Source organism: Schistocerca nitens, chromosome 1 (assembly GCF_023898315.1).
Source record: "Schistocerca nitens isolate TAMUIC-IGC-003100 chromosome 1, iqSchNite1.1, whole genome shotgun sequence".
Taxonomy (NCBI): Eukaryota; Metazoa; Arthropoda; class Insecta; order Orthoptera; family Acrididae; genus Schistocerca; species Schistocerca nitens.
Genome location: NC_064614.1, coordinates 766,426,222 through 766,692,958, shown reverse-complemented (window position 1 = coordinate 766,692,958; position 266,737 = coordinate 766,426,222). Strand labels below are relative to the sequence as shown.

Genomic DNA, 266,737 nt, shown 5'->3' with positions numbered 1-266,737 from the left:
CACTGTACCAGTGCCGACATTGTGCATGCTCTGTTGCCTGTGTCTATGTGCCTGTGGTTCTGTCAGTGTGATCATGTGATGTATCTGACCCCAGGAATGTGTCAATAAAGTTTCCCCTTCCTGGGACAATGAATTCACGGTGTTCTTATTTCAATTTCCAGGAGTGTATAAGAAAATGTAAACATAACGTCAGCTATTACATGATTCATAATAACCAAATGTATATGAGAAGTAGTTCTTCCACAAAATTAGAGTTTATTAGACTTGATTACTCATTTGAGGCCATCCTCCTTTTAATTCTGCAGTGTCCAAATTTTCTTCTGTACTGCAATTAACGGCATCGTAAGTATTCTTCCCATTTTATCAAGTTCAGTGGCATCCTGTAACATTTTCCCTCATCTGAGTTAGATCCTTCCCAATCTTATAATGTTTTATTAACGGTATCCTTAAAGTCATTTCAGTGTTTTCACGTTCAGTGGCATCCTCTAACATTTTCCCTCAACTGCGTAAAAACCTTTTCTACTATTTTATTTTTCTACTTTATGTTACTACTGGCCATTATTTGCAAGTGTAAAATATGAAACTAATGCTAATAGCTCAGTTTTTTCCTTACTGTCCGAAAAATCTGGTATATAGCAGTGCCCATCAAGTTAAAAAAATCACCAGTTTCCTAACTGAGCTGCTAATTTTAGTAACTGCGAAATTATACCAAAGACATATTCTAGCCTGTGAAATCTTTCAAATTCACGGGAGAGCAATCTCTCATCTGCCCTATCTCTAGTCTGTTGAAATATTAATCTCATCTCATCAGCTTTTTCATGTTTTAACGTGTGAAGCCTCATGTTATTATTGTGAGTCTCCCACTTTCACTATTTCTCTCTGATTGTGTTCTCTTTATCTTCTGTGGAACTGCCCTTTATTCAACTGTTTAGTCTGGTGGCCAGTCCCCAGAAAAAAATAATTTTTGTCATATATTAAGTTATGACGGTTTGGATTCAGTATGTAATATATGTCTGTGTCTATCGTATCCAATCTTACTCATATATTTTCCGAAGTACTGGTTTGTGGTGTATAACTTCATCTAATTATGATGCTGCCAATAAAACACCTTATTCATTCCATGTTAATGTTTTTCACAAGGAATATCTGAAGTGTGTAACAATTCCATCTATTAAACATGTCTTTCATCTTTCTAATTAGCTCCTGGTAGCTCAAATGCACTGATAGTTTGCGCTTTCTTATTTAGTATGCTATTTTCATCCCTTCTTTTATTTAATCAGCTAGACAATTATTGCTGCTTATAGTTTCTTCGTATCCTCACCACCTACTTCAAAAATGTAAACAAATATATAGGGTGTTAAAAAAAGTATTAAGTAGTTTCGTAGGTGGTAGTGTGGACCAAAAGAAGGAATGAGTAGTAAGCATGGGCTCTAACATGCATGGCCTTAGGCCTATGGGCACTTGTTTATATTCGTTATCATAGGACACATGTCTTCTACAGCAAGCTTCTTTCTATTCAACTGGTTAGGGAATGTAGTGAAAAAATGAGGAAAAATTCTGCTGTTATTGTCAATGGATACAACATTTAGTTAATATCTGTGTGTTGTTACTATAAAGCATATTCACAGCTCTGGATGAGTGCAATCCGCACATGAGCTTCAGTGGATCCCATTTGGTGTTGAAATAAATTTGTGAATTCTTCTGAATTGTAGTCTGGTCTTCACCCTTACAGTTCATCAGAACACGAAATGGTTTCACTGAAACTAATGTATGAGAATGACAGTACTTACAGAGGATTGTGAATATAGTTTACGGTAACACTAGCATGTGTTTACTGCATTCTGTATCCATGGACGAAAACAGTGGAATATTTCCTCGTTTCTTTATTGCATTTTGTAGGCCATTCATAACAGGAAAGCGCTTGCAGGAGAAAAGATGTATTTCCCATAAAATATGAACAATGTTCATAGCTGCAAAGATATTCATTTTAGTGTCCATGATCAGTTGATAATTTGGTCTTGTTTTGATCCATGCTACAATCCTAAAAATCAGGGAGTCTTTTTTCAATGCCCAATTTGTTTATTGGTCCTTAGTATCAGTATAATTTAAACTCGGAAGCGAGTTTTCATATGCTGCTCATAAATTTTTAATTGCTAATATCTCACATAATAAGCGAACGAGAAACAACAGAATTCTACATAAAGATGCTTAAACTGAAGAGCAGCAATTTTTCTGGTTTCCGTATTGAAAGTAAAGTAATTGTCGCTCAAATTACCTAAGCCATCAGAATTGCTTTGTACTTTTTACTAAAAGTTGGGCATGCTATGGTTAGAAAAGCGAAATTCATGTTCTTTATCTATGAGGGAATAACTTTAATGCAAACATTTTTATAAATAATTTCCTGATAACTGAAATTTCTTGGAGGATGAAAATTGTTTGACAGACATACAATCGAGCCTGGGATCTTGCCTTTTGCAAGAAGTGCTCTTCTTAACTCTGTTATCTACATAATACTCATGATCACCAGTAAAAGCTCAGTTCTTTCAGAACGTCTATCTCCCATTTTCCAAATTTCTCTCTCCTACGTGCCTTGCTATTTTAACACACTTACAAGAAAATATATCACGGAGATGTGCCACAGCCAAAGCCAGGGGTTTATATCTAAAACGATTCCACTCTGCAGCGTAGCTTACAACGCTATGGAACTGTCTGACAATTTCAAGCAGCGTACCATACCAGATCTGGACCCTGTAACTCTTCTTCGGCGCGATATATATATATATATATATATATATATATATATATATATATATATATATATATATAAACACCAAATTACTTATTGTAAAGTGTAAAAGACGACAATATATAGGAGTTAATATATTAAAAAGAGCATAAAAAGTTACCCACTAATTTATGTGTATCCTATGAAGGAACGTAGAGGAAGGATTGTTATCCTCCCCTTCATGGCGCGTCAATACTTGACACTGCGAATGTTTCGGATATATTGACGTTCTCATTAAATTTTAAATGTATTGTTACGCAGCAAGATATGTATGTGAAGAATGGTATCATGTATCAACTTAAAGCAGTTGTTACAATAGCATTTTATAACTTCGCGACGCCGTTCGCTAAATGTAATGAAGCTGCTTATCACTGGTTTCAGATAACGTTGTGAATACATCTGTACAATTTTGCTCCGCATGAACGAGAAAGTTACCAGCAAGAGATTCTTTGGGATACTAGTGTTCAAGTTAGGTATTTTCATTCACTGTATCCTAAAACAAATAACGTAAATGTTTTTAAGGTGCTGAAGGGGCTGTGGGTACAGTCAGCTTACAATAATAGCAAGAAATAAATATCAAATGGGAGAGTGATCTTTCCGTCGTTTCTCTAAATCGAAATAACGTAATTGTTTTTAAGGTGCTGAAGGGGCTGTGGTTCCAGTCAGCTTACAATAATAGCAAGAAATAAATATCAAATGGGAGAGTGATCTTTCCTTCGTTTCTCTAAATCGTACATGAGACTTCATTGCTTCTTCCGTTCGATTCTTCACTTTCATCGGAATCCAATATAGTATTAGTGATGTCTGCTATATCTTGGAAATATTAGCTCAAATATATTGTTATCTGTGGAATCTTTTCACTAGAAAATTCACCTTGATTCGTGATTTGGAAAATGTTTACTTTTGAAGCTGTTTTGCCAACGAAGAGGAGTCATTAAAATCCCAGAGAATTGGACTCCTTTATCAATACTCCAGTCATCATACAATTTGATGGAGAAACATTGATTACGACACAGTCTGCCATTACCTATGACACATCCTCATCAGCAGGGCTAATGGATGACCTATATCTCTATTTCCCCATCCACTCTTTTAGTATGAAATCATTACGGAGTGAGATCGACTCCTAGTCTCGTAAGCCATCATTTGCTCTAGTAGTAAAATATTCCAACGGCTTAGAGGTGTATAGGGTATAAATTACAGTCCCTGGATTTGTAATATAGCTCTAACGTTGAAAGGTGGCGAACTTAGCAAGAAACGTGAATAATGTATTAAAATCGCTTTCCACACATTTATCAATGAAGTAAGAAAATTCTTGTTGCAGCAAAATTATATCAAATCAAGAGAAATGAAAGAACAGTTACTATTATGGAACTCAAATGAAATACAAAAAATAGGCATTCCAACTTCTGAGTAAATAACTTATGGCGTTTTGCCACAAATCTATCTACATTTTATTGTATTTTCTTATTAAGTTTTAACCAATAGCATATAAAGATTTGTGTCGCTGGAAGCTATAGTGGGAAGTTAGCACTGTTGACTTACCCATACCACTACTTGGTAGTTGGCTTAGAAAGTGAGAACGTTGGCATGTGTGGAAGCCATATCGTTCTGAAACATGGAGAGACAGCGGGAATTCATTCATGTGACTTGGTATCAGGGAGTGCACCTTTCACTATTTACATGTACTGTTTAAATGTTAATACACGTCTCCAACCAAGCTACTAACTTCTCTTCCATTGATAACATGTTAACAATATATCTTTCACTTTCATTTCTTATTCAGACTCTTTTATAACACGGCGGCGAGTGAGTGACGTGCGTTAGCTTGGCTCGCAAGTTTACGTGAAATCTGGAGCTGTTTTAAGCAGTTAGGCTAATCTACATATACTAAAGCTGTATATCTACTGCCGAGTGTCGCATTTTACATCACATACTGAGCACCAATTGCAAGGATTCGCACTTAAAATGGAAAATCGCCGAACAACGCGCAGTGCAGCCAACGGCCAGGCCGGCGACAGCGCAGGCGTGGAGTCCGCACCGGGAGCTTCGGCCGCTCCGCCCGCCATCGCTGACATCGCCGCACTCGTGAAGGCTGAGGTGAGTGCCGCGCTGCAGCCTAAGGAGACGCTCGGGCTCGTTGTTCAAACCATCACTGATGCCGTCACTGCAGCAGTGATGGACAAAATACAGAAAACGCTGGAGGCGAATGCGAGCGAGATCCGTGCACTGGACACATCGTTAAAAGCAAGTGAGGAGAAAGCACGACTGCTCGAACAGAAATTGATCGAGAAGACGGACGAGCTCGAACAATATCAGAGACGCAATAATCTCAGACTGTTCGGCATTCCAGAGAGCAGCAGAGAGAACACAGATGAACTTGTGATAAACCTTGTCCAAGAAAAGCTAGGCGTGCAGGTGACTCTGAGTGACATTGACAGAAGTCATAGAGTGGGTCGTAGGTCGCCAGGTTCTGCAAAACCGAGACCTATAATAGTGAAATTTATGTCATATAGGAAAAGATCTGAAGTCTTCAGAGCAAAGAAGAATCTCGAGAAGTCGGGTCTGACAGTACGCGAGGATCTGACCTCTGAAAGACTAAACATTCTGAAGAGCGCGATTTCGAAGTTTGGGCTGCAGAACGTATGGACAAATGACGGCAGGATAATGGTTAAGACCGAAAACGGAAAGAAAACAATTTGCAGTGTAAATGAACTCGAAAGCCTGTGCTTTAGAAGCTAAATCATGTCTAATCTTGCTGCCATTAACCTGTGTGTTTATATTGTTTACACTGTCAACTATAGCTTAACTATTGTATTATCAAATTGTTCGTTTCTCTACATAACTATTTTTTTGTCTCTAATTATTTTTTCTCGTGTAGTTTTTTTATTATTTGTATTATCAACTTTTCGTTTCTCCACATAACTGTTTTCATCTTCAATTAGTTTTTCTCATGTACTTTTGTTAATTACTACATAAGGTGGTCTCATTTCCATCCTTAATTGGCAACCCACCATCATACTTTGGTTGTTATCCTCATAAGTGCAATTAATATCACGCTCTGCCGTTCCGTGCAGATTACTCCCGTTATGTTTAGCGAAATTCCTTCCCCTGCCAGCCCACGGCTACTTCCAGAACCGTTGCAGACCTCGCTGACCTTGGCCGCAGATCCCGTTGCCTCCCTGAGGACCCACCCCCTCCCCCTCCCGGCCGCTTTCACTGCACAAAACTGGGAGGACACTCCCTCACCCCCCCTCCCCCCCCCCTTCACACGCCTTCCGCATTCCTCATGCCAGACCCTCTTGTCACCGCTAACCACGATCCGCAAACATCAGTCGGCAGCCTCCACGGGCAATCAACACGTGAATGCACCAAGCTGCATATTGCACATGCAAATGTCCAGTCTCTGCCAGCTCACTTCGACGAGTTCAAATATATATTTCAAACTGCTAATATGCACGTAATACTTTTGTCAGAGACTTGGCTCTAACCAAGTATTCCTACAACTTCCGTAAAGCTAGATGGCTATATCTTTCTCAGGCACGACAGATGCAACAGACGAGGGGACGGAGTAGGGGCGTACATACGCTCCGATTTGTCACCTACAGTACTACACACATCCGACAACAATGTAGATAAACAAGAGGAATATATGTTCATAGAGATCAAATCCCTTAACAGAAAGTGCTTAATATGTGTCCTATACAAACCTCCTAAAGTAGGCGCGTTCGCCTGCTTCGAAACTGCCCTCTCTAGTCTCGAATCGTCATATGAACATGTAATTATAGCAGGTGACACTAACATTAATTTTCTGCGCAATAGTCCTTACACTGGGAAATTCAAGACAATGCTTTCTTCCTCAAATATGACGCTACTTCAGCTAGCACCTACTCATCACACGACTACCAGTCACACTTTCATAGATATATTCGCAACGAAATCTCCAAACAGAATAATCCGCACCTCTCAAATATCTGCGGCTGGCATGTCTGCCCATGACATCATTTTCATGACGTATTCACTAGAATGTCCTAGAAAGAAACAAAAACTGTCTACATACCGAGACCTCAAACGCATAAATTTGCCTGAACTCGAAAGTGAGGCACAAGAAATAGTTTGGGGGATGACCTCTACTCCCCTCATGGACATAAACGACAAACTCCAGGATTTCACTAACAAAATTACTCAACTATATGACAAATATGCTCCAATAAAGACCAGAAAAGTAAAAAGGCAACCTGCACCTTGGCTGACTGATGAACTAAAAGAGCTCCTGAATCTCACAGACGCTGCACATCGAGCATACAAGATACACCCTACACCACTGTTTACAAGCAGAAACGAAACAAAGTCAATCAAGCGGTGAGAAACGCTAAGCTCAGGCATGCCCGTACATTAGCTGACAATAGATGTAGACCAGCTATCCTGTGGAAAAATCTCCGCAGTCTCGGCTTAGGCAAAATAAAAGTTGCAGAAAATCCCATGGTCCCAGCTGAAGAACTAAACAGTTTCTTCACATTACCTACAACTACAACTGAATCGCAAAAAAAAACAGAGAATCATTGATTACTCATGGGGATGAATGACTGTAGCGAAGAAAAATTCTATCTACAGCACGTCACTTGCAGCACTGTCAAGAAAGCCATAATGCGGATTAGATCAGCATCTACTCGACATGATGGCATCACTATCCAGATGGTAAAACTTATTATTGACCAACTACTGCCCTCTATAACAGACTTTTTCAACGATTCATTAATCACGTTTTCCCTGAGGCCTGGAAACTGGGACAAATTAAGCCACTGCCTAAAAAGGACATCGCCACAGCACCCTCTGACTACCGCCCCATCTGCCTTCTTGCTGCACTATCAAAGGCCTTAGAATGTATAGTTCGTGACCAGATCACCAACTACCTAACTACTAACAACCTACTAGACGAATACCAATCTGGTTTCCGTAAACATCGAAGCACAACATCCGCACTGATAAAGGTGACAGGTGACCTGAAACTTGCCATGGACAGACAAGAAGCGACTATCATTTGCTTCTTATGTATTTCAGTAAAGGGTTTGATACTGTCGACTTCGACATCTTACTAGCCAAACTTAGCGGTCTAAATTTCTCAACAAGTGCAGTGCAATGGTTTCACTCATACATGACGTCTCGTCAGCAACGCGTCCTGTCTGGGAATATAAAATCACAATGGCGGCAGGTAGTGTCAGGCGTTCCCCAAGGCTCAGTATTAGGTCCTATACTCTTCTCTCTGTATGTCAATGATGTGCCATCGGTTCTGACCTATTGCAAATATCATATGTATGCTAATGACCTTCAGTTGCATCTAAGTGCGAAACCAAGCAATCTCAAGAAAGCTATTGAAAATTTCAATACTGACCTCGATGCACTGTCAAAATGGGCACAGGACATAGGTCTAAAACTAAACCCATCTAAAACCCAAGCGATACTTGTTGGTCACTCTAAGCTCATTAGCCCAAAAAATCGGGAATCCATACCATCTCTTACCCTAAATGGAACAAATATTAACTTCTCTCCCTCAGCAAAGAGTTTGGGAGTTATAATACATGAAAATCTAAATTGGACAGAGCAATAAAGCATCAGCATCCCTTCATGTCCTACAAAAATATAAAAAAAACTCTTCCCTTTCGATCTGAAAAAGAAATTAGTACAAACGCTTATACTCCCAATCATTGACTACAGTGATATTATCCTACAAGGCCTCTCTCAGGAACATTCGCGATGTCTAGAACTGGTCATGAATGCCTGCGTCCGATATATCTGTGACGTTCGACTTTTTGATCACATTTCACCAGCATATGCAAAATTGTCCTGGCTGCGTGAAGACAAACGCAGAGATTTCCATACACTCTGTGTCATCTACTGCCTTATAAATGTACACTGTCCCTCATATCTCTCCTCGTCCCTAACGCTCATGTTGGAACAACATGACAGGAACACACGTTCCTGTTATAATAAAATCCTCTCTGTTCCACTGCATCGCTCAGTCACCTTCTCCAAGTCCTTTACAGTAGCAGGAACCCGACTATGGAATAACCTCCCTCGTTATGTTAGAGAACGTAAAAACATGTCCGGATTCAAAAAAACAGTTAATGGCGTATCTACTTAAGCAACAATAATGCCTACCTCTGTACATGAATGCACTTCACCTCATTACTTCCCTCTTTCCCCATCCTTAAATCTCCCTTCCCCAAAACTCGCTACACTAGTAAACATCTACTTTACACACCAAGATATTAATGTACATCTGCACAAATCTTCATTACTATTGCCAATTTTTCTCATGTTTATCATTATTATTAGATTTTTTTACTGTTTCTATCTAAGTAGGCTGTTTATGTTTTCTTATTGGCAACGTTACGTAGCTCTTTATGAAAATCACTGGCTGTGCTGTGTGCAGTCTGTGGCTAGTCTGCATTGTTGTCTGCCATTGTAGTGTTGGGCAGCTGGATGTGAACAGCGCGTAGCGTTGCGCAGGTGGAGGTGAGCCGCCAGCAGTGGTGGATGTGAGGAGAGAGATGGCGGAGTTTTGAAATTTGTAATACTAGATATCATGAACTGCAATATACATTATGACTTTTGAACACTATTTAGGTAAATACATTGTTTGTTCTCTATTAAAATCTTTCATTTGCTAACTATGCCAATCAGTAGTTAGTGCCTTCCGTAGTTTGAATCTTTTATTTAGCTGGCAGTAGTGGCGCTCGCTGTATTGCAGTAGTTCGAGTAACGAAGATTTTTGGTGAGGTAAGTGATTTGTGAAACGTATAGGTTAATGTTAGTCAGGGCCATTCTTTTGTAGAGATTTTTGAAAGTCAGATTGCGTTGCGCTAAAAATATTGTGTGTCAGTTTAAGCACAGTCAAGTATAATTGTTCTACGGGGACGTTTCATATGTCGACCGTTAGCCTAGGATACCTCACTGGAATCTTCTGATTTTTTTTCTTGTAGTTGGTGAAATTAGTGTAGGTTTTGTTTATTGCTAGCGCGTAATTGTAGAGAGAATTTCCTTTGCAGTGTAGTTTTTCATTTTTGTACAGTAAAACAGTTGTGGCATGCATGTAGATTTGCAGCAAGTATTTCGCAGCTGCGCTTGCAATTAACTAGATATTATTTTCAGTGCTATGTTAATGTGTTCTCTTATTTTTGCTCTTCAAAATGTGCTTTTCTGTGTTATCGTGTGAAATATTGTGACAATAATGGCGTGTGAAAAACGTAACACTAGGCTCCAAAGTAAACTGAGAAATAATAGTGACGACGAGCGTAGCTTATCAGCACCGCTGTGTAATGAATTAACAGACATTCGAAGTAGTAATTTGGTAACTGTGCATAGGGAAATGGAGCGGGCGGCAAATAATGGTGTAGACAGTGAAACAGGTAGTGAACAGGGAAGCATTATCGATCGATCGGTCGGCAACAGCTCGCCTCAGGAATCCGAAATGAAAGAACACAATATTGCAAATACTGTAGACTTAGGTTTTGGGTCCTCACCGTTTTCTCAAATGAGTCAAGAGACATTTTGCTGCTTGTCAAAATGTGAATGTTGCCGGTGAAAATGCACTGCCAAAAAGCGTAGAGAAACAGATTCCAGACACTAATACATTATTATTGCAATTAATGCAACAAATGGAACAAAATCAGAGACAAACACAGCAAAAACTTCAAAAGTTAGACGCAATGGAACAAAATCTTCAACAGTTAGACACAATGGAAGAAAATCTTCAAAAGTTAGACACAATGGAACAACACCAGAGACAAACACAGCAACAGTTAGACGCAATGGAACAAAAGCTTCAAAAGTTAGACTAAGTGGAACATAAGCTTGAACAAACACGTGAAGATTTAACTACTGAGTTACATAACATTGAATCGAAATGTCAGAAAGTCTGTAATGATGTAAAAACACAAATTTGTGAGCATTTCCAACCTATTTTTTCGCGGCATGAAAATGCATTACAGAATCAAGAAGCAGCCATAAAAGAACTGCAAACTATTGTTCATGAAAATCATGAGAACTTGCAAGCTAAAATTGACTCAGTTGCATCTACCGGTTCGGTTACGCAACTTGTAAAAACTCAGGAAAACTTAAAGGACACAGTAGATACTCTGAAAGTTGGTTCAGAAAGACACATGGAGGAAATTAATTCATTATCAGAGAAAGTAGCCGAACTTGCGGATCAGTTCACTAACTTATCTACGAAGGTAGATGATAATCTGAATGACACAAAACCGGTAGTCTTTAATGACACAGAAGAGTGTGAACAAATTAGGAAATTCAAACAAAATCAGAATCAAATTAATACGCAACACCAAAGAGAAATCCGGGAAGTACAAGATCAGCTGCCACAGGTAATACAAGAATTACGTATTTCAGAGGACACTCGCGCCCCAATACGGGAAGAGGGACATAGAAATACGAAAAAGCCACAAAATAATAACACAGGGCATTTCGGAAATTATGAAAGAAATTGGCAAGGTGTACTGAATTTTGAATTGGAACCGCCGAAACGACGTAACAATGACCGATATGCGACTCGCCGACATGATGATTTTGACTATAAGCTGTTCATTACTACACGTAAATTTAAAACATTTAAGAATTCTGACAACGACATTCATCCACAAGCATGGCTCCATCAATTCCCTCATTGTTTTCCTCCCAACTGGTCATTAGAGCACAGATTAGAATTTATGTGTGGCTATTTAGAGAATGAACCAGCCGTAAGAATGCGATCGGTCATTCACGATTGCCACAGTGAAGGAGAATTTTATCATGCCTTCCTCTCAGAATATTGGTCTCAAGCTACAGAAGACCGAGTAAAACATAGCATCATAATGATGAAACATTTCGAACAATCTGAATTTTCCAGTCTTGTGAAATATTTTGAAGACATGTTGCACAAGAATCAGTACCTGTCAAACCCATACAGCCCCTCAGAACTCATCCGCATTTGCTTAATCAAATTGCCTAAATATTTACGACACATTATTTTAGCAGGACGTTGCAAAGACGACATTGAAGCTTTTCAGGGACTGTTACAAGAACTGGAAATTGACACTGACAATCACGGAACGCGAAAACACGAACACAACAATTACAGGTCACATCCGTCGCAATTCCGCGATGAAAGAAATAATAACTGGACATGACAAGGCTATTCTCACAACACAAATCGTGACCAAAACAGACACCATCTGTATGACAACCGTTGGCAGAATAATAGTTATAGACAAAGATCGCATTTCCGTAGTAATGATTATAACAGAGACAGTCGTAGAAACAGACAGTATGGCAACCAGAACTATTATTATCACGGGAGACAGAATAACTTCAGATGCAACGGTCCACCACGCAGTTACGATTCTGGGAGAAATTCTCCACCACATGACCGACAAACAAGAAACTATGTAAACTAGCGACAAAACGACAGACCTGAATTCCATCAGAACTGGCGAGCTTCAAACAGAGCAGGGCACTCTCGACAAGGTGAATTTGTAGAAGTTAGGTCTCCTAATCCCAATAACGACGCGCGCCAACAAAGAGACAGTCAATGACTCGCACCGCAGGCAGCCGCTTGCGCCGGCTGGCTCAGAGAAAAATGACATAGACGCTAACCTTGAGAAAAATTCCAGTATTGTTTACCGACGTATACTGTATGATAATTGCGTTTAAGTTGAAACTCTGAGTACTATGAAGAGTAAAGGTTTGCACCACATTTCACATGTACAACCGTTTAATGAGAGATAATCTGCTTTTTAACTTAGTCTTTGCTATAAAATTTTTCACTTCACGTTACTAGTATGCTTTGTCACACATAGAAACTGTTTACATGTAACAATTTTTGAAGTTAAATATCCAGTCTAGAACCTAGGGAACATTTTTAAACAGAAATTACGAATGCATTGTTATGGTGAACAGTCGACACAGTGTTGTATTTGTACATTCTTGCTTCTTAGTTGCACGATTACGTAACGACTATCAGGCTTACATACTTAGGACATATACTGGTACTGCTAATGAGATTTTAATGCAACATTTTGGTTTACTTGAAAATACATTCTGGATTTAAAGTACTTTCTGTGAGATACCAGATGACACAGTGGTTAGTTTATGTGACAGCTACACGATTTTATCACGACGCTACTAATGAGTGACAATATACAATGTTGCTTTTGCAGTGTTTCTGTTTTATTTCTGCGCAGTTTTTCTGTATTATTCTGGAAAGTAAAACATGTTTTAGTAGTAACTTTTGTGGTATAGCTACAATGAGACAGCCTTTTTCGTAGCACAACAATACGTTACATTATAGTACTTTCTTGATCACGGTAAGGCACGTGATAACTACGGTATCCATACGCAAAGCATTTCACTTTCGTTTATGATGAGGTAAGTATATTGACTTCAGCAGAACTTTGCTTACAGAGGACGATAACTACGACAGTTCCACAGAATTATCTTACAGCAAGACGCACATTTAGGGCTACAGGACACGCATTTGAGAGATTAATTTTGTACTTAAGCCATTTATTTTTCAAGATTTTTGAATCACAAAGAAAGTTTTCCATGATACATTTCATTCCATTGCTGTAATCTGTAACACCTGAGGGTATAATTACATTAATCCTCAGGGGGGTACACGCTTACTTTGTGTACCATGTGTTTGGCAAGCACAAGGAGCCCTAGCTAATTTGGTATTTGCTTATACAACTTTACATATCGGTACCATATTTCTCTAACACAGAATTACACAGCTATTTGATTATTTAACAGCGAAACAAACATTTTTTTACTACATCAGTGATAGATGTATATGTAACTACTTACGAAATTGTATTTTGTCTGTACTTTGTGAATTGTTCATATTTTTTCAGAACCATTGTGATACTATGAGAGATTTGAATGATGTATTTGGTATGAGATCATGATTTTTAAAGTACATCTGAGGTAGATAACACTATTGAAATGAGCAGAGAATATTTCTTAGGGTTTGAAATTATTGCAGAAAGCTACAACGTTTTTGAGATTTGACTCAGGTGTTATGATGTTATTTTTACGACGACGATGTGTATTATGCTGCTGAGGTATGTTTATGGTCAATAAGCTGATGCTATGTGAGGAATTTGATTATGCTATGTATCTGTTATGATGAAATATTGAAGAAGTGTCGACGAATATTTATATGTGTAATAAGGTAAGGAGTAATGAATAGTGGTTAGGGACTCTGACTTGTGAAAAAGGATGTTGGAAACCAAGAATCGTACTTTAAGAGTTATGAAATGTGTGTAAATGCATGAACGTATCACAATGCCGGCGAAAATTTTTTGGACACTGTAATATTCATAAGATTTTGTATCTACACATTTGCAACGCAAATTCTCGACCTGTGAAATTTTTTATATGAGACTGCCACTGTAGCGGAAACTGCTGTCGTAAATATTTCCGTAAGAAAGTTAAGTGACCACCTGCACGTAATGCGTCGTGGGCACCCAGCTGTGTCAGACGCCTGGAGGAAAAGCCATTAGTGTGTGCCTTTCAGAGGCACAGGTAGAAAAAAAAGGGGAGGCCATTATCCTCGCTATTGACATTCCTTTGTAGAAAGCATCGCAAATACGACACGCTCAAACTTGAAAACATATGATTATACTGTGGAGCTCTTAATTTATGATATTTACTAAAATGCCTAATGAAACGATGAGAACCATTCACGGCTATTGTCTTGCTAGAGAAATGCCATATGGCTTGCTTTATGTATTTATTAACTCATTTTGTTTAATATCTAGTTTCTAGCTGCACTTCAGCGTTGGTTAAAATAAAATTTTATAGATGTACTAATATAAATATTTTCTGTCTACAGATCGAGTAAATACTAATTTTTTTCAAAAAAAATGAGGGAGCACAAAAAGACATTTACCTTCACAGGAACTGCATTCATAATTTTCTTTTCAAGTACTTGGTAATTTATTTTGTAGAATAAGTTGTGGTGTAACACTTTAATTACATAGACATTAAGATGTGAATATACATTTCCCTTGTCTGCACTGTTGTCTTTAGTGTAATATTTCTTTCTGCTTGAGCTATGTCATGTTTAGATATAAGTTATTTCATTTGCTGCTGCAGTTTGCCAGGGATAGTGTTACTGAATTTGACTTTGTGTTACTCTGCTAAGCCAGTTTACTGCTGATTTACTTTTCTTGTTTTCTGCTCATTGCCTTGTATTAGTTGTAATATTGTTGCTTACTTTGCCAATTTGTATTTTTTTTGTCATTGCTGTTTGTGTTAATTGTGTTGTGCTGCTGCATTGCCTCGTCCCTTAGTTTAGCATCTGAGCTCAGTAGATTTAAGTTAGCTTCAGATGGGGTAGGCCATATAAGAGAACAAGTTGTCATGAATTGGAAGAAATGCATTGAGAAGCTATAAGAAAATGGTTTGGCCAAAAAAGTATTTTGAAAGAGGATATGAACAAAAAAAATAGGGTTTAGGGACAACAGGTTTAGGTAGGATTTTCTTGGAAATAAATGATGAGGTAAGATAATGGAAAATAAATAATGAGGTAAGAAATGTGTGGACATATAAATACTGAAAGCATGCTTGGATAGAATTTTTTTGGTGGAAACAAATGTTGAAATAAGAGGAAAGATATATGGGATGAAGTTTTGGGGTGGACTGCAGTACCAAATGTCACACTGAAAACAAACCCTGTCCTGTATTTTTGTGTTATTACACTATGTGAATTTGTGTTTTTCCTGTCTTAATGTGTTTAGCTAATAAGAGTTATGTTGTAGAATTTTTCTGATAATATGTTATTTTCTTTGTTAAGATGTTTAGACATTATTTATTCTGTTCTGTTTTAATGCTCATGTGTGAAGTTGATGTTTCGAAAGTTATTCTGATCTTTTATGTATGTACTCATTTCATAATTCCTGTAACACTGATGTATATGCTATTTCGATTATTTTGTAAAGCCTGTACTACAAATGTTGTTTTGCACCTTTGTAATTCTATTCTTATGTTATAAAATTGTATTTGACACCATTTCATCATATTATTAACTTGTAAGTTCCATTTCACTGCACACGTTTCTGTTGGTCATAGTATATGGACAATATGTGAGAAGTAGGGACTGTTAGTGTTTGCACGTGTGTTAATAATTCAGCAAGGGACTGGATAACAGCATTGCTGGTTCTAAGGACAATTCCAAAAACTTTTTGAGTGCACAAGTGGTGGTTATGGACTTGCTATATTATCCGCAAGACTCTTCAATGGTGATTGTGCACCTGCACAGTCACAACAGATGGCTGCTGGCCATCTCTACAATACCGTAATCTCTACCAGGACTACAGTGGGTCTGCTCTGTGATGACCTACCTACCAATATTCTTCAAAACGTCGAATGACTCTGCTGTGGCTTTGCTCTGTTGTGGACCAATACCTGTCAGCATGTCAAGAGTCAGCACTGTCTTTCCATTGGAAGGACAACATTACTTCTTCAAGACTGCATGGAAATCCACTCCTTCTGTATGCATTGTCTTTTACTGCTCAGACATTGAGAAAAACACTGCAGTTTTACTGTGATGAATGATAAGGACTGTCTTTATGGACTGTGAGAAAATTTTAGCTTTTGACCAACATTGTATCAATAAGTGTGTGCATTTGATATCTTTGTTATTGTAATTATGAAAAATTTTATCAAATCTATATTGGCCACTGCCCAAAACAATTTGTAAAATTTTTTGTGGGGAGAATGGGGGCTATCTAAGTAGGCTGTTTATGTTTTCTTATTGGCAACGTTACGTAGCGGTTTGTATGAAAATCACTGGCTGTGCTGTGTGCAGTCTGTGGCTAGTTTGCATTGTTGTCTGCCATTGTAGTGTTGGGCAGCTGGATGTGAACAGCGCGTAGCGTTGCACAGTTGGAGGTGAGCCGCCAGCAGTGGTGGATGTGAGGAGAGAGATGGCGGAGTTTTGAAATTTGTAATACTGGATATCATGAACTGCTATATACATTATGACTTTTGAACACTATTGAGGTAAATACATTGTTTGTTCTCTATTAAAATTTTTCATTTGCTAATTATGCCTATCAGTAGTTAGTGCTTTCCGTAGTCTGAATCTTTTATTTAGCTGGCAGTAGTGGCGCTCGCTGTATTGCAGTAGTTCGAGTAACGAAGATTTTTGGTGAGGTAAGTGATTTGTGAGACGTATAGGTTAATGTTAGTCAGGGCCATTCTTTTGTAGAGATTTTTGAAAGTCAGATTGCGTTGCGCTGAAAATATTGTGTGTCAGTTTAAGCACAGTCAAGTATAATTGTTCTAAGGGGACGTTTCAACTATTATTGCTTTTATCATGATCTGTACGTATAGAACCTGTTGTAAAACACTGCCAGCATTTACTTTATTAGGTCTTAGTCACTACTCTTTATTCATATTGTCACTAGAGTAATCTAATTTTCTCATTTAAACTATTGTCATGATCTAACTCTGATGTGTGAAATACTGGACGTGTGGAACACTGGTCCGATGTAATAGAGGGCCTGATGGCCCTAATCTGATCAGGTTAAATAAATAAATAAATAAAATAATTACAAATTTTAGCTGCAATTAATAGTCAGTTGTAGATAAGATGAGCCAGTCATAGTCGAGACATGGGTGGGAAAACGCCAAACTATGAAGGTAGCTCACTAGTGCCTGTAGTCTACCATCGGGTTCCGAGGAGGTAATATACGAATCCATGTATGAAATGTGATCTCAGATAAAGCCAAACAATTTGTTGTAAATTGCTTCGGATGATGTACACATACGCTCCAATGTTGATCCCAAAATCATGTTTTGTCTACTATTTCCAGAGACGCAACACATGATTCTGTGTAGTGCTATTTCGTGTATTAACGGAAGAGTTTGGTAAGAGTTGCCTCAGGAAATACACATATGAAGTGAAGCTGTGAGGAATGAACCTGCCTCGTGCGTGGGTAGCCCAGTTGGTAGAGCACTTGCCCGCGCAAACAAAGGTCTGGAGTTGGAGTCTGCCGGCCGTGGTGTCCGAGAGGTTCTAGGCAGTTCAGTCCGGAACCGCGCGACTGCTACGGTCGCAGGTTCGAATCCTGCCTCGGGCACTGATGTGTGTGATGTCATTAGGTTAGTTAGGTTTAAGTAGTTCTAAGTTCTAGGGGACTGATGAGCACAGATGTTAAGTCCTAAATTGCTCACAGTCGTTTTCGAGTTCGAGTCTCGGTCTGGCACACAGTTTTAACCTGCCAGGAAGTTTCATTCAGCGCACACTCCGCTGCAGAGTGTAAATTTTATCCTGCAAACATATATATGTACGATATCATGGGTATTCAAAGATCGGGTATTCTAAGATCGTGTGAATCATTTTCTTTTTCCCTTTTTCTTATGGTGCTCGCGAAATAATGATTAGTATCAAGGAATTTTGGTATAAATATCGGTAGCAGACTAGCTCCAGGAGTCGGTTTACTAATTTTGTGATAGGATGAATAAAGCAAAACTAGTTGGCACCCCAACATGTTGCTTTCCTCATTATAGTGAAATTGGAACGTTCTCGTTTGGCATTGTATTATGCACTATTTATGGCAAGAGCGTTAGCGCCTGCTTCCGGCGATGATGAAATCAATCGGGATGACGACTTCGAATCCTCTTTGGAAGACAGAAGGTAAGCAAGTTGACCACAATTCAGCTAGGAGAAGTTGGCACGGATGCTTCATTTAGAAAGGTACCGTGTATTACACAAGGGTTATAACTTGTATTTGTCCTGAAACCACAAATAGACATTAGACATTCAGTGACATATTTGTGATACTTGTCATTAGTTATACCCTCACAGTTGTTAGAAACTACTAACGTGTCGCTATGTATGAGAACATACTTTGGTTACTGTTTGAGAAGTAACTCAGACAATACCCAGTCCTTGATGGTCTACCACCTAATTAAATTGAACAAAAACTGACAAAAAAAATCTGCCTGTGACATACACGGGATAAACACTCTCTTATTAACAAGTGACAGCCCAAGTACATTCATTGTTAGATACTTCTCATCAGCTAAATCCAGCGGTAATTTTCTGACAACCAACATCTAAAGATTTTTTTTAAAATGTGTGAAGATAATTCTTATTTCAAGGGTACTGTTCAGGCAACAGTTTTTCTGTTGGAAGAGGGAGAAAAAGTTAATTTTCCCTTTTTTAAAAAAAAGATAACTTAATTAAAATAGATTGAAATCAATCACCTTTATACATTTCAGTCGCTTAAAATTTCTAAGAAGTGCGAGTCATGTACTCAATACAGTAGTCAACAATAATGACTTTAATGGAATAAATTGTGTTCTATCGTTTGTATGAACTGTGTTTTATATGATGTATAAATATTTCGTCCAAAATGGCTCAACTATGATAAATGTAAGTCCTCCGCAGCTATGAAAACAGTGCCATTGATGTCTACCAGTGCATGGCAGAACTCCTTGGAATCATCCATACATGTTATATAGCCCCCTGAATTATTTTTTCTATCTGTATGTGAAGGCTAATCTCAGGAACAACTGTAGATATTTTGACACGATTTTCACAAATAGAATGACCCAAGGGATGGTTTGTGGGTTCAGCAGGGCCACTTGGCTTCAACACCACGTCGCCCATTCGTAAGCAATGTTCAGTACCTGGACGTGTGAGACATTAAACAGATAAGACACATTTTTCTGGTATATAATAAATGTTTAATGGATGTGAATGGAAATGTAGGGAAAGTTCTCACAGATAACGGCGCTCAGTCTCGACAGTCGCTAAAGTCAGGTGCCTGGAAGTGGCTATAACAGGCGCCGAACTCGCTCTGCCGTCTGCGGTTTGTTTCCCGCTACAAAGATAATTATTTTTAAAGCTGAGTTTTTCGTGGACATTCAAGCGATCGGTCCCAAATTATTCTGGTACCATATCTGTTTTATCGATATGCATTAACAGGGACATAAAAACACGAAAAATGAACAGCTCTCCAGCAGCGGCTGGCGCGTCACCCTTGCCCCCACTGACTGCTGTCGCCGTTGAGCAGTGCTGCTCAGTCGCTGCTGCAGTACTGGCTGATCTTCGTGTTTTTCTGTCCTGTTGACGCACATTGATAAACCTAATATCACACTACATTAATGAGGGACCGCTCTAACAAATGGGCACGTAGAGTTCGACTTCGAAAATCATTTCCTTTTTAACGCGAATGATATGATGAATTGTATTTCTTTGGGCTGATTCTAGCCACACATTGCAAAAGCCAAATTGCAACTACTTGGTGAAACACCAGAACAAATAAGTCTGACTATTCTTTGATGGCCGGCCGCTGTCGCCTAGCGGTTCTAGGCGCTTCAGTCTGGAAGCGCGTGACCGCTACGGTCGCAGGTTCGAATCCTGCCTCGGGCATGGATCTGTGTGATGTGTAATGCCCTTAGTTTAGTTAGGTTTAAGTAGTTCTAAATTCTAGGGGACTGATGACCTCAGATGATAAATCCCATAGTGCTCAGAGCCATTGGAACCATTTTGAACCACTCTTTGGAGGGACGCCCTAGATACCAGCTACACTCTCTAGATTCTCGAGGGTAGCACTAAGTATCTTAGTTGGGCACCTTGTCTAGCGTAGTGGTGATAACATTATATACGCAAAGGTACCTCAACTATCACTGTATTAGTGAGCTTAGTGAGCACCGCATCAAAATCGCTACCGTGGTTCCTGTGTTTAGCCTTCACATAACGACAAAAATCGCGACCGGGGATTTTAAATCGTCGTTGTTTGGACTGTTTTCACGAAATATTTATAAAGTATGCACACAAGCTATCCTCGTGAATCAGTCCCTCCACTGGCGAAAATTGTTTCAAAGTCCTCACAGTACTTCCTGAGACTGTCCTTCACATAGAGACCAATAAGTGCGACTTGCGACTTTAATTCACTGTAGCATAGTAAATTACCACAAACTGTTTATGAATTATACACACAAACCTCTCTCGAAAGTCACTATATGTCTTAGTGAATATATCAGAATCCCTAGAGCAATTACAGAGGTGTTGTCCAAATTATTAAATTTTGGGATACCTTAAATGTGGTCCTCATGTTATGTGAATGACCTTTTCTCCATAAATGGGTATATCTGTATACATCATTATCATTTCACGTTTATTCCTTCTCCTGCAGTTGACAGAACCTTTATTTTAATTGTCAGTTTCACTAATATTCAAAAGCAAAAAAAAGCTAGTGTTGTTCAGAGCTGGATCACACAACGTTTAATTACCAGTTTTATTCACTGTGTGACTACTCCTCTTGGTCCCAAATTCAATTCATGCATCTACGTATTGACGTTATCCAAGTGATATTTCAGAGATCAATTGCGGCATATTCTTAAGAGAACTGCGTGTGATTACCTTTCATTGTAATATTCCCTTCCAGTTAATTTATTATTATTTTGGCGGATTATGTAGCAGAGGCATCAGTCGCATTAACAGAAGATGTTGAGAGGAAGCTCACACTCAGTTCATGTTCTGTATTTCACATATAACAGAAAGACGTATTCCATGAATTAGCCTGCAATAAACTACAACTTAGTTTTATTGGTGAGAACATGCCGATTACGTACAGTGCATTTACTGCTCTTCAAGGCCACTGACATTTTGATATGAACATCTGGTGTAATTCATGCTGTTCCTCTCAGGTTCTCATTCTCACTCCAAAGTAAGTCACTGCTTTGATTAGTATTTCCTTACCTAATTAATGAAAATATTTACTGTCTCATGAGTTTATCACCACGTTCAACAACGATCAGAATAGATATGATCTTGAGCGTCATTCAAACATAGATAAACCACTCAAACCAATTTTGTCGCCAAAAACCCAACACATCTTAAATTCCTATACTGTTCGTCATTAAATCCACCCATTTTAAATAGGTAAATATCTATATGCTGTCTCGAAACTAAGTGGTGCGTACATAAAGTGACCGGTCCGCACAGCTTAAGAACTTCAGTACGACTCCTCTCCAACACACTCAAAAAACTATTAACTCATAAGTGGCACGAGTGGCTATCTTGACAATGCCAAATAAGCTCATGTCAGCGCTAGCGACGTATCCAGAATACACCGAACTACAGGTTGGGCAAATGAAAGTGGTCGGGTGAACAGAGTTCCAGCGTGAAAAGAAGCACAGCAGAGAAAAGGAAATACAGTACTAATCTCACATCAGCAGATGTTGAAAGCGACCAACATTCATCTATTGGCACTTCTGGGCGCTGCTCGAGAAGGTGCTGAAGATGGATCGAAGTTGGACTGCTGAAATTGCTGCAGTCTCTTTCGAAATGTTCTGCTGCACTTCTTGAGGAGTGTAAGAGTTGTTGCGTAACACCTTAAACTTTAAGGCTCCAGTTATGGGACCAATAATCTTTCATGCAGACGCTGCACACTAAACCCCAGCCTTCAGATCGTACTGTGCTCTTTCGTGGAAGTTATGCGGATATCACGCTGCCCAGAACCTGTGATTCTGTGAGTTGATATAACCACTCAATTGAAACCAGGCTTCATCAGACATAAAGATCAGATCCATATACAAGCAATTCATTGTTATCTCAGTGAATAGCCACTCACAAAACTGACGGCGCTGAGGAGCAATTAATGGTTTTAATGCGTGAACAACAGACAGTCGGTAGCGACGCATGTGCAGGTACAGGTGTAGCAATCGTCCGCATGACCAACTTGATATGCTGGTCTCTTGCGACAGGTGTCGGGTTGATTTGCTAGGATTCTGAAGAATTTTCTGGTGTATTCAGCCACGTTTCTGAATGTGTTTTGACTTTTTCAAAACAGGTCCTATCTGAAACCATTTTCGGACTATGCTTTGCATGGCACTCTTTGCTGGCACTTTAACACAACTGAACTTGTCAGCAAACAACTATCCACACCACTCGCACGGGTTTCTTGTCACGTAACTTTCTGCAATGGACACCCGCTACTCTACTGTGAATACCATCGTCCTCTTTATCACAGCTGCACTCATACTCACAAGCCCGTCTCACGCTCTTAGCCGGTATGGATCTCATGGCGGGTGTACGCGATACGGGGTGTGATTATACGCATATATTCACGTCCAACCCTACCCACTCATCTGGGCAACTTTTGGTTGCTCCACCAGGTATAAGGCACTGTACTCTTACGTCAGGAAATGTACTTTAAACACTCTTGTTGTGAGAAATAAGGAATAAGTACTGCAACAGCCTTCGTTATACAGAGACTGTCTTGTACGTTGGAGCCCTCAACATCGCAACATGCACTGTAAGAATCAAGGTAAAAATCTTAAAAGTATGCTTTGCAGATTAAGTATTTATAGCGTACAGATCATTTCTGTTTGAGCGGTGTTACATGTCTACGTTGCAATGAAATAATGTATTGCCAGCAGAAAGACAGTGCTCTTGAACTGCGAATGTGTTTAACTAATCTCAGAACTCGTATGTCTCACAGTCCGTTGTTAAACAAGCATATCACACGATTGACAAGATTCGTCACTATATTAGTACAGGTTTGTAGGAATCATGAAACCCTCTCAGCTGCTACTGCAAATAACCGACAAAGGGTAACAGTACAGATGGTCAGTGAATGGCTCTCATTTGATGATGTTCGAATCTGCAGTATAATCATGTTAATATCTTACTTAAAAGCATTAGGTGTATTTGGAAAAAATAATTATTTACTATAAAAAGTAGTTGCTTTTGTTAAACATCTTAGCGGTGACGTAAACACCTTACAGCTTTTCTGTATGATTCCATCCATGAATTTCTTTAATTCTTGCAACGCCGCTCCCTAGCTTTCTCAGACTGAAGGAACCTGCATGCATACCTGGACTAGCCTACCTAGAAGGAGTCATATCGTGAAAGAATGAATTGGCCGTCTTGATTCGAATTTTCCACGTCAAAGGTTAGAAACTTAAAAGAAAAGCGTTTCAAACTGAATGCCTTGTCTCAGTGTATTAGTCGGTAAGAGCAGTCCCAGTCTGTCGTGCAGTTTTAATCTGCCAGGAAACTCCAAAACGGTTCACATTACCTTACAGCGTGAAAGATCCATTATGGCCACTATCGAGTCTTTGAGGATGAAGATTACGTCAGAAATACTCTGTTAGGAACAGACAGACTTTTCACATACACTAACATTTCTCAGAGGTCATAACTATGAACTCCTCTGCCGAAATATGTGAAACAATATTATTATATGGAAGTAAATCAATTCCCGATTAGGATTCCTAAACTTGAAATGCTCAAGGGAAAAAGGATTTTGATGTGATAGATACAGTATCCGTGGATAGATAACTGAATAAAATTATCCCTCAGAAGTGAAAAAAACTGTATTTAAGGACTTATTCTGGAAGATATAGTCGCAAGAAGAAAATTCATTTCGCATTATAGACACAGATCGAATGTTAAGCTAAGAGATAATGTCAATAGAAATGGTTCTCCGCACTGTAATTTCCGTTCTAGAGAATACTGAAGGTACCTTACGGAAATAAGTTAGGAGATTAGTAACTCGAAAACCACTATAAGGTATATCCAAACACTTGTAAACTGGGCTGGCCGGGGTGGCCGAGCGGTTCTAGGCGCTACAGTCTGTAACCGCGTGACCGCTACGACCGCAGGTTCGAATCCTGCCTCGGGCATGAATGTGTGTGATGTCCTTAGGTTAGTTAGGTTTAAGTAGTTCTAAGTTATAGGAGACTGATGACCTTAGAAGTTAAGGGGATACGGAATCGGATTTTGGGTTAAAAAATCGAATTTTTTTTTATTGGCGTATTATATTCTGCCATGTTTCCTCTTTAAAATGACGTATCATACATAGCTCTACTACAATTATAACTATTTTATTTTTATATATTTGTGAGATCGGGTATTGCGCTCTTCACAGTGGTATAATGTTCGCTATGTCAAATATCTGGGAGATGGTGACTCTAAAGCATTCAAAGAAGTTTTGGAAAGCAAACCATATGGGAACAGTGTAAATATAAGCAAACTTGAATGTATAGGACATGTGCAGAAGAGAATGGGTGCCAGGCTGAGAAGGTTAAAATCAGTTATGAAAGGGAAAAAACTAGATGATGGGAAAACCTTGGATGGCAGAGGAAGATTGACTGATTCCATAATAGACCACATTCAGAACTGCTATGGCCTTGCAATCAGGCAAAATACAGGCAATCTTGAAGAAATGAGGAGAGCTATATGGGCTTTATATTTCCACACCGCATCCACGGATGAGCATCCACAACATGGTTTGTGCCCCAAAGGTGAAAACAGCTGGTGTAAATACAATAGGGGACTAACAACAGGAGAGAAATACATTCACCACCACAGTCTACCATCAGCCATCATGGCAGAAATAAAGCCCATTTTCAGAGATCTGGCTGACAGAAGTCTTCTGATGAAATGTCTTCACGGAAAAACGCAGAACCCCAACGAGTGCTTGAATAGTGTGATATGGCATCGTCTCCCAAAAACAGTGTTTGTCGGAATTAATACACTACATTTTGGTGTGTATGATGCTGTGGCAACCTTCAATCTTGGAAATATAACTAAATGCCAGGTCCTTCAAAAGTTGGGTATGTGTGTTGGTTCCCGTACGGTACGTGCTATGTTCATTTTAGATCAGCACAGACTAAGGCATGCTGATAATATAATCAAGACATTAGTGAAAAAAGCAAGACAGGTGCAGAGGGGTGCCAAAAGAAGACTTGAAGATGATTATGAAGACTGTGAAGGGGGTATTAGCTACGGATCAGGAATGTTTTAATCTTCTTTCTCCGTTTCCCGTAAGTTTACTTTTTACTTCATCTAGGAACATTATCTCAGGTACTGGCCAACCTAGAAGTCTGAAATTTTTATGACGTAGTGACATAGGTCCCTATTACATACTGAAACAACGATTTTTTAATTACTTGATTTACAAAAGACTTAGGGGTGATAGTCTAGTAAAAAGCGATGGAAAAAATTTACTTAAAAATAAATGTACAATATCTCTGTAAGAAAATACTTTGACAATAAACTGTTGTTTCAGTATTGTTGTAACATATGAATGCACATACAGTAAAATTTTTACCTCTCTGTCTCCAGTAGTTTGTGAGAAAATGTTCCCTATAGTAGGCATATATTAACATTGCGGGGATAGGTGATTCCGTATCCCCTTAAGTCCCATAGTGCTCAGAGCCATTTGAAACATTTGAACTTGTCAACTGGAAGACGTACGTATTGGTTTAATGAAATATAGTTGCTACGTTTATTTGTACAGGTAGTTGCAAAATTAACACACAATCTACCCAGGACAAATCTTCTTACTTTCCTTCAGCGTTTGTCCCAAGTGACTGTGGGGTCCACTACATGGGTCCGTTGTTCCCAAATGTTCAGAAATGTTCAAATGTGTGTGAAATCTTATGGGACTTAACTGCTAAGGTCATCAGTCCTTAAGCTTACACACTACTTAACCTAAATGATCCTAAGGAGAAACACACACACCACTGCCCGAGGGAGGACTCGAACCTCCGCCGGGACCAGCCGCACAGTCCAGGACTGCATCCGTTGTTTCCATTTCGCTCTATCACGGGCCGCATCTGGGTGGATGTTCATGCATTTAAGGTCTTTATGAATCGTAAGGTCCTGGCAGCAGAGTCATCACCGGACCGAAAAAGATGCCCAGACCAGCAAAGAGGACTCTCACACCTCTTGTCTTGGACCAGTGCAACACCAAACTGTTTCGTAATGCTGTCATTGGAAACGTGATCTAAGTAAGTGAAGCCCGCTGTCCACCTTAGCATCTTCGTTTCCATTACACTTAGGCGACGTTCTGTCCAACTGTAGTCGGCCAGCACTTAACAATCATACAAGGCGACTGGTCGGATGACACTGCGATAGATTTTTGATTTTAAATTATCTTTCATCTTGCGGTCGCAAATGACTCCAGTTGTTGTTCGCCACTTCATCCAGGCTGCCTGAGTTGGAGTTTTGATCTCTTCGGTAAGTTAGCCGTCAACAGTGATCGTTGAACCAAGGTGCTTAAACTTGCTGACACGGGTCAGATCTTCACTATTACCCGTGATGGTTCCCATTTCATGTCTGTATGTGTCATGTACTCGGTTTTCTTTAAATTAAGGCGCAAACCGTGTAGCGCCACCCGTCACTCCATTTTTGAGTTTGACTCTGCAAATCAAGCTTGTTTTCTGCTGCCAGCATCACGTCGTCAGCATAAAGTAGGGTCGATGGTAATGGTCGATGCAGGTCAGCTGCCACGGCGTCCATTACGAGAATGAACAGAAGTGGTGATAATGCAAAACCTTGATGGACGCAGACTGTGATGGGGAAGTCGTCGCCCATCAAGGTTCTGCATTATCACCACTTCTGTTCATTCTCGTAATGGACGAATCTACCAAGTGCAAATAAATTATTAATTTATATAAGAACTTCTGTGCTTCGCCGATAGCTTTCGACGATACAAGATTGTACAACTACAATGCGGCCAGTTAATGAATGTACCTACTCTCAGTTCTTGCTTAGGGACATTCACTACAAATAATTAGAAATAAAGTATTACGTTCTCCTGCTTACAATTTTTTTTTCAGTGTCCGCTTTCTCTTGTTTCATGTGGACTAAAAATCTTTGTAGTCTAGTCGTCTAAAGTAAGCACATAAACGACAATATGTTCGAGAATAACGCCGACAGCTGTCGTATAGCTTTGAAGTCAAGAACAGTTTGATCTTAAGAATGTTGTATCATGGTCCACATAGTAGTTAAGGCAATTTTCTGGTTACTTCTTTTTAATAACTGACGTATGGCAAACAGGACGCTTCATTATAATACGAGGACTGCAGAGCTCACGGTTTATAGGCTCAATGCTGTACCGTCTAGTATCGCCCCCTAAAATCGCTAACCTGACTTGCCTGCTAACAGGGTCAGATTGAGACAAGTGAGACAAGACGTGTAGCTATACTTGGAATTAGTCGAAACAAATATTGCTCATCACGTTTCATGTGAACCACAGTCTCATTAGTAAATATCAGTTTCTTTCGCATTATAAACGAAATCGCCGGCCGGAGTGGCTGTGCGGTTCTGGGCGCTACAGTCTGGAACCGAGCGACCGCTACGGTCGCAGGTTCGAATCCTGCCTCGGGCATGGATGTGTGTGATGTCTTTAGGTTAGTTAGGTTTAATTAGTTCTAAGTTCTAGGCGACTGATGACCTCAGAAGTTAGGTCGCATAGTGCTCAGCGCCATTTGAACCATTTTTATAAACGAAATCATATTTCAAACAGAATATTACGTTCCAAGTATAGTATAGTGCGGCCCCAGAAAAGTGTAGTGCCATATTTGTTTTATTGGCATGTGTTAACAGGGACAGTAAAACCCGAAGAATAAGCGTAGTCGAACAGAGTCTGAGTAGCGCTGCTGCATGGTGGTAACAGACAGAGTGGGGCAGCCTTACTCTGTCACTGCAGGGGTACTGGTTATTCTTCTTATTTTATTCTGAGTGTTAATAGATATCGATACAACGAATATCGCCCTACGCTGATATAGGACTACTCTCTCGAATGGGCATGTAAAACTCTAATTTAAAACATTTTTTTGTAAGGGGAAACAAATCGAACCTTTCCACTGACGCTGCGCGCATTGCTGATGGGCAGTATTTGTTTAGGATGACTCTAGCTGCACATTACAAGAACGAAACTGTAGATATTTATCGAAACATTAGAGAAGGGAGGTGTTTCTGCTAAAACGAGCATGTAAGTAGTTGTTCGTATCTCACTCAGTCAATGAATTGACATCATTTGGTTCCAGTATGATGGACGTATAGGAACTAAGGGAAAAGTTCAAGTAGATTGTAAATCGTGCTATGGAGAAATATGTGTGTAGTATATGTATTAAAGGTAGATAAGAGCCATGTGGTTTAACAACAAAACTTGTAAAATGCTGAGGCAACACAGGCCGTTGCACTCTCGATTCAAAAGAGAACGCATAAATGACGACAGAAAAAGCTTACTAGAGGTTTGTGAGTCTCTAAAACGACGTACGTGCAAAGAATACAACTACTACCATTATACCTTAGCAAAAGATCTGGCAGAGAACCCGAAAAAATTCTGGTCCTATGTCAAATCGTCCGTGGGCATAAGTCATTAACTGAGCAGCATCGTGTGGAAGCGGAGGACAGGAACAGGGAAGCCGAAGTTTAAAATGTCCCGTTTAAGAAATCGTTCACAAAGGAGAATCGTACAAACATATTGTCGCCTGAGCATCGCACAGACTCTCATTTGGATGACACAGTAATAGGCATCGCTGTCGTAGAGAGACAACTGAAAGAGTTGAAAACAAACAAATCGACAGGTCCATATGGAACATGTTCGGTTTACAAAGAGTAGTCAGTGGCATTGCCCCCTTACATAGATTGCATTTATCGTGAATCTCTCCTCAAGCGTAATGTCCCAAGCGACTGGAATAAAAGCGTAACTGACTCCCATATAACTTTACTAAAAAAAACGGATCCGCGAAAGTAAAGACCGGTATCTTTAAAATCTGTTTGCTGCAGAATTGTTAAACACAATCTAGTTCGAGTACAATAAATTTCCTTGAGTCCAAAAAGCTGCTGTCCATGAATCAGCACGGTTTTAGAAAACATCACTCTTGCAAACTCAGCTTGCCCGTTCTCACGTGATATAATGCGAATTATGGATGAAGGGAAATTGAAAATTCCATATTTCTGTATTTCTGGTATCGTTTGACACATTACACCGCTCCAGACGGTTCACGAACGTATGAGCATACGAAATCGGTTCCCAGTTATGTGAGTGGCTCGAAGATCTCTTAAGAAATCGAACCCACTAGGCTGACCTCGATGGCAAGTGTTCATCAAGGCCAATGATACCGTCAGATGTGCTTCAGGTAGGTGTGATACTGACTTCTGTTGTCAAATAATTTATGCATCAGGTCCTAAGAGGAAGCATATGATTGCGCTCTGATTGCGAAGAATTTTCACATGGGACATCGATGCCTGTTACGTTTGCCAGCGGAATTAGGTAGCTAAACGAATAACAAACCTGTGCGGAAAATTAGTAATATTTAAAGTCTGTACTCAATAAATTGTAAATTATCTTTACTCATTAGAAAACAAGATCAAGGAACATTTTAGGGTTAGATGCAGGTTATTACTCAGTGAAATCATTTTAATTAACCACTGCAGATCATTGTAAATTCATTATCAAGCTTATTAATTGTATTTACACCAGAAATATAAACATGGCTTTCTTACGTGCATCTAGACAGAAAAAGGAGTGGGGAGTATATACGTCTCTAAGGAACTTCCTTTGTTACATAGAAAAGAAGAACTAAACTAATCTGTCGCCTCTAATACATCGAGATCAAACATATAGAGTTATCCCTGCATTGTATTTAATTAAACGAATTAATAAAAGCATTAATTTATTGCACCTCCTTTCCAAGGAAGAGTAAATTTATTACGTAACCCACCAGCCTTACCCTGTATAGCTACTTCCTCACCTAACCTTCGTCGAATAGGAATGCAACTACACGAACTTTCCCAGTTCATTCATACCATTTATATTTATTTTTTAACAGCAGGAAAAACACATAATTAAACTGATTCTTTTGCAGATACTTCGTGCACATTATAAGTCACCAGGAAATACCCGCCAGCAGTCATTTGAGATGCAAAACCACAAACATACAAAGTATTACAGCATTTGAAATGGCTGCACTTATACGAGCCACCTGTCCCGAAAAGCCAATTGCAGGTACGTCACTGCCTTTAAATAATATTGTTGGGACTATCTGAAGATGACCAATCTTGTAACGGTGAGCTGGAGATCCGGAATAGTGAAAGAACACTTAGGAGAACAACTCCATATAGTGGACATATGCAGCTTACTATATTCGATTTACCTAGCAGGATACAATGGCGCGAATTGGACCAACACTGGATTGTACAAATTACTGAGAGCTTGCTGGAATAAACCTCAAATAACTGAAATATTTTCTACAGACTAAGGTTCAAAATTAAGTGGACAGTTCGTATCAGGTTAGACAGGAAGAGTAACTCTTCTTCTTGAGGACAAAGGGAACGTTGGTGGAACACTACCGCATACAGGATTAGGTAATCGGGCAATATATAAACCAGTGGAGAGTAGTTATAATAAAGGGTACTAACAATAGGCTATGTACTACAGATTAGTGACAGCACTGAAAGTAGTAGAGATAACGGTGAAGGATGTCGTCTTGCTTATATCTATAGATGTACATGATGTGCAATGCCAATTTCCTTCTGTCGAGAAAAGTAATCGGCAGTATAAATATTTGGAAGCCCGGAGAATTTCAGGTCAGGCTTCCCTGTACTTAAAACTTGGGACAAGGTTTACTTCGACTCCTTTTAGTCGTCTGCCCAGATTCCTAAACAAAACTGCAAGCAATGTCGTATCATTTTCGTGATTAGAAGACATTAAGAATCAATAACTTAGATGTTTGGGGCAGTTCGCCTATGACTCTACAGCACATAATTTTCATCCTCGTGTACTTTATGAATACGGATGATTTTATCGATTAATATTGGTGAGCGGACGAGTGAAACTACAAGTGGGGATTTCCTTCTGTGCTAATGTTTGCAAAAACATATTGCAGAAAGCTGTTAAATGTAACTAGTTACGTAGTATCCAGAAAGGGTGGGGTAGGTGGAATTTCCTGGCACCCGGATGCGTGGGAAACGACAAATGGGAGACAACACTCATAGCCAAAGAACGTCGGAGCGCCCCTGCTGCAGATCATGAAACACAACTTAAAATAATATACAGCCAGTCTTGTTCACTTAATTCTAATCGACTGCCGTAACAGCGTATATTGCGCCAGGCCAGTCTCTTGTTGGATTAATGCTGGGTCTAGAATAACTTTAAAATATTTATAAAATAAAAATTTTTCAATGTGAAGGAAACATTTAATGCTTGTACCGCAATTTTCAGCATACAATTAAAGCACGATGACTGGTTTCCAGACGTTTCAAATCGTAAAAAATCTGTGAACATGCATTGAAAAAATCGTCAACTGTAGTCATGCACTGACACGCATACGTATGATGCGCCAACTACAATATGATAGTACGTAGTTAAAAAATTCATCGTAAGTGAGTAAGGTCAAATGGTGGTTCAAATGGCTCTGAGCACTATGGGACTCAACTGCTGAGGTCATTAGTCCCCTATAACTTAGAACTACTTAAACCTAACTAACCTAAGGACATCACAAACACCCATGCCCGAGGCAGGATTCGAACCTGCGACCGTAGCGGTCTTGCGGTTCCAGACTGCAGCGCCTTTAACCGCACGGCCACTTCGGCCGGCAGTGGGTAAGGTCGTTAGTTATAATGTCGCGGAATGATAGTAATAAAGAAGAAAAATGGCCTGTTCCTTTGGTAATAACTGCATCATATATCCATGATTTGTAGTTGCACAGCACGTATTGTAGTGAGAACAGTATATGCAACGGTAACAGGCGTTTCATAGCGTGGCGTACAAAGCAGTCATGCAACATACCGTACAAAATAGTCACCTTTATGAAATGTAGTTTGAAGATTAAAAGTAAACTACCACAAGTCCTACCTGCCTGGCGAGACACATCAAATAAATGAAACAATTCGTTAGAGCGTTTGTAGTCATAAAATTGAATTAAAGTAGTCTTGACCGCAATACAACATTTGTAGGCAATGGTAACCGGCTTCTGTCATAATGTGAGCACATTATGCCATAATAGTAGGAGGAGGTGGTGGACAGAGCAGATATCACATATCTACGAACGTCAGCTGCTCATGTAGTTGACTTTGTGGATCCGCCATACTTACTCCGTTGACCGCCGCCGGCTGCTATTGTGTAATAGGGTCTGAAGATGGTTTCGTTTTGACTGCCCATAAATGTTTAACTGTGGTCAGGACTGCTGTTATACAGTTTTAAAATAGTTAACAAGGCCACTGATATTCAGCACTGGAAATGTTCTCAAATTATATCAGTTTGTAATCTTTATGATCTGTAGTTTGGAGTACTGAAGAGATAGTGTATTCCAATGTGATTGCTGAATTTCGATTGTTTTCGCGTGTAGTGAACAAGATCACGTAACACTTTCGGTTGAGATGCAGTTTATTTGTCAGGGCCATCATTTTAATTGACCATCGCACATCATTGGGGAGTTATTTTAGAGTCCTATTCCGGGTAATTTCGCATGGACCGGACTTAATATTCATTCCTAGCCCAGGAGTGGGAGTGTGTGAAGATGGACAGACAGTGTAGGAAGACTCGATATTTACTCACAGACAGATAGATTGACACATGTTACTGTTGTTTAGCAATTTTTCTTGCAATATTTATATGTACTAGAAAGTAGTGGTACTGTCAACAATGTCAGAAAGTCATCGTTTCAGCTTGGATAGCGAGACAGACTGATAGCAGGTCCTTTCCTACCCTATTATAGCTGTAGTGCTGTTAGCTGTTATGGAAGTAAATGATCACTGGGACAAATGAGGTTTGTTTCAGGAATATAAACTGAGTGTTTAGCCTCTGATATTTATAATAATTCGCTGTGAATACTCCAACGAGTACGAATGAACAGTATCACAGTCTTCATCACTTGTATTAATCACTGCAAGGGAAGTGCGAATCATATTACAATCAAAAATAGTTATCCGCAAATTATGAAATACATACCACTTCGCCGGCCGAAGTGGCCGTGCGGTTAAAGGCGCTGCAGTCTGGAACCGCAAGACCGCTACGGTCGCAGGTTCGAATCCTGCCTCGGGCATGGATGTTTGTGATGTCCTTAGGTTAGTTAGGTTTAACTAGTTCTAAGTTCTAGGGGACTAATGATCTCAGCAGTTGAGTCCCATAGTGCTCAGAGCCCTTTTTGAGCCATACCACTTCGTCTTGGATTCATAGATTTTAGAAAACTTTTGTCTAAGTTTTAAAAAAACTGTGCAAATAGGTCTTGAGAAACAAGGCACTCATTAATCTATGTTGGTGTACAGAAGAATATGTACTTCAGTGCTTCAGTTCCATTAGGCTCCATTATTATTGTAAAACCTAATTCAGCCAGAAAGATTAGATATCAATAAAACTATTTTTAGTGGTCGTAGGTACTATTGGTAAGCTAAAAAAAGAATTTCCAAACGAGGAATGCCTACAATCAGTCGACGTTATTTGTTTTGCGTTATCGCAGAGAGACAAGGATTTTTAATATGAAATCCAAAACCAGAGGCTCACGCTGCGTACAGTGGAGAGGTGAAGTAAGTTTCGAATTAATGTGAGTGAGAATAAACAAACTACGATACAAGTTTCATTGACTCACTGAAACATGCCATGGAGCATTCGGGAAATAGTAACTATGAATTAATCAAAATGAAATGCAAATTAAGAAAAGGAAGGAATGAAGATTAGGTTTTAACGTCCCGTCGACATCGAGGTCATTACAGACGAAAACACAAGGTCGGAATGGTCCGCGCCGCAGTTAAAAGTGCTCCAGCACCGAACTATCTTTAACTTTCTCCTTGGGAACTTTGTCTGGCGTATGGCGGAAATGTAAGTACTCTTTGCCTTGTGGGGCCCTCTCTGGACGCTAGCCTTAACTAAGTACTCTCTCAGTTTCCGGCAGCTCGGGTGTTATGCGATCTGGACAAGCATATTGCGATTGTCATCGAATGAGTGTGTCATACTTCTTCTTTTAGTTATCAGCTTCTCATTGTCCACACAAGCAGCACAACAGCACGACTTCATATTACGACATCCACATCCACCTATCACAAGAGACCAAATGTGTTTTCTGAAATTCTTACCTCTAGGCGAAAGCTCTCATAACTTTAGAATCAGATGCCCCATTACTCTGTTACATATGCAAAATCTCAGGTCAGAAACAGAGTCCAAAATTTAAATATTATTGTCACTCTTTATGGAAAAAAATATACAGGTGTATTGTTTCGTTTAAAAGTTGACAAAAGGTAAATTCCTATGAATGGACGCCTGGAAACCAACAATTCGGGAACTGCAAAGCAGATAGGTTTTGCATCTACATCTACATCTACATTTACACTCCGCAAGCCACCCAACGGTGTGTGGCGGAGGGCACTTTACGTGCCACTGTCATTACCTCCCTTTCCTGTTCCAGTCGCGTATGGTTCGCGGGAAGAACGACTACCTGAAAGCCTCCGTGCGCGCTCTAATCTCTCTAATTTTACATTCGTGATCTCCTTGGGAGGTATAAGTAGGGGGAAGCAATATATTCGATACCTCATCCAGAAACGCACCCTCTCGAAACCTGGAGAGCAAGCTACACCGCGATGCAGAGCGCCTCTCTTGCAGAGTCTGCCACTTGAGTGTATTAAACATCTCCGTAACGCTATCACGGTTACCAAATAACCCTGTGACGAAACGCGCTGCTCTTCTTTGGATCTTCTCTATCTCCTCCGTCAACCCGATCTGGTACGGATCCCACACTGATGAGCAATACTCAAGTATAGGTCGAACGAGTGTTTTGTAAGCCACCTCCTTTGTTGATGGACTACATTTTCTAAGCACTCTCCCAATGAATCTCAACCTGGTACCCGCCTTACCAACAATTAATTTTATATGATCATTCCACTTCAAATCGTTCCGCACGCATACTCCCAGATATTTTACAGAAGTAACTGCTACCAGTGTTTGTTCCGCTATCATATAATCATACAATAAAGGATCCTTCTTTATATGTATTCGCAATACATTACATTTGTCTGTGTTAAGGGACAGTTGCCACTCCCTGCACCAAGTGCCTATCCGCTGCAGATCTTCCTGCATTTCGCTACAATTTTCTAACGCTGCAACTTCTCTGTATACTACTGCATCATCCGCGAAAAGCCGCATGGAACTTCCGACACTATCTACTAGGTCATTTATATATATTGTGAAAAGCAATGGTCCCATAACACTCCCCTGTGGCACGCCAGAGGTTACTTTAACGTCTGTAGACATCTCTCCATTGATAACAACATGCTGTGTTCTGTTTGCTAAAAACTCTTCAATCCAGCCACACAGCTGGTCTGATATTCCGTAGGCTCTTACTTTGTTTATTAGGCGACAGTGCGGAACTGTATCGAACGCCTTCCGGAAGTCAAGAAAAATAGCATCTACCTGGGAGCCGGTATCTAATATTTTCTGGGTCTCGTGAACAAATAAAGCGAGTTGGGTCTCACACGATCGCTGTTTACGGAATCCATGTTGATTCCTACAGAGTAGATTCTGGGTTTCCAAAAACGACATGATACTCGAGCAAAAAACATGTTCTAAAATTCTACAACAGATCGACGTCAGAGATATAGGTCTATAGTTTTGCGCATCTGCTCGACGACCCTCCTTGGAGACTGGGACTACCTGTGCTCTTTTCCAATCATTTGGAACCCTCCGTTCCTCTAGAGACTTACGGTACACGACTGTTAGAAGGGGGGCAAGTTATTTCGCGTACTCTGTGTAGAGTCGAATTGGTATCCCGTCAGGTCCAGTGGACTTTCCTCTGTTGAGTGATTCCAGTTGCTTTTCTATTCCTTGGACACTTATTTCGATGTCAGCCATTTTTTCGTTTGTGCGAGGATTTAGAGAAGGAACTGCAGTGCGGTCTTCCTCTGTGAAACAGCTTTGGAAAAAGTTGTTTAGTATTTCAGCTTTACGCGTGTCATCCTCTGTTTCAATGCCATTATCATTCCGGAGTGTCTGGATATGCTGTTTCGAGCCACTTACTGATTTAACGTAAGACCAGAACTTCCTAGGATTTTCTGTCAAGTCGGTACATAGAACTTTACTTTCGAATTCACTGAACGCTTCACGCATAGCCCTCCTTACGCTAACTTTCACATCGTTTAGCTTCTGTTTGTCTGAGAGGTTTTGGCTACGTTTAAACTTGGAGTGAAGCTCTCTTTGCTTTCGCAATAGTTTCCTAACTTTGTTGTTGTACCACGGTGGGTTTTTCCCGCCCCTCACAGTTTTACTTGGCACGTACCTGTCTAAAACGCATTTTACGATTGTCTTGAACTTTTTCCATAAACACTCAACATTGTCAGTGTCGGAACAGAAATTTTCGTTTTGATCTGTTAGGTAGTCTGAAATCTGCCTTCTATTACTCTTGCTAAACAGATAAACCTTCCTCCCTTTTTTTGTATTCCTATTAACTTCCATATTCAGGGATGCTGAAACGGCCTTATGATCACTGATTCCCTGTTCTGCACATACAGAGTCGAAAAGTTCTGGTCTGTTTGTTATCAGTAGGTCCAAGATGTTATCTCCACGAGTCGGTTCTCTGTTTAATTGCTCGAGGTAATTTTCGGATAGTGCACTCAGTATAATGTCACTCGATGCTCTGTCCCTACCACCCGTCCTAAACATCTGAGTGTCCCAGTCTATATCTGGTAAATTGAAATCTCCACCTAAGACTATAACATGCTGAGAAAATTTATGTGAAATGTATTCCAAATTTTCTCTCAGTTGTTCTGCCACTAATGCTGCTGAGTCGGGAGGTCGGTAAAAGGAGCCAATTATGAACCTAGCTCGGTTGTTGAGTGTAACCTCCACCCATAATAATTCACAGGAACTATCCACTTCTACTTCACTACAGGATAAACTACTACTAACAGCGACGAACACCCCACCACCGGTTGCATGCAATCTATCCTTTCTAAACACCGTCTGTACCTTTGTAAAAATTTCGGCAGAATTTATCTCTGGCTTCAGCCAGCTTTCTGTACCTATAACGATTTCAGCTTCGGTGCTTTCTATCAGCGCTTGAAGTTCCGGTACTTTACCAACGCAGCTTCGACAGTTGACAATTACAATACCGATTGCTGCTTGGTCCCCGCATGTCTTGACTTTGCCCCGCACCCGTTGAGGCTGTTGCCCTTTCTGTACTTGCCCGAGGCCATCTAACCTAAAAAAACCGCCCAGCCCACGCCACACAACCCCTGCTACCCGTGTAGCCGCTTGTTGCGTGTAGTGGACTCCTGACCTATCCAGCGGAACCCGAAACCCCACCACCCTATGGCGCAAGTCGAGGAATCTGCAGCCCACATGGTCGCAGAACCGTCTCAGCCTCTGATTCAGACCCTCCACTCGGCTCTGTACCAAAGGTCCGCAGTCAGTCCTGTCGACGATGCTGCAGATGGTGAGCTCTGCTTTCATCCCACTAGCGAGACTGGCAGTCTTCACCAAAGCAGATAGCCGTCGGAAGCCAGAGAGGATTTCCTCCGATCCATAGCGACACACATCATTGGTGCCGACATGAGCGACCACCTGCAGATGGGTGCACCCTGTACCCTTCATGGCATCCGGAAGGACCCTTTCCACATCTGGAATGACTCCCCCCGGTATGCACACGGAGTGCACATTGGTTTTCTTCCCCTCTCTTGCTGCCATTTCCCTAAGGGGCCCCATTACGCGCCTGACGTTGGAGCTCCCAACTACCAGTAAGCCCACCCTCTGCGACCGCCCGGATCTTGCAGACTGAGGAGCAACCTCTGGAACAGGACAAGCAGCGTGCTACTGTTGTGAGAACGTCTTTGGAAAATGTTTGAAGGACGCTGAAACCACAAGTAGGCGCTAAGGAGGTGACGTCCACACATCTCAGAACGTTTAAATCAGAGTCTTCCACGCACTGTAAAGGATAGGGAGCGATCTGCATCACACCCGATGACAGAGCAAAACGGTGGTGGGGGCACAAAGGTTTCGAAGTGCATAATTCGACTCTCATTGTTTGAACATGTATACCCACGTGGTGCCAATGATATTTTCAAATTCCATTGCTGTGGGTACGGAATCATCTACATTGGACTGTGAGTCAATGGAAACTTGTCGCCTTGTCGGAAGACTCTCTGTTGTTTTTATATCAAGTCGACAGTCGTGTCCAGATTCGCCGTCAGCCAGGAGAGCGGCTGTTCGAAAAATGCACTGTGGCACGGACGCAGACCTAGGAGGACAGTGTTACAAGATTAGGCTAGGGTATATTCACCTGCGCTTCCATCAGTATCAAAGGCAACACGGCTGTGGGATACGTGAGCATTAATGTTGACCACTTGTAACCCTTTATGCTTGATGTCTTAACCAACTGTGACGGCAGATTCCAACAGTATAACTGTCCTTGTCACAAAGCCAGAAGTGCGGAGGAAGAGCAAACCACATTTGGTGGTGGAGATGGAATCAGAAAACACATGGATGCTTGCGTCAGTGCTTTCCAGAATGACGAGATCTCTCAGGGAATGTCTTAAAAACATCTTTCCGACCATCATTTTCAAGACCATGATAATGAATTCACATTAACATACTGCCCACCAATTTCTCTTGGCCTGAACTCGATGGAACACGTCAAGGAAGCTATCAGGTGCCAGCGCCATGCCCACAAACCACTGGTCCACAAATACTGAAATTTGATGAACTGTGCGTAGACACATGGCACTGTGTAATCGGGAAATGCACGAACGTATTGCCGAATCCATCCCACGAACAGTCGCTACTGTACTGCATCGTAAAGTATACCTTCATGCTCTTAGCCTGGTAATTATAATACTTTGGCTAACAATCTTCATACATTTATGCCGGTATTTAGCACTTTTTGAAACACGTGTCACCAAACAGCCGCCAAACAACTGCAACGTTAAAGAGAGTAGCGTTGAAAGGTAAAATATAGCCGCTACGATCATTATAGTAGTCTATCTTATTATGAAAACGTTGCTTTTATTTTACTACCCGTTATATTACGTCAATGATATGTTTATTATTTTCTATTGTAACACAACTGATTTGAACATCTACAGGCTACATTTACATGTAAATTACGGGTTATACAAAAAAGTAAGCTGTGCATCTGAAGTACACCTAAATTCTGCACTGTCCAGTCACGTTAATGGGACCACCTGTTAAGAGCCACTACAACCACCTTTTGCAGCGAGTACCGCTGCGAGACTTGCAAGAAGAGAGTCATGGAGGTTCTGGAAAATACCAACAGGGATGTGGAGTCATGGCGACTCCAGTGCCGTGGCCAACTGTTTCTAGGTTACGTATCTTGGCGCGAACAAGATGGTACCACAGATTCTCGGTTGGGTTTAAATCCAGGGGCTCTCTGTGGCCGGGGGAATACAGTAAACTTACCGCGGTACTCTTCCAATCACTCACGTACACTACGAGCTGTGTCTAACACGTTGCAATGTCCCCCGGATAGATGCCATCGTGCGGAGGAAAGGAAAACGCGCGTTTAGTGGTGGACATGGTCCCACACAATACATGCATACTCACGTTGATCCATTGTGTCTTCCGGAACGACGAGATCACTCAGAGAATGTCGCGAAATCATTCCACAGACCCTATATTTCCAGCCTTCGTCTTGGACACTTTCGACGATTGTTGCAAGGCGTTTGGTTTCAGACGTTTTACGTCTAAATCGTTTGGAAAGGCCAGTAGTCGCCAGCCAGTGCACGTAAAGTAGCGCTACTGAAGTGTAAATTCCACCTTCGTTGCCGATGAACAGCAGTCAGCGTGGCTGTATGAACCAGGCGATTGCGGCGGAGGACCACACGCAGGAGCGTTCGCTGAACGGTCCTCGAAAAGGCACTGTAAGCAGCTTCGTGTTTCATCTGTGCAGTCAGTTACTCAACAGTTGCACGTCTATTCGCCCCTACACATCTCCGCAGTCGTCGTTTACCCCTACCGTCTATGGACCATGGTGCATCACAGATGTGTCGGCAACGGTTTCGGATACCGTCACTTTGCAATGCAGGGTATACTTTAACCATGGGGGCTTGCGAAAGTTTACGAAATTACCCGTTCAGGAAGTGGTTCCAGGCCTAGGTCCGAAAGCCATTGATCATGCCTCTCTGGACGTCAGAAATATCACTCCCTTTCCGCATTGCGAAAACGACTGCGCTGTATCTGCTGTCTTCCGCCTCCGACACTCTTTATACAGGCTTCAATGCTAGTGTTGCCATCTACCGTTTGTTAGCGGTTACTACACGTTGACTTGGAACATAGATGGTTGTCACAATATATGTCAAGAAATACAGGAGCCGGCCGGTGTGGCCGATCTGTTCTACGTGCTTCAGTCTGGAACCGCGCGACCGCTACGGTCGCAGGTTCGAATCCTGCCTCGGGCATGGATGTGTGTGATATCCTTAGGTTAGTTAGGTTTAAGTAGTTCTAAGTACTAGGGGACTGGTGACTTCAGATGTAGAGTCCCATAGTACTCAGAGCCATTTTGAATACAGGATATTCATAGCTAAACTCTCGCTACTTGATCCATTGTAAATGGAAAACTATTCACCGTATGAGAACACATCTTTACAGGACTGACGCTCAGACCGTGCGCTGCAGGAACTGCATTGTCAGTAGCGTTAGTGTCATGACTTTCAGTTAGGCGTCGCTACTGGCAACGACACGTAGAGCTGGAACACAGGCATCAGTCAGCATTGCAGTTGCAGACAATCAACAGGGGTCTGGACAAGATGAGCAAGCCTTTAACATGAAGCTGTTTTATCAAAATAGCAGCAATAGCGCTGCTGCTCTTGGCGAGTATCAACGCGTTAAAGGAATACAGTCCTATTTGCGCAACTATATTGGAGAATATGATTCTGAACTTTGAATTAAATGGCGATTTGGGAACTGCTACTGCGACAGGCCACCGATTAGCTGCGCCACAAATAGGGGAAGAAACTACTCTTCCCATTGCTGACAAAGCTGGCGGCAGCGTGCGATCTTCAAACAGTGTAAGAGCAGTGTCACGGCAGCTGAACATTCCATGGTGCACCGTTCGAAAAGTGACGCGAACAACTGTGGAAAGGTATCTCTAGTACATTTCCAGGGTTCGTGGATGCATATGTTCGTCAAATTCAGCAAGGTTAGTAACCTGGAACATATATGTATGCTACGCAGTTAACGAATATTATCCTCTATTGTGGGGATTAAAATTTAATTATAACCACACGCACATCAAATATTGTCTGAATTGCCTGTGCATTAACGATGAGATCTGTTCGTTTAGCTTAATTGTAGTGCGCTGGCTTGCGACACAGTGAGGTGAGACAGACTCGCATAGAACCTGCATAGCGTATTAACAACGTTTGGTCTGATTCACCGTCCAGTTGGAGTGTGGTGATCATGAGGGTTCCCATGTACTTATTACGAGGTTTCCATGTTCTTTTAGGCGAATCATGGTTGGGTCTCCAATTTCGGTCTTAGAAAATATGTTAGAGATATAGTTAAAGTACGATGACGCACTGAACGATGTTTACGCTATAGACAGACAGGTGTTTGACGCTTCTTTCGTCTGAAGAAGACTGTACTTACAGGAAGCGCACCCTGCAGCAAAGCTGAAATGTAAAAAAGTCTCCTAATTAACGAGAGCAGGTTTCGTTATAAATAGGAAGGTAGGGCAGAGAGTGAGTTACTGAGAACAGTTCTGGGACAGGTTTGTTCCCATTAGTATTGGGAGAAAATCAACACCACCAACAACAGTTCAGCTACACATGCCGAGGGCGCAAGCACAAGGTGAAGGGACAGAGAAGGTATATGAGGTTACGTAAAGGGTAATTCACTACTTAAAAGGATACGAAAGTCTAGTAGCCATAGAGCACTGCAATGCGGTTGTAGGAGAACGAGTAGAAAAAATAGTTACAGGAGGATATGGGTTTGACAGTAGGGTGAGTTCTGCAATAAAGTTCAGTTGTTAATAGCGAATACTCTGTTAAAGAATCAGAAAAGGAGGAGGTATACTCGGAAAACGTCCAGGCATAAAGAAAGACTTCAGTTACATTACAGCAAGGTCAGGCAGAAATACCGAAATCAGATATTGGAGTATAAGGCGTAACCAGGGACAGAGACAATACACAGTCTCGTAATGACAAAGAGTAGACTGAATTTTAAGATACTAATCAGGAAGAAACAATACACAAAGAAGTGGGATACAGAAGTAATAATGAATGACGACAAACGCTTGAAGTTCTCTGACGCTATGTCTACATCTACATCTATTTCTACATGGATACTCTACAATACATATTTAAGTGGCTAGCAGACCGTTAATCGAACCACCTTCACGATAATTTTTTACTATTCCAATCTCGAACTGCGTGCGGGAAAAACGAACACAAATATTTTTGCGTGCGATATCTGATTTTCCTCATTTTATTGTGACGATCGTTCTCCCCTATGTAGATCGGCGTCATCAAAATATTTCCGCATTTGTAGGAGCAAGTGGGTGATTGAAATTTCATGAGAAGATTCCGCTGCAACGAAAAACGCCTTTGTTTTAATGAAGTCCACCCTGAGTCCTGTATCTTTTCAGTGACGCACTCTGCCCTATTTCGCGATAATACTGGCCTTCCTTGAACTTTATCGAAGTGCCCCGTCAATCCTATCTGGTAAGGATCCCACACCGCGCAGCAGTATTCTAAAAGAAGACGGGCAACCTTAGTGTAGACAGTCTGTTTAGTAGATGTGTTACATTTTCTGAATGTCCTGCCAATAAAACGTAGTCTTTGCTTTTCCTTCCCCACGGCGTTTTCTATGTGTTCTTTCCGAATTACGTTATTCGTAATTGTAGTTCCTAGATATATAGTTCAATTTACGGCCTTTGTATTTGATTGATTTATCCTGACCCTAAGTTCAACTGATCCCCTTTGGCAGTCATGTGGATGACCTCACATTTTAGTTATTTGGGGTCAATTGCCAATTTCTGCAATGTAGATACTGCGCGAATAAATATCTCAGGAGCCAGTTCGGTTGAAGAAGAATGGAAATTCCTAAAAAAAGGCAATCACGGTAGTTATAGGGAAAAACATAGGTACAAGGAAGCTAACTTCGGAGAAGCCGTGGGTAACACTGAAGTACCACAATGTTCAGGGAAATTCAAGAACACAAAAATATGTCACTTAGAAATGAAATAAATAAGGAGGGCAGGGAAGCTAAAGCGAAATGGCCACATGAAAAATGTGAAGAGATGTAAAAAGAAACGATAGTCGGACCAACTGAGTCAGAAAAGTCAAAACAAACTTCAGTGAAATTAAAAGCAATGACGGTAAAATCATCCACAAAATTCAGAAGATTGCAAGAGCCGACAAGTGCGTGAGTTACCGCACAGTTATCTTAACAGCCCATGGATCCAAGCTGCTGACAAAAATATTATACACAAAATTGGGAACCTGTCAGATGACAATCAGTTTGGCTTTAGGAAATGTAAAGGGACCAGAGAGGCAGTTCTGATGTTGCGGTTGATAATGGAAGCGTGACTGAAGAAATATCAAGACACGTTCTTATTATTTATCGACATGGAAAAACCGTTCGAGAATGTACAAGGTGTCATATGTTCAAAATACTGAGGAAACTGGGGTTGAGTTATTGGTAAAGAAGAGTAATATACAGCAAGTAGAAGGACCAAAAGGTTACAATAAGAGTGGAAGACCAACAGCGAAGTGCACAGATTAAAAAGGATGTTTGACAGCGATGTAGTCTCTCAGCCCTAATGTTCAATCTATACGACGAAGTAGCAATGACGAAAATAAAATAAAGTTTCAAGAGCGGGATTAAAATTCAAGATGGTAGGATATCAGTGTTAAAATTCGTTGATGAGATTCCTATCCTCAGCGAAAAGAAGAATTACAGCACCCGTTGAATGTAATAAACATTTTATTGTGCACAAAATATGAATTGAGACTAAATCGAAGAAAGAAGGAAGTAATGAGAAATAACAAAAATTAAACAGCGGGAATCTTAAATCATAAGTGGTGATCACGAAGTAGATGAGGTTAAGGAATTCTCCTACCTAGGCGGCAAAATAACTAATGATGGACGGAGCAAGGAGGACATAAAAAACAGACTACGGCTAGCAGAAATGACATTCCTGGGAAAGAGATTCGATTACATCCAGCAAACAGATGAGGACGTAGGTTGCAATTGCTACCCTGAAATGAATGTTTGAAACCTTAAGCTAATCGTAGTTAGTTGTTACACCTGTGCGCACTTCACTTTTAAAAGAACAATGGAAGCAAATACATTCAAGAGTATCACACTTACCTTAGCACATTTTGCAGACGATTTACCCATTATTTATAATCAGAGGCCACAAAACTATCTGTAGCAGATCCTCTTCTCCACCGACGGCTTGCAGATGGAGCTATCATACTATTCCAGAATTTCCAGGATATATTTTGTAGCAGGAAGAAAATGCTCGGAAGCTAGTAGAAATATACACTCCTGGAAATTGAAATAAGAACACCGTGAATTCATTGTCCCAGGAAGGGGAAACTTTATTGACACATTCCTGGGGTCAGATACATCACATGATCACACTGACAGAACCACAGGCACATAGACACAGGCAACAGAGCATGCACAATGTCGGCACTAGTACAGTGTATATCCACCTTTCGCAGCAATGCAGGATGCTATTCTCCCATGGAGACGATCGTAGAGATGCTGGATGTAGTCCTGTGGAACGGCTTGCCATGCCATTTCCACCTGACGCCTCAGTTGGACCAGCGTTCGTGCTGGACGTGCAGACCGCGTGAGACGACGCTTCATCCAGTCCCAAACATGCTCAATGGGGGACAGATCCGGAGATCTTGCTGGCCAGGGTAGTTGACTTACACCTTCTAGAGCACGTTGGGTGGCACGGGATACATGCGGACGTGCATTGTCCTGTTGGAACAGCAAGTTCCCTTGCCGGTCTAGGAATGGTAGAACGATGGGTTCGATGACGGTTTCGATGTACCATGCACTATTCAGTGTCCCCTCGACGATCACCAGTGGTGTACGGCCAGTGTAGGAGATCGCTCCCCACACCATGATGCCGGGTGTTGGCCCTGTGTGCCTCGGTCGTATGCAGTCCTGATTGTGGCGCTCACCTGCACGGCGCCAAACACGCATACGACCATCATTGGCACCAAGGCAGAAGCGACTCTCATCGCTGAAGACGACACGTTTCCATTCGTCCCTCCATTCACGCCTGTCGCGACACCACTGGAGGCGGGCTGCACGATGTTGGGGCGTGAGCGGAAGACGGCCTAACGGTTGCGGGACCGTAGCTCAGCTTCATGGAGACGGTTGCGAATGGTCCTCGCCGATACCCCAGGAGCAACAGTGTCCCTAATTTGCTGGGAAGTGGCGGTGCGGTCCCCTACGGCACTGCGTAGGATCCTACGGTCTTGGCGTGCATCCGTGCGTCGCTGCGGTCCGGTCCCAGGTCGACGGGCACGTGCACCTTCCGCCGACCACTGGCGACAACATCGATGTACTGTGGAGACCTCACGCCCCACGTGTTGAGCAATTCGGCGGTACGTCCACCCGGCCTCCCGCATGCCCACTATACGCCCTCGCTCAAAGTCCGTCAACTGCACATACGGTTCACGTCCACGCTGTCACGGCATGCTACCAGTGTTAAAGACTGCGATGGAGCTCCGTATGCCACGGCAAACTGGCTGACACTGACGGCGGCAGTGCACAAATGCTGCGCAGCTAGCGCCATTCGACGGCCAACACCGCGGTTCCTGGTGTGTCCGCTGTGCCGTGCGTGTGATCATTGCTTGTACAGCCCTCTCGCAGTGTCCGGAGCAAGTATGGTGGGTCTGACACACCGGTGTCAATGTGTTCTTTTTTCCATTTCCAGGAGTGTATAAGAACTGAGTATATTAGTAGTAACATCCTTAGGCTTACTCTTTGAAGCTAAAGAGAACTGTGTATGTGTATACACAAAATATCTCAGTGACACATATACCCTGGACTGGTAACTATACTGGCAACACCAGGAATGGCTTACACCTGCTAATGGCTACCTTGATTTTATTACGTATCTTCCTGTTTAGTCAGCAATTTGAAGCAAGCTTTGTTGGAAAGTCGAAACTTGTTAAAGTCTGTATTCAAGAAATTGTTGATGCTCACATCAAGCAAGTCATAATTTGCCCAACTTACTTGAATCAACACGTGGAGAACGTTTTCTGGAAAGGCAAAGCGCTAGTAATTCGCGAGTCGAGGGTTTGTTGAAGAGCTATGTTCAGTACAACACGTTAGACTAAAGCTAGCTACTAGACATATTATTAACATATTTGTAAGTTTAAATAAAAACATCGCCAGCAATGTCGTTATGCACTTCAAATGAAGCCACCAGCATTTGTCGAAATGCAGTGTGTTTTAAATTAAATAATTTCATACCAAGGCAAGTAGCTCACTTACGATTAGCGAGTGGCTCATATTCTGTAGGTGAGCATGAATGTCTGAGATGATTGCTTTGTAATATCACTAGCAACGTTCCCTTAAAGCTAAGTGGCAGGAGCAACTTAATGAACTCCAGGTGACGCTCTCCATTTGTGTTGCGGTGTCTCGTACCTAACACTGATCTAGAATGCATTCACAGACGTGGGCGGTATCTTGTTATCTATAAACTGTGTAAATTCGTGCTACAGATGTATTTTCTACTTTCGTAACGAAATTCACCGTGATAAATATGGACAAAAGTTGTAAGCGATGAATGTAGATAGAGCCTCTAAAACATACACTCCTGTAAATTGAAATAAGAACACCGTGAATTCATTGTCCCAGGAAGGGGAAACTTTATTGACACATTCCTGGGGTCAGATACATCACATGATCACACTGACAGAACCACAGGCACATAGACACAGGCAACAGAGCATGCACAATGTCGGCACTAGTACAGTGTATATCCACCATTCGCAGCAATGCAGGATGCTATTCTCCCATGGAGACGATCGTAGAGATGCTGGATGTAGTCCTGTGGAACGGTTTGCCATGCCATTTCCACCTGGCGCCTCAGTTGGACCAGCGTTCGTGCTGGACGTACAGACCGCGTGAGACGACGCTTCATCCAGTCCCAAACATGCTCAATGGGGGACAGATCCGGAGATCTTGCTGGCCAGGGTAGTTGACTTACACCTTCTAGAGCACGTTGGGTGGCACGGGATACATGCGGACGTGCATTGTCCTGTTGGAACAGCAAGTTCCCTTGCCGGTCTAGGAATGGTAGAACGATGGGTTCGATGACGGTTTGGATGTACCGTGCACTATTCAGTGTCCCCTCGACGATCACCAGTGGTATACGGCCAGTGTAGGAGATCGCTCCCCACACCATGATGCCGGGTGTTGCCCCTGTGTGTCTCGGTCGTATGCAGTCCTGATTGTGGCGCTCACCTGCACGGCGCCAAACACGCATACGACCATCATTGGCACCAAGGCAGAAGCGACTCTCATCGCTGAAGACGACACGTCTCCATTCGTCCCTCCATTCACGCCTGTCGCGACACCACTGGAGGCGGGCTGCACGATGTTGGGGCGTGAGCGGAAGACGGCCTAACGGTGTGCGGGACCGTAGCCCAGCTTCATGGAGACGGTTGAGAATGGTCCTCGCCGATACCCCAGGAGCAACAGTGTCCCTAATTTGCTGGGAAGTGGCGGTGCGGTCCCCTACGGCACTGCGTAGGATCCTACGGTCTTGGCGTGCATCCGTGCGTCGCTGCGGTCCGGTCCCAGGTCGACGGGCACGTGCACCTTCCGCCGACCACTGGCGACAACATCGATGTACTGTGGAGACCTCACGCCCCACGTGTTGAGCAATTCGGCGGTACGTCCACCCGGCCTCCCGCATGCCCACTATACGCCCTCGCTCAAAGTCCGTCAACTGCACATACGGTTCACGTCCACGCTGTCACGGCATGCTACCAGTGTTAAAGACTGCGATGGAGCTCCGTATGCCACGGCAAACTGGCTGACACTGACGGCGGCAGTGCACAAATGCTGCGCAGCTAGCGCCATTCGACGGCCAACACCGCGGTTCCTGGTGTGTCCGCTGTGCCGTGCGTGTGATCATTGCTTGTACAGCCCTCTCGCAGTGTCCGGAGCAAGTATGGTGGGTCTGACACACCGGTGTCAATGTGTTCTTTTTTCCATTTCCAGGAGTGTAGAACATGGTAGTAGACACTTCGATATTACTAATATTTTTCAGTGATTATGGCGGTTTTTCTGTACTTCTCGGTACTTTCAATATCTTATATACTTTTAGATACCTTCAGATAGTGTTATCAATTTCCTAGTGGTTTATAGCGATAACAAGTGGCCTTACAAAAACATTAACATAAAGCCAGTGGCGGTCTCATGTTTCATTCCAACTTTCACCCAATTCATTGAAATTTGTCTATTATCTTACACAATTCTGTCGTATATTTCAAATATGTTAAGAGCTCATAATCCAAAGACCCATATACACAGTGAATACGATGATCTCTGATATCCTTCCAATTCTCATCCATGTCTTATCTAAGTCTTGTTCACCTGGAAATACACTAACGTAGTTTACGGGTGCCTAGACGTCGACAGACATCATTTTCGTCTCATACTTGAGTACAACATTCTTCCCCTATAACAGTGAATGAAAATAGGTAAAGCAGAATTAGAAATTGCAGTCACTAATCTATTGTGGCCGAGCGGTTCTAGGCGCTACAGTCTGGAACCGCGCGACCGCTGCGGTCGCAGGTTCGAATCCTGCCTCGGGCATGGATGTGTGTGATGTCCCTAGGTTAGTTAGGTTTAAGTAGTTCTAAGTCCTAGGAGACTGATGACCTCAGAAGTTAAGTCCCATAGAGCTCAGAGCCATTTGAACTAATCTATTAAAGATTAAATATGACAGCTAAATTGTCTATGAGGTGGCTTCTGAGTGCATGTTTAGTTTTCGGTACCATTATCTGTTTCATGATTCAGCTCATATCACTCGAACTGTGCCATGATTTTCTCAACATACAGAGATTTATATTGTCTCATATTTCATAATTTGAAGACGGGTGATGAAATACATACAGGAAATGTGTCGGCGTGGAGAGAACGAAAATGATCTAGATTTTACAGATTTAAATGTGGGCTTCCACGAAACATCACCTCACACCAATAAGGTCACTGAAATAATCTGGAAAGACTGGTACAGTAATTATTTTTCTTGCTAGAATCTAAACGTCAGGAAAAAATTCATGCGATAATAAAGTAATATCTGGTGAAGATAAACTTAGAGAACTAGCTGTGACTGTCTGAAGTTTCAGTTTGCTACAGAAAATGAACTGAAAGGTTTAATTGCAAAATGGATGAAACATACCGTCTGCCCAAAGACGACCACATAAGATGCAATTTGCTAATTCGAAAGAGACGGGGGTTCGCATATCAAACAGCCTATTTTGGACTACAGACTGAGAGTGGGAGCTGCCACTAGAAAATTATGACAGCAGGTAAATTCCTCTGAGACGTTAGCAGATGCACTTGTGTTATCTTAATGAGAGTCAGTCGTCATGTCTCGCGAAAGGGCATCAGCAGACCTGCACGTCGCTTCACGCTGGCCTGCCTGACCAACCAGAAAGACGTTGGACAGCAACGTATGTCAATAACGCTGGCCAGTCTCTGGAACACTAGACGGTGCGCTAGTGTATTATCTGAACATGGAACAGTCATCATGATTCAGACATCGGTTATACAGTAGAACCACGCCATGAGTATCCAAAAACTACCACTGACCTTGATTCAGATCTACCACTACGCCGGCCGCGGTGGTCTAGCGGTTCTGGCGCTGCCGTCCGGAACCGCGGGACTGCTACGGTCGCAGGTTCGAATCCTGCCTCGGGCATGGGTGTGTGTGATGTCCTTAGGTTAGTTAGGTTTAAGTAGTTCTAAGTTCTAGGGGACTTATGACCTAAGATGTTGAGTCCCATAGTGCTCAGAGCCATTTCTACCACTACGCTCAGAGAAAATAATATCATCACTAAGCAGCATCAAGCCAGAAGTTCCAAAGAAGTTGATTTTCACACTATATGGTAAAAACTATGTGATTCATACAGTAACTTAAGGCAGTGCCTGAGCATTAGATATAGGAATGCCTAAATGAGATGATTTTAAACGCTACTTGTAGGTTTCTGTTATGAGTATATGCTGAAGAAATTTCAGGGAAAAAGCTTTAAAATCTGTTACACAGAGACAGATAGTTTAATTTCTAATGTAACTACCTCACATATTCATGATTTTATTAAAAGAGCTGTGGCTAGGTGTTTGACACATAGACTCACCCCAACAACAACATTCATAACGTCCAGTATTTCAGTAAACGAGAGAAGGGTTTAAAGAAAGATAAATTATCAGGTGCTACAACTACGGAATTTAGAGAACTGAGAGAGAAAATATACACAACTGAAAAGACAAGTAGAAACCGAAACACAATTTTTAATGCTTAGAACTAAGGACGTAAGACATTTGTCAGCAAAGGAATTAAGCATAACGATTATTGATAACGTTTGTTAAGTGATGTTGATATATCGACTGTTCAGTACACAACTCAATAAATGCTTCATACATTATGATAAAGTGAGCTTGTAGCATGGGGTTATTTAGTGGTCCAGTTGGCAGCTCTGTGTGCAATAGAACGCGACTTAAAATTAGCAGTAAAGTACTGGTTGTACCGTTCTGAAATTGTAATCTACACTTAGTAGTGCTGCATAACATCCTAGTGTTGTTCTTATGATCTGTAGATCTGTATCTATTATTCTTGTTCGTACCTTATTAACTCACAGGTAAGTGACAGAGATGCCTATTCCAACCTGCGTGGCGAATATTAACAAAGTTTCCATCACCACCGGATGAGAAAGATGCCGTGTCCTCTCACCCATTCTTGTGGCACGAGCTGTCTGATTGGATGTTTCATTTCTATACCGAGCTGTTATTTAGATAACTAAATAGGTGTATTGGCTTAGGAGCTGTGTAACTGGCCCATTTCCAAGAAAGGGACGTGGCTGGTGGCTGATGAAGAGCTAAATATGTGTACTTGCCTAGAAACTCTCTGATTAGTGTATTTGCAAGATGCTGGCGTAGTTTAAGAAAGAGGAGGTGGGGGAAGGGACTTGGCTTAGGAATGGCGGAGCAGATGTTATGGCAGGGAAGGAGAGGCGAGGGGGAGGACAAAGAGAGTGGACAAGAGAGGGAGAAGGAAGGAGGGGAATGGAAGGATTGGGACAGTGAGTGGGAGGGCATGTATCAATGGCCGTATCAAAGTTAAAACTTTTGGTCTGAAGTGTCTATTGCAACCGTACTTGTTTTTCACTGATGTGTGTGAGGTGAAATGTTGGACAATCCTACATTTCTAGATCGACATCCAGTGCAGTTTACTGCGATTTTTTTTTTTTTTGCGTACATACGCCGATCCAATCACATATTGCTGAAAAAACACAACACTGATGTGTTATGATTATCAATCAACGAGGTATAGTGTCAAACGACATTTGCAAACATAGGTAAATGGAATATACCTGTTCACCTGAATATATAGTGAATCTACTAGCATTGTTATGACTCGCAATATCTTAAGCATGCTATACCAGATGGATGTAATTAAACTGCCGGCCGTTGTGGTCGAGCGGTTCTAGGCGCTTCAGTCTGGAACCCCACGACGGCTACGGTCCCAGGTTCGAATCCTGCCTTGGGCATAGATGTGTGTGATGTCCTTAGGTTAGTTAGGTTTAAGTAGTTCTAAGTTCTAGGGGACTCAGATATTAAGTCCCATAGTGCTCAGAACCATTTGAACCATTTGTAATTAAACCGACACTGTTCCGGGCTCTATATATCACATGACTCTGAATCGTCACTGTTATGTTCATTAATTGATGCACTCGTGGAGTATGTGGAACAAATAATATCTCCAATTTCTGCCACCAGGTGAATATATGACGCTGTAAGCAGACAGAATGCCTAATGTTTCACATTTTGTTGTCAGTATGCTGTTTGTGCCTTGGCTACGCATGTTGATTCCTTCTGTGAAGTGACGGTTGGTTTAAAGCGTTAATAATGTTAAAGCTTTTCATAAGAAACGAAAAGGCCATTGAGAAGAAAGATCGTGTACTACTGATAAAGTTAACACAATGGCGTTAATAGTAGCTCTGCGTTGCAGGAATATTGCCGACAGAAATAGCTACAAAGACGACCCATGTCAATAAATGGGCTAAAGAACGTGATCAGGAAAGGGAGGCAGTGAGAAGAGGCGGCCCGTTCCCATGTCAGTTGCTGATGGAGTTGCTGTAGCTATACTGTAGCTGGCCGTGCAATACGTGCCTCAAATTCTGCAGCTATGTGTTCGAGTTGTGTCATGGAAGTTGTCTCTCACATGGTCGACAGCGCATTTACATTAGTAGTCCTACAAGAATCATAACATACACCAAATGAAGACCCAAGATAGGCTACAACGCCGTGAGTTTTCTCTTAATTTTTTGGCCCGCATGGAAATGGATGACATGTTGCCGGTGTATATTCTTTTGATGGACGATGCACATTTTAATCTGAACAGTACCGTGAATGCACTAAACTGTCACATATGGGGCTCTGCTCCACTACTTGCTGTGTAGGAACATCCACTGAGGCCAGCGTAAGTAACTGTGTGGTGTGGTTTTTCACCAGCTCCTTCATTCACGTTCCGTTTTTCTTCGAGAAGATGACATCTTGCTGGTCTGTTAGGTGTACGGTGATATCTGCATTTTCGAGAATGCATATAGTTGTATGATCACACCACCATTTTTATGCAGGAAACAGCGACGCTACATGTCACTTGCAAGATGAAAGATATGCTTCCAGAAACATTCGCTACTGACAGCATCATCTGTAGACAATTTCGAGTTGTTTGGCCTTCCGGATTCGCCGACCTGAATACATGACAGTTCCGGTTGTGGGGATATCTGAAAGATTATGTGTACCAGTGCTGTATCCACACTCTTCCTGATCTAAAGGGTAATGAATTCTTGTGTTTTGGAAATGTGCTCTAGTTTATCCATAAGAGCAACTGAATTCCCCTAGTCCACCAAGATTAGGACAAAAATTAGTACCTATCAACATACAATTTCTCACTTACCCTTACACTATAGACACGGACACCTGTCGCCTATGTACACCCGGTGTAACGGGACGCGTAAGAAATAACAATGCTGCCTTACAGGGCGAACGAGACATCAACGTCGACTCAGCCACTACAACTACACAACGCTGAGCAACACTGAGTCCGTAACGAAGAACGCGCACGCCCTCGCGAGTAAACACTGTCCGGGTTCCAACCTAACTGACAACCGAGGCTATCAGGAGCGACGTTTATATTTACTTCTTCCAGGTGTCGCTCTTAGACGCGGCGCGGTCCGATTCCGTGCGCCATTGGCCGACTTTTCCTCACCGCCTTCTCTGCTCTTGCGTTCCATATTTCCGTTCCGGCCCTTGTGGTTACGCCAGAACAGTTCCCTTCCATTCATAGTACAGCATGACTCGAGAATTTCTTTTAAGTGTTTAAAATTTTCAGTACACCATGACGTGTGAGCCATGTCGCCCCTATGTTTACCCCTGCATATCGATATGGCAACACTGACTGAGACCTGTAACTAAATGCGCCATATTCTGCTAGTCTTCGTTGATTTGTACCTAATATCAAAAATAGTTGTTCAACACGAAAGAAGGTTCTTTGTGATTTTAAGTCTTGAGACACTGATTACATCAACAAAATCCCTTAAAATTCTTCAAACGGCGTCGACTGGAGCATGCGTTCTCTGACGTTTGAGAATCTAAGCAACTACTACTTTGGTTTTATAAGGCACACCCTTAATAAATTATAGTTGTCCAAATGCTGTTTTTAAAGAGGCATGTGCGGCAAATCAAACTATCTGAATTGAGAATAAGCTTTGGACTTGATATGATAGAGTCTGCAATAGCCACAACAAATGAACCACGACTGTGATCATTATTTAAATGGGGGACCCTCTGCTTAGTTCCACACCGAAGGTCCAGTTTTCATATTTATTTTATTTTCCTATATTTTGGAAAGTGACTCGGACTTACGTAATTCTGTTTATTAACGAGATCCTGTCTAATGAATCGAATATATTCACAAAATGAAGAAAATAACGTCCCTGGACTTGCTTAAAGGTATGACAAGTCTGGATAGGTGTTCTTAATGGTCCCAAAGTTCATATAGTGCAAAGGTTGAAAAAAGTATACACAAATGCATTGCAATATTGTGCTGCAACCCGGGATGACAGTGCCGCTGTTCAGTTAACATTTATGTCCTCTCGTGGTAACGGAACCGTTTTTCATCTCCACTTAGATATGTTAACCTCAGAATAAGGATATCGACGCTAAAAAGAAATTTAATACCTCTCAGAATAGTTAAATTACAGGCAGTGTTCTACATTGGCCACGAGGTAATTGGGAACGACCTCCGTGCTGTCTGGCACAGGTGTTATCACCTCACGTAGAACGAATTTTTCTTTATTGATGGAACGTGCTTCCGGGTGCGAGTGTTTGATAGTCAATCCATACAGAACCGGCCCGCCAGCAGATGTCCAGAAGAAATGTATAGTGGTCTGCGACTAAAACTGTTGGAGTTCACGTAATGTGTGCTCCGTGTTTTGCTTGTGTATTATTCAGCAGTCGCTCTACCGACTGTAAGAGCAGTCGTTGGTTGCTGTACAGCTCTGTTTGCAGCAACCAGTATTTATGATTAACGCGCCTGTGAGGCTCTCCATTAGTGAAAGAATGACAACTTTTAGAAGTGCGGGGTATACATTACAGCTTCGAGCGATGCGATGTCAAACAAATAAGGGCAAAGATGCCCTTCGTCATACCGTAAGACTACCGCCGTCCACGTGACCCGAGAACGACGTTAAAATTCCAGCGCAAGACGTGCAGCCCCTTCCTTGTCGACAGGGACCCGGAGAGGGCGCAAGTGAGCGAGTCGCCTGAGGTCTGCCTCAGTCCGTGGCGAAAAATAAGGTTTATACTAATTTATTTTCTTCCTCTTTTCTTTAGTAGTATTCACTGTATGCATACTTGTATTTTATTGTAAAATTTGGGTCATCAGATTCACTGTTTTCTGATTTAGTTCGTAAAAATGTAGGTGATATTATAAACGTCATACTCTTCCTAAAAGTGAAACTTCCGATACACTCTTAGTTTGTTTGAACGATTTCTTCCCGATCCGTTACGTGTTACCACTTGGGACTTAAGAACCCACATTAATTATGCTTAGAGCTCTTCACTTCACATATCTTTTCTTTTCTTTTGTTGTTTTGTGCAACACTGTTTGCTTCTCAGTAATCAATTCCTACATTAATACATTGTCTGATAAATCACACTGACTTATATATGTCTGTACGCAGCATCTGTCTTACAGTGTATGTTATGTCTGTTGCAGAAGAAATATGATACATTATTAGACTAGAGAAAAGAAACGACAGCACTCGGTAGTGATGTGCAAAATGTAACCGAACTTAAAGATTGAATTCATAAGTCCAGTCTCTTACAACTTTGTACTATAAGACATAGTTCCACATATGAGCAGTACGCATAATTCGCTTTGGACAGAATGGATATTTCAATCGTTATTTTTTTCACTTTGGAAGAATGTTTCACATCTTTGTACTTAAATTCATCATCGAGACACAGTTTAAAAAATTCTTTAATGTCGTGTAGATTAGAATATTTTTGAACATATTTTCCTTGACACATTTCTCAGTATGATAAGCAAACACCAAAAATCAGATAACTACAAATCAGTGACTCTGTAATTAAACAATATAGTGGCTAGAATTAGTATTTGCGTACATCATTAACATAGCGTTAAAAGGTAATATTCATAAGATATGGAATTTTTGTTTGTTTGTTGTTTTTTGTTTTTGTTTTTTTTTGTTTGTTTTTTTTGTGAACACGAGACACACAATTCGGGATCTGTCACACCACAGAGTCCATAGGGTTCATCTTTGTTCTAAAGTTAATAAATTCTTTCCGTTAACAGAAACCTAGGGCTAAAAGGAATCTCAAATGAGCCTTGGCGAATCTCCACATTATGTCGCTATACCCTACTATTACCCAGACTATACTTACGGCGGTCGAGTTCAACTCGTGCGAATGCTAACGATAGTGATCTGCGCTTAAAACTTTATGCTTCATACGAAACCGTCCAAATGGCACTGAGTTCATCTTCACCGTTCTCCTGACCAGCGACCCATCTGTGTATAATCGCAGAGAGTCGTTTCCACAGATCATATTTTCTAGAATGTGGTTTTAAGAAGGGATGGAAAATTTGCAAGAGAAGTTACCTCAGAGCGTCGGTATATTATAGACACGCATATTAAGCTTAAGCCCTAAACTAAATACTTCATCGTGCAAAATCTCTTAGTAATGCCTTTCGGGAGTACACTCGGCCGCCTTCGGATATTATACAATTTGCTCTTCTGCTGGACTATTTTAATAGATTATACTAGACTATGAACAAGTCGACAAATTTTGGCTCTGACCAGTGATTTCGCATTGTGCTTCCATTAGCAACTCTCTTCGTTTTATTTTACAATTAAGTTCTTCATCAACTTGATCTGGGCACTTAATTTCGGACCCTCTCCTTGCTATGTTCCATATTACGAACGAATCATCACAAGGAACCCAGCTGACCACTATCGAGACAGAGAGCTGCGACAGTAGGTGGTCACTGTTGGTGTAGCCAACGCTCCGGAACTATGAAAACGACCACAGGCTCAATACAGTGCTTGCAGCGCTCAACCCATCATTCACTTAAGAATGTCACATATTATTCGCGCTTCCATCACCATAATAACGCGAACCATTAAAGAAACGGGTGTGACAAGAAATTTAACTCGTTTTTCAGTGGTTCACTCTACGTATGGGAACTAAAGTCGGCCGTCATGTTGCGAATGCCTGCTGTTTGCATGAATATATGTTACTTTTGTATTGCTTACCCGATTTGACGTTAGGAATTCACAAAAATATTCGACATGTATCAAACGTTCTTCCTTCACTCTTCTATGATCATTTACAACTTACAAAAAGGTATTGATATCATTTTAACTATTATAGGACGACAGTAATTGTACTATTTTGATTACGTAGTTATCTATCCTATTACAATGCATTTACGTGTAGAGAGTTGCGCGCTTTCAGTAAGACAGCAGTTAAGGAATGTATATTGCTTGTTAACTTGACTGAGTGGTGAAAACAAGGGGACTAGTGAATATCCGCCGGCAGCTGTGGCCGAGCGGTTCTAGGCGCTTCAGTCCAGAACTGCTGCTACGGTCGCAGGTTCGAATCCTGCTTCGGGCATGCATGTGTGTCATGTCCTTAGGTTAGTTGGGTTTAAGGAGTTCTAAGCCTAGGGGTCTGATGATCTCAGATATTAAGTCCAATAGTGCTTAGAGCCATTTGAACCATTTTGAAGTGAATAGCCCATAAATCGGTCAGCAGCGGTCCTAATGGCTTCCGGTTTATGGTCTCAGTAATTAGTGTTTTTCCTGAGTTTAATAATTTGCAGTACTGAGCAAAAGGGTCATATTACGTCGTTAGATAACGTTGAAGTTTACTTCAGAGCAATTTCGGAAGTATGATTTGCAAGACGTGAAAGGAACTTTCTAAACCTAGTGTGACCGTCAAAGAGAAATTAAGGTGGGTAAAGAACTCTTTCTGTTCTATTAGTTTCACATTCTACAGGGAAATAAACTGTTTGTCAAAGTGTGACGCATAACTTTTGACAGTCAGTCATTTTCTAAAAGCAGTACTTAGATTACAGATACAGACAGTGATGAATCTACCAAATTCAATGAAGAGTGTGGCACTGTGCTGGCAATCGCTGTTGATATTAGCGGTCTACACCGCTGACGGGATTGTAACATGCCAACCTGGTATGGAATATTCAAGATTTGAGAAGATATTTCCTTGCGCAATATAACTATACATTCTCTTTTGAGTAGTTTTGTAGCAGCAACAGGTTTTAGCGTATGAAATTGTCTTCACTGTCACAAAACAACCTGAATGGGTACCACAGGGACATCAGTTTCGACAGCGACTTGTTGCAACAGAAACGCTTTATCAAAACGCAATATAAAATAAAATAGCTACTGACGCTAAAAAGGGGATTGTGTTATATAATCCATATGGTTCTTGAAACTTCCTGGCAGATTAAAACTGTGTGCCGGACCGAGACTCGAACTCGAGAGTTCGAGTCTCGGTCCGGCACACAGTTTAATCTGCCATAAAGTTTCACATCAGCGCACACTCCGCTGGAGAGTGAAAATCTCACTCTGTAAACATACCCCAGGCTGTGGCTAAGCCATGTCTCTGCAATATCCTTTCTTTCAGGAGTGCTACTTCTGCAAGGTTCGCAGGAGAGCTTCCGTAAAGTTTGGAAGGTAGGAGACTAGGTCCTGGCAAACGTAAAGCTGTGAGGACGGAGCGTGAGTTGTGCTTGGGTAGCTCAGTTGGTAGAGCACTTGCCCGCGTAAGGCAAAGGTCCCGAGTTCGAGACTCGGTCTTGCACACAGTTTTAATCTGCCAGGAAGTTTCATATCAGCGCACACTCCGCTGAAGAGTGAAAATCTCAATCTTGCGTATGGTTGTTACCGTATGAAATGCAAGAACATATGGCTTTTATCATGGATGACAGAAATCATTTGACCAGTAGCGTCTCTTAAAAAACCTATGAATTTTTAACAATGAACAGTAAGCAAAATCACTTAGAAGAAATGCAGATAAAGTGGAATGTTGTTAGGATTAATCTGATCAGAAGTTTCCTACATGTGTATAGGAGGCTAAGATACGGTTCCACAAGACAACGTGTGAACTGACATGTCGAAGGAAACCTATGTTTCACATTTGAATGTTGTACTGGGGTGGATATTGTACAATTCTTCGTTCGTTGCCGTATCTTTATTGATGATCGAATCATACATGGTTTTAATATTAAATGATAGGAAGGTCCTGTGTAGATTCCTCTTGAAGATATTTCACTTCATCTACATTTCCCCTAATTGATTTGGTTTCATGTAATTCGTTAAAATATCTTGGATACTTTTTAAGATACACTACCGACCAAAAGATATGTATCACCCATGACAAAATCTATACACTTTTTTATGTACAAACACATCATACAAACTGAATAGACCAAGAAAATAAGTATTTTTTTGTTTCTGTCGTTAAGTGCGTTGCAATACGGTCTATATTTTAGCCTGTTCAGGATACCCACCCTTTGCTCTGAGGAGAGCTGCACAAACTCTTGTTATTCTGCAGGTAAGATATTTTAGTGGTTTTGAAGCTATGGCAGTCCAACAAGTTCGTAAATTATCGCATAGACCTTCAACATTAGATCATCTCACTTTTCTCACATCCCTTTTCAAGTTCATCCTATGAGAGGTTAATGGAAAAGAAGTCATATGACTGACTTGTCCAAATCATATTCTTCTGTTCCCAGCCACTCCCTTTTCTACTGGTATACTCTCTGCACAAATCAGGAGCATGTCCTCCTACAGAACAAATCCACGACCAATAAGTCTCTTTCCAGGTGGAACTGCATTGTTGGTCCCCTATCGTGTGGTATTCTTCCTTCTTGAATGTTACATTTCTTCTCACAACATGAGCGAATTTATCACCCATAAAACATCCCGACACCACTGCCACTCTCCACCATGCTTCACCTTTGGCGTCACACACTGCCTCTTCATACATTCTCCTCGAAGTCGACGAACGAACATTCGACGACGGCTTCCACATTCCTCAAACTCAAATTAGTCCGTGAATAACTCCGTGTACCAATGCTGCACGCTCCCGTTTTTATGGTGCTTTACCCAGTACAATCTTTTCACCATATTTTGGTTACGTGGTGAAGGTTGTATGCATCCATTGAAACCTTGTTCACGAAGACTGCATCGTACTATTGGGATCGAGATTGGAGCAGCTCACATACTATTTACTACCCTGCGAATTTCAGCTGCTGTGCAAATATTCTGACGTTTACCCAGTACGCGTGTGAACTGATCTTCCCCATGTCATGTTGCTCGGTGTCCTCTGGATCGCGAAACACTTGCATTGCCATCAGTTTGCGTGATCCGTTGCATTGTATACAACACTGTAGATTGACCTATGTCAGCCTTTTTTGCTATAGCCCTAGCAGAATAGCCTTTCTGAATCAGAGGTATAATTACAGCAAATTTTTCAGTTCCAATTTCCTGCTTGTCCCATTAGAAGGTAATATGTTACGAACATGATCAGGTATACTAGCACACTACTAGATGCACATAATTTACATCTACAGCTACATCATACTCCGCAAGCCACCTAATGGTGTGTGGCGGAGGGTTCTTTCGATATCAGTATCTGATCCCTCCAGCCCTGTTCCACTCGTGAATAGTGCGTGGGAAGAATGACTGTCGGTAAGCCTCTGTATTGCCTCTAATTTCTCGAATTTTCTCCTCTTAGTCAATACGCGAGATGTATGTGCGGGAAAGTAATATTTTGTCTGACTCCTCCTGAAAAGTGCTGTCCCGAAATTTCAGTAGTAAATCTCTCCGTGATGCACAACATCTCTCTTGTAACGTCTGCCAGTGGAGTTTGTTTAGCATCTCCTTAACTCTCTCTCGCCAGCTAAACGATTATGTGACGAAACGCGCCGCTCTCCGTTGGATATTCTCTATCTCCTCTATCAGTCCTACCTGATAGGGATCCCAGATAGATGAACAATACTCAAAAATCGGGTGAAAAAGCACTTTATAAGCCACTTCTTTTGTGGATGAGTTACATTTCCTTAAGATTATTCCAATGAATCTGAGTCTTGTGTCTGCTTTTCCCACTATCTGTTTTATATGGTCATTTCACTTAAGGTCCCTCTGGATAGTTACGCCTGGGTATTTTATGGCAGACGCTGTCTCCAGCTGTTTATCATCAATAGTGTAGCTGTACATCAGTAGATGCGCAATATGTTACATTTATTTACGTTCAGGGTCAACTGCCAGAGTCTGCACCATTCATCAGTTCTCTGCAGGTCGTTCTGCCCATTCTTACTATCTTCTGCTTTGTTCCGACGCTGCTACTTTGGTATAAAGAACTGCATTATCTTCGAATAGCCTTAAAGAACATCCGACGCTTTCTACTAGGTCATTTATGTATATTATGAACAACAACGGTTCTATCACACTTCCCTGTGGTGCTCTGGATATTACCTTTACATCTGTCGATTTCTTTCTGGTAAGAGCGACAAGCTGAGTTCTATCTGACAGAACGTCATGAATCCAATCGCCGGTCTGCTCCGATACTCCGAAAGTTCGTAGTTTTTCTTTAAACGGCAATGCGGGGCGGTGTCAAGTGCCTTACTGAAATCAAGGAACACCGTTTCAGCCTGAGCGCCGTTGTCCGCTGCGCAGTAGGTATCATGGAGGAACAAAGCGAGCTGAGTTTCGCAGGATCGCTGTCTGCGGTATCCCTGTTGATCTTTATAGAGGAGCTGTTCATTTTCCAAGAACGTCATAATTCTTGAGCATAAAACATGTTCCATAATTCTACAGCAGACTGACGTCAACGATAAGGTCTGTAATTCTGTGGATCTGTCTTACGGCCTTTCTTAAAAACGGGAATGACCTGCGCTTTTTGCCAGTTGTTAGGTACCATTCGCTGCTCAAGCGATCTACGATAAATTACTGCCTGATGGGGAGACAATTCTTTCGCATAATCTTTATAGAATCTTATAGGTATCTCATCTGGTCCTGAAGCCTTTCCACTACTAAGCGACTGTAGCTGCTTTTCAATTCCGCAATCGGTTATGTCAATATCTGCCATTTCGACGTTCGCACGACGATTGAAAGGAGGGACAGTGTTACTATCTTCAGCGGTGAAACAACTTCGGAAGACCGAATTCAGTATTTCGGCCTTCTCTCTGTTATCTTTCGTTTCGTGCCGGTGTGTTCACTGAGAGAATGAACAGATGATTTTGACCCACTTACTGATTTTACATACCACCAAAGTCTCTTAGGGTTTTTACTCAGGTCGGTCGGTAACGTCTTACTTTCGAAATAATTGAACGCTTCTCTCATTGCTCTCCTTACGCTCATTTTCGCTCCGTTCAGCTTTTGTTTGTCAGCTAGGTTTTCACTTCTCTTGAATCGGAGATAAAGCGTTCTTTGTTTACGTAGCGCTTGTATGCATGTGCTGTATTGTACTGTACTGTACGTATGTGCTGTAATATAACGCGAACTGCTTGCTGCACAAACAACCGAAGGAATGAATCCTAATCGAATAGAACCATCGTACGTAAAAACACGTCAATGTTATGGATACAAGTCAGCTCTCCTCTGTACGAACAAATTGTCAAGTACACAATACAGGCGCTTAGTCTTTACGTGCGTAAAGTTGTTTTATTACCCGAACGGGGATATCATAGAATACTCAAAAAGAAATCCCTGTTTTAACCACAAATTCATAACTGCGATAGATGATCGAAAACTTTTGACACCAGTGTTCAAATTGGTTCAAATGGCTCTGAGCACTATGGGACTCAACTGCTGTGGTTATCAGTCCCCTAGAACTTAGAACTACTTAAACCTAACTAACCTAAGGACATCACACACATCCATGCCCGAGGCAGGATTCGAACCTGCGACCGTAGCAGTCCCACGGTTCCGGGCTGCGCGCCTAGAACCGCGAGACCACCGCGGCCGGCGACACCAGTGTATGTTACGGATATTAGTATCTTTGCACGTAGCTGAACTCGAAAAAATATATATTTTAAAGCTCTTGGTGTCTATTATGCCGGCGGTAGGCTGTATGTTTACGATTCCCATCCGTTGATTAAAGACTTTATTATGGTTCTGAAAGAATTTTTATGACCCTGAGGTAAAGAAGCAAAGCAAATTGTGTGAACACGTGGATTCACTACAGCCAAACAGGCAGAGAGTAAACTATTATCGGGGAAGGTGAGGCTGACTGATTGTTGGCACTGCCGTGTAGGGCTGACAGACTATAATCGTAAGGAGATGTCAAGGTGAAGAGTAGCTGGACTCTAACCCATAGGGTTTTCCTTGCTTCACGAAGTTTCCTCAACTCACCCCGTACAGGACACAGCAACACATGCTGTTTCATCGGGCTGGCGAATTATACTTCACCTCTCGTATTCTTCGGATATGGCACCTAACGACTTTAATCTCTTTCCTCGGATGGAGAAACCATTGCGTTTCAGGCATTTCTAGAACGAAAAGAAGGTGATATTCAAGGCCAAACGTTTCCTGAACAGCCGAAATACAGACTTCTGCAACAAAGGGCTCCGTCACGTTACCCATCGTTGGTTAATATGTGGCGCATTGGAGGTTGATTACGTTAAGAAGGTCTACTAACAGCGTCACTAACATTCATGGTCGTAGTTCGATTTTCTCGAAGTGATAGTTAAAAAGGTATCTTTACAATTAAGGGGTACCTTTACAATCAATCTGAATCTGGAGGGTGAAGTATGCCCTCAATACAACTGTCGCACAAAAGGAATGCAGTAGGATGTGCCGTACATCAGAGCTGGATGAAGCATGGAGAGCGTAAACAAAAATTCTGGCAAAAGAACATTTATAAGCTCTACATGAATACGTCTAGTGAGTAATGTGATAGTTGCCGTTGCCAGCAATCTATTACGTCGCATATCAATTAAACGTAGAACTTTGCTTCGGAGTCCCCTGTAAGGTCTATGATCTATGGAAGAGAAATGATCAAAGGATGGTTTAATCACGAACATTTACATTCACACGCACTTAAGAGACTAACAGGAAGGAAAAGAACTAGAAAACTTCACCACAGCACACGTGAGTAGCGAGAGGGGCTCTTCTCTTCATTTTAACATGCGGGATAATTGAATAAAATTTCTATTAAAGTGAATTGCTATAAAAATGATGCGTAAATAACAGTCACAGTTAATTCAGATATTCTACAGCGGAAGATCACTGTGGCCTTGGCACTGTATTCTTTCTCATTAGATCACGACCGCGTGGTCCTCACAAACAAAAGCGTGCACAAAGAAAGTTATCAAGTGACACGAATTGCAAAAATTGAATGATAAAATTAAGGAAATCATACGCAATATACATACTCTCACGAAAGGCTTACTAAACAAAATGAACTGAATCACAATAAACTCAACATGGTTCCACGCGTTTGATAAACAGTTTAACTGAACAATATCCCACACCTCCCCTGGATTTTAACGCATTTCACACTCGCGAATTAGCACGTAAAATTTGTCACACACGATAGTAAACTATGAAATGTGGAAGGAATCATTTACTTTGATTAGCTTTGAAAACCTTACATAAAACACAACATTAAGTTCTCATCGAAAAGGCACACTTACCGACAGTAGGTCTCACCCGTCTCGTGTCCCACGGAACACTCCATAGGCCTTCGCTCTCCAGCCAAAACCGCTCCCCGTACCTACGTAAGTGGCCAGTGGAAACCCTGTTGTGGTGCCAACCTATAAAAAAGGTTCGTCCAAGACAAACAGAAATTCCTTGCTATCTGTTACGTGATTCCTACAGTTGGCTGTTCTGACACAGTGGCAGTCTACTACACTCCCATCGAACTACACACTGAAATACTTGCACACTCTCGTTCATACATTTAATTGATCGGGCAAGAAGGGTAAAGAATAGATAGACTGAGATATGGCACTTAAATGTATCAGAAATACGTACGGAGCTCCGACGAGTACCAATAACCTGATGACATGTTAAAGCGAAATATGGATAGTATACTATGGCCACCACAAAGACGCTCAGCTGCTCAGTCTTTTCCCTTTTCTTCTTTACATCTAGGGTAATAGACCATTTGCACCAACAGTTGAGGCGCAAGAGAGAAGCAAATGAACCTGTGCGGTTTGACGAAATCATGAAGGGGCTCAAGCAGAGAGCCTTCACAAAGAATCAAAAATGTCTGTGTAACGCCAAATTTTACGTTGGTTTTGTGTTTTGGTTATGAGATATCCGTTCGTGTTTGCAGGAACATGGAATACAGAGAGCGTGCCCCCGGCCAACTCGTGGGCCCGGAGGCGCTAGTGCTGCGTCTGTTGGGATTCTGGAGGCCGCAGCAAGGGAGCAGGAACTTGCCTGGAATTCTGCTCACGTCTATAACACTGGCATCGCTCTCGATAATTCCTGCTGGGGCTGCTGTCAAACTGTGCGAAGATTTTCCAGAAGATCTGGAGGAGTTGGTCCTTTGCACCTACATTTTTATTATTTGCTTCGGATCTTTGATTAAGGTGAGAGTTAGAAGCTTTGAAGAATTATAGCTCTTCAAAAAGCCACGTACAGCATTGTAGACGGATTGTTCTAAATGGTAGCCAGTCACCCCTATTCAAGTTTAGTGAAAAATTTTCACCTCTATTTTAGCGCTGTTCTAGAATTACAGAATTTTCGACGATCAGTACCAGCAACGACGTCTCTTGTGTGATTGGGAAGATCAGTATTCTCTGAGGTTGTATAAAGAACGATTAAGTGGTACGGGAACATAAAAAGAAGTGATCAATCACATTTCGACTCTTAGAGGTCAAACAGTCGCGTATGTGGAACACAAGAGTAGATGATGAACCTACACAGCAACTAAATGGTTATAGGCCGCCCAGTTAACCACATTTGGAAATATATTCACTAACTGATCAAAAGTATCCATCGACCCTTACGTAAAACCGGAATCTACCACTAGATGTCTGGAGAGACAAGGCCTTAGGTGCAGATGTAGGTGGAGAGTAATGTGTTGTCAGTAGAACAGCAGTAATGGTATAATACATTCGTCTGTTATTTCAAACGTGGAACTCGATATCACCTGAGTACGAGAGAATGAAGAACATTTCAGCACTTCTAAAGGTGTCGATGGCGACTGTTGGTAATGTGACTGTGAAGTGGAAATGCGAAGGGACAACCACTGCTGAGGGTCGTTGCAAAGCATGCGTCGAATCAGGGGAAGGAGTCACTAGTGAGTTCCGAAGTGCTAACAGGAGTCCAGCCAGGGCAATGCAGTGCGTGGGGAGTTAAGAAGTAAAAGGTACAATGGTCGAGGAACTCCTCGTAAGCCGGATGTATCTCTGTAGTCAGCACTAAGCGAGACTTGAGGTGTAAACAGCGACGCCACTCAAAAGTGGATGAGTGGTAACGACTAACTTAGACTGAAGAACCACGCTATTCCCTGTGTCCACCTGATGGAAGGATTTGGGTTTCGGCGAATGCCAGGAGAACGTTACTGCCACCATGTCACGTCAGCAGTGAAGTACGGGGCAGATGGCGTTACGGTGTGAGGGCCTTTTCCGAGATTAGTATGTGGCACCCTTCTTGCGCTTAACACTTTGCCGTCCGCACGTCTCGTAGAAATTTATTCGCTTGGCGCCGGCAGCGCTAATTCGGATTACTTGGCTTCTCGCCGGCCGCTTGTCACCTTTCCGTTGATGACAACCTTCAAACACATTGACTTTTGCGCGCTTTAATTTTCCGGAAATCCTCTATTTTGCCGTGTCGTTCCACATACTTGAATTTTATTTTCAAGTAACTTCTCTGCAAATTCTACAGTGTTATAATAATTATCCATACAGAGGTGATGCCACTTTCCATCAGAAGGTGTCAATAGTTCCATCACTGTTTTTGCTAAAGGCTGTTCAGCGGCGGAATATATCTTGAATGAGCAAATGTGCCCCGTACTCGAATCACACAGCATCCGATTGAGTATGCCATATTTCGTAATTTTCGACGCATTGTAAACTTTAAAATTTAACCGTCCACACCACGGTATCATTCCTTCATCAGTGGAGATGTTTTGACTTAGATTAAACGTTTCATTAAACTTTTTGGAAAAATAATCAATTTCGAATTGCACTTTGACAAGCCGGTCGGCATTATCCGGTTTATAATTGGTGTCGGAAAAATGTAAAAATGATAATATTTGTCTGAATCGGTTGCGGGACATCGTTTTGCGAAATATCGGTGAGTCTATCAACGGATTCGTTGACTAATAATCACCGATCCTTGCTTGTTTTACAGTTCCCATGAGGACAGAAACCATAAACCATTTTCTAAGTTAGGGTCCCGTAACGTCGACAAATTTGGCATTTTTTTAAATCCAGTTTCCTTCTATTGCAATTTTGACTGTAGTACTTGTAGGTTTGGTTGCTAATATATTGAAATAGATCGTTCCCAGTATAAAATTCTACGGTATCCTCGACGCTCTGTGTATCTTTAGGAAATTGTTTGGCTCCGGTATCCTTCAGATTTATTATTGATCCTCGGTAAATCAAAGTATGATCGCTGTGAACTGTCTTCTTCGTCCGATTCAGCCGAATCAGTTGGCAGTCCTAGTGTTCGCCGAATTCTTCTTGGACGTATTTCACTATCTTCCTACGATTTTGCTTCTCTTTCATTTTTTTGATATCCAATATCTTCTTCCCAATCGGCCAAGTCGTCCTGAACGTCAGACAAGACGTTCACGCATGCGCCGTAAATAATCATATTGTCTCTTCCGTCCGCCATGATGAAAGAAGACAAGTACTTATAAAAACAAAAAACTTGTTGGCTTGTGTAACTTATTGTTACCTAAACAAAACACCAACAGAATGCAAAAGTTACTAAAGTGCTGTCGCCGGCCATTGACGATACTATGCACACGACACCACTGTGGTGTCGCCGGCCGTTGACCGCTGTTTCGCGCACATCACTGTGGTGTCGCCGGACGGCATAGTGTTAAGATAGACCTAAGTGGGCAAGAATATAAATGCATTTGACAGCATTGCGTAGTTGCTGCGTAAAGTTGAGGAAGAACCTGGGGTGGAAGCCATTTCTCCACATTGAAACACCTCACTGAACGTGTCCCCAGCAGAGCTCGCCATAAAAACGAATGCCGGACACTCCTTATAATAGCGCCACTAATAGAGATCCGAATAATTTCGATCAGATAGTGTAGCTTCGCTGGATCTGCGCGGTAGCCGTTCCGTCGACTTCTATTTTTCACAAGAATTGAACGCCCCGCACTGCACTTGGCATGTGGCGGCTAGCATACTGAGTAGCGGAATGTAGTGTTTTTAAGGAGTGCCACTACCGCAGTGATGGTCACATATGTCACAGTTGCTGCTGTGGTGGCAGAAATCTGACACAGTGCATTGCTGGCTGGTCAAGCGAACAAACGTCTTATGTTTTCAGCAATCTTTAACTAATTTTGTGGGGAGTGACTTGATAGTAACATATACAAGCTTCGTTTGATACTATAATACGAAATTTGGAAACGCTACTGCAGCAGATAAGAGTTTATATTCGCACTGAACGCTCAAGATCAGTATTAATGTACTGTTTCGTAACTGAGACCACTTGTGTATTGTCATGTAACCAATCTATGGTATGAAATCAATGAAAAACAAATACTTCTTTTTCCTGTGAATTTATTACCCAGTGTATCGTAGAATAACACAAGTAAATGCAGAATTATAAAAGTATAATTATAAATGAAACACAAATTTATGATTACCGATTGATCTCCATTAAGAACAGCAACTAACTGAGACAGAAATGTGTTATTTACAGACACTTCCATGATAGATACTTTCCACTAAAATGAAAAACGCTGATATACCAGAGTAAGTTAACAACTGTTATTTACAAAAATTTACTGCCAATGTGAATTCCTACAGCAGACACTTGGTGAGGCACAAACTGACAATAGTGAGATACACGTATAGCTTATGATATAGACAGTAGCTTATGGTATCTGGACTTGCTACAGTTAAGAACATCAATAGGACCTCAAACCGACACGGTTATTTGGAAACAGTGGTTACAGTAACAGACAAAAAATAGATAACTTTTATAAGGTGGTAATTGTGGAGAGTCATACCATTTTCAGTCAGTGACATAATTCACCATACCATTCGTCGTTTCGTCATGCTGAACTGCTGATCAACATGTATATTATCGTACTCCACAAGTGTGTGACGGATAGTACTCCTGGTACCACTAACTGATCCTCTCCTATTCTGTTCCACTTGCGAATGGGGTATGGGAAAAACTACTGTCTGTAGTCAGCTGCATCAGCTTAAATTTTTCGAATTTTATCGTCTTGTCCATTTTGCGAATGTGTGCGGAAGTAGGTAAAACGTTGTCCGATTCCTCCGGGAAAGTGCTTTCTCGAAATTTCAATAGGTAACCTCTGCGTAACGCACAACGTATGTCTTGTAACGTCTGTCAATAGAGTCTTTTGAGCTTCTCGCCAAACATCTCGCACCGGTAAACGATCCCTTGACGAAACGCACTGCTCTTCCTAGGATTTCTTCTATCTCTTCTATCATTCCTACCTGGTAAGGATCTAATATTCATGAACAGTACTCAATGAATGGTCGAAGAAGCGCCTTGTCAGCCATTTCCTTCTTGGGCCAGTTAGATTTCCTTAAAATTCTCTCTATGGATCTCTGCCTATTATACAGCTTAAGAACCAAGGAGACGAAGCACTAAGTAGGGAACCCACGTGTCTCCCTAACATACTTTACACGGAACAAAATATGAGATATTATTTGTACTGAAGTTAGGAACAAACAAAAGATAATTTGTAGGCAAAAGTGCGTTAACAAAAAGGGCCGTGTCCTTCTGTCATAACTGAAGAAAGGAAAACTGTCATATGCGAACATGAGAGACAGTAATAAAAATTCTTTGTGATGCTAGCAATGTTGCATGACATGATGTGGAGCTCGTAAATGGATTTAGTAACAGATCGTGAATTTCATTTTTCCCAGGGTGTTTTAAACAGTTCGCAACTGACACACGACTTTCTGCATCCCTGTTATCATAGCGTCAGTGAATTCAGTTCGAACACATTAGATATTTGTAATGGACGTTCGGTGGGTCGCTTAGGAATTGACAACCGTAACATCAGAGTTATGTGTATTTTTCGAAATAAAATTGATTTTGTGTCTATACACTAACTATTGTTATCCATTAATGCTGTCTTCGTTGTTACACTAAAATCCAAATAAAATTTACTGTTGTTTCTGGTTTTCAGAAGTTTAAGTAGAACGAGAACCGATACATAACACGACTAGAACTAACAGCACTTCTGCGGTGGCAGGGCAGACTAAGGGATCGGTGAACGCAAACGTATTTGGACCGGATGTGTGGCAGTTTCCAAACACCGGCTGTCTGGCGCTAGAAAGGCGACAACTTTTGGTGTTGCGAGCGCTTCGTGGTTGGTCGAGACTGCAGATTTCATTCTAATTGTCTCCGCTAGTGTCAATACTTACGGTAGGCAAAATAATTGAGTTTATATTTAAATGAAACACAAATTTAAGCTAGCTGTGATGTCATTGTTGACAATTATGCACACATTATTAACACATTAAATTAGCGGGGATCGTGATTGATGTGGAAACAATAGACTTAAAGGAGCCGAAACGATAACAAGCCTGTGAGTATCAGAGCACAGTAGTTAATAGTTTTATTACTAGCACTGGTTGCGAATGCGCTTAATGAAGAAACGAGTTTAATAATGGTAAAATTTCTTCTTGTTTACAATTCACATACGTTAATACACACAACAGCAAATTCTGACAATCAATTTATAGCCTTTACTGATGTAGTTAATTGATGAAAGAAATTTATCAAAATAATTAATGATAATTGTACCACAGCATGCTCAGACATACTATTAGCACATAAAATTATTTGAAATGGTAATTCGAAGCCCTGAGTTTCGATAAAACCTTGTGAACATGGATCACGTGATTTAACGTTGGTGAACAACAAATTTCGGGGTTTATTTTCCTCCCCTTATCAAGTTACTGTTACATTTCTCTATAATGCTCGTTATGTTTTTGCCACAATAACAGAAAAACACTTTTAAATGAAGTCCTTTATTTATCAAATTGCATTCCGTCTGTTAAAAGTATCAATCTGAGGTTACGATACAGAAATTTACTATACTTTCTTACTCGCAAGTAATTGAAGAACCTTCCAAAAACATTACTGTGAAAGAGCTCGCCGTTGTCAGCCTTGTTCAGAAGAATTTTTTGCTTGACAACTTCCTCCTGACTCAGCAGACGACGGCCACCATCCACTGGTTGTGAGTCGCTAGACGGCGTCTGGCCAGGTGACAGCAACACATTGTACCTTGCGCCTATGATCTACAGCGCACGTTGTAGCATTAACATTGGCAAGCTGTAGATTATTTATTATTGTCCTTTGATTTTCTACGATAAATCTATAATCTGTGTGACCATCACACAGCATCAACAGCTGTGTGACAGCTGCTCATGTAACATATAACATGAGCAATAATGAAGTGTAAAACCTAGCGTTACCGGCAAATTTTACATGAAATAAATCCATTGTGACAAATTTAATGGGATTATTGCTAACGTTATGTCCGACCTCCTTTGACTCGGCGTAGTGCAACAAGCCAACGTCGCATAGATTCTTCAAGTCCTTGGAAGTCCCCAACTGAAATAATGATCTATGTTGCCTACGTAGCGGTCCACAATTGCAAAGGAGTTGCCGGTGCAGGATTTTGTCCACGAACTGACTCCTCAATTACGCTCCACAAACGTTCTACAGAATTCAAGTCTGGCGATCTGTGTGGCCAAGTGATTCGATCGAATTGTCCAGAATGTTCCTCAAACCAATCACGAATCACTGAGGCCCAGTGACGTGGTATATTGTCATGCATGAAACGTTCGTAGTTGTTCGGGAACATGAAGTCCATAAATGGCTACAAATGGTCTCCAAGTAGCGGAACATAGCCATTTCCGGTCAATCATCGGTTCATTGGGACCAAAAGACCTAGTGCATTCCTTGTAGACACAGCCCACACCGTTATGGAGCCACCACCAGCTTGCACAGTGGCTTGTTGACATCTTGGGTCCATGGCTTCGTCGGGGTCTGCTCCACTCTCCAGCCATGCCATTAGCTGTCACCAAGTGAAATCGGGTCTCGTCTGACCGGGCCACGGTTTTCCAGTCATACAGGGTCCAATCCATATGCTCACACGCCCAAGAGAGGCGCTGCAGGCGATGTTGTGCTGTTAGGAAAGACACTCGCATCGGTCTTCTATAGCCATAACTCACTAACGCCAGATTTCACCGCATTGTTCTAACCGATACGTTAGTCGTACGTCTCACGTTTATTCCCGCAGTTATTCTACGCAGTAGTGCTCGTTTCTTAGCACTGAAAACTGTAAGCAAACGTCTCTGCTCTTGGTCGTTAAGTGAAGGCCGTTGGCCACTGAGTTGTCCGTGGTAAGAGGTAATGCCTGAAATTTTGTATTCTCACCACGCTCTTAACAGCGTGGTTCTCAAAATATTGAACTCCCTAACGAGCTACCAAATGGAATGTCCCATGCGTCTCGCTCCAGCTACCTTACCGCGTTCAAAGTATGTTAATTGGTGTCGTGCGGCCGTAATCACGTCGGAAATTTTCCACATGAATCATACGAGTACAAATGAAAACTCGTACGTTGCACTGCCCTTCTATACCGTGTATGCGTGATACTACCGCCGTCTGTATATGTGCGTATGGTATCTCATGACGTTTGACGGCTCAGTGTAAGTTGGACGTAAATTTCTGTCGTTCATAGTGATATGTTGTAATGTAGGTTGTTACGAGCGTATTTACAAGTTGCAATTGTTTAAGTTCATAGCCCTGTTCTTGCGGTTACGTATAAAATGCTGCATATTTGAATGGCATGAAGAGTATTGTTTAAGTTATCAAAATCAGCCCGTCAAATGGAAAAGTCTGATATCTGCGACTGTTTTATCGGTTTCTCTATTGATAGGACGGTGATCGTATTTGGAAGGGGGTGGAGGCTGTTAGGCTCTAGATACTGCTCGCAATGCTGGTGCCGTTTCACATTCTTTCGTTTTGACATAAATGGTTAGCCATATTCAATGGGCAAGGTTGAAAAATCGTGGAGAAAGGAAGATATGACGTTCGAGTGTTACATCTCTTGGGGAACTTGGGGAAAGAAGTCGTACCTGCATTTCGCTAAAGGAGTTTTGGAAAGCCACGATAAATCTAAATCAGAGAGATCTGACGGTGATTTTCTGCGCCTTACTCCAGAAGAAGGGTGTAGAGCTGATATGCGTTTTATTTGAAAGTAAAAAAAGTCAATCGGTGGCAACATATCCATTTTTTCTTGATCTGCCTCATCTAGCTTACCTATTGAATAACTTGACTAGTGAAGAAGTATGGTGTCTTTACGTTATCTACACTAAAATAAAATAATAGATGGAAATTAACGAAAAAGAATCAACAAACATCTCAGACAATAGCCTGTCCGAGACCAAAATGAAGGAGTCACGCATCCCCTGGTATAAAGAAGGTGTTGTCTACTATGAACTGCTTCAGAGGCTGCTTCCTGAGGTATGTCCATTGCAGTTAGACTTTGTAGTAAGCAACTGAGAGACGCTTTCTTTTTGCAATATAAGAAAATGATTAAGAAGGCTTTAGTAAGTGTTGCTGCTGTACAGTGATGATTGCATAAAGGAAACTTCTGATCTTGTACTGTCACTGTTTTGACACACCAAGAATGAAATACGTGCGTATTTTCTTCAGTACAATTATATAACTGTGATTTATGTGGGTGACAAATGAAATTATGACTATTTTTATTACCGAGTTCCACATTTCCGTTCAGTTTATAAGCAGCACAATAGTAAAATCTTGTTCTTTCGGACTTTTTCTGGCGTTTTTGCGTAGTATTTGTACACAAAATTCAGCAGTAATCTGTACTTATTGAAAAATGCAGTGATTCTTGCTATCTCCTCCCCGTTTCTCAAATACCGTGGTGGAACATCTCTCCTTCTTCCTCAGTGACTGCCTACAGGTTGTTAGGAAATATGTCGATACCTTAAAACAGAAAATGCAATATGAGACTCATGCTGCACTCCAGTGTTCTCAAATCGTTTTGCATGTCGTCCACAATCTTGTTAGAATCAGGCTGTCTATTGTCTAGTAGAAAATTATCCATAACTTCCTTAAATGCACTCCAAATATTTTTCATTTTAGGAATCATAGTATCTTCAAATTTCCTGTCTTTAGTTAGAGCCCTGATGTGAGTAAACACGAAGATTCCTTCTCTACATTTGTCTTCAGACAGGGCTGGAAATTTGTCGCTGACATATTGAAAATAACCAGACAACCATAATCTTGGTCACGAGCTTTCAAGGACTGTTTAATTACACCATGTTTTACATGAAGAGTTGGCAAAGGAATTTTTTAGGCTCCACTAGGTTACACTTTATTATTTTCTTAGTAACTAGTGTTAAACTTCCTTTTTTGGGCCACTGTCTTTTTTCCAATGTTTGTCTCTTGCACTACTATCCCGTAATACAAACAACATGGATATTTTTTAATATAACTTTCAGATCTTCACACAACAACCATACATGTTCAACATATTTAATTTTCTCCAAAACATATTCCAAAATTTCATAATTCTCCTTCAGAAAATTTGCGTATGTTACTAGAACTGAAGAGAGATCATTAATATTGAGTAGCAGCACGCCCACAATATTTCTTTTGCTGGAATCGATACATAATTTACAGTGATTTATATCAAGCTTAATAGAATCCAGTCTGTTTATTAAGTCTGGAATGTTGTTGCAGTGAACTCGGTTTTCTTCAAGGAATCTTTTCCATTGTTCGTGTAGAAACACATAGACGTTGCAACTATAAGTAAATTGTTTCCTGGTAGTCCAGAATCTATAAGATCATCTCCACCCATGGGAAGGTTTAAATAAAGATTGAAATCCCATGCAATATCATTAAAATAAGCTTGTGATAATGGTTAGGGCGCATTTGACGCTTCAGGAACGAATGCGTGAAGTGGTGATGATACATAATTGTTACTGGTTGTATCTGTCTGTAGGTGACTTAGTTATAGGAACACCAGGTCATGTTTCACTGACTTCCTGGTAGACGGTAAATGTGAATATACAATTCCCATCTTTTTTTGCTTTAAAACCGTCTACGTTACACATACAAACGTAACAGTCATACTGTTATTCTGAGGTTCCTGCCACACCGTTCGTGTGCCTGGATTTTCTGTCCAATTTCGTAAGTGTTCAGTACAAATACTGTGAATTGTATGAGGAGCCCAAGTCATAGATTTATCTTCTAGTTCGATTCCGGAATATGTTCTGTAATCTTATCTTATGAATGGGCTGGGTTATGTTTTTAGAATCGGGATATATACAGTTTTTTATAAAGATTCCTCCTAATTTAAAACAGCAAAGTCACTGGAGGCCTTTTCTTCTGTAATTTCCTGTTGAACTAAACTTCTTTGGTTATTAAATGTTGCAGAAAGCTTACCACCCTCAGTAGCTTCGTGAGAGATTAACAAAAACCTTGGACAACACATGAGATATTGAATGTGACTGATGAAATGAGAAAACATAATAATGCTTTACATGGCGTACAAAAGAATGAAGTTTAGACCATCAAAATTGGGACGGAGGTATAGATATATGCCGAGGTATATATGTACAATCGTCTAAGAGACGAATTGATAACGTTAATAATTTATCTAATAACCAAGACGGGAAGTTTGTGTAGCTTGTGTGTTTATTCGATGTCGATTGAACTGACATGTTAGCTGGAGCACTTCTGTTCCTTGTGGAGATTAAGACTGGGCTACAATGACGCAGCCAACGGTCGCTTTGAATTACAGCCAACTGTTTGGTTAGCAGAAAGCTTAAGAGAGGAAAATTATAGTAATTGTGCCAGCGATGGAAGAGGAGTACTCTCTAACTAAATCTCCCTTTTTTAAGTTTATGGTGTTCAAATTGCAGTCAGTGAATTTGAATATTACCTTTTAACCTTTTATATATATGCTGTCGTAATTATTTCCGTTCCTGTCTCCTAAACGTACTGTAAACTGTAAAGCTCATAAGCCAGATGGGACATACTCCTTACTTTTTAGTGTTATCGGTAGTTGTAAATACTTTGAGTAGCTAACATTTTTTACAGCTTTAGGATTAAAAACTTAGAAGAATCTTTTTGTAAAGAATAACGTCATTGGCACTATCTTCTAAGGTATAAACAATATAAAGTTTGAAACTATGAACATGAAATGGGCTCAAATCTCGCGAAGAAATTAACCATGGGAGTGAGTGTAGTGTAATTCAGTAATCCAGCTTCTGTTAACATGAATACTTACCAGAATACTTACCAGAACACATAAAATGGAAGACAAAACACTGATAGAACTGTGGAATAGTCTGCATTAAGCGAAAAACCGTTTCATCTATAGCAATCAAAAGTCAGAAAGTGTCATATACTGATAATGATTATAATATACCTGCTAATATTCCTTATATGATTTTAGTGCACCTAAGGATTGGGTTTTCAACTTGCTCTACACTTAAGAGAGAGAGAGAGCGAAACCAAAATAACAATTAAGAGGCCACCAAGCTGAGCGTGGGCGATGTTTACTCTTTAATTCCTGATACTTCCATACTAGCGCAACTTCTAGGTCGATTCTCAAAATGTACGATTCCGATTTACTTCACATTTTTCAGGCTATTGTAATAAAGGCTTAGACATGTACAGAAGATATACTTTTTAATTTAAAAAGTATATATAAAATGTATGATCCTGAAACGTTGTTACCAAAAAGGAAAATTTTGAAACTTCCTGGCAGATTATCAGCGCACACTCCGGTGTAGAGTGAAAATCTCATTCAGATAAATTTTATTTACGGCTAATTGGTTTTTGATTGAAATGCTGCTACAGAATCTGAGTTTTCAGTAACAGTAAACATGGTTCAAGATCAGAGTGATGGGGGGGGGGGGGGGGATTGGGGGGGATAGACAGAGGGATGGGAGGAAATGGACACAGAACACAGGAAGGAGGAAATGGCCAGAAAGAAGGGGTTGGAGGAAACGCAGAGGGAGGTGGGGTGAAGAATATGGACAGAGAGACGAGAGGGGGGGTGTGATAAAGAAATTAAAGAGGAGATGGACAAAGGAAGAGGGAGGGGGAGACGAACGGAGACAGGACAAGAAGGAGATTAGGATGTATATAGAATTCCCACATGTATTAGAAATGAATTCTTACTCTTTTCTTTCCTTTACATTTAAGCTGAGCGAGCCAGGTACAGCTGGGCAGTACACTGCTGCTAAAACCTACGTCCATCTGCTTACTGTATTCGAGCCTCCGTATTCCTCAAATGTATTTACTCCTACGCCCAGCCTCTCAACAGCTCCTTCCACTACCAAAGAGGCGACTCCTTGATGCTTCAGGATTTGTCCTTCAATCCATTCTTACATTCAAGTTGAGATAAAGCTTTTTTCTATCCAGTTTCATTCAATACGTTCACATTATCCTATCTAACTTTGTGATCTTCATTTTTCTCTAGTATGTATTTTCAAAACATTATACTCGCTTCTTTCCTTAAGTGTTTATTTTCATTTGCATCCCAGGCTGCACTGTAGACAAATATCTTACAAAAAGTGTCCTAATACTTAAATTTGTACTAGATGTCAGCAGGCTTCTCTTTTTCACAAATTCCATTTTCGCAATTGCAGTTCTATATTTTGTATCTTCTCTGGGTCTCCAACCTTTATTTATATTGCTGACTAAATTAAAGAATTCATGTTATTTTCCTATTTATTCCCTCAGCAACGACTGATTCACTTTGACTAAATTGCATTAACATTGCTTTACTTTCGTTGAGGCCCATTTAACAATATCTTTTCAAGACACTATCCATTTTTTCAGCCGCTCTTCCATTTTTTTTAATCCACAACGTATGCAACAAATTTAAGTTTGCCTTTCTCTAACCTGACTTCTAAGTCTTTGGGTCAGTACTTCCTCGCGTGCTCCTACATTTATAGACAACCAAACTGAACGTCTCTGAACGATCGCAACACTAGCAATTTTTTAATTCGGTTGCAATGAAGTCATGTCAGTACTTTGCGACCATGACTTATATCATTGACAGTTCTGTATTATTCGCATCTGTCACAACTGTCTTCCTTTGAACTGGAGTTACTGCAGTCTTCTTGAAGTATGTGTTTATATCGCCTGTACCAAACACGTTGTATAACATGTGGAACGATAATGTGGTGGTATTTTCTCAAAACGATCTAAATAATTTTGAGAACATGTAATTCACTCCATTTGCTTATTCTGAGTTAGTTGTTCTAGTGCTCTGTCAACTAGGTTCATTTTTTTAATTTTTTTAGTATACTATCGGATATCCAGGCATCTCACCTTCATCGACTTCACCTTCCCTTCGTACAATATGGTCTTCAATCTCAATTCCAGTGTATATCTCTTTTACATATATTCTTTCCACCTTTAAGATTTCACTTCTTTGTTTAGCACTGGCTGTCCTCGCATTTCTCAATTATTTATAGATACTTCATTTTCCTCCAAACGTCTCTCTCATTTTGTAATAAGCAGCAACTATACTAGCCGCGGTCACGCAGCTTTCAGATTTCACTTCTTTGCTTAGTACTGGCTGCAATTATACAGCTACTTTTCTTCTCCCCAAACGTCTTTTTAATTTTCTAATAGGCAGCAGCTATACTAACCATAGTCACATGTTTCTTCTTCTTCTTTTGCTTCTTGTCGCGGTGGTCAGACAATTGTCGCCGCATTCTGCATCTTTTTCGCCAAATGCCTCGATCTCGCCACTCTTCTTCATCTTCTTCTATTACTTTTCTCTCCGTCGCTTCTTGGATACCAGTTGGCTACACATTCTGTGGGCTTCCTCTTCTTTTCCTTGCAAGAGGGTACTATGAAAGTAATTCCTGGGCCACATGTCTTCATCAATTCTTTTGACATGCCCAACTCGTCCTAGTAGTCTTTTTTCTATTTTATCCGTAATACTACTATGAGTCCGCCTCATACCTCTTATTTATTCATTCCTTACGTGGTCAGCTCGGGAAACTCGACATTCTCTTCTCAAGTGGTCCATATCTAAAACTCAAAGTTTAATTTTTTTTTTTTTTTTTTTGTGAGGTTCCAGCACACTTTCCCCTAGTTTGTTACTGGTTCCCCAATGGATTCCATAAGAACATTTTGACCTTTAACCTCATTTTTGAGAAGCAAAGTACAGGATTTAATTTTAGGATAGCCAGCATTCCATCATGTGACAGGATACTACCCAGGTATTTGAACTCTTTAGACACCTTAGTAAGATGTCCGTCAATGTCCAAGTTACTTTCCCTCGCTCTGCATCATAGATATTCCGTCTTCTCCAAATTAGTTTTCAAATTCCACTTTTAACAGTCTTACAACTGCTTTATTAACATTTAAGATAAATTCTCTCCGTCGTTTGCTGCAACGACCTGATCATCGGCGTAGAAAAATGTGTACATACATTGGCTCCTTCCTTAAATCCCCACACTATTGCAGTTTCTCCACCATAGATCCAATGACTTCCACATATATATCCTTAGACGTGTGAGAGTAGACACCATCTTTGCTTCAGTCCTTTAGTTATCCTGAATATTTTTCTAGAAATTTCTTCCCCTACCCTACTGACACATTATGACGAATTGCAGAGGTTTATGGTACTTCTTACCCAACGTTTTGGCAGTTTCCCTGACCACAGCACCTCGAACAATATCTCTAGTGGCCTATGTCACATGATTTTCCAGATCTATGAAGACCAATTAGATTCCTTTCCAACTTCTTTTCCACGATCCATCCGATTCTTGATTTCAAAATCGTCCCATACAGTCTGCAAATTGAACTAATGCCACTTAAGTCACAGTAATTGTTACAGCCTCTCTTGTTTCCTTTTTTATGTATGAGGCATAGCAACGCTAAGTTCCACACTGCTGATATTTCCTCCCCATACCACGTACATTAAACAACTTGCTCAGACAATCGAACAGAATGATTGTACCTTACCTCATTAACTCCACTGGTAAATTTCCACGCCCTGGTGATTTCCCAGTTTTCATTCGTGCAGCTGCCTTCGTTACCTCTTTCGTAGTTTTATTTCTATCGTTTCATCCTACTGATTCTTCTGTATCTCCCACTCTGTTTCCTTGTTTCTTGTAATTTTTATTTGTAATTTGGAAATAATTTGGAACCTTCTACTTATATATTTTACATTTTCTGTGTATCTAATTTTTTTGGCATCTGAATTATCTTGTCTGCTTCATTTTATGGATTTTTATAGTTCCTCCTTTCGTCAGTTACCTTCTTTCCTCTCATTTGTTGTTGAAGGATTTTGATAATCCATTATTAATGCTGCTGACAGTGGTAGGCCTTTCTGCATTCTTACTTCATAAAATGAGAAGTCTAGTGCGAACAGAAATGTACAATCGTCTAAGAGACGAATTGATAACGTTAATAATTTATCTAATAACCAAGACGGGAAGTTTGTGTAGCTTGTGTGTTTATTCGATGTCGATTGAACTGACATGTTAGCTGGAGCACTTCTGTTCCTTGTGGAGATTAAGACTGGGCTACAATGACGCAGCCAACGGTCGCTTTGAATTACAGCCAACTGTTTGGTTAGCAGAAAGCTTAAGAGAGGAAAATTATAGTAATTGTGCCAGCGATGGAAGAGGAGTACTCTCTAACTAAATCTCCCTTTTTTAAGTTTATGGTGTTCAAATTGCAGTCAGTGAATTTGAATATTACCTTTTAACAAAGCTTCTGCTCTGGCACCTAGTTGCAGACACGCGGATAACACTTACTAACCTTTTCCTTTAGTCAACGTGGAGGCTGCCTATTCCGTTTCTTTGAAATAGATGTACAAGGCTGTCGAGGAACAGCTTAGGAGTGGAAATATTATTCCTGCTTGAGATACTGTAAGATCCTAGAATATGTTTGGTAGGTTACATCCTGCAGTAACTGAGAATTATCCTGCTATATTCACTTGTATATTCCTGTCTTTATGATTAAATATTCTTAATGATTCTGACTTAATGGGTGATATTGAGTTAGCACATTTATATTTCTAGCCCAGGAAGTTTGTTCAAAACAGTAACTGATAGTAATGTTTTCTTTTACGTTACGAATTATCCGTCTTAACCCTCATAGTGAAAGAGTGCTGATTATCATAGGTGTGTGTTAGCACAGTGGCATTGTTGACACGCCTCGTAGGGAAGGCTACGTTAGGTGGGGGTTTTGATATCGCAAGAGTCAAAATTTGTACTTCTCCGATAAAGCTGTAGATCAAAGGGTGAAAACTTGCAGAATTACAGAGATGTTGACGCCTGAATTTTTACCTGCGGAGGTAATTTTTAACTTTTTTTGTGCCCATGCAAAACTGATGACTGCATATTGGTAGTGAATAATTTGTTACGAGGGCGTCATTATGCAGATACTCCTGCTGCTAAATTTCCATACTTTCGTGGAAGTGCGATAACATTGCTTCAGTGTGAGTGTGAGTTGAACGTAGACACAGATTGTTTCAAGGCCAGAAGCATAACACACTGTTAATTAGATTTTTGTCAAATTATTATGATTTTAAATATGTGAAACCATAGTTGCTTCTAGTTAATACAACGTTCAAAAAGCTTATGGCAAGGCAACCAGGTGGCAGCATCGGTAACCATTGATATTTGGACAAGTGCATACCTTGTCATTTTCAAGCCACAAGTGCACCAAGGAAGCTCTTTGCAAAAGAGTTTGAAACCTCGGTTTACAGAGCGTATGCAAGAAATTAACGCAAATTCACACTATTCCGCGTCTTTGAAAGGCCCAAGCGCAAGGTTCAGCTGTGGATATATTCTTCCTACTTGAGATATTACAGCATTCCAGAATATGCTTAACCTACGTACTGGAGTAGGCGAGAACTATCGTGCTATATTCACCTGATATTCCTGTCATTTACAATAAGACAGTCGACGTCAGAAGCTATCGACAGTTAATGTTAATAACCAACTGGTGAGGTCGCAATAACTCCATCTCTCCGTTACTTTGACAAGGCAGAGAGCAGGTTTCCACTTTGTATTTAAGAAAACACCTCCATATCTATGTTTAAGGTCACTCGCTAATTTAATTTCAACTGCTTCCGTAAAAAATCATCACAATAATCGGAAGTACTGTATTGCTTAGAATGAGCTGGGCCAAGGTAGTGTTGTGCAATAGGATATTTGATGAGCTGTTGCAGGCGTGTGTGACGCTTATGCTCCGTACATCAAACCTCCATGGTTCTGATATCTCAATACATGACATTCCGCTAGTGCAAGAAATATGATAGACACCCGCGTTACGCAAACCAAGAACACCCTTTACGGTTCCTAAAACGACGCTAATCGTAGACAGTGGTGGAAAGCACAAATTACATCATGCCTCCGCAGAATTCTACTATCCTGTTGGAAAAGCTTCCTTCGTGAGACAAAAAGGTCGTAGAACGTCGTGGCAGCTCTGTACTGTCATTACTTACCCAGAACATTGTCGATCGTTCTTGTTGTTGTAGTCTTCAGTCCAGAGACTGGTCTGATGCAGCTCTCCATGCTACTCTACCCTGTGCAAGCCTCTTGTTGCGTTGAATACGCTGGTCGAAGTCAGTAAGTAAACTTATCTGTATAACAGAACTCGGTGGTTTAAGCTGACATTTCAGATAATTCTATGTGTTACATTAGAGTCGAGCACGCTATCGTATGGTTTATCATTAATTATTTTAATCAAATGCTGGTAATGGAAAGGTTCGCAACAGATTGCCAAATTTTATAGTTGAAGCTATTAATAACGGGACTCATAAACGAGAGGACATTATCACGTTGTACATTACTCTACTCATTTGTCAAGTATCTGTTCCCTCTAGACGCGCTATTAATAAAACTATCTACTATTGCACCCAGCAATAGCAAGGATTACTTTTCTTTTTGGAACTATAGAAGCATTGTTTCCGCTGGATTTATGACACCTATTAGGTTGCTGTATTAGTAATGAATCCAATGAAAGTGTCAACAATGAGATCACTGCTAGATTATATTTGTCTTTCATTTAACTTAATATTTTTTCTGTTACGGGTAACAGAAACAATGGATTAGTTTTAACGAGTTTTAACAGCAAAATCTTCCTTTCGAGAAAACAATCGGCGAACCACCACACCAGACACATTCCTAACGCCTGAAATCGCAACTGGACGGTCCCAAAACCGTAAGGCTCAGTGGCTTTTAGAGGTTCGTAATAGAAGGCGTAAAAGAATCCCTCTAATCTGTCCCACCGATATAGGCATTAAACCACGTTGATTTTAATAAAAAAATATGGTTACGGGTTTTGTCTCATCCTCCTTAGCTACCCACAGAACGAGCATCAGAAATGCGTAATATGTTCGAACTGTTTCGTCTCAAGTCTGACTGATCAGTCCGTTCGCTTGTACCATAATGCAAAATGGCAGGAAAGTAGGAATGCCTCTATCAATTGTGAAACGCTATAACCAGTATTCAAAAATAAAAAGCCCTATCAGTGTACGAACTCCTCTTCACGTCAAGCAAAAATGCACTAATTACGAAGAATGAGTTATTACTGGCTTTGATTCTCGTAGATTTTCTTTCTTTCTTTTATGACAGAAGCAAATGGCCCTTTTTTTAAACCGATATAGCTTGAAATTCACCATTTGTTAATTCTAATAAAACTTCGGTCACACTGTGTTACCTGTGCGGTACTTTAGGGACACATGATGAGTCTACAGTTTGTTAGTGGCACTGTGTCTCCTTGGTTGCTGTCCTATTTAACAGACAGAAAAGTTTTGCTGTTCAGCATAACCAAAAGGCAAGGGTTCTAGCGCATTACGTCCCCGACTGTACCTGTTGAGCAACAAGAGATGAAGCAGACGGCAATGAGTTCGATGTCCGGTTTCATCAAGTTTCGTGTAAATATGCTAGATAAACATTAAATTCGGCAGCTCGTTTATTTTCTACGTACCCTCAAAAGCTATAAGGTGTCATCAACAATAGTCAGTATGAAATGACAATGCGTCTATTTTGAGGAACTCTCTATTGAAAACAAGGTTTTACAGTAGGTCATGAAAGTCTGACACTGTCAAGTTTTATTGTTCCTTTTCGTTATTATTTTGTATTTTCCGACAGAAGAAAACGAACAACGCTACCTATGCAACGGCAATTCAGTAAAACTATTTAATCTCTTCTAACTGTAATTTAATTTTACTGTCACTAGTGCACATAACAGTGCGAAGAAAATGGATAATACTCTTGAAACAGAGTAAAGAGAAATTTTCTGAAGATGAGAGAAGTTTGTATGTGGGCCTCATTTCCAAAAATGAGGAAAACAATGAAACGTACGGCGCAAATTGCACGACAAAGACAAAGCACGGGAAAAGTTTGCAAAGAAACTATTTCAGTTGAAATGAATTTGTAAAGAAAAGAATCGTGAAGCAAACGAAAATGTTTTTGTTTTATTACAGCTAAAAAAAAGAAAAGAGAAGCAGCAAGAGCGCGTAAGAAAATGTCGGAACTTACGGGAGCGAGACAAAATATACAAGAATATATATAACCAAGGTTTAGATTTGCTTCTTAAAAACTCCACAAAGAAGAATGTCAGTTGCTTCAGATGAAAACGATAACAGAGAGAAGCAAGTAAGAAAACGAAAAACTGAAGACGACCGTGCTACAGATAAAGCTTTTGTATTACACAAAAAAGCGAGTTTCTGTAGCCCAAGGCTTAGCAGAAGTGAGAAGATAATTGGAAAACTGAGCTTATGTCACAATCTTTGTGTTCACGTTCATTTTTTGATATTAAAAATAATAATTAAAGAATAATGTAATTTTCTTTACGTAAAGAGATAATTAATTTACTTTCGCTTTCATTCTCCAAATCATTGTAGTAATATACTTTTTGCTCATAATTACCAATATGGGACACTTTAATATAGCTTCGTTTATTCCCAACTGTACATAAGTAAATAAATTGTTGCAACACAACAAAGCTTCTTTTATGGAACTTAAACCATCACATTTCATGAGTTTTCCAGCAAAACATTTGTAGGTGTATGAAAAATGGCCTTTGCCTTTGGTTTTTGACAGAACATAACAATAAGATATATTAGTTTGTTTACAAGATGTTAAAACTTCATCAAGTGACATGTATTCGCCATATTTTAATACACATTTCTCGCAGAGAAAACGGTTTTCAGTTCTGTCCAGTTGGGAACTCAAGGTCCATCACATGGAGCTGTGACACCAGGTACCTATATTTCCTCAAACATCATATAATATCTCATAAGTTATCTTTTTTCCTCAATGTAGCTATGTAGTTACTCATCTTCTGGGGACTCTTCTTCCTTTGTTTGTACAGCAATGTTGTGTAGCATGGAAGTAACCACTATAATTATTAGCGATGTTGTTACACTAGAAGGAATAGTGCAAACCTATACCCGTTATCAACTAGTAAACATACTTGAATTCTTCATGTTTCAAATAACATTCTAATTTCTGGGTTGTCAAAAATAAACCTCATGAACGGATCATGGTGAGCGACCTACTACATTCCTGATTATCAGTTTAGTATCGCGAACTGTCTGGGTATTAACTGATAAATAAAGCTTCCTATAGCGAAACACTTCCGTAATATGACCATTTCTGTTCAGTAGCTATGCATCAAAATTACCTCCCATCTTCAGAGCTAGAAGACATTAACAAGTATAAAGTACCTAAACTACCTTTATAGTAATTCCTAAGTATTCCAACTGCAGTGAATCTTCCTTCTTTAAATCAATCGTCTGATTCAAAACCGGCAATCTTGAAGACGAGTTTGACGATCGTAACAATGAACAGACATCTATGAAAGGCAAAAATGGAAATTACACGACCGTCAAGTTTAGACACTCGTCACATTCGTAAACGATGCTTGGTTGAACCAGGTGCTATTATTCTCGAACTATTATTATAACTATTATCACTACTACTAACATCGTTTCTCAGTCTAAATTTAATTGCTTTTTCAATCGCTTAAGCATTGTTGTTACTACATTTGTCTTGAGATTCTTTTTCTTTCTATTTACTGTTAATATAAGGAAGCTTAAACTCTGATCTCATTTTTATGGCTTAACAATGATGCAGTGAGATGTATTACGTAGCAGTAATTTCCTCCGATGAAACCAAAGTAGAGGTAAATAAATCCGGACAAGTGCAAGTAGGGATCGCGCACAGAAACTTCCGCACAAACTTAACTATATGTGTAGATATGTCCAAGGCCTTTAGAGAATATTTTAGTTTATTCTCAATTTTTGCGTAATGTCACACTGCCCATTATAATTTTTTGTTTAATTTATTAATTTAGGAGATATTTAAATATGCTATGGTAACTACCAGTTGCAGATGTACTGCCTTCATCTACCCTTATTCTTGTGGCTATTACTAGAGAGATTTAACGGAAGTCTACATAGAAGGAAACACGACAGCCAACTATACGGCTGTTGTTGTTACACAGGTGTCGAATAGTTCTGTATACTCTTCAACAGATATTTTATGGGATATCGCAACCTCATGCCAAACAATGAAAGTGCAATCCTGCATCAATTAGCGGTATTAATTTGCTGTGAAACATTACAGAAGCGTAGAATGTCAAGTAGTGTTTGTAAAATGAGCAGTCCGTAATAGCCCTGCGATGCTTGCGCTGGTGTATATCTGAACTTAATACATCTACCGGTTCCTGGGAAAAAGGAGTCTTCACAAATGAACATAGAGATAGACAGGCAGACTGACAGGTATGTGATCCTATAAGGGTTCTCTTTTTCCCTATTGATGTAAGAACTCTATAAAAGTTGATAAACAAGAAATACATAATCATTTGGAAAGAATCGAATTGCCCTAGTTCCCAGTCATCTCGAGAACATCGCAGGAACAGGCACAGAATTTCTAGATCTTAACATTATTTTATCCTAGGTAAGGTGTATCACTGAAACTCTATTCCATCGCAGCTACCTTTTACTTTGTTATTAGGATTTAGGTACCTAAATGAAAAGATGGTGCAACATGTGGATGCAGATGAGAAACATAGTTCCTTCGTTTCATTATTCTCAGGTTGCTCTTTTCATTGAAGAAGGGGGCACTGTACACGAGCTGTTGCGTCTACTGAACACTGCAAGGAGCCACTATGGCAGTGGTGAAAGCAGTGACTGCATCCGCAACCGTTACAAAAGAATGGTGGACAAGCTGTACCGATGCTTCCAGGTGTGTGTTTCTCTTTGCTCTTCAGAGTCTCAAGTACTTTTTTGAAGGTTTTCGAAGAATTGATATTGATTCTTATTTCTGTTCAGTCAGTTTCTACAAAACTCTACTGTTTGTTTGCAATCCGAAATGTACTAGAATTGACCTTTTTTATACCATTACGACAATATTCTTGGTGTAAAGGCGTCTGTTAAATGACATTTGCTGGAAATATTGTGAAAATAAATATTATATTTTATCCTTCATAGATGCTGAATGCTAATTTCACAGTATTTCGTATCTGCCAATTTTTCTTTAAAACGTTGTCAGTCTTCTTAAGATTAATTTTTTATTTAATTTAAACGCAACAGTGTACATTATGCTTTAACTGGTTTAGCACAGAAAATTTAATAACTAACAGTGTCATATATATCTACCCTTATTTATAATGTTATATAGATTATCAAATCGAATAAAGTTTGAGACTTCATGTACAGATCTAGGAGTTTGTTTATACGAAAGTACCAAACTGTCGAAGTCTGAAAATTTATTGAAAAGCACTTTTATTTCCCATCAGTTCTAAATATTATATTTTTTCCTGACTAGTTTCGGTTATTTCAACCATTATAAACTGGAAGTATGAACAAACAGAAAAGATAATATGTAATATGCACAGAACAAAAACACAAGATACATCAGTTGTACCCATGAACATCAAGTTCATTTACAGTAATTAAAAAACTATTACATCTGTTAGTTTAAAATTCAGATCTCTCATATAAGACTTTTTCGTACACGAAACGTAGCAATCACAAAACATGGAATGAAAATAACCAGATTTGACGACATCTTGAAAAACGTAATTAAGTAGTACATACACTCCTGACATCTAACTGACGACTCCATCCCAAGCCCATGTAGTCTTAGAAGACCAAGGGACCTAATATCCCAGAATAAAAACATAAGACGATTAATGCAGTTATTGTTGAAGTCAGAGGGAACTTTAGTTATCAAGATTTATTTCAGTGTTAGCTTGGTTACTCTCACCAGCCTATATTCCTTGCATTCAGCATACGTAGATAAAAGCTAATGACGCTACCCTGCAGAGCATGTCAATCAGGTAGAATGTAAATACTGAAATAACATCTTGTAAGACCCATATAATTGTAAAATAAGGGCACTGTATAAACAACACTTGTAAATAGTAATTACGATAACTGAGCCTATTAATCAATGAAGTAATTTTAGGGTTACAGATTTTCATTATAGCATTACTATAATTTCTATCACAATTAAAATGATAGGTGAGCAACCACAATAGACAATGAGAATGAATTTTTTGTCAACTCAAAGGTTAAATTAAAAAATAAGCATTTATGTAAAATCATGAAAGCAAATATATTTGGTTGCACATGTGACATCAAGTGATCAAAATCAATGAGGTTGGACTGTTGTATATATAACACAACAAGTTAATATACAATTGTAGAAACAGACGATGTCAGAAAATTACTTCAGATAATAAACACTACAGCACAAATTAATAGTACATGCACATTGCACAATAAAGGCCTCAGTTTACATCTTACCTGAATCTAAGACTTGTGGCTACCAAAAATATAAAACACAGATCCCAGGCTACAGCTGAATATACATTTAATGTAACTGATTGTAAGTCACAGCAACAGTATTTACATAACGTTTACGGGGGTAGGACGTCAAACGGGACGGCTTGGAGCAGGACAGACACCACAGGACATTTTAATTTCCACTGTCTATACTTTTAAAAATAAATTCATAAAACTTTGTCAGAATGACCAGAAAGGATTCATGGTCTACACGTACACTGGTGGAAGTTCAAAAATATGAGAAAATAATTTGTTTTTTTACATTTGTATTTCACCTTTTTTTCACTTACCATTGGCTGCATTTGTTGCTATAAGTACACTTTTCTTCATAGGTAAGGGAGATTCTTCGATGAATTTTGTACAGCATACAACCATACTTACAGGTGTTGGAAACTCTAGAATTTTCCAAATCTATTAAAAACTGTGGTAAAAATTGAGATATTTAAATATGAAATTTGAGTTTTTTCTAAACATGAAGTTTAAAATATAACAGCACATTGATTTTTTCATAAATTAAATAATTTCTAGAGTTTCATACACCTGTAAGTATGGTTTGTATGCTGTGCAACATTCATCGAAGAATTTCTCTTACTTATGAAAAAACATGTACTTATAGCAACAAACGCAGCCAATAGAAGTGAAAGTATGATGAAGTTTCACATGTAAAAAAGAAATTGTTATGCTTTTGAACTTCCACTGCTATGATTGTGAAACCTGAATACTTCCTTTTCATGCTGACATAGTTTTATGAATTTATTCGTAAAAGTATAGACAGTGGAAATTAAAATGTCTTGTGGTGTCTCTCTTGGTCCAAGACGGCCCGTTTGAGGGCCTACCCCCCCTTAATCATAGATACAGAACTATCTAAGTGACAATACACACAGAAATGTCATCTATATGTCGTCTGTTTTGCGAAGGAGTATTTAGGCAGTTAGAATGCATAAACACAAGGCAAAGCATTCTGCGAACAGACGTGGATTTCCAAATGGTGTACACTGATAGCTTTAATACTGAATGAATCTGAAACTTTGTATAGCATTATGCGATCAAATTTTTGTTTTCTTAATGTATTTGAGATTGGTAAATCCTGGTTAGCTTTTAGTCACATAGAGATGTGCACGGATTACAGACTGCTTTCAATTGTAAACAAATAATATTATATTCTGGTCTTTCATATATGGAGTCGCCTGTTCAGTACATATTAGACAACAGGTATATTCCTGTAACGCAATTAGAAATGAAACTCTTAAACAAACAGAAAACAATTAGAAATGTATGAGCAACGGCTTCTTACTCTTAAGTAAATACAGTTTTCTACTGGGGCTTTATAACACAGCTATAATTCTTCAATACTGACAACTATGTTTGCTCACATGGAGATCCATTATATTCCCTATTCGACATGTAGTTGTAGAAGTGGTAATAGCAGTAGTATAAGTAGTAGTGAAGCAAAATAGCAAGGCACTCTCCAGTGTATTTTGTTTACATTTTGACATCATATGAGCAGGTCAGTGTCACACCTGTGATGTCACAAGCTTCACTGCTTTATTAATGACGTCACCGCTCTTTTCAGTGAACTCATCTACCTTATCAGTAATGTCATCATCGTCAAGTGGCAAATCACGACATGCCCTCCTACTTCCCAATCCCCTCTATAGGTAGTAACAATGTATTATCAAAACAAAACAGCCGATCACAACGTAGTATTTTAGCAACAATTAAGAATGAAGAAGCCAATCCCAATGCAGCCCCATATCAGTCATTTTGGCAGTGCTCAAAAGCATCACAATCATCTGCGACATTTTCAAAATTATTAATCGAAAGAATTACCTATAGGATGAATATGGCAGTATTTCCACATCTAAATACACACACACGGACACACACACACACACACACACACACACACACTATATGTTCATAACATGAATTTAGAGCTAAACCAGCACTTGTGACCGACCAAAGTTCGATAATTGTATCTAGCTTGGTGTACGGTACAACACACCTCTAAATTAAATATTTTACACATCCTAAATATTGTTTAATGATTCTTGTGAAGTGTGTAAATGTTAATGAAAATACGTTATCATCACAAACAATACAATAATTACGTCATGTGTTACGTTTTTTGTCACCACACACACACACAGACACAGACACACACACACACACACACACACACACACACATACACACACACACACAGACACACACACTTCTGTCAATATTGCTGATCAAAGTATGGTTGCGAACTCCATGTCCAAGATACTAAAGGGTGTTAGAATATTGATACTGTGATACTGGAAATTCATAGAACGAAGTGTTGCCACCTGATGTTTGCACAAGTTTTGTGCTAATTTATCACCTCAAGAACCACGATTTTATAGGGTCGAATTTATTGCCACCATTCTACACTAGAAAAATATAGAATAAAATACTGATTGACAATTATTTCTCTTTATTACAAATGAATGGGACCTACTCGATTTTCGGGAAAAACATTTTCTGGAAAACGGCTGTAACATTTGCATGAAAACAAATGGTGCCAAGGCTCTCTAAAGTGTTTACAGACTCTTCTTCTCATATGGAATGTAAAAAACAAATTTACCACAGACAAACGAACTGGCCAAACATCATTTCAGGAAGTAAGGAAAGAAGAAGAGGTTTTAACGACATATTTACTGTTATGTAACACTTTATAAGTTCTCTAAATGTAGATTAATGTTTAGTGTAAGTTTTATAAGAGTGTTTTTAGTATGTAAGCTTTATACAGTGTTCCTCAGGTGTAACGTATCACCTTTATAAGCGAACATGTTTGAATGCAATTTTTCAAAGGAAGGTTATTACTTTTCCATCACAGTGGAACCTATAGACTTCAATCCGATTGTGTATGTAATGTAACTTCATGCTGAGTACTGGCTGTATGTTATTCTTTATATTGTGTATGAACCTTCTGTGTTTAAAGTACCTACATGCATTATTGCAAACACTGTATGTGTTCATTAAGAACAAAACGTGTCTCATGTACCTCACGACGATGATGTCAATATGTTGACCTCTAATGCAAATCACTTACACAAACACCAATCTATGTAACATCAGAACTTGAAAACAAGCTTATTGGATAATCAGTTTCATCTAACTGTACAACATAGTGTTCAGTTCTGGTCCTAATAATTATTTTGGCTTTTAGTACTACAGTGGGTAAGCAGCCTTGCCTTGCAGCTACTTGCCTTGAGTACGTTATTTTCTTTTGACTAACCTACTGTGTGTACAGGTCTCTCCGAAGATAACATGGTCAACTTCTTAGTCTTCTAGTGATTCTTTTCAAGGTGTTCTCTAGGAAGGTCACCTCCTCTTCAGTATTCTCAGTACTGGTCAAAGTATTCAGTGGTGCCGAATGAGATGAAAAGGAAACTGTCTCAATACAAACTACTGTTAACGTAATACTACTGTCAACATAATAACAGTAGTTTGTGTTGAGACAGTTATGTTACTGTGCCCTTCATTGTCTTGTGCCATGTTACCGCACTTATGCACTACACTGCTATTCGTAGAACTATCGTCAACCATTAGTAGTGTGACAATGTACAACGACTGAGGTCACCTGTAGAATTAGCCCTGGAAGCTGTTAGAGTGTATAATGTAAGCTGGAGTTATATTTGCTTATAATAGCCCCGTTTCCGATTGATGCTTTAAATAGTGATGCGAACTTTGTTATATGAATTTGTTAATGTTCGACCACTTTAAAGATCGTATGCAACAGCATTTTAACTCTTGGACAGTCGTATTAATAAGTATATGGTCCTTCATTTGCTCTTGTAGGCTTGTTATAAATATTTTATCGTAGATATCAACTAGTTTGCTGATAAACAGTATGATGTAGCCACCTATGGCGCGCAGGGTGTAGCACATTTGACGACCATGCGCCTAGTATAACAGATGTAGTGGCAGAGGACATTACTTTTACTTATGATCGAAACAGGCTTATGTCTGTTGAAGTTATTTTATTGTATTGATCTTGACGCAGCCGCTGGGCGAAGACATTTTTCATTTTTAAAAGCTAATGTAAGTAATATGTTACTCACATATGTAACTTTAGAAGTTTATGTATAGATTATTATTGGTCTAGATGTTATTTTGATCACTTCTTAGGACTCCTGAAGAAGGCTATATTGTTATAGCAGAAACCATGATAAAGGTTTAGAATAAACATAATTAGTGCAACTCTGGGCTGTTTTTCATTCGAGACAATTTCGTAACGGTTGTTGGTGTTGCTGCCATAATGAAAATAATCTCTAGGCTTTCCAAAACTATACCTTGGATACAAGAGGTCAAAAGGGACCTACAAAAAGCTGAGAAAAATTATTCATGTGTTTTGGCCAGAAAGGTATTTAAGCAAAAATTTGACAGATGCGAAGTCAGGGAACAAATCTCCGAAGCACAAAAAATAGACAGAGGAAAGGAAGAGCCCAAACAGAAAAAATTAGAGCCGTGTGAAAAAAAAAGGACAAAGAATCAACAAGCTTTGCATGATCCAACAGGGTTTAATTGCACATGATATATATATATATATATATATATATATATATATATATATATATATATATATATATATATATGGGGGGTATGTATGTATCTTTTGTACTTTTGTACAATGAATATTGTTTTTCCCTAACAATGGATTACCCCAAAATACGAGACCATACAGAAGCAGTGAATGAAAATATGCATAATAAGCTACTTTACTCATATATTTATCACAAAATTTTTCAGTAATCCTAGCTGAATCCTAATTGCTTAATTAACTCTACTGAAATGTTTCAGCAGATTAACAGCGTTATTCTTCCAATTGAACCTCTCATCAATACACCCACACAAAAATTTTTACTAATCTGTCTTAGATTGAGACTTCTGTTCTAAATTTATTTTTATTGATGGTGTTATGTCATTTACTGCACTGAATTGTGTATACTATGTTTTATCAAAATTCAGTGAGAGACCATTTGCAGAGAAAGGGCAGCCGTCCGATCCATTAAAGAAGATGAGGATCTGATAGTTCTACCAGCCGACAAAGGCAACGCAACGGTTCTTCTATCGCGTGATGACTATCTGGGAAAGATGGATCTCTTACTTGAGGACTCAGCATACAGAACATTGCAGGACGACCCAACTGAACGGATAAAACGGAAGACGCTTTCACGGTTGAAGAAGAGTTCTTTACCTGACGACGTTCTCAAAAAACTTCGTCCTGGTGCTGCCGTGCCACCGAGACTATACGGCCTACCCAAGATTCATAAGAAAGGGGTCCCGCTTCGCCCGATCGTGAGTAACTTGGGTGCTCCTACCTACAATCTAGCCAAGTATTTAGCATCTGTTCTTGGCCCTCACGTCGGTAAATGCGAACATCACATTCCCAATTCTATGGTGTTTATTCAGAGATTGAAGTCCTTGTCTCTTAGTCCCTGCGATTTGCTTGTGAGCTTTGATGTCGTGTCGCTTTTTACCCGGGATCCTCTGGAAGAATCCTTGCAATTAATTGGTGAGAAACTGGATGAGGACACAACCAGGCTTTGTCGCCACGTGCTGACGTCGACGTACTTTTTATTCAATGACAAATATTTTGAACAGACTGACGGAGTGGCTATGGGGAGCCCACTGTCCCCAATAGTCGCCAACCTTTTTATGGAAGATTTGGAGGACATGGCGCTGAAGACGGCGTCCTTAAAACCAACCTGTTTCTGGAGGTACGTTGACGACACGTTTATGGTGTGGCCTCATGGGAGAGAGGCTCTTGACCACCTCCTAGATCATTTTAATTCCCTGCATCCTAGCATCAAGTTTACCATGGAGGTGGAAAGTGATGGAAAGCTTCCGTTTCTGGATGTTCTGGTGTACAGAAAGGATGATGGGACACTGGGACACAGTGTTTATCGTAAGCCTACGCACACGGACCGTTACCTGCATGTCTCTAGCTGTCATCCATCGTTCCAGCGTACGGGGGTCCTGCGAACGTTGGCGAGAAGAGCTTATGCCATTTCAGATGGAGAAAGATTGACACAAGAATTGGACCACCTTAAGGTTGTGTTAAAGCAGAATGGCTATACAGATAAACAGATCCGTCGTGCTTTCCAGTTTGGACCATCGCCTGAACCACCAGAAGATACCTGCAAATCGGTGGCTTTTCTGCCTTTTGCTGGGAGCATTTCCTCGAAGATAGGAAGAATTCTTAAAAGATATCACATCAAAAGTATTTTTCGTCCGCCGGTCAAGCTTAGAGCGTTTCTTGGCTCTGTTAAGGATGACTTGGGTTTGAGGAAGCCCGGTGTGTACAAGATCCCTTGCCACTGTGGAAAGGCTTATATTGGTCAGACGATCCGGACCATTCAGGACCGATGTGTTGAGCATCAGCGGCACACACGGCTGCTTCAACCCGAGAAATCCGCAGTGGCGGAGCACTGTCTCACCGAGGGACACAGAATGCAATATGATGCGACACAAATGGTTGCCCCTGCATCTCGCTATTGGGACTGTGTTTTAAAAGAATCCATAGAGATTCGTTTATCCGACAACCTTATTAATAGAGACAAGGGTTATCTTTTAAGTAAGACTTGGGACCCGGTGTTATCTGACATTAAAAAACAACGGTCTGCGTCTCAATCGTCGGAATAGAATTTTTTTAAAATTTCTTTTATTTTTGACAGCGATATCTCGATTTCGCCTCTTTCCACCACCGGCGGCGCGGCATGTTTACTGCACTAGAGGGCAGCTACGGCACCTTCTCGCGCACGCGTTGTGGGTCTTCTGCAGCCTATATATGGGCTGCCGCTTGCGCTGGGAAGTCAGTTCCGGCGAGATTGTGCACCAGCGCTCTCACCTGATGATGGCGGCCAGTTGGACCGCAGAAATATTGTGTCTTGAAGACGTCATGATCCGGCTGCATACCCGAGAAGAATATTATCAATTATTACGCCGGGAAAGCCTTCGTAGTCACATTATTTACAATGTTCTCAGCTAATAATTGTTTCTTGAGTGCAATAACTATACTTGTATCATCCATAAAAAGAACAAGCCTAGCATCTTTATAAATACAGAGAGGCCAGTCACTAATACCCTTTAAAAACAATAAGGGACCTGAAACAGAACCCTGTGGAACATAATCTTGATATGTCCTCGGTTTGAGGAATGTGCTGATTCTTGCACACTATGTGCTGTGTTTATGGCAATCTACTGAACATGCACCGTTTGTTTCAGAAGATACATTAAAATGAACGAGAGCTACGCTTAGGCAGTAGTAGGAAACGTCTGGCCATCTGCTAGTCGCATCGACTGAAATGAAGAGGTTATCATATTCTCAGCAGTTCTTTCGTTTCGCCTGCTAAAATTTCTAATAACAAAAATTATATTTGCACAAACAAGATTTCACGATATGTGTAATATATGATTCATATTAGGTTGTAGTACATCACAAACGACGCGATCCCATGTCTAATCTTCTGTGATTGTACCAGGCTGCACCGCTTTCTAGCTTCCTTCACTCTGATTTTGACTTGCGACTGATCAACGCTTTCTACCATGCGATACAGGACTCTATCGACACAGTTGGCTTCATCTGGTAACATTGGTGACTGTCAGTGGACATTTTCCTTCGCCCAAACGTGTATATCTGCTGCCTACAGAGTCAAACAGAGGACTGTAAGTCTTTCGGAATGAGATATCACTTGCAACTTTTTCAGAAAAATCAGCTTCAATAATAAAAACAATGAAGTTGCTATTTTTAATGGCTATATAATGATGAACTAAGGAATTACAAGTCTAAAATAGTGTATCAAAGAAAGCAATAACACGACTATATAAATTCCGAATTAACTGCCATTGCACATCATGTGACTTAAATTCATTCGTGCACGACAAGGAAAGGAATTTTAATTGCAAATGTCAGAGTTTATAATTTTGCCATATTTTGCAGGTCATGATTGTGCCTTCACTGATGTTCTGGGTGGCCTCTCCGCTACTTTCCAGTGTTGTCCTGAAAGAAGACCAGGAAAACCACCGACAGCTACCGACACCCATCTGGTTACCAGCAGACATACACTCATCGCCGATGTATGAATTGCTGTACGTCACGCAGTCGTTCTGTCTGGTGATAGCAGCGGAAGCTACATTGTGTCTAGACGTTTTCTTCGTTCGACTTATGATGTTGGTTGCAGCTGAGATAGAAGTCTTAAATCAGAGTATTTCGACAATCAATATTTTCCGTTCGAAATCTGCAACCTTGGATGACCACATATATGAAGTTGGAGATAAAGAACGGTCAGTCGAATTCGATACCAGTCGTTCATCTCAAGTTGCAGACAATAATTCAGAGAACGTTTCAGGAGAGCTGTTCTCAAGATTAGTGAAGAGTATTCTTCATCATCAGACAATTCTCAGGTTAGCAGTAGAATACAAATGAACTATATACGGTGACAGAAAAAAGTCAAAAAACCAAAAACAATTAAAGTATAGTAACGAAGTTTAGGGAATAACTTTTGAAGATCACAGGTTAACGTAAGCACGAGATAAACCATTGCAAATGTGAAATGTTGGCACATTAATAATCGGCGTAACCACAAGAATGTTGAATGCATGGATGCAAACATGCACGACTTGTGTTTTACAGGTGTTGAATGTCAGTTTGTGCGATGGAGTTCCTTCCACGTTGCATTTTCTCAGTTACTACAGCGACGGTGAATGCTGTTTGTGGATGGTGGTGGTGGTGGTTGTTGGGATGTTTAAGGGGGACTAAACAGCTAAGGTCATCAGTCCCCCATGTTTGTGGATGACTCTGGAGTTGTTGTCCAGTGATGTCCCACACGTGTTCGATTGGATATAGATGCGGTGACCGATCAGGCAAAAGACAACAAGTCGGAACTCTGTAGGACACGTGGGGTTGCGACAGCGGTATATGGGCGAGCGTCAAATTGTTGGAAAAAGACCCCCTGGAACGCTGTTCATCAATGGCAGCACAAGTCGGGTCATCAGTCTGTCGTATAGTGCTGCCAGTGCTCTTGGGATAACCACGTCAGTGCTCCTGCTGTCATACGAAAACGCACCCCAGACTGTAACTCCAGGTGTAGGTCCAGTATGTCTAGACCGTAGGCAGGTATGCTGCAGACCCCATCCTTCTAACCAACACGCGACAATCAGTCGCAAAGAGGGAGACGCGTCTTTCATCGGAAAACACAACAGACCTCCATCCTGCCCTCCAGTGAGCTCTCATGTGACACCACTGAAGTCGCATATCGCGGTGATTTGGCGTCAGTTGCGTCCACGCTACAGGACGTGTGGATTCGAGCTCTCCTTGAAGTAATCGATTTGTAACAGTTTGTTGTGTTACTGTAATGCCAACTGATGCTCCAGTGGCTACCACAGATGCAATACGATGCGCCAAAGCCATACGCCGAACAAGACGTATTCCCTCGCGGTAATGGATAGGGCCACGTGACCCTCCGTAGCCCAGTCCTCTTGCGGCCATACATTCTCGTGACCACCATTGCCAGTGATCATGTACAATTGCTACAATTCTGCCACGTCCTTCTGCAATATCGCAGAAGGAACACCCAGTTTCTCGTAGCCCTATTACACGACCTCGTTTAAACACTGACGTGTTGATAATGCCATCTTTGATGCCATAAAAGCATTCTCGACCAACAGCAACTCACCACGTTTAATCTCAAAGATAACTAACGTCCACGATCGGTACAGTGTTTACTTGTAGCAGATATTGTTTTCATTCTTATAACGGCGCTATTAGTGCCACTCTTATGTGACTGGCGTGAAATCTGAATAGATAGAAAAATCGTGCCTGCCAAGTTTCATTTATGTCACACAACTCCTTGTTGGTGTTGTGATATTTCTCGGTCGATGTATTTTTTTCTGATTCTTTAGCCATTAATATTACGCAAGCGGCATACTCTGCAGAAATCAGCATCTAACAGTAGTAATGATACTGGTGACAGAGGCAACACTATTAGCCAGAAATAGCATTTGCAGGAACCAAGGATTGTGTTTGCCAGTCCTGTGGATGGTGAGTGCAGTGTTAGCAGAACCCGGCCATTATGAACTAGATTTATTGGGCATGAATACCTTACGAAAGATTGTTGTCGGCATACCGATAGCATGTGGGGCCATGCAGCCAGTTGAGTGTTACATCAGCATGTCTCCTATTGACACGCTTGGCAACGTGGCAGTGGATGTGTACATTATGCAGCAGGTTTGTGCCTGAACGCAAGAGTAGTGACCGGCAGAGCAGCCATGCTGGCGCAGGGAAGGCACCACCCGGCTGAGGGTTAGTTGGGCAGCAGCATCCTCGAACAGTAGGTCAGGCAGCCTGGCACACTGCGCTGAACCCACGACTCTCGTAGTCGCCCAGAGAGCTGGGGAAAAACACTCTAGAGATGACCTGTCTTCGGTGTCACTGGCTCAAGACCTGTAACCAACAGGAGTAGCGGTGCCTCAGAGACCAGCGCGTACCTGATTATGCTGCTTGCCAGGGTTGCACTGACAACTAGCGCGGAGACAGACACGGTGCCATCTGCAGTTGGATGTCCAGGGAACAGATGTACTGCAATTACTGGTAATGGCTGAGCGGCGAGCATTTATAGTCGCTGTGACCAGCTCTGTTGTGACACGGGTGTCAAAGGCGTTGCCTGCCGTCAGGCACAAGAGCAGCTGGGATGCATCGCTCAGCAGAATTGGTTCGAAATCTTTGACAGGTACATTGTTAACGTGCTCTGTGCTTTCAGCCGCAGAGTTTGTTCATTCGGACTTGCATGCATGTCCAAAGGAACATTGCATCGTTATTCGGAATAACACGGGACTGCAGTATTGTACTTATCCGGCGACACAGGGCAAATGACTTTCACGTAAAATGCCTCTCCTTTATGGAAGTATACATAATGCATGAACCAGTATATTCGGTAGTCACACGGTTGACGACATATGGGAGTTTGGTTGAAAAATGGTTCAAATGGCTCTGAGCACTATGGGACTTAACTTCTGAGGTAATCAGTCCCCTAGAACTTAGAACTACTTAAACCTGACTAACCTAAGGACATCACACACATCCATACCCGAGGCGGATTCGAACCTGCGACCGCAGCGTTCGCGCGGCTCCAGACTGTAGCGCCTAGAACCGCTTGGCCACTTAGGCCGGCTTGGGAGATTGGATGTGGTTGTGAGCCATTCTCGGATAGCCAAACAGTAAGGCGTCTCCTCGAGATAAGCGGCAAATCCGTGGTCGAGACCCGATCCGACACACATAGTTACTGTCATCAGTCTATTATGCAGCTGACGGTTGTCCATATTCACGACTGTGAATGCATTTCATGTATTTCATAACGACTGTAGTCGCCGCAGTTCCTGTTCCTTCGGACATGTATGTCTGTCCGAAGTAATATTCGATCTTAATACATGCACTGTATATCGTATCGTATTGCGGAAAATTACTGTTTGATGCAAATGCCTTGCACTGAGTGGTTAAACGCACAGTCTTAGATAATTTGTAATTTTGTTGCAGGCTGGTCTCTCTGTTGCAGACAACAATGAACACATCTACCTCTATTCTTCTGTTAATGAATATGGCGAACTTATGTTCCAATATGTTTGTCACGACTGGTGTAAGTAATTTACTTTACTGATAACAATCCCTTGCGTGCTTGGTAGTGCACATGATGACAGCTTATATGAGTTTCTCTTAAAGCACCGTGCAACAAAAGGTTCCTAAATGTCGTTCGCTCAGGTAATGCTAAGAAAGTAAATCGTCTAAGTCGTGCAAAGTTCGTTTCCTTTGCAACTACGTGGTAATCGTCTTAGAAGGTTCACGATCTTGGGGACGTAATGTTGGAGCATTGTATCTATTGCACGGGGACGTGATAATATGTGTAAGGTGACACTTCAGGTGAGAGAATTGGGAACCTCAGAGGCATTGCAAAAAATTCAAGGGTGTCTTCCAAAATAACTTGACGGGGGAAAGTTGTAATTACTGCAAGTTACACGAATTACAATTATTTTGATTTATTCCAATAACAAGATTGAGAGACAAATGGTGAACTGTGGAAACATTAATATTATTGAAACAAAACCATAGATAGAACAAATGGCAACCCGTGCAAAATTAATGTGATAGGATCTTGGCATGTCTGACATAGACCGTCAGGGGAAAAGATACCGATAGGACCTCAAGTTATTTAATTTCCACTGATTGTCGTGATGTTACAGATATTACTAGAGAAGGGAATATGTCACACCTGTGGTAAGAGTTGAAAGAAAAGTGTTAATTGGTATTAAAATACAAGTCTCCAGAGTGAAGCCTGAAACAGCTGGGTTACTATAAAATAACTTTAATGTCCCTACAAGTTTTCTCACGTTTGCGGCTCGATGCCGTCACAGCACCCCAAATTGAGGCTGAAATGGCTGCAGAATCATTCAGCGGCAGAACCAAGGACCCTCGCAAGAGGCTACGTGCGAATCAGAGCATTTCTGTTCAGGCGGATTGAGTCGGCGGCGTAGCGAGAAAATGTGGCAGCTCCCCAAGATGCATTACGTTCTGGTCAAATCTTAATTAAAAGGTAACTTCGCATTGCTGCGTTTTGCTTCTCTTACTGAATTTCGATTGGCCCATTTCCGGAGATTCCAAGCACCGACTTACAAAAATGTTCCTTACAAAACCCGACTCCACTTTCTCTAGTTGGTTAACCAATAACTTTCATCCTCGAAGCTCCACAGATAAAAGTCGTGTAACTCTCTGTCTCTGTCTCACACAGTGACATATGAGGTGCTCTTCATCGTTAACCTCTGGTGTATGTTTCTAGCATAAAATTTATTTCCATGAGCGAATCATGGTGGTTTTGTTTTACAGAGTCACAGCATTCAGTGGATCTCACTTTTTCAAAGGCTCGGGACTGTTGGTCCATAATACGATTTCGAAATGGGTATCTCTCTTTTTATGTTTTGAGCATAATGATGACTTCCACTTAGAAACGAGCCTTCCCACTCCACTTCCAGCTTGTCGAACCTTTTGCGACAGGAGTTCGCCCCATAGGCGATGTTCTGTGTTTGTACACGATGTGGCCGGACATCCTAGAATGACACGACAGAGGTGGCCAGTGACGAGTGGCCTACTGAGCATGGACTGTCCATCGAAGATCGTTCAATGAACTGGCTGTGAATGGCAGTCGACTCTACTATTCTAGTAACCAATCACTAAATGCGCTCTGGTACATCTTAGGGTAGCATGTGTTCATCACATCAATTTCTTGATCGATAATGTCTACTGACCAAACCGGAGATGATGATGCGTTCGAAATCATTGTTAGATAAATGTTCCTTTTTATTAATGTCAGCTTACCTTACATTCAGAACAGGAAATGAAACTTAAATATGCCACTATGATGTTTAATGTAATGTTTTTGTTATGTATTTTTTTGATTTCTATGTATTTCGCATTTTTCCAACAAGTTTCGTCAATTCAGGAAAAATATAATAATCTGCAAATACTTTGATTAAGCAAGGGATTTTGTGTATATAGATGGCTTCGTTATGTAACTATTAGTAAGACTTTCACAGTGTTGACCTTATTGAAGGTTCAGTTACAATCAACTGCGTAGGCTCACATTGGGCCACATTTGGTAGCTAACATGTTTTATGTGGTTGTAGGAAGTGGTGATACACGTAGAATTTTATTCATGGAGCTTTCGCTATGCAGATCAATATGTTTACCAGAACAGAGGTATTCATAATGGTGAAGTAAGGAAAATCACTGTATTACTTGCTGTTATATCGCTTTTCCGCAAAGAAAACTCGGACTTCATTTTCCGAAGCTGCTATTCTGATTCATTTGGTAACAGTAACAGTGCTTTGTTGATGTTTCGCAGTTTAAATAATTTTGACACCGAGAAAGTAACGATTGAGTGTTGAATACTGCAGGTGTTACTGATTATCCTACTTAAGATGTCCATCCAGCTCGAAGATTTAGTATCTTATATAAGCTGAAATCAGATTTTTCCTTTGTATGAGATAAATGTGTGCCAGATCTATGAGCCAATGGTAAATCTTAATTCTAATATATTACTTCCCGCGCAGATTTCGTATAATCTTTCATTGACTGTGTCTGTACTTGTGTGTATCATGCTCATTTTGTGTTTTCTAACATTTGCCAGTCCCTGACTGCACTCGCGATATATCATCAACTGTAAAATTACGTAGTGCTTTTTATCAACAGTATCCTCGTTCGAAAACAGTCGTCTCTAATTTCACATTGCAACTATGTGAAGAAAGGTACGTTTCTGACAATTGTAGGATGCATGCGTACGTATATTTTTAAAACTTTTTGTTATTTGCTAATGTTGTGCATAACCTGTTTCGTAGTAAACCGGTGTTAGTTATTTAGTTATTGGAACACATACTACAACTAACATATCTTGTTATAATTCGTTTTCCCTTTCAACGGGAGTAAATACTGCCTAAATTTACCATACTATAACGCTACATACCATAACACCAAAAAGTTTCAGGAGATTTCTTACTTTTATCACAGGTTTTTCTCTTGCTTTCACTGAAATATCGTTTAGGTATTAACTATATCAGTTCTTAAAGGGAGTTAATAGTACTTTGAATTAACAGATCCAGAAATTAAATGAAAATGTGCGCGCTTAGTTTCAAGATATTTGCTTGCTGTTTTGCGAAATATTGTTCTAGCCACAAGCCACAATGCAGTACCACTGTGAATGCTGATCTGAAACACGGGATGAGTTATCTGATGTTCGTAAGCAGCTGAAAATCGCAGTGACTACTATCGAACGACTCGACACTGCTGCCAGTTGATGTGTTTCGAGAGATCCGGACCATCATGTACGAAAGATACAAAGCTACTTCAAGTATTATCACTTCATGTCGATCTTGTCTCCTGTGAGTGGCGTATCAGTGGGAGGGCTAGACACACTGCACAACGGGGACCGATCTGTTAACCCTCAAGTACACTGAAACCGAAAAAGAGATACTGCGGCGAAATGCAATTTCTGGGATACCTGCTGTGCCCTGTGCCAAGAGGAGGCCAACGCAAAAGGATTGATTGTATTGAAAGTTGACAGGTCAAACATTTGGCTAATAACAGTACCTCTTACGAAGATGCCGGCAAGCGACGGCAAGCAACACGAGTTACACTCAGTGTGTATGCCGGAGGCCTCATTGAGCATGTTGAAGAGACTGTTCCGGTAACCACTGAGGGACACGGTGCGTCTAATAATTGTAGACCGCAATGGGCACTTGCGCAATTAAACGCACACACACACAAACAACTTGTGAATTTCTTTTTATTTATAAAATATTGTACGAAATAGGACATGCGAATGTGCTTAATTGTGTCAAACTTCCAACACACATCTTATATGTTGAATTCATAGAAATACCCTTGGACTCACGCTGGGAATTTATCAGAATGATTAGTTGTGGTTTATTCTTAAGGTAGTATAATCAGACAGTAATGTTCCATCAACTTGTCTATAAAGTATCCACAAACAGTACATGTACGGCTACCATCATGCCCTTTTTTAATTTTATCACCAGCAGCATCTTGAATTTTTAAATTTCTCGCCATTGCAACCTTGAATTTTTTGCCGACTGCAGGTCCAACTTGCAATGACAGCTTGAACTGTGGGAGGGAACATATATAGCCATACTAACTACCTGGAAATAATTTATATCACACACTGTCTACCATCATTGTTCTGCCGTGTTTTACGCATTTTTGAGTTAGTGTATGAGCGTGCGTATGTGTTGTGTGTGTGTGTGTGTGAGAGAGAGAGAGTGTGTGTGTGAGTCAGACTGAGTATGTACATATATACGTAAATATATTACATCGTTACAGTAATATAAAAATCATGAATTATACATTGGCTATGAAGGTAGCGGATAGTTAAATGTTCTGTTATGAATAGTTGCTGCAGAGAGACGGAAATCTAACGAAGGCTACGAAGGCGCTGTTGACGGTACCTCCAATCCTCTTCCAGACAGGGATGTACTGCGTTTTCGGTCAAATCACAACTGACCAGGTATGTGGCGATGTAGAATACGCCGCTCAGACTTATGAGAGCCAATACATATTTTGTTTTTATTTGATTGCATCGTTTTACGGCCCCTAACTCTGCATTTGTGTAGAAAATAACACAGAGTTTGGTGGTAATTCGAAGACTGTAGCTGATACATTGCTGTAGGCCTATTGCTAGCACAAGGAGGGGAAAGTAGCCCCTGAGTTTTATAGCTCTGCTGTTCGGTAATACTCATACATGAGGCTGTAATCTTCCCGCCATCTGGGCTGGCTAGAATAAGAGGTAATCGTTGAGACAGATGAGACAGAATTCCCTCTCCTAGTATGAATAAAAAATTGGGGAAACTTGTGATAATTATTGCATAAGCTAGGCACATATTCTATGTTTGTGGGGTGGATCGCACAGTCTTCCACTAAGCGCACGTATTTTTATTTTTAATGTCGAACAACTGCTCAGAGACCGTTTCTAAAATTTAGTTACTGCTTTGAACGAATTGTCAAAAGATTCACTGAATCAAAGGAAATTCGAAACTTATTAATCATGTGCAGCTTATTTAGTTAAAAAATAAGTACTAAAATACAAAATCCGAGTTCATCTGAACTCAACGAAAATAAATTAAATGAGATGCTACTCGATAGCAATTACCTTAGAAACATGTAGAACTGTACAACATTATCCGTAGTCTCCTTTCTGTACCCATGTCCCAAGATGACTACGAGAGGCATTTAATACAATAAAAGCAATAGCGACAAATAATGAATTTAAAACCGAGGTTATTGATAACTTTCTCAGTAAAAACACTGAAAAGTAAAACAGATCGTTAGTGTACCCAGGGAACAACACAGATAAATGAAAATAAATGAGCAGTTCATCTTTTACAGGTAAAATTTCTAATGCTGTAATCAACATTTTAAGCTTTCACTAACTTTTCCTTGGGTTTCCAAATATTATGCATAAATTTCCTCATTCGTAGTATAAACAACCTGGTGTCATGAAAAGTGGCAGCTATAAGATCCTCTGCCAAGAAGTCGTTACTGCTATGCAGGATACACTGGGCGGTCGATCTGTACTAGGCTCAAAGAACGTCACAGAAGCTAGAGAATAATGAAGCGGAATTCATCCTCTGCTGCGCCCTTCTTAAAATAGAACCAGGTGTATCTAATAGATGTGGAAATACTACACATAGAGGGAACGGGGGCAGAGCTCAAAAAATGGTTCAAATCGCTCTGAGCACTATGGGACTTAACTTCTGAGGACATCAGTCCCCTAGAACTTAGAACTACTTAAACCTAACTAACCGACGGACATCACACACATCCATGCCCGAGGCAGGATTCGAACCTGCAACCGTAGCGGTCGCGCGGCTCCAGACCGAAGCGCCTAGAACCGCTCGGCCACACCGGCCGGCTGGCAGAGCTCACTCAATCAGACATATTATAAACTGAATTACCATTAAATAAGTAGACTCATATCATCTATCAATACCTTTAGAAAATGTTGCAGCTTCTATTAAGGACGGTAAACTTCGGGCATTTATTCATAAATACATAAATCCACAAACACGCATTTCTGTGCACATAGCTTTACTCTATCGACTGTCTAATCGTTGTTGTTGTTGTGGTCTTCAGTCCTGAGACTGGTTTGATGCAGCTCTCCATGCTACTCTATCCTGTGCAAGCTTCTTCATCTCCCAGTACCTACTGCAACCTACATCCTTCTGAATCTGCTTAGTGTATTCATCTCTTGGTCTCCCTCTACGATTTTTACCCTCCACGGTGCCCTCCATTGCTAAATTTGTGATCCCTTGATGCCTCAAAACATGTCCTACCAACCGATCCCTTCTTCTAGTCAAGTTGTGCCACAAACTTCTCTTATCCCCAATCCTATTCAATACCTCCTCATTAGTTACGTGATCTACTCACCTTATCTTCAGCATTCTTCTGTAGCGCCACATTTCGGAAGCTTCTATTCTCTTCTTGTCCAAACTAGTTATCGTCCATGTTTCACTTCCATACATGGCTACACTCCATACGAATACTTTCAGAAACGACTTCTTGACACTTAAATCTATACTCGATGTTAACAAATTTCTCCTCTTGAGAAACGCTTTCCTTGCCATTGCCAGTCCACATTTTATATCCTCTCTACTTCGACCGTCATCAGTTATTTTACTCCCTAAATAGCAAAACTCCTTTACCACTTTAAGTGTCTCATTTCTTAATCTAATTCCCTCCGCATCACCCGACTTAATTTGACTACATTCCATTATCCTCGTTTTGCTTTTGTTGATGTTCATCTTATATCCTCCTTTCAAGACACTGTCCATTCCGTTCAACTGCTCTTCCAAGTTTTTACTTCTTCTCCATGAATTTTAATACCTACTCCGAATTTTTCTTTTGTTTCCTTTACTGCTTGCTCAATATACAGATTGAATAACATCGGGGAGAGGCTACAACCCTGTCTCACTCCTTTCCCAACCACTGCTTCCCTTTCATGCCCTTCGACTCTTATAACTGCCATCTGGTTTCTGTACAAATTGTAAATACCCTTTCGCTCCCTGTATTTTACCCCTGCCACCTTCAGAATTTGAAAGAGAGTATGACAGTTAACATTGTCAAAAGCTTTCTCTAAGTCTACAAGTACTACAAACGTAGGTTTGCCTTTTCTTAATCTTTCTTCTAAGATAAGTCGTAAGGTCAGTATTGCCTCACGTGTTCCAACATTTCTACGGAATCCAAACTGATCTTCCCCGAGGTCGGCTTCTACCAGTTTTTCCATTCGTCTGTAAAGAATTCGCGTTAGTATTTTGCAGCTGTGACTTATTAAACTGATAGTTCGGTAATTTTCACATCTGTCAACACCTGCTTTCTTTGGGATTGGAATTATTATATTCTTCTTGAAGTCTAGGGGTATTTCGCCTGTCTCATACATCGTGCTCACCAGATGGTAGAGTTTTGTCATGACTGGCTCTCCCGAGGCCATCAGTAGTTCTAATGGAAAGTTGTCTACTCCCGGGGCCTTGTTTCGACTCAGGTCTTTCAGTGCTCTGTCAAACTCTTCACGCAGTATCTTATCTCCCATTTCGTCTTCATCTACATCCTCCTCCATTTCCATAATATTGTCCTCAAGTACATCGCCCTTGTATAAACCCTCTATATACTCCTTCCACCTTTCTGCCTTCCCTTCTTTGCTTAGAACTGGGTTGCCATCTGAGCTCTTGATATTCATACAAGTGGTTCTCTTCTCTCCAAAGGTCTCTTTAATTTTCCTGTAGGCAGTATCTATCTTACCCCTAGTGAGACAAGCCTCTAAATCCTTACAGTTGTCCTCTAGCCATCCCTGCTTAGCCATTTTGCACTTCCTGTCGATATAATTTTTGAGACGTTTGTATTCCTTTTTCCCTGCTTCATTTACTGCATTTTTATATTTTCTCCTTTCATCAATTAAATTCAATATTTCTTCTGTTACCCAAGGATTTCTATTAGCCCTCGTCTTTTTACCTACTTGATCGTCTGCTTCCTTCACTACTTCATCCCTCGTAGTTAGTATAAATGCTGTAACAGTGAAGGTCATACGATCGTACAATGCAAATTTAACTACGAGAAAATAGTCAGCAGTGGTAACTTTCACTGTGTAAGTCGAAAATTTATTGATTAAAATGTTGGCCAAGACAAGATATCTTGGCCGCCGTATTCCGCTCGAGCAGTTATCTCATTATCTTCACAACGAGTATCTCAATAATTGATTAATTGTTCCTCCTCACTCATTTCGGTTTAACGTATTTCAAACACGTATATTTAACAGTGTCACTGACTACAAATTGGAAAGAATTGTCTGCTCCATAAAATTAATGAAAAGAACTGCTCATGCTGCTATTCCTTATTGCAGTGCATCATGGTGTCCTATTGGCTGCGTTTAATGTTGGCTAGTATTACCATGATGGTGTTCCAAATTTAAAATCCAGTCTTACATTGTTGGGAATGCTGCACTTAGCCATGTCAGTAATCAACTAACCATAGCCATGTTTCCTGGTAAACCTTAATAACATTATTTTCTTTAAAACCATGTGGGGTCAGACATGCGTCACCTCCAAGTAACAAGATGTTTCTTCCTGTACAGTGTGAATTGGGATGTAACAGTTGGTGTTGTTATCACAAGTAAATAATACTGAACAAACAAACTATACTGAATGACGTCCTTTATGCACAGTGTACGAGTGGGTTTAATCTGCTACTGTGGTGAAATCACATTTTCGGTCAATACTCAACCGTAATAAACGTTCATAACAAGTGTAACATTAATAATCTAAGTGATCTTACACAGGTGTTCCGTTAAATTCGGCTCGCAGAATGTATATCCACACATAAATCATTGGGAAAACTGAATAAATGTCATAATGCGCATTGTACCTTTGAGGCACACGCGCTGGTTCACCGATGGAACCGACTGTAAACAGTTTTACCATGCTATTCGCCGTTAATAAGACCTGCAATGTTCCAGGGCGAGAAGCTGTCTGATTCGGCCTTCAGCTGTGGCTGGATCAACTGCGATGCTCACTTCAGACGCAGCCTGCTCATCTTCATGACGATGGTGGGCAGACCAGTCGAGATCACAGTGGGAAAAACGTGCCAGCTGTCTAAGCAGACGTTGCTCCAGGTTGGCAAACGGCAGATAATTCTTGAACGTGCATATTGTAGCCTCAGTCTATTCCAGTAAGTTTTCTTCTCATCTGATAGTTGCAGTGCTAATTATCTGCTCAAAATGGCTCTGAGCACTATGGGACTCAACTGCTGTGGGCATCAGTCCCCAATTATCTGCTCTTGGACGGAATAGCACAAGTACCACATTGCTTTCCTTCTCCTGAAAAGGCATATACCTATCACATATGTGCTAAGCCATCCAGAAATAATATATAAGGTTGACTTTCCTCGTAATTTGGTAGGGTAATTCCGCTAAGAGCCAAAGAACCTGGTGCACCTGCCTAATATCGTATAGGGCTCCCGCGAGCACGCAGAAGCCCCGCAACACGACGTGGTAGGGACTCGACTAATGTCTGAAGTAGTGCTGGAGGGAACTGACACTGTGAATCCTTCAGGCTGTCCATACATACGTAAGAGGACAAGTGGGTGGAGATCTCTTCTGAGCAGCGCGTCCAAAAGCATACCAGATATTCTCAGTAATGTTCATGTCTGCGGAGTTTGGTGGTCGGTGGAAGTATTTAAGCTCAAACGAGTGTTTCTGAGCCACTCTGTAGCAATTCCGGTCGTCTGGGACGTCACATTGTCCTGCTGGAATTGCCCAAGTTCGTCGGATTGCGCAATAGATATGAATGAATGCACGTGATAAGAGAGGATGCTTACGTACATGTCACTTGTCACAATCGTATCTGAGCTTATCAGGGTCCCATATCACTCCAACTGCACATGCTCCACACCATTACAGAGCCTCTGCCAGCTTCAACTGTCCCTGCTGACATGCAGTGTCCAAATGGTTCAAATTGGTCTGAGCGCTATGGGACTTAACATCTCAGGTCATCAGTCCCCTAGACTTAGAACTACTTAAACCTAACTAACCTAAGGACATCGCACACATCCATGTCCGAGGCATGATTAGAACCTGCGACCGCAGCAGCAGCTCGGTTCCGGACGGCAGCGCCTAGAACCACTCGGCCGTGCAGGCTCCATGGATTCATGAGATCGTCTCCGTACCCGCACGGCAGTATTCTGCCTGTTTACATATCTCTGTGTTTGAGTACGCACACCTATTCCAGTTTCTTTGGCGCTGCAATATATGTAGCATAAGAAGGACTGTCGGCTCTCCGTTTGTACGATTGCTCGCTAGCATCAAGACGCCGCCGCACTGGACTCATGTGAGAAGTAATCTATGTTAACTTGTGAAAAAAATATGATATGCATCAGATATATACCGATCAATCAGAACATTATGAGCACCGACGTACTGTCGATATGAACCTGTCCAGGCGATAGCTGCGTAACCTGGCGAGGATGACTGTTAGTCAGACAAACACAAAGTGCTTGTAGCATTAGTGAGGGTGCTGCCCACTTTAGAATGGAGAACGAGCTTGATCTATCTTAGTTTGACCGAAGGCAGACTATAATGGCCTATAGGCTCGGCACGAGCATTACGGAAACTGCACTATTTTTCGGGTGTTCGAGAAGTCCTGTGGTGAATGTCTTCAAAAAAATGGCTAAACCAGGGTGAAACCACGTCCAGATGTCGTGGGGTTGGGCAGTCACCCCTCATTAGAGAGTGGGAAAACAGGACAGGTGGCGAACTGTGGCGGAACTAAGATTAGACTTCATTGCTGGGCAGAGTACTGGTGTGTCTGAACACCTAGTGCACTGAACACTCTAATGATGGGCTTCTACAGATAACTGCTCATGCTCCTACAAATATTAACAACACGACATCAGCTACTGCAACAGAAATGGGCAGTGACCATCGGCACTGGACATCGGCACTGTGGCAGAGTTTTGCACGGTCTAACGAATTCCGATACCTTCTCCATCATGCCGATGGGAGGACGCGAATTCATCGCCTTCCAGATGAACAGCTCCTTAACACCTGTACTGTATGACAGAGACGATCAGACGGCGGCTCCATTATGCTCTGGAGAACAATTACATGGCCATCCGTGGTTCCAGCGGAGCTTGTACAAGGCACTATGGCGGTCGAGAAGTCTCGTATCCCAGTTTCAGACCGTGTGCACCCCTTCATGGAGGTCATTCTCCCAGACGGCAGTGGCATTTTGCAACAAGATAATGCACCATTTCATAATGCCAGGAGTGTAATGGTGTGGTACTATCGATGTCTAGGCAATAGCAGTGTAACATGGCGAGGACACGCACTCAGTACCTGTGAGCGTTCTGTCCAAGTTTATAATGGAAAAGGTGCGCTATCTATCTGAGTCACGTGTGTGTTATGGGGTGGCTCGAGGATCACAGTGGGGAGTTCCAGTTGATGTGCTGGCCCTACAACCCTCCACTTCTGAATCCGCTCGAACACATCTGGCGTGTGACTAAACGTGGCGTCACTGCTCATCCCCATCCTCCCCGAAATTTACGGGAATCAGGTGACTCGTGTGTGCAGATGTGGTGCCAGCTCCCTCCAGCGACCTACCAAGGCCTCATTGCTTCCATACCATGACGCGTCGCCGCTGTTATCCGTGCCAGAGGTGGCCACACCGGTAATTGGGTAGGTGGTCATAATGTTCAGAGTTCGTACTATTCCTCACATTGTTTGTACAACTGATACAGAACATCTCGTTATTTGACAACTATGTTCTCAAAAATATTAAGCAAATTCGTTTGTGTATGAATGTCATTTCACCTACACACGTTGATCTATTACAGAAAACATTCCACAACATAGTCGTCTGTCTTCACATATGTTTGATCAATGGTTTCCTTCTGCAACTACATAGGTTATATGCAGCGAACTACAAAAGTGGACATGACAGCCTGACGCTATAGAAAATATTGTTTGATAATTCATACAAATCACAGTAGCCTGTAAGCCTAATGTTAATATGATAAAAATAACATGCATGTAACTACAAAAAGATTGAAAACAGGCGTTCATACATAATAAGCAGGACACAATACTACTTAAGAAATCAATGTTTCAAATCTTTAATGAGTTGCTTTCAATATTTTACCTGTCATCGGAAAACTGCATTTCGTGAATTTCATTCATTAGCCCATTATACTGTTCGAACTTACTTTTTTTCTGCCGACAGGTGCTCAACGGAACGTACGCCCTGCTGAACATGCTTCTCCAGGTGCGCAGCACTGAGTGAAACCCTACCAAGCAATGCGTTTGACAAGTAGCGCAGCTTTAAAAACACATTTCCATTGGTTATTAGAGTACAAAAAAATTGAATAGTATGGGCTTCATGAAAAATCTGTAGAAAACTTTACATTGTATGTATAATATACGCTAATAAAAATATTAAAAAAATATTCATATAGATAACTGCAGCTGTTCACAAAACTCCTGTTTTACGTTGTTGTACAAGCTCCTTTGAAAAGAGATTTTTCAGTAGTTGTTAGTTTGAGTATACGACTTAGCCTTATACGCTCGCATATATTTTTTGTGCATAGCTGAATAATAAATAAAGCCTGTGTCCTTTATACCTTTAAAATGACTTTATGTTTAGTTACTCCTATTGTAGGCTTGTTTAATACGCAAATTAATTAAAATGAGCATCGGGGCGATGAAATTATAACTAAACTTACGTATGACAGTAGGTGGGCCAGATGCGGTGAGTGGATATGGACACAAATTTGTCTGTTATCTTATACAAATCTGTCGTATATTTCAATGATGATATAAGCACATAATCCTAATACCCATTCACACATTGAATACGATTATCTCCGATATCCTTCCAAGTCTTATCCAAGTCTTATCAAAGTATTATTCACCTGGAAATACACTAACGTTGTTTACGGATGCCTAGATGTTAACAGATAACATTTTCCTCCCATACTTGAGTACAATACTCTTCCCCTATAACAATGAATTAAGATAGGTAAAGCAGAATTAGAAATTGCAGTTACTGATCAATTAAGTTTAAATATGATAAATGAATTGTCTATGCGATCACTTTTAAGTGCATGTTTAGTGTTTCGATACTATTATCTGTTTCATGATTTGTCTCATATCACTCGAACTGTGCCATGATTTTTTCAACATCCAGAGATTTTTGTTGTCTTATATTTCATAATTTTAAGACGGGTGATGAAATACATATCGGAAATGTGCCGTCATGGAGAGAACGAAAATGAACTAGATTTTACAGATTTAAATGCGGTCTTCCATGAATCATCATCACACAGCAATAAGGTCAATGAAATAATCTGAAAAGACAGGTACAGTAATTACTTTTCTTGCTAGCATGTAAACGTCAGAAAATAATTAATGCGAGAATGAAGTAACATCTACTGAAGAAGAACTTCGAGAACTAGCTGTCACCGTTTGAAGTTTTAGTTGGCTACAGAAAATGAACTGAAAGGTTTAATTGCAAAACGGATAAAATATTCCATCTGCCGAAAGATGGCCACATATGATACAATTTGCTAATTCGAATGAGATGGGGGTTGGCATATCAAACAGCGTATTTTGGAATATAGGCAGAGAGTTAGAGCTGATACTACAAACCTATCACAGCAGGTAAATTCCTCTGACATGTTAGCAGATGCACGTGAGGTATCTTAATGAGGGTCGTCCGTCATATCTCGCGAACGAGCATCAGCTGAACTGCACGTCGCTTCACGCTGGCCTGCCTGACCAACCAGCAAGACGTTAGACAGCAACATATGTCATTAACGCTGGACAATGTCTGGAATACTAGAAGGTGCGCAAGTGTATTATCTACACAATACACTGTAGGATCAGGCCTTGAGTATCCAAAAACTACCATTGACCTTGATTCAGATCTACCACTACGCTCAGAGAAAATAGTATCATCACTAAGCAGCATCAAGCTAGATGTTCCAAACAAATTGATTTTCACACTATATGGTAAAAAAATTATGTGATTCATATAGCAACTTAAAGCAGTGCCTGAGCATTAGATATAAGAATGCCTACATGAGATAATTTTAAACGCTACTTGTAGGTTTATGTTACGAGTATATGCTGAAGAAATTTGAGGCGAAAAATTTTAAAATGTTACACAGAGGCAGATACTTTAATTTATAATGTAACCACCTCACATATTCATGATTTTATTAAAATAAATGTGCCTAGGTTTTTGCCACATAGATTCACACCAACAATAACATTTAGAACATCCGGTGTTTCAGTAAACGAAAGATGGGTTTAAAGAAAGATAAATTATCGGGTGCTATTACTACGGAATTTAGAGAACTAAGAGAGAAAATACACACAACTGAAAACACAAGTACAACTGAAACAGAATGTTTAATGCTTGGAACTAAAGATGTAAGACATTCGTCAGCAAAGGAATTAAGCATAACGATTACTAAGAATATTTGTTAGGTGATGTTGATATATCGACTGTTCAGTACACAATTCGATCCAATTCGATACAGTGTCAAATATAAGCAATGTAAATTGTCATTATTGGCTTCAGACGATAAACGCTTCATACATTATGATAAAGCAAGCTTGTAGCACTGGGTCGTTTACGAGAAACGTGGTCCAGTTGGCAGCTCTGTGTGCATCAGAACGCGACTTGAAATTGGCAGAAAGTACTGGTTGTACTCCTCTGAAATTGTACCTAAACGTAGAAGTGTTCCAAAACACACTGAGATACATACCTTAGTGTTGTTCATATGATCTGTAGGTCTGTACCTATTATTCTTGTTCGTACCTGAGTAACTAACAGGTATGTGACAGAGATGCCTATTCCAACTTGCATGGCGAATATTTACAAAATATCCATCACCACCGAAGGAGAAAGATGCCGTTTCCCCTCACTCATTTTTGTCGCACGAGCTGTCTCATTGGATGTTTCATTTCTACACCTAGCTGTTATTGGGAGAACTAAGTAGGTTCATTGGCTTAGGAGCTATATAACTGGCCCATTTCCAAGAAAGGTACGAGGCAGATGAAACGGTTGTTAAAATGTGAATATTCAATCTGAATTGGCCGTAAGATATTGAGCTGTGGTTGGAAGAGCTAAATATGTGTACTTGCCCAGAAACTCTCTGTTTAGTGTATTTCCAAGATACAGGCGTGGTTTAAGAAAGGGGTGGTGGGGGAAGGGATTTGGCTTAGGAATGACGGAGGCAGATGTTATGGCAAGGAAGGAGTGACGAGGGGGAGGAAAGAGAGAGTGGACAAGAGAGGGAGCAGGAAGGAGGGGAATGGAACGATTGGGAAATGTGTGGGAGGGAATGTATCAATGGCCGTATGAAACTTAAAAGATCACTTTTGGTCCGAAATGTCTATTCTACCTGTACTTGTTTTACACTGATGTGTGTGAGGTGAAGTGCTGAACAGTCCTATATTTCTCGATTATGGAAGTAAAGGTTGTTGCTTTAGAGGTGAGTCTGCATAACATTCGACGTCCAGTATAATTTACTGAGATTTTTTTTTGGGCCTACATACATCGATCCCATCACATATCGTTGAAAATACACAACATTGATGTATTATGATTATCAGTCAACGAGGTATAGTGTCCATCGATATTTGCTAACATAGGTAAAATTCAGTACACCTGTTCACCTCAATCTATAGTGAATGTACTTGCATTACTATGACTGGCAATACCTTAAGCATGCTATACCAAGTGGTTGTAATTAAACCGACATTGTTCGGAGTGCTGTAGTACGGTCTGTATTTATCGCATGACGCTTAATCGTCATTGGTATGTTCATTAATTGATGCACTCGTAGAGTATGTGGAACAAATAATAGTTCCACTTTCTGCCACCAGGTGAATAGATGACGCTGTAAACAGTCCGAATGCGTAATGTTTCCTGTTTTGTCGTCAGTACACTCTTTGTGCCTTGGCTACGCATGTTGATTTTTTCTCTGACGTAGGGGTTCGTTTAAAGCGTTAAGAATGTGAAAGCTTTTCATGAGAAATGAAAAGGCTACTGAGAAGAAAGATCGTGTGCTACTGATAAAGCTGTTTTAATACAGTGTCAGGAATAGTAGAACTGCATTGCAGGAATATTGCAGACAGAACTAGCTACAAAGACGACCCATGTCAACAAATGGGCTAAAGAACGTGATCAGGAAAGGGAGGCAGCCAGAAGAGGTGGCCCATTCCAATGTCAGTTGCTGATGGAGTCGCTATAGCTATAGCTGCCCAGTGCACTATGTGCCTCAAACTCTGCAGGTAGTGGTTAAGCTGTGTCATGGAAATTGTCTCCAACATGGTCGACAGTTTAAAAGATTTAGAGGCACATTTACATCGGTGCTCCTACCAGAATCAGAATGTACACCAAATGAAGACCCAAAATAGGTTACAACGTCGTGAGTTTTCTCTTCATTTTTTGACCCGCATGGTAATGGATGACATGTTGCCGGGCTATATTCTTTGAATGGACGATGCACATGTTAATCCGAACGGTACCGCGAATGCACTGAAGTGTCGCATGTGGGGCTCTGCTGCACTACATGCTGTGCACGAACATCCACTATGCTCAGCTTATGTGACTTGTGGTGTGGTTTTTCACAAGTTCCTTCATTCACCTTCTGTTTTTCGTAGAGAAGATGAGATCTTGGGCGCCTGTTAGATGTACAGTAATATCTGCATTTTATAACGCCCTCTTCGTGCAACATGAGATTGTAGCTTGGCAAGATTGCACATACTCGTATGATCACACCAACATTTTTATGCAGGAAGGAGCGACGCTACATGTCACTTGCAAGGTGAAAGATATGCTTCCAAATACATTCGCTAATGACAGCAATATCAGTAGTCAATTTCGAGCTGTTTAGCCTTCCCGATCCGCCGACCTGAGCCATGACAATTCCGGTTGTGGGAATAACTGAGAGATCATCTGTACCAGTGCTGTATCCATACTCTTCCTGATCTAAAGGGTAACGTACGACGACATAGCATCATTCTGATTAGACCGTATGTGCTGTAAGTGACTGTCGACAGCATATAACCCACGTTGTACTATGTGACCATATTCCAGTACATATGCCAGAACTACCATTATCATGTGTTTTTTTGTTCTTCCAATTTTCCTACACCTGCACAATGTTCTGACTGCTTATATTTTCACCTTGGCGCAGACAGAGGAACTATAACTTTTTTCAGCATACTTCATGGATGCAGTGATTAATAAAAGTAGCTATGATGCTGCAGCGGCCGGCCAGTGTGGCCGAGCGGTTCTAGGCGCTTCAGTCTGGAACCGCGCGACCGCTATGGTCGCAGGTTCAAATCCTGCCTCGGGCATGGATGTGTATGATGTCCTTAGGTTAGTTAGGTTTAAGTAGTTCTAAGTTCTAGGGGACTGATGACCTCAACTGTTAAGTCCCGTAGTGCTCAGAGCCATTTGCTGCAGCGTCCTGCGATGTATATATACATCCGGCACTGCAGCACTCGGAACACCGTCACTTTAATTCTAATCACTTTAATTCTAACCACACGATCTACTGTCCTTTTTTGGTTGAGGGGGGGGGGGGGGAAGGTGCGCCTCTCTGCCATAGTCACAGTTTTATAAGTAATGTTGATTATATTCTCTATTTTCTGACTATAAAAAGGTTTTGTTTTGAACATACTTTTGTTGCTTTACTTTAAGAAACTGTGGTGTTCTCCATAACAGTTGTGGTTCTCTTTACAAATATGTTTGTCAAATTATAAACAGTTCCAATATTTTCAATTATTAAGCAGATCAAATGTTTGAAATTAGTATCACTACTCAAGTTTTATGGTTGCTAGTTTAATTACAAATATTCTTCAATGCAGGTGTTCGATTTTTTTGAGCATTGCACTTCACTGATGCATTTTCGTGTTCATGTTTTGTAAATCTAGAATCATTTCGTATACTTTGTTTTGATCAATGACTGGGGCAGCATTTGGTATTCATCAGTGCACCTCTCTGTTTTGGAGTCTGTGTGTATTGCGTGTGTGTGTGTGTGTGTGTGTGTGTGTGTGTGTGTGTGTGTGTGTGAGTGTGTAAGGGTAAGTGAGAATTTATATGTTGATATGAACTCATTTTTGTCATAATCAAGGTGGACTAGTGGAGATCAGTGCTCTTATGGATAAACTACAGCACATTAGCAAAACACAAGAATACATTACACAGAATAAAGTCATGAAAACTAGTCAGACCTGCCACATATCTTACACAAAAACAATAGTACATGAAAGACTAGAACACACACGTTTTAAATTGATCATAAACAGAAAGCTCTTATGTATAAAGCATAATGCTCTAAGGCACTGGTGCCAACCAAAAACTCGTAAAGTTAACATGCCCATGAGATGTGTCATTAATTACAGAAAAGAACCTGCATACACCCTCACGAGACATATGTTATACACACTCCCTCAGTAATACAAAACGCAGAATTCCAGGGCAACGAAAAGAGAGAAGAACAAATAAAGCACATTTCACTCATACATATAATAAATACAGGTATATTGATCTCATGTGATATGAGAACTTTTATTCCACAATATCACTAAAGGAAATAATCAAGATGAATGAGAATGACGTGGGTGCTTACAGTCATTTACCACAGGAAAATATCTCTGAAAGAAGCACACGCCTATATACTCGTATTCTTGTTGTTGTTGTTGTGGTCTTCAGTCCTAAGACTGGTTTGATGCAGCTCTCCATGCTACTCTATCCTGTGCAAGCTTCTCCATCTCCCAGTACTTACTGCAACCTACGTCCTTCTGAATCTGCTTAGTGTATTCATCTCTTGGTCTCCCTCTATGATTTTTACCCTCCACACTGCCCTCCAATGCTAAATTTGTGATCCCTTGTTGCCTCAAAACATGTCCTACCAACCGGTCCCTCCTTCTTGTCAAGTTGTGCCACAAACTCCTCTTCTCCCCAATTCTATTCAATACCTCCTCGTTAGTAATGTGAACTACCCGTCTAATCTTCAGCATTCTTCTGTAGCACCACATTTCAAAAGCTTCTATTCTCTTCTTGTCCAAACTATTTATCGTCCATGTTTCACTTCCATACATGGCTACACTCCATACAAATACTTTCACAAACGACTTCCTGACACTTAAATCGATTCTCGATGTTAACAAATTTCTCTTCTTCAGAAACGCTTTCCTTGCCGTTGCCAGTCTACATTTTATATTCTCTCTACTTCGAACATCATCAGTTATTTTGCTCCCCAAATAGCAAAACTCTTTTACTACTTTAAGTGTATCACTTCCTAATCTAATTCCCTCAGCATCACCCGACTTAATTCGACTACATTCCATTATCCTCGTTTTGCTTTTGTTGATGTTCATCTTATACCCTCCTTTCAAGACACTGTCCATTCCATTCAACTGCTGTTCCAAGTCCTTTGCTGTCTCTGACAGAATTACAATGTCATCGGCGAACCTCAAAGTTTTTATTTCTTCTCCATGGATTTTAATACCTACTCCAAATTTTTCTTTTGTTTCCTTTACTGCTTGCTCAATATACAGTTTCAAAAACATCGGGGAGAGGCTACAACCCTGTCTCACTCCCTTCCCAACCGCTGCTTCCCTTTCATGTCCCTCGTCTCTTATAACTGCCATCTGGTTTCTGTACAAATTGTAAATAGCCTTTCATTCCCTGTATTTTACCCCTGCCACATTTAGAATTTGAAAGAGAGTATTCCAGTCAACACTGTCAAAAGCTTTCTCTAAGTCCACAAATGCTAGAAACTTAGGTTTGCCTTTCCTTAATCTTTCTTCTAATATACGTCGTTCGGTCAGTATTGCCTTACGTGTTCCAATATCTCAACGGAATCCAAACTGATCCTCCCCAGGGTTGGCTTCTACTAGTTTTTCGATTCGTCTGTAAAGAATTCGCGTAGTATTTTGCAGCTGTGGCTTATTAAACTGATTGTTCGGTAATTTTCACATCTGTCAACACCTGGTTTCTTTGGGATTGGAATTATTATATTCTTCTTGAAGTCTGAGGGTATTTCGCCTGTCTCATACATCTTGCTCACCAGATGGTAGAGTTTTGTCAGGACTGGCTCTCCCAAGGCCGTCAGTAGTTCTAATGGAATGTTATCTACTCTCGGGGCCTTGTTTCGACTCAGGTCTTTCAGTGCTCTGTCAAACTCTTCACGCAGTATTGTATCTCCCATTTCGTCTTCATCTACATTCTCTTCCATTTCCAGAAATTCTACCAGACGGCTTCCTCTTTCATTTCTTTGTCCCAATCCATATTCACCTACCATGTTCCCTTCTCTCCCTTTTACTACTACCGAATTCCAGTCACCCATGACTATTACATTTTCGTCTCCCTTCACTACCTGAATAATTTCTTTTATCTCATTATACATTTCATCAATTTCTTCATCATCTGCAGTGCTAGTTGGCATATAAACTTGTATTATTGTATTAAGTGTGGGCTTCGAGTCTATCTTGGCCACAATAATGCGTTCACTATGCTGTTTGTAGTAGCTTACCCGCACTCCTATGTTTTATTCATTATTAAACCTACTCCTGCATTACCCCTATTTGATTTTGTATTTATAACCCTGTATTCACCTGACAAAAAGTCTTGTTCCTCCTGCCACCGAACTTCACTAATTCCCACTATATCTAACTTTAACCTATCCATTTCCCTTTTTAAGTTTTCTAACCTACCTGCCCGATTAAAGGATCTGACATTCCATGCTCCGATCCGCAGAACACCAGTTATCTTTCTCCTGATAACGACTTCCTCTTGAGTCGTCCCCGCCCGGAGATTCGAATGGGGGACTATTTTACCTCCGCAATATTTTACCCAAGAGAACGCCATCATCATTTAACCATACAGTAAAGCTGCATGCCCTCGAGAAAAATTACGGCTGTAGTTTCCCCTTGCTTTCAGCCGTTCACAGTACCAGCACAGCAAGGCCGTTTTGGTTAGGGTTACAAGGCCACATCAGTCAATCATCCAGACTGTTGCCCCTGCAACTATTGAAAAGGCTGCTGCCCCTCTTCAGGAGCCACACGTTTGTCTGGCCTCTCAAAAGATACCCCTCCGTTGTGGTTGCACCTACGGTACGGCCAACTGTATCGCTGAGGCACGCAAGCCTCCCCACCAACGGCAAGATCCATGGTTCATTGGGGGGGTATATATTCTTATGGACGAAAATTTATTTCATTTTAATGAAGAACATTACTTAAAGAGGAGAGACACCACATGGGGGCCTCCATCTCATGGAAGTTACCATTTATTTTCATGAGGAAAGTAGAGGAAAGAATATATCAGATAATAGAACCAGGAAAATATTATATACTACAATGGTGGAGATACATGGATTATATCCTTTGCCAGGAACGAATATAGATTAACTACAGACTACTGAAAAAAGTAAACTTCACTTTAGAGAGGAAAAAAAGCAAGAGGGATAAACAAAAATCCTAGATGTGACTATCAGAAAGAAAAATAACCGACGTTCATTCTGTATGTCAAGGAAAACAGTCACAGCAAACCCAATATTATATTAGTGATGAAACACCCACAGTATCAAAAACGAACAGCTCCCTGCTATATGCTCTCCATAATAAACGCAGCACCACTACATAAATACACCTACAGAAAACAGATATGAAATCTTACACATGCAAGGAATCTCTCTTTACAAAACTGAATAAATAATTCCTCAAAGATATAAATTGGCGCTCGGGATTAGCCGAGCGGTCTTTGGCGCTGCAGTCATGGGCTGTGCAACTGGTCCCGGCAGAGGTTCGAGTCCTCCCTCAGGCATAAGTGTGTTTGTTTGGCCTTAGGATAATTTAGGTTAAGTAGTGTGTAAGCTTAGGGACTGATGACCTTAGCTAGACATTAGCAAACAAACGTAATTAAAGCTAGTGAAATATGTAATAGGTACACAATTATCACCTCTAACACTCGTAAACATACGCACTCATGATTACGCACCTCAGTGCCATAACAAACGGCTTTAATGCATAATAATTTCTGTACACACAACACACACACACACACAGACACACCAACATACACACACAGAAAGTCAAAACATAGAATTGCGCACAGGAATAACAGACGGTGCTTCAGCCACAAAAACAAAATAGAGGACGATCGTATATCGCGTGAAAAGTACACGAGGTGGACGTTTCTGTACAAAATATAAATGAAGTATGTTGTGTGTCAGTGAAGTGTAGTGACTAAAAGATCGAAAATCTGTGTGTAGATATGTGTATTTGAGGGTTAGGCACCTCAGCAATAAGATTATCAGCGTTTAGATAGAACAATGATAGGCAGTGAAGTAGAAACACAAAGAATCTACTTGAGTAGTAACAGCAACTTTAAAATGAGAACTGTGTATTAATTTAAAATATCTGAACCGTTTCTAATCTTGGGAAAGAGATTTGCAAGAAAAATTACGATTCTTACAGTGACCACTGAAGATGCTTTAACGTGAAGCGAAACGGAACCGATATTACGTGAGAATGATGATGTTTACTTATTGCTACCACAAGTGAGAAGCAGATAGTTCATTCTTATAGGAAAGGGAAAACTTAACTTAATAACCAGTACTGACTGTTCGAAGTTGACTTTTGTATATTCATGATTCGGGACTTTTCGAAAGGCCTAATGCAAGTTGATTTCATTTCATTTTTGACTTTTTGCAGAGGGCGAGAAGTCTTCACTGTCTAATAAATAGGTTGTCATAACAGGGTATTTTTAAATCTTTCACAATACTCGTTGCCAAAGAGTTTTTACGATCTTTAACGAATTGAGCAAAGTTCAGTCCTCGCAGCATCACATTTAGAAATTCGTTTTCACAACATTTCGAGAGTGAGAAAAGGAAATGGCGTATCTAACATAATTCGTCAAATGTTTCTTTGTAAATGTTGGAAAGGATATCACATTTTGACAAATATTGTGATCTAGATTTGTAGCTTATATTATGGATCGTTGTTTGGTTCAAAGAATGGTCAAGTAGGAATAACATACTGAGGATGTACGAACAGGATTGGTGTCTAAGAGTATTATTGTTTATAACAAAGTTGTGGGTTTCGTGATAATTTAATCACATAAAATCACACGCTTCATTCGCCGCCGTCCCATCACCCGATTGGGGGGAAAGCACCACACATTCAAATAAGTAAAACGATAGAAATTCATTGTCTGGGGCAGCCTGACCATGTGTTAACAACATGCTTCATTCAACTTTTTGTGTATATGTTTCAAATACATTCCTGTTGTAAGTACCGAAAGCAGTTGTGACCACATTAATCATTGGTTGCTGCTAGTAAGTCAGAGGGAATCAAGAAAAAGGAACTGGGACATCACTGTAAGACATAATTTTTACAACTATGTGACTGTGGCTCTTATGATATGCGATAAATTTTGATAAATTGTTAGTACCAAAATGTCCGCCTCTGTAGTTAAGTTTATACGGAACACTTCACAAAATAGGTACCGCGTCAGTCTAAATCTGTGATCCGCGTGTAATACTTTTTCGAATTAGAAGTGATGTCAACAACGAAAACAAATAAAATTCTGAAAATTATACTATCAAAAGTAGGCAAACCTGGCGAGTTCTCGATCTCAACCTCTACTGATGACGATAAATGCAGTAACGAAGGTAAAAATCAGTTTTCAGTATAACTTGTAGTTCAGTAGCAGCAGTATGTGTCCGCATTCATAGATGCGCGGTATTAATAATAAAAAAAGGCCGTTAGCTCTGCTGATTGCCATGTGGGAGGCTCGAAATCGATTCCGATTCCCGGTACAGAAAGGGATGTCTCGTTGGTGGGAAGGACTGTACAAGGGTCTGCTCTGCCTCATGATGCCTCCTGAGGAGCTACCTAATCGAGAAGCGGCGGTTCCACGTCTCGGAAACTGACGGTGGCCGGAAGAGCAGTGTGCTGACCCCACCTCCCTCGATGCGGCATCCAATGACGTCATTGACAGGGAAGACACGGCGGTCAGTACGTCCCGAATGACCCATTAGAGCCAGAATGCTGAGCTTAGCTTTTCCTAACGTCGAAATAGCCAGAATGTAGTGTAATGAAACATGTCTCCTCAGAACTTCCGTGTTTCAATTGAAATGTTAGATTCTATATGAATTTCGACCTGATTTGAATTAATTTTTATACTTAAATTATATATTCCTCACCTAAAGATAATTTTGCATATATTTTATCACGAAAACACTATTTTTCTAATAACATAGTTTTATTTTTCGTCTCGATCCATTTAACAACGTCCATTCACAATTGTTATCTTGAATGTGTCAAAAGCCAGTTTACAACGAAACTAATATTATTGTACTTTAATTTTCATGTACATAGAATTAATTTTTACATTTTTAATTTTTCAAAGTTTATTAACTCAACTGACAACTACATAGAGACAGGAAGCTGATACTCGTATTGTCAAAGATTGCCGCCTTCATTATTGTTAGACGTATAAATCATTATACACACTGTTATTTCCGGTAAACATTCTGTATATTGTACCAGAAAGTAATTTCGATTAAGACAATACTAATGAAATTTATTTGAACGTCGTCTGTTGTAGACTGATCAAGAAGCTATATACGTAATACTTACGTCAATTTTTGGCGTCAAACGTACCTCAATAGTTTCAGTTGTCCAGACTGGTCACTGTAACTATCAAGTTCTTTGTGTTGTGTTCAAATGTTGCACAATGCGTTTACTTAACAAGTGGTGTTGTAGAATGTGACAAAATTTTATCAATAAATACTGATGATGTCAGAAAGCAATAATATTCCTTCGGTTTTTCCTGGAACAAAAAACCGTGGACTTTTTAACTAGAAACCATAAACAGAAACGGACACCCAAGACAAAGTGACAGCTACAGAAAGATAAATAATATTTATCTGCTAACACAATGTTTCTGCCCTTCTCAAATTACATAAACACTGACAACACTAGAACAGTTAGCTCAACGTATGACACGATTATTTACTTTCTGAACATCCACAAATGTTCTGATAATAAAGGACATGAAACATTACAGTAGGTAGTGCTGGGTCTTATCCAACAGTCGCTAATAGGGTGCCTACGGGATGCAGCGTTCTCAGATTGCTATACAACAATTCGAACAAATAACACTAGTAGATTTATTTCTAAGTAGTAATTGACAACACTTAACTTTGTAGATGTAGGTGCCGATCTGCGTGGCCGATTTTTTTTTGTGGGAGATTGAAGTACAGCTTCACCGATTGACCGACTGCTCACGGTCTCACTGTGTTGGTGGATGGCAAAACTGTTCTTTTAGTCAGTGATGCCATGCCTAAGCTATCACCGGAGTGTACTTTCAAGGTGTGGCGGTGGGACTTGAAGTCCCATACCATCCTCCGACGGTGGAAGTCCAGGTTGCATGCAAGAGGTAACATAACGAAGGGCAACATTAGGTATACACAACCGGTGGCTTACGATGGTCGACACCCGTCGAGTGGTCAAGTCGATACTAACACTGCGTGAATGGCAGCAAGAAGGCTAACGTTAACTGTGGCTGGAATCGGAGTCCTCAAGGATGATGAGAGGAACTGGATGTCAGTGACAGTCCTGGGATGTTGTGGTGCTAATGTTTTGTAAACCAGCGACCGTTTCGTGTAGGGCTTCTACTTTGGCATATAGACACCTTGCCTTTTCTGTTATGGACGTGTTGAGAGTGACCAGGTCCGTTTCCTCATGGAGGTTAACAACCCTCGTGAGGGGAGGGGCATGCCCTCTCCACCAAAGCTGCAGGTGCTGGAGGTTTTGCGTCCTGGAGGCACTAATCGCAGTGCATGCAATGGAGCCATAGGTGAGGGAAGGTTGGACAACCAACTGGTACAACTGGAGCTTGGTATCAAGGTTCAGTCACTGCTGGTAAATATTGGGTACTATGATTTGATCAACTAGAGTCTTTTTTGGGGTACATATTCTGTATGGCGATGGAAGAACAGTTTTTTATCCATCTGGACACCAAGGTATTTGGTATCAGGGAACCATGGGACCTGGACGTCTGTTATGGTGATGTTGTGGCGGAGGATTGGGAGCCGTTTAGTGGACTGCCATAGATTTGGCGGTATTGAGGGTAGTCTTGTTGGAATGGCACCAGGTCACTGTCACGTCCACCTGTTTCTGGGGGCGAGCAATGAACTGGTCTGTTTTGCGGCCAGTGGTATAGAGCACCGTATCTTCGGCATATTGCGCAAGGTGGCAGTGTGGGAGGACTGGCATATCGTTAACATAAAGGTTAAAAAGGTTGGACACAACACAGAGCTCTGAGGGGTAACCATCGACATGTGACGTAACCTGGAGCGTCAATTTGCTGAATAAGAAAGTCACATCATGGAGGAAATTATCCACGACCTTCACATACATCTCGGGGATTGTCGTCTGTGACAGCATTTTGTACGCAACATCGTCCTCCCATATCTCGTCATATGCATTTTGCAGGTCCAAGAAAACCGCAGGCGTCCATATGGTGGAGTTAATGCCCTTGCTGACATGTTACATGATCCAAAGGACTTGGAGTTCGGCTGACAGTCGGGAAGCGAATACAGACTGTTCTGGATGGATGGTCCCAGATGCCACCAGAGACTGGGAAATGCCTAAATACCTTGGCCATGGTGTTTAGAAGGCTAATGGGCCTGTTGTTATTAGGGAGTGCAGGATCCTTCAAGGGCTTGGAGATGGCAATCATTTTGGCCTGCTTCCACTGTGGGGGAAAACGCTAGTTCGGTTCAGAATCCTGGTGATTTAGACCAGAGGATTGCGTGGGAGCCAGTGGAGTTGTCCATTTAAGATACCATCCAAATCTGGAACCGACTGTCCACGCTTCCGCCGGAGGATCCACTTTATTTCTGCTGTGGACATAAGGTGAGGGGCAGACAGAGGTGGTCTTTGTCTGAAAGTGGCAACTTGCTGCTAAAATATCGTATTCATAGTGGAGGTCATCAGTCATGAGGTTCTTGATGAGCAACTGGTTTTGAGACTCAAACGCATCAACCAGAGTTTCTATCACACAGAGGTCATCATAAGTGAAGTCATCCACTGTGCAGATGGGATAGTTGGTCTTCACTGCAGAGCGTCACAGGGCTCAGACAAAAGTCCACTCGGTTTTATGTTGGAGGAGGAAGGTGGACATCCTGTCTTCCCATTGTTCCATTTTCCAATCGGCGAGCCAGTGGCAGAATTCATGCTGGAGACACTTCATGCGATGCTTATCCTGAGGCTCACTAAACTGCTTCCATCACCTGCAGAAGCGGTTATTCTGGGTTCTGAGTTCTCACAAGAGGGGAGGCAAGTCACTGAGTGGGGTTAAAGCCCTTGGAACAATGGAAGTACAGGCCTTCATAACCTTTTGGATTCTTGTGGTTAGGTAATCAACAGCACTAACCATATCGGCAGGGGTTGTCAGGTCGAGGATTCGTCGAGTGGTGTTATTAAGGATGCTGGAAAATTGTCCCAGTCTGTGTTGGTCAAGGTAGAATGGACATCTAATGACAGAGGGACGACAGTAAGGTGCAGGAGCACAGGGTCATGATCAGAGGCCAGTACGTGGAGCGTTTCCAACGAAAACCGCATCGCAATGTTCTTTAAAATGGCCATATCTAGAACGTCTGGGTGGCAGTCAGAGTGTACTGGTATATGTGTGGGAGTGTGGGGGACATTGACCGACCTTCTAGGTCAAGGAAGAGTCTGCCCTTGGGATTAGCAACTCGAGTATGCCAAGCCAGATGCCTGGCGTTGGGATCTGCCCCAACAATGAATTTGTCAAAAGATGTCAAGGTACAGAGATCAGCTTCAAGGAATGGAAGGTTAGGGCTCAAGTACGCCACAGCAAAAGTTATAGTACCAAGGCAGGTAAAAACAGTGACTGCTCTAGCCTCTATATGTTCGATTTGTTGTAGAACCTCATGACAAGAGACTTATGCAGAAACACATCTGTGGCCACATCACGGCGAAGGAGGCGGTCAGTGCGTTAGCAAACCTCGTTGCAGGGATGAAAATCGTCGGCGGGTTTCTGGTGGGTATCAGACAGAAGTAAAATGTCCACATGGTGGTCGTAGAGTACAGTGTTCAGCTCAGTCTTCAAACCAATAAGGACATTAGCATTACAAGTGGTGACAACTAGATCCTGAGGTGGCTGGTGGTTGTGTGGTGGGCGATTCGTCATTATAACAAAATCTGGCTTAGCCCTTCAACAAGGGCAATGACCTTAGTGAGCCCATCCTCTGACTGATGGATCTTTTTAGCTGTTACACGAAAGACAGTACTGATGTGGGGCCAAGCGAACAGAGAGATGACCTGGAGGATCTCTCGCATGTCATCCCAGAAAGAAACATCTGCCTCCACCACTGTAGGAACATGATGGGTGGGCTACTTGACCCTGCGACCGTCAGGGGCAGGCGTGGTGACTGGTGGAGAAGTTGCCGCAGTGGAAGGTTGAGGCACTTTGGCAGGCGAGCAGGGGGAGGCTGCAGACAGTCTGTCATCTTAGTGGGCGTTGGTATCCGTCACAGAAGACGTTTGAGCAGGAATAGGCTGAGCTGCAACAGCGAAAGTGTTCGTTGCGGTTACAGCCAGAGGGGTCTCCTGTGTCGCAAGTGCCTCAGGCGCCTGAACATCTGTGGTGGAATGGTCGTCGGATTTACCCCATATGACAGGGAAAAGGTTGGAGTCCCGTGGTGGCGGGAGTTGTCGATTCGTCTTTGGTTCCCTTCGTGGAGAGAGTGAAGACTTCCTAGTCTTCTGGTATATAGGAAGCCAGGTGGGGAGATCGTCAGAAGCGCCCAAACAGTGGGCACACAGGTTTTTCTGAGGACAGGAGTTTGCAGTTCCCTGACGGAAGCGAGCCAGCACACTTGACACACCGAAAAGGCAGTGAACAGTAATTGCTGGTGTGCCACAAACTTTGACATCTGTGGCGCTTGGAGTGGCCGTTGCGGCCTTCATATGATTCAATACACACCTTGGTGCACAAGAGATACCTGAGTTGGCAAATGGGTTCGACGTCCTCCTTCCAAATAAGTGAGACAACGTGGGTGGGCATAGGGATTAACTTCACGGTCTCAGGGACCCTCTTGTTGTATTGGTTGACCATAGGGTCCAGAGACGGAGTAATGTGTACTTGACATCTGTTCATGTAACATCGCAATGAAGGTATTTGACGACTATCTTTGTTCGTGTGTCGCCAGAAGGCTGATGAGTGTACCAGCCTATAGCCCTGGACTTCACAAAGTTGAGGACTTGGAGATAATCATCCATGGTGTCAAGCAGGTAATTGACTTGGTCTTGCTGGTATATTGCCGCCAGTTGGCCCGCAATAAGGCGTTGCAATCAGTGTTCAGTTTAATGTAGTTAGTGGGATTGTAAACAACGATAGGAGCGATGTTCTCCTTCTTTGATGGTGGTGACTGGTGACTACGAATTCTGAGAAGCCGGACCCATGTCCTGATCCATGGCAGCAACAGTTGTCGCTGTTCCAGGTGCGGAGGCATCGGAACCTGAATCTGAATCTCCGCCGTTGAGACGGGCGCGAGCGGAAGACGGTTTAGATCGTCAGTCACGGGAGGACCGACAGGGTCGGAATCCCCAGAAGGCCCGTTAGGCCGACGAGATGATGGAGACGAAGCAGTAGCCGTCGGGGCCTCTGCGTGGCTGTCGCCTGTATTAATGCTGGGGGCCGACATGACTTGACTGTCACTAGGAGAGAGGTCTATCACCAGGCGACCATGGGAATCGTCGAAAAAGATGATTGGTCCGTAAGCAACGTTGCGGATAGGGTTCATGTGAATCGGTCACTCGGAATGGTCGCCGGTGACTTGTGGCGGGAGGCACGATGTGCTCGGCCTTAGCCCGTTGGGTGGTGTCAGTAGCAGCTCAGCTGGCGGCATGCTGGGACGGCCGTCGAGCGCACATCGCTGAGCGGCACTGGTTCCGTAACGAAGAACGTACTCGCGAGTAAACACTGTCAGGGTTCCACCTTGAGTGACAGCCGAGGCTAGCAGGAGCGACGTTTATATTCACTTCTCCCAGGTGTCACTCTTGGCGCGGCGCTGTCCAATTCTGCACACCATTGGTCGACTTTTCCTCACCGCCCTATCTGGTCTTGCGTTCCGCATCTTCGTTCCGATGCTTGTGATTACGCGAGGACAGTTCCCTTCAATTCATAGTACTGCATGACTCGTGAATTTCTTTTACGTGTTTAAAACTTTCAGTTCATAACGACGTAAAAGCAATGTCGCCCATTTATTTGCCCCTACGTATCGATATGGCTAGACTGATAGAGAACTGTAACTAAAAGCGCCATATTCTGCTAGACTTCGTTGATTTGCATCTAATGTGAAAAATAGTTTTTCAACAGGAGTGGAGGTTCTTTGTCAATTTGAGTCCGCAGCTCGTGGTCTTGCAGTAGCGTTCTCGCTTCCTGCGCACGGGATCCCGGGTTCGATTCCCGGCGGGGCCACGAATTTTCTCTGCCTCGTGATGACTGGGTGTTGTGTGCCTTTCATCATCATTTCATCCCCATCGACACGCAAGTCGCCGAAGTGGCGTCAACTCGAAAGACTTGCACCAGGCGAACGGTCTACCCGACGGGAGGCGCTAGCCACACGGCATTTCCGTTTTGTGAATTTGAGTCTTGAGACACAGATTCCATCAACAAAATCTTATAAAATACTTCCCGTGGCGTCAACTGGAGCATACGTTCCCTGACGTTTGAAAATCTAAGTAACGACTACTTTGGTTTTAAAAGGCACACCCTTAATAAATTATAGTTGGCCTAATGTTATTTTTAAAGAGGCATGTACGCCCAATCAAACTATCTCAATTGACGACAATATTTAGAGTTGATATGATAGAGTTTGTAATAGCCACAACCAATGGACCACCACAGTGATCATTATTTAAATGGAGGACCTTGTGTTTAGTACCACACAGAAAGTACAGTTATGATTTTTATTTTATTTTTATATGTTTTGGAAAGCGACTCGGACTTAAATAATTCTGTTTACTAACGAGATCCTTTCTAATGAATCAAGTGTATTAAAAAATGAAGAAAATTACGTCCCTGGACCAGCTTAAAGGTATGACAAGTCTGAATAGGTGTTCTTAATGGTCCCAAAGTACTTATAGCGCAACGGTTGAACAAAGTACACGCAGATGCGTTGCAAAATTGTGCTGCAGCCCGGGTTGACAGTCCTGCTGTTCAGCAAACATTTATGTTCTCTCGCGGTAACGGAACTGATTTCTCATCTCCACTTCGATATGTTAACCTCAGAATAAGGATATCGACACTCAAAAATAAATTTAATAGCTCTCAGAATAGTTAAATTACAGGCAGGGCAGTGTTCTACATTGGCCAGAAGGTCATTGGGAACGACCTCCGTGCTGTCTGGCACAGGTGTTATCACCTCACGTAGAACGAATTTTTGTTTATTGATGAAAAGTGCTTCCGGGTGCGAGTGTTTGATAGGCAATCCATACAGAACCCGCCGGACAGCAGACGCCCAGAGGAAATGTATAGTGGTCTGCGACTAAAAGTGTTGGAGTTCACGTAATGTGTGCTCCGTGTTTTGTCTGTGTATTATTCAGCAGTCGCTCTACCGACAGTAAGAGCCGTCGTTGGCTGCTATACAGAACTGTTTGCAGCAACCAGTATTTATGATTAACGCGCCTGTGAGGCTCTCCATTTAGTGAAAGAATGATAACTTTGAGAAGCGCAGGGTATACATTACAGCTTCGAGAGCCGCGGTGTCAAATAAACAACGGCATCTTCCTCATATCTTAAAACTACCGTCGGCCACGTGACCCGAGAACGACGTTAAAATTCCAGCATAAGACCTGCAGCCCCTTCCTTGTCGCCAGGAACCCGGAGAGGGCGCAAGTGAGCGAGTCGTCTGAGGTCTGCTTCAGTCCGTGGCGAAAAATAAGGTCTATACTAATTTATTTTCTCCCCCTTTTCTTTAATAGTATTCACTGTATACATCCTTGTATATTATAGTAAAATATAGGTCATCGGATTCACTGTTTTCTGATTTAATTCGTAAAAATGTAGGTGTCATTATAAATGTTATGCTCTTTCTAGAAGTGAAAGTTCCGATACACTTTTAGTTTGTTTGAACGATTTATTTCCGATCCGTTACGTGCTACCACTTGGGACTTAAGCATCCACATTAATTTTGCTCAGAGCTCTTCATTTCAGATACCTTTTCTTTTATTTTGATTTTTCGTGCAACACTGTTTTCTTCTCAGTAGCCAATTCCTACATTAATAGACTGTCTGACAAATCAGACTGACTTATATGTGTCTGTACGCAGCATCTGTCTTACAGTATACGTTATGTCTGTTGCAGAGGAAATATGATACATTGTTAGCCTAGAGAAAAGAAACGACACCACTCGGTAATGATCTTATGCATGCTGCATAATATTACCGAACTTAGATATTGAATTCCTAAGTCCAGTCGCCACAACTCTTTACAATAACACATAGTTGCATATATGAGCAGTACACATAATTCGCTTTGGACAGAACGGTCATTTTAATCGTTATTTTTTTCACTTTTGAAGAATGTTTCACATCTTTGTACTTAAATTCATTATCGAGACACAGTTTAAAAAATTCTTGAATGTCGTGTAGATTAGAATATTTTTGAACATCTTCTCCCTGACACATTTCTCAATATGTTAAGCAGACATCAAAAATCAGATAGCTACAAATCAGTTGCTCTATAATTAGACAATATAGTGGCTACACAATTAACATAGCGTTAAAAGGTAATATTTAGATGCTATGGAAAAAGTTTGCAGAATTTTTTTGGAACACGAGATACGCAGTTTGGGAGCAAACGATAGTGATCTGAGCTTAAAAGTTTATGCTTCACACTAAACCGTCCAAATGGCACTGAGTTCATCTTCATCGTTCTCCTGATCAGAAACCCTTCTGTGTATAATTGCAGAGAGTGGTTTCCACAGATCATATTTTCTAAAATGTGGTTTTAAGAAGGGGTGGATAATTACAAGAGAAGTTACCAAAGAGCGTTGGTATGTTATTGACACGCATATTAAGCTTAAGCCCTAAACGAAATACTTCGTCTTGAAAAATCTCTTAATAATGCCTTTCGGGAGTAAACTCGGCAGCCTTCGGATTTTATAAAATTTGCTCTTTTGCTGGCCTATTTTAATAGATTATACTAGACCATGAACAAGTCGACAAATTTTGGCTCTGACCAGTGATTTCGTATTGTGCTTCCATTAGTTTCTTCGTTTTATTTTACAATTAAGTTCTTCATCAACTTGATCTGGTCACTTAATTTCGGACCCTCGCCTTGCTACGTTCTATTTTATGAACGAATCATCACAAGGGACTCAGCTGTCCAGTATCGAGACAGAGAGCTGCCACAGTAGGTGGTCACTGTTAGTGTAGCCAACGCTCCGGAACTATGAAAACGACTATAGCATCAATGCAGTGCTTGCAGCGCTCACCCCATCAATCACTTAAGAAAGTCACATATATTCACGCTTTGTATGAAAATATGTTACTTTTGTATTGCTTACCCGAACTGACGTTCGAAATTCACAAAAAGATTCGACATGTATGAAGCGTTTTCCCGTCACTTTTCTATGATCATTTACTACTTACAAAAAGGTACTGATATCATTTTAACTATTATAGGACGACAATAATTCTACTTTTTTGATTACGTTGTTACCTACACTATTACAATGCAATTTCTCGTAGTGTGTTGCGCGATTTCAGTAAGACAGCATTTAAGGAATGTATATTGCTTGTGAACTTGACTGAGTGGTGCAAACAAAGGGACTAGTGAACATCCGCCGGCAGCTGTCGCCGAGCGGTTCTAGGGCTTCAGTCCGGAACCGCGCTGCTGCTACGGTCGCAGGTTCGAATCCTGCAACGGGAATGGATGTGTGTCATGTCCTTACGTTAATTAGGCTTAAGCAGTTCTAAGTCTAGGGGACTGATGACCTCAGATGTTAAATTCCATAGTGCTTAGAGCCATTTGAACCATTTTGAAATGCATATCCCCTAAATCGGTGAGTAGCAGTCCCAATGGCTTTCGGCTTATGGTATCAGTAATTAGTCTTCTTCCTGATTTTAATCATTTGCAGTACTGAGGCAAAGGATCATATTACGTTGTTAGATAACGTGGGAATTTACTTCAGAGCAATTTCGAAAGTGTGATTTGCAAGACGTGAAAGGAAATTTCTAAAACTAGTGTGACCGTCAAAGAGAAATTAAGGTGGGTAAAGAACGCTTTCTGTTCTATTAGTTTCACATTCTACAGGGAAATAAACTGTTTGTCAAAGCTGTACTTAGACTACAGATACAGATAGTGATGAATCTATCAAATTCAAAGAAGTGTGTGGCACTGTGGTGGCATTAGCTGTTGCTAGTTGCGGCCTACACCGCTGACGGGATTGTAACATGCCAACCTGGTATGGAATATTCAAGATTTGAGAAGATATTTCCTTGCGCAATGTAACTATATATTTATGTTCTGTTTTGAGTAGTTTTGTAGCAGTAACAGGTTTTAGCGTACGAAACTGTCTTCACTGCTACAAAACAACCTTTATTGTATTGGTACCGCAGAGAACTGAATGGGTACAACAGGGACACCAGTTTCGACAGCGATTTATTGCAACAGAAACGCTTTATCAAAACGCAATATAAAATAAAATAGCCACTGACGCTAAAAAGGGAGTTATGTCAGATAATGCATATGGTTCTTACCGTATGAAATGCAAGAACATATGAAACTGTTTGTACTACCTGTTTGTACATTGAAATAAAGTTTTTTAGTTTCATCATGGATGACAGAAATCATTTGATCCGTAGCGTCTCTTAAAAAACCTACCAGTTTTTATCAAGGAAAAGTAAGCAAAATCACTTAGAGGAAACGCAGATAAAGTGGAATTTTATTAGGAGGAATCTGATCACAAGTGTCCTACAGGTGTACAGTAGGATAGGATGCGGTTCCACAAGACAATGTGTGAACTGATATGTCGAAGGAACCCTATGTTTCATTTCTGAAAGTTGTACTGTGGTGGATATTGTACAATTCTTCAAAAATGGCTCTGAGCACTATGGGACTCAACTGCTGAGGTCATTAGTCCCCTAGAACTTAGAACTAGTTAAACCTAACCAACCTAAGGACATCACAAACATCCATGCCCGAGGCAGGATTCGAACCTGCGACCGTAGCGGTCCTGCGGTTCCAGACTGCAGCGCCTTTAACCGCACGGCCACTTCGGCCGGCGACAATTCTTCGTTCGTTGCCATATCTTGATTGATGATCAAGTAATACATGCTTGTAATATTCAATGACAGGAAGATTCTGTGTAGATTCCCTTCATCTAGATTTCCTCTAATTGATTTGGTTTCATGTAATTCGTTAAAATGTCATGGATACATTTTAAAATACACTACTGGCCAAAAGATATCTATCACCCATGACAAAAGCTCTACACTTATTTATGTACAAACACTTCATACAAACTGAATAGACCAAGAAAATAGGTATTTTCTCTCTCTATCATTAAGTGCGTTGCATTATGGTCTATATTTTAGCGTGTTCAGGATACCCACCGTTTGCTCTCAGAAGAGCTGCACAAACTCTTGGTATTCTGCAGGTAAGATATATCAGTGTTTTTGCAGCTATTTCAGTCCAACACGTTTGTAAATTATCGTACAGACTTTCAACATTAGATGATCTCACTTTTCTCATATCCCTTTTCAAGTTCATACTATGAGAGGTTAATGGGATAGAAGTCATATGACTGACTTGTCCAAATCATTTTCTTCTGTACCCAACCATTCCGTTTTCTACTGGTATTCTCTCTGCACAAATTAAAAGCATGTCTGGAATCACTGTCCTCCTACAGAACAAATCCACGACCAGTAAGTCTCTTGCCAGGTGGAACTGCATTGTTGCTCCCCTGTCGTGTGGTATTATTCCTTCTTTAATGTTACATTACTTCTCACAAGATGAGTGAATTTATCACCCATAAACCATCCCGACACCACTACCACTGTCCACCATGCTTCACCTTTGGCTTCACACACTGACTCTTCATACGTTCTCCTCGAAGTCGACGAACGAACATTCGACGATGGCGTCCACATTCCTCAAACTCAAATTAGTCAGTGAATAACACCTTGTACCACTGCTACACGCTCCCGTTTTATGCTACTTCACCCACTACAATCTTCACGCCATTTTGTTTGCGTGGTGAAGGTTGTTTGACCGCTATGCATCCATTAAAACCTTGTTCACGAAGGCTGCGTCGTACTATTGGGATCGAGATTGTAGCTGCTCGCGTACTATTTACTAGCCTGCGAATTACAGGGGCAGTACGAATATTGTGACGTTTACCCGGTACGCATATGAACTGATGACATGTTACTCGGGGTCCTCCGGATCGCGAAACACTTGCATTGGCATCAGTTTGCGTGATCCATTGCGTTGTATACTGCTTGTCCCATTAGAAGGCAATATGTTACGAACATGATCAGATATACTTGCACACTACTAGATGCACGTAATTCACATCTACATCTACGTCTACATCATACTCCGAAAGCCACCTAATGGTGTGTGAAGGAGGGTAATTTCGGTACCACTAACTGATCCCTCCAACCCTGTTCTACTTCTGAATAGTGCGTGGGTAGAACGATTGTCGGTAAGCCTCTGTATTGGCTCAATTTCTCGAATTTTCTCCTCGTGGTCAATACGCGAGATGTATCTGGGGAGAAGTAATTTTTTGTCTGGCTCCTCCTGAAAAGTACTGTCCCGAAATTTCAGCGGTAAATCTCTTCGTGATGCACATCTCTCTTGTAACGTCTGCCAGTGAAGTTTGTTTAGCATCTCCGTAACGCTCCCTCGCCATTTAAACGATCCCGTGACGAAACGCGCCGCTCTCCGTTGGATGTTCTCTATCTCCTCTATCACTCCTGCCTGATAGGGATCACAGATAGATGAACAATACTCAAAAATCTGGCGAAAAAGCGCCTATAAGCCAGTTCTTTCGTGGATGACTTACATTTTCTTAAGATTCATCCAATCAATCTGAGTCTTGTGTCTGCTTTTCCCAGTATCTGTTTTATATGGTCATTTCACTTAAGGCCGCTGTGGATAGTTACGCCTAGATATTTTATGGCAGACGCTGTCTCCAGCTGTTTATCGTCAATAGTGTAGTTGTACAGTAGTGGGTGCGTAAAATGTTACACTATTTACGTTCAGGGTCAACTGCCAGAGTCTGCACCATTCACCAGTTCCCTACAGGTCGTTCTGCAAATTCTTACTATCTTCTGCTATCTTCTGACGTTGCAACTTTCGTATAAAGAACTGCATCATTTGCGAATAGCCTTAAAGAGCATCCGACGCTTTTTACTAGGTCATATATATATAAGCAACGATCCAATCACACTTCCCTGTGGTGCTGTGGATACTACCTTTAGATCTGTCGATTAAGTTCAATTAAGAGCGACGTGTTGAGTTCCATCTGCAAGAAATTCTTGAATCCAATCGCAGGTCTGCTCCGATACTCCCTAAATAGTATTTTTGTCATTAAACAGCAAAGCGGTACGGCGTCAAATGCCTTACTGAAATCAAGGAACACGGCATCAGCCTGAGCGCCATTGTCCACTGCGCCGTGGATCTCGTGGAGGAACAGAGCGAGCTGAGTTTCACAGGATCTCTGTTTCTAAGCGATTGAAACTGTTTTTTAATTCCGCGATCGGTTATCTCAATATATGCCATTTCGACGTTCGCACGACGATTGAAAGGAGGAACAGTGTTACTATCTTCAGTGGTGAAACAACTTCGGAAGACCGAATTCAGTATTTCGGCTTTATCTCTGTTATCTTCCGTTTCGGTGCCGGCGTGGTCACTGAGAAAATGAATAGATGACTTTGACCCACTTACTGATTTTATATAAGACCAAAATCTGTTAAGGTTTCTACTCAGATCGGTTGACAACGTCTTGAACGCTTCGCTCATTGCTCTCCTTACACTCATTTTCGCTTCGTTCAGCTTTTGTTCCTCAGCTAGGTTTTTACTTCTCTTGAATCGGAGATGAAGTGCTCTATGTATGCGTAGCGCTTGTATGTATGTGCAGCATTGTACTGTACTGTACGTATGTACTGTAAAATAACGCGAACTGCTTGCTGCACAAACAGCCGAAGGATTGAATCCTATTCGAATACAACCATCTTAGGTAAAAACACGTCAATGTTGTTGTGGATACAAGTCATCTCTCCTCTGTACGATCAAATTGTTAAATACACAATACAGACGCTTAGTCTTTACGTGCGTATACTTCTTTTATTATCAGAACGGGGATTTGATAGAACACTCAAAACGAAATCCCTATTTTAACCACAAATCCGTAACTGCGATAGATGATCGAAGACTTTTGACGCCAGTGTACGCTACGAATTTTGGTATCTTTGCACGTAGGTGAATTCGAGAAAATATATATTTTAAAGCGTTTGGTGTCTATTGTGCCGGCGGTCTGCTCTATGTTTACGGTTCCCATCGATTTATTAAAGACTTTATTATGGTTCTGAAAGAATTTTTATGACCCTGAGGTAAAGAAGCAAAGCAAACAGGGGAAACACGTGGATTCACTACAGCCAAACAGGCAGAGAGTAAACTATTATCGGTGAAGGTGAGGCTGACTGATTATTGGGACTGCCATATTGGGCTGACAGACTATAATCGTAAGGGGGATGTGAAGGTGAAGAGTAGCTGGACTCTAACCAATAGGTTTTTCTTTTTCTTTTTTTTCACGAAGTTTCCTCAACTCACCTCGTATAGGATACAGCCACATATGCTGTTTCTTCGGTCTGGTGAACTATACTTCACCCCCCCCCCCCCCCCCTATTCTTTGGACATTACACCCAGTGACTTTAATCTCTTTCCTCGGATGGAGCAACCATTGCGTTTCAGGCATTTCTAGAATGACAAGAAGATGAAATTCAAGCCGAAACGTTTCCTGAACAGCCGAAATGCAGACTTCTGCAACAAAGGTCTCCGTCAATTTACCCATTGTTGGTCAATAAGTGCCGCATTGGAGTTGAATACGTTAAGAAGGTGTACTAATAGCGTCACTAACATTCACGGTCGTAGTTTGATTTTCTCGAAGTGATAGTTAAAGCTTTAATACTACCCCTCGTATTTTAGTAACAAGTGAAACGTATCTTAATAATTAAAGGGTATCTTTACAATTAATCTGGATCTGGATGGTAAGGTATGCACTCAATACAACTGTCGCGCAAACGGAATGCAGTAGGATCTGCCGTACATCAGCGTTGGATGAAGCGTGGAGTGGAATTTTAGCAGTGAGAGCGTAAACAAAAATTCTGACAAAAGAACATTTATAAGATCTGTAAATTTAATAGCACACATGAATATGTGTAGTGAGTAATGTGATGGTTGTCGTTGCCAGCAATCTATTACGGTTCAAATGGCTCTGAGCACTATGGGACTTAACATCCGAGGTTATCAGTCCCCTAGAACATAGAACTACGTAAACCTAACTAACCTAAGGACATCACACACATCCATGCCCGAGGCAGGATTCGAACCTGCGACCGTAGCAAGAGCGCGGTTCCGGACTGAAGTGCCTAGAACCGCTCAGCTACCGCGGCCGGCCAAATCTATTACGTCGCATAATAATTAAACGTAGAACTTTGCTTCGGTGTCCCCTATATGGTCTATGATCTATGGAAGAGGAATGATTAAAGGATGGTTTAATCACGAACACTTACATTCACACGCACTTGAGAGACTAACAGGAAGGAAAAGAACTAGAAACATTCACCACAGCACACGTGGGTAGCTAGAGGGGCTCTTCTCTTAATTTTAATATGCGGGATAAATGAATAAAATTTCTATTAAAGTGAATTGCTATGAAAATGATGAGTAAATAACAGTCACAGTTAATTCAGATGTTCTACAGTGGAAGATCACTGTGGCCTTGGCACTGTACACTTTCTCATTAGATCACGACTACGTGGTCCTCACAAACAAAGGCGTGCACGAAGGAAGTTACCAAGTGAGACGCATTGCATAAATTGAGTCATAAAATCACGGAAATCATACGCAATATACATACTCTTAGGAAAGGGTTACTAAACAAAATGAACTGAATCACAATAAACTCAACACGGCTGCACTTGTTTGATAAACAGTTCAACTGAACAACAGCCCACACCGTCCCTGGATTTTAACGCATTTAACACTCGCGAATTAGCAAGTAAAATTTGTCACACAGGATAATAAACTATGAACTGTGGAAGGAATCATTTACTTTGCTTAGCTTTGAAAACCTTACATAAAACACAACATTAACTTCTCATCGAAAAGGGCACACTTACCGCCAGTAGGTCTCACCCGTCTCGCGTCATACGGAACACTAACACGAGCATTCGCTCTCCAGCCAAAACCGCTCCCCGTACCTACAGACTGGCCAGAGGAACACCTGTCATGGTGCCAAACTATACAAAAGGTTCGTCGAAGGCGAAAAGAAACTCTTTGCTACCTGGTACGTGTTTCCTACAGTTGGGTGTTCTGATACAGTGGCAGTCTATTACATTCCCATGGAACTACACACTGAAATCCGTGCACACTCTCGTTCATGCATTCAGTTGATCGGACAAGAAGAGGAAGGAATAGATACAGTGACGTATGACACTTAAACGTATCAAACGTGCATATGGAGCTCCGACAAGTACCAATAATCTAATGAAATGTTAAAACGAAATATGTATATTATACTGTGGCCACGACAAACACACTGAGCTGCTCAGTCTTTTCCCTTTCCTTCTTTACATCTTGGATAATAGACCATTTTCAGCAAAAGTTGAGGAGCCAGAGTGAAACAAATTAGGGTGTGTGGTATGGCGAAATCATGAAGGGGCTCAAGCAGAGAGCCTTCACAAGGAATCAAAAGTGTCTGTGTATCGCCAAATTTGACGTTGGTTTTAGTGTTATGGTTATGAGATATCCGTTCGTGTTTGCAGGGACATGGAATACAGAGAGCGTGCCCCCGACCAGCTCCTGGGTCTTGAGGCGCTAGTGCTGCGTCTGTTGGGATTCTGGAAGCCGCAGCAAGGCCGCAGGAACTTGCCCGGAGTTCTGCTCACGGCCATAACTCTGACATCGCTCTCAATAATTCCTGCTGGGGCTGCTGTCAGACTGTGCGCAGATTTTCCAGAAGATCTGGACGAGTTGGTCCTTTGCACCTACATTTTTATTACTTGCTTCGGATCTTTGATTAAGGTGAGAACTAGAAGTTTTGAAGAATGATAGCTCTTGAAAAAGCCACGTACAGCATTGTAGACGGATTGTTCTAAATGGTAGCCAGTCACCCCTATTCAAGTTTAGTGAAAAATTTTCACCTCTATTTTAGCGCTGTTCTAGAATTACAGAATTTTCGACGATCAGTACCAGCAACGACGTCTCTTGTGTGATTGGGAAGATCAGTATTCTCTGAGGTTGTATAAAGAACGATTAAGTGGTACGGGAACATAAAAAGAAGTGATCAATCACATTTCGACTCTTAGAGGTCAAACAGTCGCGTATGTGGAACACAAGAGTAGATGATGAACCTACACAGCAACTAAATGGTTATAGACCGCCCAGTTAACCACATTTGGAAATAAAAGACGTCTTGCCAGTACGTACATATTCACTAACTGATCAAAAGTATCCACCGACCCTTACGTAAATTCGGAATCTACCACTAGCTGTCTGGAGAGACAAGGCCTTAGGTGCAGATGTAGGTGGAGAGTAATGTGTTGTCAGTAGAACAGGAGTAATGGTATAATACATTCGTCTGTTATTTCAAACGTGGAACTCGATATCACGTGAGTACGAGAGAATGAAGAACATTTCAGCACTTCTAAAGGTGTCGATGGCGACTGTTGGTAATGTGCCTGTGAAGTGGAAATGCGAAGGGACAACCACTGCTGAGGGTCGTTGCAAAGCATGCGTCGAATCAGGGGAAGGAGTCACTAGTGAGTTCCGAAGTGCTAACAGGAGTCCAGCCAGGGCAATGCAGTGCGTGGGGAGTTAAGAAGTAAAAGGTACAATGGTCGAGGAACTCCTCGTAAGCCGGATGTATCTCTGTAGTCAGCACTAAGCGAGACTTGAGGTGTAAACAGCGACGCCACCCAAAAGTGGATGAGTGGTAACGACTAACTTAGACTGAAGAACCACGCTATTCCCTGTGTCCACCTGATGGAAGGATTTGGGTTTCGGCGAATGCCAGGAGAACGTTACTGCCACCATGTCACGTCAGCAGTGAAGTACGGGGCAGATGGCGTTACGGTGTGAGGGCCTTTTCCGAGATTAGTATGTGGCACCCTTCTTGCGCTTAACACTTTGCCGTCCGCACGTCTCGTAGAAATTTATTCGCTTGGCGCCGGCAGCGCTAATTCGGATTACTTGGCTTCTCGCCGGCCGCTTGTCACCTTTCCGTTGTTGACAACCTTCAAACACGTTGACCTTTGCGCGCTTTAATTTTCCGGAAATCCTCTATTTTGCCGTGTCGTTCCACATACTTGAATTTTATTTTCAAGTAACTTCTCTGCAAATTCTACAGTGTTATAATAATTATCCATACAGAGGTGATGCCACTTTCCATCAGAAGGTGTCAATAGTTCCATCACTGTTTTTGCTAAAGGCTGTTCAGCGGCGGAATATATCTTGAATGAGCAAATGTGCCCCGTACTCGAATCACACAGCATCCGATTGAGTATGCCATATTTCGTAATTTTCGACGCATTGTAAACTTTAAAATTTAACCGTCCACACCACGGTATCATTCCTTCATCAGTGGAGATGTTTTGACTTAGATTAAACGTTTCTTTAAACTTTTTGGAAAAATAATCAATTTCGAATTGCACTTTGACAAGCCGGTCGGCATTATCCGGTTTATAATTGGTGTCGGAAAAATGTAAAAATGATAATATTTGTCTGAATCGGTTGCGGGACATCGTTTTGCGAAATATCGGTGAGTCTATCAACAGATTCGTTGACTAATAATCACCGATCCTTGCTTGTTTTACAGTTCCCATGAGGATAGAAACCATAAACCATTTTCTAAGTTAGGGTCCCGTAACGTCGACAAATTTGGCATTTTTTTAAATCCAGTTTCCTTCTATTGCAATTTTGACTGTAGTACTTGTAGGTTTGGTTGCTAATATATTGAAATAGATCGTTCCCAGTATATAATTCTACGATATCCTCGACGCTCTGTGTATCTTTAGGAAATTGTTTGGCTCCGGTATCCTTCAGATTTATTATTGATCCTCGGTAAATCAAAGTATAATCGCTGTGAACTGTCTTCTTCGTCCGATTCAGCCGAATCAGTTGGCAGCCCTAGTGTTCGCCGAATTCTTCTTGGACGTATTTCACTATCTTCCTACGATTTTGCTTCTCTTTCATTTTTTTGATATCCAATATCTTCTTCCCAATCGGCCAAGTCGTCCTGAACGTCAGACAAGACGTTCACGCATTCGCCGTAAATAATCCTATTGTCTCTTCCGTCCGCCATGATGAAAGAAGACAAGTACTTATAAAAACAAAAAACTTGTTGGCTTGTGTAACTTATTGTTACCTAAACAAAACACCAACAGAATGCAAAAGTTACTAAAGTGCTGTCGCCGGCCATTGACGATACTATGCACACGACACCACTGTGGTGTCGCCGGCCGTTGACCGCTGTTTCGCGCACATCACTGTGGTGTCGCCGGACGGCATAGTGTTAAGATAGACCTAAGTGGGCAAGAATATAAATGCATTTGACAGCATTGCGTAGTTGCTGCGTAAAGTTGAGGAAGAACCTGGGGTGGAAGCCATTTCTCCACATTGAAACACCTCACTGAACGTGTCTCCAGCAGAGCTCGCCATAAAAACGAATGCCGGACACTCCTTATAATAGCGCCACTAATAGAGATCCGAATAATTTCGATCAGATAGTGTAGCTTCGCTGGATCTGCGCGGTAGCCGTTCCGTCGACGTCTATTTTCCGCAAGAATTGAACGCCCCGCACTGCACTTGGCATGTGGCGGCTAGCATACTGAGTAGCGGAATGTAGTGTTTTTAAGGAGTGCCACTACCGCAGTGATGGTCACATATGTGACAGTTGCTGCTGTGGTGGCAGAAATCTGACACAGTGCATTGCTGGCTGGTCAAGCGAACAAACGTCTTATGTTTTCAGCAATCTTTAACTAATTTTGTGGGGAGTGACTTGATAGTAACATATACAAGCTTCGTTTGATACTGTAATACGAAATTTGGAAACGCTACTGCAGCAGATAAGAGTTTATAATCGCACTGAACGCTCAAGATCAATATTAATGTACTGTTTCGAAACTGTGACCACTTGTGTACTGTCATGTAACCAATCTATGGTATGAAATCAATGAAAAACAAATACTTCTTTTTCCTGTGAATTTATAACCCAGTGTATCGTAGAATAACACAAGTAAATGCAGAATTATAAAAGTATAATTATAAATGAAACACAAATTTATGATTACCGATTGATCTCCATTAAGAACAGCAACTAACTGAGATAGAAATATGTTATTTACAGACACTTCCATAATAGATACTTTCCACTAAAATGAAAAACGCTGATATACCAGAGTAAGTTAACAACTGTTATTTGCAAAAATTTACGGCCAATGTGAATTCCTACAGCAGACACTTGGTGAGGCACAAATTGACAATAGTGAGATACACGTATAGCTTATGATATAGACAGTAGCTTATGGTATCTGGACTTGCTACAGTTAAGAACATCAATAGGACCTCAAACCGACACGATTATTTTGAAACAGTGGTTACAGTAACAGAAAAAAAATAACCTTTATAAGGTGGTAAATGTGGAGAGTCATACCATTTTCAGTCAGTGACATAATTCACCATACCATTAGTCGTTTCGTCACGCTGAACTGCTGATCAACATGTATATTATCGTACTCCACAAGTGTGTGACGGATAGTACTCCTGGTACCACTGACTGATCCTCTCCTGTTCTGTTCCACTCGCGAATGGGATATGGGAAAAACTACTGTCTGTAGGCAGCTGCATCAGCTTAAATTTTTCGAATTTTATCGTCTTGTCCATTTTGTGAATGTCTACGGAAGTAGGTAAAACGTTGTCCGATTCCTCCGGGAAAGTGCTTTCTCGAAATTTCAATAGGTAACCTCTGCGTAACGCACAACGTATGTCTTGTAACGTCTGTCAATAGAGTCTTTTGAGCTTCTCCCTAAACATCTCGCACCGGTAAACGATCCCTTGACGAAACGCACTGCTCTTCCTAGGATTTCTTCTATATCTTCTATCATTCCTACCTGGTAAGTATCTAATATTCATGAACAGTACTCAATGAATGGTCGAACAAGCGCCTTGTCAGCCATCTCCTTCTTGGGCCAGTTAGATTTCCTTAAAATTCTCTCTATGGATATCTGCCTATTATACAGCTTAAGAACCAAGGAGACGAAGCACTAAGTAGGGAACCCACGTGTCTTCCTAACGTACTTTACACGGAACAAAATATGAGATATTATTTGTACTGAAGTTAGGAACAAAGATAAGATAATTTGTAGGCAAAAGTGCGTTAACAAAAAGGGCCGTGTCCTTCTGTCATAACTGAAGAAAGGAAAACTGTCATATGCGCACATGAGAGACAGTAATAAAAATTCTTTGTGATGCTAGCAATGTTGCATGACATGATGTGGAGCTCGTAAATCGATTTAGTAACAGATCGTGAATTTCATTTTTTTCCAGGGTGTTTTAAACAGTTCGCAACTGACACACGACTTTCTGCATCCCTGTTATCATAGCGTCAGTGAATTCAGTTCGAATAATTATATATTTGTAATGGACGTTCGGTGGGTCGCTTAGAAATTGACAACCATAACATCAGAGTTATGTGTATTTTTCGAAATAAAATTGATTTTGTGTCTATACCCTAGCCATTGTTATCCATTAATGCAGTCTTCGTTGTTACACTAAAATCGAAATAAAATTTACTGTTGTTTCTGATTTTCAGAAGTTTAAGTAGAACGAGAACCGATACATAACACGACTAGAACTAACAGCAATTCTGCGGTGGCAGGGTAGACTAAGGGATCGGTGAACGCAAACGTTGGACCGGATGTGTGGCAGTTTCCAAACACCGGCTGTCTGGCGCTAGAAAGGCGACAACTTTTGGTGTTGCGAGCGCTTCGTGGATGATCGAGACTGCAGATTTCATTCTAATTGTCTCCACTAGTGTCAATACTTACGGTAGGCAAAATAATTGAGTTTATATTTAAATGAAACACAAATTTAAGCTAGCTGTGATGACATTGTTGACAATTATGTACACATTGTTATCACATTAAATTGGCGGGGGTCGTGATTGATGTGGAAACAATAAACTTAAAGGAGCCGAAACGATAACAAACCTGTGAGTATCAGAGCACAGTAGTTAATAGTTTTATTGCTAGCACTGGTTGCGAATGCACTTAATGAAGAAACGAGTTTAATAATGGTAAAATTTCTTCTTGTTTACAATTCACATACGTTAATACACACAACAGCAAATTCTGACAATCAATTTATAGCCTTTACTGATGTAGTTAATTGATGAAAGAAATTTATCAAAATAATTAATGATAATTGTACCACAGCATGCTCGGACATACTATTAGCACATAAAATTATTTGAAATGGTAATTCGAAGCCCTGAGTTTCGATAAAATCTTATGAACATGGATCACGTGATTTAACGTTAGTGAACAACAAATTTCTGGGTTTCGTTTCCTCCCCTTATCACGTTACTGTTACATTTCTCTATAATTCTCGTTATGTTTTTGGCAAAAAAAACAACAGAAAAACACCTTTAAATGAAGTCCTTTATTTATCAAATTGCATTCCGGCTGTTAAAAGTATCAGTCTGAGGTTACGATACAGAAATTTACTGTACTTTCTTACTCGCAAGTAATTGAAGAACCTTCCAAAAAACATTACTGTGAAAGAGCTCGCCGTTGTCAGCCTTGTTCAGAAGAATTTTTTGCTTGACAACTTCCTCCTGGCACAGCAGACGACGGCCACCATCCACTGGTTGTGAGTCGCTAGACGGCGTCTGGCCAGGTGACAGCAACACATTGTACCTTGCGCCTATGATCTACAGCGCACGTTGTAGCACTAACATTGGCAAGCTGTAGATTATTTATTATTGTCCTTTGATTTTCTACGATAAATCTATAATCTGTGTGACCATCACACAGCATCAACAGCTGTGCGACAGCTGCTCATGTAACATATAACATGAGCAATAATGAAGTGTAAAACCTACCGTTACCGGCAAATTTTACATGAAATAAATACATTGTGACAAATTTAATGGGATTATTGCTAACGTTATGTCCGACCTCCTTTGACTCGGCGTAGTGCAACAAGCCAACATCGAATAGATTCTTCAAGTCCTTGGAAGTCCTCAACTGAAATAATGATCTATGTTGCCTACGTAGCCGTCCATAATTGCAAAGGAGTTGGTAGCCGTCCTTAATTGCAAAGCAGTTGCCGGTGTAGGATTTTGTCCACGAACTGACTCCTCAATTACGCTCCACAAACGTTCAACAGAATTCAAGTCTGGCGATCTGTGTGGCCAAGTGATTCGATCGAATTGTCCAGAATGTTCTTCAAACCAATCACGAACCACTGAGGCCCAGTGACGTGGTATTCTGTCATGCATGAAACGTCCGTAGTTGTTCGGGAACATGAAGTCCATAAATGGCTACAAATGGTCTCCAAGTAGCCGAACATAACCATTTCCAGTCAATCATCGGTTCATTTGGACCAAAAGACCTAGTGCATTCCTTGTAGACACAGCCCACACCGTTATGGAGCCACCACCAGCTTGCACAGTGGCTTGTTGACATCTTGGGTCCATGGCTTCGTCGGGGTCCGCTCAACTCTCCAGCCATGCCATTAGCTGTCACCAAGTGAAATCGGGTCTCGTCTGACCGGGCCACGGTTTTCCAGTCGTACAGGGTCCAATACATATGCTCACAAGCCCAAGAGAGGCGCTGCAGGCGATGTTGTGCTGTTAGCCAAGACACTCGCATCGGTCTTCTATAGCCATAACCCACTAACGCCAGATTTCACCGCATTGTTCTAACCGATACGTTAGTCGTACGTCTCACGTTTACTCCCGCAGTTATTCTACGCAGTAGTGCTCGTTTCTTAGCACTGAAAACTCTATGCAAACGTCTCTGCTCTTGGTCGTTAAGTGAAGGACGTTGGCCACTGAGTTGTCCGTGGAAAGAGGTAATGCCTGAAATTTTGTATTCTCACCACGCTCTTAACAGTGTGGTTCTCAAAATATTGAACTCCCTAACGAGCTACCAAATGGAATGTCCCATGCGTCTCGCTCCAGCTAACTTACCGCGTTCAAAGTATGTTAATTCCCGTCGTGCGGCCGTAATCACGCTGGAAATTTTCCACATGAATCACACGAGTACAAATGAAAACTCGTACGTTGCACTGCCCTTCTATACCGTGTATGCGCGATACTACCGCCGTTTGTTTATGTGCGTATCGTATCTCATGACGTTTGACGGCTCAGCGTAAGTTGGACGTAAGTTTCTGTCGTTCATAGTGATATGTTGTAATGTAGGTTGTTACGAGGGTATTTACAAGTTGCAATTGTTTAAGTTCATAGCCCTGTTCTTGCGGTTACGTATAAAATGCTGCATATTTGAATGGCATGAAGAGTATTGTTTAAGTTACCAAAATCAGCCCGTCAAATGGGAAAGTCTGATATCTGCGACAGTTTTATCGGTTTCTCTACTGATAGGACGGTGATCGTATTTGGAAGGGGGTGGGGGCTGTTAGGCTGTAGATACTGTTCGCAATACTGGTGCCGTTTCACATTCTTTCGTTTTGACGTAAATGGTTAGCCATATTCAATGGGCAAGGATGAAAAATCGTGGAGAAAGGAAGATATGACGTTCGAGTGTTACATCTCTTGGGGAACTTGGGGAAAGAAGTCGTACCTGCATTTCGCTAAAGGAGTTTTGGAAAGCCACGATAAATCTAAATCAGAGAGACCTGGCGGTGATTTTCTGCGCCTTACTCTAGAAGAAGGGTGTAGAGCTGATATGCGTTCTATTTGAAAGTAAAAAAAGTCAATCGGTGGCAACATATCCATTTTTTCTTGATCTGCCTCATCTAGCTTACCTATTGAATAACTTGACTAGTGAAGAAATATGGTGTCTTTACGTTATCTACTCTAAAATAAAATAATAGATGAAAATTAATGAAAAAGAATCAACAAACTATACATCTCAGGCAATAGCCTGCCCGAGACCAAAATGAAGGAGTCACGCATCCCCTGGTATAAAGAGGGTGTTGTCTACTATGAACTGCTTCAGAGGCTGCTTCCAGAGGTATGTCCATTGCAGTTAGACGTTGTAGTAAGCAACTGAGCGACGCTTTCTTTTTGCAATATAAGAAAATGATTACGAAGGCTTTAGTAAGTGTTGCTGCTGTACAGTGCTGATTGCATAAAGGAAACTTCTGATCTCCGTTCAGTTTATAAGCAGCACAATAGTAAAATCTTGTTCTTTCGGACTTTTTCTGGCGTTTTTGCGTAGTATTTGTACACAAAATTCAGCAGTAATCTGTACTTATTGAAAAATGCAGTGATTCCTGCTATCTCCTCCCCGTTTCTCAAATACCGTGGTGGAACATCTCTCCTTCTTCCTCAGTGACTGCCTACATGTTGTTAGGAAATATGTCGATACCTTAAAACAGAAAATGCAATATGAGACTCATGTTGCACTCCAGTGTTCTCAAATCGTTTTGCATGTCGTCCAGAATCTAGTTATAATCAGGCTGTCTATTGTCTAGTAGAAAATTATCCGTAACTTCCTTAAATGCACTCCAAATATTTTTCTTTTTAGGAATAATAGTATCTTCCAATTTCCTGTCTTTAGTTAGAGCCCTGATGTGAGTAAACACGAAGATTCCTTCTCTACATTTGTCTCCAGACAGGGCTGGAAATTTGTCGCTGACATATTGAAAACAACCAAACAACCATAATCTTGGTCACGACCTTTCAAGGACTGTTTAATTACACCATGTTTTACATGAAGAGTTGGTAAAGGAAGTTTTTAGGCTCCACTAGGTTACACCTTATTATTTTCTTAGTAACTAGTGTTAAACTTCCTTTTTTGGGCCACTGTCTTTTTTCCAATGTTTGTCTCTTGCACTACTATCCCGTAATACAAACAACATGGATATATTTTAATATAACTTTCAGATCTTCACACAAAAACCATACATGTTCAACATATTTAATTTTCTCCAAAACATATTCCAAAATTTTATAATTCTCCTTCAGAAAATTTGCGTATGTTACTAGAACTGAAGAGAGATCATTAATATTGAGTAGCAGCACGCCCACAATATTTCTTTTGCTGGAATCGATACATAATTTACAGTGATTTATATCAAGCTTAATAGAATCCAGTCTGTTTATTAAGTCTGGAATGTTATTGCAGTCAACTCGGTTTTCTTCAAGGAATCTTTTCCATTGTTCGTGTAGAAACACAAAGACGTTGCAACTAAAAGTAAATTGTTTCCTGGTAGTCCAGAATCTATAAGCTCATCTCCACCCATGGGAAGGTTTAAATGAAGATTGAAATCCCATGCAATATCATTTAAATAAGCTTGTGATAATGGTTAGGGCGCATTTGACGCTTCAGGAACGAATGCGTGAAGTGGTGATGATACATAATTGTTACTGGTTGTATCTGTCTGTAGGTGACTTAGTTATAGGAATACCAGGTCATGTATCACTGACTTCCTGGTAGACGGCAAATGTGAATGTACAATTCCCATCTTTTTTTGCTTTAAAACCGTCTACGTTACAAGTACGAACGTAACAGTCAGTACTGTTATTCTGAGGTTCCCGCCACACCGTTCGTGTGCCAGGATTTTCTGTCCAGCTTCGTAAGTATTCAGTACAAATACTGTGAATTGTATGAGGAGCCCATGTCATAGATTTATCTTCTAGTTCGATTGAGGAATATGTTCTGTAATCTTATCTTATTAAGAGGCTGGGCTATGTTTTTAGAATCGGGATATATATAGTTTTTTATAAAGATTCCTCCTAATTTAAAACAGCAAAGTCACTAGAGGCCTTTTCTTCTGTAATTTCCTGTTGAACTAAACTTCTTTGGTTATGAAATGTTGCAGAAAGCTTACCACCCTCAGTAGCTTGGTGATAGATTAACAAAAACCTTGGACAACAATTGAGATATTGAATGTGACTGATGAAATGAGAAAACATAATAATGCTTTACATGGCGTAAAAAAAGGAATGAAATTTAGACCATGAAAAATGGGACGGAGGTATAGATATATGCCGAGGTATAGAAGATATACTTTTTAATTTAAAAAGTATATATAAAATGTATGATTCTGAAACGTTGTTAGCAAAAAGGAAAATTTTGAAACTTCCTGGCAGATTATCAGCGCACATTCCGGTGTAGAGTGAAAATCTCATTCAGGAAAATTTTATTTACGGCTAATTGGTTTTTGATTGAAATGCTGCTACAGAATCTGAGTTTACAGTAACAGTAAACATGGTTCAAGATCAGAGTGATGGGGGGGGGGGGGGGGGGGGAATAGACAGAGGGATGGGAGGAAATGGACATAGAACACAGGAAAGAGGAAATGGCCAGAAAGAAGGGGTAGGAGGAAACGCAGAGGGAGGTGGGGTGAAGAATATGGACAGAGAGACGAGAGGGGGGGTGTGATAGAGAGATTGGTAAGAAAGAGGAGATGGACAAAGGAAGAGGGAGGGGGAGACGAACGGAGACAGGACAAGAAGGAGATTAGGATGTATATAGAATTCCCACATGTATTGGAAATGAATTCTTACTCTTTTCTTTCCTTTCCATTTAAGCTTATTTTCAAGATGAGATAATTTTTTTTCTATCCAGTTTCATTCAATACGTTCACATTATCCTATCTAACTTTGTGATCTTCATTTTTCTCCAGTATGTAGTTTCAAAACATTATACTCTCTTCTTTTCTTAAGTGTTTATTTTCATTTGCATCCCAGGCTGCATTGTAGACAAATATCTTACAAAAAGTGTCCTAATACTTAAATTTGTACTAGATGTCAGCAGGCTTCTCTTTTTCACAAATTCCATTTTCGCAATTTCAGCTCTATATTTTGTATCTTCTCTGGGTGTCCAACCTTTATTTATATTGCTGACTAAATTAAAGAATTCATGTTATTTTCCTATTTATTCCCTCAGCAACGACTGATTCACTTTGACTAAATTGCATTAACATTGCTTTTTTCGTTGAGGCCCATTTAAAAATATCTTTTCAAGACACTATCCATTCTTTTCAGCTGCTCTTCCATTTTTTTAAATCTACAACGTATGTAACAAATTTAAGTTTGCCTTTCTCTAACCTGACTTCTTTGTCTTTGGGTCAGTACTTCCGCGCGTGCTCCTACATTTATAGACAACCAAACTGAACGTCTCTGAACGATCGCAGCACTAGCAATTTTTTTTAATTCGGTTGTAATTAAGTCATGTCAGTACTTTGCGACCACGACTTATATCATTGACAGTTCTGTATTATTCGCATCTGTCACAACTGCCTTCCTTGGAACTGCAGTCTTCTTGAAGTATGTGTTTATATCGCCTGTACCACATACGTTGTATAACATGTGGAACGATAATGTGGTGGTATTTTCTCAAAACGATCTAAATAATTTTGAGAACATGTAATTCACTCCATTTGCTTATTCTGACTTAGTTGTTCTAGTGCTCTGTCAACTAGGTTCATTTTTTTTTTAGTATACTATCGGATATCCAGGCATCTCACCTTCATCGAATTCACCTTTTCTTCGTACAATATGGTCTTCAATCTCAATTCCAGTGTATATCTCTTTTACATATATTCTTTCCACCTTTAAGATTTCACTTCTTTGTTTAGTACTGGCTGTCCTCACATTTCTCAATTATTTATAGATACTTCATTTTCCTCCAAACGTCTCTCTCATCTTGTAATAAGCAGCAACTATACTAGCCGCGGTCACGCAGCTTTCAGATTTCACTTCTTTGCTTAGTACTGGCTGCAATTTTCCGATACTTTTCTTCTCCCCAAACGTCTTTTTAATTTTCTAATAGGTAGCAGCTATACTAACCATAGTCACATGTTTCTTCTTCTTCTTTTGCTTCTTGTCGCGGTTGTCAGACAGTTGTCGCCGCATTCTGCATCTTTTTCGCCAAATGCCTGGATCTCGCCACTCTTCTTCATCTTCTTCTATTACTTTTCTCTCCGTCGCTTCTTGGATACCATTTGGCTACACATTCCGTGGGCTTCCTCTTCTTTTCCTTCCAAGAGGGTACTATGAAAGTAATTCCTGGGCCACATGTCTTCATCAATTCTTTTTACATGCCCAAATCGACCTAGTAGTCTTTTTTCTATTTTATCCGTAATACTATGAGTCTGCCTCATACCTCTTATTTATTCATTCCTTACGTGGTCAGCTCGGGAAACTCGACATTCTCTTCTCAAGTGGTCCATTTCTAAAGCTCAAAGTTTCATTTTATTTTTTTCTGTGAGGTTCCAGCACACTTTCCCCTAGTTTGTTATTGGTTCCCCAATGGATTCCGTAAGAACATTTAGACCTTTAACCTGATTTTTGAGAAGCAAAGTACAGGATTTAACTTTGGATAGCCAGCATTCCATCATGTGTCACGATACTACCCAGGTATTTGAACTCTTTAGACACCTTAGTAAGATGTCCGTCAATGTCCAAGTTACTTTCCCTCGCTCTGCATCATAGATATTCCGTCTTCTCCAAATTAGTTTTCAAATTCCACTTTTAACAGTCTTACAACTGCTTTATTAACATTTAAGATAAATTCTCTCCGTCGTTTGCTGCAACGACCTGATCATCGACGTAGAAAAATGTGTACATACATTGGCTCCTTCCTTCAATCCCCACACTATTGCAGTTTCTCCACCATAGATCCAATGACTTCCACATATATATCCTTAGACGTGTGAGAGTAGACACCATCTTGGCTTCAGTCCTTTAGTTATCCTGAATATTTTTCTAGAAATTTCTTCCCCTACTCTAATGACACATTATGACGATATCTCTAGTGGTCTATGTCACATGATTTTCCAGATCTATGAAGACCAATTAGATTCCTTTCCAACTTCTTTTTCACGATCCATCTGATTCTTGATTTCAAAATCGTCCCATAGAGTCTGCAAATTGAACTAATGCCACTTAAGTCACAGTAATTGTTACAGCCTCTCTTGTTTCCTTTTTTATGTATGAGGCATAGAAACGCTAAGTTCCACACTGCTGATATTTCCTCCCCACACCACATACATTAAACAAGTTGCTCAGACAATCGAACAGAATGATTGTACCTTACCTCATTAACTCCACTGGTAAATTTCCACGCCCTGGTGAATTCCCAGTTTTCATTCGTGCAGCTGCCTTCGTTACCTCTTTCGTAGTTTTATTTCTATCGTTTCATCCTACTGATTCTTCTGTATCTCCCACTCTGTTTCCTTATTTCTTGTAATTTTTATTTATAATTTGGAAATAATTTGGAACCTTCTATTTAGATATTTTACATTTTCTGTGTATCTAATTTTTTTGGCATCTGAATTATCTTGTCTGCTTCATTTTATGGATTTTTATAGTTCCTCCTTTCGTCAGTTACCTTCTTTCCTCTCATTTGCTGTTGAAGGATTTTGATAATCCATTATTAATGCTGCTGACAGTGGTAGGCCTTTCTGCATTCTTACTTCATAAAATGAGAAGTCTAGTGCGAACAGAAATGTACAATCGTCTAAGTGACGAATTGATAACGTTAATAATTTATCTAATAACCAAGACGGGAAGTTTGTGTAGCTTGTGCGTTTATTCGATGTCGATTGAACTGACATGTTAGCTGGAGCCCTTCTGTTCCTTGTGGAGATTAAGACTGGGTTACGGTGACGCAGCCAACGGTCGCTTTGAATTACAGCCAACTGTTTGGTTAGCAGAAAGCTTAAGAGAGGAAAATTATAGTAATTGTGCCAGCGATGGAAGAGGAGTACTCCCTAACTAAATCTCCCTTTTTTAAATTTATGGTGTTCAAATTGCAGTCAGTGAATTTGAATATTACCTTTTAACAAAGCTTCTGCTCTGGCACCTAGTTGCAGACACGCGAATAACACTTACTAACCTTTTCGTTTAGTCAACGTGGAGGCTGCCTATTCCGTTTCTTTGAAATACATGTACAAGGCTGTCGAGGAACAGCTTAGGAGTGGAAATATGATTGCTGCTTGAGATACTGTAACATCCTAGAATATGTTTGGTAGGTTACATCCTGCAGAAACTGAGAATTATCCTGCTATATTCACTTGTATATTCCTGTCTTTATGATTAAATATTCTTAATGATTCTGACTTAATGGGTGATATTGAGTTAGCACTTTTATATTTCTAGCCCAGGAAGTTTGTTCAAAACAGTAACTGATAGTAATGTTTTCTTTTACGTTACGAATTATCCGTCTTAACCCTCATAGTGAAGGAGTGCTGATTATCATAGGTGTGTGTTAGCACAGTGGCATTGTTGACACGCCTCAAAGGGAAGGCTACGTTAGGTGGGGGTTTTGATATCGCAAGAGTCAAAATTTTTACTTCTGCGATAAAGCTGTAGATCAAAGGGTGAAAACTTGCAGAATTACAGAGCTGTTGACGCCTGAATTTTTACCTGCGGAGGTAATTTTTAACTTTTTTTGTGCCCATGCAAAACTGATGACTGCATATTGGTAGTGAATAATTTGTTACGAGGGCGTCATTATGCAGATACTCCTGCTGCTAAATTTCCATACTTTCGTGGAAGTGCGATAACATTGCTTCAGTGTGAGTGTGAGTTGAACGTAGACACAGATTGTTTCAAGGCTAGAAGCATAACACACTGTTAATTAGATTTTTGTCAAAGTATTATGATTTTAAATATGTAAAACCATAGTTGCTTCTAGTTAATACAACGTTCAAAAAGCTTATGGCAAGGCAACCAGGTGGCAGCATCGGTAACCACTGATATTTGGACAAGTGCATACCTTGTCATTTTCAAGCCACAAGTGCACCAAGGAAGCTCTTTGCAAAAGAGTTTGAAACCTCGGTTTACAGAGCGTATGCAAGAAGTTAACGCAAATTCACACTATTCCGCGTCTTTGAAAGGCCCAAGCGCAAGGTTCAGCTGTGGATATATTCTTCCTACTTGAGATATTACAGCATTCCAGAATATGCTTAACCTACGTACTGGAGTAGGCGAGAACTATCGTGCTATATTCACCTGATATTCCTGTCATTTACAATAAGACAGTCGACGTCAGAAGCTATCGACAGTTAATGTTAATAACCAACTGGTGAGGTCGCAATAACTCCATCTCTCCGTTACTTTGACAAGGCAGAGAGCAGGTTTCCACTTTGTATTTAAGAAAACACGTCCATATCTATGTTTAAGGTCACTCGCTAATTTAATTTCAACTGCTTCCGTAAAAAATCATCACAATAATCGGAAGTACTGTATTGCTTAGAATGAGCTGGGCCAAGGTAGTGTTGTGCAATAGGATATTTGATGAGCTGTTGCAGGCGTGTGTGACGCTTATGCTCCGTACATCAAACCTCCATGGTTCTGATATCTCAATACATGACATTCCGCTAGTGCAAGAAATATGATAGACACCCGCGTTACGCAAACCAAGAACACCCTTTACGGTTCCTAAAACGACGCTAATCGTAGACAGTGGTGGAAAGCACAAATTACATCATGCCTCCGCAGAATTCTACTATCCTGTTGGAAAAGCTTCCTTCGTGAGACAAAAAGGTCGTAGAACGTCGTGGCAGCTCTGTACTGTCATTACTTACCCAGAACATGGTCGATCGTTCTTGTTGTTGTAGTCTTCAGTCCAGAGACTGGTCTGATGCAGCTCTCCATGCTACTCTACCCTGTGCAAGCCTCTTGTTGCGTTGAATACGCTGGTCGAAGTCAGTAAGTAAACTTATCTGTATAACAGAACTCGGTGGTTTAAGCTGACATTTCAGATAATTCTATGTGTTACATTAGAGTCGAGCACGCTATCTTATGATTTATCATTAATTATTTTAATCAAATGCTGGTAATGGAAAGTTCGCAACAGATTGCCAAATTTTATAGTTGAAGCTATTAATAACGGGACTTATAAACGAGAGGACATTGTCACGTTGTACACTACTCTACTCATTTGTCAAGTATCTGTTCCCTCTAGACACGCTATTAATAAAACTATCTACTAATTGCACCCAGCAATAGCAAGGTTTACTTTTCTTTTGGGAACTATAGAAGCATTGTTTCCGCTGGATTTATGACACCTATTAGGTTGCTGTATTAGTAATGAATCCAATGAAAGTGTCAACAATGATATCACTGCTAGATTATATTTCTCTTTCATTTAACTTAATATTTTGTCTGTTACGGGTAACAGAAACAATGGATTATTTTGAACGAGTTTTAACAGCAAAATCTTCCTTTCGAGAAAACAATCGGCGAACCACCACACCAGACGCGTTCCTAACGCCTGAAATCGCAACTGACCGGTCCCAAAACCGTAAGGCTCAGTGGCTTTTCGAGTTTCGTAATAGAAGGCGAGAAGAATCCCTCTAATATGTCCCACCGATATAGGCATTAAACCATGTTGATTTAAATAAAAAAATATGGGTACGTGTTTTATCTCATCCTCCTTAGCCACCCACAGAATGACCATCAGAAATTCGTAATATGTTCGAACTGTTTCGTCTCAAGTCTGACTGATCAGTCCGTTCGCTTGTACCATAATGCAAAATGGCAGGAAAGTAGGAAAGCCTCTATCAATTGTGAAAAGCTATAGCCAGTATCCAAAAATAAAAAGCCCTATCAGTTACGAACTCCTCTTCACGTCAAACAAAAATGCACTAATCACGAAGAATGAGTTATTACTGGCTTTGATTCTCGTAGATTTTCTTTCTTTCTTTTATGACAGAAGCAAATGGCCCTTTTTTTAAACCGATATAGCTTGAAATTCACCATTTGTTAATTCTAATAAAACTTCGTTCCAGGCGGTGTGTCACACTGTGTTACCTGTGCGGTACTTTAGGGACACATGATGAGTCTACAGTTTGTTAGTGGCACTGTGTCTCCTTGGTTGCTGTCCTATTTAACAGACAGAAAAGTTTTGCTGTTCAGCATAACCAAAAGGCGAGGGTTCTAGCGCATTACGTCCCCGACTGTACCTGTTGAGCAACAAGAGATAAAGCAGACGGCAATGAGTTCGATGTCCGGTTTCATCAAGTTTCGTGTAAATATGCTAGATAAACATTAAATTCGGCAGCTCGTTTATTTTCTACGTACCGTCAAAAGCTATAAGATGTCATCAACAATAGTCAGTATGAAACGACAATGCGTCTATTTTCAGGAACTCTCTATTGAAAACAAGGTTTTACAGTAGGTCATGAAAGTCTGACACTGTCAAGTTTTATTGTTCCTTTTCGTTATTATTTTGTATTTTCCGACAGAAGAAAACGAACAACGCTACCTATGCAACGGCAATTCAGTAAAACTATTTAATATCTTCTAACTGTAATTTAATTTTACTTTCACTAGTGCACATAACAGTGCGAAGAAAATGGATAATACTCTTGAAACAGAGTAAAGAGAAATTTTCTGAAGATGAGAGAAGTTTGTTTGTGGGCCTCATTTCCAAAAATGAGGAAAACAATGAAACGTACGGCGCAAATTGCACGACAAAGACAAAGTACGGGAAGAGTTTGCAAAGAAACTATTTCAGTTGAAATGAATTTGTAAAGAAAAGAATCGTGAAGCAAACGAAAATGTTTTTGTTTTATTACAGCTAAAAAAAGAAAAGAGAAGCAGCAAGAGCGCGTAAGAAAATGTCGGAACTTACGGGAGCGAGACAAAATATACAAGAATATATATAACCAAGGTTTAGATTTGCTTCTTAAAAACTCCACAATGAAGAATGTCAGTTGCTTCAGATGAAAACGGTAACAGAGAGAAACAAGTAAGAAAACGAAAAACTGAAGACGTCCGTGCTACAGATAAAGCTTTTGTATTACACAAAAAAGCGAGTTTCTGTAGCCCAAGGTTTAGCATAATTGAGAAGATAATTGGAAAACTGAGCTTATGTCACAATCTTTGTGTTCACGTTCATTTTTTGATATTAAAAATAATAATTTAAGAATAATGTAGTTTTTCTTTACGTAAAGAGATAATTAATTTATTTTCGCTTTCATTCTCCGAATCATTGTAGTAATATACTTTTTGCTCATAATTACCAATATGAGACACTTTAATATAGCTGCGTTTATTCCCAACTGTACATAAGTAAATAAATTATTGAAACATAACAAAGCTTCTTTTATGGAACTTAAACCATTACATTTCATGAGTTTTCCAGTAGAACATTTGTAGGTGTATGAAAAATGGCCCTTCCCTTTGGCTTTTGACGGATTATAATAACAAGATATATTAGTTTGTTTACAAGATATTAAAACTTCATCAAGTGACATGTATTCGCCATATTTTAATACACATTTCTCGCAGAGAAAACGGTTTTCAGTTCTGTCCAGTTGGGAACTCAAGGTCCATCACATGGAGCTGTGACACCAGGTACCTATATTTCCTCAAACATCAAATAATATCTCTTAATTTATCTTTTTTCCTCAACGTAGCTATGTAGTTACTCATCTTCTGGGGACTCTTCTTCCTTTGTTTGTACAGCAATGTTGTGTAACATGGAAGTAACCACTATAATTATTAGCGATGTTGTTACACTAGAAGGAATAGTGCAAACCTATACCCATTATCAACTAGTAAACATACTTGAATTCTTCATGTTTCAAATAACATTCTAATTTCTGGGTTGTCAAAAATAAAACTCATGGTGAGCGACCTACTACATTCCTGATTATCAGTTTAGTATCGCGAACTGTCTGGGTATTAACTGATAAATAAAGCTTCCTATAGCGAAACACTGCCGTAATATGACCATTCCTGTTCAGTAGCTCTGCATCAAAATTACCTCCCATCTTCAGAGCTAGAAGACATTAACAAGTATAAAGTACCTAAACTACCTTTATAGTAATTCCTAAGTATTCCAACTGCAGTGAATCTTTCTTCTTTAAATCAATCGTCTGATTGAAAACCGGCAATCTTGACGACGAGTTTGACGATCGTAACAATGAACAGAAATCTATGAAAGGCAAAAATGGAAATTACACGACCGTCAAGTTTAGACACTCGTCACATTCGTAAACGATGCTAGGTTTAACCAGGTGCTATTATTCTCGTACCATTATTATGATTATTATCAGTACTACTAAGATCGTTTCTCAGTCTAAATTTAATTGCTTTTTCAATCGCTTAAGCATTGTTATTACTACATTTGTCTTGAGATTCTTTTTCTTTCTATTTACTGTTAATATAAGGAAGATTAAACTCTGATCTCATTTTTATGGCTTAACAATGATGCAGTGAGATGTATTACGTAGCAGTAATTTCCTCCGATGAAACCAAAGTAGAGGTAAATAAATCTGGACAAGTGCAAGTAGGGATCACGCTCAGAAACTTCCTCACAAACTTAACTATATGTGTAGATATGTTCAAGGCCTTTACAGAATACTTTCGTTTATTCTCAATTTTTGCGTAATTTCGCACTGCCCATTATAATTTTTTGTTTAATTTATTAATTTAGGAGATATTTAAATATGCTATGGTAACTACCAGTTGCAGATGTACTGCCTTCGTCTACCCTTATTCTTGTGGCTATTACTAGAGATATTTAACGGAAGTCTACATAGAAGGAAACACGATAGCCAACTATAGTGCTATTGTTGTTACACAGGTGTCGAATAGTTCTGTATACTCTTCAACGGATATTTCATGGGATATCGCAACCTATTCCATCGCAGCTACCTTTTACTTTGTTATTAGGATTTAGGTACCTAAATGAAAAGATGGTGCAACATGTGGATGCAGTTGAGAAACATAGTTCCTTCGTTTCATTATTCTCAGGTTGCTCTTTTCATTGAAGAAGGGGGAACTGTACACGAGCTGTTGCGTCTACTCAACACTGCAAGGAGCCACTATGGCAGTGGTGAAAGCAGTGACTGCATCCGCAACCGTTACAAAAGAATGGTGGACAAGCTGTACCGATGCTTCCAGGTGTGTGTTTCTCTTTGCTCCTCAGAGTCTCAAATACTTTTTTGAAGGTTTTCGAAGAAATGATATTGATTCTTATTTCTGTTCGGTTTCTACAAAACTCTACTGTTTGTTTGCTATCCGAAATGTACTAGAATTGAACTTTTTTATACCATTACGACAATATTCTTGGTGTAAAGGCGTCTGTTAAATGACATTTGCTGGAAATATTGTGTAAATAAATATTATATTTTATCCTTCATAGATGCTGAATGCTAATTTCACAGTATTTTGTATCTGCCAATATTTCTTTAAAACGTTGTCAGTCTTCTTAAGGTTAATTTTTTATTTAATTTAAACGCAACAGTGTACATTATACTTTAACTGGTTTAGTACAGAAAATTTAATAACTAACAGTGTCATATATATCTACCCTTTTTTATAATGTTATATAGATTATCAAATCGAATAAAGTTTGAGACTTCATGTACAGATGTAGGAGTTTGTTTATACGAAAGTACCAAACTGTCGAGATCTGAAAATTTATTGAAAAGCACTTTTATTTCCTATCAGTTCTAAATATTATATTTTTTCCTGACTAATTTCGGTTATTTCAACCATTATAAACTGGAAGTATGAACAAACAGAAAAGATAATATGTAATATGCACAGAACAAAAACATAAGATACATCAGTTGTACCCATGAACATCAAGTTCATTTACAGTAATTAAAAAACTATTACATCTGTTAGTTTAAAATTCAGATCTCTCATATAAGACTTTTTCGTACACGAAACGTAGCAATCACAAAACATGGAATGAAAATAACCAGATTTGACGACATCTTGAAAAACGTAATTAAGTAGTACATACACTCCTGACAGCTAACTGACGACTCCATCTGAAGCCCATGTAGTCTTAGAAGACCAAGGGACCTAATATCCCAGAATAAAAACATAAGATGATCTGTAATGCAGTTATTGTTGAAGTCAGAGAGAACTTTAGTTATCAAGATTTATTTCAGTGTTAGCATGAAGTGGTTACTGTCACCAGCCTATGTTCCATGCATTCAGCATACGCAGATAAAAGCTAATGACGCTACCTTGCAGAGCATGTCAATCAAGTAAAATGTAAATACTGAAATAACATCTTGTAAGACCCATATAATTGTAAAATAATGGCACTGTTTAAACAACACTTGCAAATAGTAATTACGATAACTGAGCCTATTAATCAATGAAGTAATTTTAGTGTTACAGATTTTCATTATAGCATTACTATTATTTCTATCACAATTAAAATGACAGGTGAGCAACCACAATAGACAATGAGAATGAATTTTTTGTCAACTCAAAGGTTAAATTAAAAAATAAGCATTTATGTAAAATCATGAAAGCAAATATATTTGGTTGCACATGTGACATCAAGTGATCAAAATCTATGAGGTTGGACTGTTGTATATATAACACAACAAGTTAATATACAATTGTAGTAACAGACGATGTCAGAAAATTACATCAGATAATAAACACTACATCACAAATTAATAGTACATGCATATTGCACAATAAAGGCCTCAGTTTACATCTTACCTGAATCTGAGACTTGTGGCTACCAAAAATATAAAACACAGATCCCAGGCTACAGCTGAATATACATTTAATGTAACTGTTTGTAAATCACAGCAACAATATTTACATAAAGTTTACGGGGGTAGGACGTCAAACGGGACGACTTGGAGCAGGGCAGACACCACAGGACATTTTAATTTCCACTGTCTATACCTTTAAAAATAAATTCATAAAACTTTGTCACAATGACCAGAAAGGATTCATGGTCTACACGTATAGTAGTGGAAGTTCAAAAATATAAGAAAATAATTAGTTTTTTTACATTTACATTTCACCTTTTTTTCACTTATCATTGGCTGCATTTGTTGCTATAGGTACACTTTTCTTCATAGGTAAGGGAGATTCTTCGATGAATTTTGTAGAGCATACAACCATACTTAAAGGTGTTTGAAACTCTAGAATTTTCGAAATCTATTCAAAACTGTGGTAAAAATTGAGATAATTAACTATGAAATTTGAGTTTTTTCTAAACATGAAGTTTAAAATATAACAGCACATTAATTTTTTCATAAATTAAATAATTTCTAGAGTTTCATACACCTGTATGTATGGTTTGTATGCTGTGCAAAATTCATCGAAGAATTTCTCTTACTTATGAAGAAACGTGTACTTATAGCAAGAAACCCAGCCAATAGAAGTGAAAATATGATGAAGTTACACATGTAAAAAAGAAATTGTTATCCTTTTGAACTTCCACTGCTATGATTGTGAAACCTGAATACTTCCTTTTCATGCTGACATAGTTTTATTAATTTATTCGTAAAAGTATAGACAGTGGAAATTAAAATGTCTTGTGGTGTCTCTCCTGGTCCAAGACGGCCCGTTAGAGGTCCTACCCCCCCCCCCCCTTAATCATAAATACAGAACTATCTAAGTGACAATACACACAGAAATGTCATCTATATGTCGTCTGTTTTGCGAAGGAGTATTTAGGCAGTTAGAATGCATAAACACAAGGCAAAACGTTCTGCGAACAGACATGGATTTCCAAATGGTGTACACTGATAGGTTTAATACTGAATGAATCTGAAACTTTGCATAGCATTACGCGATCAAATTTCTGTTTTCTTAATGTATTTGAGATTGGTAAATCCTGGTTAGCTTTTAGTCACATAGAGATGTGCACGGATTACAGACTGCTTTCAATTGTAAACAAATAATATTACATTCTGGTCTTTCATTTAAGGAATCGCCTGTTCAGTACATATTAGACAACAGGTTTATTCCTGTAACGCAATTAGAAATGAAACTCTTAAACAAACAGAAAACAATTAGAAATGTATGAGCAACGGCTTCTTACTCCTAATTAAATACAGTTTTCTACTGGGGCTTTATAACACACCTATAATTCTTCAATACTGACAACTATGTCTGCTCACACGGAGATCCATTATATTCCCTATTTGACATGTAGTTGTAGAAGTGGTAATACCAGTAGTATAAGTAGTAGTGAAGCAAAATAGCAAGGTACTCTCCAGTGTATTTTGTTTACATTTTGACATCATATGAGCAGGTCAGTGTCACACCTGTGACGTCACAAGCTTCACTGCTTTATCAATGACGTCACCGCTCTTTTCAGTGAACTCATCTACCTTATCAGTAATGTCATCATCGTCAGGTGGCAAATCACGACATGCCCTCCTACCTCCCAATCCCCTCTATAGGTAGTAACAATGTATTATCAAAACAAAACAGCCGATCACAACGTAGTATTTTAGCAACAATTAAGAATGAAGAAGCCAATCCCAATGCAGCCCCATATCAGCCATTTTGGCAGTGCTCAAAAGCATCACTATCATCTGCGACAATTTCAAAATTATTAATCGAAAGTATTACCTATAGGATGAATCTGGCAGTATTTCCACATCTAACAACACACCTCTAAATTAAATATTTTACACATCCTAAATATTGTTTAATGATTCTTGTAAAGTGTGTAAATGTTAATGAAAATACGTTATCATCACAAACAATACAATAAAAGGAAATGTCGTGTGGCTAGGGCCTCCCGTCGGGTAGACCGTTCGCCTGGTGCAGGTCTTTCGATTTGACGCCACTTCGGCGACCTGCGCGTCGATGGGGATGAAATGGTTATTAGGACAGCACAACACCCAGTCCCTGAGCGGAGAAAATCCCCGACCCAGCCGGGAATCGAACCCGGGACCTTAGGATTGACATTCCGTCACGCTGACCACTCAGCTACCGGGGCCGGACACAATACAATAATTACGTCATGTGTCACAACGTTTTTTGTCACCACACACACACACGCACACACACACACACACACACATTTGTCAATATTGCTGATCAAAGTATGATTGCGAACTACATGTCCAAGATACTAAAGGGTGTTAGAATATTGATACTGTGATACTGGAAATTCATAGAACGAAGTGTTGCCACCTGATGTTTGCACAAGTTTTGTGCTAATTTATCAGCTCAAGAACCACGATTTTATAGGGTCGAATTTATTGCCACCATTCTACACTAGAAAAATATAGAATAAAATACTGATTGGCAATTATTTCTCTTTATTACAAATGAATGGGACCTACTCGATTTGCGGGAAAAACATTTTCTGGAAAAAGGCTATAACATTTACATGAAAACAAATGGTGCCAAGGCTCTCTAAAGTGTTTACAGACTCTTCTTCTCATATGGAATGTAAAAAACAAATTTACCACAGACAAACGAACTGGCCAAACATCATTTCAGCAATTAAGGAAAGAATAAGAGGTTTTAACGACATCTTTACTGTTATGTAACACTTCATAAGTTCTCTAAATATAGATTAATGTTTAGTGTAAGTTTTATAAGAGTGTTTTTAGTATGTAAGCTTTATACAGTGTTCCTCAGGTGTAACGTATCACCTTTATAAGCGAACATGTTTGAATGTAATTTTTCAAAGGAAAGTTATTACTTTTCCATCACAGTGGAACCTATACACTTCAGTCCGATTGTGTATGTAATGTAATTTCATGCTGAGTACTGGCGGTATGTTATTCTTTATATCGTGTATGAACCTTCTGTGTTTAAAGTACCTACATGCATTATTGCAAACACTGTATGTGTTCATTATGAACAAAACGTGTCTCATGTACCTCACGACGATGATGTAAATATGTTGACCTTTAATGCAAATCACTTACACAGACACCAATCTATGTAACATCAGAACTTGAAAACAAGCTTATTGGATAATCAGTTTGATCTAACTGTACAACATAGTGTTCAGTTCTGGCCCTAATAATTATTTTGGCTTTTAGTACTACAGTGGGTAAGCAGTCTTGCCTTGCAGCTACTTGCCTGGAGTACGTCATTTTCTTTTGACTAACCTACTGTGTGTACAGGTCTCTCCGAAGAAACATGGTCAACTTCTTAGTCTTCTAGTGATACTTTTCAAGGTGTTCTCTAGGAAGGTTACCTCCTCTTCAATATTCTCATTACTGGTCAAAGTATTCATAGTGGTGCCGAATGAGATGAAAAGGAAACTGTCTCAATACAAACTACTGTTAACGTAATACTACTGTTAACATAATAACAGTAGTTTGTGTTGAGACAGTAATGTTACTGTGCCCTTCATTGTCTTGTGCCATGTTACCGCACTTATGCACTACACTGCTATTCGTAGAACTATCGTCAACCATTAGTAGTGTGTCAATGTACAACGACTGAGGTCACCTGTAGAATTAGCCCTGGAAGCTGTTAGAGTGTATAATGTAAGCTGGAGCTATATTTGCTTATAATAGCCCCGTTTCCGATTGATGCTTTAAATAGTGATGCAAACTTTGTTATATGAATTTGTTAATGTTTGACCACTTTAAAGATCGTATGCAACAGCATTTTAACTCTTGGCAGTCGTATTAATAAGTATATGGTCCTTCATTTGCTCTTGTAGGCTTTTTATAAATATTTTATCATAGATACCAACTAGTTTCCTGATAAACAGTATGATGTAGCTCAATGTGGGAAGCGCCACCTATGGCGCGCAGGGTATAGCATGAGATATCAATTACAACTTTTTCAGAAAAACCAGCTTTAATAATAAAAACAATGAAGTTGCTATTTCTAATGGCTATATAATGATGAACTAAGGAATTACAAGTCTTAAATAGTGTATCAAAGAAAGCAATAACACGACTATATAAATTCCGAATTAATTGCCATTACACATCATGTGACTTAAATTCATTCGTGCACGACAAGGAAAGGAATGTTAATTGCAAATGTCAGAGTTTATAATTTTGCCATATTTTGCAGGTCATGATTGTGCCTTCACTGATGTTCTGGGTGGCCTCTCCGCTGCTGTCCAGTGTTGTCCTGAAAGAAGACCAGGAAAACCACCGACAGCTACCGACACCCATCTGGTTACCAGCAGACATACACTCATCGCCGATGTATGAATTGCTGTACGTCACGCAGTCGTTCTGTCTGGTGATAGCAGGGGAAGCTACATTGTGTCTGGACGTTTTCTTCGTTCGACTTATGATGTTGGTTGCAGCTGAGATAGAAGTCTTAAATCAGAGTATTTCGACAATCAGTATTTTCCGTTCGAAATCTGCAACCTTGGATGACCACATATATGAAGTTGGAGATAAAGAACGGTCAGTCGAATTCTATACCAGTCGTTCATCTCAAGCTGCAGACAATAATTCAGAGAACGTTTCAGGAGAGCTGTTCTCAAGATTAGTGAAGAATATTCTTCATCATCAGACAATTCTCAGGTTAGCAGTAGAATACAAATGAACTATATACGGTGACAGAAAAAAGGCGAAAAACCAAAAACAATTAATGTATAGTAACGAAGCTTAGGGAATAACTTTTGAAGATCACAGGTTAACGTAAGCACGAGATAAACCATTGCAAATATGAAATGTTGACACATTAATAATCGGCGTAACCACAAGAATGTTAAATGCATGGATGCAAACATGCACAGTCGGAACTCTGTAGGACATGTGGGGTTGCGACAGCGGTATATGGGCGAGCGTCAAATTGTTGGAAAAAGACCCCCTGGAACGCTGTTCATCAATGGCAGCACAAGTCGGGTCATCAGTCTGTCGTATAGTGCTGCCAGTGCTCGTGGGATAACCACGTCAGTGCTCCTGCTGTCATACGAATACGCACCCCAGACTGTACCTCCAGGTGTAGGTCCAGTATGTCTAGACCGTAGGCAGGTATGCTGCAGACCCCATCCTTCCAACCAACACGCGACAATCAGTCGCAAAGAGGGAGACGCGTCTTTCATCGGAAAACACAACAGACCTCCATCCTGCCCTCCAGTGAGCTCTCATGTGACACCACTGAAGTCGCAAATCGCGGTGATTTGGCGTCAGTTGCGTCCACGCTAAAGGACGTGTGGATTCGAGCTCTCCTTGAAGTAAACGATTTGTAACAGTTTGTTGTGTTACTGTAATGCCAACTGATGCTCCAGTGGCTACTACAGATGCAATACGATGCGCCAAAGCCATACGCCGAACAAGACGTATTCCCTCGCGTTAATGGGTAGGGCCACGTGACCCTCCGTAGCCCAGTCCTCTTGCGGCCATACATTCTCGTGACCACCTTTGCCAGTGATCATGTACAATTGCTACAATTCTGCCAAGTGCTTCTGCAATATCGCAGAAGGAACAACCAGTTTCTCGTAGCCCTATTACACGACCTCGTTTAAACACTGACGTGTTGATAATGCCATCTTTGATGCCATAAAAGCATTCTCGACCAACATCAACTCACCACGTTTAATCTCAAAGATAACTAACGTCCACGATCGGTACAGTGTTTACTTGTAGCAGACATTGTTTTCATTCTTATAACGGCGCTATTAGTGCCACTCTTATGTGACTGGCGTGAAATCTGAATAGATAGAAAATTCGTACCTGCCAAGTTTCGTTTATGTCACACAACTCCTTGTTGGTGTTGTGATATTTCTCGGTCGATGTATTTTTTTCTGATTCTTTAGCCATTAATATTACGCAAGCGACATACTCTGCAGAAATCAGCATCTAACAGTAGTAATGATACTGGTGACAGGGGCAACACTATTAGCCAGAAATAGCATTTGCAGGAACCAAGGATTGTGTTTGCCAGTCCTGTGGATGGTGAGTGCAGTGTTAGCAGAGCCCGGCCATTATGAACTAGATTTATTGGGCATGAATTCCGTACGAAAGATTGTTGTCGGCATACCGACAGCATGTTGGGCCATGCAGCCAGTTGAGTGTTACATCAGCATGTCTCCTATTGGCACGCTTGGCCACGTGGCAGTGGATGTGTACATTATGCAGCAGGTTTGTGCCTGAACGCAAGAGTAGTGGCCGGCAGAGCAGCCATGCTGGCGCAGGGAAGGCACCGTCCGGCTGAGGGTTAGTTGGGCAGCAGCATCCTCGAACAGTAGGTCAGGCAGCCTGGCACACTGCGCTGAACCCACGACTCTCGTAGTCGCCCAGAGAGCTGGGGAAAAACACTCTAGAGATGACCTGTCCTCGGTGTCACTGGCTCAAGACCTGTAACCAACAGGAGTAGCGGTGACTCAGAGACCAGCGCGTACCTCATTATGCTGCTTGCCAGGGTTGCACTGACAGCTAGCGCGGAGACAGACACGGTGGCATCTGCAGTTGGATGTCCAGGGAACAGATGTACTGCAGTTACTGGTAATGGCTGAGCGGCGAGCATTTATAGTCGCTGTGACCAGCTCTGTTGTGACACGGGTGTCAAAGGCCTGCCGTCAGGCACAAGAGCAGCTGGGATGCATCGCTCAGCAGAATTGGTCCGAAATCTTTGACAGGTACATTGTTAACGTGCTCTGTGCTTTCAGCCGCGTGTTTGTTCATTCGGACTTCCATGCATGTCCAAAGGAACATTGCATCGTTATTCGGAATAACACAGGACTGCAGTATTGTACTTATCCGGCGACACTGGGCAAATGACTTTCACGTAAAATGCCTCTCCTTTATGGAAGTATACATAATGCATGAACCAGTATAGGCGGTAGTCACACGGTTGACGACATATGGGAGTTTGGTTGAAAAATGGTTCAAATGGCTCTGAGCACTATGGGACTTAACTTCTGAGGTAATCAGTCCCCTAGAACTTAGAACTACTTAAATCTGACTAACCTAAGATCATCACACACATCCATGTCCGAGGCGGATTCGAACCTGCGACCGCAGCGGTCGCGCGGCTCCAGACTGTAGCGCCTAGAACCGCTCGGCTACTCCGGCATGCTTGGGAGATTGGATGTGGTTGTGAGTCATACTCGGATAGCCAAACAGTAAGGCGTCTCCTCGAGATAAGCGGCAAATCCGGCGTCGAGTCCCGATCCGACACACATTGTTACTGTCATCAGTCTATTATGCAGCTGACGGTTGTCCATATTCACGACTGTGAATGCATTTCATGTATTTCATAACGACTGTAGTCGCCGCAGTTCCTGTTCCTTCGGACATGTATGTCTGTCCGAAGTAATATTCGATCTTAATACATGCACTGTATGTCGTATCGTATTGCGGAAAATTACTGTTTGATGCAAATGCCTTGCACTGAGTGGTTAAACGCACAGTCTTAGATAATTTGTAATTTTGTTGCAGGATGGTCTCTCTGTTGCAGACAACAATGAACACATCTACCTCTATTCTTCTGTTAATGAATATGGCGAACTTATGTTCCAATATGTTTGTCACGACTGGTGTAAGTAATTTACTTTACTGACAACAATCCCTTGCATGCTTGGTAGTGCACATGATGACAGCTTATATGAGTTTCTCTTAAAGCACCGTGCAACAAAAGGTTCCTAAATGTCGTTCGCTCAGGTAATGCTAAGAAAGTAAATCGTCTAAGTCGTGCAAAGTTCGTTCCCTTTGCAACTACGTGGTAATCGTCTTAGAAGGTTCACGATCTTGGGGATGTAATGTTGGAGCATTGTATCTATTGCACGGGGACGTGATAATATGTGTAAGGTGACACTTCAGGTGAGAGAATTGGGAACCTCAGAGGCATTGCAAAAATTCAAGGGTGTCTTCCAAAATAACTTGACGGGGGAAAGTTATAATTACTGCAAGTTACACGAATTACAATTATTTTGATTTATTCCAATAACAAGATTGAGAGGCAAATGGTGAACTGTGGAAACATTAATATTATTGCAACAAAACCATAGATAGAACAAATGGCAACCCGTGCAAAATTAATGTGATAGGATCTTGGCATGTCTGACATAGACCGTCAGGGGAAAAGATACCGATAGGACCTCAAGTTATTTAATTTCCACTGATTGTCGTGATGTTACAGATATTACTAGAAAAGGGAACATGTCACACCTGTGGTAAGAGTTGAAAGAAAAGTGTTAATTGGTATTAAAATACAACTCTCCATAGAGAAGCCTGAAACTGCTGGGTTACTGTAAAATAACTTTAATGTCCCTACAAGTTTTCTCACGTTTGCGGCTCGATGCCGTCACAGCACCCCAAATTGAGCCTGAAATTGCTGCAGAATCATTCAGCGGCGGAACCAAGGACCCTCGCAAGAGGCTACGTGCGAATCAGAGCACTTCAGTTCAGGCGGATTGAGTCGGCGGCGTAGCGAGAAAATGTGGCAGCTCCCCTAGATGCATTACGTTCCGGTCAAATCTTAATTAAAAGGTAACTTCGCATTGCTGCGTTTTGCTTCTCTTACTGAATTTCGATTGGCCCTTTTCCGGATCTTCCAAGCACCGACTTACAAAAATGCTCCTTACAAAACCCGACTCCACTTTCTCTAGTTGGTTAACCAATAACTTTCATCCTCGAAGCTCCACAGATGAAAGTCGTGTAACTCTCTGTCTCTGTCTCACACGGTGACATATGAGGTGCTCTTCATCGTTAACCTCTGGTGTATGTTTCTAGCATAACATTTATTTCCATGAGCGAATTATGGTGGTTTTGTTTTACTGAGTCACAGCATTCAGTGGATCTCACTTTTTCGAAGGCTCAGGACTGTTGATACATAATACGATTTCGAAATGAGTATCTCTCTTTTTATGTTTTGAGCATAATGATGACTTCCACTTAGAAACGAGCCTTCCCACTCCACTTCCAGCTTGTCGAACCTTTTGCGCCAGGAGTTCGCGCCATAGGCGATGTTCTGTTTTTGTACACGATGTGGCCGGACATCCTAGAATGACACGGCAGAGGTGGCCAGTGACGAGTGGCCTACTGAGCATGGACTGTCCATCGAAGATCGTTCAATGAACTGGCTGTGAATGGCAGTCGACTCTACTATTCTATTAACCAATCACTAAATGCGCTCTGGTTCATCTTAGGGTAGCATGTGTTCATCACATCAATTTCTTGATCGATAATGTCTACTGACCAAACCGGAGATGATGATAAATGTTCCTTTTTATTAATGTCAGCTTACCTTACATTCAGAACAGGAAATGAAACTTAAATATGCCACTATGATGTTTAATGTAATGTTTTTGTTATGTATTTTTTTGATTTCTATGTATTTCGCATTTTTCTAACAAGTTTCGTCATTTCAGGAAAAATATAATAATCTGCAAATACTTTGATTAAGCAAGGGATTTTGTGTATATAGATGGCTTCGTTATGCAACTATTAGTAAGACTTTCACAGAGTTGACCTTATTGAAGGTTCAGTTACAATCAACTGCGTAGGCTCACATTGGGCTCCATTTGGTAGCTAACATGTTTTATGTGGTTGTAGGAAATGGTGATACACGTAGAATTTTATTCATGGAGCTTTCGCTATGCAGATAATTATGTTTACCAGAACAGAGGTATTCATAATGGTGAAGTAAGGAAAATCACTGTATTACTTGTTGTTATATCGCTTTTCCGCAAAGAAAACTCGGACTCCATTTTACGAAGCTGCTATTCTGATTCATTTGGTAACAGTAACAGTGCTTTGTTGATGTTTCGCAGTTTAAATAATTTTGACACCGATAAAGTAACGATTGAGTGTTGAATACTGCAGGTGTTACTGATTATTCTACTTAAGATGTCCATCCAGCTCGAAGATTTAGTATCTTATATAAGCTGAAATCAGATTTTTCCTTTGTATGAGATAAATGTGTGCCAGATCTATGAGCCAATGGTAAATCTTAATTCTAATATATTACTTCCCGCGCAGATTTCGTATAATCTTTCATTGACTGTGTCTCTACTTGTGTGTATCATGCTCATTTTGTGTTTTCTAACATTTGCCAGTCCCTGACTGCACTCGCAATATATCATCAACTGTAAAATTAAGTAGTGCTTTTTAGCAACAGTATCCTCGTTCGAAAACAGTCGTCTCTAATTTCACATTGCAACTATGTGAAGAAAGGCACGTTTCTGACAATTGAAGGATGCTTGCGTACGTATATTTTTAAAACTTTTTGTTATTTGCTAATGTTGTGCATAACCTGTTTCGTAGTAAACCGGTGTTAGTTATTTAGTTATTGGAACACATACTACAACTAACATATCATGTTATAATTAGGTTTCCCTTTCAAAGGGAGTAAATACTGCCTAAATTTACCACACAATAACGCTACATACCATAACACCAAAAAGTTTCAGGAGATTTCTTACTTTTATCACAGGTTTTTCTCTTGCTTTCACTGAAATATCGTTTTGGTATTAACTATATCAGTTCTTAAAGAGAGTTAATAGTACTTTCAATTAACAGATCCAGAAATTAAAAGAAAATGTGCGCGCTTAGTTTCAAGATATTTGCTTGCTGTTTTGCGAAATATTGTTCTAGCCACAAGCCACAATGCAGTGCCACTGTGAATGCTGATCTGAAACACGGGATGAGTTATCTGATGTTCGTAAGCAGTTGAAAATCTCAGTGACTACTATCGGACGACTCGACGCTGCTGCCAGTTGATGTGTTTCGAGAGATCCGGACAATTACGTACGAAAGATACAAAGCTACTTCAAGTATTATCACTTCATGTCGATCTTGTCTCCTGTGAGTGGCGTATCAGTGGTAGGGCTAGACACACTGCACAACGGGGACCGATCTGTTAACCTACAAGTACACTGAAACCGAAAAAGAGATACTGTGGCGAAATGCAATTTTTGGGATACCTGCTGTGCCCTGTGCCAAGAGGAGGCCAACGCAAAAGGATTGATGGTATTGAAAGTTGACAGGTCAAAGATATGGCTAATAACAGTACCTCTTACGAAGATGCCGGCAAGCGACGGCAAGCAACACGAGTTACACTCACAAGGGGAGGCCGCCAATTGTGAAATTCAGATTCGATTCATACTGCGCATAATAAAAGCTCATGGCCAGAGGTGTAATGTGGCAAAGCACCAAGATGCACTTCTCAGCCGTTGTCGAGATAATCGACAGCTAAAATAAACCGTTGCGGTGAAATACTCTCTACGATTAATAGTTTTCTACAGCGTCGTGGCGCAGCGATAAGCGCTTGGGTTCGTAATCCGAAGGTCGCCGGATCGAATCTCGCGCCATGCAATATTTTTTTGTTATTAGTTTTTTGTAATTCAAATATATATTAATGAATTGCTTATGCATGTTGGTGAAGGCGGATCGCTCTCCAATTGTACCGCCTCAATTTTTCCGTTTGTTTAACAGGGTGTACCAAAGCTCTCACGTCCGCACTGATTTTCGACGATGTTATAAGTTGCGCTAGGGAGCGCATCTACCTTCTTTCGAAGTCAGCAAGCAACTACGCTGTTATGCGGCGGCTCGTTTCGGCCCATTCTACATCTGTCCTTCAAGTGTAACGAGCGAGTAACGGAGTTTATATTTCATACCTGCCACAGCAAATTTGTGTTCTTGGGGTTTCTATTCTAATTCGAACGTTTGACTTACGCTATACGTATTCGTTTCGGCATATCGTTTCTACGTCTTCCGTTAACTATACGTGGTTAACATTATGAAGACAATTAATAACATTTGTGAAATACAACTTTGTTTGCGGAAAACATAATGATGTTCGAAGTCGCCAGTTTTTTCATGACAAACGACTTTCAACAACTTATTATATGCATAATTGTTGCAACTGATTACCGGGAATTTTATATATATATATATATATATATATATATATATATATATATATATATTGAAACGTCCCCTTTGAACAATTATATACAAGACTGTGCTTAAACTGACGCACAATATTTTTAGCGCAACGCAATCTGACTTTCAATAATCTCTACAAGAGAATGGCCCTGACTAACATTAACCTGTACTTTTCACAAATCACTTACCTCACAAAAATCTTGGTTACTCCCACTACTGCAATACAGCAAGCGCCATCACTGCTAGCTAAATAAAGGATTCAAACTATGGAAGGCACTAACTACTGATAGGGATAGTTAGCAAATGAAAGATATTAATAGAGAACAAACAATGTATTTACCTTGATATCATCATACATAAATATAGCAGTGCATGACAAATTTCAAAACTCCGCCATCTCTCTCCCCACATCCACCACTGCTGGCGGCTCACCTCCAACTGCGCAACGCTACGCGCTGTTCACAGCCAGCTGCCTAACACTACAATGGCGAGTATTAGAACAATGGAAAGCAGCCACAGACTGCACACAGCACAGCCAGTGATTTTCATACACAGGTGGCGTTACCAATAAAAAAACCTAAACAGCCTACTTACAATATATATATATATATATATATATATATATATATATATATATATATATATATATATATATATATATGTATGTGTGTGTGTGTGTGTGTGTGTGTGTGTGTGTATACACACATTTGAATTACAAAAAACAAATACTAAAAAAAAAAGGTTGCATGGCGCGACATTCGATCCGGCCACCTTCGGATTACGAACCCGAGCGCTTACCGCTGCGCCACGACGCTGTAGAAAACTATTAATCGTAGAGAGTATTTCACCGCAACGGTTTATTTTAACTGTCGATTTTCTCGACAACGGCTGAGAAGAGCATCTTGGTGCTTTGCCACATTACACCTCTGGCCATGAGCTTTTATTATGCGCAGTATGAATCGAATCTGAATTTCACAGTTGGCGGCCTCCCCTTGTCAGTGTGTATGCCGGAGGCCTCATTGAGCATGTTGAAGAGACTGTTCCGGTAACCACTGAGGGACACGGTGCGACTAATAATTGTAGACCGCAATGGGCACTTGCGCAATTAAACGCACACACACACAAACAACTTGTGAATTTCGTTTTATTTATAAAATATTGTACGAAATAGGACATGCGAATGTGCTTAATTGTGTCAAACTTCCAGACACACATCTTATATGTTGAATTCATACAAATACCCTTGGACTCACGCTGGGAATTTATCAGAATGATTAGTTGTGGTTTATTCTTAAGGTAGTATAATCAGACAGTAATGTTCCATCAACTTGGTCTATAAAGTATCCACAAACAGTACATGTACGGCTACCATCATGCCCTTTTTTAATTTTATCACCAGCAGTATCTTGAATTTTTAAATATCTCGCCATTGCAACCTTGAAATTTTTGCCGACTGCAGGTCCAACTTGCAATGACCACTTGAACTGTGGGAGGGAACATATATAGCCATACTAACTACCTGGAAATAATTTATATCACACACTGTCTACCATCATTGTTCTGCCGTGTTTTACGCATTTTTGAGTTAGTGTATGAGCGTGCGTATGTGTTGTGTGTTGTGTGTGTGCGTGTGTGTGTGTCAGACTGAGTATGTACATATATACGTAAATATATTACATCGTTACAGTAATATAAAAATCATGAATTATACATTGGCTATAAAGGTAGCGGATAGTTAAATGTTCTGTTATGAATAGTTGCTGCAGAGAGACGGAAATCTAACGAAGGCTACGAAGGCGCTGTTGACGGTACCTCCAATCCTCTTCCAGACAGGGATGTACTGCGTTTTCGGTCAAATCACAACTGACCAGGTATGTGGCGATGTAGAATACGCCGCTCAGACTTATGAGAGCCAATACATATTTTGTTTTTATTTGATTGCATTGTTTTACGGCCCCTAACTCTGCATTTGTGTAGAAAATAACACAGAGTTTGGTGGTAATTCGAAGACTGTAGCTGATACATTGCTGTAGGCCTATTGCTAGCACAAGGAGGGGAAAGTAGCCCCTGAGTTTTATAGCTCTGCTGTTCGGTAATACTCATACATGAGGCTGTAATCTTCCCGCCATCTGGGCTGGCTAGAATAAGAGGTAATCGTTGAGAGAGATGAGACAGAATTCCCTCTCCTAGTATGAATAAAAAAATGGGGAAACTTCTGATAATTATTGCATAAGCTAGGCACATATTCTATGTTTGTGGGGTGGATCGCACAGTCTTCCACTAAGCGCACGTATTTTTATTTTTAATGTCGAACAACTGCTCAGAGACCGTTTCTAAAATTTAGTTACTGCTTTGAAAGAATTGTCAAAAGATTCACTGAATCAAAGGAAATTCGAAACTTATTAATCATGTGCAGCTTATTTAGTTAAAAAATAAGTACTAAAATACAAAATCCGAGTTCATCTTAACTCAACGAAAATAAATTAAATGAGAGGCTACTCGATAGCAATTAGCTTAGATACATGTAGAACTGTACAACATTATCCATAGTCTCCATTCTGTACCCATGTCCCAAGATGACTACGAGAGGCATTTAATACAATAAAAGCAATAGCGACAAATAATGAATTTGAAACTGAGGTTATTGATAACTTTCTCAGTAAAAACACTGAAAAGTAAAACAGATCGTTAGTGTACCCAGGGAACAACACAGATAAATGAAAATAAATGAGCAGTTCATCTTTTACAGGTAAAATTTCTAATGCTGTAATCAACATTTTAAGCTTTCACTAACTTTCCCTTTGGTTTCCAAATATTATGCATAAGTTTCCTCATTCGTAGTATAAACAACCTGGTGTCATGAAAAGTGGCAGCTATAAGATCCTCTGCCAAGAAGTCGTTACTGCTATGCAGGATACACTGGGCGGTCGATCTGTACTAGGCTCAAAGAACGTCACAGAAGCTAGAGAATAAAGAAGCGGAATTCATCCTCTGCTGCGCCCTTCTTAAAATAGAACCATGTGTATCTAATAGATGTGGAAATACTATACATAGAGGGAACGGGGGCAGAGCTCAAAAAATGGTTCAAATTGCTCTGTGCACTATGGGACTTAACTTCTGAGGACATCAGTCCCCTAGAACTAAGAACTGCTTAAACCTAACTAATCGGACATCACACACATCCATGCCCGAGGCAGGATTCGAACCTGCAACCGTAGCGGTCGCGCGGCTCCAGACCGAAGCGCCTAGAACCGCTCGGCCACACCGGCCGGCTTGCAGAGCTCACTCAATCAGACATATTATAAACTGAATTACCATTAAATAAGTAGACTCATATCAACTATGAATACTTTTAGAAAATGTTGCAGCTTCTATTAAGGACGGTAAACTTCGGGCCTTTATTCATAAATACATAAATCCACAAACAGGCATTTCTGTGCACATAGCTTTACTCTGTCGACTGTGTAATCGTAGTTAGTATAAATGCTGTAACAGTGAAGGTCATACGATCGTACAATGCAAATTTAACTACGAGAAAATAGTCAGCAGTGGTAACTTTCACTGTGTAAGTCGTAAATTTATTGATTAAAATGTTGGCCAAGACAAGATATCTTGGCCGCCGTATTCACGCTCGAGCAGTTATCTCTTTATCTTCACAACGAGTATCTCAATAATTGATTAATTGTTCCTCCTCACTCATTTCAGTTTAACGTATTTCAAACACGTATATTTAACAGTGTCACTGACTGCAAATTGGAAAGAATTGTCTGCTCCATAAAATTAATGAAAAGAACTGCTCATGCTGCTATTCCTTATTGCAGTGCATCATGGTGTCCTATTGGCTGCGTTTAATGTTGGCTAGTATTACCATGATGGTGTTCCAAATTTAAAATCCAGTCTTACATTGTTGGGAATGCTGCACTTAGCCATGTCAGTAATCAACTAACCACAGCCATGTTTCCTGGTGCACTTAAATAACATTATTTTCTTTAAAACCATGTGGGGTCAGACATGCGTCACCTCCAAGTAACAAGATGTTTCCTCATGTACAGTGTGAATTGGGATATAGCAGTTGGTGTTGTTATCACAAGTAAATAATACTGAACAAACAAACTATACTGAATGACGTCCTTTATGCACAGTGTACGAGTGGGTTTAATCTGCTACTGTGGTGAAATCACATTTTCGGTCAATACTCAACCGTAATAAACGTTCATAACAGGTGTAACATTAATAATCTAAGTGATCTTACACAGGTGTTCCGTTAAATTCGGCTCGCAGAATGTATATCCACACATAAATCATTGGGAAAACTGAATAAATGTAATAATGCGCATTGTACCTTTGGGGCACACGCGTTGGTTCACCGATGGAACCGACTGTAAAAAGTTTTACCATGCTATTCGCCGTTAATAAGACCTGCAATGTTCCAGGGCGAGAAGCTGTCTGATTCGGCCTTCAGCTGTGGCTGGATCAACTGCGATGCTCACTTCAGACGCAGCCTGCTCATTATCATGACGATGGTGGGCAGACCAGTCGAGATCACAGTGGGCAAAACGTGCCAGCTGTCTAAGCAGACGTTGCTCCAGGTTGGCAAACGGCAGATAATTCTTGAACGTACATATTGTAGCCTCAGTCTATGCCAGTAAGTTTTCTTCTCATCTGATAGTTGCAGTGCTAATTATCTTCTCTTGGACGGAATAGCACAAGTACCACATTGCTTTCCTTCTCCTGAAAAGGCATATACGTATCACATATGTGCTAAGCCATTTAGAAATAATATATAAGTTGGGCTTTCCTCGTAATTTGGTAGGGTAATTACGCTAAAGAGCCAAAGAACCTGGTGCACCTGCCTAATATCGTATAGGGCCCCCGCGAGCACGCAGAAGCCCCGCAACACGACGTGGTAGGGACTCGACTAATGTCTGAAGTAGTGCTGGAGGGAACTGACACTGTGAATCCTTCAGGCTGTCCATACATACGTAAGAGGACAAGTGGGTGGAGATCTCTTCTGAACAGCGCCTCGAAAAGCATACCAGATATTCTCAATAATGTTCATGTCTGCGGAGTTTGGTGGCCAGTGGAAGTATTTAAGCTCAAACGAGTGTTTCTGAGCCACTCTGTAGCAATTCCGGTCGTCTGGGACGTCACATTGTCCTGCTGGAATCGCCCAAGTTCGTCGGATTGCGCAGTGGACATGAATGGATGCACGTGATAAGAGAGGATGCTTACGTACATGTCACTTGTCACAATCGTATCTGAGCTTATCAGGGTCCCATATCACTCCAACTGCACATGCTCCACACCATTACAGAGCCTCCACCAGCTTCAACTGCCCCTGCTGACATGCAGTGTCCAAATGGTTCAAATGGGTCTGAGCACTATGGGACTTAACATCTCAGGTCATCAGTCCCCTAGACTTAGAACTACTTAAACCTAACTAACCTAAGGACATCACACACGTCCATGTCCGAGGCAGGATTAGAACCTGCGACCGCAGCAGCAGCTCGGTTCCGGACGGCAGCGCCTAGAACCACTCGGCCGTAGAGGGCTCCATGGATTCATGAGGTCGTCTCCGTACCCGCACGGCAGTATTCTGCCTGTTTACATATCTCTGTGTTTCAATACGCACACCAGTTTCTTTGGCGCTGCAATGTATGTAGCATAAGAAGGACTGTCGGCTCTCCGTTTGTACGATTGCTCGCTAGCATCAAGATGCCGCCGCACTGGACTCATGTGAGAAGTAATCTATGTTAAATTGTGAAAAAATTATCATAAGCATCAGATATATACCGATCAATCAGAACATTATGAGCACCGACGTACTGTCGATATGAACCTGTCCAGGCGATAGCTGCGTAACCTGGTGACGATGACTGTTAGTCAGACAAACACACAGTGCTTGTAGTATTAGTGAGGTTGCTGCCCACGTTTAGAATGGAGAACGAGCTTGATCTATCTGAGTTTGACCGAAGGCAGACTATAATGGCGTATAGGCTCGGGACGAGTATTACGGAAACTGCACTATTTTTCGGGTGTTCGAGAAGTCCTGTGGTGAATGTCTTCAAAAAAATGGCTAAACCAGAGTGAAACCACGTCCAGTTGTCGTGGGGTTGGGCAGTCACCCCTCATTAGAGAGTGGGAAAACAGGACAGGTGGCGAACTGTGGCGGAACTAAGATTAGACTTCATTGCTTGGCAGAGTACTGGTGTGTCTGAACACCTAGTGCGCTGAATACTCGTAATGATGGACTTCTACAGCTAACTGCTCATGCTCCTACAAATATTAACAACACGACATCAGCTACTGCCACAGAAATGGGCAGTGACCATCGGCACTGGACATCGCCACTGTGGCAGAATTTGCACGGTCTAACGAATTCCGATACCTTCTCCATCATGCCGATGGGAGGACGCGAATTCATCGCCTTCCAGATGAACAGCTCCTTAACACCTGTACTGTATGACAGAGACGATCAGACGGCGGCTCCATTATGCTCTGGAGAACAATTACATGGCCATCCGTGGTTCCAGCGGAGCTTGTACAAGGCACTATGACGGTCGAGAAGTCTCGTATCCCAGTTTCAGACCGTGTGCACTCCTTCATGGAGGTCATTCTCCCAGACGGCAGTGGCATTCTGCAACAAGATAATGCACCATTTCATAATGCCAGGAGTGTAATGGTGTGGTACTATCGATGTCTAGGCAATAGCAGTGTAACATGGCGAGGACACGCACTCAGTACCTGTGAGCGTTCTGTCCAAGTTTATAATGGAAAAGGTGCGCTATCTATCTGAGTCATGTGTGTGTTATGGGGTGGCTCGAGGATCACAGTGGGGAGTTCCAGTTGATGTGCTGGCCCTACAATCCTCCACTTCTGAATCCGCTCGAACACATCTGGCGTGTGACTAAACGTGGCGTCACTGCTCATCCCCATCCTCCCCGAAATTTACGGGAATCAGGTGACTCGTGTGTGCAGATGTGGTGCCAGCTCCCTCCAGCGACCTACCAAGGCCTCATTGCTTCCATACCATGACGCGTCGCCGCTGTTATCCGTGCCAGAGGTGGCCACACCGGTAATTGGGTAGGTGGTCATAATGTTCAGAGTTCGTACTATTCCTCACATTGTTTGTACAACTGATACAGAACATCTCGTTATTTGACAACTATGGTCTCAAAAATATTAAGCAAATTCGTTTGTGTATGAATGTCATTTCACCCACACACGTTGATCTATTACAGAAAACATTCCACAACATAGTCGTCTGTCTTCACATATGTTTGATCAATGGTTTCCTTCTGCAACTACATAGGTTATATGCAGCGAACTACAAATGTGGACATGACAGCCTGACGCTATAGAAAATATTGTTTGATAATTCATACAAATCACAGTAGCCTGTAAGCCTAATGTTAATATGATAAAAATAAGATGCATGTAACTACAAAAAGATTGAAAACAGGCGTTCATACATAATAAGCAGGACACAATACTACTTAAGAAATCAATGTTTCAAATCTTTAATGAGTTGCTTTCAATATTTTACATGTCATCGGAAAACTGCATTTCGTGAATTTCATTCATTAGCCCATTATACTGTTTGAACTTACTTTTTTTCTGCCGACAGGTGCTCAACGGAACGTACGCCCTGCTGAACATGCTTCTCCAGGTGCGCAGCACTGAGTGAAACCCTACCAATCAATGCGTTTGACAAGTAGCGCAGCTTTAAAAACACATTTCCATTGGTTATATGAGTACAAAAAAATTGAATAGTATGGGCTTCATGAAAAATCTGTAGAAAACTTTACATTCTATGTATAATATACGCTAATAAAAATATTAAAAAAATATTCATATAGATAACTGCAGCTGTTCACAAAACTTCTGTTTTACGTTGTTGCACAAGCTCCTTTGAAAATAATATAGAAGAATACGTCGGAAGCTCCTTGACACTATTCACAGATGATTCGGTTGTCTATAAGGCGGTAAAGAGATTTTAAAATGACTTAATGTTTGGTTGCTCATATTGCAGGCATGTTTAATACGCAAATTAATTAAAATGAGCATCGGGGCGATGAAATTATAACTAAACTTACGTATGACAGTAGGTGGGCCAGATGCGGTGAGTAGGTATGGACACAAATCGAAAAAAATTTGTTTCGTCACGCTGGTTTTGTGTCTTTGGGGTGGCGAGTAACTTAGCCATTGCTTTTTATTACACTTAACAGCTCAACCACTATACTATATTCCTGGGTACAAGGTACTTAAAATGTAGGAAATAGTAAAACGTAAATCATACCGTCAACTGTTATTTGACCCTTTATGATCAAATTTATGCGAAAGTGATGTACCTTGGAACTTTTCACACTGTCGACTATAGCTGGTCCTGTAATAGAAGTTTCATGGATTTTGTTAGTCTATTCTGAAATGAGAGCATTAGCTTTATGCGTGCTGCAGTCTTTGCTGAAATTACAATAAACTGTGCAGGAAAAGTAAAGTTTTCCGAAGATCAAAATGGTAAACTAGTGAAATTAAATTAAGAAGTACTAGCAACAACCAGATACATATTCAGTCTTTCTCAATTTCAAACTACTGACAACTAAGACAAAATTACATTTTCAGGACAGGGAGAAATGTTAAAACGTAAAGAACGACAGTTTCGCACGCGAATATTAGGGGTTCCACGGCAAAAAGACCTTCCGGATCAAGGTACAAGACGATCACGACTTTCGATGTAATGGTCAACGATCCACATGCTATGTAAATAGTTTTAGAAACATACAGAATTTTATTAACCATACAACTTTGTAAAAGAATCAACAGTATCATCATAATTGAAAGACGAGAACATTTGATAGGTCACTTACTACAGTATGAAGGTATTGTGTATTTGGACTCTCAGAAAAGTGTGGGGGGTTCAAAACCGTAAAATGCAGTGACGGCTCCATGAAAGAGAGCACTTTCATATGAATCTACGCAGCAGCAGTAATTTAGAGATACAAAGGCTGACACGGGGTAAACTAGCGCGCGGCGTTGCATCAAACTATTCTTTGGAGTGAACACCAAAACAACCGCAGCAACCACCGCCCGTGTATGTTCCCAAGCATGATAGCGTCGTTTAATGAAACCAAGTGCCAGGTAACGCAGGAAAATGATAATGTTAGATTATTCGCGTCTGCGTAGCACGCTAGTTTGTGCGCAGGTGTGAACAAGAACGTGGGAAACTCAGCAGCAGTGCTCCAAAGTGAACTGTGCCCTCATAGTGACCAGTTACTATAAGTGCATCAAGGCTTCACGGATTTCTTGCAGCACCAGATTTGAAAGTAATCTCAAACTGTAGAGAGCACAGGCGCCATATTATTCCCAGGTGAGTTAGCCACCCTTACCACTAGGTTTTATCCAACCCGCAAAGCCTTCATATACCACATGTGAAACTTTTTTGCTTTCTCGCTCGCTATGCATAACCTATTAGTCCTACTGAAAAAGCGTATGGGACCTTTTTGCAGGAAATTTAATGTAGATAAATTTTTACCAGGAAACATTTTCTCTAGAGGCCGTCGGTTACGAATTATTCAAGTAAAAAGGAATAAAAGTCACCTTCAAACGCCTTTCCTTGAATAAGTCGACAAATTGTGACCTCCAGCGAAAACGTATCCCAGTATAAAATTTAACTACGTTGCATTTCCTACAAAAAGATCCTGTTCATTTCTTCTGTAGGACTAGCAGTTCGCACGTAGTGAGCGAGAGAATATGAAAATCTCGTATGTGGCGTTTGAAGGCTTTGCGGGCTGCGTAAAACCCAGTGACAGGGGTAATTGAATCATTCTTTATATCGTGATTTCCGGCAACTCTGCAGCTGCCTAATCACAGTCTCGAGAGAAAAACGCAGAACTATGTTTGATGAAACGTAAAAGTTATCCCTACACACAATCTGTCGTCAGAAAATGCAACAACAACTGGCACAGCTGCTATATCCATGGTGGTGTATGCAAACGGGCACTTGATGCTGAAAAGAAACAGAGAAAAAAGCTGAGATATCCACCTACTAACAAAATCTGCAGTGTGTCAATGTACGTAGAATGTAGAAATGGAAATAATCTCTGGCAGCATATAGAAATTCAGCGATTTCGAGACGGCTCTATGCTGTTAACTTGTGGAGATGAAGTTGCCGAAAGATTGATATTACGCACACAACTACTGCGACAGGAAATCCATGAAACTCATAGCCAATTGTTAATGGATTATTGACATATAGGTCTTTGTCAACCACGCGAAAACCTCATGTTTACGTACAGCAGCCTTCTTTCACGCATTTCGCGTTAAAATTTATAAAATATTCCTTTAGCGTCTCTTTACCATTTACTTATGTAAATAGGAATTTCTGTGCAATAGCAACAAAGTAGCTGCATCGTCCTCGAAAGCATAAACAGCGTTTCAAAATCTGAGAAACAAAAGTTGAATATGCAGTGCAGTTTTCCAAACAAAGTTAGCGAAATGTAGAAAAAGAGTACGAAAATCTGATGAATTACGCTAGAACCGATCAATATCTCTTACCGTTGGGTGTTGACGCAACACATGGTATGTAAGGGAATATTCTAATATTCCAATATTCAAAACGCAGTGAAGAAAAACGTTATATGATGAACATATGAACGTATTACGCCTACTGAAGGCGATTAAGAGTTCGAAACGCGCTTTCGTGTGAATCAGGCTACATAAAATGTTGCTGTACTCTTTTTCAAGTAATTCAAAGGGCAATCACGTAGCTCGACGACCATTATTAAGGGCAAATTAATGTATGCCAAAATTATGGAGGAAAAATGAGAATACATGAAGATCCGATTCCGACCATCTGATTTGACCGATGACCTCATGTTACGCGAAGAACGATTATTTACTTTACATACTAAGACAATCATAGATGACATTTAATAACAGGGTCCATTATATCCTACTAGATGGCGACCAATTTATATACCGTAGCCACCCAAAACAAACACAATAGCCACGCGAATTATATCAATCAGCAAATAAAATGAAATTAATGAGACAACCGCGGGAATGTAAGGGTCTTGGGCGGGGACATATTAAAAAAGTTTAATAAACGTAAGAACATTCCAGAGCAATCAAGACATCGAAAAATAGGACACACGAAGACATCTGGAATAAACGGAAGTAAAATACACGGAAAATAAGAAATTGATATAATTGTCTTGAACTACACAGCTCAAAGGAAGACAGCGATACCAGCTAGTCCTCTCAGCAAAAGAAGAAAATTGAAACTTATAAGCAGAAATATATCTAGAATATACCAAAAATAAAAATACAAAAATTGAATAGTTGGAATCGAACTCTTCCCGTGACCTTTTAGGTCAAACGAAGACTGTTATACCGTAAACAGCAAACCAAAACATGGGAAGCAATATCGTAATCTTTCATCGGATCTATATAACTGAAGCGCGTGTATCGATGACAAAAACATAGCCCAAAAAGTGATAAAAGTGGATAACCAAATTCTTAATCATGAATAAAAAGTAATTTCATTTCAGAAACGAAATAGACACACGAACAGACACGCACACGAACATTCAAATAGACAAATTCACACATATATGTGTAGAAACATGTACAAAGACACACAAACACGTAATCTGATACGCTTCCACACATACGCCTAAAACACTGACATCTTACAAACACCTTACATGTAAACATACACACCGAACCAGAAATTTAGATATCCAATAATATGAGCACTAAGGCACATACGATATCTATGTGTCCGGAAATGAGTCACTCGCACAGTGTCACGTAAATCCGACCTAGATATCTAGAACTAGCAACCCCAGAAAAGAGGTCTCCGGATGTTATCGTGATGACATTTCCACATGTAGAGGGACTCTGGACAACTAGATTAACTAGTTATAATGATTACAACTAACGAGTTCAGTAGTGAGGCCAATATAACCTAGAAATCTAATATGACTCTAGATATCATCACCCGTTGTATTGTCTGAAGATCGTGAAATCATTCTTACAGACGAAACTACACCTACAAATGAACAACAAATATCCAACATTCATTATTAATAACCAATAAAAAGTTGAAAAGGTAATTAGCAGTTCGAACCAGGAAAACAAAAATTAAAAACTACCGAAATGTAACATAATCATCTTGTGGTGCAGTTCTTCTTGTTGTCTCCGTGCTTGCTAAGAAAATGGGATGAGAAGTTCCGCCTTATGCAAGACACCTTGCATAAGGCGGAACTTCTCAACCCCGAAATGTAACATACTGAAATAAGAACAAAAATGCCTAACATGAAACCTTTCTGCAAAGAAATGAGTAGAGAAAGACGACTCCATCGGAAAAACTGTCTATAAACAAACAACTCTATTTCAAAGAAAAATGTTCTCAAAAAATTGACAAATGAAAATCTACGAAACTAGAAAGTGAGAAAAAAATTAAAAATATGAAATTTATTAAATCACGAGCGAAATCCCAAAACACGCCTTTTCTGAGACTACGAAAGAGCTAAACATTATGCAAAAGAACAAATATGTGGGAACAAATAACAAACAAGCAATCTACAATCTGAAGAACGAAAATATTGAAAAGGAAAGCTTACAAGTGAAGAAGGAAATATCCATAAGTGAAATATCACTCCAAAAGGCTGGACACCACTTATACAAACTAAATCGCAAACATAAACATTCACAACAAGCAACCGTCCCAGCCTGCCTTAGAACTAACTTGAAATACAACAAACACACAAGCCTTCACACAACGTAGGACATTTACGTCACGATTCAAATCTAACAAGTAGAATTTCATCGTACCGTAGAACAATATAAGCCAAGGGAAAACAACGACACAAAGCATAATAGAATTACAAAAGAATGACTCTCCAGAAATTACAAAAACAAATCACCACTTAACCGATATACTTCAGAGAATACCGCGATGCCAGAAACCCCCCCCCCCCCCGCCAAACAACTACTTGTTAAAATAAATTAAAGGAATTCCTGCACAATAAAGCTACAAGGTATAGAAAAAAATTGGAATCGTAGCATACTATAGGCCTATGTTGCTCAAAGAAATACAATGATTCCATACATCCCCATCGCAAAGGATCGTATAAGTAAAAAGCAGCCCACACGCAAATTATTTCAGAATAAACGTAAAAACTATCAATAATCGCCTGACTTATATAGGTCAAAAGAAGACAGTGATACCAAAAAACGAACCATAAGAAGCAATGTCGCTATTTATGTTTGGGCCTATATAACATAAACGCATGCATCGCTACCAAAAACAAAACCCTGGAAACGAAAGTAAGGAAGTACAGAACTGAAAACAATCAGCTGAAACACATGTCCCTTCCAGAAAGTAAAGCAAACAGAAACATCCACCACAAGAGTAAGTCCACGCTTACTTGTAAATGCTAACTTCAATTACACCAAGTATACACGACTTCACCCAACACATTTGCTTAATCAAGTAAAAGCCAACAATCAATTTGATCGAAAAGTAAAAACAAAAAAAAAAACTCATCCAGACTGAACGAAATGAAAATGTACATAAACAACACAAGTGGAATCACAGTATACAATAGACATATGTATTTGAAACGAAGACACTGATGCCAGACACAACCCCCATGAAAGAGCCACATAATCGAAAAATGGTACACACGAATTCCTCCAGAATAAAGGAACAAATAAATCAAAAGCTTGATAACTGTAATCTATTATTTCATTTGACCTACATAGCTCAAACGAAGACAATACTACAATTCCTCACACACAACCATAAAAACTAGTATGGCAATTTTAATTCATCTGTACATCCCCTACGCCGCGCCCAAATGAATCTGAAAATCTTCATTTCGAAGACATTTTGTTCGAGACACAAACTGCAATCTCACTAAATTAAAATGCTCATAAAACAAACTAACGAACCGTAGACACTTCCAAATTAATGAAGGCAGACCACAAAACATATTACACATACACAAATAAAACTGAACTGCAAACCACAAATTATTCAAACAGAACTCCAAACCAAATGACAAATACAAGCCTTCAATATGACAAATGAACAAGCCGTAAACGAAAGCTAACAGTTGAGGAACAAAAAAAAAAAAACAAATAAATAACCAGTAATCATCAAAGACTAGATCGAATTCAACTGAACCATTACCACAAACCAGGTCACGAACACAATCACTCACCACTATAGTGAACCACCATTAATGACAATACGAGCTCTAAAAAACAAGTGATTTCAAATGGGCCGCGCCTCCTCGACGTGACATTCGAAAAAATCGGCCAAATATGTTGTAAGAATCTGAACTATATATAAAATCACTACTCGCTTCAATCGCAATTATTTGTGCTACTCAGATTCCTGGCTAACCTATCCCTTAACTAATATTCCACATTACAGAAATAATTGTAAGAAACACCAGTATAATTACAATCACTAATCGTTTCGCTCGCAACAATTTGAATTGTGGTCTTAGATTCCTGCCTAACCTTGTCTTCGGATATCATGCCAAGCACGAAAAGAAACAGCCAAATATTAGTCAAAATAAGAATATGAATATAATCGCTACTAGTTTTTCTAACACCAATTTCAACTATGCTCTCAGGTTCCACATTAACTATATCCTCGTATATCACACTATATTTCGAATAAATAGCATAGCTTACCAACAGCTTAATTCATTTACTAAGGCAACTGACGTAACGTTTAATAATAGACCGCTTCGCATTGTAAACTCAGCACATCACACAGTAAGTAAAGGGTCAAAGCAAATCGGATCTTGCTCTTGACCCAAAAATGGAGAACGTGTAAATTTTAGCTTTCTAAGAATTCTTCGTAAATGTCATAGAGTAAGAGGGTTTCCTTTTGAAAAATCTGTAGTCACACACGACATTAGTGTACTCATGTGCAGACCGCATCAGATCACAAAATTTTATTTTAGAATCACTCTTCCACGGAAAAGGAACGAAAGAAGACTAGAATTTAAAGTGCAACTGACAACGAGGTCATTAGCGACGCTGAAAAGGCTCGGATTGTCTCAGGGGTGGGAGAGGAAATCGGCCGTGTCCTTTGAAAGGAATCATCTCGACTTTTGCCTGCAGCGATTTAGCAAAATCTAGATACGAGTGCTTGCTAGAAAGCGGAATCGAATTTCGAAAGTGTTTGTCGGTTTTGGAACAGAGTAATGTAGATGAAAATAGGTAACTGGATTCTTTTATCAGTCTCCAGATTTAGCTGCAACAGGTACAAAATCTATGAAAGACATATTAATAACATCAGAAGTAAGTTATGAGGATCAAGTAATAATAGCAGGATATAAATATACGTTCCCGGATATTCGATGGAGAACTTGGCATTAACAGCCAGCTGTATCAACAGTCACACGAGGTTCAAATAGTTCAAATGGCTCTGAGCACTATGCGACTTAACTTCTGAGGTCATCAGTCACCTAGAACTAATTAAAGCTAACAAACCTAAGGACATCACACACATCCCTGCCCGAGGCAGGATTCGAACCTGCGACCGTAGCGGTCGCTCGGCTCCAGACTGTAGCGCCTAGAACCGAACGGCCACTCCGGCCGGCTCTCGCGAGGTAGTGGTGAACGTACTCTTCGATACCTGTAACAGAAGATCCGGTAGCCCACGCACAAGGGAAATATTGCACGTCTCCTGGCAACAGATCTTAAAGTTACTGTTGAGAAAGAGACAGCACTTATATGATTTATTGTCAAGGCTACCAATGTTGCGATATTAATTGCCAATCTATCAAGAGGACTACGAGGTTAATAATGTGGTCATCACATTTGCTGCTGTGTTATTTCCAAAACGAAATGAGTAAACTTGTCTCGAATTCGATTCCTATAGAACAATCGTGGTCTAGTTTCATTCTGTCATCCACAACGCTCTGCCAAGCTCGTAATAAAGAATTGAAAGTACCAGGCTTAGGATTTTAACGATGACCGTTAAATAATGGGAAAACTCTCGGTGCAAAATAGGCTATAGAAGACCAGTAGTACGCAGTTAACGGAAACTACTCCATCTACGACGAAAAAAATGCGAGATGCATACAATACATTCTGTAGCCAGGTACAGTAAAAGCAAAAAACAGACGTCAATGCCAAAAAAATTGAATGCATTGTAACGCTTTGTGAACTACAACTGTTCACGAGAAGCCGAAATTTTAAATATTACATATCTACACTGACAAGAAAAGAATCGCAACATCAAGAAGAAATTGTGCGACATAAACGCAAGTTCGTAGGCGTGATTCTACTTCTGAAAGATAATGTCAATTCAAATTTCGCGCTAGTGGCATGAGAATGAAGGCGGTCGCTCCAATATATGGAAGAAAATTATGTTTGCTTTAAACAACGGTCGTGAGTGTTAGTTATCTTTCAGACTAGACGTGATGAATCGCTGTTAGTCAGGAATACATTTAAGGCGACAAAGACGTCATCATAAACACCCCACTGAGTTTGAACGAGGTCGTGTAATAAGGCTGCGAGAAGCTGGATGTTCCTTCTGTGATACTGCAGAAAGACTCGACAGGAATGTAGCCACTGTACATGACTGCAGGCAGCTGTCGTCAGGAAAGTGTACGGTCGCAAGAAGACTGAGCTTCGGACGGCTGCATGGCACAGCGGAGAGGGAAGACTATCGTGTTCAGCGTATGGCTGTGGTGCATCGTACTGTATTTGCAGCAGCAATCTGAGCACCACCTGGCATAACAATGACATAACGAACTGTTACAAATCGTTTACTTCAAGAACAGCTCCGACCCACACAGCCTGTAGTGCGCTTTCCACGACCTCTAAGCACCACGATTGGCGACGTCAGTGGTGTCAAGAGAGAGGTCATAGAAGGAAGAGTGAAACTACGTTTTCTGATGAATGTTGGTTCTGCCTAGGTGCCAGTGTGGCAGTTTGTTGGTTAGAAGAAGGCCAATTGAGGGCCCACAGTAAACTTATTACCGTGCTAGGCATACTGGACCTACACCTGGAGTTATGGTCTGCGGTGCGATTCTTTACGACGGTAGTAGCACCCTCGTGCTTACCCCACGTATCCTGACAGCAAATTTGTACGTCAGTCTGGTGATTCGCTCTGTTGTTCTGCCAGTCATGGGCAGCATTCTAGGATACGTTTCCCAACAGGGTAACACTCGGCCACATACCGTTATTATAATATAGCATTCAGTACAGCTCCAGCGTCATCCACAAACAGGATTCACCGTCCGTTTCTAGACCGAACAAATGCAACAGGTATGGAACTCCTACCCACAAACTGACTCCGATACCTGTATAACTCGTTGCATGCACGTTTGCATGCTTCATTCAATATTTTGGCGGTTAAACTGGTAATTAATGTAGCATCATTTCACATTTACAATGGCTTCTCTCGCGCTTACATTAACTTGTGATTTTGCAATGTCAATCAGTTAAATATATTAGCTAGAAAAATCTATTGTCAAAATTTCATTTTATTTATTTATTACATTTTATGGCCTTCATTGGACCACTCTAGCCAACTTCATACAAAGGATTTTTCAGTTTCCTGTCAGCCCAGTACTTATTCATTCTCTCGGATCTCATCTTCCTTTCTTCATCGAAAATCACCCTTCCTGTTGTCTGCTTGTTGATTCTCGTTTGCAGTCTGGTTTGTTTTACTGGTGTTGCGACTTTTTCCCGTCAGTGTATTTTGCTGTTACAAATCACTCCTCAGTTTTTTACTTTTATATATATCAAATCATTCTCGAGCGTGGAAAATCGTAGAAACTGAAAGAGACCACCAGTAACTCACTTTTGCCACTAGAGTTAACGATAACTGAACTTTACATGCTGCAGTATCTAGGGCAACACCCTGATCTAGAATGTAACGATATGCGTGAAGTGTAAGAAACTTCTCTCTAGAGTGTCAACATTGATTTAGGAGGCACAGCTTACGTGAAACGCACGAACTGTCAAGTACATCACAGGCATATGCTAACGAACACTTCTATATTTACGAGTGGCGTTCACAGCCATTCCAGAGTGTTGACGTATTATGAAAAATTGTTGATATATGACTAGCTTCATTTAATTCTCACAGATACCCTCAGCTCTGTGCTTAAGACATGTATGTCTATTAGATGTGGGTGGAGCGAATAGTCTTACGGCTACCATAAATTAGATTTGCATAATTTCTCGAAGCCTTTGGGCCAATACCGAGACCGTTCCTTAAACAAGGGCGGCCTCCTGCCCTACTCCTTGTGCAGTTACAGACTGCTCTTCGTTTCTACTGTCCTCGACATCATGGTGTAGTGAGAAAGTTGTGATTCTAGGATCTAGTTGGATCACAGCGTGTTTGGGCAACAACTGTTCCTAATATATGTTAACGTACATATGAGTGATTAACTGAGACTCTTTCTGTAATGTTAAGTAAGCGAGTAAAAGCAACTTTTATCGTAATGAAAGCCACTAAAAACTAAACTGCACCGAAACAGGCTACGAACGCCCAACGGCACCGACCGGCCGCCGTATCATCCTCATCCCACAGGCGTCGCTGAATCAGGATGCGGAGTAGCATGTGATCAGCACATCGCTCTTCTGGTCGTATTGTCAGTTTACGAGGCCAATGAAAACCAATGGGACATATAATTTATTTTATTTGTCTTCGAGTATGGTATTGGTGGTGTAGTAATCGACTCACTTCCATAAATTCAGTTTGCAAGAGCAACACTATGAAATCAATAGCAGAGGAACCAAATGAACAATTCTGATACACTGGGAAAATTCTGGGAACGTGTGATGCCTCTGCGAAGGGAACTGTTTACAGTATTTGTGGGCGACCGCCTCCTGAGTGCTGTTCGTTTCTCCCGCATAGAGTTTACGGATTACCGATAGCTTCAGTCAGAAGCAACATATTTTCTAAGCAGTGAGGGGTTTTGCACAGGAGTAGTTGGAGGAGGGACAACGCTTTGTTCGCAAACTACAGTTGAGTGCTGTAGGATCAGTACTTTGAAAACGCTGTAAAACAATCCCGTACTCCAATCACATACCAGTCACTGTCATTTTCAGACAAGGTGAAAGAGATTAGTGAAAGGTCAGAGATGTAAGTCGATTTTTTCCGCACTGTAAAGTATTATCGAATACATATATGCAAATGTAACTGATAATGTACGTACATATTTAATACATGAGCTTCACTCTCAGCTCGTCAGCATGTAATCCTTGACGAAACTTGAGTCTTCAGCAAAGCAAGAGACAGGAAAAAAGAACGGGCGGTAGTATGACGACGTGTGCCCTTGTTGCGTAGGTACTTGCAGATATTCTGAATATTGACCTCCTTTGAAATTGCAGAGGATTTCTGTACTGAGGCTCACCAGCAACCCCACAAGGCACATACTTTTCCACAAGGAGTTTGGAGGAGCAGTTCCCTTAGCGTTCTTGTGAACTCTGAGGAAGAATGTTAAGTCCGACTTCTCTTGAAATGCACTCCTTCACCACCATTTAATTCAGCTTGAAGTCTTAGCACATACATCAGAATTACGTAGTTCGCTAATTAACACATATTGTAAGGGGCAGATAGCTTCGTAAAATTCAGGATAGTGTGCAGGGACATCATAAATGAAGAGATTCAGAGCATTTGCATTAACACATGTAATCTGCGCCCTAGAAATGCATTATGAAAATTATAGTATATTACTTTGTGACTGCATGATATAACTCATTTAATCCTTTACGCTTTGTTATTTCACAAGGAAAAAAATTCAATTTTATGTTGTACGGTAACAAGTTTTGGCAGATTTCAAACAGGCGATAGCACTGTGAAAATCATGTAGCGTCCAAACCTGACTTTATTGTTTAGTGGCTAATCTGAGCATTATACTTACTGCAGGGTATTATACAGTCCACCCAGACGACTTTTGGTGCGGTTATTCTCGTTACGTCTAACTGTATTTTTCAAGTAAATGGGCAACAAATGCCTCTTCACAGCCTGTCATACGAAACATCGAGCCCTCATTTGTCAAGCGGTGATGACACGTAATGTGCCTTCTACAGAGAAAGAGTATGTTATTACTGGAGACGTCCTTCGCAGCATAAAAACTGAGAATAACAGTGCTATGGGTGTACTTATAGGAGCCAGTATTTATAATAAATGTGTATCAGTATTTTCCGCTGTGTGAGCCAAAGCCGTCGTAGGAAAAACGGAAGGTGTATTTTAGCTGATGAGATGACGTCCTCAGATGAGTACCAACAGCTTAGGCTTTTCTTCAAATTTCCATTGACCCAAGAGTAGCTCTTCAAGTTACCGAAAGAGACCCTCAGTGTGTGCTCTCACGGCGCGTGGCCCGCACAGCCGGAGAGGTGGGACAGGTGGAAGAGGTACGTCGGAGGCGTGAATATCTTCGATAAACGGGAATGCAGAGGCAGCTGTTCTTCGCATCTGCCTCTCGAACACAAAGGCTGCATACATTATGTTACCCCAGAGTCGATGTACATTTTTAACATATTCGAGGTGACAGATGGACATGAATGTAATCAGTCGTTTCGCGATACCATAAGCTCGAGTACGACGATTAATGGTGTAACATTTTGTCCTTCGGGTACTGGTATCGTATAAACAATGTGAATTAGATTTGAAGTTGAATCTGACGCATATTTTACGCCACTTTTATAAATCGTGATCGCTCAGCAACGTGTTCGAAGAATTAACACAGATGTGTCTTAATTTATGAAAATTGCAAATGTTTATTCGAACATTTGACTTTTTTGCAGGAATTAATTCGGTAGTTATGCAATTTAGACCCTACGTGTGAACTGCTGTGCATACTTGCGAAACTGCATGTTTACGGCTTGTACGACCATTTGTAGACGTCAACTTGTAAAGGGTAATTATTAATGGGAAACGATAACAATTTTTGATTGCAGGGGGCTAACTGTTGTTGCAGACAAATAAGAAAAAATAGGTGTAGTGATGAAGGTTTAGGATGATTTTAATACTTTTTTACATTCCGTCCTGTCCACAGTAATGTAATTTAAAACGCCAGATACTGAGCTTTCAGCAGTTCATCATGACACACTCACAAAACGAAATGAGATTAGAATTTCACATACAATTGTCTGTAATTCCAACAACATTTGTACGCATTAAATTTGAACTCGTTTATGAAAATCGTCGTTCCACCTGCACTCACTTTTGAACCATTGCAGCAATCATTATCACCACGAGCTGCGTAAAGGCAAGAATACGGGGGACGCATGGAAACATGTTCTTTACTACCGCAATTACACACCAGACACACGGAAAATCTTGATGAGGACATAACGAATAGCATGGCCATCACGAAATACCACTGTCGCAAGAACAGTGTCTGTCTATTTACCACTTTGATTCTTACATTTTAGATATCAGGAGATGCCTCATTGGGAAAGAAAGAAACAAGATTAGTGTCTATAAAGTCCCGTCGACGACAGATTGACGAAGAACTGAACAGGAACCTACCATATCATTTTCAAAGGAACCACACTGGAGTTTGGCTTAGTCGATTCGGGGAAGGCACAGTAAATCCGTCTCTGGATGACTGGACGAGGATGTTGAACTCTACGGATCATACACAGCGCCATCTGACTCCGTGCGAAATTGGAAAGCACCAACACCGTGGCGGCTGTGAACGGCATTTTAGACGCAGCGCAAGCCGTGTGACAATATATATATATATATATATATATATATATATATATATATATATATATATATATATATATATATATATATATATATATAATTTGTAAACAGTTATGCTAGGAGACGTTTGTGAGCGAGCGTTCATGTGGCGCTGCAAAAATCTCACGTCACTTTTTGTAAATCTCTCAGAGCCAATTTTCCGAGTCTGGCTATTTTAGGGATATGTCTAAGTAACTGTAGATACATTATGTTTTGCTATTTGTTTGGATTTCAAAAGCAAGTCCGCTTAGCCACTCAGATTCTTTACAAATAACTATTATTAATACTTCTAAAATCTGCGTAGATTTCTAGATCCAGGGACTGGCTTTTACAATACTGGCTCCTTCTTAACAGAGAGGAAAAGTTTATCTGCTATGTATATAGAAACCAGACTGCTCCGACAGTGAGATGAAGAGCTTGAAATAAAAGAATTAGCTGTGTGGGGAGCGGGTCAGGCTTATGGCATAACCCCAATATTACTCAAATAAAATTTCTTTGGTATGTCGATAATTCGGTCAGAAACGGCAAAGGGCCTACAGGATCAGTTGAACGAAGTAGCTAGTACCTTTAAAAGGCGCTATACGTTGAATATCGACAAAAGTAAAACCAGGGCGACGAAATGTTCCCAAATTAAATCAAGGATTTAGCTTAGAAAACGAGACACTAAATCTAGTACATCAATTTTGCTATTTCGCAAAAAAAAAAAAAAAAAAAAAAAAACACCAATGGCCGGGGCAGAGAGGGCTTCAAAGTTTCAAACGTTCACTACTAGTAGAAATAAAATAGTTTCTGAAAAAACGTTTTCTAAAGCAGTAGTGCAGATTACTACTGTAAAATTATTGAACATGTTTTATGCTCACGAATAATGACCTTTTTGGAGAACGAAAATCTTTTCTATAAAAATCAATATGGATTCCACAAACAGTGATCTTCCAAAACTCAGTTCGCTGTGTTCCTCTATGAGAACCATAGCGCTGCAGCACCGGCGCTGCAGTACATGCTGCTTTTGTTAAATTCAGGGAGGCATTTGACAGTGTCCCGCAATACATTTTAGTGAAAGAAAAGAGCTTATCGAGTATGTGACCAGATTTGAGACTGGATTCCAGACTTCCTTGCAAATAGAACTCAACACGGCGCTCTTAATTGAAGATAATCGACAATGTCTAGGTGATTTCGGGGATACCCAAAAGAAGTGTAGTACGACCGTTACTGTTTACACAGAATGAAAATAATATAGAAGAATACGACGGAAGCTCCTTGACACTATTCACAGATGATTCGGTTGTCTATAAGGCGGTAGCTACCCCAGAAGACAGCAACGATTTGCAGAACGACCAACAGTTGATTAATTGATTAATAAATGGAGCAGGAACTGACAGTTGACTCTGAATGGAAACAAATGTAACATATTGAGTAAACATAGGAAAAGAAATCTATTACTTTACAACTGCACTTTTTTGACAAGCTGTTTCAAACATTAACGAGCGCAAAATAACTAGGAGTAGCCTATCCAGAGAAACCTAGGTGTAATGACCACATAAAAGAAACATTAGGAAAACCAGATGTCAGACTGCGATACATATAAAAAGCCTCAAAGAAATGTACTTCATCCATTAAAGAAGTAGCTTAAAAAGCGCTGGTTCGACCGTTTCTTGAGTACTGTTCATCAGCCTGGGACAGTTATCAAGTAGTACTGACCGAGAGACACAGAAAATCCAACGAAAACCGGAGCGTTTCGTCACGCGATCGTTTATTCGGTTCGAGAGCGTTATAGAGATATTCGTATGTTCATCAAACTCGAGTGGTAGACGCTACAAAAGAGGCTGTGTGCATCACAGAGAGATTTCCCGTTGAAATTTGGAGAAACTACTTCCCGGAAAGAGTTGGATAACGTTTTACTTCGCCCCACATACATCTCGCGAAGTGACAACAACGAGAAAATTGGAGAAATTAGAGCTAATACAGAGCCTTACCGACAGTCTTCCGCCCACACGCCATTCGTGGATGTAACAGCAAAGGCCGGGATCAGGTAGTACCAGAAGTACCCTCCGACACACACCAACCGGTTTATTGTGAAGTATTGATGCAGATGTAGAAATGTGGACCATAGATACTACATATAAGAAGAGAATAAAAGATTCTGAATTGCCGTGCTACAAAATAATGCTGAAGACTAGATGAGTAGATGAGTGGATCGTGTAATTAACGAAAGGATACTGAACTGTACAGGCGAGAACTATATGGCTCAACTAGACTAACAGAACGGTTTGGTTGACAGGACAGAAGCAGAGACAACAAAGCATTGTTCATTTCGTAATAATGGGAAGTTCAGGAAGAAAAACTGTTGAAGGAGACCAAAGGCTGACTACAGAACGCAGCTTCAAGTGGGTGTATATTGCAATAGATATGTAGAGATGAAGAAGCTTGCACAGGATAGACCACCGTGGAGAGCTGTCAAAAATCAGTCCTCGGGCCGTAAATCACAACAACAGCAGCAGCAAACCACAACAAAAGCCACACAAAAAACAAACACACACACACACACACGACAGGTGATTTTCCGTCTTGTATTACATTTTACATCACACCGCTCAAAATTCCGTTGCGGGTTTCTCACATAATAGGGTTTAATTACTTCATGATACTTCAGAAGTGTTATCGCAAGTTAATTCCGTCCTCATTTAGACGCGTAATGAGTAAAATAAATACCGATGACTGACGGTTGCCAACCGCCCTCTTCGCAGGAAAGCTTTCGAGGACCTCAGAAAATTGACTGTACCAGCCACGCGATATCCGTTGCACATGGAGCACGGCCCATAAAGAAGTCATACATAGTGTTTAGTTTCAATTTTGACTGATTTATACGGTTTCAGATCGTTATAAGCGTGATAAATTGCAGTTTTTAACTCTATATTAATTGAAATGTCATGAAAGTGCTAAGTATTTAAATATTTAAGAATTGTGAAAGTGAATAACTTTACAATCGAGCGAAACTTTTTAGGAGATGTACTTTCTATAACAATAGTGTCCTTACGCCGAAAAATATACTTGTTGTAACAGCTACTGCAGCATGTGACCATTTAAACCAATTTTATAGTTCATAGTAATTTTTCTATGATATCAAATGTGTTGACTGTGTAGCACTTTGAGTGCTGTGTTGTGAGGACAGCATATCATTAATATCCACAAATGATAAAAACAGTTTGTCATCAACATCCAAAATCATCTAGAGTGCAGTAACAACATTTTAAAACGTCAGAACAAGGCTGAGAGTGTAAAATTAAAAATGTTTTTTTCATAAACCATTGGGCAATGATTGACTGTTGCACAGTTATGGCAAGCTGATGTCACGTCAATAGGTGACGAATGTCAGAAACATTGTCCGGTAACCGGACCGCTTTGAACGTTCCCACCAATGTGGTTCAGAGCAACTGAATTGCTGTTGTGATGTGCTGTAGTAGCTGCGTTTTGTAACATTTGTTGCGATGTGCCGCATAGCGCTACAGTGCCCATATATATCTACACAAAGAAGGACGTAGACGACACTTACGTTACTGATAAAGCTGTGAGATGTCGTGCTACGGCAACGAGAGAATGTGGTGCCCAGCGTGCAGCAGATAGATGACTATCAATAGTCAGTGGATTTTGCTGATACAGGTACTGTGAAAAACGGAAGAAATGGCTCGCAGCTTCACAAAGTGAACTTGAACACTTCAGATTTCCGTTTACCTGGGAGACAGCGAAACGGCATCATTTTCAGGACACGTTTAGCGCACGGTGACCCACTGCGGACTAGGGTGGAAGGGAAATAACAGTTGGAAGGAAGGATGGGGGGGGGGGGGGGGCGATGGGATGGGTGGCGTTGATTGCTCTACAGGCCCCGTTCCTTTCATTGTACATGACAAGCTGCAGGGGCCCAAAAGGCTCATAGGAACTAATGGCGAAAATTATATTCTAGTCACAAATCTGTTCCACTCTTGTGAACGAAATTGCAGTATGGCAAATTACCTGTCTATGTCAGTAGAGAACCGTTAATTCTATTAAAATTAAAGAAGATTAATAAATAATTTCACATGAATACACCAATACAGCGACTGTGCAGAAAAAGTTGACGTAAAGTGATAGACAATGTCCGCACCTTGTGTCAAACGATCGCAGTTGTTAAGTGGTTAACATTCTTTGTTCAACGTCTGGATAGGCCTTTAGCCTACTATAAACCATTGACAGATATTAACATTACCTTCTAGCAGAGTTGTGGTGCCGTACTGAGTTTACCAGTAGACTTACGGCAATTTCCGTTACATCAAAGAACATGGACACCAGCCACTGTGAGCTCACAAGACAAAATGTTAGTCATCCCTTTGAACTGCCATAGATGCTATAAAACTACGAAGGGTTTCAGCAAGTAATGTGACACATAGTTTTTATGAAAGCAGGTTGGTTTCATTCAGGATACCAGTACGTCATATTATACCGCACTCTTTTGGGAATAAAACCCTGTTTTTCAAGATAATTTCCGTTCAGTGGCATGGCCTTACGCCATCTCACTGCGATGACCTGTGTGCTCACAAGGTACCATTCTAATGGTCGACGTCCGAGCCTACTTTATGCTGCATCTTTAACCTCACCAGCAAACAGATCAGAGCCGCCTTTGATGGACGAGTGTGTCTGAACTACCGACAGAGACGTCCAGATGAGGGGTGAGGTGTTTGATTGTGATCCGACAATCACCTCGAATGAGAGTGTCCACACATTCAAATATTGCAGGAGTCAAAGCCGTGTGGGGCCAGGCGGCACACAGGAAATGACACTGGTTTGCGCAACGCTGTTGCTATGATGACAGATGACTCGCCCAACGACTCGCTATGTTTTTGTACACTGGCAGGTCTCCGTACACCATCTGCAAGCGCCTATGAAGATGTATGATGCCCTGGTTTTCCGCCAAAAGAAACCAACTGACACCTCTCTTTTTGGAACGCACCTCCGTTACAGATGCCACTTTGAAGACTATGTACAGCCCAGCCACCTATCAGAACTTTTTGAAACTATGGTGACTGAAGCTGGAGTATTCCACAATGTCCCACAACAAATTCCACATTTTTCAACTGAATTTGGACGAGAGTGTAACTTCACTTGTTGAACGTCCCTCATAGTACCAAGTGGTCATGTGACCCTCCACTGCTGACGCAGGTCATGGCAGTACAGCAGTCTGCCTGTGACAGTCTATTGTACGGACTCAGTTTAGTAAGATGAGTCAACATGGAAATGTGAGAGAACTGCAGAAAGAGATAATGTGTTTGAACGTGCCCAATAGCACACCAGGACCGAACTTGCTCGTTTTGTTGAGGGATAAATGAGAACAATACAACATGTCTGCAAGGAACGATATACCACTTGCAGCCATGTAATATGCCTGATGAACAATAATCGTTAAACGACCTTAACCGACAGGGACTAAATGCGAGTTTCACTCCTTACTGATGACAATTGGGTTGAAAAGTTATCGGAATAGCTGCTTTCGTGAATTTAGATTCATCTCAACCAGTTTCCGAGTGATCTTTGTGAAGAGAACTGTGCGAGAGGGTATTTTTGGAGTCGAGTACTTCATTAAACTCCACTTCTCACAGCGGATCATTAAGATTGACTCAAAATGGACCAAATATATAGCCCCTGACATTAGCCTTCGGTGTGGGGGGGGGGGAGTCGCGATTTTGCTCAGTCCCAAATGATTTGAGGAATCGAGTGCACCCACGGCCCAGTGAGTCGGTTAACCCTCAGTGTGTGGAGGATGTGGCTCAGGCTAGAGGTGGTTCTGTGATGTTCTCTGGCCCACTCATTCAGTTTACCGCAGCAATAAACCAAGTTCTCTATTTTACCATACTTCGTGACCAACGACTCTCACTTCATCTCGATCTTGATTGTGACTATGCTGTCGGCAGCCCTGTCTCCCAAAATAACAGCAAGCGAGTTATTCACTTGGCTGCACGCATCCGTCCCTGGTCTGAAACCACACAGGCACCCTGTTCCGACGATGACTGGCTGAATAAATTAACAGATGTCATAGAAAATATCTGTGAGTTTTTGGAACAGCGGATGAAAAGTAGCAATTAACATTCCTACAATTTAATAATAGTACGGGATTTAATCATCTATGAGTGATGTCAGCTGGATATGTCACACGTGCAGAAACTTGTGGACTACCTCTTGCACCGAAATGAGGGCATTTACAAAGTCAGAGGCAACATTGAGGGGTAGCAATGTGAAGTTTGATGTCTCCATGGGTGAAAAAAATTATTATCCGACGCGATTAATCGGTACCTATCTGGATATGAATCTTATGTTACACTTCAATAGGGCAGCTACAGAATTATTTACAATTTTTACAAATGGACTTTCCCATTGTACTGTAATACACTTCTGATCACAAATATTGAGGGATATTTTGCCAACTGGTGACTACTCTGCCTCATTCTGCTCTGGCATGCAGGAGACATTTGAATAAAGTGTTCGGCTACTAGATGATAGGGCACGCTAATTCCCGAGAATGGCTTTCCGGATAGTTCAACTCAACACCACTGCACTTTTTACAAACACACTTGAAATCGTGTGAATGGTTCTCAATAAGCCAAATTTTCTTTGAGACGGAGCACCTAGTCGTTTCTTTGGTTATGTCAACTTCTCGTCAATGTTAGGGACAGAAATTTCAATCACACTCATAAAAAATTGAGATCATGAACACAATTGTATTAAAATCAGTTTCCTTTTTCTTCTTATAACCGTCTGAATTGACAATTATTTATCTGCTCATTACAGCGATAACCGTTTCTTATAATCCATTCATTACTAAAGCTTCAAACACATTCACATTTTGTTGACTACGCCTTACGATTTCCCATGTTAACTGCCTCCGTGGGCTATTGTTTCTCCAGCAGGACTTATTACCTAAAAAACTGATGAAATTACAGTAAGACAATTCTAGATGTTTTAAGCATTTACCCAGTAAGAATTACAGAAACATTTCGTCTAAACAAGCCTCTACTGAAAGTGGTTATAAATTTGTCTCTCCTTAACTACACTGCATGCAACATCTGTTTGAGTTAATTTAATCAGTATGTAGTTGTTTATTTAACGATATGTTAGCTGTACTTCTCTGGTTGATACAGTCTGGTCGCTCCCACCGTGACTGACATTAATATCACACTTTTTCTCTCTGCGTGCTTATACTAAATAGTGTCTGGCATGTGGAAACAAACAAAATTATTTTGCTATCTCATAGATCAGTGAGTTCGCGGGCAAAACGTCATTCACACCCGTAAAAGTGGCACAGGACTAAACCCTCCAGTAACGTTTTATTAAAATTGCCTCCGTTGAAGACATCGGCCTATGTGAGAGACCACGGAAACATACATGTAATCAATTGAAAAGAGAACATATGGAAGAGAGAACCATTAAAGATGACGACAGCTTTCGTAAATCGATTTATCTAAACGACGTACATGTATTCAGGAGATTCATGTTGTTCTGAAAATATAAAGTGTTAATACTAAAGACGGGGTAGATTTGTTGTTGCATAGTGACGCTGACAAGGAAGTTGTAAAATTCTATGAAGCTGAAAATCTGAAAATACTTAGTCAGTATGACACAATATGTATTGACAGAATTTTCAAATACTTCACTAAATTTTTTTGTCTACTGTTTACGGTCAATGGGCTTTTTAATGGACATTATATTCCAATGATTTTGTCTTCGTTGAATGATAAGTACGTCTTTTCAATATTTGTTGATAATTGTTATAATCTAGATCTGAACTACCTCCGTCGTCAATGTTTACTGACTTTCAAGAAAGTATTATGAAAACTGATCGTTAAGAGAGGACTAACGTAAGTAACCAGAGTTGTAAATATCATCTGACGCAGAGCTGGTGGCGAAAGATACAAACGTTAGTACTTGCACATGAGTATTGCTCCAGAAATGAAATAAGAAATCTCTGCATTAGATATTTGGTTTACCAACGTTGGATCCTGATAAGATTGTGGACTTTATTTTCTTTTGGGGACTTCGTGTCGGCGACGCTTGTGTGACAAAAACTACTGCGGCTACTTAATGAATACTTACGTAGACGAAAACGTACTCTTTTCTTTGTCCATACGGGCAGAACTAAGTTTCAGCAAACGGCGAATCGCCAATGCATGCGAAAGTTTCCTCAGCAAGTACAGCAGTCAGTTCTAAGCCTGCAGCTCAAATATATACCGACTTCTTGAGGTACTGAAACAATTTCAGTTCGAGACCAAAACTGCAATGAATTGCTCAAAACATAAAAAGAAGAAAAGGTCTTGGATTTTAAATTAATGAAACAAAAGGTGGCAAATTTCAAAGATGGGAAAATTACAAGAATGCAATATGTGTAATTTATTACCTATAAAGAAAAACCTGGAAGTACAAACTAGAGTCAGAAGTATTGCCAGTTTTAATAATGGCATATGATGTAGGCTAGTATGACAATGAGTTTGGGAACAAAAGAATTAAAATGATGTAAATCAGTAAATACTTTTGGGATATGAGAAAGTTCGTCTTCTCGTGGTGTACTCTGGGAAAAGCTAACCACTAAAACCGCCAAAACCACTAACTTATATTTAAACAGCAGAGACTAATTTTCTTTTGATCTCGACACGCAGGACAAGCGATGTAGACAACGACGCTCTAGTCGATGACGTGTTCCTTGACTTCAGGAAGGCATTTGACACCGTCCTGCACTGCTGGTTTCTGAAAAAATACCAGCCTATTGTGTACTGGATCAGATTTCCTACTGTATTCAAGACTTCCTTGAGGACATAACTCATCACGGAGCCCTTAACGGAACAAAATCGACATATGTAATGATAATATTCGGAATACCTCAAGGAATTGTGATAGGACCGTTTCTATTTACAGCGTACATTAACGATATAATAAAAATAGTCGGGAGCTCATTAAGGCTGTTCCTAGATGGTACTGTTGTCTGTAGGGCAGCAGCAACGCCAGACTACAGTATCCACTTGCTGAATGAAATACGGAAGACGGGCAAATGGCACAGGCTCTGGCAGATGACCCTGAACTTAAATAAATGTAACATATTTCACACACGCTGGAAAGAAATCCCTTACTGTAGAACTACCCCATTAATGACGACTAGTGGAAACAACATGCGCCGCGAAGTGTCTAGGAATAACTATGCAGAGAGACCGTAAGTGGAATGACCGTATAAAACAAATAGTAACTAACCAATGCGGAATTGGCATTCAAGGGAAGAATGTTAAGGAAATGTAGCTAATCCACGAAGGAAGATGCTTATAAGGCACATGTTCGATACTAGAGTACTGTCCATCAACGGGGGTCCTTACCAGACTAGACTAACAGAAAACCTGGAGAAGATCCAACGGAGAGCAGCGCGTTTCGTCACGGGATTCTTTAATCAGGCTACGAATATTACAGAGATACATAACAAAAACCAGTGGCAGTTGTTACAAGACAGGTCCATCAGGGAGTTTTTTAGTGTTGAGAGAACACATTCCGGGAAGAGTCGCACAACGTCTCGTGAAATAACCACGACGAGAAAATTCGAGAAATTAGAGCCAATATAGAGGCTTACCGACAGTCGTTGCTTCCATGCTCCATTCGTGAGTGGAACATTGAAAGGGGAGATCAGTTACTGGTAACAGAAGTACCCCCTGCCGCACACCGGTAGCTGACTTGCGGAGTATGAGGCAGATGTAGATAATCAGCGTCGTTTTTCCTTATTACCTACGACTGAAAAACGTTTTACAGTTTCGACTAGAAGTACGTATGCTAGTATCTACTTCCTTCCCTGATCGCGGGAGGCTTGAGTCTTGTGCCCGAGTTAGATCTTGAAGGGACCCTGAGGCAGGGGCCCTAGTTTTATAACGGCGGGAGGCGTGCGCACAGCAGCCCTTAAAAGAGACCTTCGTCACTTTGGGGCGCTGTAGGTAGCGTAGTACTGATACCCTTGTGCCTCGTTATCCTCGACGGCTGAGTAACCCATTGCAGAGAAGTGATCTGTACATGTTAATAGGTTGTACAGAACCAGCGCGGTAAGATGGATCGACAAGGAAAAATTAGATGAGAGAAACGAGCTATAGTCTTTGAACGTGCCCGTGAACACACCGTGAATGTAGTTGCCTAATTAGCTGCTGTACCGACGCCGATAGTCCTACGTGTTTACGAGGAAAACTGTATCTTAGGCTACCGTCATATATAATGCCTTTAGTTAGTGGTAATAATAATATCTTAACCTATTTAACAGAGACGAGTATCACCCGTAGTGAATGACTATCGGTTTCAAACTCAACAGATATTGCTACTGTCAGTGAATGCACCTCCATTTCAACTCGTTTCTGATTGGACATTATAAAGGTAATTGAGAGACATGGACATAGGGAGTCGGTTACCTTGCAGTTCACTGGGAAAAACAACACAGGAGCTCTACAGTATTTGGCCGGAGGAGTGGAGTACAGTACTACAGGTCGCGTTTCTGCCTCCTTTCAAACGATAGAAGACGTCGGCTGCACCGGCGTCCCAATAAAACGTTTAATCGGCAGGGTGTGGAGTGTGTAGTTCTGGCTGGAGGGGTTCTGTGACGTTTTGGTGGTGTGTTCTTAACCTGAGTTGGGCTCACTCATTCAGGTTTCCATGGCCATGAACCATTCGCAACGTTGTCGGTGACCATGTGTTTCCCCTCCATCTGCATCATCGTTATTAGTATGCTGTTGACATTTCTGTTGCTCTAAACGGCAACAGCAGTGTTCACAAGGCTGTACGCGTAAGTTCTTTGTTTGGCGAACACCTCCCACTCTATTGCATATTGACTGGCTCCCTGAATCAAACCATTTCATACAAAATGTTTCAGATTTTTGGAAGAGCGGGTGAAAAGTAGCAAGCAACATCCGCGGAAAGAATCAGAATCTGATAATCACTGACTGGTTTCAGCTAGATAGGGCATACCTGCAGAAATTGGTACGCATTCTTCCTCTCCGAAATGAGATCACTATCAAGCATAGAGAAGGTGTTACTCTGCATTAGTGATACGTATCCTGCGGTAACTAATTTTGTATGTGATGTGCTTCTCTTTAGATACTTCTAACATTTAACAAGCAACAAATCTGTTCTGAAATTTATTTCGTATGATAGTACGAAACGTTGTTGTAGATGTCTCCCAGGACCAGCCGCTGCTGTACATTACCTGCGATAACGCAGTTTGAGGCGTCTGCGACTGAGGACGGACTACGGCTGTCAGACAGTGCTGTTTCGCTTCTGGGCCCTGGTGCGACACTGAGGCGGCTAATGGGTCTCTGGCGACCTGAAGATGGGGCCGTGCTGAGCGTTTCCAGCGTGCTCGCCTCTGTCACTTTGGGCTCTATCGCCTTCCCAGTGGTCTGCAGCATCCTCAAACTGTGCGTGGATCCTCCTCAGCCCCTGGAGGAAGTCACACTCTGTGGCTTCGTCGCTTGCATGGATTTCGGATTTCTAATCAAGGTAAACATTAAACCGTTTCCTGATCTGAACCGAAATGAGAATAACATTCTACATCGGATCTTAAAGTTTAATGATTAATTTATTTACGTTTGTTAACATCTTTGTGTTCTCCAAGAATCAGTACGGATTTAGAACAAAACCAGTTGCGTCAAACCTCTTGATAGCGACAGATAGAGGTGTCTAGGTAGATTCTGAATTCCCAGATTTCCGAAAGGTGTTCGACATCGCATCACATTGTCAAATACTACTAAAGATACAAGTACACGAAATGCTTTCTCAAGTAAGTGATCATCTCGATCAGTATCAGACTAATAGAGCCTAGCAGGTTGTACTAGTTGGTGAATGTTCCAAAGCAAAGGAAGTCTGAATCGTCCCACGGCTGCGTAATAGGAATTTTAATTTTATCAATATCCAGACTGATCACAAAAGAACGTTAAACTTAAAAAAAAATCATACAAACGAAACGCTACAGCTTATTTACTTCAAATCTTAACCTCTTAATTGACTATCTCTGTAAGTTTTTTTCTGTATAGACGACATTATTTTGTTTTAGGTTACCACCCGCAAAAAACGCTAGCAGCGGAAGAGCTAAAGGCAAATTAATCTGCCGTTCAGTTAGCAAAACTGGAGCTAGTGATTACTGTTCAACGAGCACTTTGCACACGCTTGCACCGGGAGAAATCTAGTGGGGTCTGCAGTTATGTTTGATAGAAAACAGTTTGCAGAGGAACATGTTTACAACTGTAAAAGTCGTTTTGGCCTTCTGTGTCGGAGCAAAATGTTAATCGCATTCTAGCAGCATTCCAGTGAAGGCCACAGGACACAAACGGTGAGCCTCCTAACCCCAAACAACCGTTTCCACTGTTCTACATAAGTGATTGCGCATGAAACCGTACAGACCGCCATTAGTCAAAGTATTCATTCCATGAGATAACGTTGCATCGATATTTTAGCAGTGATACTAATAACAAAAACTCAAAAACATTAATTTTTAGTGATGACGGAATATTTGACACTAATGTTGAATTAAAGGGCAAAAACTTTCGTTTATGACAAAACAAAACCCATTCTCCGTCCAATATGAACGAGATGCATAAAAGATTAATGCATTCTTGACATTGTCGAGGAAAAAGACTTACGGCTCATTATTTTTCATGGAGAAAACCGTGACACGAATTTGCTACATTTCTTCTTTGTGGCTTCTGCCTCAAATTCAGGAAAACTCAAACTACTTCATGTTGAAGCAAGATGGATGGTGCTCCCCCTCATTCACAATTGGCTGAATGGAAAGACCTAAACACACATCCGCCTGAACGATGGTTCGGCAGTGCAGACGCTATTAATGGCGAGTAGTGCAGATGGCCACCGTGATCGCCAGAAAGAACCCCTTTCCGCCTCGACACTTGCCGTATGACGCGAGGAGACAGATCGTGTCCTATAACTTGAAAAAAAAAAAAAAAGTGCTCCCAGAGATACTTTATTAACAGAATGAAGTTTGGAGCGAGTAAGTTATAACATCTTCCGTATGAATTTTTGAAAATGTGGAGTCATTTTGTGCACTGATGATATTGTTAAGTACAACGACGTTCCGCCATTGGGAAGTCTTAAGTAGCTACAATAAGTCTTCGCTAAAATTTCGAAATTTTGTAATGAATGACATCCTATACCAAAGAGGAAGGCTCCAACGGTGCCTGAATACATGATCTGTGGTGATCATCTTGAGCGCGTGATATCGCGTCAGTATTTAGTGGTGTCAATAAAAAGTGATTTGAAATACAGCAACGAACACCTAAGAAACTTCCTTATTCAAGTAGACATGACAACAGACTAGATTAGATTAGATTAATTCGGTGTCCACGACAATTGCTAATGATATGGAACGTGTTCCTACACATGTCGTAATTCAACTTTTTAATTAATTGTGTGATTAATGATTCATATCTGAAAATTCATCTTTTGAGCAGAACCAGTTGTCATTCAGAAATACTTTTAATTTGTTTTTAAATGCTGGTTGGCGATCTGTCAGTATCTGATGCTATTTGGTAAATGACTAAAGACTTACGTTGCAGCGTAATTCGCCCCTTTTTGTGCTTAAGTTACATTGAACCCAGTACAGTGAAAAATCTGCTTTTCTCCTAGTGTTGTAGCTATGCACACAGATAGTCATCTTGAATGAGGACGGTTTATTAAGAAAAAATTTCATAGGTGGATACAGAATTACGAATTGTGAGGATACTGTGAATGTCCATAATTTCTTAAATAAATATCTGCAAGATCATCTTCTATGCGCTCCAGCTATTATTCAGAATACACACTTTTGCGCAATGAATACTTTTATCCCTTAATGGTGATTCATCCCAAAATCTGATGCCATACGAAAGCAGTGAACGAAAATAGGCATAGTACGCTAACTGATACGTTTATCACCAAAATTTGCAGTAACCCTGACAATATAACTAGCTGAACTCAGATTTTTCAGTATATAATTAATATGTTTCGTCCAGTCCAATTTCTCGTCAATGCACTACACCCAAAAATTTGGAATATCCTGCCTTAGCTATAGACTTCTGTACAAACTCTATATTTATTAATGGCATTATGTCATTTATTGTACAGAACTATATGTACTGTGTTTTATTAAAATTTAATGGGAGTCAATTTGCAGAACACCATGCAATAATTTTTTTGAAACACAGTATTTACATTTTCCTCAGCTGTTTTTTTTTCTGTGTGCTTACCATGCTTGTATCATCAGCAAAAAGTTCTAGCTTTGCATCTCCGTGAATACAGAGGGGTACGTCATTAACATACAATCGTGGAAAAAAAACCTTCCACCAAAAAATATTTAATGTCGAGTAACGAAATTTCGGGAATATACACTGAAGAAACTGGTACACCGGCCTAGTATCGTGTAGGGCTCCCGAGAGCACGCAGAAGTTCCGCAGCACGATGTGGCATGTACTCGACTAATGTCTGCAGTAGTGCTGAAGGGAATACACCCCATGAATCCTGCAGGGCTGTCCATAACTGTGTAAGAGTACGGGGAGACGAGGGGGGGCGTGGAGACGTCTTCTGAGCAGCACGTTACAAGGCATCCCAGATATGCTCAATAATGTTCATGTCTGGGGAGTTTTTTGGCCAGCAGAAGTGTTTAAACTCAGAAGAGTGTTTCTGGAGCCACTCTGTAACAATTCTAGACGTGAGGGGTGTCACATTGTCCTGCTGGAATTGCCCAAGTCCGTGGTAATGCACAGTGGCCATGAGTGGATGCAGGTGATCAGACACATGTTTACGTACGTGTCACCTGTCAGAGTAGTATCTAGACGTATCTGGCGTCCTGTATCACTTCTACTGCACACGTACCACAGAGACTCCACCACCTTGAACGGTGCCCTGCTAACATGCAGGATCCATGGTTTTATGAGGTCTCCATACCTGTACACGTCCATCCGCTCGGTACAATTAGAAACGAGAGTGGTTGGATTAGGCATCATGTTTTCAGTTACCAACAGTCCAATGTCGGTGGTGCTGACGGGTCCAGGGGATGCGTAAAGCTTTGTGTCCTGCAGTCATCCAGGGCACAAGAGTGGGGCTTCGACTCAGAAAGCCCATATCGATGATGTTTCGTTGATTGGTTCCACCTGAATCTTGTTGATGGCCCAACATTGAAATCTGCAGGAATCTGCACTTATGTCACGTTGAACAATTCTCTTCAGTTGTCGTTGGTCCCGTTCTTGCAGGATCTTTTTTCTGCCGCAGCGATGTTGGAGATTTGATGTTCTACCGGATACCAGATATTCACGGTCCACTAATGAAATTGTCGTACAGGAAAATACCCTTTGCATCACTACCTTGAAGTTGCTGTGTCCCATCGCTCGGTCGCCGACTATAACACCACGCTCAGACTCACTTAAATCTTGATAACCTGCCATTGTAGCAGCAGTAACCGATCTAACAACTGCGCCAGACACTTGCTGTCGTATATAGGCGCCATGTTCTGTCTGTTTACATATCTCTGTATTTGAATTCGCATGCCTATGCAAGTTTCTTTGGCGCTTCAGTGTATTTGTCTAGGTAACATATCCAAGTGATTATCATTGCAAGATCACAGGTTAATGTAATCGCGAGGTAATCCATTGGCTAATGAGAAACACTGGTACATTAATAACCGACGTAACCGCCAGAATGTTGAATGCAGGCATTGAAACGTGCATGCACTGTGTTGTACGGCTGGCGGATATCAGTTTGTGGTATGGAGTTCCCTGTCTGTTGCACTTGCCAGTCGATACAGGGACGGTTAATGCTGTTTGTGGATGACGTTGGAACTGTCGTTCGGTGTTGTCCCACATGTGCTTGATTAGAGAAAAGTCTGGTGTTCGAGGTGGCCAAGGCAACATGTGTACAGTCTACAGAGGATGTTAGGTTAAGATAGTGGTATGTGAGCGAGAGTTATCCTGTAGCAAAAAGCCCTCTGGAATGCTTTTCATGAATGACAGCACAACAAGTCGAATTACCAGACTGACGAACAAATTTTCAGTCAGGGTGCGGATAATAACCACGAGAATGCGCCTGCAGTCATACAAAATCGCACCCCAGGTAATAAGTCCAGCTGTAGGACCAGTGTGTCTAGCACACACACACGTTGGCTGCAGGCCCTCAACTGACCGCCTACTAACCAACACACGGCCAGCAGTGGCACCAAGGTAGAACCAACTTCCGTCAGAAAACAGACTAACACCCTTCCCTCCAATCGGCTCTCGTTGGACATCACTGATGTAGCCAATGGCGGTCGTTTCGGGTCTGTGCAATGGACGCAACAGCGCTACAGGGAGTCTGCCTCGGAACTGTACTTGAAGTAATAAATTTGCAACGGCCATTGTCGTTGCAATTTCTGCTCAAATTGGTGTTTCAGGTTCAATATGATGCGCCACAGCCAAGTGCCGAACACGGTTGTCTTCCCTGTCGGTAGTGGTATATGGCCGTCCAGAGCCTAGTCTCCTTGTGACTGTACATTCTCTTGACGACTGCTGCCAGCAGTTACATACAGTAGCTACGTTCCTGCCAAACCTTTCTTTAATGTCGCAGAAGATGCATCCAGGTTCTCGCAGCTCTATTACACGACCTTCTACAAATTCCATGAGATTTTAGTAATGGCGCCTTGGTCTCCATAAAGGAATCTTAACTAACATCAGCTCATCATATCCGATCCAAAAAGTAACAAACGATCACTACCATTAAAGCAAAACTGATTTGCATCCTCATGGTTGCGCTACCAGCACCATTCTTAACTGGCGCGAAATTTGAACAGACATCATCCTTCTGATGGAGTAACACGCCTACCAAGATATTTTTCTGTAACTTAACTTCTTCTTGGTGCTGGACTTTTTTCGTCAATTTCTATTAACAAGAATATGGGACCCAATACAAAACCCTGTGGGATCTCATTCTTGATACCTCCCTCGTTTGAAGAATTTACTGATATCCACATTGTGTGAACCATTTCAACCTTCTGCACACTTCCAGTTCAATGTGAATTAAAAAATATGTGCACTCCCATTCATACCACATTACTTCAGGTTATGTAGAATTCTGTGATAGACACAATCAAAAGCATTTGAGATCGCAAAAGATCCCAATAGGTGACGTTCGGTTGCTCAAAACCATTAGTAATTGATCAGTGAAAGCGAATGTAGCATTTTTCTGTTAAAATCCGTTCTGAAAACCAAACCTACATTTTGTTAATATTTTAATTTCATAGATATGTGAAGCTACACTTGAATACATTAATTTTTCAAGAATTTTCGGTAAAGCCGAGAGAAGTGGGATTGGACGGTAACTGTTGGCACCAAACCGATTTCTCTTCTTCTGCAATGGCTTAACAATAACATGTTTCAGTCTACCAGGAAAAGTATCCTGTTTCAGAGAGGTATTATGTATGTGGCAGAGAATCCTACTGATCTGTTGCGAACAAGCTTTTAGTGCTGTGTTGGAAAATCTATCAATTTCTCTAAGTCAGAGATGTGTTGACGAGATCGTAAACAGGTCGATGTATTGCATACGAAAATATATCAGTAATCGTGGGGAACTAAAATGGGAAATCTTGGAAGAAAACCGTGGCAGTTTTCGTGAAACGTCGTTGAGTAAATTTAGAGAAGCTGCGTTCAAGGAATACTGTGTGACCATTATGGTGTCACGATCAAGTATCTTGTGTAGTGATCTGAGAATAAGATTCTAGAAATCAGGGTTCGTACACTGGAAATAAACGACTAAATATGAAAAAAATGTGTAATACTAGTATGATGTATCCTAAGCTATTCATAGTCCAATGGCTTGTGGAATTAATAAGTAAACGTAGGCGTTGTGTATAGTCCATGCCCAGTATATCTATACAGATGTATTTCCATGATGTACCAATAGAAAGAGCAAATGAAACTAGAACTGAGTATGTAAACTATGAGCACATTGTAGTTTTATTAGGTCTCCTAGTTTCGAGCATCTTAAAGAAGGGGATGAACATAGTAAAGATTCTGGGACTGAGCCAACGAGATTTTGGTGCATTGGAGGAGCCGATAATCGTGGTTTCTGGATCCATGCGCCTGCAGGATGCAGATTAACATCTATACCGCCCTAAAAACGGACGAAATTACTATCAGTTCTTTCTCCAGGGTATCAGTTACCGCCATTACGAAATGTCTGCTGTGGATTGACCTATGAGGTAATTTTACAGTTGCCAAACATTCTCTCTCACCTCACCACTACGAATACCCTTTCAGACGTTCCACTTGAAATTTGAACCGGATGTTACACGGCGTGAAGTAAGGACTGAAGGTGGGACTACCATTTACTGTGGTAGTTATATTATTTTAAGACTACGACATCGGCCAGGAAGGTGGTAAACACCAAAGTTTTCAAGGGAACACCGAGTAACGGGAGATTTGCACATATGATCATCCAAACCATTGCATTGTATTCGAGCAGCGGAGAAAATGTGGTCTCCTGAGAGACAATGCCGTACTTTTCGCTTTGCACTATCCGGTTTCCAAGTTCTTCATCAAGTATCCACGTTGCCTTGCCTATTCTTCTCCTTCCATCCCAATCCGCAACACACACACACACACACACACACACACACACACACACACAACCACGCATACACACACATACATAAACACACAAGGAACATTTGATCTCCCCTGCGCAGTAGGCAACATACCTGGCAGATATGGAACAAAAGTGGACACAGCATGAGACTTCATCTCCCAAGACTCTTTCTGGAACGTTTATGAGGTCTCCACACACGACACTGGGACAGCAGTTAACTACAGCAGAATACACAAGATACGAGTCAAATAAAATCTGTTACTTTTGAAGGGGGCGTCAGTCACTTTCAGGAGTTAGTAGTTATTGTATGTGCAGGGGAAGTGTCTAGATTCAACTTTTCCGTATACTACACAGGATAGTTGCATGTTGGCCTGTTTTGTAATCTGTAGTGAACACTACTTGCAGCAGATCAGATGGAATAGGTGGATGACAAAACTTTACTAGTACTCCTACAATATTGAAGATAATCGAAACTTTGTGTTTTCCCACTACTGTACATGTTCACCACAGCTGTTTTAACTGCGTTTCGGTTTCATTTATTTTATTTATTGTTCAAGAGTTTGAATCGAGCGAAAACAAAGAATTCCTATAAATTAATCAATGGATTCTTGTCCGAATTTCATAGCCAAACTAAAAGTGCGATGTGCCCAATTTGGGTATCAAATTTCCCAGAGTGAGTTAGGGTTTCGTATCTTTGTTTCAACGTAATCAGAGGAAGTAAGAAAAACTTCATTAGTAATTCAAACAAAATATTTGTTGAATTTTCGTAGCCAAACGAAGAATGGGAAATAGACAAAATGGGTACCAAATTGACTAGTGTGAGATCTATTTAGCAGAGACCAATTCATTTAAAACTTCCTGGCAGATTAAAACTGTGTACCAGATTAGGACTGGGACCTGGGAACCTGGCCTTCCATGTGGCCAAGTGCTCCAGCGACTTTGCTATCAAAGCAAGACTTATGACCCATTCTTGCAACTATAGCCAGCCGCTGTGGCAGAGCGGTTCAAGGTCAGTCCGGAACCACGCGGCTGCTACGGTCGCAGATTTGAATCCTGCCTCGGGCATGGATGTGTGTGATGTCCTTAGGTCAGTTAGGTTTACCTAGTTCTAAGTCTAGGGGACTGATGACCTCAGATGTTAAGTCCCATAGTTCTTAGAGCCATTTTGGTAGTACATCCATACCTTTAACTTACCACAATGCTAGTGGACGATTCAAAAGCGGTTTTCATATTCTTTTTTGGTACAAATTTATCCACAGTTAGAAACTATCATAACAGCACACAACACGGAACGAAGAACTTTACCTGAACTTAGATATCAATATAATTGTGACACTGGATTCCTGACTCATGTGCGTCTTTTCAGGGGTGCACTCAGTCCTGACTTCATTATAATGAATGACGATGTTTTGCGATCACATCGAACTACACAGTTTGCGGAGCAATTAGAACGAGCTGGTTTTAAGCAAATGGACTGGCCTGCCCCTTTCCCCGACGTAAATCCCGCCAGCCATGTGCTGGATGCGCTGGGGAGACGTAATGCTGCATGTGCACATGCACTTACGATCACCCAGCTGCTGTCACCTGCTCTGCCGGGTGAAGAGACCTCCCTACCACGACAACTCCTTACACAGCTTATGGCCAGCACGGTACCACGTTGCAGAGCTCACTCACCCTATTAAGAAACATGTCACGTCTTTTGTAATGTCCAGTAGACCATCACAAATCACAGTGCCTTCAGTGTAATTATTGTCCTTGAATTAAAGTGTTTTATCCGTTCGTCCCGTTGCGTACTTCTTTCAGTTACCTTCCGTGTCGCAATGTAGGAGTCCTTTCCATGTATGGTCTAATTTTCATTCTGCTGTATTACTTTCCATTAACCCACCATCCGCAACCTACTTTAGTTCTTACTTTTTGCTGAGCAGTGTATGTTACATTTTACGTTTTATGAACAAGACCTGAAAAAAAAGACTAACAAATATATTTTGTGAAATAATTTGTCTAAAGGCAACAAATAAAGTAGATTAAAGAAACATTTCATACTCCATCGACAGATGCTTCAAATCCTGTTCAGCAAATTAGATGTCGATTGAGAACTTAGAATCAAAGAATTTTAAAGTATACTATGGGACATTATTTGTCTGTCGAGTTATGTAAACGACGCAGTCTTTTATTGTGTGGCCTTGACATTTTTCTATTATGTATGCCAGAAGAGGTAAGAAAGCTCCAACAATGTTACAGTCTGAAAAATGTTGCAGCACAAAATCTTTCAAACATCAGGAGAGAGAATGCGAGTGGGGAAAGACGTAATGTCTAAATTGCTGTCGACGTCACTTATCTTGTTTTTCTGATAGAAAAAAGAATATATAATATACTGCACTGGAACCTTAAGTTAGAAAGCAGTTGCAGATGAACTGCGAATTATATGTAGTGCTGTTCCTACGTGGCAAAGATATGAGTGTTCCAGCTGTTAAAGTTCTTTGTCGGTGAGTTAAAATTTAAATACTTGATTCTGCAAAGCAATTTCCACCAAATTTTTGCTTCAGTGTTCGAAAGTTAAATATTATTTCGGTCAACTTTAAAAGGAACGTCAAATGTTTCTCTAATATGTTTTATAATCCCACCAGACCAAGAATTCCTCCAAACATTTGACCGTTTTTCTAAATTTCCTTTTTCTTTTTTTCATGCTTTTTGGTCTAATCTTCGAGCGTTCCAGAAACAAGATTCCCAAGAAATGCCACAATGGATTTTTATTCGAATTTTCATACAAAAACGACGAGCGGGAAGTGGAGAAATTTGGTGTCAAATATGCCAATGTGAGGTCTAGCTCTCCAAAATGAAAAAGAAAAATGATATAGTTGTTTGAATGAGATCGCGGTAATTAATGAAAAAATTATTAAGAATTTGAATGACATTAATTGAAATATTACACGAGCAGCTGCTGATAGCCACCTAAATTAAGTGTAAAGAAGTTTATTTCTTCAAGTCCTAACTCTTTTGCACATGAGACGATACATTTGTATGACATTCAACTACCAATAAAATGTACTGAAATAGAAGAGATTTGAAAAAATTGGCAACTGTTTTGTGACATGAGTTGCCTACAAGCGAGAAATAAAGTAGGTTAGACAAATATTTGACGTACTTTTGAATACGGCTGAAAATCATCTGCAGCATATAAAGTTCTTTCTGTGTATGGTTCAAGTTCAGTCGACCTAGTTTGCAGCTGCACATCATACCAAAGTTACTTTGGTCATTAAGGTCTGCACACCAATCTATAATGAGCTACAGCAACAAACATTTGTGCACCTACTTTTGTGATGTACGAAGGAATTTCTTCAGTGCAATAATACTCACGAACATTATCCTCTATGTCTTTTTTAGGAAAGCCTCAAGTAGAATTCAGCTGTTTTATTGGCCAGTTTCGTCCTTTAATTTTACAAGAGCTTCATCATAGCTTCTGGAATTTACAATCCGAAGCACAGTAGATGGCTACATTAATGTACATTAATTTTTAGTTAATTCTTTACATAGCTATCTCCTGTAATAACTTGAGAGCATATGACTGATAAAGTTGTATTCACAAACCACCGACACTTCCACATTACGAAAAATATATTTTGATGATGACGTTGTGGTGGAGTTTTACAGTGATCTGCCATCAGAAATAATGAACGTTTATTGGATTCAACGTATCTATCACTTATTGATAGGGTGCTTTATATGTAAATTAGAATTTAGGACTTGTAATTCGTTTGTGTCACAATTATTACTACTGTTACCTGAGTCATTATCTGAAATCTTGGGTCTGATATTTCATGTACCTTTATATGATTTAGGCAGTAACCATTAGACAATAAACATCACGGCCATTTCCATGTATATATTACCGTAATAATCTGCCTCGTTCTACACTCTACATTCGCTTTAAAGACTGATGGAACTCGGAAAATAAATACTTAGATCAACGAAAATAACAAAAACAGCTCTATCTCTGAACGTCTGTACCAAATCAATTAGATAATTGTTTCTGTAGAAACGATCAAAGAAATGAAGTGGTGCAAAAGTATGATTGATTTGCTAAAAGACAGAAATATGCTAGGGTAGTCGGAGAAAATATGGCCCCCTGTTATCAGTAGATGAGAAAACTATACTTTTATGCCTTTGACTTCCAGTAACCAGTAAGTTGCAGAACGTATACCTGAAGAGTTCTAGCTCGGTATACAAGACAGGTCACTGTACTTTTGTTTTTACAGTATATGCATTGTCGTAATAAAATTTTCAGTATAATTACACTTTATTTTTTTCTCTACTTCGGGACAATTGCGATTATGAACTAAATAGTCCGTATTAAAAAAAAAATGTTTTGTCTTTGGCTGGTCATTCATTCCTTCAGTACTGGTGTGGTTTGAAAATACTCACTATCAGCTGTATACACCGTGCCTAGAATCAATATTTTGAATTGTCCGATTCCCTGAACAACTCACCTACAGCCTTTGACCAGAAACAACAGAATCGCCGTCCAACCTACATCTGCAATGTAGCCCATGCAATTTACGCTATGCTAGAGACGTCACTCCTCACTCCTAGCGTTTAGTTCGTCGCCACTAAACATGTTACTTGTTATCCTCTACCTCACAAGTCTTCAATCAATTCACGAACACTATCCATAAGCATGCGATTCTGAAGTCCACAGACAGCTTTGAGCATGAACGCTGCAGGCTCGTTCCACGTCCTGCCTGTTCAACCTGAAAGGCTCTCGAATACAACAAATTGCCCCAACGTGAGTGTCCGACGTCGCATATTGCTTTAATACTGCCACACTGATAAGACCAGCATCTTTTATAGACTTTTTTTCGGTCCTGCAGGCTGCTCTCTTCATTAAACAAGGAGCCACGATGCATCAACTCCTCCGGCTGTTATGGGAAACGAGAGGAAGATACAGCAATGGATTAAACAACGAGAAGACTCGCGCCCGCTATGAGAAACTGGTGGGCCGTTTGTATCTTTACATGCAGGTACACGTCGCATATTTACTATTTGTTGCGAGAAATGTTCTATGTCTGTGTTGTTTCTAAATTTGTAACACTGGAAATATTTCTGCGCACATTTCCATACAAAGTTTTATCAAAAGTCTAGTCAAAAAAGGTAATGAAGTTTTTGTTGTTTTCCCTAACTTATTTGCCTCATGATAGGATTCAAGCAACAAATATAAAATAATATCTCTACAGAGATAGTTCTTAGCTGATCCAATCGACATTAATGATTTATTTGTATCGAATGCCTCCACATACGTAGTTATTGCATCTAAATCTATATTACAGTTCAGTAGTTGATATGTATAAACAACATGATCTGATCACCTTATTTTCAGGTACAGGTAATCTACGTTACGCTGATCGTTTATGCAGGGAATTTGTCAAACATGTGTATCTTTCAACATTTTAACGTGTCTTCTATCTGAGGAAGGCTTTTGGTTTAAGCTTGTACACAAACGTAACAAACACAAATTTCAAATGCCTTGACTTAGAGAAATGTGTTTCTCGATGGGCAGCTAAATGTTTTAGAGTCATTTGAGTCTCTACACAGCTATGGCATATTTCTCGATTACGCTTTTGCACACACTTTACGGAGATGAAAATAACATATGTTATGCTCAGTGTTTAGATTTCCATTTGCTCTTCGTTGAAGAATACATCTACTTATCTGCAGATGAAGCACAAGAACACGCAATACTGTTATCATAACGAGACTAACAGCAGTACGGGGAACAGTGAGCAATCTATTCTAGGTTATACTTATGCTGAATACTGTACTCAACACGTGCCAAGATATTCTGGCGATATGCGCTGTAAGGTCACCTCATTCTCTTAAGATGAAACTGTCATCATGCCATCCACTATGATGGATCTAGGACAAATACCAGTATGTGTGAAAATGTGCTGCAGCCTCTGCATTGGCAGCATTTATTAGAAACCATGGTGTTATCACGAAAATATGTTATAGTAATGCTGTGACTTACGTAGCTGTAGAATACAATCGAAATTGATTGAAGCATTCAGTGGTACATATTTGTACAGTCATAAAAATAATGAAAATGTAAGAACACTTCAGTCATAATAGGGCTTCTCTGCCAAATAGATTATACGACACAAATTATTGTCTAATCCATGTTTCTCTCAAATTACTGAAGTGGCTTCATTCTAGTTAGCTGCACTTGCAGGTGTAACCGATACCGTGATCAGCCTTGTCGTTCAGCTATTTCTTTTGGATAACTGTTATACACTACGGCCATTAAAACTGTTACACCACGAAGATGTCGTGCTACATACGCGAAATTTAACCGACAGGCAGAAGATGCTGTGATATGCAAATGGTTAGCTTTTCAGAGCATTCACACAAGGTTGGCGCCAGTGGCGACACCTACAACGTGCTGACATGAGGAAAGTTTCCAACCGATTTCTCATACACAAACAGCAGTTGACCGGCGTTGCCTGGTGAAACGTTGTTGTGATGCCTTGTGTAAGGAGGAGAGATGGGTACCATCACGTTTCCGACTTTGATAAACATCGGATTGTAGCCTATCGTGATTAGGGTTTATCGTATCGTGACATTGCTGCTCACGTTGGTCGAGATCCAATGACTGTTAGCAGAATATGGAATCGGTGAGTTCAGGAGGGTAATACGGGACGCCGTGCTGGATCCCACGAGGCTCGTGATCACTAGCAGTCGAGATGACAGGCAACTTATCCGAATGGCTGTAACGGATCGTGCAGCCACGTCTCGATCCCTGAGTCAACAGATGGGGACGTTTGCAAGACAACAACCATCTGGACGAACAGTTCGATGACTTTTGCAGCAGCAGGGACTATCATCTCGGAGACCATGGCTGCGGTTACCCTTGACGCTACATCACAGACAGGACCGCCTGCGATGGTGTACTCAACGACGAACCTGGGTGCACGAACGGCAAAACATCTTTTTTCGGATTAATCCAGGTTCTGTTTGCAGCATCATGATGGTCGCATCCGTGTTTGGCGACATCGCGGTGAACGCACATTGGAAGCGTGAATTCGTCATCGCCATACTGGTGTATCACCCAGCGTGATGGTATGGGGGTGCCATTGGTTACACGTCTCGGTCACCTCTTGTTCGCATTGGTGGCACTTTGAACAGTGGACGTTACATTTCAGATGTATTACGACCCGTTCATCGACCCTTCATTCGATCCCTGCGAAACCCTACATTTCAGCAGGATAATGCACGACCGCATGTTGCAGGTCCTGTACGGGCCTTTCTGTATACAGAAAACGTTCGACCTCTGCCCTGGCCAGCACATTCTCCAGATCTCTCACCAATTGAAAACGTCTGGTCAATGGTGGCCCAGCAACTGGCTCGTCACAATATGCCAGTCACCACTCTTGATGAACTGTGGTATCGTGTTGAAGCTGCATGGGCAGCTGTACCTGTACACGCCATCCAAGCTCTGTTTGACAAAATGCCCAGGCGTATCAAGGCCGTTATTACGGCCAGAGGTGGTTGTTCTGGGTACTGATTTCTCAGGATCTATGCACCCAAATTGCGTGAAAATGTAATCACATGTCAGTTCTAGTATAATATATTTGTCCAATGAATACCCGTTTATCATCTGCATTTCTTCTTGGTGTAGCAATTTTAATGGCCAGTAGTGTATTTATATCGATATGCTGCTGCCAAGTCTGCCTCCTAACGTCGATTTTTTTATGTTTCACACTTTTTGGGCTCTTCTTTTCCCCAGCGGCTTTCTTATATACATCAATCATACACAATAATTTACAATTTATCTTTCAGTAAATACTTGACAAGGTTTGAAGTTTTAAGAATATGATGGTCTGTAAACCTGATTTTCTTTCAAATTCTCTATCCTATCGTTTAATACGTGCTTGGTTAAATTCATAGGCTGCATAGTCAACGTATACAACTTTTCCATACTTAATCTGTCTACCAGACTGACAATCTCCGTTATGTTTAATGAATCCACAATAAATATCGCCTTTTGCGCTGACTTTCGCCTTTTAAAGTCGTTCAAGAAATACAGTAACAGGTCTGAATGCTTCTCTGGGAGATTCGTCTCTTTCTAAATACTCTGTCCCTACCACTCGCCATTTCTCCCAAAGAGCCTTACACACTTCTACAGCATAATCACATTCCACATTACACTCACTATATTCTTCTTCTTATGTAGTATCTCCACCTTCTCCTTATTTAAAAACACATTTTTATTTGGCTATAACGTTATATTCTTCATCTTCGTCTGGACTCTAGTTCTTCTTCCCTTTTCTGAATCGCTACCCATGTACCAAACTCTGTAGACGTTGATAAATGGGCTGAAATGCGTTTTCCAGCCAAGACTTAGACTGAGCTTGCCTTTCTGGAAGCAATGGCGGTTTATAGTGGACGTTTATTCGAGATCTGAACAAAAACAGGTGACATTTTTTGCATCGAATGTTAGACACAGCGGATTAAGGTTACTTCAAAATCAATACTCGGTTTTAATAGAATTACTGCTGTGTATTACTGATTTTCCTCAATGAAGATCCAACTATTACTTCTTTCCCAATTTTGCTATATGTTTCTCTTTATGTTTATGTTTGGCATCTTTTTGCAATTTCTTATATCGCCTCCACAAGGAAAGTAGGCAGTAACAAACAGCATCTGATGGTGGCAGATGGTCATGCTATGCTCACTTGCAACAGAATGTAGTTAAATATGTCTTCCTTTTATATTCGGTTACAGATACGCTTCAAACGAAGTTGTAATAACGTGTGTAAGTGTGTACTGAAATTGCAAAAACTGATTCATGCTACAGTAAAGTTGTAGCAAATTGACCCATATTAAGACATAACTGTAACAAATTGGCTTATGCAAAAGTTAAATTCAATCAAACTGAGGCATGTGGGGAAAATTGTAGCAAATTAGCCCATGTTTCAGTGAAATTATAAGAAATTCACTAGTGTGAGAGCAAAATTGCACTCTAACAAAACTGCAACAAAGTGCCCATGTTGCAGCTAAATTGCAACAAACTGGTTACTGTGATAGCAGAAAATATTTATTCTCCACAGGAATTTGTTCTGTGAAAGTGCCTGCAAAAGTACCACAACTGACATCCAATTGAACCTGCATTGTAAAATTGTGCGTCAAGTGTTGATCTCTGGTTTCCGGTGGTTCATTACAGAGTAATTATGTCGTTCTGATGCTCATTTGACATCGCTATGGACGGTGTAGAGCTTGCCAACAGGTGAAAATTTGTCCCTGACAAGGACTCACTTAACATGAGTGGTACCCTTAACCGCCATGGCCATCAGTACATACTTCCCATTTGACTTAAATTCTGTTGCACACTAATAGCGTAGCATCAGCTAACCATGAAACCCTCGCTTTCCAGTTTGACTCCCTGCAAGAGATCGGGCTTCATGTGCACCCTCACTGAAAAGATGGATTCTTCCTCATTGCACGTTTTACACCATCGATGGAGTGATGACGTGACATATGGCCTTATGACGTTCATAGTGACGACACTTGCTAGTTGATACACTTGAAAACATAGGGAAAGTAATTAATCCAACAGATAGAGGTGATAATGAGTTTTTTTACACCGTACAGGATATACAATTCGGCTATCAGTATATCCTATTACTACACATTTCATCACCCATAGAATTTACTGTGTGTTTACTGGTTGAGAAAATTGTGTACGGAATTCAAGGCCCCCAGTCATGTCTTTTAAAACCATGTGGGAAAGATATCCCACTCTGGTTTCCAGCCTGGAGAGCAGCTTACAAATATCCTAGAAACATCTGGGAACTATATTTTCATCTTGGAGCGGGTGCTGGTCCATTGTCTATCGAAGGGGAGGTGGACAGCTTTGTAAATTATGTCTGTGTGCCTCTTGGCACTGATAACCTCGCCATTGAGTACCCACAAAAGCAACAGCAACTTCCAGCTTTCCACAGAGCAGAGCTGTGGTCAGGGCAGCATGGCAGGAGAGCATTCGTGACGTGAGAGAAGGGATGCCACATAAATGCATGCAACCAGCAAGTGGCGACCCACACTAGCTTAGAAGGATAGGGTCCTCTCTGCCATACTCATAACTGCGAGATGTGTATAGTTAGTCATAAAGGCAAGTGGTGTGCACCAACATTGTCCATCACATGGCGAGTCATGATTTTCGAATTCTATAAACGCCTTTGTAACTGTTAAAATGGTAAAACAAAGCAGTTCTGGAGTGACTTGACCGCTTGGGTGACTGAGCTTTGTGCCCTCGACTGCGGGCCACTTCTTGTAGTGAACGGTGGTGGTATGGAAACTGAAATGTTTGTTTAAACTCTAAAACGTTGAAATAAACATGTCAAAATGTTTAAATGAATGCCGAAAACTTCTGTAATGCAGTAAGTACATACAACTCTTTAAAAATAGTAACAAGCGAACCGTCTTCGTTCTAAATTTAACATAGTTCGGACTCGAGGATTTCCCGCTACTTTTTAAGAACTTTCCCACCCTATTATACATAGAACTTGAAACCTATCATGGGATGTTACAACATAGGGGTGGGGAAAACCCTGTAGAACAAGTGGGCTAGGTCCTTTATCTTGGTTTGTGATGTCACAGGGGCCATCATCTGAGATTTTGATTTTCCTCCCATTTTGATCATAGCACTCCTGGAGGTGACATTGAGATTTCACTTGGGTTAGTTCCACCGTACTAGATTGTCTGATGCCCCTTTGACCTTGACGATTTGGAATGACCTTGTAGTGCATGTTGCCCTTGTGTCTAGCATCTGGTGTGGGGGAGCACAGTTTGTTGTATATGTATAGAAGCAGCAGAGGTTAATAAATCTTGGGAAATACATTATCTGCAGGGAGACGAGGTGGAGGATGAGATTAATTTTGGGCCTGATCTAGGGGCAAGGGAAAGATGGAGTCCAGTTTGCAATGTCAGTACAGGCCGAAGTAGAATGCCTACTGATCTCCTATTTATGGCATATCACAGTCTCGTGAAGTGATGACAGGAGAGGTGAAATCATACTTCGTTCCAAAAAATTGTAAAAAGTAAATAATTATATTTATTATTTAAATCATAGGAAGTCTGTAACATGGTTTTCAGTACACAGTTATTGTAGAAAAATTTCAAACGAGACAGAAGCAAAATCATGCATAATGAGTTGGCAAAAGTCATGCAATACGTCCTAATATCGTGCCGGACCCTCTTTTTCCTGGCGTAGTGCAGCAACACGACGTGGGATGTACTCAACGTGTCGCTGAAAGTCCCCTGCAGAGATATTGAGCCATGTTCTCCTACAGTCGTCCGTAATTACGAAGGTGTTAACGATTCAGGATTTTGTGCGGTAACTAACCTTCCGATTACGTTTCGTAAATGTTCGATTGTATTCCTTTTGGGTGAACTGCGTGACCAAATCAATAGATGAAATCGCCCAAAATGTTCTTCAAGCCAATCGCGAACAAATGTAGTACAGGGAAATGGCATATTTACATCCATAAAAATTCCTTCATTGTTTGAGAACATGAAATCCATAAATGGCTGCAGGTGGTCTCCAAATAGCCGAATATAGCCATTTTCAGTCAATGTTGGGTTCTGGCTGACCATAGGACCGAGTAAACTGCAAGCCAACTCATCCCACACAATTATGAAGCCAGCACCAGCTTGCAAGTGCCTTGTTGACAACTTGGGTCTGTGGCTTCACGGGGTCTGCACCACACTCGAATCCCGCCATCAGCTCTTACCAACTGAAATCGGGTCTGATCTGATCAGGCTAAGGTGTTCCTGTCGTCTAGGATCCATCCGATATGATCATGAGTCAAAGAGAGGCGGTGCAGGCGATTTCATGCTGTTAGCAAAGGCACTGGTGTCGGTCGTATGCTGCCATAGCCCATTAATGCCAGATTTTGAGGTAAAGTCCTAACAGATAAGTTCGTCGTACGACCCACTTTGATTTGTGCCGTTATTTCACCCAGTGTTGTTTCTCTGTTAGCACTGACAACTCTACGCAAACCCCGCTTCCCTAGGTAGTTTAGGCCATTAGCCACTGCATTGAGCGTGGTGAGAGGAAATGCCTGAAATTCGGTATTCTTGACATACCGTACTCTTGACACTGTGGATCCAGGATTACTGAATTCCTTAAGAATTTCCGAAATGTAATGTACAATGTGTGCATCTCCAACAGTCATTCCACGTACGAAGTCTGTTAAATCCCGCCGTGCGGCCATAAACACACTGGAGACCTACTGACATTCATCACTTGATTACAAATGACTGTAACTTGTATACGCGATACTACCGCCATCTTTATATATGTCTATCGCTATCTCACGACTTTTTGTGTGTCAGTGCACACTAAGAAATTTAGACCATATCACTTTTAGGCTTAAATTTATACAACGATTTTAGTCATATAATTTTCCTTTCACTTCTGATATTTTACTGCGGTAATTTACCAGTATGTAAAATTGCTAAGAACTTTGTTTTTGAGTGAATTAAATGATAACATCAAGGACAGTTGCGATATTGTTTATTGAAAGAAGAATTTCTTGCTGTGAGGAGGAATGCTCAGCATGGAGCACGTTCTCACTCTTGAAATGATTTCATCTTATACAAAACAGGAAATGTTTTGCTACAGAATCTGCATAACTTCATATGGATGTTGTTAACACTGGCAACTTGCAAGGTTAATGACAATGTCTGCTCATTAATTGACACACTATCATATGAATGTATTTGTGAATGAATTCTCTAAATGAATTTTATAGCTGTAGGGGATTAGTGCTTAACGTGTCGTCGACAACGAGGCCATTAGAGACGAAGCACAAGCTTGGATTAGAGAAGGATGGGGAAGAAAATCGGCCGTACCCTTTCACAGGAGCCATCTCGTCATTCGCCTGAAGCGATTTAGGGAAATCACGGAAAACCTAAATCAGGATGGCCCGACGCCAGTTTGAACCGTCGTCCTCCTGAATGCGAGTCCAGTGTGCTAGCCGCTGTGCCGCTTCGCTAGGTTTCTAGTTGGACTAAACATACGGAGGCATCTTGTAATACAATCACCTTGTTAATTAGATGTAAATGAAACTAGGACCTGATGTACACGTAGATATTAACTCCATTTCGGTTAAGGTACAAAGCATTTCTTCTTTTTGTACAACTGTGGTGTGAAATGTTGTGGGGAACGGATTCTCCTTCCAGGTTCTCGTTCACCATCATAGTTTCATTTCAGAGACAGAAGGGATATAATTCGAAGATGTTACCAGAAAACAGCTCATTATTTATTACTGATAGGCGGTTTAAATGGGAACAGGTTAAATCGGTGACTTATAGTAGCCCACTGGGTAGCGATCGCTCCACTGCTGCCTATCATTATGGATATAAACTACGCTTGTTTATGCGCGCATACAGTTTTCCATAAGTTGTAGCGGACAGTGGTAGTCTACCCGCTGCCCAAGTCGCTTCGTGCACACTGCTTCTCATTTTGTACGTCTTAGTACTAATGGTCTGATGTTACGAACGCTATGCAGTTCGTGGCAACTGAAGTATTGGGGACGACCCCAAAAAAATTGGGATAACATATAGAGAAGGAAAGTAACTGAGGTATTTTCTAGGCGAGGATCGTGGATGATTCTAAAGCATATCGTGTGTAATCTCCCTCCCGCTACATTTTTTTTTTATTCTTAGCTGGACGTGGGTAAGGGATGATCAACAGAATGAACATGTTTCGTACAAACCTGGCCGTATTGTCTAAAACTAAAACGTGTTTCTTTTTTGTATGAATCTTTAAGTCACCAGGTCCTAAATACATGTAAAAAAGGTAGCTATGAAAGAGTAATATTTCATGCCATTTACTTCGTTATTGAATCATAAGTAAACCACTTCCTAACAATTGTTAGACCCAATCATCCAGATACAAGCAACTAAATTTAGCTCCAGTTACACACTGAAGTTTGCCATTGCTGTATAGTTTTCTCAAGTAACGTGTCACCCTACAGTAGTTCACCGTAGCTTCAATAACAGCTATAAAATAATATAGCCCATCAATGGCTCAGTGTAATAATGTGCAGTCTCCGCGAATAAACCGATTAATCACTCACAGTTGTCCTACCATACCATGGCAAAACTTCAAACTCATATTTTACAAATATCTTCCAATAGTTCACTTTCTCTTTACTGCGAAGCGACTCCACGTGCCTGTTCCTCACGAAATCTGAAGAACGACTACCGTTGCTTCGCTATAAATTGTGTACACCGTAGTGCTTGGAAACTATTGAGCGAAAAATGGAGAGTATCTCCCGCCGATAACACGTAATCATCTTCGGATATTCCAGTAAATCAGCGATGTGTTAGAGGTACGATCGACTAAGTCCTACCACTGTCAGTCCTACCACTGTCTGTAGTATGCTTTACACGCGAGTAGACGCCAGTGGAGAAGGGGTACAATATGCTCCGTCAGGTTACTGCACTCTACATTTTTTTATAGTTTTCTGGTCCCCTACTTTTGCAGTGTCCTCTGAAATATTAGAGCAGTTAGTTCTTTCGTTTGCTGTACTGTCCCGAGCTACTGCGCTCTGGTAGCACAGCCAGACCTGCAGAGACTGCTACTGAACTGGCCCTCCTCGTGCTGTCCAGCTGGTGGTGGTGCCAGCGCTGCTCTGCTGGGTCTCGTCGCCACTGCTGTCCCACGTTTTCCTCACCTCCAGAGAGGACGCTCCAGACTGTTCCAGACAGCTTCCAGTGCACGTCTGGCTGCCGGCCGATGTGAATCGCTCGCCCACATATGAGATTCTGTATGTAGCGCAGTCGTTCAGCCTGATGGTGTTGTCTCAGGCCACTGTATGCATGGACGTTTTCTTTGTGCACCTCATGCTTATGGTTGCAGCTGAGCTGGAAGTCTTAAATGACAACATTTCAGCTATGGAACGAGGACAGCTGCAGCGTGGTAGATCCAGATATGATGGTACTACCTTGACTGACGATCAAAGCATTGAAGCACCTGAACTTACCAGCAGTGATCATCTCCAAGATGCTGCCATAACGTCATCACTACGTGTCGAGGATAAACATACGTATGCAGAACTCGTGAAGAACGTTCACCATCATCAGCAAGTTCTGAGGTTAGTACAGCTGGCATCTCCTACACTATATACAGGGTGATTCTAAAGTAACTGTACACACTTCGTAAGTGTAATGTATGAATCAAAATAAGTGTAAAATGTTAAGTAAAGTTTTGTCTGAAATTCCTTTGTTTCCGAAATATGCAGTAGAGTAGGGATACTAACACGAAATTAATTCTTCTCAGAAAGCCGTGACACGCAGTGATCCGAAATTCAGTTCAGCTAAGTACTATATATTTACCGCAGATCATGTTCAGAATAATGTCCATGTACATGAAGACAGTGACATGCTCAATGTTTTACTGCTCTCGAAATGTTACCAGCCCCATCATCTCATTCTGCACAGTTGCAAGATCATTTTCAGTTCGCTGCTATAGTTGAGCTACATTCTCACTTCAACACCATACACGAAATCCCTGAGAGGGCCCAAGTGGTCGAAGCCGAGGTGGGTTAAGAACCGAAGATCTGGTGGGCCATGAAACTGGTCCTGGACAACTGTCCACTTACGGGATAAGCGATATTGAGGTACTCTCTTCCCTCCTGACTGAAATATACTGGGACATGGTCGTGCCTAAAGCATAAGTTGGTTCGTGTAGCGAATGGGACATCATGAAGCAAAACACCCAATTCATATCTAAAAAAAAACCATCAATACATGGCGCCAATCAGGCGCTGTGGATTAACATGCGATCCAGTTGACAGATTGTCCACTATACCACACCAAATATTCATTTCAAAACGATGTTGATATCCGCTTAGTGTAGTTGTGCGAGGTTTCTCGTATATCCACCATGCGTGTTGTGACCATTCACGATACCCACACCGGTAAAGAGGCTCTCATCCTTAAACAGCACCCGAAAATCGAACCATGGATGAGCAGCATGGGCCTTGCTTGAGTAATCACTGACAAAAATTCTGACTTCTAGGGTAGTCTCCAGGTGTCAGCTCGCGTACCTTCTGCAGGTGAAAAGGGTGGAAATGCTCTCTCCATAGCAGGTGCCAGACAGTTAAATGAGGAGCTTCCATAGCTGCACGTATATGGCTGATACTTACGATCTGATCTTCATCTACCATTTCAAGGATGTTCTCAACACTTATGATGTAATGCGTACCAAAAATTAATATTATGCATGATAACTCGGAAATAAAGCAATTTCAGACTAAACTTCATTTAACATTTTAGTCTTATTTTGAGGCATTCATTACACACAAAGTGTATATGCGTACTTTTGAATCACGCTATATATATATCTTAAACATATGGTACTCTGTGATGAATTAAAATATTGCTGTTAGAGTGTGAAGACTTAAGACTTCAGTGTAAATTTCGAAGGACAGACTGACTCCAGCTGCAATCGGACATCGAAATAATTCGATGTTGAAAGTTAAAACTTGTGCCATAATCAGACCCAAACCCAGATCTCCTGCTTGACGCGAGCAGTTGCGTTAAGGGCCTCGGCTACCTGGACGCACTGTGAGTAAGTAGGTGAATGGACGGTGAAGGCTAGTAACATGTGACAAGTTGATAACTTGGATGGGATGAGAACCATGTCCTTATGGCAAAGTCCCTTCAGGCAACTGCTGGCATTAAGCAGAAGATCCGGGTTTGGGTCTGATTATGGCACAAGTTTTAACTTTCACCATCGAATTATTTTGATTCCCAATCCCGGTTGACGTCGGTGTGTTCTTCTTAATTTACAGTGAAGACTTAAGTCCTCACACTCTAATAGCAGTATTTTAATTCATCGTAGACCACCAAATGCTTATATACATACACACATATATACAGTGTGATTCAAAAGTAACAGTACACACTTCATGTGTGTAATATATTCCTCAATACACATATAAAACATTCAGTGAAATACCTCTCAAATTTATATTTGTTACAGATATATAGCTGTTAGAACGTCACCCAAAGAGGTAAACACTAAAGATGTTAAGCAAAGGAAAATGATTGAAATCATAGCTGGTTTTCACAAATTTCACTTCTGACATTAATGAACTTTCAAATTCTGTCGATAACACCACTTGTATCTCTTAGAAGGTCGTCCTGTCGTTCTTTAACGAGGCTATAAACAGCTGTTAGAATGTACCCCAAAAAGGCAGCCACTGAAGATGTTAAGTAAAGGAAAACGATAAAATTCATAGCTGTTTTTCACAAATTTCACCTACGACTTGAATGAACTTTCAAATTCTGTCCATAAAATCACTTGCAACTCTTATAAGGTCGTCTTGACGTTCTTTATCGAGAGCATCAATATTCATAATGTGAACGATCAATCTCTTGCGTTTGCTTTTCCTTTGCAGGCCGCACTTTTTAACCGTTCACACAGGCACAAATATAAAGAGGAGAGTTCCGGTCATTAAACTTGAACATTTCTGCCGATCAAACTTGCAGGGCGTGTTAGGCTTAGATGGTGTGTTACCTGTTGGCTAGAATGTGGAGGACCGCATGATGCTGGAAGAACATAAGCATCCTTCTGCCCAAAAGAACAACCTCCAATATAACTGGAATCTTATTTTCAAGAAAGCCCTATAAGATGATCCTTAAACAATGTAGTATACCTGATCAACAAATAACAACTGCGGCTAAAATATTCAATTTTATGAACTGAAGCACAACGTGACAACTTTAACTTCAAAATAAAAATGGCAGTCGGTAAATAAACTCATAACAAACAGAATACCAACATGCGAAATAAAAAGTTATCTATGTAACCAGCTGTGTGTCTGTAACCAAAAAAAAAAAAAAAGTTCACAGTTATGGTTGCTATGTGCAGCCTTTCTCTGAGTTAGCGGCGAAGCTAACTGCTACTGCAGTTCCCGCTGGGCTGCGACTGATGACACTAGAACCTACTTTGTGGAACAGACTGCGACAGACACGAACTAACTGGCCGTCCTTGTCTGCGGCAGCTATCTAAATAATGGCAGCCGCGAGGGCGTGGGCGGCTCGTTTCCTGTGAGTCTGTTTTAGGCTTGTGTCATTCATTGTGCAACCTCCATGCAACATGGTATGCCGGTGCCAGCTTATGCCAGCACACATATTATGTGGAATTGAATGCTTTATTCTACTATCACGTCCTCCCGGAGCTCATGGCGAATATTGTAAATGAATTTTCGCATTTTTTATAGCAAAAATGAACTAAACAGACGGTATTTCCATTATCCTGTATCCAAACGCCTGAGAGAGCAGTAATCAACAAATTATGTATTGATGATTTATCTCCATGACGAATATTTTCTTTGAAGAAGGCATATGGGCTTGATTGCGCCATTCAAACTGCTGCAAGAACCAAGTAAAAACATAAATTTCAGATGTTTGCTAATCCCTAGTTTGTTGTCAGGCATACCAGATGCTTACACCATTGCATTTGTTGTACTGAGCACTGCTATTGTAAGCCTCATAGACTCTTATTAAAAAGGGCTGAATCCCTTATCCAAAGTACCATAGTGAAATTTTTTTCTCGATTTATTATGTAATAAAATGTTCCTTAGAAGTTATTTCTTCACTGTTCATTAATGAGTGGACCAAGGAGGAATGAGATAGTGACATATTCATAGACTAGTTGTGTTTTAACCTAGGGACTGATTCTTTCTGCCTGTTTCCTTGGTGTGCCTCTAGGACATATTACAACTACATCAATATTTTAGAAAAAGATCGATGTAGTGGGGCCAGGCTACCATCGCGCTCGGAGCACGTCTGGAATTGGATATGTTTCTTAAAAATACTGTGACACAGTGGTCTTTAGCAACGATGTACTTGAAGGTATTTGACCCAGTTTCTTGTTCCATATGAACCTGAGCTCCATCTGATGGATGATAATGCCTGGCCACAATGCTGCCTCTTCGGTGAAACCTGTAAAATATTGACAACACGCATGTAGATTTAATTATAGTTGACATTCATGAGATGTTCGGTACATTCCACACTGAAGGACCTCAGCCTTTTTTTGAAACAGCCACTAAGACACAGCGGTTGATCTATAACACATATGACCAGCAATGGGAGTTGTTAGCGTATGTCACAATGGAAGAGTCGAAATTCAGAGAGGGGAGCCATTTTACAACTGTGTGTTTGTTTCACACACTGCGTTGGGGCCCTGTAGGCCACTGGTGAAGCCACAACACACACACTTATGGTACAGCCACATACTGTGTCCGTCCATCGGACATGTTTCGCATCTGTATAACTGTGTATGATTTTAAATTATTACCTGGTCAGTATATTTTCAGTACCTTATGGTATTACGTCGATCTCTAAGATTTGCTACAACGTAGTCATGAATGTAGCCTGATAGGCCTTAACGCATTGTGAAAACTATTACTAGGTACACTATGTGATCAAAAGTATCCGGACACACCCAAAAAGATATGGTTTTCATATTAGGTGCCTTTTGATGCCACCTACTGCCAAGCACTCCATATCAGTAACCTCAGTAGTAATTAGACATCGTCAGACAGCAGAATGGGGTGTTCCGCGGAACTCACGGACTTCGAACGTGGTCAGATGATTCTGTTCGCGAGATTTCCACACCCCTAAACATCGCTACGTCCACTGCTTCCGATGTGATAGTGAAGTAGAAATGTGAAGGGACACGTTCGGCACAAAAGCGTACAGGCCGACCTCTTCTGTTGGCTGGCAGAGATCGCCGACAGTTGAAGAGGGTCGTAACGTGTAATAGGCAGATATCTATCTAGACCATCACACAGGAATTCCAAGCTGCATCAGGATCCACTGTAAGTACTATGACAGTTAGGCGGAAGATGCGAAAACTTGGATTTCATGATCGATCGGCTGGTCATAAGCCACACATCACGCCGGTAACTGCCAAACGACGCCTCGCTTGGTGTAAGGAGTGTAAGCATTGGACGATTGAACAGTGGAAGAACGTTGTGTGAGGTGGCGAAACACGGTACGGAATTTGGCGATTCGATGACAGGGTGTGGGTATGCCGAATGCCCGGTGAACGTCATCTGCCAGCGTGTGTAGTGACAGCAGTAAAATTCGGAGGCGGTGGTGTTATGGTGTGGTCGTGTTTTTTGTGGAGGGGGCTTGCACCCCTTGTTGTTTGGCGTGGCACTATCACAGCACAGGCCTACATTGACGTTTTAAGCACCTTCTTCCTTCCCACTGTTGAAGAGCAATTCGGTGATGGCGATTGCATCTTGAAACACGATCGAGCACCTGTTCGTAATGCACGGCCTGTGGCGGAGTGGTTACACAACAGTAACATGCCTGTAATAAGTGGAAGACGCAGAGTCCTGACCTGAATCCTATAGAACACCTTTGAGATGTTTTGGAACGCTGAATTCGTGCCAGGCCTCACCGAACGACATCGATACAACTCCTCAGTGCAGCACTCCGTGAAGAATGGGCTACGATTCCCCAAGAAACCTTCCGGCACCTTACTGAACGTAGGCCTGCGAGTTTGGAAGCTGTCGTCAAGGTTAAGGGTGGGCCAGTCCGTCCCCGGTAGCTGAGTGGTCAGCACGACAGAATGTCAATCCTAAGAACCCAGGTTCGATTCCTGGCTGGGATGGAGATCCTCTCCGCTCTGGGACTGGGTGCTGTGTTGTCCTAATCATCATCATTTCATCCCCATCGACGCGCAAGTCACCGAAGTGGGGTCACATCGAAAGACTTACACCCGGCGAACGGTCTACCCGACGGGAGGCCCTAGTCATAAGACATCTTTTAGGGTGGGCCAACAGCATATTTAATTCCAGTGTTACCGATGGAGGACGCCACGAAGTTTTGAGTCATTTTCAGCAGGTTTCCGGATGCTTTTGATCACACAGTGTAATGCGCTCGCATGCCTCATTGGACTGTCACTGTCTAACACGCTGTCGTGTGGGCCCGAAGGCACGTCTAGGGCTAACAGCTATAACAGCTAAGGGCTCGCGGCAGCAAACCACATAGGATCAGCAAGAAAATGTATATTCGGATCGAACTGTGGGAAAGATCCCACTTCTGACACCAGTTTGTACATGTCAGGATGGTATCACGGGCTCAGGTGGGTATCCGCGATGTTTTTCCTACACGTAAACTGGGAAATACAAGGATTCAGGCAAAAAATTGGTTTTATGCCCAAGAACTACCACTAAGGGAAACAATGTTCATGAAAACTGGCTACGGCCGCGAAATGAACCGCAAATAGTACGGAAAGAGAATTTTGCCCTCAGTAGGAAGGACTGGTGGACACGTCCAGAGGGTAAGGAGCGTGGCAGACAAGAACGTGACACGCTGTTGCGGCCGCTACCTCGCCGACCCTCTTGCATGTGTCACGTGACGGCACCCGGTCCTCCCAATGGCGGGGTTGCGGCAGAGAGTTGACGTCTGTCACTCAGCAATACCATGGTGGCGTCCCTAGCTCAGCATAATAGCGTGGGAGCCAGCCGCAAGTAATGCGGGGTCGTAACTGCTCACGCCACTGCCTGAATGGAAGTAGAATACAGTGAGATAATTTACCGTTTATACCCGTTACCATCCACAGTAAATACGTCTTTTCTATCGCTTCGGAAGAAATGTTATAGTTTTATGTTGATACAGAAAAATATTTGCTCCACCATAAGGTGGTAAGGAAAAAAATTCATGGTAGTCAATATACGAGGGCTATTCCGAAAGTAAGGTCCGATAGGTCGCGAAATGGAAACCACGGTAAAAATCAAAAATGTTTTATTTGCAACAGTTAGATACACCTTGCAGCTACTTATCTCCATAGTCGCCGACCCGACTTAGACGTGTATCGTAGCGTTGTACCAACTTTCCCATACCCTCGGTATAGAAGGCAGCCGCCAGTGCTCTCCGCCAATTCTCTACGCTGGCCTACGGCTCGTTGTCTTGTGCCGAAATGTTGTCTTCATAACCAGCGGTTCATGTGACCTGAGCTGAAACTCAGAGGGAGACAATTACGGGCTGTATTGTGGGTAATCTCACATTTCCATTTGAAAACGATGCAGGAGCATCTTCATTGCCCCTGCAGAATGCGGCTGAGAATTGTCTTGAAGACGAAACAGCACGACAGTTATGTAATGTTAGCTGCATAGCTTCAGGGGAAATTTCTCACCAGGCCCCCGTACTTGGCGGCAGACACTATTTTCTAGACATCTTTACGCACTCACTGCGAGCTCAGAAATGAGAAGAGCGACGTGATGCTAACTGGGGTTATACTAGAGACACTACCCAACACATCTGTGCAAAGCTTTATCGGATTTTCATAGTCGTTTCCATTTCGTGACCGATCGGACCTTACTTTCGGAATAGCCCTCGTATTTCCTGTTTGGTCTTTATTTTCAGATCTGTCAGCCTTTTGCAGAAAGCAATGAATGCATCGATTTTCATTCTTCTTTTCATCAACATGGCTAACCTTTGTGGCACGGTGTTTGTGGCTGCTGTGGTGAGTACGTTTAGATCTTCATTAATCGCTCAAAAAAAGCGTACATGAAGCAAACTGTGGCGCCTGGATCTTATATTCTTATTAATGTTCCACGGTAACATTTTATCCCCTCTTATGATGGCCACGTCTAATTGACGAAGAAACAGTGATCCATCAGAATAATGTGACAATGTTACCGGAAAAAGCATTCTCAGAAAACTCTTTGCTTTTCTCTTGCTTTTCATTATATTTCTTGGAAACAAACTTAAAAGTATCTCTTATGACTGGTTCGTTGACTTCCACATCTGTGAGTGTTGTATTCGCCAAATACACTTGGCGACAAAAGTAGCGCTATGGCAGGAAGAGAGTCCCTTATGACCGAGAGTAGTTGCTGTTATTTAGGTCACTTTGGTTGCACGCAGCAACTACACAGCCCTCGCCGCGCGGTAATAGGCGCCATGTCACGGATTGCGGGTTCCCTCCCGCATGAAGTTCGAGTACTCCCTTGGGCATGGGTGTATGTGTGTTGTTCTTAGCGTAAGTTAGTTTAAGCAGTGTGTAAGTCTAGGGACTGATGACATCAGCACTTTGGTCCCTTAGGAATTCACACATATTTGAACATCTTTTACACATCCCTGGCATTGGGCCAAATAGTTTTAGACAATCTACGGCAGAAATTATGGTAACACAGGTTAAAAATAATTTACAGTAACTTAATAAATGAATGTACACATTACGGAACGTGAATGTGAAGATGATGTTTTGCAAAATTGCTCAAAGTGCTCTTGAAGCCATCCATCTCTAGAGACAGTCTATTCCTGAATCCTAGGATTGATGACACAACTAACGTAATGTCCTGTTGGACACTTCTGGACGACAATGGTAGACTTGTCCTGATCTGATCATGAGGCACAGTGTTGAAGTTACTGTTGATACGCTTCGTCCAAGTTGATCCTTGCGTCCTCTTGTATTCGCACTTGGCGCATGAATGTTCTTCGGGAACTACTTGTCTAATGTAAGGTGCAAATGTAACGTAGTTCGCGTTGTGTGCGCCCTCTGTGGAATCTAATCACACAGTAAGTTCATGAAATGCATTCGTAGTTGCGAATATGGGCAACCTTCAAATGTATACTGGAATGACGACGTAACAAATTTGTGTCGGACGGGGACTGAAACGCGGGCTTCTCACTTATCGCCAGCGGTCGCCTTACCACTTAGACTACATGAGCACGGTTCATGCCCAGACCAAAACGTCCATATGCCGTCGTCCATGTCTTTACAACCTGCACTCGTGCACTAATTATGTACATCCCGTAACGATAGACATTTTAACTGAAAGTCTGTCGCCGGGTATCAATGGGTAAATACAATATTGCAGCGCATGCATGTCTGAAGGGACAAGCAGTGCTGCGACTACAACTATTATGAAATACATGAAACGTACTCGAAGATACGAACACGAACAACCAGCAGCTGGGATCGTCGTCGACCTTCGATTATAATATTAAATGCTAGGAGGACCGCACCCGGTAGTGGCCGTCATTCCAGAAGGACCGCCACAGGATGGGGTACTGAAGGTAACGCCAATTCTGTTCATCGCAAATCATTTAGCATCGAGAACGAAGTGCTCAGGGACGTCTCCAGTTGACACTGAAACACAGAAAAAGTCCGCTGCATCATGTTTTACGTCATTACACACCAATGGCAAGGTATGAGTACATCGAAAATCACAGAGGAAATGCGAATAGGATGCAGTTTAGGCTGATTTTTGAAGTATTCTCTGTCCCTCGAAAGAGATTTCCATGGGATATAGCTAGGCTCCAGCGGGGAAAACCGACATTTATTACCAGCGAAAGAGACATAAATCTATTGTCCGCTCATGTGAACCCATTTGCTCACCTTCTCACACCCCCTGTCGACCTGTGCGTTCAGAGGGACTGTTCCCTGCCTCAGCGCTCTGCAGCTGTGCCCAAATTGTTCGCGACACTTCACATACCTCTCTGACCTCGTCTCAGTTATCCAGCTTAGCAAAAATCCAATGCGTCTTCCCCTTATTACAAATTATTTGTAGGTGCTCTATGTTTAAATTCATCTCCTCAGTTCGTTTTAAATGCATTAAGTTTCTGTTTCAGTTATGATTATGTTCTCTGGACGCACGCATTTCTGTCATCAGAGACGTAGATGAGAAGAACATTGTAGTATGAAGCGTCTGTGTTTCATAAAAGACATGAAAAGTCAGACGCGTAATTTGAACATTTCTCTCTACTTCATGAACTTGCCAATCGTCTTAGAAGTACTGATAATAATAATGTGACAAACGAGTCAATGACCTTAATCTGGAAGAGCACTTTTTTAATTATTAGACATTAAAAGTGTCTTGTGGTTTTTCTCGTTCTGAACCGTTATTTTCATCTGTACACTGGGACTCTTTCACTACTGAAATCAAAATAGGCCACTAGCACATCCATATGATTTTACACACTAAAAAAGTGGTGAAAGGAGATTCTGTTAATACAAAGTCTCGCGAAGATACAACTTTTTAGAAATATGACAATGGCTAGTCGGTAACTAAAATAAATCGTGAAACTGAATCAAACTGTAAATCTGAGGTGCTGTTTGTTTTCAAAATAGTACAGGATTATGAGCACTAAAAAGCAAATGTTTGTGTACCTATGTCATTGTTTGTCGTGTGGCCGACTTCTACATTTTAATGCGTTTTTCCACCATCTTCGAAACATGACAGAGCTGCTCTTCTCTATGTGAACTCTTCTCAAGAATCTCCTTTTGCTCACTGTCACTCCGTGCAGTAAGGACTTTCAGATGTCCCATCTCGTGCGAACTACCTTCGTAACATCTCCTACTATCAATGCAAATAGCTGCTCCCATCGCCCACATCCAGAAATCTGTTAATTATACTCATTATACACATGAGCAGTCTCTAGAGCACAAACATTATTCACTTCTTCACTAGCCCACACGACGTTTTCTGCAAACAGATTTCTCGCGACCTTTTTGGTGCTCTCAGTTCCACGAACTCTTTCTCTTGGTATATCACTACCTTCAATAAAATCCATAATCCCTTGGTCACAAGCGCTATTGTTTTAATACTGCTACCTCCATCGCAAACTGAAATGCGCCTCTGCTTAATCATTTACTTCTGTTTTTTGTTTGTTGTACATCAGTTTCAGGGAATAATTCTACTACTCCCAGTATCAGCATTACCTTTATTTTGTGCCGGGTTAACACAAAATTCGGCCAGTTTGGTTATAGTAGATACACAACAATTACTTACGCAGTTCTGAAGGGTTCATCTACGTTTGAATTAATTTCATTGTTCACCACAGAATGGCATTATTCCACTTTCCAGCCAAATAGCATTTTTGCGCATCTTCATTCGTTCTGCACAACGTTCTACGTTTCTATCCTAGGAAACCTTTGCACGGATTTATCGCCAAACCTCACGTCGTGCTTCTCCATGTCAATTGCATTGCTAAAATTTTATTTCACATGTATTATAATTACTCCAGAAAAGTATTGCTTCTAGGATGGAGATTTTATCCATCCCGTGTAGATTCGTTGTACGAACTTGTGTCATCTGTTCAATTGTGGCCTTCTGCAGTTTTATACGTCATCCTACAACTTTGACTGCTATATACAACTGAATCAGCCGTATGCGTGTGTCTTAGACTTTAAATCATGTCAAGTCTACGAGCAGTCTCAATGAACATTTCCCCCGTCTTCCTTCCAACGAGAAACCTTTGTTCTTGGAAAGGGAAATGTTCCCTAACACGCAACAGAATTCAGACTCACTTATATTTTCATCGAAGCATGACGCCCAAAACATTCTTCGGCATTAAATGTGGGCAACGAAACTAAAACTGTTCCCGGAACATCTGAATTGTTTCTTAATCCTGAACTGCGATATCTTGGTAAGGGGTTTAGTTATTGGCCTTAAATTCGACATGTAATACGTCTTCCCCACAAAATGTTGCAAGTCAGAGTCTTCGAGGTCTATAGCCTGCCACAAGAGTAAGAGTTTGTGATTGTGATTTTCACAGTGGAATATTCACGACGGTTACGCTAGCGCGAACGTGCACACACAGTTGCTGAGGCAGCAGTTCTGCTTACTTATTTGTACTTCATCAACTGTTCAGACAATTTCGACTCTAGTTCTACATTCAATTCCTGGTTATGCTATTGTAACTTTATACATATCTGATAATTAGCTTGCCAGCCTGCTTGCCTTTAGCGGAGAGTTTGGTATGCTTCATTACCCCTCATCTGCATCCCTTCACTACACGAGTGTTTCATATTGTACATTCATCTTATCCTCAAAATCCTGCAGTTAGCCGAAAAACACTAGGTAAATCGGACAAGTAACACGTAATACCAAAAAACACTTTACTTCAACCGGGACCGTTCAACGAAAGGAAAACGACACACAAAACAACATCAGCGCATGCCAAATGTGGGCGTCACACACATTAGAAATAAACTCAAAATTAAGTGGCGATTCTTCAAGAAAATCAATCAAAGTGAAAGAATAATTCAACGAAACTAAGTACATTTTGTGCTCTAAATTATGTAATGCTTAGCCTTAAATGGGCGGAATATAGTGCCAAATTAATAAAGCCCATCCTGTCCTGCCCTCTCAGACATTAAAGATTCTTCGGTCCCTGACATTTGAAGGTAAACAAACAACGATCCAGTTTATAGAGTTGGAAACAGATTTCACGCATACTGTTTGGCTAACAGTGAGCTCCAACAGTTAAAACAGTCACACGATTTATTAATAATTTCTGCGCCTCAAAATCAGATTCCAACGTATGGAAATTATAGGCTATATAAGAATAGAACACAGAGATATTTTTCAAAATACATTTCTTTTAAGTATTACATGTAATCGCAGAAGTGATAAGCCGAATTTGCAAACCAGTATAACTCAAATATAAACCTAATTGCAGAATTAGTTAAAGTAGTTTATAACATTAAGTTAGCTGGATCAAAATAGGTGAAAAACATCAAGAAATACTTAAAAATAATGCACATGTCGTCATGTGAACAGCTGTTACAGAGAGACGGAAATATAACCAAAGCATTGAAGGAACTTATGCTGATACCCTGTGTCCTGTACGAAACTGGGATGTACTGTCTCTGCGGCCACATGATAATCAATCAGGTGAGTGTGAAGAAATGCAGATAGTATTTATTACTTGTGGTTTCTATTTCAGAATTCCATCCGCTACTATAAATCATCACTCTCTCTCTCTTCCTCTTCTACAGTGCTATTTTTCTCCCATCCGTCTTATATTGTTGCCTCCTTGTTCTCACCACAGGCAGACTCAGTCTCAGCCGCGGGTGCGTGCTCGGACACACATGCACACACACACACACACACACACACACACATACACACACACACACACATACACATACACACACACACACACACACACACACACACACACACACACACACACATCTTAACGATTTTCAACTAGTCACCGCTGTCCACAGGTCAATGTTTGCAAACGACAGCCGGCCGGTGTGGCCGTGCGGTTCTAGGCGCTTCAGTTTGGAACCGCGTGACCGTTACGGTCGCAGGTTCGAATCCTGCCTCGGGCATGGATATGTGTGATGTCCTTAGGTTAGTTAGGTTTAAGTAGTTCTAAGTTCTAGGGGACTGATGACCACAGATGTTAAGTCCCATAGTGCTCAGAGCCATTTGAACCATTTTTTTGCAATCGACAATATCAGTAGCCCATTTGAACAACACAATAATTATGAACAACTTAACAGTCACTTAACGTTTTTTGAGTTTTACGATCACATGCAATTCCAAACAATTCGTAGCTGGTACAAAATAAGTCACAGTCTCTGTTATTATTGACACCTTCTTTGTAGTTACATATTCGCGCAGGAAACATACAGGGTGTCCAGAAAAGGACTCCCTGATTTCAAAACTAAATATCTCGAAAACAAAGATCGATAGAGGAATGCTGTAAACGGTATGTTTATTGTGAAAGCTGTAAGAAGTTTACACAGCAGTTTGAAATAATAGTTACAAAAGCTGCTAACAGATGACGCTGTAATCGCCATACGTAATGCCTAGTATAAATAGTGATCCGAAGCCCAGAGCGATCAGTTCCACTATTGAAACGTGAAAGGAGGTTAGCGTACCGAAGGAAGTGATTAAAACCATGTACTCCATTGAACAACGCGTTTTTCTGGTGCTAGAGTACCACACGTTAGAAGAGAGTCCTACGGCAACAAGGCGAAGTTTTCTAGCACTATTTAATGTTCCAAAAGGTCCCGATGCGAAACCATTCGTACGCTCTTCGCAAAATTTCAACGAACAGGCAGCGTAACTGATGATCTAGTGGGGCATGTTGGCCGCAAGCAAACCGCAGTTACGCCTGAAAATATCGCCACAGTTTCTGAAATTATTCAGCGAAATCCAATGTCATCCGTCCGTAGAATTGCATCTGAGACTGGTTTGAAACGTTCCAGCACGCAGAAAATACTGAGAAAGAGTCTACACATGTTTCCATTCAAAATTCAAACGCACCAGGCCATACCCGTATGAGCTCTGCAACAAAGGGTTGCCTTTACTAATCAGATGCTCACAATGATTGATAGTGAAGGATTTGATGTTGGCTGCATCTGGTTTACAGATGAAGCACACTTCCACCTGAATGGATACGTGAATAAGCAGAACTGGCGATTTTGGGGTTCCGAAAAGCCATATTGGTGTGAAGCGAAACACCTGTATTCTCCTAAAGTTACTGTGTGGGCTGCAGTATGCAGCAGAGGCATTATTGGCCCTTTTTTCATTCGAGAAACGGTCACTGGTGCAAGTTACGTTGTCATTTTGGAACAATTTGTCGCCACACAGCAAGCGTTACCTCTAACCAGGTACTGAATGGTTTATGCAAGATGGAGCCCGATCACATCGGACCGAACAAGTGTCTCGCTTTCTTGAGGAATACTTCGGGAATCGAGTAATTGCTTTGGAATATCCCAAATTTGCTGGTGCAGGCATGGATTGGCCTCCATATTCGCCGGATCTGACTCCCTGTGGTTTTTTTTTGTGGGGCACAGTGAAAGACATGGTCTACCCAAAGCATACCGCCACGCTGGACGAGCTTGAATCGGCGATCTCTGTGGCATGTGAATCCATTTCGGTTGAGACACTACGAAATGCGAATTTCATTCTTCGTTTGCGCCACCTCTGTAGTGCCAATGGTGAACATTTTGAAAACATTGTGATGTGATTGTTTAAAAGATTGTTTTCATACGATTATTTCACTTATGTATGCTGATATGAGCTGTACAGCGTACAGCGCCATCTGTTAGCAGCTTCTGTAATTATTATTTCAAACTGCTGTATAAAATTCTTACAGCTTTCACAATAAACATACCGTTTACTGCATTCCTCTATCGATCTTTGTTTTCGAGATATTTAATTTTGAAATCAGGAAGACCTTTTCTAGACACCCTGCAGTTTCCATTGACGAACTTGTGCTGTAGAAAGTCCTGGGAATTAGCACTTATCGAAGATGGGATGTAAGAGGACAATGATTTTATGACTAAATTGGCGAATGCAGGTTTCTTGACATCTGTGCCGTCTAAACCCAGTTGTAAGAAGATAGGGGAGAAATCAGACGTGAGTGAATGTCCCAAGGTCGAGAAAACTCGGATGTTATCTAGGAATAAACATGTGGTTCCCTGCCGAAGGATTTATGGGAAAGAACTTACGATTTTTATGCTTAAGACAGGCCTCACACAACAAGAGAGAAATTACAACATAATATACCATTCTTCTCGTGATCCTTCGTCGAGGCTTTTTGATTATCACACTGGCCGCTCCAACTTACGAATTCAGTTTCATTGTAATCTCTTTATTTCTTGTGGAAAAAATACTTGATTTCTCTAGTCAACAGATACTCATACCGCTTGTCTGTGGCCGCATGGTCAATGTATAATCCTTGGTCAATGTATAATCGTATCAAGTTTCGCACTTTTACCTCAAGCGGCCAATCTGACTATAAGACAGAAAAAATTATAAAGCTACGGAAACTTAATTTGTTGTTATAGCTATAAAATTCTTCGATAAACTGATGCGAAAATGAATAAAATTTCGCCGTCCTGAGCTGTTTAGTTTCAGGCCCGCACTGCGTGCGGCATGGATGACAACCTTAAGCAGCGTAGGAGAAATGTGTGCACATGTTCCTCGGTAAGTTGTGTTGATATACCAGAAACTTTCCCAAGCAGTTAGATGTTTGCTCTTAGTTAATTCTCTCGGTTTACTATTCTGGCTTCGAGCGTACCCCGTTGTCGGTTTTTGCCTTCCACATTAGGATTCCTCTCGGTCTGTCCTCTCAGGTTTTATGTACATTTTGCCGTCGCCCTTTCAGTCGCTACGTCCACTCACTGTTTTCCCAGATTCCGCCTAGTGGCATTCCCACTCTAGGATAGTGCGTTACCAAATCCTACTGATCAGAAAGGGCTAAAAAGGAGACTTATGTACGAGTGGATAATCTATTAGCAATCCGCCATCCGTCTTCTCTGGAAATTAATGACATGTCAGTCAGTGAACTGTATTTTACTGAAATGTAAATAAAAAAATGGTCTACTAGAAAGGTGGTTTTCGACAAGTGTCACTCTGCAGTGCATCTACGTCTGCATTAGATCTACATCTACATGGATACTCTGCAAACAACGCTTAAGGTTCTGACGGTTCATCGAGCCACCTTCACAATAACTTTTTATTAATCCAGTCTCGAACAGCGCGCGGAAAGAACAGACACCTATATCTTTCAGTGCGTGCTCTGATTTCCCTTATTTCATTATGATGATCGCTTCTCTCGATGTAGGTATTCGGAGGAGAATGTTGAAATTTAGTTAGAAGATTCCGCCGCAACGAAAAACGACTTTGTTTTGATGTAGTCCACACAAAATCCTATTATCATGTCCGTGACACTCTCACCCCTATTTCTCGATAATACAAAGAGTTCTGCTCATCTTTGATCTTTCTCGATGTAGGCCTACTCTGTTAATCCAGTCTGGCAAGAAGAACACCGCGCAACAGTGCGCCAAAAGAGGACAAAGAAACGTAGTGTAGGCAGTCTCTTTAGTATATCTGTTGCATCTTCTAAGTGTTCTGCCAGTAAAATGCAGTCTTCCGTTCGCCTTCCCCACAATATTTTCTATGTGTTATCTCCAATTCAAGTTGTTCGAAACTGTAATTCCCAGGTATTTAGTTGAATTTGCGGTCTTTATATTTGACTGATTTATAGCGTGACCAAAGTTTAACGGATTTCTTAAGCACCATACAAATAGTTTTTCTAAAACGTGTTGATTTTCCTAGAATATAAACGCAAGCATCATCTGCAAACAAGCTAAGACGGCTGCTCAGATAGTCTCCTATATCGTTTATATACATAAAGAACAGCAGAGGGCCTATAACGCTACCTTGGGGAACGCTAGAAATCACTTCTGTTTATTCGATGACTTTCTGTCAATTGCCACGAATTGTGAGCTCTCTGAAAGAAAATCACGATTACAGTTAGGTAGTAGGGACGATATTTCATAAGCATGCAACTTGACTGTAAGTCGCTTGTGAGGTACGGTGTGTAGACGTGGAAACTTAATACAGTTTTTATAGTAACTCGGTGAAACAGTTCTCATTTCAAAAGAAGGAAGGAAGGCGGACTGGGTTAAATGTCTCGTCGATATCAAGGTCATTAGAGAAAGTGCACAGGCTCGAAGTGTATCAAGGAAGAGGAAGGAAATCGGCCTTGTGCTTTCAAACGATCCATTCCGACATTTTCCTGAAGTCATTTAGGGAAATTAGGGAAAACCTATGAACCGTCGTTCTCCCGAATAGGAATCCAGTGTGCTAACTGCTGAGCCACCTCACTCGGTACTATTCTCATTTCAGATCTTGTAATATGGTCGTCGAGGTCATCACTATTAGCTATACCTTCTGGAGTACTATTTTTTATGGTACCAATGGGCCAATAATGTAGCTCAAAGGTGTTTTATGACATTGGCTTCTGATCGAGACTTTGAACAGTCCAGTCAGGAAGTCCTGATGGTTTCCTTCAAACCAAGATCCACTAGAGTTTCCATTGTGGTTGATGGTCTTTTTATGATGAATTTACAGGGACACCGTTAACAATGAACCTGAACACATTAAGCTCTTGTGAAAACTCTCAAGAAGCTGACGCCATATGTTTACACTTGCCGGCCTCGTAATGTAGTTTGTCACCATTTACCTCTTCTTCAGAAGTGTTTTACATTCATTAGTCGATCAACCGGGGCTTCTCCCTTCGTTGTAGAATCTCTGTATTCTGCTTGTAAAGTACTCACAAAGTATAATTGTAATGAATGGAATAAATAAGAGATTTTACTCGTACAGTAGCTATAACCTCAAGTGAATTTCCGAACAACGTTTTAATCGATGGGCATCAGCGTGTATAAAAGTGCTTTGAGATGTTTAAACTGCGAGGATTCAATTATCTCTGGGCGTTTAAACGATGAATTCGGTAGTCACATTTTAAAACAGGAACAGATTCCTTAGAATTACACAGATGGAGCTAAACCACATGGTAACTAAGCACGACCTCACAAAGGACTTCATAACTCAGGTTCACACACTGTGCGTAGAGACAACAAGATTATCCGACGGCAGAAACGCGTGTGTTGCAGAGCGAGAAACTCGTCAGCTCGGCCTTCAGCTGTGGTTGGCCTGATTGCGACCGTCGTTTCAAACACAGCCTACTCATCTTCATGATGGCAGCGATGCGTCCGCTCGAGATTACTGTGGGCAAGATGTGCAAGCTATCCAAGCAGATGCTGCTACAGGTCAGTAAAAATCAATGGAACAATCAGTTAAAAATGCTTTCCTTTTGTTCTGTTAAGGAAGAAAGAAATACTCATTGTCACGAATATTTGGATAGTTCACATGTTGCAGGGCGAAGTTACACACAACCTTAAAGTGGGATGGATAAAACAGAGCAATACGAGAGCTCAAGAAATAATGAAGCATTAAAAAATTTTTAACTGGACTGACAATGTAAATAATTTTTCAATAAGTAATTTATACGGCCAACAGGTTGTATAATTTTATTGTAAGAACCTTGACCAAGTTTAAATACCACTAAGGATATTTTCTTCAGATGGAAGCCCCCTATAAAGTTTTAAACATAAAATACACATCTAAAATACTTAAAGATTTGCTTGACTTAAATGGTGTAGTGTAACGGGAATAAAACGGTTACGTTCATAAATTATATGGCGTTAAAATAGTAAACGTACACGACAGCATCTGACAAACCGATAAGCCTTTTAACATAGTACATAAGTAGCATTTGCTAGGGAATAAGGGTACTAATTTTCGTAATTATACTTTCGTGGAGCGTTTGTTAATAACGGGACACAATCCAAAAGCAGACGAAATTATGATTCTATACAGAGAGCAGAAAGCGCGAAAACTGGATGTCTTGGAAGAATTTGAGATTTTTAGACATAGGGTCAGTAACGATGAACTCATCTTAAACGAACAACTAAAAAACAAACACCGTCCGAAGATATCTTTAAGGTACCGTCCGGTCGCCATGTCATCCTCAGCCGTAGGGTGTCACCAGACGTGGACATGGAGGGGATGTGGACAGCAAACCGCTCTCGCGGCTGTTGGCAGTTTTCGTGACCGGTGTTACTACTTCTCGGTCAAGTAGCTCTTCTCTTGGCCTCACAAGGGCTGAGTGTCCCGCCTGCCTGTGGCAGCCGGCAGATCTTGGCGGTAACCCCTCGAAGAGCTAGCCAAGCCCGACAGCGCTTAACTTCGGTGATCTAACAGGAACCGGTGTTACCACTGCTGCAAGGTCGTTGGTTTAAACGAACAACTATAGTCATGAAACCAAAGCTTCTTTAACACCTTTAAGCTATCGCCGCAATTATATGAAGTTTACGTTGATGTTTCTGTTCAGTTCCATCTCGGCAACGTTGTTTCTCCATTCCCTTTATGAACTCCCTAGTTCCATACCGATATCATGCCAGGCGGTATTGTATACCGCATCCTGTGCAGATCTTATGTAAATCATATTCGCCGTTCCTTTTGTTGCATATTGTAATATGTTGGTAAAACCCTGCTAAATAAGTTCTTTACTCTCGGCACGTTCCTGTAATTAATCATTTGGTACAGTTTATGCTATATATTCTCATAGGTATTTTTATAAAAATTTTGTTATTTCTTTTGTTTCTTTTATATATCCTTTCTTTCATACTACATAATGCACACCTGTGAATGGATTTTGTGGTGCCAGCCGTTGTGGCCGAGCGGTTCTAGGCGCATCAGTCTGGAACCGCGCGACAGCTACGGTCGCAGGTTAGAATCCTCCCTCGGGCATGGATGTGTGTGATGTCCTTAGGTTAGTTAGATTTAAGTAGTTCTAAGTGCTAGGGGACTGATGACCTCAGATATTAAGTCCCATAGTGCTCAGAGCCATTTTTTGATTTTGCGGTAAATTCAGAAATAGAACGGCCAGAGATATTCTGAGCCGTCACTTGCTGGACACAATCCGTTGTAACTGACTTTCGAAAACTGACTATTCGAGCAGAATAAGATGCTTTCGGCGTATATTATACGCTGATACAAGAACAACTTAGACTCTGGCGTTGAGAAGGCGAAGACGATAAAATAAGAGTCTGACTTCCGACTGAGTTCGTTAGGGAAACTTGACGAAACACACATAGTGTTTAAACATTTGTTGAATTTCGTTATATTTATGTTGCGGTTCTAGGTAACTGATTTATTTGAAACTTAAGCCGGATGAACTGTGAATGATTTCAGCGCGGCTCCACCTGTTAACACCGTCAGCGAATCATCGGTGCATTTATTTATAATACAGTTGATGAATAAATATACATTTATTCACAGTCTATTTCTCCCGTGTCGCATATACACTTTTCTCGCACACCAGACCCCCTCTGAAATTACTTGGTGCAGTTTTAACTCAGATATTCATTGAATTTGCCTTTCTGCACTGTGCGCAACATGCTCAATACTCAGCGACAGGCCGCGCGGAGTGGCCGCGTGGTTTGAGGCGCCATGTCACGAATTGCGCGGCCCCTCCCGTCGTAGGTTAGAGTCCTCCCGCGGGCATAAGTTAGCTTAAGTAGTGTGTAAGTCTAGGGGCCGATGACCTGAGGAGTTTGGTCCTTTAGGAATTCACACACATCCGAACTCAGCGACACTACTTATAATATATACGTAATTTCCTCTAGGCGTGCGACAGTGAGCTGAGATTTTCTACAGGGTAGGATATTTGTTCCGCGCTCCAAACGCTTCGCCAGGAGTAATATATTTAATACTAATAGGAAAGAAGTGGTAGAACATGAGAACCGACTGATAGCTAACAATGCGCTTCCTGTCCCGTGGCGTCACTCTCCTTTTAGACTTTCTAAACCCACTCATTCGCTGTGGGAGCACACAAAAGATCGCCGTGACTGCATTTGTCGTGTCATTAGAGGCGTAAGTCCAATTTACGCCTAGATGAGTAGGCAGAATTAAATTAAAGCTACTGTTTTGGCAAGAATATCGGAGAATGTAGATATAAAATGTAGTAGTGACAGAGTAATATTTCACTTGTAGTTGGATGTGTTAAATAGATGTATATCACTTATGTATGTCTAGGTTACAGAAACATTTATCTGGTAGTATCGACAGAGCTATGTTTCTTACTACTAGCTAAAACATCAACGTAGTTTTGTTTAGAGAATGGTTATTTCCTGTGAACGTAAATTTCCACTTCTTGGTGACGTTTGCAGGGAGGACTTAGGCAGTGAATTGCTACCTATTAATCGAACTGCTCGTAGACATGCATAGTTTTGGTACTATAAAACCTAATTTTTTGCAATAATTTAGAGATATATTAATAAAAACAGTGTTATGGTTACCTTCGCTTCTTTTTATGTTCCGCAGGTCCTCAACGGGTCATACGCACTACTGAACATGCTTTATCATTTCCACCGCACTCTGTGAAACATCAATACTGTAAGGAATATGGAGTTGTCTCGAAATGTAATTATATGCTCTGATAATTTTGTGTCTGGTTGAACTAAATGTTCAGTGCAATTAAGATTCTAAATTTTTTTGTGAATGAACAGGAGGGACTATGAAATAAAAAAAATGAACTGTACGGGCATAGACTTTGTTTTGACCTATCGCGACATTGTTTTGAACTCATGTTTGATCGCGCTGGCGTTTCACATGAATGCAGAGTACATCTCTGGGTAGGACAGACGGCAAGCATACTGATCGTCGAGGTGCTGCGGTACCGTGGGAACATCACTGTCAGACGATAGTGTGTTCACACTAAACGTCCGCGTAACATCACAGTGCTTAGCTCTGTACTGAACGGTGAAAGTATGTGTATGGGAAACAGTCCCGCTTGCAGAAATTATGAATATGGTAACGGCATTATGGAATAATCAATGGTAGTAAAGTGTGTTAAATACCAAAGCAAAATTCATTTTTAATGTTCTTGGTCGAGTTTTTATAATATAGTTTCTACGCAGATGAGCATTGAAAGAATAGCAAACGTGTGTTACAAACACTTCAAAGTATCAACACTTATTTGCTTGAGAAAATACAGTATGTACATTGAGAAGCAACAAAGAAAATTTAGAAAGTAGAGATACTCCTACGTTTGTATCCGGCTTTATTTCTAAGTGCCACATAAAGTGAAAATAAAACAAAAGTTGGTTTTTCCGATTAAAGAGAGCTGACTTCTTCACGTAGAACATTTTCAATCACAAAAAGCCTTTTCCATCTATTTACGTTGTGATTTATTTATAGAGTGTGTTTTTCCTTTGCGTTGTCTCAGTTTCAGATGTTTGCTCTCACAGGAAAAGTATTAAGTCCTCAACAAACTGTCGCAGCGTATACCTAAAACTAAACACGAAATAAAATAAAGATAAGGATTAGAGAAAAGTGAAATTCAATTCTAAAACATTAACGATAATCGTCTTTCTGGTGTACACATGATTATAACGGCACAACTCCTCCAGTCGGTGAAATGTTTGGAGAAAGAAAATGGGTCTTATTCGCAGACTAAGACATTTGCAAGAAGGGCTGCCCATTACACCACGCAAATGCTGGATTTCCCAGAAATATTATATAAAGGCAATTTTTATTACTGATGCCTTATCCTGACGAGATCTTCTTCTTGCTAGCTCTAATAGATGAATCACTGGGCAGTCCCACGTATGGAACGTATCAGAGTTGAGACGTTATCTCAAAGGTAATTGTCAGCTATCGTTAAGCTCATTCAGTTGCCTTTGTTGCATATTCAGAATACAGTTAGGCTATAAATATTTATTAAAAGTAATTAATGTTTACTCCAAATATGTGTGGTTTGTTACTTCGAAGATTAAAAGCTGCTATTGAAGCTGGAAATGCACTTGCAAATACATGCAGGAGAAGTAAGTAGATTACATATCATTTACAAAAAGACTGAAGAAAGGAACTTCACATTCATTTCAAGGACCTAACGCAGAAACATACATTTGATTACTAGTTACAATTTTCGGTTCTGAAAGTTTGAACTGTGTAGTATTACGTTCCAGCAAAATGCATCATGTAGTGTAAGATATGGTAGATCACTACAGTCATAAAAAGTGTGAAACAATTAATATGATCCTTGACGTAACAGATCACTAGTGAACTGCCAGGTGTTAGTGTCCAGCGGGCACAATATTTCAACAGGTGTACTGACGAACTGAATACGGAGGCGCCGGCGCCAGGCTATCTTCTCCCCCTTCGCTTCCGGGTGTTCCCCATGCTGCCCGCGCCCAGGGGCGCGTGCCGGCGACGTCTTCTTAGTATCTCTCCTGTTCTCGAAGTCAGTTTCGTGGTAGGATGTCTTCTTTCTCCTTTAATCAGATTCAAAGCGGGTTCCCAGGCCTTGCTAAGCCTGGAACCGCTATGTCGATTCATCAGCAGCTCCCGTATTTGATTCTCGAAAGATTCTTTAACGACACAGTCCCAGTATTTGCATGTCTCTGTCAGAACCATCGTTTGGTCATAAATCATTCTGTGTAATTCCGACAGGCAATGTCCAGGAACCGCCAACTTGCTAGGTTGCTGCGGTCTGGTGTGCCGTTGATGTTCTTGGCAACGATCTTCGATAGTACGCACCATTCGACCTATGTAAGTCAACCGACATTCGCTGGGGATCTTTTAGACTTCGGGTTACCGTAGTCCTAGAACGTCCTTGACAGTACTAAATAATGCCTGTGTCTTAATTGGTGGCCAGAAGACAGTCCTCACTTGATGTGTTTGAAGAATTCGACCTATCTTTTCCTATAAAGCGCCACAGAACGGAATAAACGCGATACCCCCATCCTGCTGAGTTTGCTCTTCTGTTTCCTCCGGTTGTACAGTCGGTGTTGGACATAGAGCCGTCCGAATTTGTTTCTCGGTGTAGCCGTTTTTCCGGAAACTCAGCCCTGAAAATCAATGTTTTGAGGACGCCGTTCCTCTACGCTGGATGCTGGCAGCTGTTTGCATGTAAGTAAAGATCGGTGTACGTCTTCTTGCGGTACATGCCATGGCCCAATGTGCCGACTGCTCTTCTTTCAACCAGGACATCCTGACAGGGGAGCACCCCAGCGACTTCGATTTCATGTTGTCCTGCCTCGGGCATGGATGTGTGTGTGATGTCCTTAGGTTAGTTACGTTTAAGTAGTTCTTAGGTCTAGCTTACTGATCACTTCAGATGTTAAGTCCCATAGTGCTCAGAGCCATTTGAACCATTTTTGACTTGATGTTCTGGTGTATGGAATTGAGATGTGTAAGGAAACCATTCAACTTCTCTTTTGCATGTGGCCATATGACAAAGATGTTGTCAGCATAGCTGAAGAAACAGGTACGTTTCCACTGCACTGAATCCAGCTCTTCCTCCTCGAAATGTTACATGAACAATTTGGCGACGACTGGTCAAACTGGACTTCCCATGGGTACCACTTCCATCTACTCGTAGTATCCACCGTCGAAGTGAAAGTATGTCGACGTTAGGACGTGCCTAAAAGGGTTGGTCGTCTCTGTGTCAATTTTCTCACCATTAAGTTCCAAGGATTCTATCAAAGACACCCTCGAGACGAGAGAGACAACATCGAAACTCACACGGATGTCCTGATCACGAAGTCTGAAGTTGCTAAGACGCCCGAAAAAAATCCACTTGGTTGCGAATATGATGTGGACGTTTTCCGACTTAAGGGAGAAGCATATCCTTCAGGTATTTTGCAACAGAGTGTTTCGGAGCACCGATGTTACTGACAATCGGGTGTAAAGGCACATCCTCTTTGTGTACCTTCGGGAGTCTGTAAAGTCTCGGTGGAACACACTCTCTGTCGTAGCCTCTTCACAACATCATCTGGTGAGCCGGATTCCCTGAACAGCGTCATGGTCTTCCACTCCACTCTCTTCGTATAGGATGAATATTGATCTTCCGATATGCGGTGCCCTCTAGCAAGCCCCGCATTTCCCCAATATAACCCTGATGTTATATGATCACAGTTGCATTACTTTTGTCGGCTGGTAGGACCACGATATCCGGATCTTCTCCTAGCTCCCGTGTGGCCGCCCTCTCTCTGCTAGACATATTCGGTTTCACAGGTTTAGGTTGGCTGAGACCACGACAGGTTTCGCGACGTACTTCTTCAGCTGCTTCAGGTGAAAGTCGTGCAGCTGCCTATTAAACTGCACTGACGATATCCGTGATAGAAGCGGATTTAGGAGTTGGTGCAAAGTCGAGTTCTCTGTTAAGATCTGAGAGCGTGTCCTCATCCAATTGCTGGCCGTGAGATTGATGATAGTCTTGCAGGGAGTCGTAGTAGGTGGTCGTTCTGATAAAATCTGGAGTTTTGATGTCTGACGTCCAGTGACCTTTCTTTGCGCAGACTCCGCTGGAGCCCATGTGGAGTCGAAGAGGCTGGAGTGCTCCCCTTTTTGAATGTCCTGTTTAAAAGAAAAGCAGACGGTACATTGGGCCACAGCGTGTACCGTAAGAAGACGCACACCGAGCTTTACCTACAAGCAAACAGCTGCCACCATCCAGCATAGAGAAACGCCGTCCTCAAAACATTGGTTCACAGGGCCCACACCCTGTCTGACCATGAGAGCCTTAACCAAGAACTTTATCATCTGTGGTCGGTTTTCCGGAAAAACGGCTACACTGAGAAGCATATTCAGAGAGCTCTAATTCTCAAACCGACTGTACAACAGGAGGAAACAGAAGAGGAAACTCAGCAGGATGGGCATAGCGTTTATTTCGTTCTGTGGCACTTTGTCGGGAAAGATAGGTCGAATTCTTCAGAAACATCAAGTGAAGATTGTCTTCAGCTCACCAATTAAGACATAGACACTGCTTGGTAATGTCAAGGACGATCTAGGACTACGGTAATCCGGAGTCTACCAGATCCCCTGAGAATTTCGCTTGACTTACATAGGCCAAACAGATCGTAATATCGAATATTGTGGCCAAAAAAACCAACGGCACAGCAGAATGCCGCAACCTAAGGGGTCGGCGGTTCCTGAACTTTGCCTCTCGGAATTACACAGTAGAGGTTTCTGACAGAGATGTCCAAGTACTGGGACTGTGTCCTTAAAGAACCTATTGAGATTCGAGTACGAGAGCCTATGATCAATCGAGATAGCGGTTACAACCTTACTAAGACCTGGGAACCCACTTTGAATCTGATTAAAAGGAGAAAGGATATATCCCACCACGAACTGAGTTCGAGAACAGGCAGAGATACTAAGAAGACGCCGCTAGCATGCACCGCTGGGTGCGAACGGCGTTAGGAACATCTGTAGGGAGGGGGGGGGGGGGGAGGAGATAAAAGCCTGGCGCCAGCGCCTCGGCGATCAGTTTGTCACTGCATCTGATGATGGCAAAGTGGTCGCTTACCGAAATATTGTGCCCGTTGGACATTAACTCCTGGCTGTTCACCCGTGAACTCTTTCGTCATGAAGTACGCTGGGAGAAATTGAAGAATCACAATATTGTTAAGCTGTCGCCAAGGTAGCCCATGCTGGCCGACAACACATCTAACACCACACAGGACCAAGGTTGTCTATGCCCTAAGGCGTAAGCAATGATAAACAGCAGCTGTTTTGGAAACAGACATTCCACGTACTACTACTTGCAGAGGGAATTCGAGATGGCCTGCAGGAAGTATGACTACACCTACATCCGATTGGCTGGAAAATACTATTTAAAGGCTAGAACCAGCACCGGACGTCAGTTCACGCCGAATACCGACCTCAAGGATGTCTCCACGGGAGACTACGTCTTCGCCATCGGGAATAGGACTTGGAATTAAGTGTATGTGTGTTTCTGCGGATTCTTGTGGAGAACTTAGAAGTTCTCTTTTGTTGCCTCTAGTGGGAAATTCTTACTGGCTTTGTGATTGTGACTTTTCATTGTTATTCAGTCATTTCCATGTACACTCACGTAAATAAAAGTTGTGTTGTAAAAAGTTTCAGATAGTAACAACAAATATAATGCTTTGTTTATGTGGAAGATAATAACCTTTTATCTAGTCTGTACAGGTTCACATACAATGAATTTCAGAACCAACGATTCTGTTAGATGGACTGTGCGGCTAGTCCCGGCGGAGGTTCAAGTCCTCCCTTGGGCATGGATGTGTGTGTTTGTCCTTAGGAGAATTTAGGTTCAGTAGTGTGTAAGCTTAGGGACTGATGACCTTAGCAGTTAACTCCCATCAGATTTCACACACATTTAATTTTTGATTCTATTGGAATTAGTGCAGAGAAGAGAGTTTCTAAAAACAGGATCACACCCATCTGGTCTATCGAGATATTCAGAAATCATGTAGCTTCAGGGACAAATATATGAAACTATCCGCTCAAAAGTACATTATTTTCTGGTCTATAGCAGGAGGTTTCTATGAACCAAAACTGCATGAAACATAATAAACATAGTTATAGTTCACTGAAAAAATTATACAAGAGAAGAGAAGCACAGATTTCTTGAAATAGCTTGGTTTTGGTGGAGTACACTGTTCTTGGATTGCCTTGCAAAAAACAGCATTTCGCAAAAAGTTGTTGCTACAGGCAGCTAACGGGTTAGCCTTTGGATGCAGTGTTCAACATGGAAGATGCAGTGACCAGTGGCAACGTACCTCACACTCACATCATGAATCTATATTTTATTAATAGAGGAGAATATTTCACATTTAAGTCTATGTCTATTCTTATTTCACATGTCTATAGAAGGAAGAAGAATGAGAAAATTTCATCACAAACATAAATGTGACGTGTTGTATACTCCCAGTGACACTATAAACATTTTCTGAAACACGTGACACACATATGCTGACTTTATATGTATATTTTCACGATCTGGTTCTGTCCTAATCCCGGTTAGTGGTCAGCATTTGTGTCTCTTGCATTTTACAAACTATATACAAGGTGATAACTGCCTTAACAAGACGTTTAAAACGCCTGTTAAGGATCTCTTGAAGAGTAAACAGTTCGTATGTTTACATTTCGACACGCAGAATATTCCATTTCCGCCCATACCTGCGCAAAATTACTGTATATTATGGAATTTTGTACATTATATTCCACGAGCATTTAATATATCATCAATATCACATATTTCAACCCAAACACAAGGAAACGTATCGTTAACTTTTGTGATTTTACTTTCATAGGGAAATTAGTCATATGGCTGCAGCTACTAGAACATACAATCATAAGAATATTAATACTCAGGGAAGGAAAGAGGTGGATGGCCAGCAGCCATGTGGTGGTAGGAGGCTTTGCCCAACATACTTCTTGCGAGGACAATCTGCATAAATCAAGCAGTTATTCAGCAGATGCTATCACTGTGTTACAGTGATAGGCCGTTAAAGGTAAAAGACGAAGTTAATAATGGTAAAGGTCAGTGTCAAGGAGAATCGTTGAAAGATAAATGTCAAATTGTTCCAGAACGTCTGTTGCTCTACTACTAACATAATGTCCCTGTTTTCTGTGAATATCTGACAACAGACAACTGATATATTTGATTTTAGTGTAAATAGGCCATGTCTAATTACAAATTTGAAGACCAGGGTTATCACCTGGTAACCACTGTCGTATTGTGATAAATGAGCTATTCTAGTACAAACATGCGACTTTTTTCTGCCTCCTAGACCACGGAAAATCTTCTGTGATTCTATTAATCATTTATGTCTGGAAAGAGAGTTACGTGTATTGGACCCAGAAATGTGACTGTGTTATTTTTAATTAATGTAGTGGGCAAGGAAATCACTCATCTGTATACGGGCCTTGTAAAAATCAAACTGATGCATCAACACAGTGGAAAATGGCAGTTGTCGTAGGAAAAACTGCCAACTAGAAAACCATAATCAGCATAAACAATCAAACACGGCTGTGAATTAGGGGGAGAGCTAACTATGAAGAGAGTAGAGTTTGCCGAAATACGAATCATCATATTGCTTTGCTACCTACGTGCCCACTTCCAGTACAACAGCATCAGCACTTTCGTTCCCGAACCCAGTAGTCCTATCATTCCATACGAGTAGTTTTCGTTTTTTACAGACTTGGACCGTCCAGGCCGATACCCCACCTCTAGCTGTCGCCTTTCCCGCGATTAGTCGAGCTTCAGTCACAGTCTGTGACTGCCAGCCTATCTTAGTAATCCCAGCTCTTAGGCTCAAAATTAAGTTGTTCACCCATTAGCTGAGCCTGGATCGATTACAATTTGCAGTTATCATTCACATAACACAATTATATCTCCCACGATAATGTTATGACACCGCTGTTACCTTACGTTGTAAAAATAAAACTTTAGTAACTTCAATACATCAGTGAGCTCCCAGAGAACTACAGTTGGAACAAGGCAACGTTACGAAAATCTACGAGTTCAAATTCGTAGTACAGAGACTGGCTATTGTTGTTTGACAGGCTACTGTGAAGACAGCAAATAATGACGTACTGCCTATTGGCTTCTGTCTCGGGTTCTTCGGCCGACGTTCATCTAATGATTTTTCTGACGTTTCGCCAGCACGAGTGGCTGGCATTGTCAAAGCTTCACCCTCCATTGCCGGTGGTGAACCCAATGGAGGGTGAAGCTTTGACAATGCCAGCCACTCGTGCTGGCGAAACGTCAGAAAAATCATTAGATGAACGTTGGCCGAAGAACCCGAGACAGAAGCCAACAGGCAGTTTGTCAACAAGTGGCCACGAAAGCTCAACAATTTTGTAAATAATGACGTGTTATGTATTGTTTGAGCAAAGTACAGCAGGCGAATACATCTTTTAATTTGTATATTAATTTGAAATATACGAAATTTAGTATACAATTCTGCTACCTCTGGCAACAAATATGCCTCTAATCCAATTGGAATTACAGGTGATCTGAGCTTACATGACAGATACGGGTGCGTCATTCTAAAATGCTTCAACTCTTCAACAGAGTTCGTTAGTCACAGTGGTAGCCCTTTGGCTACTAATGACCAAATAATTTCACTGGGCGTGAGGTATGGTGAACGTGCTGGAGAAATCTTTCATCATGTTGACGGACGTTATAAAAACCTAATGCGTTAGAAATGTAATGACTGCTGTCAAAGTTACCTATTATATAAAGCAGATGTGATCGCGTTGTGTATCCAGTGGCAGTCTGTACCATCTCACCGTATGCTGGGTCCAAATGAGGACGATGCTACCTGTCAACGTTCGTTCTGCTCGGGGACTCCATACGCGGATGCGTCCATTATCATGCTGTACATAGAACCAGGAGTCGCCTATGTGCAGTGTTACTGGTCGTATCACATCCGACAGGCCGCTCTCTGCTGCCACGTTAAGGGTTGCAGTGCTAATTTCCGTGGTGCTCCAGGCATTGTCGCACTGTCCGTGTGAAAACTTGTCTTGGTGCAGACAAGCCCATTTTGTGACTGAAGATAACGTGACGTTGCAGTACTGTCCTACAACGCCCAGATAACAATATGTTTGGCTCACGCGCACTTGCCGCACGGAGACGTTGAAATTCTCCATGAAACCATCGACTCCACATTCACACAGTCACTCGATACACACCATTGCAAACAGAAATATCGAGTGAGAATAAATCGCTGTCTCGATAGATCGAGACTCCCCACTATCGAGAATTCTGTCACGTTTTGATAGAGGCCTGTCCTCATTGCACGAGATATAACAGTATTTTATAAGAAACAACCAAAATTCAAACACTGTTTCCGAATGAAAAACCCGCTATGTCTTCTTTCGTTATATACAGCATGTATTTATGACGACGTTTGTTGTGTTCTGTCTCAATGGTATTGCAGCATTACTCAACAGCAGTGTATAAGTCTGCGGTGGTATATAACCTGATCAGTGTAGTCATCCGCCGACTTTGGAACAAGTAGCTAGTTTAAAATTGCAATTGATCCTCATTGTTATCTGGGATGAACTACTCCATACCAAAATACCTGCATGTGCAGTTATGTATACAGGCCATGAATTAATATTGATACGCTACGGTCGCAGGTTCGAATCCTGCCTCGGGCATGGATGTGTGTGATGTCCTTAGGTTAGTTAGGTTTAACTAGTTCTAAGTTCTAGGGGACTAATGACCTCAGCAGTTGAGTCCCATAGTGTTCAGAGCCAATTAATATTGATTATACGGGGGGCGTTCAGAAAGTAAGCTCCGATCGGTCGCGAAATGGAAACGACTATGAAAATCCGATAAAGCTTTGCACAGATGTGTTGGGTAGTGTCCCTAGTATAACCCCAGTTAGCATCACGTCGCTCTTCTCATTTCTGAGCTCGCAGTGAGTGCGTAAAGATGTCTAGAAAATAGTGTCTGCCGCCAAGTACGAGGGCCTGGTGAGAAATTTCGCCTGAAGCTATGCAGCTAACATTACATAACTGTCGTGCTGTTTCTTCTTCAAGACAATTCTCAGCCGCATTCTGCAGGGGCAATGAAGATGCTCCTGCATCGTTTTCAAATGGAAATGTGAGATTACCCACAATACAGTCCGCAATTGTCTCCCCCTGCGTTTCATCTCTGGTCACATGAACCGCTGTCTTTGAAGACAACATTTTGACACAGACAACGAGGTGTAGGCCAGCGTGGAGAATTGGCGGAAAGCACTGGCGGCTGCCTTCTATGATGAGGCTATTGAAAAGTTGGTACAACGCTATGACAAAAGTCTAAGTCAGAACGGCGACTACGTAGAGAAGTAGCTGAAAGGTGTAGCTAATTGTTACAAGTAAAATATTTCTGATGTTCACTGTGGTTTCAATTTGGCAATCAATCGGAGCTTACTTTCTGAACAGGCCTCGTAGCTTGAGTTTCGAAGAAATAAAGAAGAATGAGCATGCCAGGAAACGCGATATAACTGAATTAAATGAAAATGTAAATGTATAGAAAAGAAATTAATCTGATATCATAAACCTATGAAATAAAAGACTTCCACTGGGAAAATATTTTCATTATCTTACTAAAAGAGTCACGACTGATTAATCTCGCTCCATTCTTAAATCCAAGAAGGTAGAAACACCTTGGCTCGTGCATGACTCTGTTCGACAGGCCAGGAGTGGGGAGTGAAGCGGAAGAAGTGAAGGGGGGAGGGGGTGTTGGGGAGGAGCGATCATAGATGAGATCGTCTCTATGGACAGCAGCTTGATGCTGAGTAGCTGCAGTGTATGTCACTGATACCTTAGAATTTGCTATGAATGTTGCAATGACTGTTGTATCAGCGCGATGGGCCTATGCTGTCGTATATGCTGATGTAGGTGCCTGGAGCGCTTAATGTGATAGTGGGGTTTCAACTCACCCAAAAGCCTAGTTTCACCTGTAAGTTTCCTTGGAGTCGGAAGCCATCAAAATTGTGGGCTGCTGCCTGGCTGTACGCCATTGATAGGTAAAGTCCTTTGACCAGACTGGTGATCAGACAATGACTGCTGGTAGTCTTAGTTCAGCTGTATCTCAAAACATTTGTCAAACACATTATCCTAAGGCAGAGCGGTGCTCATCCCTAGGGTCGGCAAAACATTGGTGTACTCATATGTTTTTAACGGTGGAAAGGAAGGGCGGTGCTTTGAGGCTGCTGCTGGCGGTGGCAGATGAAATGAGTCAACTAAAGATCTTTAGAAGCTCCAGTCTCAGAAAGTGACACAGTCCCAGTTTGGAAGACAGAGGAGATCCAATGGTGACGTTAGAGTGTGGCAGAGGTTCCAAACAAGGTGGATCGTAATTTTGGAATTGTATTATGCACAGAAGCCAAAGATAAGAAAAAAATATAATTACGAGAACACAATTGTCGACGAAAATAGCATAAGTAAGAACGTAAATTGAAACTGAAGATTTTTTAGAGGACTTTGAGTAGGGCTTCAGGGAAAGTAAAGGTACCAAAGGTAGCTATGGACTTATTCTTGACAACAGAAACAAGATGTATGAAAAATCAAGACAGTTTAATAGGATTTCTTGATGTTCAAGAAGTGTTTAATAACATGAAGTGGTAAAATAAGTTTTAAATGCCCAACAAAATAAGTATTGGGCGTTGGGAAAATACCGACGAATTAGACAGTATGGACACCATCGCCTTCTCAGTTGAGTACCGCTGTAGTCAGCGGGGGACGGTGCTGCATTATAGCAGTGGATGCCTGAAGTTGGATGCGAAGGTAATTCTTGCGAACGTCAGTCATATTGTCGAACTAAAAATTAATGTTTGTTAAAGACTGGTTTTACTTTTGGTTAATGCTTAAATTGAAGTAAGACTTTCAATATTTTTTCAACTGTGACTTAGGTAGGTAGTATGTTTCGCAGTTCGTGTTAAATAGTAGTTTTCTAACTTTTCGAGCGTTAGAATAGTCTATAAAGCCAGGTCTCCTTTATTATGTCTATGTGGAGTAATATTGAAAGACGAATATGTGGCAATGTGGACAGGGTTTGCACTTAAGTAAGGCCTTGTATTTAATTTCAGATGGTGAGGACATGAAAAATAATATCAGAGAGGGCTAAATGGATTCCAAGAATCTAAAAGCATGATGTTCAGTGTAATCAGAGAGATCGTTGAACGTCATATTGTAATAGCTGGTGGATATGGGGTGCAAGGGGACACCATCAGCCACCCCGAAATTCTAAATTGCTGGTCCCGCTCGTGGCTCAATAAAGGAAGCAGCATCGTGGCTCAGAGATCCAGCGGCGTCTCTACATTGTTACCCTACAATGCTGACAGAGCGCAGCATCGGGCGGGCAGTGACTCAGTGCCGGCTCTGGTTCAGGTGGCCTCAGCTAACAGCGGCCGCTTGAGCTTTGACAGGGCTCACGCAATCTGCGCTGTCCAGCAAGTGGCACGCAGGTGACGTAACGGCAGTGACCACTGCCCTGCGTTGGTGAGCGGCAAGCTACTTCCCAGGGCTGGTGCTGGCCCGATGTGGTGGCTGCTCCAGATCTCGTGGTTTCACGGCAGACTGCCCTTAAGCAGACTCGGAACTGTTGTCGGCAAACAGCGTTCTGGATGGCACCCAAGCATCCCGTGGCGATAGATCTGTGATACTAACAGAAGCGACTTTACAGTAAAATGGCCAGGGATTTATACACTTCCGAGATGCGCCTGCTTCGGATTTACTACGCTTTATGACTCATGTACTCAACGTTTCAGCGGCCGCTGGTATGGAAATTATTCTGTCCTCTTCCCCTTAGGTACTGCTGTCTCAACTGTTTCAACACCTCACCAGACCAGTTTGCCTCGAAACGCTGCGACGGCTGTGTAAAATCCTGTACCTATGTCTGCCTGTGGCTGGCGCTACTGCAAACCGCCTCCTAATTTGCGTGTTTCTGACGAAATATGGTTGGTGCACTACTTTTCCTTCCTCTTCAAAAGAGCCCAGTCCCTCAAGTCACGTTAAACTGGGTTACCCGTAAGCAAGTAATGATGATAAGTTCCCAGGTAGTTGGCCTATTTGGCTCCAGTATGTTCTTTAGACAAAACTGCTCTTATCACTACGTTTCGTTACGCGCTATTTAACATATGCTCCGTAAGTTCCTTTTTAGCTTTACTTATATTACAGTTATCGTTCTTGTTATTGCGTGTTAGGCTCTGGGAATCCCGTCGACTGGGATATGAATTCATCTGAATTTCATCTTACGTTTTACTTCTTGTACATATAAACAAGGACTACGTTTAGCTGTGTAAATGATGCTGTGGCAACTGGTATAACATTGGTCGAGATTGTTTCTCGCTGGTACTGGTTCTGCCTGTACTGATACACATGCCACATCAACATCTCTACGGAGACTCACCCCAAGCTCGTTAACGAGTTTGTGTATGCCTGGGACAACGCAGTCAGACTCTTGGCTGGTAAAATTTACATAGGTTTCTCTGGTCAGTACAAATGAGGCTGCGAAATGCTCAGATAGATTATTCCCGCAAAGGTGGCAGGTCTGTATGGCATGATGTCCCGCTTATTGACAATCCACTTATGTCTAGCTCTAGCGTTTTTGATGCCATGAGTTACCCCAGATCGAAGCAACTGGCTACTACTATAACTTCATCGAAGGTAGAGTACAACCATTGTAGTTCAGCCTGTAGGCAATGCAAGTCGGGCCTAATAATCTCTTCGTTGCAATCTTCCCCATATCCTGACCCATCAGTAACATCCCTGTGCAGAACTT

At 40.9% G+C, this 266,737-nt stretch overlaps 2 protein-coding genes across 2 annotated transcripts; both read left to right on the top strand.

Annotated features, from left to right (window-relative positions):
* Positions 1-55,504: 55,504 nt before the first annotated feature.
* On the top strand, positions 55,505-113,405 carry LOC126200350 (odorant receptor 2a-like). Its single transcript, XM_049936704.1, has 8 exons — positions 55,505-55,521; positions 65,701-65,959; positions 87,677-87,826; positions 97,400-97,863; positions 100,991-101,090; positions 105,408-105,521; positions 110,019-110,174; positions 113,278-113,405. The coding sequence occupies exons 1-8, from the start codon at positions 55,505-55,507 to the stop codon at positions 113,335-113,337; spliced, it is 1,320 nt and encodes a 439-aa protein (XP_049792661.1). The 3' UTR covers positions 113,338-113,405.
* A 392-nt stretch (positions 113,406-113,797) lies between these two features.
* On the top strand, positions 113,798-183,796 carry LOC126200194 (odorant receptor 2a-like). Its single transcript, XM_049936691.1, has 8 exons — positions 113,798-113,802; positions 142,176-142,434; positions 162,314-162,463; positions 168,335-168,798; positions 171,661-171,760; positions 177,867-177,980; positions 180,543-180,698; positions 183,737-183,796. The coding sequence occupies exons 1-8, from the start codon at positions 113,798-113,800 to the stop codon at positions 183,794-183,796; spliced, it is 1,308 nt and encodes a 435-aa protein (XP_049792648.1).
* Positions 183,797-266,737: the final 82,941 nt, after the last annotated feature.

Coding starts and splice junctions, on each gene's coding strand:
- LOC126200350 (XM_049936704.1), top strand. Junction 65,960..87,676: donor GCTTCGGATCTTTGATTAAG/GTGAGAGTTAGA, acceptor CATTATTCTCAG/GTTGCTCTTTTCATTGAAGA. Junction 87,827..97,399: donor AGCTGTACCGATGCTTCCAG/GTGTGTGTTTCT, acceptor CATATTTTGCAG/GTCATGATTGTGCCTTCACT.
- LOC126200194 (XM_049936691.1), top strand. Junction 168,799..171,660: donor CATCATCAGACAATTCTCAG/GTTAGCAGTAGA, acceptor ATTTTGTTGCAG/GATGGTCTCTCTGTTGCAGA. Junction 177,981..180,542: donor GTCAAATCACAACTGACCAG/GTATGTGGCGAT, acceptor GCAATGTTCCAG/GGCGAGAAGCTGTCTGATTC.